The sequence below is a fragment of the Antedon bifida genome, chromosome 2 (genome assembly GCF_963402885.1).
Source record: "Antedon bifida chromosome 2, ecAntBifi1.1, whole genome shotgun sequence".
In the NCBI taxonomy this organism is placed as follows: Eukaryota; Metazoa; Echinodermata; class Crinoidea; order Comatulida; family Antedonidae; genus Antedon; species Antedon bifida.
Window position 1 is genome coordinate 17,948,368 of NC_136227.1, and position 216,760 is coordinate 18,165,127.

A 216,760-nucleotide genomic window follows, 5' to 3' on the forward strand; every position below is an offset into this window, starting at 1 on the left:
AAAATGTTGTCATAAATAAATTAATATCTATTACTTGTGGGGTGCCCCAGGGCACGAAGTTGGGCCCCCTTCTCTTTTTGGTATTAGTCAATGATGTTGCTGAGAGAACTGACAGGCAGTGGAAATATGTGGACGACCTCACTCTTAGTGAAGTAGTTAGAAGTAGTGATAGCCAATTGTTGCAGGACACTTTAAATCAACTTGATGATTGGTGTTTGATAAATAGAGTCCTCCCCAAGCCATCCAAGTGCAATGTGATGCGTATTTCCTTCCTAAAGTCCGAATGTCCTCCTCCCAGTTTCAATCCAAATGGCCATGATCTTAAATGTGTAAATCACATTAAACTGCTTGGTGCTACCTTGCAGGATAACCTTAAATGGGATATGCGAATTCATGATATCGTTGCTAAAGCATGTCGACGTTTGTACACTTTGATTATACTTAAGAAAGCCAAGGCGCCTTCTAAAGATCTACTACAAGTATATACTTGCTATATACGTCCTTTAGTTGAATATGCATGCCCTGTGTGGCACAGTTCAATTACGAAAGACCAAACTAAGTCAATAGAAAGAGTTAAAAAAGAGCTCTACGAATCATTTATGGCATGAACTATGTATCCTACGAGTCTGCTCTTAAATTGTCTGACCTTCCATCGCTAGTTAACAGAAGAGTCCAACTCTTACTGAAATTTGGTAAAGGAATAATAAAGTCTGATACATTTAGAATTCTTCCCCCTGTTCGTGACATTAGCAGAACCCTGAGGTCTGCGAGTAAGCCTCTACTCGAAATCCCGTTTGGTCGTACAGAAAGAATTAGATCTTCACCAGTCCCTTTTTTAGTCCGACTCATTAATGATGAATATTGAATAGGCTGGCACTATTTTAACTTACAGGTGGACCAATTTTAATGTGTTAATTTTTTTAAATTACCTTTTATACATACTGTATTTATATATTTTTATCAAATTTTGTAAAATACTACTTTTCAGCCTTTTGGCTGCCGTTGTATTTTGATGTCTTTTTATGAATAAATATACCTAAATATATACATTTAACTGATACATTTAATCAACTGCAGGTGGTGCCACCATTCACCTGATATTAAGCACCAAAATGGCAAAATGTATATAAGCTAAAAAGGAAGAAGAGCAACATTTTAGGTTCAAGTAGTAATTAGTGGTTCAGTCTATAATACTACACTATATTATTTAGTAGCAACTTCAATAGCAATGCCTCTATTAAAACAAAAACCATCTCCGACGACCCAAATAGTTCGATGTAGCCTGCCATACAATATTGCCTTAAATTTAGTAATCGCTTTTTTAAATTGCCAGTTTGACTGTCCGATGCACTCAGTCTGTAGGCTCAAACAGTCACAGGTAGTCTAATTAATAAGTAGTTTATTGCACTTGTTTATCAAAAAAGAGAAACAGAAATATTGCTTATTAAATTAAATAAATTCAAGAATCAATATGAATCAACGTTAAATGATTAAGGCACAATTTATAAATTATTCAAAACGACAGAAACACATCCAAACATGCATGATGCTTTATTGACCAAATGTTCACCGATTCTATTTGCGAATGCGAACAATAAAATGATCTTTAACAAAAAAAAAATAGTCAAGATACTGTATACTGGTCAGTTGTAAGCATAAAAAAAATGATTAGGTGTAATGTGTAATGTAATTAAGGTGTAATTTACGAGTGACCTGTCATGGCAATTCCATGTGAATAATTGTAGTCAGCAAAATGTGAAAATATTTTTTAAAATACACAAATCGGACTATCGCAAAGGTTCAAAATTTGATGTTAACAAAGATGGCAGCCATTTTTTTAAAATACTAGTAACCGCTTGTCATAGACAGCTGTATCTGGTGTCAAATTACTCAAAATATATATGTTTGTTAAGTATCAGCTGCTGCTTTTACAGGTTTTTTCGAGATCTTTTTGAACTTTCGTAAGTCCTTGATTGTGTGTCGATAATGTTGAAATTTTCTTTGCTGCATTGATCTAGGCAATTCCTATTGTTGATAATATTTGTATTTATGTGAATTTTTATCCCTACCCATATGTTCTTGAATCCTTGTCTTTAGATAGACGATCAAAAGGAATGAATAAATTAGATAATATTAGTGCTAGTGGCAAACCCATACTTACTTCGTAGATTTGTTGATAATATGCATTATCATTGTAAACAAAATGAGTGGTTGAATTAATTTGCTTAAATGCTTTGTTATTATAGTTATATGTTCCTATTCAAGAGATGATTGGTCTTGTTTTTGGTGATCCATCACTGTCAAAGTCCATGTGAGTTTTGGTAAACCATAATAATCTTCCGGGTGCGAACATTTTGGGTAGATATCTTTTTAGGTCGCTTCATCTAACTCGCCTGTTTTGTACTAGTTTCGTAAGAATTGTTGTAAAGATCCCTCCCTTTTGATTCTAGAGTCTAATACATGGAGTTTTGTAAATTTTGTTGGGTCGTCAATAATTCTGTACATTGCTCGATAATCATAATGTTAACTTTGGCGCCTTTATTCGTTCTAATTATAATAATATCTTTGTTTTTCTTTAAACCAATTGAGGTCTTAATCGTGTCCATGTCCTTTCTTGATGGTTTGTAGGTATTATTAAACATGTGTGTGCAATCTTCTGCCTTGATGTTATCAATAATTTCTTGTAGCATTTTATAACCGATCAATTTAAAGCAAGCAAATTACTGTTTTGTTTTAAGATAGTAGGCCTATTGTACATTGTATTGTATATTGTATGGACAAAAAAATGCATTTTGAAAAACAATTGGTTTTTTTCCTGCCAAATTGCAGGCCATATTGGATTCTGTCATGACGATGTCATTGTATTGACTTGATTCATCAACTACTATGAGATGTAAAAAGTAAACCTCTGCTAATTTTAATCATCATAACACAACTCCAAGTAACAAACCGTGAATTGGTTTTCCATATCTCCTATATATAGGAGTGAGTGAGTGGACATTTGTATATTGTAAACAATGTACTACTACAGTAATGGATTTAATATTTCATATGAAAGAAACAAAAAACATGCAGTGCAACCTACTACTACAAGAAATACTTTGCCTTATCAATGACCAAATAACCTACAATTCAAATACTAAATAGAAATGTTATAGTTGATATCATGTAAAAAGTCGAGAAAAATATGCATTATGCCTGCAGAAATACAGTGCAACCTACTACATCAGACCGAAAAATTTGTACAATTCAAATACTAAAATGGTGCTATCCTGTACATAAATACACAAGTCAGATTTAATAATTTAACAAATTTATAAAAAAAGAGACAGCAGGTACCAATCCTCTGGTCATGTTGATATCTTTACCCCAACCCCATCATTCATAGACACAGTATCATGAATGCTGATAATACTATCGATTGACAGTAAGTAAATTTATGTGAACCAAAAGATTATTTCTTAATAGGTGTTACTGCCGAAAATAAGAAAAAATATGAAGGTATTAACAAGTAGCCTCTATACTGTAATAAAATAATTACATTCTTTAGGAATGCATTTTGTGCAATTCTGTTTCAGGAACAAGCATTTTAATCTAAAATTAATAAGTACAAAATTTAGAATTCTGATCATGAATGCGATTACAAAAATTAATTTATGACTTACATTATTTTGTTGGTCCACTGCTGCTGCCATGTCTACCAATGTTTGGCAGACATCGACGTGACCACATTGTGCACCCACATGCAATGCTGTATCGCCATCCTATTTAACAAAAATATATACATGTTAGAAAAATGCACATATTTTTGTTATTTTATTTTCATTATTATTCATATATTCATTTTTATTTACCATATGTATGGATGCATGCAATAACAAAAAACAGACAAACATACAAAAAGTGGTGAATTTCCACCCCTGTCATAATATTATGTTTCTCAGTTCCTGTGGTTAAAGAATGTCTTAGACTAGGTCTGCTAAATTTATTAGCAAACAAAAATCTTATAATTTTGGTGGGAAACTTTGGAGGGAAAATGTTATCCTCCTCTGAAGCCCCTAATTTGCATGTTCAGTATAAGTAGTAAAATGTTATAGATATAGGGGAGAAGAGAAAATAAGATAGATAGATAATAGTAGATAGACGTATAGAGTATAGAGAAGAAAGGTCTAGACTGGTAGAAAGTTGTATTAATACTGAGTTACAAGAAATAAAAGTTTTAGTTGAATACAGTAAAAAAAAAAAAAGAAAAACAAATTCTACATGTTAATATGTTAAAGAGATGGTATGATAAAGTAGAAATAAGTAAAGATGGTTATTATGTAGTGACAAATGTCCAGTCGATAGAAGAAGTAGACTTAATAGTCCAGTCAATCTACAGTTTCAACTCCCAAAAGTAGACAAAATTGCAACAAAAGATTTTTTATATTCAACTTGAAGTTAATTTTACGATAAAAAACATACAAAAAGTCTACCAAAATCGGACAACTGGAAAGGTGATAAAAAGACAATAAATCATAGCACTATTTCATTAAAATATCTTCGTATTCGGCGTAGTAATATTGTCAGAAATTGTTGTCTCTGATTGGTCGAATAAGTTTTGTGCTGTGTTGTTGTTACGACGGAAAATCAGATATTCCACAACAAGTAATGACTTTAAATCTTGTAATCAGGTAATTTATTAATTTTTTTTTCATAATTCATAATTTTAAAAGCAACATTTACTCTTTCATTAACTATTTAAACGAATGCGGCAATGTAAATTAGTCTTAGTAGATACGTAAAGAGAGATATAGCATAGGGAGCGGGGATCTACTCGCGATGTTGTTGAAAAACGTTACGTCACGCTAATTTGCGTGTACTGATGATGTAGGCCTCCGCTCGTCGTCGTGTACCACCTACACACGTTACCCATCCATGTAGCTAGCTAAAAGAAGACCGCCGATATAGGGGATGATACTAAAAACGATCTTAAATTTACTGTCATTTCAGCCTACTCTGACTAGGCGTGAAAAGACAAAATTCGGATATTATTATATAGGCCTAGGGCCAACCGCTCTTCATTTTTTTAATGAATTAAGCACAAAAATAGGGCCTAGGTAAGCTTAGCTAGGCTAGCTTATACTGCCTAATAATAAAAGGTCAGGCAGCCGCTCCTACCCGACCGGGCCATGGTCTAGATCTAATAGATAGGGCATATGCCTAGGTAGTAGGCACAGCTATGCACTATTCTTAACCCCGGAATGTATATATAATTAATATAAGAGTTGCCAACTTTTTAGTAACTTAAATAGTATAGTAGTGAGGCTAGGCCTCTAGTAATACTAATACTAGGCCTATTTATTTTTTATCAAACCTACTAGGCCTAGGCCTAGTAGGGCCTGGCCTATGCGATATACATTTCCTCTGTGTAAACTACAGATTATATTCTATTAATGCATTTGTTGTGATATCTATTTCATTTACCTTAGATATCTTGTACTACTATTAAACAATGCAGTACTGTACTGCATCATTTGCAGAGAAACAATTGATGAGAAGAGTTATAAATCTGTATCAATCAGACAGAAAGGTATGTTTAGTTACATTTTTCTCTGGCATTATACATCATTAATGTTTTTTTTCTAATACATTTTCATCTTCAATGAACTAAAAAAACAAATGAAAGTTTGTTTTTCACTGTATAATTTTGTTACTACTATTTTAGGAGCAGATAGTGTGAATACAGCGAGCGTTCAAAGAGGATTGAAGCCCAATGCTGTTGCGGGGTCAGTGGTCCATACAAATTGCCAGAAGAATTACATAAACGTAAAGGTCATAAAATATGTACATGTGTACATTTTAAGATACATACATGCATGATCAAAACAGTTCCTTGACAATGGTTTCAGTGAACTATTGGCAAGTTATTAGTGTTTTATTAATGGTGATGTAGTGTTGACTGTTATACTTTATTGTAAAGTAAATAATTAATGTTTATGAATTGAATAGAGATATTAATATTTCAGAATGATTGACTTATATTTAACAGGGCAGAGAGTTAAATAGAAAATAGTCAATCTTTAAATGAATGAAATATTCTCTCCACTTCACGAAAAAATACATTCATTATTATTATAAACTTTTATTCAATATATGTGTAATTATTGTACTTATTACTTGAGTTTCCTGTCTCTTGTAATAAAAAATGTTTACATAAATGTACTTATACTTATTATTTGAGCTTCCCATCTCTTATGATAGTACAGTACAAATAATGTTGAAATACATACTTGTGTTTCAAGTACCGTAATTTAAAATGATATATAGTATAGTATATAATACTGGTGTATATTATTACTAATTACTTTTAAATTTCTCATATTTTGTGTCAGTAATGCTGTTATGAAAAAATTCAAGTAAACACGACATCTCATATTTTTAAGAGCTATGCATGTTATATTCAACATCTATTCATGAGATCTTGTTGACTAGTTTGTACCTGTACGTATTTGAGAATGATCAGATTTGGTTGAAAATATTAATGTTCAGACTAAATATGTGTACAAATTACAAAAAAAAAATTAAAATAACTGGCTGGGTCGAGTTTATTTACTGGACTAGTATTTTATATGGCTACTGGAAAAATAATGCCACTGACCAGCTGCAGCATGTTAATTTATAAGTAGTGTTCGGGTAAATGATTTTTGTGTACATCTTATGAAAACTACAGTACTGCCATTATTAAAATGCACATTGCACGACTGAAATATTTTATACATATACAGTAGTACATGTAAATGCATGTAAAAAGAAATGATGTGTGCAATATACTATAGTTACTGTATTTATGAAAATAAATATTGAGAAATTACTTTACAAAATGTAATTTGTGTTATTTGTCGTCCAATGTCGTATACAGTATTCGTAATAGGGCTAGATCTTAAATTATACAGTATTAAAATAAAATAATCATGGGTTAACAAAATTAATTTATATTACAATTTATTTAAGGGCTATCCAAGGAGATATACTGTAATAAAATTCCTTCACTTGCTAGTGTTGCCCGAAAGCTCTGCTAATTTTTTCTGGCTGTTTTACTTTATCGTTTTGATTTATTAGCTTTTCGCTTTTTTTTTATCTCATTGTCATTTTTTCAGTAATTTGCCTTTGGATAAATAATAATTATATATATAATATACTTATTTAAATTAAAATAAAAGTCGGTCTCAGATGTTGACCTGTGTACAGTAGGGCTCTCCCACAATTGCCTAACGGTGGTAGTAGGCCTAGCTAGTCTAAAAATGTAGTGCAAGTGAGTGGCCCATAACGTAAGTAGGCTATTATTTATTGATTCATCACATTCAATCCTATATGAAATGCATCTCTGGCTGGCACCAATTACCCATACGGAATAGGCCTAACCTAAAAAGTTGGCCTAGGCCTAGAAAAAAGGTTTAGTCAGAGTCTACCACAACATCAGGAGGGTGACAGTCCAGAATAGACAGGTCTAGGCTAGAGAGAGGCATACACCAGTTATTCGGCATTTTTGTTTGCATTACAATTTTTTTTATACTAAATCAACTCACTGACTTGAAATGACTGAAATACTAATGAAAACTACATTAGCAGCAGATGGCGTAATTATAAAGATGCCTAATAAACAAGTGAAAATAAACAAAAAAGCGACGACTACGCTCTAGTTAGTAGGCCCCGACCCAATAGCAGCCATGTCCCTTTACACACAACAAAAACGATGACCAAAACAGAGGTGGTGACCTAGATGACCTGACTATTAGCCAATCAGGGACAAGGAATTTTATGCTAATTAGGTAAACCGTTGAACACATCGCGCAAGAAAACAAAAAACAAAGTTCGACACTTTTCTACTTTAAATACACATTTTCTGTTGTCCGATTTTGGTAGACTTTTTACAAGACGTTTATAGTATTTTTATCTATCAAATAAGTGTATAAAATCATTTATTGCAATTTTGTCCACCAAAAATCGTAGATTGACTGGACTATAAATGAAACAATCCATGACAATGAGTTAGATAGTGAAATAGATATAGGATTGTCTTATCATCAATCGCAAACATGTAGAGATGTTAACGTTAGTAATAACTTAAATGATACACAAACTAAACACTTAACAGAATTGTTAAAGTAGAATGTATTCTCAGATGTACCAGGTAGAACTCACTTAGTGACACATGAAATTAAGACTAATGGTGAAATGCCTATAAGGCATAAGGCATAGGGCATATAGAACGCCCCAAGCATTAAAGGGTAAATTGAAAGAGGAATTAGATAGTATGTTGGCTATGGGTATAATAGAACCTACAGTTAGTGCCTATGCTGCACCTATTATTGCCCTGAAGAAAGGCCAGAATCAAATTAGAATGGTGACAGATTTTAGATCACTAAATAAGACTACACAATTTGACCCTTATGTTATGCCTCGCATAGACGAAATGTTGGATGAGGTATCATCCGCAATATACATAACTATACGTTAGATCTAACTAAAGGATTTTACCAGGTGCCTCTGGAGCCTAAGGGTCTGTTTCTGCTGCATAACGCAATTTAACCAGTTATTTTAAAATAGATTAAAAATAGATAACAATAACAAGACCGCGTTTCTGCTCAATTTGTGCTCCGAAATAACCGGTTAAATCTATGGGTGGTCGTCGAGCAAAACGTCATCATTACCCAAAATGCAATACACTCAGACGGAAGTAGTAAGTTGGCTGTTTGTTTACATCGACATCAGTACACACGTGTGTGATATCGCCGAACATCTCAAACATGTTAACATAATAAAATGTTGTCTCCAGGTCTACAAGTTTTGTTTTTTGTAAAGCCTACTTAACATCGCTAATAAAATTAATTCTCATGGCGCCTTCAATAACATGGGGAGGGTTGTGCAGCGCCCGATCGCCTAGGATAATTATTATCTAGCCTAATTCCTCAAAAAGGCGATGTCACACGGCCCTTCCCACGTGAACGACTGTTGTCTTTCACGAGCGCGGTCCTACTAAACACCAAACGGAAACAAAAACGAGACTCAGAATGTTGCAATACCTACCAAACGAGAGTAGATAATTGTTAATTAATTATGAAAACCCAACTTATATAGCAAAAATCGTCTGAATTTATGTTAAAAACGATGAGTTTAGCCACAAAAACTTAAATCAAACGAGAGTATCCAAGTCATAGAATATCGCACGCACATATTGCCTTTAATAGAATAATGAGTATTGAACATTATTTCGTATATTTATGTACTAGCATAAATAATAACACATTTCTATGCTTAATAAAATCATATTTAATATATTATCAAAGGCTCTGATAACCTTTGTTTTCGGTCGATGTGATGTTTTTCTAAAAAATGATATGTAAAACGATCAAAGTAAGATTGTTCATTGCGTGCCATAAATACGCTCGTTTGGTTTCAGTTTTTGTTGCTAAATTCATCGTTTTTAACATAAATTTGGACGATTTTTGCTATAAAGTTTGGGTTTTCATAATTAATTAACCATTATCTATTCTCGTTTGGTAGATATTTGCAACATTCTGAGTCCCTTTTGTTTCCGTTTTGGTGTTATAGGACCATAATAGGCATACCCTTCGCGAGCGTGTATTAACCCATCAAGTATTTAGCTTGGGTAGTTCGGAACTCCACCCCAAATTCCTCTTTTACTTTCGCAAAAATTCTCTAATATATATCTGTGAATCTTTTCTATTGCCTGCCATCCTTCCCCGTACTTTCTCTTTCCCCCACAACTGAATAACATATCTTGCGATTTCATTCATCCACATGCATGTTCACTTCTTCGTTCGACTGTCAACACCACGAGGAAAACACACATGGTTCGCGACGGTATCTGTCCCGGGGTCACAACTGTCAATCAAATAACCGTTATTTCGTGTTGCAGCTAAGAATTGCTCAGCGATAACCGGTTAAACGGCGTTCTAACACCGATTTAAATTGGTGTTTTTAACCGGTTATTTTGCGCTGCCTTTTAACCGGTTACAAAAAATGTGTCCTGTTTCTGCTGCCAAGAAAATGGAGTTAATTTATTCACACTGATTTTAATTTATTCACACCGATTTTAACCGGTTATTTTTATGCAGCAGAAACAGGCCCTAAGACCAAAGACAAATCAGCATTTATTACACAATTTGGACAGTATTGTTACAATGTACTTCCATTTGGTATGCAAAATAGCTCTAGTACTTTCCAAAGATTAATGGATAAGGTATTACAAGGTACTGAGGGATATGCTAAGGCATATAGATGACATATTTATTTATAGTCAAACTTGGAAAGATTATATTTTTCATTTGAATGATGTATTAGAAAGATTAAGTGGTGCTGGATTGACAGCAAAGCCTTTGAAATGTAAAATTGCCTATGCACAGGTAGAATTTCTGGGGCATAAGATTGGTAACGGAGAAATTAGACCCATGGTTGATAAGGTTGAGGCTGTGGAAAAGTTCCCCAGACCTTTGTCTAAAAAACAAGTCTGATCATTTCTCGGATTAACTGGCTATATTACAGAAAATTTGTACAAAACTATGCCGATATTGCTAAGCCATTGATTGATTTAACTTTAAAGAATAAAAGTAATCCGTTAAGTGGAATGAACAATGTGAAAATGCCTTTGTAACTTTAAAGAAACGACTTACTGATGATAATGTATTAAAAGCCCCAAATTTTGATAAGATGTTTATATTGCAAACCGATGCCTCAAATTATGGCATAGGGGCAGTGCTGAGCCAAATAGATGGCGAGGGTAATGATTATCCCATTGTGTATTTAAGTAGAAAGTTATCTGTACATGAACAGAGATATTCTGTGCCAGAAAAAGAGTGCCTCTCTATTGTTTGGGCTATTTCATTTCATTTCATTTCATTTATTTCACTATCATCATCGCAGCCTTAGCTGAATTACAAAGATATTTACATTTTCTCAATATTAAAATTTGTATAAAAGTATAAAACCAATGATAATTATATATAAAAAAGGAGGCAATTTACACAAGAAATACAATACAGGAACATTCAACAAGTTTAGCATTAAAATATTAAAATAGAAAAAAAAACACCAAAGAGGACCAAAAAGAATTGCATAGCTGTACTGGGTGATATATAATGATTATTCATTTAGAAGCGAGATAAGGTATGGTATTGCACTTTTTCTATATCTTTCAACTCTGCATTTGGGTTGTTGATACTTTACACGTCTTAGTTTCATGTTACTTACATTCTTCACTGGAAACCATTTTCCAAAATGAATACTTTTTGAACAATTCAGAGCAAACTTATAGCATAGATTACGCCTTCTATCAGATAAAGTATCTAAAGAAAGATCATTGAGTGCTTGGTCATAACATATGTAGTCATTACACAATATTATTCTGCAAGCCCTTTTTTGGACAGATTCTATCATATCACTTTGTTTCTTAGTGAGACTAGAATGCCATACTGGGACAGCATATTCAACACTTGGTCTTATGTAACTCTTAAATACATCTACAAGATCAAATTTCGGAAGATTGAACTTTCTTAATCTACACAATATATGCAGACGTCTGCTGGCTTTCGATACAATTTCTTTAACATTACGGTCCCATTTGAGGTTGGCTTGTATCCATAAACCTAGTAACTTAGTTTCATTAACGATTTCAATTGTAGCATTACCAATCAAAAGGGGTTCATGTTCATATTGATTTCTTTGAAAGTTAAAATACATAGTTTTACATTTAGTTGGGTTAAGTTTTAGTTTGTTTTCATTAGACCATACATTCAGTAAAGCAACATCATTCTGAATTGAGGAAATTTCATCCTTTTTTACTATCTGTCCTATGCACAAATCATCTACATATTTCCAAGTTTTACATGGCGAGTCTTGCATGGCATCATTAATTAGAGCAAGAAAGATCATAGGCCCAAGGAGTGTGCCTTGAGGGACGCCACATGTTAGATTAACACTCATTGATAATGTGGATTTATAGCGTACTTGTTGGGTTCTGTTTGACAAAAAGCTAATTAACCACGGTACAATTTCAGGTCTACAGCCAAGTGTTACTAATTTAGAAACTGCTATTGTGTGGTCAACACAATCGAATGCTTTACTAAAGTCAGTTAAAACTAACTGACCAACAGATTTGGGAATGTTACTACCTTCATAGAACACATTTAGTAGATCAACCAAATTATGGGTTGTAGAAAAGTGTTTACGGCAACCATATTGGTTGTTATCAAGATTTTTCTCGATATCTGTTAAGAGCCATTTTTTAATGAAGCCCTCAGCTACCTTAGCTAGGATACATGTAAGCGAGATTGGTCGAAATTTGTCAACCCTAGTACAACCATTTTCTTTGGGAACAGGAGTAACAATAGCATCCTTCCACATAGTTGGGACATGACCCTCACTGAGGGAGGCATTTAAGATATTAGTCATAGGGATGCTTAGTTCGCATGCAAAATCTCTTATTAATCTGTTAGGCACATTATCAGGGCCCGGGGACTTATTTACTTTAACTTTTCTTAATTGATTGTACATTTCCCATTCTTTTACATTAGGGGGTTTATTGGCAGGTAAATACGTAGGAAGCTTACATAAATCAATACTAGGTCTGCTTTGGGAAGTTATAGCAAAATGGTTGTTTACAAAATTACTTATACCATGATAGTCATCCTGCGGAATATCCTCTACACTAATAAGTGGTTGGGGTTTAGTTTTATTAGCTAACATCTGCACGCCTTGGTGCCATTTATGGGGATTAGTAGCTTTTAAGTTTAATAAACGTTCATTGTAAAAGTTCATTTTGTCTTTCTTGATCACTTTTTGTACCATATTCCTATAGAATTTCCATTGCAGCGATTTACCATGATTAGTAAAAGCGTGTTGACGTTTCATTATAAGATCCTTTGCTTGTTGCGAAATCCATGGCTTATCAGTTGGATGTATCTTAATGGATTTAACCGGGAAGAAAGTGTTGATAGCAGAAGTCAATGACAAATAAAATGATTGCGTTTTCTGTTCAGTATTACTCGCGTTAATAACCTCGTTCCAGTCATGGGTAGTTATCCAACGGCCAAATTCTTCAACACTTCTCGCTTTCATTGGTCTGATTACACGCTTTTCGATTTTGTTGCTATTCGTCCTTGTAGTTGCTGACAACAGAACACAATTATGATCGCTAGCACCCATCGGCGACACAATTCGGGGATTGCAATAATACTGCTTCAGATTGGTGGCTATAATATCTAGTATTGCATCCCCTCGCGTTGGTTCTTTCACAATTTGTTTTAGGTTATGTGCACGGCATAGTGGGGCTAGGTCAGTTCTGTTCAGGTCCCCCATAATAATGAAGCCAGCGTCTGGGTGTTTAAGTTTAAGACTGTCAAGAGATTTAATAATATGATCCAAAAGCAGTTGTTGGTCAGAAGAATTAGGTGGAATATATATTCCACAAACTATAATAGAGGATACAGCTCTGGGGAGCCTCTTCGGTCTTATAAAAACCCAAACACACTCTAGCTCTTCGGGTACTACTATTTCAGGTATTCTTCGCGACAGAAATTCAGAATTAACATATACGGCCACTCCACCACCCTTCTTATGCGTTCTATGATAGGTATAAATATTGAAGTTGTTAATCATCAGTGCATCATCTGTTATTTGCGGTGTTTGCCAAGTCTCTGTGACAACTGCTAAATCAATACAATTTTGAAGTAGAAGGGTTTCTAGTTCGTCCACACGGTAGATTAAAGAACGCGGGTTAGTCAGGAAAATCGATGGGAGTGATGGCTGTAACTTTGTATAGTTGACTTTACGAAGTGAATTAGGGAATAAACTACTTAGAAAACGCCCTCGCTTGTTGTCTATATAATCAGAAGCACGTGTAACAGTGATAATAGTGGGAATTTTTCTGCGTATATTTACACCACCTCTTCTACCTCTACTTTTACGATAGATGCCAAGATTATTCAGCTTAGTGAGGGTTCCCTTAGGTAGGTATCGCACCTTATTACGACGTTTAATGAAGGCTGATCCAATATAAAATAGCTCATGTCTGGAATAACGAGTCATTTTGGCTTGCTCAGTGGCTTGTGTATCATTCCAAGATAAGAATTAAATCCCTTTTCGTTAAAATTTGAGAACTTATCTCACCCCAACAACAGCAGTACAGATACAATGTTAAAAAGGGAAATTATCTCAATCCAACACCAACAGTACAGTTAAAATGTTAAAAAGTGGTTCCACATCAAAACATGAAAAGAAAAAGTACTTGCACAAAGTTTCAATAAGCTTAAAGTATTATCTGTATGGTTGTGAATTTCAAGTTCATACTGACCACCAGGCATTGAGATGAATGGACTCAATGAAGGGTGCCAATGTTAGACTTATGAGATGGGCTCTGTTTTTACAAGGATATAAATTTAAAGTTATTTACAAGAAAGGATCATCAAATGGAAATGCAGATGGATTAAGCCGTGCATAAGTGATATTATAGAGGTGTTATTTGTAGTAGTTATTAGTAGATAGTTTAAAGTAAAATTATTTTAATGTTAAATTTTTGGAAAGAAGGGAAATGTCATAATATTATGTTTCTCAGTTCCTGTGGTTAGATAAAGAATGTCTTAGACTAGGTCTGCTAAATTTATTAGCCAATCAAAAATCGTATAATTTTGGTGGGAAACTTTGGGGGGAAAATGTTATCCTCCTCTGAAGCCCCTAATTTGCATGTTCAGTATAAGTAGTAAAATGTAATAGATTATAGATATTAGGGGAGAAGAGAAAATAAGATCATAGTAGATAGACGTATAGAGTATAGAGAAGAAAGGTCTAGACTGGTAGAAAGTTGTATTAATACTGAGTTACAAGAAATAAAAGTTTTAGTTGAATACAGTATACTTTTTGTATGAGAAATCATTCAGTGTCAGTGTCAGTGTACGTCGCATGGATTTAAATACGCCAGAGAACGCATACGCTCGGAACCGACTCTATATATTCACTACAACCCCATTGACCACAATATTGGATCAAAGATGTTGGATAATGTTGAAACTACATATAACATTCCTAGTACAATTGGGTCATTTTGATACCCTGTATGTATAGATGCATACAATGGGAAAAACATATACATAAATGTAAACAAACTCTCTATTAGGCCTATAAGAAAGATGTTATGGTTATATGGTATTAAAGTCTCTTTGAACATGATACATATTTGAGGAATGTGAACAATTCAGATAAAATTAAAAAGGAGTACTAGAAGAGCAAATGTTGAAATTAGTTGTATCAAGTTAGAAAATGAAATTGAAAAAGTCGCCAAACAATTATATATAGGGTACAAACCATCAGATAGAAGGCCTGACATTTAGAAAAATCAGCATCTTTTCATTTGCAATGCAATTATTGTTTTAAGAAATCTTTAGTATTAATTCAAATATTTAAATGTTTATATAATGAAGAATCAAGTTCAATAACTTTGTCACCTAGACTAAAGCAGGTCACATATACTACCATACTTTTAATTTCCAGCCCTATGTGAGTATGATCATACTGATGCAGCCATACTACTGTACCCACTGCACCACAAAATATAAACAGTGTGTATATTTGAATGATTTCCAGCCCTATAAGTGATTATGACCTTACTGCTGTAGTATAGGAACCCCTACCACTGTACCTACTACACCACATAAAATATAAACAGTGATTATGATCATACTGCTGTAGTATAGGACTACCACTGTACCTACTACACCACATAAAATATAAATAGTGATTATGACCTACTGCTGTAGCTATAGGCCTACCCCTGTACGTACTACACCACACAAAATATAAACAGTGTGTATGATCATACTGCTGTTACGCATACTCTAATAATCTTAAGATAATGAAGCCTAGTGTATAGCTACAAATGAATATCAATATATTATCTACAATTGTAACTCAAAGTATTGATATGGATTGGCATGGTAAGGTCCTGGTCAAATTAATTTACACAATTATTATTTAAAGATTATTTTAAGGCACTGTAATCAATAACTATTTAAAAGAGTACCCATGGGACTACAGAGGTGATTACTGAGTAATAATTGCATGTAATAAGTTTGTTTGTCCCAACATTTAGTCTGTCCATTTGTCTGTAGTCTATCCAATTTTTTTGTAAATTAAATCAAGCAAATTGACCAATCACAATGTGATGGATTATCTGAACTGTTGCTTGTTATTGGTCAACTCACTTGCGTAGCGCCTACATTGTGTTGACAACCAAAGCTTTAGTAAACCAAGTTTTATTTCTGGTTGACTTACTACTGTATGTTTGATAGGCTTTATAACAGTTTCATGTATCATCATCTACTTCAAAGCAAAGAACTGATAACACAAGAATCTCCTGTTCTTCAATTTGCATTTAAAACACAGTATGGGTGGCTCACAATGGCGCCACCCATTAGCTTCTATCCCACAATGCCTTTCGAAATTGTTACGCGCTTCGGACGAACAGGAGATTCTTGTGTTATAAGTTCTTTGATCAAATGTACAATAGTATAGAAATATACCAATTTATTTGTATTTTAGTTATTCTGGTTTTTTTTAGGCTTCATCATTCAAATGTATTTATTCTGAATTAATTTGAATGTTAATGTAAGAGGCTGAATGTAATGACAAAGAGAGCATTATTGTTTTACAGTAGAATACTATAAGTATAAAATTGTTAGTCATAAATGAATATATATGATGGAAAGAAAGACATTTTAAAAATCCTAAATTTTTGGTAAAGGGTGGATGAGTAGAATGTATGACTGACCGATTCTAAGAGGTCTCTGTTGACTATTAATTTACAATAGAAATGAAAATACTGACAATGATTAGTACTACTATTTAGTATAGCTGTTGCTGTTAATTTACAATAAAACCTACTAGTGACTTTATGACAGGACGGTAGACGAAGGGGGACGGTAGATGAAAAGATACGGTAGTCTACACAAAATATTAATCTGCGCATGCTTATGCACAGTATACTGAGCATACTCTGTTCTGTTCATTATCGGGACTTTTATTTGGTCGATTTAACATTCAATCCAATGGACGGAGTAAAGTTCATTGCATCATTTTGAAACTTTGCAACAATAAAAAATGGCTGATCAGTACGCAAAGGGAATACACATTGTAGTTTTTCATTTTTAGTTAAACTTAATTAAAACATCATATTTTGTCATTGTATATTATAATATGTGGTGGCTGTGAATTCAATTCAATTTAATTTCAATTCAATAACATTTATTCAATAATGGTAAGACAAGAAAAACAAGCATCCTCGTAGCCTCTTTTTAAGGTTTTTATTAGGTGTTTTAATTCATCCTTTTGAACTTTGATAACTTAACTTTAAATTTTAGTTAGTGTCAATGACCAACTTAAGGAACAATCAATGTTTTAAATTTTTTTCATTTTTGAAACAAGTTTATTTTTAATCTTTGATATTTTGTGGATAACTAAAGTTTGAATTTAAAAGAATGATCAGTCAAATATTAAGCTTTACAAAATGATTAAAGTTGATCTTTTTATCTTGTGATTTTCAAATAGTATACTGTTGACATTATTGCTTATACTTGAATGAATGCTGTAAAGTAAGCATTGATAATCTGTCATTGTTCTAAAATATTAAAAACTGTAGCAACACCAACATTACAGTGGGTAGATTAATATTTAAACGAGTTTGTTTGTTATTGTCTTATAATGATGAAGAAGATGAATAAATAAAACAATGATAGAATATGAAATCACTTTTAACTTATACTACAGACTGTGCAAAGCACTGCTGCTCACTGCTGTTACCTATTTAATAAAGCATTCCATAATGATAACAATAATGCTTACATTTTATCATCATTCCTGATGATGATCAAATAAAGTTTGAAACGTTGAATCATTCTTATTTGGATTCAGTTTTATACTATGTTGTATTTATTATTATTTAAATAGATGATTAACAAGGCCGTATACATGGCTTTAGTCACGTGTGCAAATTTGAGTTAGTGTTTACCGACCTACCGACCGACATAGTGAGCTTAGAGTCTCAGTGATTAAGTTCACTTAGGTTGACCCTGGTCTTCCCAATTTCATTATTTTTTTTTTATATACTGAAATAGACCGAATAATGAAATGAAATCATCATCTAGTTTAATGCTGGTAATTGTTTTTCTTTTATTTAAATGCTATTTCAATTAAAGGTGTTTTGTAAAAAAGGTCTAAAAAAATTAAATAAAATAAAATTTTGTACAGATTTTTTGGTTTTTATTGAACAGTAAGCTGGTACTGAAAGTGCTAACAATATAAACAGAATTTTAAAAAATAAAATAAATGATGAGTGAGGGCACTGTGTAATATAAAATGTATAGGCCCTTGTAATGTATTATGGAAAAAATAATTACAAACTAAGTTGGTAGTGTGTTGAAAATAAAAGAGAGTATGGTCAAATGCATTACTAAAAATGATGAATAAAACATTATACTAAAATATTCAGTACAACTAGCCTCTTTGATCATTATAATAAACAGGGATCATGAAGGCATTTTTTAAGTGACTTGTCTAAAAAACAAATTTGTGAAAATTGCACTTTTAAAATACAAAAACACTATTTTTTTTCTACGGAAGTGATTACAGTAATTTTATTAAAACCCTACAAAATAACATATTCAAAATCTGATTTAATTAATCTTCATTTTTCATGATTTTGGGGACAATAGACTTTTTAATTAAATACTGTTTCAAAAATATAATGTTATTTAATAAAATGGTCAAGGCACTATTGTTTTCAATGTTTTATAAAGTGTTTCAAATGGAAATTATATTTATCAACTTTGCACTGATTACTAGTTGCATTATGGGAGTATTTTTCTATAAGTGTTAATAATAATAATAATAGATAGATTTAAATAGCGCAAATAAATGATGTCTCTATGCGCTCGACAATAAAGAGAAAGAGTGGAAACCAAAACGAAGAGAACAAAAAGACAAAGCTAAGCACCCAAACCGGAGTATGGGAATACACCATCACCGCTAACTAGGGATCAGTGTGTAAGAGATTCCCTGTGTAAGTACCCCAGTTAGCATCAGTTAAGTCTTTTCAGGAATCCGGTGCTAGTCAGAAAACAACAATAGGCAAGAAAGGTGAACAAGAGCAAAAATCTAAAAAAATGACTGGGGTAATAATGCAAAGAGAATAGAAGCATTGTGCAATAATTTCTTTAGTATTTTTGTATTTAATACTTTTAAAATTATATAATTAGAATAGAAAATTATTACAGTAGGCCTACTGTATAATTAGGTATGAAACTAAAAAATTACCGGCCTAATAATAGATGTTCATAACCACCAAGCTAATTGAATTCAGCTATCAAAACTAATTTCCATTATGTAATTGAATAATAATAATACTCTATACTATGTTAATAATAAATATTCAGTTTAATATCTTTTAATTTGTTTTAACTTTAAAAGCTAGCATACCAAGATAAAGAAGCCAGTACAAGATAGAAAAACCAACAAAGTGATTTATCACTGTGAATGTATCATCCATGTGATTTTTTTGTAAATTATCAACTTTCAAATAATCAATAATCAGTATTTTGTTTCACATGCTTAGAATTATTTACAGGGGCAGTAGCAGGACTATCTTTAAGGGGATTGTCCAAATGTCCAGGGCCTTAGCCAGGATCTGAAAAGGGAACGAGATTTAAACAAATTTGGTTAAATGACACCTCTAGATGGCGGGAAATGCTCTCGCACATAAAATTCATAATAAATGGCACCTCTAGTTCGCCGGAAAAGACACTCCAAAGCATGCTAGTAAACAGAAATATGATCATAGCCTATTTTTTCCACCAGTACAACACATGCAACTAACATTGAAACAATAGGATAACATTTTTTGCATTTTCAATGTGAACGTCAGGGGGAAGTTCCAATGAAGGTGCTTTAGGTAAGGTAATAAATTCTAATAATTATAATCAATTAAAGCAAATCAATTAATGCAAATCAATTAATATTATCAATCAATCAACAACAACAACAACAACAACAACAACAACAACAACAACAACAACAACAACAACAACAACAACAACAACAACAACAACATTTATTTAGAAAACAGTTCATGAAATAAAAACAGCATATATTAAAAACAATAATAATAATTGAAACAAGTTTAACAAAAAAATATGAAGCTGCTGCTATAAATATTGAGCAAAACGTTTAAATTGTATTATTTTGAAATAAATGCTAAATATGTCATAAAACCACAAAATTCATTTTTATTATAAACTGTACAACTGTCAAATTGAAAAAAAAAAGATAGGAATATAAGGAAGCAAAAAGTTTGGAAAGTCCGTAATTACTACGAAAATTTAATCTACTCCCAAAACAAATGTTTAAATCAGATTTGAACTTGCTACGGTCTTAATTGCCTTTAATATTAATATCGTTTCTTAGTCTATTTAAAAGTGTAGTATATGATTTATAGTGTGGAACATTGCTGACATGTCTAATGACTGTATTTTGAATGCTTCAAATTTAAATGATTATCTATTTGTGAAATACTCCAGGAATATTAAGTATTTTAAATTGTATTGAACAGTTTTTATTGCGGTACAGAAAAAGTTTAATTTTTCTTTTTCTGATGATTATGATTTCTTATTAAATGCCTCTTATGTATCGCTATTACATACTGTCTTATGTGAATAATAACCTTTAGAGTAGAGAACTCAAATTCTTATTTACAGCCAAATTGAAGTACTAGTAGTAGAAGAGTATGGACATCTCCGAGTGAAGACATACTTGAATAGCTCTGCATAATATTTATTTGATTCAGAAATCCTTACAAACAAATCACCATCTTTGTCATACACATAATGTATTTAAATAAAAATGTTATGAACATTCTAGAACACAATTATTGTTTTTTTTTTTTTCAGAGTTATTATTGAAAAAAGAACTATGTGATTCGCTTTTTATAAATCAATAAAACAACTATAATTACAGTACAGTAATCTAATTAATAATTATTTTATATCATCTTATCAATTATTGTTCTTTTTTCCCTACGATTTCTAAACCAACGAGAACTTAAAAAAATTAATGCAGAACTTTTTACACACATTTTTACAGACATCTCTGATCATTTACCTATTTAAAAAATAATTGATTATGATTAACTTTAAAATAGGTTGACGTTCCTGACCATTCATACTGAATTAGAGATATAGGTGCATTTTGCAACTGATTGGTCTAAACTATACAGTTAATTCTAATGTTGGATACATTTTTTTAATAAACTTTTTGCAGTTCAAGGAAAAAAAAACACTAAAACAACTATGGATGACACCCCTCTACCCACCCTACCTAAATAAATTTAGTAAACATAAGCATAAACTTTAACAAATTCATAAATGTTCCGATATCTCAAGATATAAAAAGTATAGCAACATTATTACTGCACTTCAAATGAAAAAAATGCTACAAGACTAAATTCAATCAGATTAAATGTAACATTTTAAAAAAAATGAGAAGTAAAAAATTCTGTAATTAATCCCGGTAAAGAAAGTAAAAATACATATGAATGATGAATATGTTTATGATACAAACCTAATTAGCCAGAATTCAGTGATTATTTTTCAAAAATGTTTAGAACTACCTGTAATTCTATATTCCTAAAAATACCAAAGACCTAATCTCTTAACTACCACCTGCCATATACAGTATTGTAGCCTCTCATTTATATCTGAAACAGAAGTGCTTAATATAATTAATAATTTGAATTCTAGTAAAGGTTGAGAGCATGATTCTTAAAAAGGTTGCACCATTAATTATAAGCCATCATTCATGATGGGTTCTGTACCTAATCATATTAAAAGTTAATCCTGTACTTAAAAACGGATACTTTTATACCAATCTTAATTTTACACATTTTTTTCAAAAAATAATAAAAAATGTATGCATACAATACCACTTGTCATGCTTTTCTTGAACTCACTAATTCCGTTAATACTGCATTTGAAAACAATTAATTTTATGAAGTACTTTTCTAGATTTATCAAAAAATGTTGATGTTGTTAACCTTGATATTTTCAAGTTGTTTCACAATGGTATTTTGGGGCCTTTCTTAGATTGGTTTAAAAGCTATTTTACAGATCAAAATCATTATTTCAAATTAATAATTGGTGAATCTTCCAGACCTTTTTTTTTTACAGATGATACAACTTTATTATATTTTAATAACAATATTGATGTCTTTGTTGAAATTTTTAAATTTAGAGTTAAATAAGCTAGTGAATGGTTTACTACAAACCAATTATTAATTAATACGGCTAAAACTAATTCTATTAGTTGTTATGTTTTTTAATAGAAATTAATTTAAAGAAAAAGTGAAGTATCATTCCTTGGTCTTTTAGATTATTGGCTGCCAACAATTTTTATCAAATAAAATATCTAAATACATTGGTATTCTAAAAGAAATTAAAATAAAATGTTTTACTTATACAGTACTGTAACATTGTTTGGGCTGGTGATTACGCCCCCTATAATCCGAGAGTGAAGGTTAAGCATCATTTGTTGGTTTATAATTGCTAAACCTTCACTCTCGGATTAGAGGGGGCGTAATCACCAGCATCTAAGTATTTAACAAAAATATATTTAAATTTTTTAATTGACAAACCAAGTGAGTTGTACACTACTTATTCAATCACTTTTATGTTGGTAAAATGAGGTTTGCTATGTTTTTGGAGGATTGCAGAGTTTGACAATTATTTTAAACAAAAAACTGATGTTTTACCCCAAATATAAGTGGAATAGTCTTGATCTAACCATTGTTTCTAATTGTAAAAACTTTTAAATGATATTTGAAAAATAATTATCTGTCCAAGTACTTTTCTGATGAAATAATACGCTATTGTCTATATTTCTGTTGATTTTATTTATTTATTTTTGGTTCTGGTTCCTGTATAGTTATTACCTTTATTCATGTATTTTATTTTATATAGTTTCTACTTTTTAAACAAATTGTGTAACCTAAACATATTTTCTGTTTTGTATTCATTTGACCAATACGGAAAAAATTGTATTGAACTCATCACAAGTCCTCAAATGAGTGCTTATGTTTTTCATATGTACATTTGGATAAAAGAAAAAGCCAGTATACAATCTAAATTAATAGTTGTGCATTGAATCAGGGCAATTATTAAATACATTCCTAAGTCAATGTTCATTTTATTTTGATTCCAAATCTGAAGGAATAATTAATTTATGTGTGAAATTATAGGACAATTCTCAATAAAAAAACTTTACTGCTAGAACATTAGATGAAGGAGAAACCTCAATCGTTGAATGTCAGTAACAGAATAAATACATTCTTATATAATTGACAGAAGGTGAAAAGGTGTAGTTTATAAAACTAATCAAAGCTTTAACATCTACAAGAAATAATTCAGAAACAGAAAGACTTGGTTCCATAGTTTTATACCACAATACTGTAAATGAAATTCTGTATTATCTAAAATAAAACAAGGTTTGGGTAAAAGGAAATTAACATTAAGTGCATATTTTATTAATTTTTTACAAAAATACTAGATAGTGTAAATTGATATTGGTTATTTAAAATATAAATAATTCAGTGTTTAAGAACTTTTGGTGGTTGGACATTATTGTTGGACACAGATACCTGGGTCTTTATACATGCTGATAGAGAGTAGAAGGCATGGGATCACATTAGCACTATTTAGTCAATGAAATCAACTAGCAGTCACATGCTAGAAAGATGTCCTATTCACGCTGCCGTGCTGTTTAAGGATATTTTACGAAGATGTGGGTACAATGAGTATCTATTTGGACTGCATAGCATTCGCTGGGTTGGTGTTACTGCAGCCGCTAACGCAGGGGTTGAAGGAGGTTGTTAAAAAGCAAGACCGATGAAAGGTAAGCCACATGTTAAAGGTTTCCCAGTCGTTGGGCTTATAGTAATGTTGTTATATGCATTCAGCCATATGTATACTGTGAATAAAGTGTCTGTAGACAAGCAATTTTACGTCTCTTGTCTGTTATTTAACATTCTTGATACGGTGCTCTACTACAGGGGAAGCGAAGTAGGACCATTCTCTCTTAAAGGGTGGAATCGGGAAGTTTACTGTACTACTAAACTATAGCACAAAAATAAAAATTTGAAGTTGCATAAAAACACCAGAAACATAAACATTATATTACATATATTTAGCCATCTGATAATATTTTTTACCACACTGTTTATTTTTCCTTTATTATAGCACAATAAAATCCAAAAATTATTAAACATAGGGGAAATTATGGATCGATAATTATTAGAATGTATGATCATTACATTATATACATACCGACATTTAAAACAAATTGAACTAAAAATTATCTATATAAATACTATAACTAATGATTTTATAACAAGCTAATAAATATTAATATATTATTTTGATGAACATTGAAGACAAACAGTGAAATGATATACATTGTGTATAGGATGTGAATAATATTCACTGAGGCTAAAACTTTCATAGTAGACCATGCTCACCAGGAGTATACCAATAAACAAATAAAGTGCTGTATGTTCCATAATCATTGCTTATCCTATTGAAATGTTTTATACTTCAGTAAATAAAATGAATGAAAAAGTAAATTTTCAAAAAGTAAACAACAATTTTCGCGCCAGTCCTTTAGACAGTTACATTCAAGAGAACGGAATCATTAGGAAACATTTACCATGCAGAAGCTTATAATAGATTACTAAGGCTGAAAAAATGGGTATTTAGAAACACAAACTGGGCATGAGCACACCCCAAAGCACGTCTGGTAAGAAAGTCTAAATGGGAATTTGTAAACTCAAACTGGGCATGTGCACAGAGAGTCTATGAGATATGTATGCCAGACATTAGTTTGTAAGACCAATGTTCAATAAACAATGACTTTGTTTTGGCTGTCAACATAGAGGCCAAGTATAATTACCGTCATATATATCATTGAATAATGGTCAAAACAATCCTTCCTCTATGGTAAATATTTTTGGCGAATGGGGTATATATAGATAATGAATTGTTTGATTAGTGAGTACCTTTTTCGGCTGCTGCTGTACAACAAAGGCTCATGGAAAATTAGACATTTTTTGTTCACTGGAATGTTTGGGATATGAGTGGGTCACTCAAACCTTAGGGAGTAATGCCACTCAGAATGCATAGTACTATAGTCTATAGTAATTCAAACTATATTTATGTTACACAAAATGTTTACTACTGATTTTTAAACAAAAATAATTGATAATAAATAACACGTGTGTAGGTTTTGCATCTGAGCATGATATTATTTATAATAATAAAAAGTCTAACTGTATGCTGTTTTGTCCCACTATTCGTAGAATCTATGGGACTCCTAAAACAGTATTGGGTGATAAGGCGCTGGAGTATGTTGATCATTTTACGTACTGTACTTAGGCCATATTTTAACTTTAACGAATCTAAGAGATGAGGCAGATACAAAACACCAATATAGATCTCTATGTATTAATTGATGCTCCAAATCAATTAAATGTTTTTTGTTCAGATCATATTGTATTAACATGTACTGTTCTCCTTTATGGTCTAATCATTTAAAAAAAGATATCAACCGACTTAAAGTTTGTTATAATGATGCTTTCCGGAGGTTGTTGGGACAACCCAGATTTGTTAGTGCGAGGAATTTGTTTGTGGAAAACAATATTCCATCATTTTATGAATATTTGAGGATTTCGACTTACCGATTTCTTACAAGAATAATGAAAAGCGAAACAGAATGTTAATTTGTATATATAAATATTTGTTGATGAATTCAAACATGTACTACAAATGGAGAGAGGCATTATATACCAATAGATAAAAGTTTTGGTCCTCTCTCCTTCATCTTTTTTTTTCTTTGTAATGTATTATACCATATGGACAATTGTCTGAAATAAAAGTTGAATTGAATTGAATTGATTTCTTAAACTATTAATAGAATATCAATTTAAAAAATATCATTTAATGAAGAAAGAACAATAATTAAAACTGTCTTTTTTTATGGTAAAAAATATTTCTTGTTTATTTTTATTCATTGTTGTCTGAATTCTGGGAATTGAGAAAGTTATTTGCAAACAGAAAACACCATAGAATCTCACCTTTTTAGTAAGTTTTGAAATTTTTTTTAAATAGTGAGATTGCTCTGTAGAAATAGATTCAACTGGCAGGACCAGTATGATGTAGTGAAACAGAAAGATGTGGGCCCAGTATGTGTACCAATTCAGAATCAAAGAACATGTAAGTCATCCATATTTTATTTTATTTTGGTTATCAACTTATAGGGTATTTAGATGTGCAAAGAAAAAAATCATGTAAAGTTTATTAATGCTTACTGTACATTACACAAACAATGGCACATATTATTGTTGAGTAGATAATATTTAAACATTACATTCAATCAACTGCTGGTGTGAACGATGAATTAAAGTATGACATCTCAACTTGAACAAATGAAATATTGAGAGGTTTTATGATAGTATGTCCACACTAATAGCGTGCACTATAACATTTTTGGAAAATATCAAACCATAGAGGGCACTATTAAAAAAGGAAAGATATCAACGTATATAACAGTATAAACATGGGTATTTCAAAGAACGAAAATGCAGTGCCAACTCAGTATTTCTTGCATTAAAGAAAGCATGAACTGGTAGTAGCAGGCTATTATAAACATCTGACAGACTGATATCGACAGACCCTGTATTATATATTAGTAAAAATTATACAAATATATACATCATGGGGATATTTTATTGTTGATATAAAAAATCGGAAGAAGTTGCATTTCAGCGGGAGAGTAAGAGATGACACGAAATATCTTCTGCAGTCATTGGAAGAGTTGGGAGGACTGAAGTATACCTATTAACAATAATGCAAGGATTATTTTGTTTTCTTGGCAATAATCACTACATTTAGACCTACTGTAACACAGCACTATTATTAGAGTGGAAAACAACAATATTAAAACAACAATGCTATAAAACCATATAATGATTAGCAAACATAGAACTGATTTGTTTTACAATTTTCTACGTCATACATTACAAAACAAAGAGCAAATTTTATTCACACACAAAAATAAGTAAATTTGCTCTGTAAATTGGACATTAAGTGTAAATTTAGCATTTTTGGCCACACATATATTTTTTATTAAAAAAATTGTAATAATGAGGTGGCACTCCTCTATCCACTAGGAGATTTGGGTGCAAGTTGGAATTGAATCGGAACACATGTGCAGTGGTAATTGTGTGGTTTATTGTTTATTATTATTTATTATGCAAAAGATAAGTTGATATCTTGTATAAGAGCTTTCAAATTTTAGGTATATCATCACCATATTTGGATATACCAGTCAGAATATTAATGCTTGAGTTAGTTATTAAAAGGAAGAGGTTAAAAGAGAAGCTTTTTTGCCTAGCTTCAACATGTTAGATTTGCTCACTGTGTATGTAGTTTATGTGAAGCCAACAATCTTATATTTTATCAATTAATAAACTTTAAACACTTTATAATTCTAATGGTATAGTTCTATTTAGCCCTTAAGAAATGTTGCGGAACACCAACAATATTAAAACATAGCAATGCTATAAAACGATAAAGTATACAACGATTAGTGAACAATAGAAAAAAAATGTGTTTTAAAATATTCCATGTGTTTGTTATACAAATGAATAGCAAACTTCTTTTCATTGTGCACAAAATTTATATAAACTTGAATGTTGCCCGCTATAAATTTTACATTTGTGGAATTTAATTAACCACAAACATTGTTGATCAATTAATTTACACAAACCAACAGTGGTGTTGGTAGTCTATGAGTGCCGCTTACCTGGATAAACCAACAATAGCCCCTTCTCCTCGAAGAGTGAGATATAACTCGAAAAGTAGAAGTTTTCATTGAATTCCCCTCTCCACAAATGGTATAGTCCATGAACTATGCCCTCAAGTGGGAGCCTGCCCACAAACCACCATCATCATTTCGCAAGACCTCTTGTCTGAGGGGACGGTGGGAGAGCGTTTATCCAGGTAAGCGGCACTCATAGACTACCAACACCACTGTTGGTTTGTGTAGTCTATTTCGTGCCTAGCTTACCTGGATAAACCAACAATAGCCAGTGTAGCACCGGACTAGATACTAGTCGGCGGTGGGAGACAAGTTTAAAAGAGCTTTGTGTATTCATTACTTTCAGCTCTGCTGTGGCTACTGGTGCAAGGTTTGTGGAGATATTCGATAGGTGGGAGAGTGAATACTGACTGTGTATGCCACCTTGCTGGTACCACCAGAATACAACACGTATGCAATCACACACACTGATGCATGTGAACCGGTGGTGGAGTGTCTGATAAAGCACATAACTCAATTTTCAGTTGTTGAATTTGCATCTGACTGGTGCGGGGCACCGAGGCAGTGATATTGAGACACTCCTTCTGGCAGTGCGGTGGATTGTAACTTAACTGCCCTCACTGGAGACAAGTATATATATGTATTATATCACCCAAAAGATAAGTAGATTTGGGAATGATAAACACAGTCAGTAATCTGCGAGCTGTCAAGCATCAATACTAGCCACACTCAAACCTAACCAGATTTGAGGAGTGTGCAACACGCCTCTGCATTCATATGTTGTTTCTCCAATAAGAATGCCAAAAAGGTGAGAATTGTAATGGGCCTTGTCGAAAGGCATCTGACTGATGTATCAGAACGGCTAGTATGATACTGACGTCCCAACAGGAACTAGGGCCTTAACATGAGGCCGATCTCTAAACATCTCGCAAAGCAACCTGAAACTGCAGGAGATGTAGATATGCTCAAGCCGTCTTTAAAGGTCGGAATTACAGCACCCAAGGCAGACCGGTAGCCGGACATGGTGCGGACCTGCAGATCTGACTCAAACAGATAATGCAGGAAGGCGCAGACTTTACCTAGTTCTCTTTCATTAGGTCAATCTATTGGCGCTTGCACCATTTAAAATAGTGTTTTAGTTGGCTATTATAGACGGCGAGTAGGGTTCCTGTCGGGAACTCGTCACAAGAAGGGCGGCCAGGCCATTTGGAATGTCCGAGACTCTGAGCTGATCCCCGACAGTGGCAATACAACCAGGTCGAGGGATCGGGGGTTCGGCAAAGTTCAGTCCTGCGTCAGCAGGTCTCCCTGAATCTGGAGACGTAGAGGCTGATCGTAAAGCAGGCTGATGAGCAGAAAAACCCACGTCTGTTGTGGGCAACGGCTCTATCAGAAGTACTCGGCATTAATGGCGTTGAATGTGCGTCAGGACCAACGGCAGTATCGAAATTTGTGGAAATGCATGAGCCCAAAACCGTCCCACGGTATGGACAGGCATCCACTGCCCACGCATGTTCATCTTGACTAAGTGCGGAAGATGCATGCTGCCTGACGTCGCAAACAGATCTATGTGGGGCCGCCCAAAGTGGTTGAAATTTGGGTGGCAATCGGCGGAAGGAGACGCCATTCCGTAAGATGTAGATGTGGGTTGGGACAGAGTGTCCGCTTCCACATTCAGTCGGCCTGCAACTTGGGCCACTGAGTTCTACGTTGTGGTCTGTGCACCACATTAGTAACGTCCATGTGTCGCAGCAATGTCCCCTTGCTGTTTATGTGAGCAACCACAGTTGTATTGATGGAATTGGCGAGAACATGGTGATTTGCCAGATGGGGTAGGAGAGCTTCCAATGTACGCTCAACTGCCCAGTTCAAAACGGTTGATGTGGGCATGTCTCCTTGCATGATCAAATGCCGGAGAAGCGACTTCCACTGACAGTGCATAGCCGCCCCAACCTACTTCGGACGCATCCGTTTCAAAACGGAAGTCCGGCTCTGACCTCTGAATGGGTCTGCCCACAAGCAACCAGCCTTCCGCAAGCTACCAGATGCGTGAGAATGAACGCATTCATTACAACCACTTTGTGAAGTGAGTCTGATTTTGGACGGTAAGCTGCCGGGAGGTGCAATCGTAATGGTCGCATCCTGAGTCGGTAGCACGGAACGAGGGCGACGAAGCTAGACAGCGACTCTATGTGCGTAGCCAGTCATACCCCGTCGGAGCATGAGCATGAGATGTAGCACTGCATATCTTGCCTTGGCCACTCGCTCATATGGATGGGCACGCATGGCCCGTTACCAAATTGATTTGAGCTCCGAGATAAAGAGGATTCTGTGTAGGCAGAAGACAAGATGTTGCTTCATTTACGCCTGCAGACCTTCCTCCCCAGGCCCGTCTCGTTCTCCCATACTTATTCTTGGAGAGCGAGACCATTGTAAAAAACGAGGTTTGCTGTGGGCCTATATATCAATATATGAGACTGGGGGAGGAGGTCTTATGCGAGAGGGTGCGTTGGGCTCATCCCTCGGCAAGCTCTCACTGCTACAGATGGCTTGCAGTAACACCGGAGAAAACTCATTCACCCCGGGACCGCAGAGGCCGCAGCGTTGCATTGTAGCTGCATATTGGAATCCTGCTTGTTCCGTTACGAGGCGGAAAAATGCTAGGCTGTTTAACAGCTGGTCCCTGGACTGGGCCACGATAACCAATCGTCTAAGTACATAAATGTTTGATGTTTGACTGCCGTGTTGGTGGAAGAACGTTTCCAGCGTTCGTACCAGGCGTGTCACACACGCAGGGCCGTTTAGAGGCCGAACAGCAGAGCGACGAATTGGTATAAGTGATCATGGTTTCGAAAGCTCATGATCCTGACCTGCAATAGGCATGTGAAAGCACTCTTTAGCGCCTTTCGGTCTATTGTGGCAGCCCAGTCGCCTCGTCTTAACCCCAACAGGATAGATGAAGGCTGTCTACATCCTACCTGCAGGGCTGAATGAACCGTTTGTTCAGACTTAAAGGGGTAGCCAATTGCCAGATTTCTTTTCTGGCAAGAGATGGTGGACTTGTGTCCCGGGATCGCATATTGAATATGAACTTGCACCACAGCTCCTTTTGGAGAAGTGCGTCGAGGCCGGCCATGAGCGCCTGTCTTTTAAGCGGCTCTGACGGAACCTCGTATGTCGGGCACCACCTCTCATAGGGGCACGAAATGATATGCGATACCCGAGCGCTAACAGTAGAGACCTACTTATCCTTTGTCATGGCCTACTGTACCATACCTGCGCAAAACCATCTCAGGCGACCCCTCCCACCTGCCCGCCCTCGCTCGGAGGGACGGGCGCCCCCAAACCGTCACCGGCACTTCACATTGTTGTGGCGTCGACCACCTCTGTGGTGAGCGCCTCTCTCGCCACTATTTCCATGACGGGGATTATGTAAAGCTTGTCTAGAAGTAGAAGCCTCGTTTCTTTGCATAGGCTGTGCCGGTGGCGGAGGGGGTAGCTGCATCTGCAAAGGAGCAGCGGGGGAGCCGGCGGTCGCGATACTGTCCTTGGCGGAAAGCTGCCGGGAGGTGCAATAGTAATGGTCACATCCTGAGCCGGCAGCACGGAACGAGGGCGACGAAGCTGGCCAGTGACTCTAATGTGCGTAGCCAGTCGTACCCCGTCGGAGCATGAGCATGAGATGTAGCACTGCATATCTTGCCTTGGCCACTCGCTCATATGGATGGGCACGCACGGCCCGTTACCTAATTAATTTGAGCTCCGAGATATTAAACGAGGATTCTGTGTAGGCAGAAGACATGATTTTGCCTCGTTTATAAGGAATCCTGCTTGTTCCGTTACGAGGCGGACAAATGCTAGGCTGTTTAACAACTAGTCCCTGGACTGGGCCACGATAACCAATCGTCTAAGTACATAAATATTTGAATGCTGTGTTGGTGGAAGAACGCTACCAGCGTTCGTACCAGGCGTGTCACACACGCAGGGCCGTTGAGAGGCCAAACAGCAGCGACGAATTGGTAGAAGTGGTCATGGTTTCGGAACACATGATCCTGATCTGCAATAGACATGTGACAGCACTCTTTAGCGTCTTTCGGTCTATTGTGGCAGCCCAGTCGCCTCGTCTTAGCCCCAACAGGATAGATGAGGCTGTCTCCATCCTACCTGCAGGGCCGAATGAACCGTTTGGTTTATGAATTCAATGCCAAAGAAAATAAAGGACAGTACCGCCGTCTGTTTCGCGAACGCCTGCAGACCTTCCTCCCCAGGCCCGTCTCGTTCTCCCATACTTATTCTTGGAGAGCGAGACCATCGTCCTATCACTGTCATCTCTTGCCAGATAGACGGACCATCGTAAAAACAAGGTTTGCTGTGGGCCTATATATCGATATATGAAACTGGGGGAGGAGGTCTCATGTGAGAGGGTGCGTTGGGCTCATCCCTCGGCAGAGCTCTCCGTGCTGCAACGATGGCTTGCAGTAACACCGGAGAAATCTCATTCAACCCCGGGACCGCAGAGGCCGCAGCGGGTGCAGGCATGATTGGAGGTGCATTGTAGCTGCACTGAAAACAACAGCTGATCCGAATATACGGACCGTGTCAAAATGAAGTGTCAACTATGACTCCGCTAGAAAACCAGACCAGTCAGGAAAGAAGCATAGACAAGATCTTTGATCCTGCAGTATGTAGGCCTAGGCCTCTTATATAGACTAAGTTCCAGCTAGGCCTTACAAAATTATGTCTAGCCACAATGTTATTGTTAGGCAACATGCATGGGCAACATCTGACCCTGCAAGATCTAGGCCTAGGCCCCCTATGAGAGCATTAACAAAATTTAAGAAACTCAGGAGGCCAGCCTACAATAAGCCTAAACCACTATGCTAGGCAGTAGACAAGCTGTCCTGCTAGATTTAGGCCTGGCCACTATGGTACTGCAAACATTTCAGCCAGTTGGCCTAAGTGAAAACATTCACAAAAATGCCTGCTAAAAGTCATTTTATTGACATTTCAAAGTTCAATGAATCTCTGTAACCAAGAAAAACTACTTAGCTTCATATAGCAGCAGTCTCAGTATCAAAACTCTATTGCAACAGCAAGAAAACTGTGCAAGCTCTTTGAAGACATGTTTACTCTTTCATGTCTCGAAAAGAAATGATGCTGGTGGTTTGTGGGCAGGCTCCCACTTGAGGGCATAGTTCATGGACTATACCATTTGTGGAGAGGGGAATTCAATGAAAACTTCTACTTTTCGAGTTATATCTCACTCTTCGAGGAGAAGGGGCTATTGTTGGTTTATCCAGGTAAGCTAGGCACGAAATAGACTGGAACATTGGGTACAATTGGATTGGTACACAGAAAGCGTTGACAATCATTTTCTGGTTTATATATTATTGTAACCACTAAACACTAATGCAAAAGGAAAGTTGATAACTTGTAAAACAGTTTAAAAGGTGTATCATCATCACTACCAGATTTTATATTGAGAGTTTAAATCATTGACTAATTTTATTACTATCTTTTAATAACTTATATTTATTGGCATTTTTAAAATTTGTATTAAGATCAGGTATTTAGTTAGACTCAGAGTGGTTTGAGTAAAAAAGATATCATCTAAGGAAATTATCAAATCTTTAAACCTGGTGTCAGTTAGTCTGAATCAACAATTTGGTAGATAGGAAAGTACATGTATATTAGTAAAATTAGTAAAAGGAGGTGAAAAGAGAAGCTTTTGCCTCATTTGAACAGCCATGTTAGGTTTTATCACCGTGTGAGTGGTACCACATGATGCCAAAAATATTATATTTTATTAAAATAATAAACTTTAAAATTGTATTGTAGAGTATCTGATCAATTATTATTATAATATTTCTTATGTATAAAAAAAAGCAGTCTCCATTTTATATTTCTTTAGTATTTTTGTATTTAATACTTTGAAAACTACATAATTAGGATAGGACAATTTTAATTCTGTGATATATTACAGTATTCATTTATTCATGGTCAAACACAGTAAAATATGTACATGGTTTGACATTATTTTTTTTTGTTCAAAGTTAAAAATTCACATAAAAATATAAAAAGGGGTTAAAATGGTTAAAATTTGGTAAAATACAGATAAAACACATAATTGAAAATACAGATTAAATAAAAAATTTGAATACAAAATACAAGCAAGATGGGTGTGTGTAAGGGTATAGCATAAAATGATCAATGTTTCATTGAATTGACTCATTGCAGTAGTGAGAAACAAGTTTCTCATCCTATTGGTTTTCCATCTTGGGTAAACACTAAACGCCCTGACTAAAGACAAGGTAATGATGAGGAAGGGTGATACTCATCCGACATAATTACTTTTTACTTATGGCACTGTTATATCTCAATATCTTTATTGTTGTTACTATCTTTAGTTCCTATTATTCTTTAAGCTGCTTTACTGATTTCATTAAAATACTTGATTGTGTAGTATTAAAAGAGGAAGAAAAATCTAGAAATAAAACCCTAGCATAAGTATTTAGCACAATCAAGATGAGCAAGCAAGTTATGTATTAATGTAGTAATAGATGTTCATAGACACCAAGCTGATTGAATTCAGCTATCAAAACTAATTTTTTGTAATTGAATAATAATTACTCATTTCAATAATAAATATTCAATTCATTTTATCTTAATTTGTTTTAACTTTAAAGCTAGAATACCACGATACAGATAGCAGCACAAGACAGAAAAACCAACAAAGTGATATATCACTGTGTGTGTATCATCCTTGTGATACCAACATAGTTTCTGTTTTTAAATTATCCACTATCAAAAAATCAATAATCAGTATTTTGTTTCACAAATGCTTAGAATTATTTACAGGGGCGGTAGCAGGACTATCTTAAGGGGATTGCCCAAATGTCCAGGGCCTTAGCCAAGATCTGAAAATGGAACGGGATTTAAAGCAAATTTTATTAAATGACACATCTAGATGGCACCACTAGTACGCTGAAAAAGACACTCCAAAGCATGCTATGAAACAGAAATATGATCATAGCCTATTTTTTCCACCGGTACAACACATGCAAATAACATTGAAACAATAGGATAACATTTTTTTCAGGGGGAAGTTCCAATGAAGGTACTTCCGTTACGGTAATAAATTCTAATCATTATAATCAATTAATGCAAATCAATTAATATTATCAATTAATTAATTAATAAATAGTTTTTTAAAAATAGGAAGCTGCTGCTATAAATATTGAGCAAAATATTAAATTTTATATAAAAACCACAATTTCCAAAATTCAATTGATGTAATGCAGCTGACACTATTACCCCTGTCTAACTACATAATTTGCTTTAATTCAAATTATATACTTGTCTGCAACATTTACATCTGATCCTGCCTCAATCAGGCACATACATGTGCTGCTATGTACAACAATTTGTATATTCTTTTTTTTTTTCATTTAATTTTCTTGTTCATTGGATCTATATGTTCATGAAAACATCTATTTGCATAAGATCTATATTGTATTTGTTTTGTCAAAAGTTAATATTAGACAAAACTTCAATTTTTATTAAAGTTTGATGACCTTCTGTAGTGTTGTCAATAATTGTTGGATTTGCAAAATTACACTTACTAAAATTTTGTGTTGCATATTTTCTGTAGGCGGTGTTATATAATCATAAATTATTAAGCTGTACAATTGTCATTGCTATCATGGATTTCTAAAATTAGACATACTAAGCTTTCCAAAATGTATGGTAGCATTTGCCACCAATTTAATACCAAACAATTTCCAATTGTCAAAAATGATATCTTTGCAATGCTACAACCGTATTTCATCTATGATATCCAAACAGAATTCCAGTCTTTTCATTGATTTTAAATTTAATACCTTTCAAATTGGTAGCACTATGCACAATTTAACGATTTAAAAGACAAAATCAATAACCAATTTTAAATAACTCAAAAATAGGTTTTTTATAAGACAAAAATAGGAAAATATTAACCAACAATGACTATTATGAGTAGCAAGCCAATCTATATTATACAACTTAAAATTTGTTACTCCGAATCTTCCTCAATCAGAAGACTGATACTAGCGCCTTTTGAGCTGGGGCACCGTTTGATTCCCCATTATCTATTAAGCTATGGTCGAAGAGCAAATTTGTACAAAAAATGTGTTTTTGACCAACTTCTTTGCAAGCTGCCGAATGCTGCATTTGATAATTTGTGGCCATTTTCTTGCATCACAATTCAGGTCATCGCTAGCAGCACATGCACCATTTAAAACTTTAAATCTCAAACGGGCGGTAAGTATGGTATTTTTGTTCATGTTTCTCTCATGCATGCTCTGACAAATAAAAGCTTGAGCACCATTTTACCATTTTTTCCAAACACCAAATGCATGTAATAACACTAGTAAGTAATTTTACCTATGATTTGCTTGTCATTGGTTAATTTAGGACATTTTCAAAACTTTGCTGTACAAAGCACAACAACCACCAAAAATATGAAATTGTTCATAATATTATCATATTAATAATATATGGACTCATGTTTTGATATATTTGCTCTAATTTTAGGTTATAAAACCCATTTTGTCAAAAAATTGTCATTAAATCTTAATATATTATTTATTCATTTTATAGAGTACTGTATGCATATGTTTTGCTCGTGTACACTCTAGTATAAATTAACTTAAAATAAGAGTTTTTTTATAATTTAATAATTTTGAAATTGGCCTGTTTTATGCTATTCTGTTTTGTTTTATATTTTTAAAAATAAAAAAAAAATAATTTAAAGTTGGCTTGAGATACTGTACTGTCAGCATATATATTCTTTAGCTAAACATACTAGGCCTACTGTAATTTGTAAAATAAGATTTTGGATCTGATGAAATGTAAAAATAAATCTAATGATTATCCTTCTGTAATGTATCATAAAATGGTTTCAATTCTACTGTTTATGACAAGGCTTCATCATTTAATGAACTTTTTCACTCTTTAACGTTCGTGATTCACAAGCAAGGGTCGCTTGAATGTCGCATCTGCCGGTATAAACTTAGATAGTCTTCAATTATAATATCTATCCATTAATTGTTTTAAATTTACTTGAAAGCATCAATGTTTAAAAAAGTTATAGGATACGATGAAATAAGTTTGTACTCTTAAAAACGCGCAACACAGGACCCTTAGATTGGTATCCGAGCGTCTTAATAACCAAGCTACAACTTCATTCTTAATTGTCTCAATGTTGAGAAATGCCAATTCATGTCTATTGCTCTTTAACCCTTTAGCACCTAAAGTGATGAAACCGCCCTGCGTATTACTACATAAACCTCCCCCAACTCCCTGGATTTTAAACACGATGTAGCTCTCGTTCTGCGAAGCCTAGCAACAAACGAAAAACAGTGACGTAAAGTTTGGAAAATCCCCTTTTAGATATGATAGTAGGAAGATGTTACACTTCGCTCAAAAATTAGAGAACCGCTCGAGATAGGGCGCCTCTCATGATGAGTAGGGATAGACGAATCTGAAACATGAGGAGCGCAATGGCAAAGCCCAACGAAAATGGTGTTTTCGGCAATAAATTGTTTAAATAAGCCACAAAAAACATCAAACTTCTTTTTTGTCTTTATTATACAAATAAAAAATAAATTAATAAAAAATTAATATGATGTTTTCATACTGTTTTTGGATCTTTTTAATTGTTAATACATTTATTTTGAGTGAGTTTTGGCATGACATGACTGTAAACACTGAGCTAGGATCAGGAGGAGGCTTACGAGGGCGCCTGTAGACGCATTCATGAATGGATGCTGGTCATCTCGTACCCAAACCCATAAAAACTCTTACCCATCTTGGTAAACCCAGTGAGCTGTAAGCCGAAGGCTAGAGGGCATACTCCAGACTGAAAAGTGATTCCAACAAGAGGGGGAACCAACAAGATGGCGGCCGTAAATGTGTTCAAAAACATTATTTAATATAAAAAATAATAATCTAATATAATACATAAGACCACATAAATTACAACACATATTCTTGCCAAAGCACAGTGAAGTTTTTATAAAATTAAATATATTGTTAATAGCAATGGAATGAATAATTTCTTGGTAATCTAGCATTTTTTGTATAACGAGGATCATATAGAATGCGTTTGCGTTTATATGCTTAACACGCTGCATTGCCTATCGTTCTCACGCAGATAGGCTCAACACAGGCGTGGCAGTGCGTACAGTGTAGGGCATATCTGATTGGTCGATTGCAGCCGCCCTCTTGTTGGTTCCCTCTCCATGGAGAATCACTTTTGAACTGCGATAACATTAAAAGATTGCCATCCAGCCTTCGGCTATTACAAATCAAGTCAAGTCTGAAGTCATAATGCAAATTTTACAGTATACAGTATTGTTGTTGGCAAACAATATATGATTTATGAATAAATGATATCAATTCTTCTGCAATTTCAATATTTTTTATAAAGCAATTTCTATAAAACTTCAGGGGTAGAATCTGTAAATTCATTTCTATAGAAATTCAATAAAACTAAAACCTTTTATATATAGATTCTATAGAACATTTTTTGTAAGGGTAGTATAATAAAAGGGGGTAAAGTAGGCCTCCTCACGGTTAATTTTTCCTTACCAATAATGAACTCATCAGCTTATAATTAATATTATCATCAATGTTAGGCATTACATAAATCATGGCATATAAAATTACAATGAATGCACGAAAGTTCGGAGTGTTACAAGTTATTATTAAATTATTAAAATTAACAATAATTGGGTTTTTTTTCAGTAAAAAAACATACTCATAGTCCTAAATTCCTATAATGTTAGTCCTACTGGTACCGTATTCATTGTATATGTTTCCCCTAATAGACAGATCGACTATTTGTATAATATTATTGATTACAATAAATATTGATTGATTGATTGATTGATTACACATGCCATACTACCTATTCTCTTTTATTACCCATTTAGAAATAAACCATACATAATCAATTATTATATAGGCATACACATTGTAGGCCTATTATTACCACTAATAGGCCCCTAATATATTTATTCACTCTGATGAAGAAGTGTTTCTAAAGCTAGGTATTAAATTCTCTATCTCTGTCCAATGATAAACAATTAAATGTAAATAATTGTTAAAAAGTTCAGTTGATTTGCAAATAAAAACATTAAAATAAAAGAAATAAAATATGGTAGATATTTCAGGTACCTAAACAATTCCAGGTAATTGAAACACAAATTTGTATTCCAAAACATAAAAATATGATTCATTTGCACTTTCTATAAAGATAACAGTACATTTTATATGTTAATTCGTATTAAATCTTAATTTTACAGTCATATTATTCTTCTGTTATATAGCATATTTCCTATACAATAACCTTCCGTACCCTTGAAATAGGCGCCCATAGTGTCTCGCGTTTATTTGCATTGATCGAATAGGAAGTGTAACATCTTCCTACTAGTACTACACTATCTTGGCTTTTGTGCCTTCTATTTGACTAAGTGACATAATTTCCGTTCAAAGTTTAGAGGTTGGATCTATTGTTTTCGTTTGGAAAAAAGCACAGGCCGGAACCGCATGAATGCGCAGCAACCTCTCGATTTCTTAGAGAAAGAAGACAGGTTTTTAGTCAAAATAACGATTTAGATTTATCTGCTAATAGTGATATCGATGTTTCACAAATAAGTAGTATAATAATAATAATAATTCATTCTTATATAGTGCATATAAGCAAGCTCTCAATGCGCTGAACATTATTACCCCAGTCATTTCCTGATCAAACACCTATGGAAACAATACTCCCATATATGCAGCTAGTAATCAGCGCAAAGTTGTGTCTTGATCTAACCCAATTATACACCTGGGTGGAGAGAGGCAAACGTAAGTAAAGTATCTTGCCTAAGGATACAAGCAATGCGGCGAAAGTTCGATTTGAACCTCGGTCTAACGATCAGTAGTCGAACGTCCAACACACAGCGCCACACGCCTTCACTACAGCTGCCTCACTATATTATGCTATTGAAATTAGTAAATTTTAGGTCAGGTATTTTTATTTATGTCATTTGTTAGAAAATATAATGGTAATCTGTTGATCAGTTGTATTTGTAGCCTAGTTATTAAGATTTAAAATTAAGAATTAAAATAAAAATGTTAGAGCCATTACTTCAATAAGTGAGGAAAAACCAAATCGAAATGTCTCAGAAGTAACAATTATGAATTTTTAAATGCAAGTATGAAATTAATAAATTTTAATAAAATACTTGATTATGAACAATTGGAGCTTACTGTGAAATAAAAACTACAGTATATTTATGTGAAAAAATGGTGCATGGTTTTATGAAATAAAAAGGATTTAAATGTCCCATCCGTAACAAAAATTTCTGTCTCGTTCCTATGACTATGTCATCAATACCTTTTTTGAAATATGATATTTTTACCAAAAGTTTCAAAATATTTGTTTATAATGTATTGCATACAGTTCTTAATAGTAGAAAACAAAATATTAAATTGAGGCATCATACTTTTAACTGATATGTGAAAAACATCCCAAAACTCCTATTAAAATGTCGCGGACTGGACAATTATGAATTTTGAAATGCATATATTAAATTTAATAAACAAAATTATGTGTTATAAAAAGCTTGACTATATACAATATATTTTTGAAATATGATATTTTCATCAAAATATAAAATTTTTTAAAAATGTGTTCATAATATAATGAGATATAGTCCTCAGGAGGAAAAAATAAAATATCAAGATTTTTGCATAATTACTTTTAAAATAAATGTAAAAAAAACAACCTAAAATGTCGCGGACGGGACATTTATGAATTTGAAATGCATGTATGAAATTTTTTTTTAAATCTTTTGTGGTTAACTACCACCTTTATTCATTCAATTTTACATAAACAACAATTACAGAATCTCATTCTATTTACATTATTTTCTGCATATTTTTTATGTTATCTATTACAAAATATATTGCATATTAAAAAAAAATTGTTTACTTATGAAACGTTTGTTAAATTATTTATCATAATTTGTGTGTCTTTTCAGTTTATATATATTTGTATATATATATATAATATCAATACATTCACATGTATATACATATAGAAATACATACTATATATCAAATATATATATACATACACACATATATACCCATACAATACATACACATATGCATAAAATTAACATTAAAACCAAGAACGATAAAAAAAATAAACACAAATATAATACATTAGACCTATATACACTGGCATAAAAAACCCTATAAAAACTGTCAAGTAATAAAATGGAAATGTATACACAAATTAAAAGTATAATATACGTATACATACAGACAATATACTTTTTTTCCATTAAAGCTTACTGAAAAAAGAAGAAAAAGTTTTTCTTTGATGTAGCCCATTTTTTCCTAGCATTGATAATGTTACATGCGTATTCATTCTTAATTAAATTAAAAAGTTCTATTCTGTATAGGTTCCATATTGTTTTTTGTACATTTTCATTTTTCAACATTATTTTATATGTTATACATGATTTATATATTGAAAAACAAAAAACAGAAATTAATTCATTGATGAGTTTGCTATTTGTATTTCCAGTAACTATATTAGTCCAACTTGAGAAATTGTGTTGTGTTTAGTTAACAGGAAAACACTTAAAAATTAGTCGGGTCAAAATATGAAAATATAGGGCCTAACCCCAAAAAAATTGCAAGAAAATGTTTTTTGATGTATTACAATAAAATATGGTCTCAAAAAACATATATCAAAAGTTTACTCAAATCAGACTACCGCAAAGGTTCAAAATTTGACGTTAAAAAAGATGGCCGCCATTTTTTAAAAATCTGTAACCGTTTGTAGTAGATTATTCAAAATATATATGTTTATATTTACACTTTTTGAACATTTTGTTCAAACATGACCGGAAATTCCAGTTTGTGACCTTTGACATATATGGCATGACGTTTATATATCTACGTAACTGCAAATCACAGAGTCTTGATATTGGTGTCAAAATGTTCAGAACATACATATTTATATTTACCCTTTTTAAACATTTTGTTGAAACATGACCGGAAATTCCATTTTGTGACCTTTGACCCATATATGGCATAAAAAAATGTTCATATCTATGTAACTAAAATCATAGAGTCTAAGTGCGTAAAAGCTGATTACAGGCTCTTTTGAACCTTTGCGGTAGTCCGATTTCAGTAAACTTTTGATATAATTATATTTTTTGAGACCATATTTTATTGTAATTCATCAAAAAACATTTTCTTACAATTTTTTTGGGGTAATGAAACAGTTTGACTCGACTAAATCATTGAATCAAACTTTCTCCAGGCTGGCTGAATTGTATTACATGTATAAAGCATATGTTTTTCGTTTTCTACTTCTATTTTACATTTTTGGCATTATAACTATCAGCTAATTTCCATAGTTTCAATTTTTTTCTACATGCTATAATTCTGTGTAACAATTTAAAGTTGAATTGGGCAACTTTTACAATATGTTTTGGTGTTTAAAACTTTATTACACCATATTGTGTGCCAATTTAAATCGACACCAAATTCTTGTTCCCATTTCACTTGTGATCTTGGGATAGAAACTTTACTATTAATAAGATATCTATAAAACGTAGATGATTTATTTTGTTTATAAAATGTAAGCATGTCTAAGGCTTTATCTATTTTATTTTCAACATTTGGTATTTTAACAATTGTTTTCCATTGATGCGGTATGGCATCGATAACAGCAAAGTATTCAATTAACCCGTTTTTTTTATTACATAATATTGGAATCAACCTTTGATATGTTATTAGTTCATTATCAACAATTATATCATTGATTGTTTTGATACCAGAATTTAACCAGGAGCAGAAGTACATTGATTTGCCATCCAATGTTACATACTTGTTTTCCCATAATTGTTGAGATTTAATTTCGTTTACAGTGTGTGGTTCTGTACTTAACATGTTATTTAGAATCACAACAGCTTTTAATAATAGTTGATAGAACACTGGCATATCTTTTAAAATTGTATGATTTTCAGTATTAATTTTACTAATCTTAAGTGTACATTCTATTGGGTACATACAGTATAATGTCTCGGGATAAATTTCCATTTCCCAGGATCTGGGCTTAGCAAACGTATGCATGTATGAAATTAATAAACAACAAAATTTTAATTAATCACTTGATTATGTATTATTGAGACATAAAGTAAATATATCTGTTGATAAAACAGTAATAAAATGCATAGTTTATGAATTAAATAAGATTTTCAAATTTCCCGTCCGTAATGTCAAATTTTAATATTTAATATTCAATAACTTAAAAAATAAATATCAGAACAATAAAAAAAATGTTATTTAATAAACTTCAACATGTCTACATTGAGAAATGGCCAAGAGTTACATCAAAATCAGTAAATGAAATTTTTCAACCTACGGACCAAATACTGTGGAATGCCCGTAATAGTAGTGAACGTTTGTGGTTGTTAAAACTATAGATGGAATATGCTGTTACTAGATCCATGTTATTGGTTAGGAGCGTGGAGGAGATAACTCCTTGTAAATTCCGGAGTGCATGTTATTAGTCATTTTATATGCATAGATAAAATATTGGTCAAAATCAATATAAGGCCAAAGAAAATAAATAAAGCAAAAATATTTTGGGGAAAAAAATAGCAGACAAAAGATTTGAAAAATCTAAAATAGCAAAGATAGAATATTCATGAGTGCAGTAGACATTCTTTTTTTCACTATTTAGTTTTAGTTATCTGTAATATGCCTTGAAATGTTTTGATAAGGTACAATATAAATGGTTTATGTATGTATATAATATGCACCAAAAAAAAAAATTAATAATTGACAATAAAGAAGCAAATGAAACAAAACGTTAGAAAGAAAGACGTTAGATCTATTTGACATTTGAAAATAATTTACATGAGACAACAATTTATCAGATTTACTTTAATGTGTGTGTGTGTTTATCTAATGAATTAATTGTCATCATGACATTGTTATTAAGAACAGTATGTAGAGGAATCATTATGAAACAAATAAATTCATTTTAATCAGAGATATTATGTACTGTGATCTGATCAATAGAACAGTTGTAGTAAGTGACACAAAGCTACTCCACAGTAGTTAAATACAATGATTGCCTCTATGATCTTATGCATAGCTGTGATTCTATGATCATATAGCATTAGCTGTGATTGAATATGCAAACAAAATGAAATTAAGACTCAACAATTTGTAACTATTGATGGTTCGGTCCTCCTAATCCTATTATTAAAAAAAGGCATACATATCATACATCACATACCTTCTACTAAATATAAGTAAAAACATTACTTTATTGGAGATAATATCGATGAAAATGTACAGAATAATGGAATGCTATGATACTAATGAAAGTTGTCTCAAAATAAAACTTTATAAATCGTACTGAACATTTATTTAAATTAAAAATGTCCTCATTGTTTGTATATAATCCTGTTTTACTGTTTCACTATTGTTGTAATATTCTGTAATTATCACACTTTTAAATATTTGTCACACAAATTATTAGTTACAAAGTGACAGGTTATTTCAAAGTGATACAAACTTTTTATAAAGTCCATTGTTTATTACAAAGTGTGACAGTATACATCTTCTTGATATAATACTTCATAATTGTTTTCATCATCATTGTGTTCATTATACTATACATGCTTTTCATCTATGTTGTCAGTGAATATGACTAAAAAATCACCATCTTCGGTAAGGCTTTAAAGAGATGATACTTTAGACATTAAATCTGTTTCTTGTGTTGGATATTTTATGTGGGCATTTTAATTCATAGGGCCTGTTTCTGCTGCAACTGCTCAAAATACGGTATAAAAATACGGTATTTTTTATACCGTATTTTTTAGTACCCCGTTTCTGCTAACAATACTTCTTGGGTGGTCGTGTTAAATTTCATCCTTTTTACCCAAATTGCCATTCAAATATTTGGTCGATAATTAAATATTGGAATAAAGGAAGTTTTACTCACTTTCAACAGGCTAGCCCTAGTGATAGAGATGTTGTGAGAGCACAGAAAACATCGTAATGGGGGGCAACTAAATTCGTTCCTCCCCGAGTTATTGTCTTTTGCAATGTTGTACTGCTTTCGCAGGCTCTTAGCTTTGAGTTTACGTACTTTGGAGACAAGTCTATTCCGTACTCCTGCTTTATTTTTTTAGAAATGTCTTTATAAATGTGGTTGTCCCTTTTATTACCTTTTAGTTGGCCAGACATTTAGCTTCCCCTCCCCCTCCTTCCCCACACCCTCCTTCCCCACACAGATTTATATAGTAAATACTGTGACGTCTTTCGTTCCACATTTTCGCCGAATATATCTATACAGCTAACAGCAACAGAAAATAAAAAGACGATGTTGACCTCATGTCGTAGGTCAAACAAAATACAGTATTTTTTATTGGCAGCAGAAAAGGGTACCAAAAAATACGGTATAAATTTGTAAATACCGTATTTTATCCACAAATTTTGTGGGGAAAATACGGTATACAAAATACGGTATTTTTTTTATGAGCGCAGTTTCTGCTGCCAACAAAATACGGTATAAATACGGTATTCAAAAAATACCGTATAAAATACGGTATTTTCTTGGCAGCAGAAACAGGGCCATAGAAACAATTCTGCTTTGCTATGTATCAAATTTGTTATCTATTGCTTGATAACAAATTGAATGCTTGAATTGTATGTAATTAGCATTGGTTATTGACAGAGTTGTACAATTGGAATCTTGTAGACAATCAATTGATTGTGCTAAGTGCTGCTTATTATCTAGCCTACTATGCATATGTAGATATACTATAGATATGTAATTATTTGTTTAATAATTCATAGGATTAAAAATAAATGAATTAATGAAAACTATATAAGAAATTGTTTTCCTTTCATTTATAGACCAAACAATTTAGTATAATTCAAATTAATATTGAAGAGCGAAGTTCACAGTCGTAAATTTAGATCTAGAGAGCAATGCATTATGTAGAAATTTAAATGTGGCTGACGCAAGAATTGTAGGCTACACTTGTGTGTACCTTTATCAATGTATTGTTAAACTAATTTAATTGCCTTGTCATTTGCAATTTCTTGATTATAACCACAATAATGTTAGTGTTAAGCTTCAATCGATTAAAGCAATTTTTTCTCATAAACTGTTTAACACAAAAAAAAATTACATCAGAAGAAAGCCAAAAATCTGGGAGGGCAGGGGACGCTAAACAAGCAAGCATTAGCAATTTACAATCAGTTTTAAATAATACAAAATTAGCTAGAATACTGTAGATTTTGAAAATCCAAATAATAGCTAGATACTGTACTATATTATTTTAATTAGCACATAAAAAAGTATGTTGTAGATTGTTGAAAGCCCTAAAATAGCTAAATTTAACCCAAATAGCAAAGATATATGAGTAGCAAATCAATAGAATTTAATAGGCTTGAATTGGTTCCTAAACCAAAAGATTTCAAGTTATAACAATGGTTCCAACTAAAATTTAACACAAGGCTATAGGAGCAACTCAAATAATTTTAACTATGTTATGCTGCCATTGGTTAAATTTTAACAACTTAGGATCTTCAAAATTATACAGAAATACCACCAAAAATATGAAATTTTGTATAATATATGTGTGTGTATATGTAATATATATTTTGTCATAATATTATTATGGTGTTATGGGCTTATGTATTTGCTTTAATTTAGGTAAGAAGAGCCTTTCTATCAAAAGTAATCCTCACAACCTTTCATTTCAGCATAGATTATTATCATAAATGATAGAAATATCCTCAAATTATAAAGAGCAAAGTAATCAAGGTGAAAGTTGATGATAGACATGATTCATATTCACAACTAATTTTTTTTTAATGTACATTTTTTTTTTTTAACTTATATCAACAAATGTTATTCGTGTTTTCTAACCTGCCTAATACTAAAATACAGTTAAATATTCAAAAGAAGTTTATGCTATGAAAAGTGTTATGAGTATTCTATTGAATGTTATCAATTTATAAAAACATACTGACTATAATACCATTTAACTTTACTTTATTTATTTATTTTATTTGTTCTTTCTTTAAACTGAAATACACTTTCAATACAGATGTACTGATTTCCAAAGTGGTTCAGTAAACATATTTACAACAAAAATAAAATATAAAAGAAAAACAAAAAGAAAGAAAACAGATATAAAACTATTTACAATTGTGAAGGCAAAAAGGTTAATACATATATGATTTCTATAGTGAAGATTTAAAAGTTGCCAAAGACATATTATGGAGTTCTGATTTTATGTTATTTGGTAGAGAATTCCATAATTTAGTTGATCTATAAACAAAAGTTCTTTTACCCTGAGAGTTATTCCATAACGGAATAGATAAATCATTATTACTTTGGGAGCGAGTGCATTTATTATGGTTATCTACAGTAAATTGAAATAATATTGTTAAGTATCTTGGAGCTATTTCTTTTAAACATTTAAATAGCATTATAAGAATATTTTCATTCCATTTTTCTGTAAGTCTACTCCATCCAAGAGTACTTAAGATATCATTAATAGGGGTATACATGTCTACTGATAACAATATTCTACCTAATCTGTTGATTAAAACCTGAAGAGAATCTGAAAAACTTATATTACAATTGGACCAAACACAGCAACAATAATCAAATAATGGAATAATTAAAGCATTTGCTAACATTTTTAAAGTATACATAGGAAGATACATCTTAATACGACGAATCACACCGATACGTTTAGCTATTTTACAAGACATTTTGTCTATATGTTCCTTCCAATTTAGTTGAGGATCAAAAATGACACCTAAATACTTAAAAGAATCAACTCTTTCAATAGTTTCGTTATTATGAAGTAAAGTTATATTCTTAAATGTTGCCGTTTTCTGATTTGTGCTGAAAACCATAAGCTTGGTCTTATTAAGATTTAGTGTGAGTTGATTATGGTCAAACCATTCTATAATTTTGTTTAGATTGATATTGAGTTGATTCTGAAGTATTAAAGGGTCAGATGAACTACATAAGAGTGTTGTATCATCTGCATACATCACACATTTACATGATAAAAATTCAGGAAGTGAATTTACGTATAAAATAAATAGTAAAGGTCCCAGTATTGATCCTTGTGGGACACCAATATTAACATTCATGGTGTCAGATTTTGTTGAATTTATACAAACAACTTGAGATCGTCCACTTAAATATGATTTAAACCAGTGAAGTGCAATATCATTTAAGCCATAATTCCTTAATTTGGTAAGTAATATTTCATGGTTAACTGTATCAAATGCTTTCTTCAAGTCAAGAAATAAAGCAGCAGATGAAATACCTTTATCAAAGTTATCTAAAATATAATCAGTAACATCTAAAAGAGTAGTTTCTGTAGAGTGACCTTTTCTAAAGCCCGATTGGGAGGGATTTATAAGGTTGTTAGTTCTTAAATACAAGTATAATTGATCATGCACAGCACGTTCTAAGAGTTTTGAAAGTATGGGTAAAACAGAAATTGGGCGGTAATTATAAGGGTCTGACATATCCCCATCTTTATATACAGGTGTTACCTTAGCTAGTTTCCATTCATCTGGAAATCTAGAACTGAACATAGAAAGATTACAAATATATGAGAGTGAGTCACAAATTATCGGACCAGCTAGTTTAAGAAGTTTGCAATCAAAGTTATCAACACCCATAGCTTTATTAGTTGACAATTTACATAACTGGTTAAAAATGTAATCAGGGGTAAGAAGATCAAATTCAAATTTGTTACCCGCAAAACAATTTTCTGAAGTGTTACTAGTATAATTATTGGAGTTAGTATTATTGGAGTTAGTAAATTGATTTGCTAAAGAACTTCCAATTGAAGTAAAATGAGCATTGAAAACATTGGCTGTGTCCTTATCATTGGATGTATAGTTTTTATTATTATCTTTATATACATTATTTATACTGGGTTTAGTTTTAGGTATTAATTTATTTATTGTATTCCATAATTTCTTAGGATTTTTAGCATTTTCGTTAATAGTATTTGTACAATATTTTCTTTTTAAATTCCTATTTAAATTATTAACTTGATTTCTCAGTTGTTTAGCTTTGTCCCAATCTTCAGGTTCATTAGTTTTGTGAGCTTTCTTATAATAGTAGTCTCTGTCTTTTGTTAATCTTATATAATCAGTGGTTATCCATTCAGGAAGTGATCCTTTCACTCTCTTTGTCTTTAAAGGGGCATGCCGATTACATAACTCACCAAATAAGTGTTTCCATAGCAACCAGACAGTGTTAACATTAGAGTAAAGCTTGATTTGATCCCAGTCAATACATTTTAAATCTTCTATAAATTTGTTTTGGTCAAATTTTTTAAAAGAACGAGAGGTTATAAACTTTGGAGGAATATGTGTTTTTTTAGTTTTTCGAATTAGATATATTAAGGAGTGATCACTTATTCCATGGCTTGATACTCCTGCTGTTGAAATATTACAATTAGTGACAAAAATCAAATCTATAATTGTTTTACTAGTGTTAGTTATTCTTGTAAATTCATTAATTAGTTGGTTAAGATTACTATTTTTAGCTATTTTATTAATTTTTCTTGCGTTAGTATTATTATTTATATCTAAGTTAAAGTCTCCCAAGATCACAACATCATTATATAATGATGTACTTTGTTGGAACATGTTGTCAAGTTCATTTAAATATTCAACTTTAGCATTAGGTGGTCTATAAATATTACCTATAAGTAAAGGTTTAGAATATGGTAAATTTATTTCAATCCAAAGAGCTTCAACATTTTCAGATCTCAGCTCTTGGATTTCTTTAAAGGCAATACCACTTCTAATATAACATAGAACTCCACCGCCAGCTTGAGTATTTGGTCTATCAAGCCTACAAATCTTGTATCCGTCTACTAAAATCTCATTGTTATCAATATTGGTGCTTAGCCACGTTTCGGTTATACAAAATATATCATAGTTATATTCATGGAGAAGTGTTTTGACATTGTCTAATTTGTTTCTAAGTGATTGTATATTTAAGTGGGCAATTTTAAAGCCCTTTTTACTACTTATTTCATAATTAAAATTGTTAAAGTAATTACAAAAAGGTAGTTCCATTAAAGCGTTTTGTATAAAACAATTGTCGCACCACCAATTATTAAGTCTGATTGAAGGATTAGGAAAACAGGAAAAGTCATAAGATAATGAACAAATTTGGCAAGTAGTACACATTAAATTAAGAGTTTGCTTACATTTAGAAGAGCTATTGTTATAATTATATATACTAGTAACAATATTTTTATCAGGTTTAACATTTGCATAATCCTTAGTTAATGGAACAGAAGTATTAAAATTGGTTATATTAGTATTTGCACTTTGTACAGCTGTTCCGGCTTCAACTTCTTCGCCTACTTTTCATTGATCTTTGACATGTTTTGCTTTACAGTATTTCATTTTGTGTCCAAGTTGTTCACAGATATAACAAAACACTGGTTGACCATGACGGCAATTACTGCTAATATGTCCGGTTTCGCTGCAAAAATGACATCTAGGGGATTTCATTCTTTGCTGTTTCTTGCTGTTCTTCTGAAGGATTTGGATACTGTTGTTTATACTCTTGATGAGAGTTGATGTGCCACGTTGGTTCAAGTGTAGGCCATGAGATGTGAAGTTAGACCTAGAACTTTCTTTCAAACCAATGGTATATGAATGATCGATGAAGTATTTTCCGTACATTTGCTTTAATGAATCATTGAGCTTTTCCACTTGCATGTTGTAGTGGGCATTGTCAAAACGAGGGCATACTGCCGATACATACACATTTCCACCGGAAACTTTTGTCCACAACTCTGTTACAAGGTCTTTGATGATTGAGGTGTATGCTATCAGCATTTTTTATTTTACAGTACAGTAGTTAAATTATAATAATCAATAGCAAAAATATTTAAAAACTGTGCTGTAAAATTCATTTCACACTTTATTTCTAAAAGCAGCATTCGGCAATGAATTATGGAAAATAAATGTGTATATTATTTAATACACATATTAATGTTATGGTATAACAGTGTGTAAACAAAGTATACAAAAAATTTGATTGCAAATTTAAACAGAATAGTATGAGAATTTGTAAAAAAGAAGAAAAAAAGTTATTATGCTTGTGTTTATAACTTATTCATCATTTCTATATTGAACTATATATGCACACCAGTATTGTGTTATTCTATTCATTTTAAGAATGTACAAGATATATTTAAAATATGTTTGTTACGAGAATTGGTATTATTATAATATAACTACAATAGTATAATAACATGGATACTACAGTAGTGTATTTTCAACTAAATTAATCTTTCCATAGAGATATTATATAATATCTATGATTTTCCTAAAGTCTTATAGTACTGGTAGTCGTCTAAATTCTAAAAACAATAGTTTCAATTTATTGATTGGTTTCACTGAAGGTTAAATTAATGTTATAAACTGTGTGTATGACTTACATTACTCTGCATATTGACATCAGCTCCACCCTCTAAGACCAGTTGGCACATGGTTGTATTACCTGCATAAGCAGCACACATTAATGCTGAAGTGCCATACTATTAAAAATATTAAATAATAAACAAAGTTACAAAACATGTACATCATATTCCTTAATATCTAACACACAAAAAATGACTAATATTAATAATCTTATAAATATCCTTAATTTAATAAAAGTTAATATTTTTTCAATGTTGAAAATAATTTTTCTAATAACAACAATCAATTTTAAATGATTATTTCTATAAAGCATTGTAAAATATATTGTTTTGTGTAAACTATTCTTATGATCAAGGTATACTTGAATTCTAAACTATAAAACAGATTATACTATACTATATCATCTACAGTATAATCAATTTTATTTTGAAATAGTTGGATTGAATGCAAACTATTGTGTAAAGAAAGGCTATCTACATGTTTTAAACAATTTTATTTATAAGGTTTTTTTTACAGTGCAATTATAATATAAAACTGGACAATTTATTTTAAATTTCAAATTGTGTTGTAGCTGTTAATAACAGGTTTTCACTATTCAATTGTCACCACTCCAACTTGTAATAGCCGTACTTGTTGATAATCATTTAGGCCTACTGTTTATTAGTGTGTGTTTTGTGTGTAGGCATTTCTATTTTATACACAATTGTTGACAGTGTAAATCATAACCTCACATTTTATTCACAATTATTTAGTATATATTTTCTATCATATTATTTTGTCGTGTATAAAATATATCTAATAAAAATTTTAAATCAATAAAATTAATCAATTAAAACACCCGATTCTGTAGCTGTTAGTACACTCAGTGTGGAAGACTGTCGACAGTCTGCCAGAGACCTGTCTGACTGTATTAAGTACTTTTAATACACGATATCGCTGTCATTAGGTTCCTATCTAGAGACAATTTGTAACGTTATAATAATGTATTCAATATAAAATCCACTCGGCAACCAGAATAGTAGCAGGTTTATCGTATTGCCATGCAAGAATGGATAGGCGTTTTCCTCTGCTTTTTGGCCTTCTAGTCAGTTATTGTTATTGATTATACGAATTACGTAATTAGTTTAGTAGCTCATCTACCTTTTTAGCAGGGCATACTCAATCGTAGAGGCTAGGCCTACTACACTCAAGTTAAGTATGAGTTGGCATGGTACGAGTCGACCAGGGTACAACCACTAGCCTTACTAGAAGAACATAGGCTATAGGTCTGCGGGAATGGGAAATCTGGCCTAGAAGGCATAGGCCTACAGGAATCCAGTCAAGTCGCCCCATCGCAAAGTCGCCCCATCGCAAAGTCGCCCCATACAAAGTCGCCCAATACAAAGTCGCCCCATCGCATTGGGTACGCCCAAAAAAAAGCCATCATATGAGCATTAAAAGGTCTCGTAGAGCCAGAGCGGTGTTAACCTAACCTGTAAGTAGTATTCTAGCCCATCCATGATGGGTACGCCCGGGTTGGAATTGGTACATGTTGACCCGTATCCGTATTCTTCTAGCTAGGGTGCTGGTAAACCCGTACCCATGCCATCCAACTTAGCTAACTCGTACCCAAATAATTGGTCAACTCGTACCCTGGGCTAACCCATACCTAAACCAACCCCCAGGTAAAAATTCCAGTTGAGACCAGTTGGAAATTTCAATTGGTCCAACTGGTTTTCAACTGGTCCAACTGGTTTTCAACTGGTTCAACTGGTTTTCCAACTGGTCAACTGGTTTTTTTCAACTGGTCAACTGGTTTTTCAACTGGTCAACTGGTTTTTCCAACTGGTCAACTGGTGTTCCCAACTGGTCAACTGGTGTTTCCAACTGGCCAACTGGTTTTCCAACTGGTCAACTGGTTTTCCAACTGGTCAACTGGTTTTCCAACTGGTCAACTAGTTTTTTCAAATGGGCAACTTTTTCAACTATTTTTTTTCAAGGAACCAAAGGAAGAAGAAGGGAGAAGGAGGATGGCCGGGTGTGGGAGAATGGGAGAGAGGACCCAGGGGAGAGGTGGTTCTGGGGTGAGGTGACTGAAAAAGAAGCATGGTCCGTCATTACAATTAAAAATATAATAAATAAAATTTTTTTTATTTGTTATTTATAATCCTATATTATTGCAACAAACAATCAAAATTAAATCAAATAAAATACTGCATAGAATATTTTTTAAATAATGGACCATAGACGTAACGAGCATGCGCCGTAGGCCGGCAGACCGTAAACAACCAATCAGAAACCTGCAAGCCAACGGCCAAAATAACAGCTTCCTTTGTTGTGTGACAGCAGTAGTCTCGGCGGCAAAATTGGCGATCACACAGCACAGGAGTTGATAATGAAATCAAGCCTAGGCCTAGAAAGGGTTTTGGTTTTAGTAACACCGTATTATTGGCTAATCGCATCAACTTAAGGATGAGGCACAATCTTGCTGTTTTATAGAAGGTAGGCCTGATATATATTATCTCTTATTACTATTATGATCAATGATCAAAAAAGATCGACAACAAAATGGAGGCCTCGCTAACTGACTAGCCTAGGCTAGCCTAGGCCTAGCTTAGCTGTTGAAGCCTCAACAGCATTATTGCCTTACACCTTGCTAGGTGCTTGATTACATGGCTGTGTACGACCACAAACTATAGTAGGCTAGAAACAAAGCCTATACTATTAGGCGGCCTGTAGCTAGCCTAGGCCTAGGCCTTATTTAATAATAATAAATTATCACACAAAAAAAGCATTATTTCTAGGCTTTGCTATTTCATGATGATGAATACTGTTGTTGATTTAGTTAGGCCTCTAAGTCTAAGTAGAAGTACTAGTAGTAGGTCTATGCTTAAAACTAGCTAGGCCTAGTATTAACTGTTCTGCAGGTTGTATTGCCACTACTCTAGGCTAGCGTTGAATACCTCCTTAAATAGTCTAGCTTAATACAGAGTAGGCCTACTACTAATCTATGAAGCAAACTAATCCATGCTGTTTATAGTCTGTCTTGTTATACTTAAACTAAATTCTATACTTTTTAATTTTCCTTTAATTTTTGTCATACACAGGTGTTTTCCAGTTTACTTAAATACAGTATAACAAGGCTAGCCTAGGTTTAATAAACCAACCAAAAAAGTACAATTTGAAGGGTAAATATATTTATGTATATTAATTATACAGAAAGAGTATATATAATATTTTTGAGATTTGAATTTGATTTATTCCTTGCACTACCAGTAGATTGTTTATACGTAGAAGTAACAATTTGTTTTGGTTTTTCTCTTTTCAGGACTAATTTTTTCAACATGACTAAATAAAGAAGGTGGTGGCCATAACTTCATAGATAAATTACTGAATAAATGCTAGATCTCCATTTCCATGGACCTGTAAAAAAAACAAGGAGGGATATGCTAACATTTGTGTAGATGTAGGGGTTATGCAGGTTGTTAAAGACTTTCGTGAGGTAATTAACTACAGTACTGCATAATTGAAAGTAACTACTGTACTGTAATTGTAATTATTAAAGTTAATAAAATAAACAGTTAAACAATAAGTTCTGTAGTTTGTGTGATTTGTTTTTGTACTGAAATTTACCAGTTGGGAAAATTCTCAACTGGGAAAAATTTACAACTGGGATTGATCAGACCAGTTGGAGAATTCACAACTGGGATTATCAGACCAGTTGAAAATTCACAACTGGGATTATCAGACCAGTTGAAAATTCACAACTGGGATTATCAGACCAGTTGGAAATTTCACAACTGGTTTTCAACTGGAAATTGTCTCAATTCACAACAGGAAAAATTCCCAACTGGGAAAATTCCCAACTGGTCTTCAACTGGAATTTTTACCTGGGCCCGTATGTAATATAAATATAAAATATAATAGTTAATTATATCTCAACCGTAATAGTAATATTAGTAAATAACGATTATTTTATTTACCATTACTATTACTGTTACGGTTGAGATATAATTAACTATTATATTTTATTTGGAATACCAACCGAATGAATCTTTTTAATGAATATAAATATACTTTTAATAGCATTAAACATAGGTACGGGCCAGCCCATGATGAGTACGAGCCAGCCCATGAGGGTATGAGTGAGCCAAAATGTTGGGTACGAGTTGGCATGGGTACGGGTTGACCTGTATCCTTCTAGCTAATCTTACTAGGCCTAGTAGAGTAGGTCTACGCTACCAAGTCCGGCTACAATAATGGTATTCTGTGGAGATAGCTTTATTGATAGCTTGGTTCAAATCTGGGTTGGGACGGCTTTTTGTCATTCTAAAACAGATTTCCTTATCATAATAAAATAATATATGAATTTAACTGTAATATTGTATACATAATATTAGTAATTGCCATTGCATTTATTATTATTATTATATATTATACGGTTACCCCTTAATTATACTATAGTATAAAACTATAATTTCCTTGTTATATTTTACAATATTTTCTTCACAATTCAACAATTTTGTCTTTCACAGCACAAATTATCATACTGAATCATCACACACCAAGTCTCGTAAATCTCTACTGTATTTCTCCAAACTACTCCAACTACTACATGGTATTTTCTTGAGGCTAAACTACAGTACACGGTATACTGGTACTACCATCATTCCTGGCCCGTCAACCTGGACCACATTACAGTATGGTCCAACACATAAGTACAGTCATACTACTGATTTAAAATAGTGAATTACACCCTGTGGTCAAGACTTTATTTGCTCTTATGCTTATTTCCTCCAAATACAGAGTATGTAGGGCTTTCAATTTGCTTTTATACATGTTAATTTAAAAATCGTTTATGCCTATTGTTGTATCAAATTTAGACTTTAAATACTGGGATGATCACCCTAAATTTTCTTTTTCAATTAACAATTTTATATTTCACAGCTTTTTATTCATAACTGTTAAATTGCATCCCAATACATGGTACCTATTGGTATTATATCTAAAAATACAAAGGTGGCCAACACAGATAGTTTGATATATACAGTACTCTCTTATAAATAGATGTATCTCTCCAAACTACTCCAACTACCTAATTAGCATACTACTGTACACTTTGTAGACAAGAAATAAATTGTATCCACCTAGAGGACTTATGGTAGTACAGTCGATCGTCCTGTCACTGGCCCGGTCAACATAATCTACGCCTAGATTATTACAGTAATTAAAGTAATTATTACAGAGATTTTTTTTTTTTGCAGAAATGTTATGTGTAGAGAAAGCAGTACTCGTATTAAAAACTAAGCAGGTTGTACTCTTGAACGCAAACTGGCAGGATATTTTAAATATTTTTTATTGTTGAAATGATGGAATCCTAACTTCATTTTCCACGAATTGGAGACAAAGACATATTACGATCCTTTTATTTAAATTTATTTGGATAGACCTCCATGTAAATTCATTAAAGGCTATATGATTGTTTTATATTTTAATATGTGATAGTAGAAAATCATTGTGCATAATGAGGACTAAGAATCTAATATTTACTTGCATTCTCATCTTTTTAAAATTGTATTTATAATGCTGGTAATGAGTTTACTATTGAAAAAGTCATGTTTCCACTTATCTCAAATTGTGGCACACCTCTAACCTTGTTAGAACTGACTGTGTTCTACATTATTCTGCTATATAATAGTGCTTCCACCATACTTCAACCTGGTAATTGAATAAATTTCACCGGGGTAAAATTTAAACTAATTATCATCCTTTAACATAAAGTATCCTCCTGAAACATGTATTTGTACTGTACTTCATCTAATATCCATTACTTAATACTAATTTGGGTGATTTATGTCTAACTTCAGGAATGATCTGAGGCTAGAAAAACGAATTTCTGTACATATAATTTATATAAAAAATAAACCAATGTTTTCCTAATAACTTAACCCCTAGGTTGATAACTAACAAAGAAATTATTGAAATTGTGTTCTTACAATATAGGTGTACTGTATCTACATAGTTGAAAAGAAGAATGTTTTATAGTTATTATAGGTTATTTCCAAATATTAAAGGTCTGATATCTAACAGAAACTAAATGTTACCAAACTATGTTTTTGAAAATCTTTATGATATAATAATTATAATAATATGAACATAATATTAAATTATATTGACTATTTTTGATAATCATCATGTCCTTATAAATTCATTTATATTTATTTTGTGGTAATATAGTTCATATATTATGTATTAAATAAATTGGTAAGGCCCTATACTGTTTATATTTAAGGAAAGTTTATATACACTATTATTTTATGCCTACCAATATTAGTATTAATTGTTTATGTAACTATTTTGTCTAATTCCATTGGATTTTTGTATCGGCCAATGGCATTAATGTTTTTCTCAAAGCAAATTAGCCTAATAATGCCATATTTAGACACATAATTCATTGATTTCTGATATTCTGTACTTGTGTATGCATTACTAAAATAGTAGTTATTTTATTACTTTTATAATGTATGTATAAACATTTATTCATTTTTTTTTTTACATTTTTTAATTTAAAAATTATTAAAATACCTATCTACCTTTCTGTTATTGTTACTATTATAATATTTTTTGAGGCAGATTGATTTCAATAAAAAAAATTTAAAACAATTAATTTGACTTATACTGTACTATGTTAGTTCAGAAGATGAAGTGTGTGTGGGCAGAATCTGGTGTGTTGGAGGTTGGTGATGTGAGGTGTATTTTTGTCACTTTAAGTCCTAAATTAGATGTTTTCTGAAGAAAAGAAGTAAGAGGATAGGCTTTCAAACAACTTCAAGAAGATTCACACATAAATAATTACTTCCAAATAAAATAGTATGTAACAGTGTATATTACAGTACATTGAATAAACTCGAGCGGAAAAATAACACACATAAAAAAACATTCATTTTCTTGTCGAAAAGCGCCCTCTCTAGTTTTCTATTAATTTATTAATAATTATTATTAATTAATGAGTAATATAAACATATTTTTAACATTTAATGCTTGAAGCTGATTTTACTCCTAACAAAGTTTCATACCTCCAAATTTCATCAACGTATTCAAAGCACTTCAATAAATATCACATTGAACATTAAAAATTAGGGTTATGATAGAATTTTGCTTAAAAACATATACAAAAAACATCGATAAAAAATATTTTTCGTATTCAAAAACATTTGATACTTGGTAGAAATGTTCAATATAGGTTGCTCCATCCATATTGCAAAAAATAAATAAATATCGAGCCATATCACTGATTTTTTAAATTTACGTTTTTACAAAATGTACACTTATGAAAGATCATACAACTCCAACGCATTTTTTAAACCTAATAACGATTTTGAAAAAACAACGAAAAAAAAACGTTCATGAATGAAATTTTGTTTCTGTGAATAGAGCAACCTATATTGAACATATTAAAAAAGTTTCAAATGTTTTTAAATTCGAAAAGTATTTTTTATCGATGTTTTTTGTATATGTTTTTAAGCAAAATTCTATCATAACCCTAATTTTTAATGTTCAATGTGATATTTATTGAAGTGCTTTGAATACGTTGATGAAATTTGGAGGTATGAAACTTTGTTAGGAGTAGAATCAGCTTCAAGCATTAAATGTTAAAAATATGTTTATATTACTCATTAATTAATAATAATTATTAATAAATTAATAGAAAACTAGAGAGGGCGCTTTTCGACAAGAAAATGAATGTTTTTTTATGTGTGTTATTTTTCCGCTCGAGTTTATTCAACGTACTGTAATATACACTGTTACATACTATTTTATTTGGAAGTAATTATTTATGTGTGAATCTTCTTGAAGTTGTTTGAAAGCCTATCCTCTTACTTCTTTTCTTCAGAAAACATCTAATTTAGGACTTAAAGTGACAAAAATACACCTCACATCACCAACCTCCAACACACCAGATTCTGCCCACACACACTTCATCTTCTGAACTAACATAGTACAGTATAAGTCAAATTAATTGTTTTAAATTTTTTTTATTGAAATCAATCTGCCTCAAAAAATATTATAATAGTAACAATAACAGAAAGGTAGATAGGTATTTTAATAATTTTTAAATTAAAAAATGTAAAAAAAAAAATGAATAAATGTTTATACATACATTATAAAAGTAATAAAATAACTACTATTTTAGTAATGCATACACAAGTACAGAATATCAGAAATCAATGAATTATGTGTCTAAATATGGCATTATTAGGCTAATTTGCTTTGAGAAAAACATTAATGCCATTGGCCGATACAAAAATCCAATGGAATTAGACAAAATAGTTACATAAACAATTAATACTAATATTGGTAGGCATAAAATAATAGTGTATATAAACTTTCCTTAAATATAAACAGTATAGGGCCTTACCAATTTATTTAATACATAATATATGAACTATATTACCACAAAATAAATATAAATGAATTTATAAGGACATGATGATTATCAAAAATAGTCAATATAATTTAATATTATGTTCATATTATTATAATTATTATATCATAAAGATTTTCAAAAACATAGTTTGGTAACATTTAGTTTCTGTTAGATATCAGACCTTTAATATTTGGAAATAACCTATAATAACTATAAAACATTCTTCTTTTCAACTATGTAGATACAGTACACCTATATTGTAAGAACACAATTTCAATAATTTCTTTGTTAGTTATCAACCTAGGGGTTAAGTTATTAGGAAAACATTGGTTTATTTTTTATATAAATTATATGTACAGAAATTCGTTTTTCTAGCCTCAGATCATTCCTGAAGTTAGACATAAATCACCCAAATTAGTATTAAGTAATGGATATTAGATGAAGTACAGTACAAATACATGTTTCAGGAGGATACTTTATGTTAAAGGATGATAATTAGTTTAAATTTTACCCCGGTGAAATTTATTCAATTACCAGGTTGAAGTATGGTGGAAGCACTATTATATAGCAGAATAATGTAGAACACAGTCAGTTCTAACAAGGTTAGAGGTGTGCCACAATTTGAGATAAGTGAAAACATGACTTTTTCAATAGTAAACTCATTACCAGCATTATAAATACAATTTTAAAAAGATGAGAATGCAAGTAAATATTAGATTCTTAGTCCTCATTATGCACAATGATTTTCTATCACATATTAAAATATAAAACAATCATATAGCCTTTAATGAATTTACATGGAGGTCTATCCAAATAAATTTAAATAAAAGGATCGTAATACAGTATGTCTTTGTCTCCAATTCGTGGAAAATGAAGTTAGGATTCCATCATTTCAACAATAAAAAATATTTAAAATATCCTGCCAGTTTGCGTTCAAGAGTACAACCTGCTTAGTTTTTAATACGAGTACTGCTTTCTCTACACATAACTTTTCTGCAAAAAAAAAAATCTCTGTAAATATGTATTTTAATTACTGTAAAAATCTAGGCGTAGATTATGTTGACCGGGCCAGTGAGAGGATGATCGACTGTACAGTACTACCATAAGTCCTCTAGGTGGATACAACTTATTTCTTGTCTACAAAGTGTACAGTAGTATGCTAATAGTACTATTATTAGATTAGGTAGTTGGAGTAGTTTGGATATCTATTTATAAGAGAGTACTTTATATTTATAGATATAATACCAATAGGTACCATGTATTGGGATGCAATTCAACAGTTATGAATAAAAAAAACTCTGTATGCTTTTTTCTAGCTGTGAAATATAAAATTGTTAATTGAAAAAGAAAATTTAGGGTGATCATCCCAGTATTTACAGTCTAAATTTGAACGTTATGCAACAATAGGCATAAACAATTTTTAAATTAACAGGTATAAAAGCAAATTGGAAGCCCTACGTACTCTGTACGTTGGAGGAGATAAGCATAAGAGCAAATAAAGCCTAACCGTATAATATATAATAATAATATATGCAATGGCAATTACTATGTATACAATATTACAGTTAAATTCATATATTATTTTATTATGATAAGGAAATCGTGAAAGTACGTTGTTTGTTTTACTTTTGTATTTTTGGCGGCGATTGCCTTCCATAAATCTGTTTTAGAATGAGGAAAAGCCGTCCCAATCCAGATTTGAAAGCTATAAACAGAATAGACTATTATTGTAGCCGGACTTTAGCGTAGACCTACTCGAGGCCTAGTACGATTAGCTAGAAGGGTACAGGTCAACCCGTACCCAAATTTTGGTTTACTCGTACCCAACACTTTGGCTCACTCGTACCCATCATGGGCTGGCTCGTACTAATCATGGGCTGGCCCGTACCTATGTTTAATGGCGAATGCTATTAAAAGTATATTTATATTACATACGAATTGGTTTGGGTACGGGTTAGCCCAAGTGGGTACGAGTTGACCAATGATTTGGGTACGAGTTAGCCAAGTTGGGTTGGCATGGGTACGGGTTGACCAGCACCCTAGCTAGAATACAGATACGGGTCAACCCGTACAAATGCCAACCCGTACCCATCATGGATGGGCTAGAATACTACTTACAGGTTAGGTTAGCCTAGCTGGGCTAACCCACCTCACCTCTCACATTTCCTGAAAAATAGGCCGAAAACGCGACCGAAATTACTGGAGCCTAGGCCTACCTACTTAATTTAAAATTAACTCTAGGCCTAGGCTAGCTAGGCCTAAATAATAGTGATCCATAGTAGGCTAACACCTCTGGCTCTACGAGGCCTTTTTATGCTCATAGGATATGATAGGATAGCTTTTTTTGGGCATACCCAATGTAGGCCTATGCCTATCTAGGCCAGATTTCCCATTCTCGCAGGACTAGCCTATGCTCTAGTAGGCGTACCCTGTCGATTCACCCCCTGGTCGACTCGTACATGCCAACTCGTACTTAACTCCCTAAACTCGTACCACCCAAATAATTGGTTGATTTGACCAGGGATTACATCTCCCTGATTTGACGCTAGTAGGCCTAGCCTAGCTACGATATTCATTATGCCCTGCTAAAAAGGTAGATGAGCTACTAAACTAATTACGTAATTCGTATAATCAATAACAATAATTGACTAGCCTAGGCCTAGAAGACCTAAAAAAAAGCGGCGGAAAACACCTATCCATGCATGGCAATACGATAAACCTGCTACTAATACTATTCTGGTTGCCGAGTGGATTTTATATTGAATACATTATTATAACGTTACAAATTGTCTATAGATATGAACCTAATGACAGCGATATCGTGTATTAAAAGTACTTAATACAGTCAGACAGGTCTCTGGCAGACTGTCGACAGTCTTCCACACTGAGTGTACTAACAGCTACAGAATCGGGTGATTAAAACTTAATGTCTTTTATAAAAAACATTGTATAATACTAATTTTTAGCATTGCTTTGATATACATTTAGGATCTATGAAATAATAACAGACAGTATGTTATCATAATCATTGAAAGAATAACAATTGTTATTGCTATTATACTATGTTATACCGACTGTAGTCAGTACTAAAGAATAATACTAATATACATACTAATTATGTGCGAGTTAAATGAACAAAAATTGTTTAAGCTTTTATTGTGATTATTTGCCATCATTTATAATAAGTTTAATTTGTTGATTCAGTTAACTATTTATTAGTGTATATAGTGATAGTATGTCTTAATTATATTATCACAATTATTATGAATTGTAATGTATACCATCTACCAGTCATAACCCTAATCTATTTCATTCAAAAAAATTAAATAAGATTATTATAGTTATACACAATTTTTTTTCTTGTGAACTAGGTTTGTTTATTATCACTCTCACAGTGCTAAAATATTTATAAAATTATCTCATAAGATTGATTATTTAGTACATCCATCGTGAAATAAATTAATCCACAAAATCCCTCTTGATTCTCTAAAAGAATTAGGATAAACATAGTTCTTGGTATCGATTTCTATAGTTTATTTACAATGTGCCTACTGTGTAGAGTTCACCAATAACTTTAAATATTTCAGAATCTGAAGGAGTTTCTCATACATTTCAAAACTAAATTTCAAAAACACAACATAGACACAAACATGCAGTACAATAATAAATATAGAACAAAGTGATAGTAGACTAAAACAACATTATATTAAATATCATTTTTATACAATTTTTAAAATGTTTAGAGGATTAATGTTTAATATATTAAGATTTGAGTGTCATAAGGACTAAATATCAAACAATTTATTTGTAATTTAAATATTCTTATGTTTCCTCATCATTATTGTTTCAAATTAATTAATCAAATTTCAGCCTATCACCGGGCGGTTTAAAAATCATGTTCTATGCCTGTTGTGGTTTATCTTTCTCTCATGTTGCTCAATCTTAAGCTATGTCTACACTATCACTACATAAGTTTGACAAAAAAAGTGTGCTCTATGCCCAAATATCATCATCACACACCATATATGTGTGCACATCACATTTATTTCTCACATAAAGTTTGATAGTGGTAGACAGAGCTTTATAATGATCTACAGTAGTTCAAAATTTTGAATGTTATGTAATATTATATAATGGGTGTGGCTTAAGTAATGGCATCATTATATTGTTCAAATTATATTTTATATAGTTCCGTGGTTTTGTACATGTCAGCTTTAATTTAATACCAAACATGCCATATTATTTGATTTCTTAAACTTTCCCACGAAGTTATGTAATATATAATAACGTCATTATATTGTGAAATTATATTTTTCTCATGCTAGAGGTATTTTACATGTCATAAGCTATGATTTGATAACAAACTTGACATATTTATGTAATTTATATTTTTTAGATATTTTTACATAATACATTATGACGTCATTAAATTGTTCAAATTTGTGGGCACCCTTCTAGAATTGAGGTCTAAAATAGGTCCTAAAGAAGGTTTCTGCCAAGTTTGGTGCTTTTGTCACGAAGTGCACAAAAAAAGTGCTAAGCGCCTAAATTGTCATCGCCTTTTTAGAAAACGCATGGACAATGGAAATTAACAATGTACTGTTCACTAATTTAATTAAAATCGCCGCCTAAAAATCCTACCTAGGCTAGGCCTAGTAGGAGACGACACATGTTAGTGGTTAGCCTAATTTAGCCGGACGAGACGACATCGTGCACCGAATAGACATCGGAGTGGAGTCTAGTTTCGGCGGCCTAGGCTTACGCTAAATTATTTACTCCTACCTTGGCTTAGCAAATTATAAATAAGCCGACGTAAACATAAACAAATATATGCAAAATCAATATATTCCATGTTAAGATTTAACTTAGGCTAGTCCTAGGCCCAATTATTACGACATGTCACTGTGTAAAGAAAATGGCCCTAGTATTCTGTAGCTACGTATAGGTACTGTTAATTTGGAGAGAGAGTATCGCGTTTGATGTCATGAGACACAAAATCTTCGTCGCGTTTTCCAGGCCTGCCATAATATGAAAAAAAAAAATTCTAGGTCTGTGCGCGATCGACGTTCCGATAACTATATTTAGAATGTTAACGATCTTTTATTGTCGGCATCGTTTCTGGTTCGACTGGACGTTTTATTTTTAGAAGTTTGCCTAAGCCTATTTACTACTACTAGTTCATTGTGGTTCACCGTGTGGTGCCATAATGCCTCTACCGTGGGAAATTTCAATTTATTTATATATTCGCCATCAGTCGAGTAGATAAAAAAAACATTTAAACGATTAATAATATTTATTAATAAATGCTTCCGAGTAATTTACAACTTGGTCCTCTGTCAGTCAAAATTGACTCATTAATTTTGCACACCTTGTTACCTCACAAAAAACATCGTAGGGTTGTCTACGAAATGCATTTTTCCGACCTTATTATGAAATGCGTGGGTTTGACGCTGACCACCACTCATGACATGCTTGAGCTGATAGGGTTTGATTCAGCCTCAAGAAGCAGTGGGTAGTGCACCAACATGTTGATAACTACTACAAGTAGTTTGTGTCAATATCTATATTAATTTGCATGATTGGTTCATGACGTATATTTTAAATAGGGAAAATGTTACATGTCAATCATTAACATTGATGACTGTCATTTGCCTCAGATGGACATTGATGTTCTTATTCAATGGAGTAACATGGAAAATTAATTTTCAAATTATTTCTATATCACATTCTAAACATCTCATCACATATTTTTATCAGTTGAATGGTTGTATCTTTGAGAGAACACTAACTGATCTTGGTGTCAAAATAGCATCATCAGCTTTTAATATGTTGGGATGATCATATCAACAAAATTGTTAATAAATCCCAGAGGCGGATCCAGCCTTGAAAAATAGGGAGGGGAAAAGGGGTTTGTGACAAAGTTTGAACAATCGGCCTCAGGAACTGGTGGGGGAGGGGGTAGCAAAAGGCCTCTAGTGTTCTACCATGTTTTAGGCTGTTTTATTTAAAAGTGGTTAGGTTTTGTCAATTTGTTAATGTTATGGTACATTTTATAAGTGGACAATTGAATTGTTTGTTATGGGCCCACCGTTTCAAACTGCTGTGTGAAATTCGTTCTTTCATATAACAAAAATACAAAAGCCGATGAGCTAAATTACTTGCCTTAAAAAAGTAATCTATTTTTAAAAGATAGAGAGAAAAATAGGTAATATTTGTTAATATAAGCATGAATGATAATGTAGGACTTCAATTTAGTATAGAGCTGAATAATAGTGTGTGTCGTACTATTTCACATAAACCATCATACCTATTTACTGTGACGTCTTTCGCTCCACATTTTCGCCGAATATATCTATACAGCTAACAGCAACAGAAAATAAAAAGACGATGTTGACCTCATGTCGTAGGTCAAACAAAATACGGTATTTTTTATTGGCAGCAGAAAAGGGTACAAAAAAATACGGTATAAATTTGTAAATACCGTATTTTATCCACAAATTTTGTGGGGAAAATACGGTATACAAAATACGGTATTTTTTTTATGAGCGCAGTTTCTGCTGCCAACAAAATATGGTATAAATACGGTATTCAAAAAATACCGTATAAAATACGGTATTTTCTTGGCAGCAGAAACAGGGCCATAGAAACAATTCTGCTTTGCTATGTATCAAATTTGTTATCTATTGCTTGATAACAAATTGAATGCTTGAATTGTATGTAATTAGCATTGGTTATTGACAGAGTTGTACAATTGGAATCTTGTAGACAATCAATTGATTGTGCTAAGTGCTGCTTATTATCTAGCCTACTATGCATATGTAGATATACTATAGATATGTAATTATTTGTTTAATAATTCATGGGATTAAAAATAAATGAATTAATGAAAACTATATAAGAAATTGTTTTCCTTTCATTTATAGACCAAACAATTTAGTATAATTCAAATTAATATTGAAGAGCGAGGTTCACAGTCGTAAATTTAGATCTAGAGAGCAATGCATTATGTAGAAATTTAAATGTGGCTGACGCAAGAATTGTAGGCTACACTTGTGTGTACCTTTATCAGTGTATTGTTGAACTAATTTAATTGCCTTGTCATTTGCAATTTCTTGATTATAACCACAATAATGTTAGTGTTAAGCTTCAATCGATTAAAGCAATTTTTTCTCATAAACTGTTTAACACCAAAAAAAATTACATCAGAAGAAAGCCAAAAATCTGGGAGGGCAGGGGACGCTAAACAAGCAAGCATTAGCAATTTACAATCAGTTTTAAATAATACAAAATTAGCTAGAATACTGTAGATTTTGAAAATCCAAATAATAGCTAGATACTGTACTATATTATTTTAATTAGCACATAAAAAAGTATGTTGTAGATTGTTGAAAGCCCTAAAATAGCTAAATTTAACCCAAATAGCAAAGATATATGAGTAGCAAATCAATAGAATTTAATAGGCTTGAATTGGTTCCTAAACCAAAAGATTTCAAGTTATAACAATGGTTCCAACTAACATTTAACACAAGGCTGTAGGAGCAACTCAAATAATTTTAACTATGATATGCTGCCATTGGTTAAATTTTAACAGCTTAGGATCTTCAAAATTATACAGAACAATATACCACCAAAAATATGAAATTTTGTATAATATATGTGTACGTGTATATGTAATATATATTTTGTCATAATATTATTATGGTGTTATGGGCTTATGTATTTGCTTTAATTTAGGTAAGAAGAGCCCTTCTATCAAAAGTAATCCTCACAACCTTTCATTTCAGCATAGATTATTATCATAAATGATAGAAATATCCTCAAATTATAAAGAGCAAAGTAATCAAGGTGAAGGTTGATGATAGACATGATTCATATTCACAACTTATTTTTTTTTAAATGTACATTTTTTTAAAACTTATATCAACAAATGTTATTCCTGTTTTCTAACCTGCCTAATACTAAAATACAGTTAAATATTCAAAAGAAGTTTATGCTATGAAAAATGTTATTAGTATTCTATTGAATGTTATCAATTTATAAAAACATACTGACTATAATACCATTTAACTTTACAAACTTTGATGATTGAGGTGTATGCTATACCAGCATTTTTTATTTTACAGAGTAGTTAAATTATAATAATCAATAGCAAAAATATTTAAAAACGGTGGTGTAAAATTCATTTCACACTTTATTTCTAATGCAGCATTTTGCAATGAATTATGGAAAATAAATGTGTATATTATTGAAAACACATATTAATGTTATGGTATAACAGTGTGTAAACAAGTAACTTGAAGTATACATGTTCTTAATACAAAAATTTGATTACAAATTGTAAAAAAAGAAGAAAATATGCATGTGTTTATAAAACTGTATAATATTCATCATTTCTATATTGACCTCACACACCAGTATTGTGTTATTCTATTCATTTTAAGAATGTACTACAGATATATTTAAAAGATGTTTGTTACAAGAATTGGTATTATTATAATATAACTAAAATAGTATAACATTAACATTGATACTACAGTAGTGTATTGTCAACTAAATTGATCTTCCCATAGAGATATTATATATGATTTTCCTAAAGTCTTATAGTGGTGGTAGCATCTAAATCTAAAACAATAGTTTCAATTCATTAATTTATTTCACTGAAGGTTCAATAATTTTATTTGAAAACTGTGTGTATTACTTACCTCATTTTGTTGGTTAATATCAGCTCCACCATCAATGAGCTGTTTGCAGATGGCTGCATTACCTGCATTACCAGCAAACATCAATGTTGTAGTGCCATACTATTAAAAATATAAATAATAAACAAAGTTACAAAACATATTCCTTAATATCTAAACCAAAAAAAAACCAAAATGACTAATATTATTAGTAATAATCTTATAAATATTATTATTATTATTATTATTATTTATTGCCAAAAACCAGTTACAAACATACACATACACAGAAACTAAGGGAGTAGGCAGGAACCTAAAAGTGAACCTAATCACTATAACAAGAGTTCAGGTTCCGTACTCCCAAAGTAACAACAAAGATATAAAATATCCTTAATTGATAACAGTTTATTATTTTGTTTTCAACGTTGAAAGATATTTTTCCAGTAACTAACAATCAACTTAAAATTATTATTTCTATAAAGCATTGTAAAATGTATTGTTTGTGTAAACTATTTTTATGATCATGATCAAGGTATACTTCAGAACTATAAAACAGATTATAACTATATCATCTATAATCAATTTTATTTTGTATTGAAATAGTTGGGCAGAATGTAAAAGCTACTGTAAAAACAAAAGGTATATCCTACATATTTTAAACAATTTTAAAGGATTATTTTACAGTGCAATTATAAATCTGGACAATTTATTTTAAATTTCAAATTGTGTTGTAGCTGTTAATAAGACAGTTTTTCACTATTCAATTGCACCACTCCAACTTGTAATAGCAGTACTTGTTGATAATCATTTAGGCCTACTGTTTATTAGTGTGTGTTTTGTGGGTAAGCATTTCTATTTTATACACAGTATGTTATCATAATCATTGAAAGAATAACAAGTATCATTGCTATTATACTATGTTATACCGACTGTAGTCAAGTACTAAAGAAATATAGATAAATTAGGCCTGAACATAACATACTAATTATGTGCCAGTTAAATGAGCAAACATTTTTTAAGCTTTTAATGTGATTATTTGCCATCATTTATAATAAGTTTAATTTGTTGATTCAGTTTACTATTTATTAGTGTATAGTGATAGTGTGTCTTAATTATATATCACAATTATTATGAATTGTAATGTATACCATCTACCGGCCATAACCCAAATCTAATCTTAATGATTTCATTCACAACGTTTTCTTCTTGTGAAATTGGTTTGTTTATTATAACAGTGCTAACATATTTATAAAATTAACCCATAAGGTTGATTATTTAGTACATCCATCTTGAAATAAATGAATCCACAAAATCCCTCTTGATTCTCTAAAAGAAAGAGGATAAACATAGTTCTTGGTATCAATTTCTATAGTTTATTTACAATGTGCCTACTGTGTAGAGTTCACCAATAACTTTAAATATTTCAGAATCTGAAAGGGTTTCTCATATATTTCAAAACTAAATTTCAAAAACACAACAGAGACACAAACATGCAGTACAATAATAAATATAGAACAAAGTGATAGTAGACTAAAACAACATTATTAAACATCATTTTTATAGAATTTTTTAAATGTTTAGAAGATTAATGTTTAATGTTTTAAGATTTGAGTGTCATATGGACTAAATATCAATCAATTTATTTGTAATTTAAATATTCTTATGTTTCCTCATCTTTATTGTTTCAAATTAATTAATCAAATTTCAGTATATCACCGGGCGGTTTAAAATTCATGTTTTGTGCATGTTGTGTTTATATAGTAAAAACAGTTCTTTCTGTCATGTTGCTCAATCTTAAGCTATGTCTACACTATCACTACACTAGTTTGACAAAAAAAGTGTGCTATGCCCAAATATGGTTGGTAGTGATGTGCCCAAATATCATCATCACCATATATGTGCACATCACATTTATTTCTCACATAAAGTTTGATAGTGTAGACAGAGCTTTATAATGATCTACAGTAGTTCAAAATTTTGAAAGTTATGTAATATATTTATATAATGGGTGTGGCTTAAGTAATGGCATCATTATATTGTTCAAATTATATTTTATATAGTTCCGTGGTTCTGTACATGTCATAAGCTATAATTTGATACCAAACTTGCCATATTTATTTATTTCTTTAATTTTTTCACGAAGTTATGTAATATATAATGGGTGTGGCTTTTATGACGTCATTATATTGTGAAATTATATTTTTTTCCTGTTAGAGGTATTGTACATGTCATAAGCTATGATTTGATACCAAACTTGACATATTTATGTAATTTATATTTTTTAAATATTTTTACATAGCTCTACATAATATATTAAAAATGGGCGTGGTCAAAATGACGTCATTAAATTGTTCAAATTTTTGGGCACCCCTTCTAGAATTGTTAGTTAGGTCCTAAAGAAGGTTTCTGCCAAGTTTGGTGCTTTTGGCACAAAGTGCACAAAGAAAGTGCTAAGCGACCTGACTAATTGTCATCACCTTTTTAGAAAACGCATGGACAATGCAAATTAACAATGTACTGTTCACTAATTTAATTAAAATCGGCGCCGCCTAAAAATCCTACCTAGGCCTAGTAGGAGACGACACATTTTAGTGGTTAGCCTAATTTAGCCGGACAAGACAACATCGTGCGCCGAAATCGACATCGGAGTGGAGTCTAGTTTCTGTAGCTAACCCCGACCACAATTAATTTTGAGTGATGCTATGCTACGTATGGGTACTGTTAATTTGGAGAGGGAGTATCGCGTTTCATGTCATGAGACACAAAATCTAGGTAAACGATCTTCGTCGCGTTTTCCAGGCCTGCCATAATATGAAAAAAAAAAAAAAATTCTAGGTCTGTGCGCGATCAACGTTGATACTGATACTATATTTAGAATGTTAATGATCGTTTGTTGTCGGCATCATTTCTGGTTCGACTGGACGTTTTATTTTTAGAAGTTGGCCTAAGCCTATTTACTACTATTAGTTCATTGTGGTTCGTGTGGTGCCATCATACCTCTACTGTGGGAAATTTCAATTTATTTATTTCTTCGCCGTCAGTCGAGTAGATAAAAAACACCACGAAGAAAACGATTACGATTAATAATATTTATTAACAAATGCTTCCGAGTAATTTACAACTTGGTCCTCCGTCAGTCAAAATTAATTTTGCACACCTTGTTACCTCACAAAAAACATTGTAGGGTTGTCTACGAAATGCATTTTTTCTGACCTTATTATGAAATGCGTGGGTTTGGCAGAGTAGCCGGACAACTCTCACCTACTACAAGTAGTTTGTGTCTAAATTAATTTGCATGATTGGTAAGAATCAGTGGGTAGTGCACCAACATGTTGATAACTACCACAAGTAGTTTGTGTTAATATCTATATTAATTTGCATGATTGGTTCATGACGTATATTTTAAACTAGCAATTATACCCGCCCCAGGCCGGTTTCAAAATTAGTTTAAAGCCTCCTCAGTACATAACACCCAATGCCAGTATCTCCCTATTCACCAACCTCCATGCCTTTTCAATAAAACCACACACTCTTTTTAAAAAACAAATTTTTCCGAGTGCAGGACAAATTCAATTCAACTTTAGCTTCAAAATGAGAGGGCTATACATAGCTATGCTAGACCTATAGTTTAAGTACGTTGTCAACTGTGTAAATGAATAGGTGTCATATTGGCTGATAATTAAAATATCTAATTTTGATACTGCGGTCCCCCAGCCTTCTTTCTCCTCTTACCATCCCAGCCACAATCAACAAACCTTCACTCCTCCCCTGGACAGTTCAAATGTAGTAAATTTTTCTAGTACAATTCCAATCATATAGGCTACTTCATTACACCAATATTACCTCCTCCTCCAAACACATCCGAAATACCGGGTGATGTGTTTTAGACAGTTCCAGTACAAATTATGTTAGCCATCACTCCCAACCCATAATCCCTCAGTGGCAGTTTTCAAATGTAGTTTAAAACATTCCCAGTACAGTTTCGGTCATGGTGATAGGCTACATCCCCACCCCAAACTCCCAGCCCCTTCCCAGGGATAATTAAAATAGGCCTACACAATTCTGGTCAATTTGATAGCCTACTACTCCTAGAAAATCCCCTGAACCCCAACTCCTACACCCTATCTCCCAACCCCCCACAATTTGTATAACGAACAAACATCGAAAGTGGGGAAAAGTGGGCCATTTTGACAACATTAACTTGGATCCTAGATGGCGGATGATGTTCAAATATAGTTTAGAACATTCCCAGTACAATTGCGGTCATTTTGATACCCCATATGTAAGGTTACGTGCAGTAACAACAATTTGTATAACGAACAAACAGACAGACAGACAGACAAACGTACAAACTCTCTCACTTATAATATAGATAGGGAAAATGTTACAAGTCAATCATTAACATTGTTGACTGTCATTTGCCTCAGATGGACATTGATGTTCTTATTCAATGGAGTAACATGGGAAATTAATTTTCAAATTATTTCTATATCACATTCTAAACATCTCATCACATATTTTTATCAGAAGAATGGTTGTATCTTTGAGAGAACACAAACTGATCAAAATTGTTAATAAATCCCAGAGGCGGATGCAGCCTTGAAAAATAGAGAGGGGGAAAAGGGTTTGTGACAAAGTTTGAACAATCGGCCTCAGGAACTGGTGGGGGGAGGGGGTGTTCTACCATGTTTTAGGCTGTTTTATTTAAAAGTGGTTAGGTTTTGTCAGTTATGTTATGGTACATTTTATAAGTGGAGGCTAGTCAATCTAGCAAAAAAAACAGCCCAAAGTGAAACAAATTGCAAACAGAGATTTTTCGTTTTTAAATGGTCAAATATGATGAGGAGATCAAAATTTGAGCATCACACCTCTGTCACTCATCCCGATGATATGCAAATTAGCTTAAATATGCAAATTAGGGTGAAATTACAGGGTTACCATATCTCAAAAACTACTAGTCCGAGAGAGTTGATTTTTTCACTGATCTATTCAAAATGTATATATTTATATTTACTCTAATGAAACATTTTACGAAAAATTGACCGGAAGTACAACATTTGACCTTCGACCCCATTTCTCAATGTTTGCATATACAATGTGACTAAAATGTCTGTAGAGACTTTATTTTGCCCTCAAATGACCCAGACATAAGTTCCTAATAGCCAGCATAGGATCACTTTGTAATTCCCAAAATCACACCTTTGTCACACACCTCGAAAGTATGCAAATTAGTAGTACAATTTAAATAAAATATGCAAATAAGGGGAAAAAATTACAGTTGTCCTATATCTCAAAAACCACTAATGCTAGAGAGCTGATTTTTTCACAGCCGTATTCAGAATGTACATATTTCTATTTGCTCCAATGAAACATTTTACAAAAAATTGACCGGAAGTATGACATTTGACCCTCGACCCCATTTCTCAATATTGCATATATAATGAAACTAAAATGTCTGTAGAGACTTTGTTTTGCCCTCAAATGACTCCGATACAGGTTTCTAATAGCCAACATAGGACTGTTTAGTAGATCTCAAAATCACACCTGTATCACTCACCTCCAAAGTATGCAAATTATTAGTACAAGTTACATGAAATATGCAAATTAGAGGGTGAAATTACAGGTTCCTATATATCGAAAACCACTAAGGCTAGAGAGTTGATTTTTTCAATAACTTGTTCAGAATGTACATATTTATATTTACTCTAATGAAACATTTTACGAAAAAATTACCGGAAATACAACAATTGACCCTCGACCCCATTTTTTTTTAATGATTTGTATCCAAACCCAAGGTATTTCATATGTTGTCGCACCCGCTTCTTTTTCATGACTGATGAGGTAATTAGGATTCGTTTCTTGTTCAGATCAGCTAGATTTCTCTTTTTATTTAGCTTTGACATGGTTAATTTGATTGCTACAAAGTATCTCTACAATAGGTTTCACAACATAAGGCGCTATATAAATCCAGGATATTATTATTATTATTATTTCTCAATAATTGCATATAATGCAACTAAAATGTATGTACAGACTTTGTTTTGGCCTCAAATGACTCGGATACAGGTTTTATATAGCCAGTATAAGTCAAGCACCTCGAAAGTATGCAAATTAGTAGTACAAGCTATATGAAATATGCAAATTACAATGAATTGCCTTATGTATTTATGAAAATATTGAGAAATAAGGTCGAGGGTCAAATGTCATAATTCAATCAAGAAAATTTTTGCGTAAAATGTTTCATTACAGCGAATATAAATATGTACATTCTGAATCAACTCTGAATTCAAATCAACTCTCTAGCATTAATGGTTTCGAGATATGGGAAGACTGTAATTTCACCCCTAATTTGCATATTTCATGTAACTTGTACTAATAATTTGCATACTTTCAAGGTGTGTGACAAAGATGTGATTTTGGGAATTACAAAGAGGTCCTATGCTGACGATAGGAAAACTGTATCCGAGTCATTTGAGTCCAAAAAAATTATCTACAGACATTTTAGTCGCATTATGTATGCAAACATTGATAAATAGGGTAAATTGTTGTATTTCCGGTCATTTTTTCGTAAAATGTTTCATTAGAGCAAATATAAATATGTACATTCTGAACAAGTTTTTGAAAAAATCAACTCTCTACCTTAGCGGTTTTCGATACATATAGGAACCTATAATTTCACCCCCTAATTTGCATATTTCATGTAACTTGTACTAATAATTTGCATACTTTGAAGGTGAGTGATACAGGTGTGATTTTGAGATTTACTAAACATTCCTATGTTGGGTATTAGAAACCTGTATCCGAGTCATTTAAGGACAAAACAAAGTCTCTACAGACATTTTAGTTTTCATTATATATGCAATATTGAGAAATGGGGTCGAGGGTCAAATGTCATACTTCCGGGCATTTTTTTGTAAAATGTCTCATTACAGCAAATATAAATATATACATTTTAAATATTTTAGTGAAAAAATCAACACTCTAGCATTAGCGGTTTTCGAGATATGGCAACGCTGTATTTTCAATCCCTAATTTGCATATTTATTATTACTTGTGCGTGACGAAGTTGTGCTTTTGGGAATTATAATACAGTTCTATGGGGGATATTGAAAACCAATATCCAAGTCATTGAGTCCAAAATAAAGTCTCTACAGACATTTTAATCACATATTTATGTAAATATTGAGAAATGGGGTCAAGGGTCAAAATTTGGTACTTCCGGACATTTTTATGTAAAATGTCTCATTAGAGCAAATATAAATATATATATTCTGAACCAGACTGTGCAAAAATGAACTCTCTACGATTAGTAGTTTTTAAGATATGGTAACCCTGTAATTTCACCCTAATTTGCATATTTAAGCTAATTTGCATACCTTCGGGATGAGTGTCAGAGGTGTGATGCTCAAAAAATAATCACCTTATCATATGTAACCATTTAAAAAAAAAAAATCTCTGTTTGCAATTTGTTTCACTCAAAATGCTAGATTGACTAGCAATTGTTTGTTATGGGCCCACCGTTTCAAACTGCTGTGTGAAATCCATTCTTTCATATAACAAAAATACAAAAGCCGATGAGTTATATTATGTGCTTTAAAAAAGTAATCTATTTTCAAAAGAGAGAGAGAAAAATAGGCATTATTTATTATTATAAGCATGTAGGACTTTTTTATATATTATATTTAAAATCAATTTAGTATAGAGCTGAATAATAGTGTGTGTCGTACTATTTCACATAAACCACCATACCTATTTTCATGTTACAATCAGTGGCTGATTTTAGGGAGAAAAGCGTGCAAAGCACAGCATGTGTAATTATGGCCATCTACGATATTCATCTTGATAATTTTGTATAATTTAACTTTTCTACTGAAGGCTACAGGGTTACCAGAACTGAATTTGTTTGTTCTTATGTCTCTTTATAAGTTTCATTCAACATTTATTTAGAAATATTTATATTCATCAAGAAAAAAAAGAAGCACACATTTACAATAACTTAAATGGTAACATTAAATAAGAAGTCTGTGAAGTGTAAAGCTAAATCCCCTAAATTAATCATATTTTTCAAAGGATTATTCCATTTGGAATCTACTAACGTTTTGTATCAGATCAGATTAAACTATATGTAAACTTTAGAGAGAAAAATTGTTAAATAACTTTGACCCTGACATTACATGCACATGGGTATTACCTTTTCCCATTGTAGGTATTATATTATTTATTATTATTTATTCAAGCAAAAGATACATTTTACAAAATATAATACAAATCAACAAATTAAACAAACACGACGCAAGAAGAAAATATAAAATCACAGTCACTAGCTGCCAGGAAAGCACAAAAGCAGCCTAAGGCATTGTCACCAATTAGATGTGTACCTCCATTATGCTTGTTGTGGCCAGGTCTTAAATGTTGCGCTTTATATATGAAACTGAAAATAGTATAATTTCAGCTATTTTTATATCTTAAATGTTTGTGTTTTTATGTTTTGTTATTTGTACAAGGGGTCCAATGTGGATAGAAGTGCTTGCCACCTGTTCATAACTTTTTTTCACTGTCTTGTATTTTTCTTTCAGTGATAAAGTTTAATAAATGAAAAGTATATATTTCTACTACTCTAGTATGATGTTAATAAAAGTTTGTTTAGTTATCAGATTATTATTATAATATTAACAGATGAATAATTATATCATCGTTCAGATTCTGAAATTAATTACAATTACAAGGGATTGGGTTACCAAGCCATTATTCAAATCCGGTATTAGCCAATCAAATTGTCTAAGCAAATTGTACTGAAAGAAAGAGTACTCAATTATATTGCCAAACCATCTAACAGACAGCTAAGATAAGATATAAACACACAATATACTTTTTAAAACTAAAAACTGGAAAAGAAAGAAGTGAAACAATTATGTTGAAAAAAAAAATGCTTTTAACAACCAGTGTGAATGTTTACTGCAAATATGCAACCAGAGAACAATTATAAAAGATCTTAAAAACAAATTAGTATTGATGTACTTTAATTAGTGTCAAGTAAGGAAAACAAATTGATGTATACCTGGTTCTGGATGTTGACAGCATTGTTGCTGGCCATGAAATGACAAATTTCTTCAGCAGTTTTTTCTTCTGCAATCTATGAAATAAAAACATATAGATCAATATGCATTCAGTTACATTTTTCATTAAAATACATATACTATAGTAAACATAGACAACAACATACATTCCATGTTGTATTAAATTACAGCCATTATATTATAATATTATCATTATAATAATATTAGATTGCCCAAATAAATTTGTTTTTTTCTGCTTGTCTTAAATTTTGTATTTACATTAATTTTGTAGACATATTTTTATAGAAAAATTTTGATAACATTTTTATTTTTTTTAAAATATTTATTTTTATATGAGGGGTAGCTGGCTTATTTGATTTACAGCGATGTATTTTACTTAAGCTGCCCCTGCCCAGCATTTTTCATCTTTAATATGTTGTATTGTATGTTTTGTATTGATATCATGCTGGTCAAATAAATAAAACAAAACAATCACATCAAATGAGCCAACAGTTTTTATAAGCACTACAGTGTTTATATTGATCCATTATGACGGCACTGTAAGTTGTTGTGACCCTATTTTATACCGCCATGTTTTGGTTTTTAATTCATTTAGTTACTTGTTTTATATAATCTCTTCAGTTTCCAGCGCATTAGCTCATAGAACAATTTATGAAGTTGCTAATGAGCTAGTATTGCTAGTTAATTGTTGCTGGTTAAATTGTATTATACTAAAGCAGTGTAAACTTGCCTACCTGAATGCCATTGAATGCACAAAGACGAAGAAGGTTTTGTTTGAAGATATCCATTGCAATTCTGCTAAATTGAAAAAAGGGCAGAAACAATGTATAATGTTTAAAATGGATTAAAATAAAAACAAGTTGTCAATTCAAAATTTGTAGGGTTTATATGAAAGCAACACACACATTAACAAATAGATGATTACGAGTTACTTGAATATTAATGGTAGATACTTAGTGATAACAGCTCATGACAACAGCAAAGGTGATGAAGCAACATATCATTAGAATCATCTACAAACTGTTGTGGCTTTAAACCACCCTTTTCCTAAATAAAAGCATCCCTCCCTCTAATTTTTAAAGTGACAAATATAAATACACTACAAGAATTGAACATGATGTTGAAATAGAGTAAATAATTATACAATCCAATATCTCTTCTATCAACAATTTCCTCAACCAATGCCTCCTCTATCAAATAACATTATAATATTTCTAGTCATACTATGGAGTAATGCTGAAAAAAAAAATCTAAAATATATAATGCTTCTCTATCAATAGTTGAATGCAAATTGTTGTACAAAAGACCAACACTTTTATCTGATAACCAGGGCAATTCAATATATTCTGTAAAATTTACACCATATTGTTGTCTTTGTTTTATCATATAGTTGATTAGAACTACAAACCAACGTGAATTACCATTTTAGGTAAAGCAATAAAGGTGTATCAAGGTACCTTAAGTAAAAACAATGATTGGCTAAGGTCTTGTGAAAATACAATGTATTTTTACTTGGAATTATTAAAAATACTTGAACACTGAAAAAGATGAGGTTCATACAAACTGTTAATAAAATAAAGATGTTTGATTAAAATCATGTCATTATCATACAGTACATGGCTTGGAAGGTATACAATCTACAACTTAAGTCAAGAAATTGCATCATCAGTTTAACATTAGTTGAGTTTATCAGATTTGTTTTTACATTTTCAATAGATTGGTTTGAGATGATATTTTACCATTTTGTAGTTTAATACAGAGAGGCACTGTGAGGATCAAGGGTTAGTTAGTTGAATAACGCTCTTGAAAGAGGTTGGACTATAAAACCAAATATAATGCAATTATAAAATAAAAAAAAGATGATAACAGTAATTTTCTTACTCTATGTAATTAGGTATTGAATAAATCCATTATCAAACAAGTCATTAGTAGTTAATAATCAGAGACAAGACAAAATCTAACCAACTGAATGTTCACAGGCAAAATCAAAGCTAATAATCATTTGAATTATTAATACAAACAAACTATAACGAAGTTGTGTTGTATGTACCTATTCAAATAAATGATATACAGTATGTCAAAATGGTTATTATACCTGTAAACAATTAAGTTAAACTAAAACGTATACATTAGATAACTGGCTGCTGAATCAGACAATAAGCATTTCAAAAAACAACTTTGGCTTTTACTATTAATAAATAAATTAATGCATTCCAGGGGGCGGATCCAGGATTTTGTGAAAGAGGGGAAGGGGGCGCAACTGTAAAGATTCACATCAACTCAGCCCAACCTTGGTTGAGGATGGGTTGAGGTACTAGCCTACTAAAATGGTAACATTTTCCCCATAGGCCTATTAAAAGCAATTAAAAGTAAAAGCGTCACAACAGGGCGCTTCAGGGTGCTTGTCCAAGGCCATCGACAGGACCTATGGCAAAGCGAACTTTGTTAAATGACGCCCCAGATGGCTGGAAATGGTACTCTCGCACATAAAATTCATGATAAATGGCACCTCTAATTTTCAGGAAAAGACACTCTCATATGTACAGTAGCATGCTACCAATGAGCAAAACAATCATACTTTTCCCTCCAATAAACACACATGACTAATTGCAGGACGATATAACATTTTGTTGCCGATTTCATTCACTCAGTATTTAGTTTTTATTGCGTTGCGTTCAAGTTCATTGCGAACGTACATCTAGGGGAAGCCCCGAAAAAAGCGCAAAATTTAATGCTTATTATAGCTCAATATTTATTTACATAAATTTGTTGAAGAAATTAAATATATAAATATAAATAGGTATTGACAGTTGGGTGGGTGGCCTAGAAAAAAAAATCGGTTGCTATAATGTATACTACAGTTACAGTTAGTGTACTATACTATTAAATATCCTTTATGATGACGATCTGTAGTTAACCACAGCGTTCCATTTTTGACTTATCTACACTTTTATTTATGCTTACTGACTGTCAGCTAAACAATAGGTAGGCCTAGGGGTGGTTGTATGGCGGTGTCCTTTGTATGAATCGTTACTGCATTCTTACTTTGCTTGATAATAATAATAAATACACTAAGTCAGAAAACGACCTAACAAAAAATGATTCTGACACTTAGGAGTTTTAGAAGGTATACAATCTACGACTTAATTGAAGAAATTACAACATCAGTTCTAATATTGGTTAAAGACACTAGATCTGCAATTGTTGCCGTTTTGTAAAAATAATATATAACTTTAAAAACATTAAATGTGCATTTTATGGTTAATTATGATAAAAGAGAAAATTAATGCACTCCCTAAGTAGCTCGCTTTGAAAGTTCTAGATGTTTCTAGATCTAGCTTAGTTGGGCTTAGTTTTGTAGGCAAGACCAGGTATTTTAGCTGAAAAGTTACGGTTCTTTTATTTGTTTACCTTTTTATGTGACCGATCATCACCTCACAATATGAAATATCAATCTGCACGCGATGCATGTTGGGATTTAAAACAGGCCGCTAAAATTATTAGAATCAATTTTTTTTGTATAGTAATAGTATTTATTTTTACAAAAAACCTAGGTCTATATATAGTGTCTTTAAGTTTATCAGATTTGTTTTTTCATTTTCAATAGACTGGTTTAAGATATTATTTTGTAGTTTAATACAGAGAGGCACTGTGGGGATCAAGGGCTAGTTTTGGCAATGATTTACTGGAAAATGTAAATCAGCCCACATACATGGTTCAGGCTAATGCTGGAAAATTTTAGGAATTATGGAATCTCTATGTGTCTGGAAATTGCACTATTATTCCAAACATTTTACTAGTACTGTTTTTATTCAGCTCTAGACCACCACGCCAATATCATGTAACAAGTACAGCTGAACTCTGGGATTCCCTTTAAACTGCTTACTTACTTTATAAGTCAAGAAATTGCATTGCAAAATGAATTAAATCTCGGCATTTTTTAAATAGAATCGGTTGCCGTTCAAAAAAGCGTTTAATATGACAATTTTACATTTAACTCATACATTTTCGTTCAATTATTTAGAATTTCCTTTCAAAATATAATTTCTTCGTAAATCTGTATGCATGGTGACTAGATAAAAAACAATAAAGCCTAGAGATTGCACAGATTTTAGGCTCTGACATTCCTAATTAGGGGTGAAAGCAATTGCCCCTCCTATACTCTTAAGGCCCATTTACACTAGGGCGATAACGATAAATAGATAAAACAGTTTTCGTTCTAGAACTATAGAATAATCATTTATGCTGTATCTGATAAAAAAAAGTATTTTTAAAAATCTAATCAAATGACATCATGATCAATAAAAACAATAAAATCATTGTATTGTCCCGATATTAATGGTTTAACTATTAAATCATGACGTCATTTGATTGGACGTGTGGAAATATTATTTTCATTAGAGGCAGCATAGATGATAATCCAGTTCTAGGATGAAAACTTTTTAAAATTCTTTTCTTTTTGAAAATGAAAAATGCATATTTATCTTTTTATTGTCAATCGTTATTGCCCTTGTGTAAATGGGCCTTTAACCCCTTCCCACAATTGTCATTTTTACATTTACAAAAATTGTTTGCTGCACTCAGATCCAAACAGTATTTCGGTGTTTATTTTCATTCATTTTATTTATCAGATTTGTAAATAAATTAATCTGAAAATAGTTAGGGTAGTATTTCTTGCTTTAATATGAACTACAATGCAAACTTACAAATTACAGACTCAACTTGAAATCTTGATAACTATACTGACTTTACCAATCAACTCAAAATTCAACCAATTTGTAGCACCAACTGCCTACCACTCCATACAGTCTATTTTCATATTTAGTGTTAATTCACATAATATGCTTATTGACTTTAGCTATGATGTCACAACAACTTTGCACGGTCTATGCACTTCTTTCTGTTGATGTACAATTCACAATACTCTGTGGAATTTCCTTTAGAATTCCGTTATTAAATTTCTATAAAACCCCTAAGAAGTACTAGAGGGAAACAGTTTTTATTAGTAAATAATTGCTATTTTAGGCAAAAAAAATAAATAGTATTTTAATTTAATTATACTACACATTTTAGGAAAATTCTCGGTATGGTAACTACAGGACTGAAAGTTAAGACAGAAAAAATAATAAAACATTTAACACATTAGATCTAGTATACCAATTGATTTCTGTAGGTCTGTTGGTATACTAGATCTAACCTGTTACCTGTTTAAAAAACTGACAAACCAACAGGAATAAATTATATATAAATTAAATTAAATTATTATAGTATAGGCCTAACTTTACATTGACTAAGAAGTATACAATTTTATCAGGCTATCAAACATGATATGTTAAAGGAAATAGAGTTAAACTATATTAAAGTGTTCTCCTAAATCTACATACTGTTGATCATTTTCTCTTTTAGGCTTTATGTTGTTTTTTTCTATGCTGGTATTAACAACAGTTGTTTCTATTAGCTAGCACTGTCTGAATTTAATAAAACTGTCAATCATGAGCAAAACTAACACAAAATGTAAGTTTAACGTTAAATCTTTAAACATAGACATATCCTGTTGTAACAACCCATTTAATTTTCTTCTCTTGTATCCAAACATTTCAATTCTCAACCAGCTTATTTCAGCTTCCTTCTTCCTTAAAACTCTTACTCTTAATAATCAAAATTATAAAATAATAAAATAAAATTTATAAAATGTATCTATAAAACCAGCAATATACTGTATTTCTTACTGTACTTACATAACATCTACATTGCAAACTTACATATTATTGGCTAAACTGGAATAATCTGGTAATTCACAATAACTGGACTGACTTTCTAGTTGTCTGAAATCAATCAATTCATAGCACCAACTGTCTACTCTTTAGAGTATATTTCTATTATATAGTATTCACAATGAATAGTACCTAACTTTGATATTACAAAAACGTGTCCACGGTCTATGCACTTATTAAATATAGAAGCACAATACACAAGTATTCTATTGAATTTCACTTTAGAATTCTATACAATTCATTTACAAAACTCCTACACATGATTTCCTTTGGATTGTTCTTTGGTTCTTGTTGTATAGTGGGTTATACAATGGTTTAGCTTTTACAGCAATCTAATCAACCTGGACTGTAAGACTTTTCATGGTGTAGTGGTATTTTCAATGGAGTCATTCGTTTATTCGTTTATGAATACTGGTGCACATTTACCCCACTCAGGGAATACAATCATGGAGGAAGTCTGTTTAAAGCCCCATTCCTTATGTTTTTTAGATCTAATTTAATAAGGTCACAAATTACATTCATCTTATCCTATTGCGATAACTTGTTTTGTCTTTAAACGGTTAAAATTGAGAAAAATAGCCGATTCAAATAAATTTAGTACTGCATTGTTTTCCTCTTTTTATCGTATTACAATAGAACGTACATTTAAGACAAGGAATGACCTGGTTTCATGTTTTTAAACTTGTTAATATCAAAACACTTAGGGAATGGGACTTTGAGGATGGGATACCTTCCATCAGTGGTTTACATCAAAACAATTGCGGCACACACTGTATAGTAATAGACTAATGTATCACTTTTGCTACTGAGATATTTAATGGATTTATTCCTTAAGTTGTAGGTATTCAATCTTAAAATTCAAAATTAAAAGTCTTCTTGCATACCTCGCCAGTCGGAAAACTGCTGTGATATACTGCTGTTACAGTAAGAAAGACAGGTAGTAGTACCTAAATCTCAGCTAGCTAGCTAGCTAGGCCCTAGTGAGGGCGGATCGGGGGCTTAACTTTAGCCTACATACTTACTTACTACACAGCCTACTATAAGGCTAAACTCATTCTTGTCTTGCTAGCTTAATAATTATTAATAGGCTTAGGCCCCTGTATTAGAATGGCCTATTGTTATCCTGTGAACAACAGTCACTGATGCTTTACTTTACCACCATCAAATATGTAATAAATTATTACCGGTAACTAAAGTTCAAAATATGTCAACAGTCATGGCTCCTGAAAACTTTTTTGTGCCCACACGTACACGCGTCCTACGACCTCTGCCGACGACTACCAGTACTTAAAGAGATGACCTGGAATCTTAAAAATACGTACCTGGGAAATTACTGAAATGACGTAATGTTAAAGGGGGATTCTGGGTTTGAAATTGCTTTTAAATATCGTTTATTTATTAAATAAAAAATATTATAACAATATAGACATGTCAGAATGAAGAAGTAATAACGAGAAATTAAAAAAATTAAATTTCATATACATTTTAGGGTAAATTCATGGAAAGTCTGTTTTTCAGCAGCTTAGGGAAGCTCATTAATATTCATGAGATATTCACAAAATCACGTCATCAGTGGATTCCAAACTCGCGACGTCAAGCTTGTACGTTGTGTTTGTCAACTTGCATCCCTCTCCCCTGTCAAACGACGACCACCCGATCATTGTGAAATACATTTTTTTGTAGATTTTCTAAGCTAGGCCTAAAGTGTAATAATAACAGTAGTAGCATATATTTATTTGACATTTAATGAAATACAAAATTTAGTACAGATTACGGAGTCATAAATTATACTATTTTTATACCTCGAATAGTAATAATAATAATAACTTTATTGAACAGACGCTTTTAAAACAGCGGCACACGTTTTATGACGGTGCGTTCATAAGTTTAAAGAAAAAAAGAAAAGGAAATGAATTATACAATAGTGAAAAAGTACAACACTTAACTTTTGATGGAGTATAGGCCTACTGTATATAAGTATATTTCATTATTATTATTATTTATGTTCTTGTTAATACTGTATTATTATGAACGTTAATTGTAATTTATTTACAGTGGTACTATTTTTATTATTATTTATGTTTTCCTAATTATTTTTATACTTTAGTCTTATTTTTAGTATTTTATTAACATTTTTATCTTAGAAAAATCATGATTTATGTTTTGAGAGTTAAAATGAATATAAATTTTTAAGAAGAAACCTCCATGTAACAGTTAAGTGTTGTTTACAGTGATAAAATAATTAATAATATGAAAGGCCTAAAATAAACCAAACTTAGCATTTGTAAAAATTAACAAATTAAAGTATGAAGTTAAACATAAGAAAATAAACATTTAAAATCAACGAATACAGTAAACACAAATAGTAATTTTAAAAAGATTTACAGAGATGTACACCAGTCTTTCTCTATACATTAAATACAATAATAGCGAAAATTAATAAACAAAATTATAAAGCAACAATGCAAATTAGCTATTTTTTAACTCGGATCTTTTTTTCCAGGCAACTTTAAGAAAATTCTTACAGTATTTGTCAAATGCTGTCAAGACAGCTTTACTAGGATCCAAGTTAATATCCCCCCCTAAAACTATAGTAGTTTTTCCATTAACATCAGCATTTATAAAATGTTCCCATGTTGCAGACTCATCCAAATTTTCAAGGTCATTATTTAGCTTCACTAATTGGATCTCCCTTATAGCATTAAAAGCTTGGCAATTAAATAAAAAGTGTTGTACATTTTCTATTTCACCACTCTGACATAAAGTGCAGTGGCCAGATATTTCTTTAGACCATTTACAGGTTCGTCCATCTAGAGGTAAAGTGTTGGATCTTAATTTAAATTTTAAGCTTGCACCTTTCTTTTAGTTTGGAGTAATCTTCAAGGGATGACTTTTGGTTTATATTATTTAACCAATCCAAAGTGTATGCATCTGCAACATGATCATCTATGGTTTTAACAGAGAATGAATTAAAAGTATAATTTTCAGTATCAAAAACTTGTTCAAACATATTTAAGTCTTGGCATTTATCTAAAGTTTCTTTACATAAAGCTAAAAAATTGTATTTTAAAGAATCAAAATCACTGTTAAGTTGAAACATGCAATGGAGTGAAATATTAGGCCATCTATTTACATTCATATTTATAACACGTTTGAGGTATTTGATTTTAGTAATTTCATGTGTTTTTGATAATGGACTCCATCCTAGATCACCATATAGTGCCTGTTGCGGTGTGCATCTCGGAGCTTTTAGCAGGAATCTGGCCATTTGTAGCTGTAATTTTTCTAAGTTGTAAATATCGCTTTTTGAATTACAGTGCCATACACCACATGCATAGTTAATCGAGGGAAGTGCAATTGTTTTCCATAGGATATTCCCGAAATAGACCCTATTGAAATCATCAAGATTTCCTATTATACCTTTAATATATGCGATTAAACGATTTCCTTTTTGGATAACATGTTGGTAGTGACCATGCTCTTTTTGATTTGCACAAATTATTACACCTAGATATTTATAATTGTTTACCTCAGTTATAAATTCATCTCCAATTTTCCATTTTTTATCACGATTGACACGTTTAATAGTACAGATCGTATATCGGCTTCACGTACTAGGCTAGGCCTAGCCTAAATCATTTTATTCATGGGTGAGAGCCATTTCTGACTAGGGATTCCATGCCACGATGGCTACGTTAAAACATTGGGGCCATCATGGGCCTAGCTAGCCTACTACTAAACGATTGGCCCATAAATAACAAAACTCAGTGGATTCCAAACCCATCCTATCAACCAAACTCCTAAACAATCTAAACCTAAAGCGTTCTACAAAATCGGCTGTAAATATTGAGGCAAAACAAGGTCCGATCGCCGTCCGATGAAAAATTCATTTTTATTTATCCACTATAAACTTTACAAAAGTGTTGTTTTAAACCACACTCCAAATAAAACATAGAAAAGAATGATAGGACATTTGCAGAAAGAAGCAAACTTTGCTCTGCTACCGGTATAACACGGTTCAAATTTCGGAACGTCTATAAATTACTACGGAAATTCGGCCTAATATTTACGAACGTACGGAAATGAAGATAAATATGGTACTACACGCATCGGAAATACAGAATACGCACAATTATGATTTGGCCTAAAAATTGGCCTTAGATTATGGAAAACCCCCGGCAAAACGCAATAATTATGGACAAATCGATTATTAGCCTTGGCAATATGCCTAATATTTAAAAGGAATGAATATAGGCTATATTTCGTTTGTCGATGAATTTTTGAATGATTGATCCATTAGAGGTAATCTGTGATGGCTCTAGTAACACTGCTATGCGTGGGTAATTTGTGAATAACGTAGTATGCTACATACACGAGCCTAGATAGGGAAGATCTGTACTGTCGTTCATTGCGAGAGGAGGGGGAAGTCCGGTAATGTGTCATGAAAAATGTAACAAGCCAGAGATGAAATAAAATCACTAACATTTAGCTGATTGTCGTTGTTTTAGTCGTCGTCAGAAGTTTATCGACCGACATCTATTTCTCATGTGTTGAGCGTTTCTTTAATTGAATAATTTTGGATTTTCAGTAAATTGCCAATGGTTTATTCAAAGTCAAACTGTAACTAATCCCTCACTATTCAATCAAAATGTTATTGTTATACTACTATATTGTTGAAAAATGGATTGCGTGACATGAAAATGGATTGATAGTAAAACGTAACAAAGATACGTTCTTGTCTGGTTATTAGGTATTCATGCTCCGATGAAGCAGAGGATTATTTTTGTAGCGTTCCATTTAAAATGAAAAGAAATATTTTGGTTGTGAAGGTCGTTTTAACAATAAAAATATCAAAACATTCAACAATAATAAAATGCCCTGCAACCCTGTAACTACTTTATGACTAAGCCTATCAAGTTCCGGGTCCGGATGGATATTGTATACGATGAAATGGAACTCAATTTTAATTTAGTGGCAGAAACAACATTTAGTATGAAATTAAGGCTGTTGCCCGGGCCACAAGGGAAACACCCCTGGGTCCGCCCCTGGCTATAATAAGCATTGAATTTGCCTTCTCGGCGCAAATTGTGCTTTTTTGGGGGGGCTTGTGACTTGAACGCAAAACAAAATACCGAGTGAATGATCAAGCAATCGGCGGTGGTTCCGCACACAGAGCACGCGCATCTAACATACGGCGGCAACAAATGTTATCGTGAGGAGGAGGAAAAAAGTACGATCGTTTTGTTCAATCGTAGCATGCTGCATGAGAGTGTTTTTCCGGCCAATTAGAGGTGCCATTTATCATGAATGTTATGTACGAGAGTACCATTTCCGGCCATCAAGGGGTGTCACTAAATTCGCCTCAGACCCCACCCGCGGCGCAGTGACCCAAATACTTATTGTCCGAACCCCCCCTTGACAGATCCTGGCTACGGCCCTGTTTACTCTCCAAAAAAGCGGATACTGCATCAAGCAAGTAGACCAGGTAGTAGGAAGGAGACCTAGCCGATCCGGCCCAGTTAAAAATTGAGCTAGCTAGTGTAGTAGACCCTATGCGAATTGATACCACCAGGCCTTTTACTATTAGGCTACACTTTTTAAAATTAGCAGGATATATATTTAAAGTTTTGTTTACTATTTATTTTCATCCTCATTCTCCAACCTAAATAAAACTACATCGGTTCTAAGTCGTACATTTTCCATCGTTTTACTAATATTCCAAATATTTCGGGTCAATCTTGTTTAAAGCCACTCGTGCTTTTTTCCGCACTTCCGTATTAAGATTTTGATAATCGTAGATTTGGCGGCATGCTCATTATTTAGTAATTTAACCATGGTTAAGGAGAATTGATTTATCTTTTATGTAGAAAATTAGGTGTTCTAATAAGAGTATTGAATCGTAATATCCTATTGGGGGAATGGTACACCGGTAGCACCTCTTTAAAAACAGCTGTTTTGCTGTACTTAAAGTAAGATCATTTCGCCTTTGTTGTAGAAAGCATAGGCAGCTTGAGCATGTTACTTCATCAGTTTTCATAACAGTATACCTAGAATTAGTATGACATATTTTTTGTACACCTTCGTTACTCATTTGATATTATGATCAGTAAGGGCACCATTCCATAACAGGTGCTCCACACTCCAAAACTGCTCTAACATAAGCTGTGTAAACAAGATCATTCCTATCAACATTAGCACGTCTGAGGATACAAGTGCGAATAAACTTTAAGAGCTCTTGAAACAATCTCCTCAGTATTCGTATCACACTTTCATTCTGAATAACAATATCGAGTAATTATGTTCAACACCTTTAATACTGTATTATTTAGTTCAAATTTAATAACATCAGGGTATGTTCAGACTCACGGCGTTAAGGTGGCGTTATGTAAGCGGCGTACATATTGTTGTGTCTGAACTAGGCCGCGTTAGGGAGCTGTTACGCCGCGCCAGTGGCGTTAATAACCCTAGCAGGAGAGGGCAGATTTAATAACGCTAATCCAGTGATGCGTCAGTGATTTTAACCTTAACCAATGAAAACACATGGCCACGATTAGCAGGCCAACAGCATACCATTCAAAAGTAGTATATCACTCGCCCAAATAGAACCAAAATGCACCAATTACTTTATACCAGATAAAAAAAAAACTCTCAAACTTAGCTAAATTTATTCATGAAATTTTGTATTTGTTCTAGTTATTTGTTACTTTTCGCTATATCAATTATGTATAAGACCAAATATTAAGTCTGGAAGTGTTTAGTTATTTGTTTTTGTACAATATTGAAAGAATGTTCTTTCATACCCTGAAAAATGGTCGATAAAGGTGTAAGTCATTGTCCTTGTACAGCAAGATAGCTAAACGTCAAACTATCAGGTTTTCAATTGTAAAGAACTGTACAGTTGACGTCAGCGATATGATATTTTCATAAATGAAATACATTAATCAGATAATTGTTCGTGTATTAATTATTTTTGCATCATAATAGAACAATAGTTCCATTGAAATAAATCAATTGACACGTACGGCGTAAGAATGGTGTGGCTTACGCAAGCGGTAAGGTAATCCATGGATTAAAATGCTCATGTGTTCACACGTACGGCGTTCGTTATATTTATTTATTCAGGTAAATAAAAAATATTACAAAAAGCAGAACAAGTCTAAAATTATTGTTCATAATTATTTTTTATTATAAAAAGCTAAACATTACAGAAAAACAGATTCATGACGAAAAAAATACATAAAATAACAATATGCATAACAAATAAATATACTGCTTATTAATCATTAACATTTATCCAAAAAACCGTATTGCAATGTCATAAAAAATAGATAATTTCTTCATTCATTTTATCAGTACGAAGTATCATTAATTAGGTTCACTAGTATTTTAAATATATTTATCAAAGTTTTAATTTATTTTTAGCATTATATACAGTAGTATTAATTAAAATGTATTTATTTATTTACTTAGAAGAATCCTATATAGCATGCAGAATGTCCATCAAGAAAAAACACATAAAAGAGGTCGCTCCATTAAAAAGAAAATATTTATACTGTAAACATCAAAAAGTTATTTAAAACATAAAAAACAGTGCATCTTATTGAGAGTTAGGCAGCTCAACAATATAAGGTACAGCAGACCGTTTATATCTGTCGGCTAGAAAATAGTGTAAACACTAATCAAGTCCAGCCCCTTTTACATAAATTATACTTAACTAAATTTTACAACTATGGGCAATAATTTCTTTAACACAGGCCTAAAAATAAAAACTTAATAAGTTAAAACAATCCCATTTATATATTTTAAAATTTAAATATTACTACACTTTTTCATAAATAAGATATATAAAATAAATAATTATACAACTAAAGTAAGAATTGCTTTAATTTCCGTTTAAATATAATTTTAGAGTCATGTTTAATATTTTCTGGTATCTCGTTCCATGAATTAGCACCAGAATATCGGACAGAAAATTGACCAACATTACTTTTGTATTTTGGAATGGCAAGATTTCCCCTTGCTTGAAATCTCGTTGAGTGACGATGCTGGGCATGTGAAAAATATTCTGGAATTCCCACGGGAAACCTGCCATTAATACTGTCATGAACAAATAAAACTAACTGAAATGTATGTTGCTTATAAATATTTAGTATCCCCAGTTGTGTAAATAATGATGACGTATGTGCTAATCTATCAGAGTGTGTTATAGTGCGTACAATTCGTTTTTGGTTGAGGTGTATAGGTTTTAAGTTTGTTGTATATGTGTTCCCCCATGCCTCTAGAGCATATGATATATGGGGTAGGATAAAACAATTGTATAAGAGTAATAAAATTGACTGAGGTACAAAATTTCTCAGTTTATAGAGCACACCTGCCTTGGAACTAACAATTTTGTTGACCTTATTAATTTGATTTTTCCATGTGAGTTTATTGTCAAGTGTGACCCCCATATACACGGTTGATTCTACTTCGTCAATTTCTGTTCCTTTAACATGTATTGCTCCGTTAGTTTTAATAACCGTGTGTTTACCACGGAAAATTATATACTCTGTCTTTTTTGTATTAATGGTTAATTTATTTAAATCACACCAGTCCACAATATTTTTAAATTTGCTATCTATATACTGCATGTCAATATCATCGTGTGGATTAAAAGTATGGAACAAACTGGTATCGTCTGCAAATAAACGAATATCAAAGTAGTCAGTCACATGTGCAATATCATTGACATATATAAGGAACAATGTAGGCCCCAATACTGACCCTTGGGGTACACCGCAACGTATGGAAAGTTCATTTGAATCAATACCATTTATACTCACATATTGTTTTCTGTTATATAGGTAATTTTTTAAAAAAGCCAATGGTAACCCCCGAATCCCGTATGAATATAATTTATTTATTAGAATGCTATGGTTCACCGTGTCGAAGGCTTTTTTCAGATCCAAGAATAGTCAGCACTTGATTTCTAAATCAATTCTTTCCTGAAAAACACTCTGCTCTTGGCCATTTTTTACTTTTATTTCACCCTAAACAATTCATGTGCTTTTAGATCGAAGAGCAGAGAACAGCTAAATAGCTTGTTTTTATATCAGCAATAAAATTTACAGTAAACAAGGCCAACAGCCATAAGTCGCGTGCTAAAACGCATAGTGATACCGGACCGACAGACCGACCGACATAGTGAACTATAGAGTCGCGTCCACGCGACTAAAAACAAGAATTAAGTGGTGAATATCTTGAAATAAGATCAAAACCATGCAAGCGTCATATTTATAAGTTAAGATGGGGAATGTAGCTGTCGTTAATAACGTCACGGACGTGGCGTTGTGAGTTGCATCAATAACGCCAAGGCTTAGTCATACGTGTGAACAGGCTCTTAGAATACCCCATACATAACTAATTTATAGGTCCATGCTTAAACACCCTGTTTTTTGTTTGCACTAGTCATTTCCTGTTATCTCCTTTAAAAGCATTTTTCTGAAAACACTGATTGTAACAACCTAAACTTTAGAGTGATATCTTTGGAAGTAAACTTGGTATCAAGATATATATTTCAGTATTTTAAATCTTGGATTAATATCTAGTTTCAGTATTTATGTCTGATTTCTATTGAGTGTGCTACAAATTACGCATTAATATATAGATAAAATAATATAAATCGCATTTGGGCAGGAAAGGTCGGAGCACAGGGTTAGAGATACATAACGTGTTTTTAAATTAATAGTGTTTATTGTCGTTATTTGTGGATACTACAGTATGTTTTAATAATTGAGTCAACATTGTATTTGCCGTTATATGTCAGATACTAGTTGACGCAATTCAGGCACTACTGTATTTACGCATGGGAAATTCTCTGAGATCCATTAAATTAGTTTAACAAACATAGTCATATGTCTCTCATGACATTAGTTTTAAACTAAACTAGGCCTATTAATATTTATATATTAGCAATACTAATTTTACAGACCAGTTTGTGATTGGTGTGCCATTTACATTTCCTCTGAGAGTTGGATTGTAGGCAGAGTATTATCAAATCAAATTTTATTGCAACCAATAGGCCTACATTATACAAAATGGATAAAATACAAGAGAAAAAAGGTTTAAAATTAGAGGACATGAAAGTACAAAATAAAAACAAAAATTGATTGAAAATGATGTTTAGTTTATTTTTTGTTTTAAAAATGTATATCTTTTTCTTTTGTTTTCTTACTACTATCATTATTGTAGCTCTACTTTACTTTAAATACACTCATCCGTGCTTGTTTCATTTTTCTTTTAAAAGAAACAATTAAGCTGCGCCTGTTTTTTCTGCAAATTATTTATCAAAAAGATAAAAAATAAATCGGTAAATATGATTGAACTTTGGAACTTCCTTATGTAAAGCTATAAAACAAAATTCGTATTTGAAGGATGGATTTGTTAATTTTTTTGCTTGATTATTTTACCACACTTCCGCCTTCTTTGTACCAGATTTATTTATTTCTTATTGTACTTTTTAAAACTTTCAACCACCGCTATTTAAACTTATTTTAATTTTAATTTTAACCGGTGGCCATGACTTAAACTTATATTGGCCTCCATCCACACACCACCTTATCCTAATTTTGTTATTTCAGTTATCGAATACTATATTATATTATCATGTGATTGTATTTATTTGTGTGTGGAAAATCAATAAAACAAACAAAAACAAAACGTGTTGTATAATTATTTGCAGGTGTATTGCAAGAATCAATTACAACCTAGTGTTAATATACAAGATGAACTTATTTAAAACAAACTCATTCGTGACACAATGAAATGTCTTGATTTTACGCGAAGAAATGTCTATTAGGGTCTGATAGGTTTTCTTGGAAATCATAAGAGAGTTAGATTTCCATTTTAATTTTTTATATTATATTATAGTACCCAAATATTTATATTGGATGATTCTTCTTTCAACATCAGTTTCCATAATCGTTACATTATGTTACAATATTACGGGAGTCTTATCGTCTCTTTTGTTTTGGTTATATTAAGAGAATGAAGTTCATGTCTTCACACCAAATAATAAATTGATGGACATGAAAGAACAAAAACAAAACTAACAATTTGGTTTTTATAACTTAAAGATAGAACAAGGCCAACAGCCATAAGTCGCGTGAAAACGCATAGTGATACCGGACCGACAGACAGACCGACCGACCGACATAGTGAACTATAGAAAACAATGACTATTTCATTTTAGTTGTAGCAGGGAGGAGAAATTTCACATCCCTGGTTGCAGTCATCATCCAAGCAACTGGATTTATCTTATGATGTTAGTACCCTATGCTCCGTGAGCATTTTCTCTTTTTTAAGTGTTGCAATCAATGATTGCAATTTACCCATTCTTTCAATTCTGAAGATCAAATCCCATTTATCTGCTGAGTCAACATTGTACCAGTCATCTATTTTTTCCATTGTTTCATCGCTTATTTCAAACCCAAAGTTAATCAAATTTTGGCGATTCTTTGAGAATTTACAAACCACGAATTTCTCAAATCCTTCAAAAGATGGTACCCTGTCCTGGATCTGTGGTTCTAAACCCACTAAAGCACACAAATAGACAGCCTCAATTAGAACAGTCACATCTGATTTACTGAGAATTCCTGGCCCAACGAGTAGATTGAACAGATTACAGGCATCTTTTGCTCTCTGTATTTTAGCCAAAGGTATTCTGTTTTGAAACTCATATAGTAGTAATTTCAGTAGATTAATATTTCCATATGTGTCCCAGAATAAATCAACATCAACAATTAGCTTTTCCAAATGTTCTGTTGAATGTTCTTTAAGAAAAAAGTAATTAAAATTAATAAAGATTTTGACAAAATCAGTTTTTAATTAGTATGTAGATGTATAGTTAGGTTATATGCATGATTATGCGTATAACCTAATTATACATCTACATACTAATTAACAACTATTACAATAATACAGTACGATACCACACGACCACGACAACAATAATATTAATAATATTAATAATAATATTAATATTAATAATAATATTAATAATATTAATAATATTAATAATATTAATAATATTAATAATATTAATAATATTAATAATAATAATGTACAGTATATAAGATGAGGTAGGCCTATGTAGGTTACTCTACTCTACTTTATTTAACAAAATATTATTGGTGTATAGAAGCGGTACTTTTTCATTTAATCAATAATAGTTATTACTTAAAGGATGTACTTAAGGAGACACTTTTCGCGAAAACACATGAGGGGCAATATATATATTTTAAAACTACAGCCAACATCTATTCAGGAAACACCCATATTATTATAGAAAACTTTGTGGGGTCCCGAAAGCGTTCTAGTAATAGCTCTTTACTATGTAGAAGTCGTCGGTAGTTTATTTGACTGACGTCCCAAGTTTTAAATAATTTTAAATTAAAAATAAAACAGATACTGTAACAATTATTATGGTTGTATCTTCATAGTATTGACGAGATCAGAAATAACTGGTTTAATTTAAATTATATTTAATATAATAGTAGAGCTCAGTAAACTTACCTGTTGGTAGTGTTGCGGTTGATGTTATTGGCGTTAAAAGTTCCTCTGTAAAAGTAAAGAAGCGTACGTTAGTTTGTTTGAAGTTTTATCCATAGTATATATTATATTTAAGGAATTTTCTGTTAATACTTTTGCATTTTTACTTGATTTACATTAAGCTTGTCTATATATTACGCGTGTACACGAATCTGTTGCATTTTGACATGGAAATACAAAAAGTAGGAAAATATACACACCTATGAATATTTCTAACTTTATTACTACCTGTCTGTGGGTAATTTTCTAAAAGTATTTAAACATATTTTATTAATTTATAAAAACCTCCCGAAAGAGAAGCAGTATGGCTACATACTACATCAACATCGTTACAAAATTAGCTAGCATTAAAAAGAAAGTATTATTATCACCTTCTAGTTTCATACAAACAAGTTTGTATTGGTTTCGATCAACCCGTACATTCCATTCAACAATACATTCAGACCAATGTTCTTTAGGAAATAACACTTTAACCAAACATTTCAGAAGCCTTCCACTCTTATACAAGCTCCATATGAGGAATAGAGCCCTCAAATGTAATGTAGACAGATGTAATGTTAAAGACGTCTGTTCGAGTGCTTTAATTGTAAAACCAATTTCCCTGATTAATTCTACTAGTTCTTTAAATGTATCATTTTGTTGTGGCAGATTATTTGCATGCACGACATCTTTTCCACAAAAAATGTTTTGAAAGATATTTGCAACATACTGTGGATATGGTGGACCTTTAATGCTCTCAAGATACACTGTCAACAAATCTAAATGAATAAGATATAATAAAATATTATTAACCGATTATGGTGTTATTTCACTAGAAAAGAAACGCTATTTTTTTATAATTATGTTATTTATAGGAATAGATAACTCACTGGTGTCTAAGAAGAATTGTTGTTATGGTTTATTGGATTATAACTAACCTATACTACCTTGTATTGTTACATTATTTAAAGAATATTTACTTGTAGCACATAGTGATTCCGACAATGTTTTTCCAGGCACTGAAGTGGCAGATATTGGTTGTGTCCATGTCGCTTCTGTAGTACATTCTCTTGTAGGCCTACGTGTAGGCCAATCACTATTTGCCTTATTTACTACAGAATAAATTAAGTTTTGTAAAACCAACATTGTAGTTTAAATCCAATTAAAAAAATGATCCCACAAAGAAAAAAATAAAATGAATTTTGAATGAGATTCCTACGTTGTTACGAGAATTTAATAAGCGAATATGTGAATACGACCATCGCACGCCAAAAAATGTAAAGACAGAAAGTACCTCTTCGCCCACAAAAGGAAATTAAACTTTGCAGTTTGTAATATATTTTAAACATCCGTGTTTAGGCAGGTATATTTTGGGTTGAATCAGTGTCGTTATTTCACGAATTACGTATGCACGATATAATGTTTATGGTTGTTATGGCATTGGCTTAATATTATTGTACTGTTTTCTGCGCTCATTCACGGTTATTACAAACCATATACTGTATCAGTACTACTTTTATTAAAGTGTATGGTCATTACAAACCTACAGTATTTCTTATTTATGTATACAAATTTTTGTACAATTTTTCTAAAGACAAAATTGGGTATCCTGCAGAAATAAGGATAATCAATTTAAAAATGGAGCTTATAATGATGTAGCTTACTTTCTATTTTGTCAGCTAAGTCGTTTCTCTTGACTTTTCTTAGAGCTTCAGTAAGTTGTACATTCCAGGACTTCCCCGCACATGATATTTTCTTGCGCCAAGTGTCCAACATACTGAACATTGCTCCTTGTATGTTATCACGATTGTCATGTTTAAAACGATAAAGATTTTCACTTGTAAAGCCAAGATATACTGCGAGGGTTTCCCACTCATAGCCAATGTGTTGCACTAGATCCATCATTAATTCATAAGTTATGGTGTCTAAGAAAATAAACAAGATAGTTATTCACTTATTTCAGATATTATTACTGTCCCCCAAAAAATCTTTGTTGAAATATTTCAAATATTAGTTATTTACTTTGACCAAAATTTAGAATTGTTTACGTAAAAAACTGTAATCAAAAAATAATTGAAATATCCTTCATTAGCATTTTCAAATGAAATTAAAATGCAATAATAAATCACCTACCGGCATATGACTCTCAACGCATCCGTTTGTTATTTGAACGGAGTGGCATTGAATATTTTTTTGTTTAATTTAATTTTATACAATTATAATAACTTTGTCCAATACAATAAACAGAAGAGTAAATTCTACATTTATCTTTTTAAAAACTATAAATAAAATTCATTCTGATACACACAAGTTTTAGATACATTACAAAATAAATAAAGGCTAACATTCATAAATCATGACTGAATTACCAGAAATAAACCAACCTGCCACTAATGGTGTATCGTATGTAGCCCCAAGATCAGCAGTTGGTGTATCTGCAAAAGAACATATATTGTACTCTATATAAATATCAACAGGATTTGTATCACAATGTACTATTTTAGACGTAAGTGCAATAGATCAATCAGATGTAAAGTTATTAATTTTACTTATGAGCAAAGCTAACAATCAAAAATGACAATTTACATTTTTCATTTGTTTTTCATGTTAAACCTGATTCTGGAGGGACGCATAAATCGATTCACCTTCAAAAATTGGGTTCTACAGTATCTCAAAAAGGGTTTAGCTTGACTTAAATAAGAGAAGTCATACATAAATTGCTTTTGGAAAGATATCTAGTTTTTATGGCAAACTATAAGCTTGTGTTTTTCTGAAAGCTGTCAAAAACCTTATAGATACAATTAAAGGAAACTAAATAGTTATAGCATTTTTAATAGTGTATCACAAACATAACATTAATTATATAATACAATATTTGCACCAGGAATTTTCTGTCATTTCTATATCACCATATGGCTGAGCTTACTGTACCTGCAAATAGCCGTTTGTAGCGTTTAACATTCATGTGTTTTCTTTTGCAAGGCAAAATCTCATTCTTAAAATCACCCAGATTTTGCATATGTTTTTTTTCGAATGCCTCACTACAAACACAGGGAATGCATCGATGGAATGCAATGCCCCGTCTACCACCATCCTTAGAATGTCTAAATGACTTCTCAAGCGTTGACAAAACCTGTAAGAAAAATTAAATGTTTCATTAATGTTTTTACAAAAGCTTCTCTACTATTGGCTATTTTATTTTGCAGTTACTACTAATTGTATGAATAAAGGCCAACTCAGACAGCGTCGTACGACGAGGCCCGACGGAACGTCTTGTCTCGTCGGTGCTGTCTGAGTTGAATCCCGACAAGACCAGTCGTCTTGCGATAGTTTTTTAGGTTGTTGCGAGAACTTTAAACATGTTTAATTTTCTTCCGTCCCCCGACGAGTCGTCTTGTCTGAGTTGGTCATAATACTGAATCAGTTAAAAGAAGGTGATTAAAAAAATAAAACACTCTTTTACCCTAAAATTACTGCTATGTATTTTGAAATTTCCTGTTAAATAATTGTAAGTTATTTTAATACCATTCTTGCCTCTATCATTTCATTTAATAAAATGTTGTATAAAACATGATAATGGTCTCAACATACCCGTTTACATGCTTCTGGAGAAGGTTCACATTCTGTGGTAGTTGTTTCATCAAGAGCTTTTCTACCTTGAATTGTTGCCTAAAGATACATTAGAACGTAATAATATAATACTGTATATAAGTAGCCAACTTCAGATAGTGTCTTGAGTATTCTGACCTAGCCATTAAATTATATTGTCTTTGTCTTTTATATATATTTTGTAAATTTAAACGCAATTAAGCATGTTTGCTGCCATGTTTTGTTTTATGAATAAATACCAATGAATAAATCGTGAGCCTACTTTTTGGAATATGAAACAAGGAAGACTGACGGGTTGACTAGTGGATTTGTGAGTTCAGGACAAAGTGTCTTGAGATTGATTAGATATATCCCCATTTTTAATTTCAACATAAAAACCCCAACATTAAAACTATATAAGTCATGGATGTGAAGTAGCTTGTGTTCATATACAAGGCCATATACATGGCTGCAGTCGCGTGCGCAAATTTGAGCTAGTGTTTACCGACCGACCAACATAGTGAGCTGCAAAAAGGGGATGTATGATCGAGTTTTCTGAAATTAGAAATTTACTTGATTGACCTATTTAAAAATTTTATAATAATGAATTTCAGCAATAATACCCGCAGATGCCATAATAAAAATGAAAAAAAAAAACAAGAGAATTATAAGCAAACGTAAAACAGAGAGATGGAATACAATCTCTTAGTTTTAAAAACACCGATATTTCTAGCGACAGTTTTACATAATATGGTGGTCTCTATGTGCATGTTCCATGCAATATGGCCGAATACAATTTTAAAGCCTATAATTGAATATTACTATGCTATGTTACCTTTAACAAGAACTTTCGCTCATTCTGTTTTGTTAAAACTCTGACAAGGGTCAAAATCACATTATGACAATGGTCGACGTACAGTTCTGCATAATTGTGTAATAATATTGGGTCATCTCCTGTTTTCGTTTGATACTCATTAAGGCAATCAATAACTAAATATGGAAACAATACGTCAGGGAGATATCCACAAAGGTCGTAATAGATACTGATAGAATGGTAGTCATCATCATGTACAGATTTCACTTCACTGGATGACGACGTCCCAAAAGCAAGTCGCATTGGCACCAAAAACGATCGTTTGACAACTGATTTCTGAAATAATGTTCACAAATACAATAAAATTCAAACGTTTATACACGTTTGATTTCTGAAAAACAATTACCACTATCCTAAAAGGTAGTAATGAATAATATAGTCCTTTTCTCTTCCCAAATAACCAAGCTGGCAGTGGTTATGAGCCTAAAAAATAAATCAATATAGGACTTACTGTGGATGTACTTTCTTGCTTAGTGGAGGTCATCCTTTCACATATGAAACCCAATCGAATCATCAAATCTACAAAGTATTGGAATTTCTCGCTATCAATACGCTCCTTCTTCCATAATTTCTTCAATAACATTTCATCAAGTATGCCCTTGTCAAGGTTTCTGAAAGCTTCGCGAAACATGGCTGTCTAAAATCACACATACAGTAAAAACAAATTTGTGAGTTATTATTTATAACATGGACAGATAGATTTAAATATACCGAAAAGAGACCGGAACATTGTTGAAAGTAAGGTATGTATTAAAGGGTTAATGATACTATGCATGTATTCACAAGGCTAGTTACTGCAATAATTCGGCCATCTTCACAGATGGTACACACATATTAACATATTTATTGTCATAAATACCAGATTGAAAATTGAATTTTTGTCCTTTAGGTTATGATTCTCTTATTATTTTAAGAGTTTTAAAAAGGACACTACTGTATACAGTAGATAGAAATATACAAATGTCATGGAGTTGAACAAGGTAGTCGCTCTGGCGTACACATGGAACACCAGACCTGCAAAAATTGAGGAAATAATTGAGGAAATAGAAATATTAAGGAACTTACTGGAAACTTCGGTGGAACAACAGTTATAAATGCTGTAACGAGTGTAACCAAACTCATTGGATCTAACACCACTTGTCTTCTTAGTAATTTATTATCAGGCAAGTAGATGATGTCACCGAGATCGTACAAAAAGTTAAGCAGTATTGATTGCTGGTTTTCATCAATTTTGTTCTTTCTAGCCAACACTTCAACCTGAAAATTAACAACAATACAGGTGATTAAAAGTTATAAAATTTATATTTTAGCAATAAAAAGCAATAGTATTTTTAATTTATTACTACAAATAATTGTTGGTAATGAACAAATAATGGTCAAGTATTTCATAAATAAAATGAACTATAACATTATAAGTTCTTATTTTATTTCAAGATACATCAAGCAACAAAATAACGACTGATATGATTGAAGCAAAAGTGAACCAAATAAATGTAATAAAAGTCTGTGAAACTTATCATCTCGGTTTACATAAATGACAATAATTAAATATAACAATTATATATACTATAAATTATTTACAGTAATGAGAGTTTAAAAGTGGAATTTAAGATTGTTTAGGAATATGGAAAATGAGTACCGTTAGTTTGTACGTGTGGAGTACCATATTCGGATCCAAGAAAAAAGCTAAAAGTAATTGTTTTAATAATATTTAAAGCACTATGCATATTATTATGCCGTTATTATTTTTATATTTAAATTACAGTTTTTAGTTGCATTGAAATTTTAAAGGGGCAAATCATTTATGTATATTCATCAAAGCTATTGTGGTTTTAAAAATTGTATCCTGTAATAGGTCTACTATTTTTTTTTTTCCTTAAAAAGATAAAATGATTATGCTAACTTTTACCTCGTCTAAAGAACATATCAATTTGTCCTCCCTCATATTGTATAATTCACATCTAAAACGCATCCACTTTAATGGAATAGACTTTTTTAAATGGTTCATAAGATCTTGAATTACTTCTTTCAGATCACTAAAGCTTTCATCTGTAGTTTCTCTACTATTTTCAACTGCATAGTATCCATAGACATGTTTTTCATATGGTTTCCCTATCAGGACATCTTCAATCTTCTTTAACACCTTGTCGGCCTGGTAAAAAAATTTCGTAAAGTTGTTTTATACCTTTTTTGCAAGAAATTAAATATATAAATACCTATCATTTTAAATAAGGAGTAAATCAACATAAAGTATATTTTTAATAAATATATAGTAATAGTAATATATAGTGATCGATGATGTCAAGATTAACACATCTATACCAATACATTAAAAAAAACATGCTGTACTGTTATGTCAAGTGAAAATAAATTTAAACCTATAGAGAATGAATGTATGTGCTTAAACGTCACTAAACTAGGATAGGAAAATGAAAAGGATGCCATGGGTCACAGTATGACCTACCCCTAACCTTTAAATAAGATATTAAATTGTAATTTATTTCATCAAAGCAGATTAGCATTAAAGTAGGCCAAAACAAAAAACAGCAATGCTTACATGTTGTACAAAACACCAATAATAACGTTTTTAAAAATAGTTCTAACCTCGTCATTTTGTTCTTTTTCTGTATTCCCAAGCTTCCCCTTATGGGTACCCACAATAAGGATAGCCGGAAAATTAACTTCTTTCTCTATGCTCTCGGTCAAAATACGACTATGGGAATAAACCGAGAGTATCGAAGATAATATGAACTGAAGATTTGTCCAATGGTGATCACGCTCTTCCTATAAAATGATTACAAATTATATTATGGATTTTGAATATTACTATTCTACTACCAAACCAAACCAAAATATCAAAAGATATTACATTATCCCAATTAAACTTTTTATATAAATTACAAATTAAACCAATGCAAGTTTTTTTTATATAAAATTATGCAAAATGGTTAAATCATAGTATTACTGGTATTAAGGATCTGCTCTAGCTATGAAAAACAAGTATAATTATCTTATTATTTAATATATTTTGATACTATAAATAAATTGCAATGAAAACGTTTTTTTTTTGTTTCATCACCCAAATTCAAAACCTGAAATGCTTACCCAATTAGAATCTATGAATTTAGCAAGGTCTTCAAGGTTTTTACTCAAATCAAAAACAACAACATAAACTGCCTCTGATGTTATGAAGATCTGCAAAAAAAACAAAAAAAAAAACAGAAAAAACACAATAATTTGTAAATAGTTGTTTTATTGACTGTGATAACTCCAGTGCTTTAATATTAAAAATATATCGCTAACATTAACAACATAACAGAAACAAATCTAGCAGATTAAAAAATATATAGCAAATATAAGAATAATGAATTACTGTAAGAATTTTATTTATTCATTTAATTTTATATCATCTATGGACCAACAAAAACCCCAGAAGAACATCTCCTAAACTAAGAACTAAAAATGTACCGGTAATCGACCTTTCATGAAATACAATGGATAGCTTGAATAAAAGAAACATCTTGAAATAATTTTGTTGTTGCACTGGATATAAAAGAAATTTGATTTCCTATTTTTAGCAGGCCCGCAACTATGATTTTTATGGAATTTATAAAAAGTGGGAAATTCGCCAACCAATTCATTTTATTGAAAGTTAAAAATATAAAGAGGTGGCAAATGAGAGGGTCACCACAACTCCATCCCCACAATGGATGGGGCTGATATACATTTTGAGAATATGAAAATGTAGATGAACCTGTTGTATATTTAGATCGTTCAAGATATAATGTAAGTAAAAACCGTGGGGCTGATGCAAGATTTGGTAGTCGTGAGGTTGAACATTATATTCAGCAAAATAAAATAGGTTACAAAAAAGGTTAAACAAAAATTGTCAAGATTTCTTTCAACAAAAATTAGCGGTTGAAGAACAAATCTTCAGAAAGTTAGTCGTTTACAGGGCTACTTATATTCTGTGAATCACGCAATTACGATGGCTGCTTTTTTTATGATTTTGCTGTTTATTAATTTACAGCGTTTGCACGTTCAAATATACCACTGGTTATCGTTGGTGATTTTAACATTCATGTCGATGTTGCCAATAGCCATGTTATAGATCATACAGGTCACTCAAGAGCCAGGGTTTAAAAATTTTTTGTCAAAGCAAATTCACTAATATTATTTCAACTTACACGATGTATTCCTTGGTAGATTACTTGTCCTCCGTGATCCCAAATGTTAAATGTATTTTCCACAGGAGACTGTTCTACTTCTTCTTTTGCAAAAATTTTCTGAACAATATCTTTATCCCACTCTTGTTCAAGTGATGATGTTTTAGTACCTTTTCATTCATATAAAAAAGAAAAATAAATCCATAAAAACTGTAATAAAGAACACTGAATACTTTATTATTATCATCTAAAAAAAACTGTTATCATTATTACTATTATTATCTAAGCTTTATCATTATCTTCACACAAACACGTTTGAAAGTCATACAGTTAAATAATACCTGTATATCAATTATGCATTTAAAACTAAAAACATTTATTTTAATTTGAAGTAAATTACACACCTTCAGCAATTGACATCTTGCTGACCTGACACAAAGAAATAAAAATAACAAACATTATAAAAGATAGAAGTAAATTGAATTAGGATATCGAGTTAAACTAATTATATAGATACCAAAATACATAAATTAGCATCACATCTAATTTATGAAATAGAATTTATAACTCGAGTCATTTCTTTATTGTTATTATTGCTCTGATTATATTTGATTATTTGAGTTTTTAAACAATAAATTATAAAATATTATAGCACTTACATCTTCAGTTCTTGTAGGAGTTCCGGGTTTTCCATGTTGTTCAGTTTTTACTTTAAAAAAAAATAAGAAAAGGTACTAAAGGGTAGCTTTGTTTATTTTGGAAAAGAAAATAACAGAATTCCAAATAAAAAAAAATAAAAAAAAATATGTGTCACTCGTTTAAAAAACATAGACTCGTTTGTTTAAATAATTGTACTTTGGATAGATCTAATGACCCCCATAAATAAATCCCATTTAATGTGGAAAAATATATAAATGCACCGTGTGCCAAAAAACACAATTATTTATTGGAGTGAAATAATTCCCAATATGAAAGGTAATGAGAGAAAGTCACAAAATATTTGTAATAACAATTTTAATTATTCAATAACTTAACATTATCTACAGGACAAATAGTCTACTTCTATAGAAACGATTAATATTTTTTATAAAAAAATTAAATTACCGGTACGATTTTTTGTGGCTGCTTTTACCTAAAAAATAAAAGTTTGCCAAGCTGTAATAATTATCTTCATATCAAATCAAGTATTTACATAATTTCTGTGATTATCAAATGTTGTTGCCCTTGTTTTTTTTTATCATCTTTTTATTATTTTAAAATGTTAACATCGAAATCAATCATCTTATGTATATACAATGTAAACTATATTAATTTATGGTACCTGCTTTTAACAATGTATCATATATAAATTAGAGAAAAAACCAATATGTTTAAAAATAATATTAAAATGTACACACATGTATAAATATTTATTGTTATACTTATAACAGAGCATAATAAAAGTGGGACGAACACACACAAGACAAAAAAAATATTTAATTGTGTTTGATTGTCAATACTATCTGCCTTCACCTGATAATGTTTTAGATTTATTTCATGGCATTTACAAAACATAAAATATAATTATGTTTTAATTATAGTGTATGAAACTAACATTTGTTCCATAAATGTAATTGTATATATTATAAAACAAATCTAAAATGTTATAGTTAATACGTACGTTTTCCATTGAGACGTAATGCTTACTTTCTGCTGCTGCACCATCTTCTTCAACTACACTTTCTTCATCAACTTCTATTATTTTGCTGATATTTTTTTCAGCAAGTTTTCGATACAATGAGTTTGGATTACCTGCAAAATAATTTTAATTTTCTCCTTATTATATTTTAAGAAAAAGTATCCTATACTAAACTATGAACCATTTTACCAAATTCTCAAACCCATAACATTATTCTAAAAAGCTACTGGTGTATGGCAACTTAGCCTGCCCTTGGTAGACTACAACATATTTCAAATTTCATGGAATTAGTTACCAAAAGTAATTTACCCAATCCATTTTCCTCCAAAGCCAATGTAATCACATTTACTTACTCATCTCTTTTGACATTTCTTTATGAAAATTTATATATTTATTCACAAACTGTATTTTCTGTGAAAGAATTATTATTATTATTATATGTATTACACTCTCTCATACACTAAGGTTGACTTTGATTTTGTCATTATGAATGATGGTAACCTAGATAAATTAGGTTTTTAAATTAGATTTTGATTTTTATTGAATTAGTGCAAATATAAAGAAATACTTTGTGAGTAATTAAAGATGAAAATATAACTTTCTGGTCATGTTTTTGCTAAGATATCAATATGACCATTTTCTTGACCAGCGGTCAAAACAGTTTTTCTTTACTGTTGGCAAATATTTTTATTCGAGCCAATGGTATAGGTCGTCTAAGTATTTTGACACCAAGATTATTCAAATACACCTATACGTAAGGTCGTATTTTTTACCATGTTGCTCTTTTGACTGCTGTTAGACCAAGCATGCCAGCAGCAAAAGAAAATGCGGGTGAAGGTAAACTCCCAAACTAATTCTTAGTTTACTGCTTAATTCATTCATTCATTTTACCACAATCTTCAGTAAGATCCTCTGCCCATTTTTGTTCTTCCGCCTTGGTTCGTACAGTTTTTATCACAGCTATACCATCAGTAATTTCATGGTTATTGTTAAATCTGGAATATAAGTTGTAGAAGAAGGGAAGAGTGTAATATCAATTTTACTTACACAATGTATTAAAACTGTGCGTTTAACTTTTACTTACTTCTTTCCAATACAAGCATTGATTAGGCAAGTTTTACCCACACCTTCCTGACCAATCACCTTAAGCATTCCAAGATTCACTTCAATGGTACCCTCTTTCAATGCTTCAATGTAAGCTTTTTCAACACGTTTGCCACGAGCAGTAATTGCATATGGAATGTCTAAGTCTAACATGAACAGAGTTTAGTTATAAAGTACTATTCAGTAAATGAATATTGAAAGTGTTGTTGTATAGAATTATGTTCAGAATAGGAAAAAAAAAAATCAATAGTAAAAACAGATACGACAGCAATGTATGGAGTTTTGTGTGGAAGAGGTGACAGACAAAGACATTCTCATATTGACATTATTCAAACACGTTTAAGTTTTCACGTGGATGACACATTTACACGACTAATTGTATTTTTTCTTATATATAGTAGCCGTAACAATCTTAGTCCTTTTCCATAACGCCACTTTTTCAGTCTGTTTATTTTTCTCAATATTTACAGTTTTTACAATGCATATATATTATCTGCTGAATATCAATTAAAGATGATTAAAAAAGACAAAAACAAAATCAATTTTAAAATTAAAAAAAAACTAAAAACAATAACAATTTGTCTTCGTTAAACTTTGATAAAATACTTTTCATACCTGATGATGTAATATCTGTGTCTGGTAGGGATGCACCTAAAACAATAGTAGAATAAGATGTGTAAATACATGCAGTAGTCATAAAGCTTCTTAGTAGTGTATTATGATTATTATGACATCCGATATCATAATATCGGGACTAAAAAGGGACTCAAAGTTCACAGTTTATTAAATAAAGAAATGAAGATACAGAAAACCGTAAGAACATACTGCGTTCATAGAAAAGACAATGAATGTAATGATTTCTACTACTAGTAGTAAACATCAGTAATTTTTATTAATCTTAAGTTAAACATACTAAAAATAAAACATGCAATATCTTTGCATCACACAAGCAACATTAAAAAATATAAGCAATGCATTGCTGTTTTAGTATTGATTTCTCGCCCTAGATCTTGGCCTCTAACAAACAATGGCATATATATTTTTATAATTTAACTTACAAAAAAGCTGATTGAAGCGGTTGAAAGTTTGCTAATGGTTTCAAAACGTCGATCTTTTTTGTTATTAAATTTTATTTTAAAGGTAGGTTAGTGTTTAAAAAAAATGATAGACATACACAACTAACAACTGCACAAGATCATTGATTTTGGTTATGAAGTTAAAATTAAGTCTATTTGAGAGAAATTCTGGAAATTGTTTAACATATTCAATATACTTCATTAGAAACTTACTTTTCAATATTTGAAGTAATTTTTCTTTCTGAGCTGACCGAATGTCATTTTTATACTTTTTGCACATGTTTTCATTATACAAATCAACTACAGATTGACCAGACTGTAAATTAAGGGTAAAATAATGTTATGTAAAAGAATAAATATTGTGATTACAAAATGCATTAAAAAAAAAACAGCCAGTCATTAAAATGTATATCATATAGTTCCCAATTTAAATTTACACTTTGTTGCATCTGACGTCATTTTTATGATATGCACGTTAGCAGCATGGTGACTGGCCAAATTTGAGAACTTGTTCAGTGGCAATTTGCCCTTTGCTCTCTCTGACATGAGTAGTGGACGTATGGCGTTACAGTTTACCAAAATCATGGCGGAGATTTACTCACGATGATTCTGAGAATGTTGTAAGGTGTAAAGTTAGTGCATTGCAGTTAAATTTTATTTAATAATTGTAAATTATCGATTTTTATTTTTACATACGTTTTATATACGTAGAATATAGATGCGCGCTCTTTTAAATATTATGAACCATGACGCAAAAATGAAAATCCGACCTTTTTAATTCATTTTGATATTATGACGTCTCAGCATCCAATAGGAAAAATGTTTACATGAATTCATATCTACAATTTAACAGCTTCCAGAAAACATTTTAATCATGTGTATTACTTTTCATTCTGAGAAGCTATAACAGATTAACATTTAAAGTAAAGATGAAAACAAGTGACTCACGTAATTGAAATTTGTTGACATGATGATGTCATCAAATTAAAAATGTTTTTAACTTTTTATGAATGAGAATTGAATGAGCAAGCAAATATTAACAAATTGAGGTAGATTAAGCGAGATGCGCTCTATTAAATAGACTGAGCTATGAAGAAAGAGACAAAATGCATATATTTTTTTATTCGAGTGGCCATACGTGGTCACAACATCCAATTCAAAATAGGTATGACAATATTTTTGTACAATACACCTTTAACTTAAAAATATTCTCTATTAATTGTATTTTTTCTTTTTAAAATAAAACAAAATATAACATTTATCTTAATATTTTTAATGTCAACCTACCTTGTTGTTTTGGACATGGACAGATTTATCAGCACATTCCTTCATCAAAAACACCATGGTATTTCTGTGTGCATTGTAAGTAAGATCACTCCTGGCACATGAATGAAGAGCTGTGTTTCCCGTCTAATAAGTTAATAAATATTAATGTGCATAAACCATACTGCATGTTTTAAATAAAAAAATAAATAAAAATGCAATTATACCATTAATAAGAACGAAACAAAGAATTTAAATTAGCAATATAGCGTTAATGATTTTATGATTGATAAAGTAGGTGTTATAAAACAAATAAGTAGACTGCTCTACCTTTATCTCGGCTCTGCCTCGTTAAAAAATGGACACTCAATCTTTCAACTAATGAAATATTCTCACCATGCAACTAATATAACAATGATGGCAATAGGGCTAATAGGATCAGGTTATCGTCCAATAAAATGCATATTATGCATTTTAGAACCAAATAATGAAGTGTTAGATTTATTTTGAAAATGTTTATCTAAAGATATCTAGGTTTGCCGAAACCAATGTAAAGCATTTTACAACTATATCTCTTGACATACATTGGCAAATTACTGTTTTAATCTACTATATTCTTGAACAAACATTTGTACAGAAATATCACCAATGTGTACTTACGTTTGTTTGATGATTCACATTAGCTCCTGCTTTCACTAGAGCCTTGCAGATATCAAAATTACCATAAAGTGCAGCCCCAGTCAGAGGTGAATGTCCCTTCTGAAAATATATGTCATAATACATTATACTACTATATTATACTACTACCAACAATGAACACGTTTGTACTACTGGATAAACTCCATTTCGTTGCAATTTCTATTAATTTAAATTATCGACCTAATTACTGCTACCCAATACTATAGCCTAAAAAAATATTTCATTGCATGAAACGTTATCCTTTTAACATAACATTCAGTTTTCAATACTTGCCAACTACGATATTCATTCATTCATTTATTTTTATAATAGTATGTAGGCCACTGGCCCAAGTACAATAATAGATAATAATACACATTTTTAAATTTACATAGTACTAACAGCAAAATAATTAATTCTCAAAAGGCACATCTTACCAGGGTATTAATTACTTTTTTCGTTTTGTTTTTCATTAGTAAAATACACTTTTTATTTGTTGGTTGATTAAAATAACAAGGTTTTAAAAAATACTGTCTTATTTCTTAAAGTGATTTTCAACCTCAATGCATTTGCACAGATTTGAAAAAGTGAATTCTTAACTTTGTAGAATTTTGATAAGAATCTTGCTTTACTAGTGTTTAAGATATACAACCATAACGAATAGTAATTAATATGCAAGTTACATTTATCGAAAAACGTCCATTTCTGAAAGAACTGAAAGATTTGTGGCATTATTTCCGATTCCAAGGGCATATCTACAAAGTGTATACCTTTTCAACAATAATACCAATTAAATTATATGAAATCCGCATATTTCTGAGACATAGTAGTATTTTTATTACTTTCAAATCAAATATATGGTTCCATTCATTAGTTTTGTTTGATGCTAAATTTCATTGCAAATATAATAGATAACTAGAATTTAATTCGTCACTTTGACGAATTATAGGTGATCATTTTTATCATTTTACCGAAATAATTTTTTTGCACGTACGTTAACATACGATCAGAAAATGTTGATGTATGCCATCCTATTATACGCTTTAGTGCTGAGTTGTGCCTATTATATGCCATATACAATATGTACAGTATATAATGTATCTATATACAGTGTAGCATTGGTGAAATTACGGGACACACATCATGTTCTAATTGTTTGGTATGATGGAATTATCAAAATAAACTCGAAGATGACAATTTCGAAAGATAATGAATTGAGCAAATAAATATAAGAATTGGAAGAGAATTTGGCACGTAGAAGCGCTGTGCGCGCTCTTTGAATTTTGTATAACTTTGACGAAAAAGATGAAAAAACTACTTTTTAACTTCAACTGGCCATATGTTAACGTCACAACATCCGATAGGCTTAATTTTTATATGAATTCATATCTACATTTCATCAGCTTTCATAATAAATTATAATAATCAAGGTAACCTTCAATTCTGAAGAGCTGTAAGATATTTAAATTTACGGCGAAGTTGAAATTACACGACCTACATTATTCAAGGTTTTACGCGTGATGACGTCATCAAAATGAAAATAGTGACATGTCATGAGAAAGCCAATTAATTGAGCAATCACATACTACAATTTGAGCGAAAATCGGGCACAAAATAACAGAGATGCGTTCTATTGAATGTGATAATTATATGACGAAAGAGAAAAAAACTTAATTTTAAATTCAAGTGGCCATTTGATGACGTCAAAACATTTTGTACGTCAAATGTGTACATGAATTCATATCTACAACTCAATGGCTTCCAGAATAAGTTAAAAAAGTCGGGGGTCATCTTGCATTCTGAAGAATTATTTTCATTTTAAAAAAGACCTATTTTTCACCATTTTCAGAACTTTTGTAAAATTAATGTGCGCATTTTGTCATTTTTAACGTGCTCGTATAGCGTTATTTTAAGTCGGAACTGACTCAAATTTGGTGAATGTACTAAGGATGGTGATTAGAATGAGATTTGTAAAAAAAAATCATATTTTTTACGCTTTTTAAGTATCGCGCGCGCAAAATTTTTTTTTGCGCAGTAATTTTTGGAAACACGCAAATGGCCTAATTCATGCTCTAAATTGATCAAAACCTAATTTTGCGCGTTTTAAATTTTTAGCGCGCGATTTCACATGCATGACCTTGAAACGCGCAACTTTTTATTTGCTAATATTTTTACCCTTGATCTGAAGTTTACGTGTAGTGAATTTCATTAATATGTGATAATGAATTTTGGAGATATGATTGATAATGTGATTTCGCAAAATGGCGTATAAATGTCGTCACGGATGAGTGATCACGCTGGAAAGCTTATTAGGATTAAGTTATATTATTTGAAAGATATTCTGAAATTTTTGTAATCATTGACATTAAACTTTTTTAGATAATTGTTACACAAAATAGTGTACAGAAACAATAAAAAGAAAAACTAGACATGAAACTCGTCACTTTGACGAGTTAGTTATCCGCACCACGACAAACGCCACGTGCACGTCATACGTTGGAATATTGCACACAGATAAAGATTATGGCATTATGACAAGAACTGAAGAATATGATATGCTGTTAGTGCTGAATTTTGTGTCATATAGTATATACATGCAAACAGTATAAGCTGTATACATATTACATACAGTGTAGAATAGGTGAAATTACGGGACCCGCCATTTATTCCAATTTTTAACATGGCGACGGTATCAAAATGAAACACTTAGATAGCAATTTCAGAAGGAAATTATCTCAGGAACAACATATTAACGTGTAGAAGAAATTTGAATACGTAAAATATAGATGCGCACCCTTTTAAATGTGATGAACTATTACGCAAAATATGAAAATACGACTTTTTTTATTCAACTGGCCATATGATGACGTCACAACATCCGATTGGCAAAATGTTTACATGAATTCGTATCTACAATCCAATAGCTTCCAGAAAACGTTTTAATCGTGATTATCACATTTTATTCTTACGAGCTATTACAGATTAAAATTTACTGTAAAGATGAAATTAATGACCCACGTAATTAAAATTTTTAGGCATGATGACGTCATAAAAATTAAAATATTTTTATCTCATGCTAAAGAAAGTTGATTGACCTACACAATATATAAATGTAGGAGAAAAAGGAATACAGATAAGCGCGATGCGCTCCATTGAATGTGATGAGCAATAACGAAAGAGACAAAAATCCTATATTTTACATTCGTGTGGCCATACGATGACGTCACAATGTTTTTTTAGCCTTATTGATGCATGATCCGATATCTACAACTCATCAACTTCTAGATTTTGTAATAAAAATAAACGGTTAACGGTTTACTTTAGAAACTATGACTGTTTAAAAAAAGACATAATTTTGACGATTTTTTAAGCTTTTTCATAAAAAACGCGCACGAATTGTCTAATTCAACGTGTTCGTATGGCGTTATTTAAACTGGAAAAGGTCTAAATTGTTTTCAAAATCACTGGGAAAGGCTTGAAAAATATAATTCAAGAGAAAAAAATATGTTTTTAACGCTATGTGCGCACCGCGCGCATAAAAAATTGCGCGCACGTGGGAATTTTTGACATGCTCAAAATGACAAGAAACGCGTAAAAAGTTGATTAGAAATTAATTTTGCGCATTTTGAAATTTTAAATGCGCGTGCGCGCGTAACTTCTTGTCAAACATGCCATTTTTAATCCGTAGAAAGTTTGCCCCTGATATGACTTAAATTTTGTCAAAGTGTCAATACTAAATGACTTTTGGTTTTTAATCTATGATCAATCATTGAAATTCATAAAATTGCGCATAAGTCACGTTGCGCAACTATGACGTCATTCAAAAATAGGAGGTGCACAACTTCACGTAAATGCCCATATGTTGTCAAAGTTATGAAATGTTATGTTTACACATTTTAGAGGAACACGACTCACAAAAAGGAAGGAAGGAAAGAAGAATAATACAGAAAAAAAATATTGATCTCATACAATTACAAGGAGTTATCCGCTTGGTATACCAAGCGGATAACTAAAAATAAAAAAAATAATAATAAAGATTTTATACAATAACAATAGGTGATCATTTTATTCTAAATGATCACCTAAATATAATAATGCATTTTTTTTTGCTAGACAACAGTTAGTATCTATTGCATTATTCCACTTTCCACTTGCGCTAAATACAACCACAAGTTACTTAAACGAATCAACAATTTCAATGGAGTTTCCTTTATGAAACCATTTTTCAATACTTTTATTTGTGTTTTTTCTACATTTAGGGGACCGTTATACCCAGTCATCACAATATTTGCCCAAGATGTTAATCAGTCTCTGTAAACCTTTAACAGTGTCTCATATTAGTACAAGATCGTCTGCATATAATAAGTGATTAATTTCACAGTCTCTAATCTGTATTTTTATTAGATTGTTTTGTGGAATTTAAATAAACACCTAAGTCTTGTAGAAAGATATTAAATAAAAGAGATGATAATGGTGACCATTACCAATTTCATTATTTAAGAAATTCGATAATTTATTTTCAATTTTAACAAGACATTAGCTTTGAATAGAGTAAAAAATCAAACGTATCCCTCGAATAAACACCTCCCTCAAATGAACTCCGCCTCCCCACCTCCGCCCTACAAGGGCCCTACCAATATAATTACATTGGTGGCCAAACGTTGAGGAAGATTCCCACTGACAAATATTAAATTGAAGAAAAGCTCAACTTAATAGACATTTAATATTTCGCTCATGATACAATCAATATCCGGGCTCTACCCTTTTTTTGTGCTTTAAATGCACTTATGACTTCATCTAATTTAATTTCTGTGTTCAATATTTGATTGACATAGGGCAAGTTGTCCACTACGTTTACACTTTTTGGAAGTGTTTGCGACCGATTGCTACCTTTGATACAATATAAATTACTAAAAAATATAGATGTTGATGCCATTCCATCAATGAGATTTCTTTCTTCTCAGAGGTTTAGCCAGATATTATAACTTAATCTTCTTTTTAAAAGCTAATTAGGCCTATCACGAAATAAAAGTCACTTGAAATTCTCATGCTTTAAAAAATGCTGCAAACATAGGCCTAGTATCCAATTTACTAAGATCAGAAAGACGCTATTAGGTGACATTTCGGAGTCAAAAAAGATTAAGAAGTGGATTATGTTTGTTTACAACATCCAAGCTAAGTAAGCATCATGGTGACTATTTGGTGTAGGGCTAATTCGTAAACACACACCTGTAAACTATGAAATCAGGATGATTGAGAGCAATGGAGTATGAGAAAAGGAGTGTTTGGAGTTGCTGATTGGATGGGAAGTTGGCATGGGAAATTAAGGAGTTAAGTGGAATGTTGAAGGTTAGACAGGCAGTGGTGAAATAAAAAGCACAGAAAATGTTGTTTTTAAACCTAGTCATGTCCAATTAAATACTAATCTAAATTAGTGAAGTGCTTGATACAGCATTAGAACACAAACAAACAAATTTAAATCTTAAAATGATTTATTTAACAAATGTATTGAATTTATTACAACTTTAACATATCAGACAAAACGATTGATACTCTTCAATGCTCTAAATAAATTAATGTCAAGTTAGATTGTCAAATTTAACATTAATTAAACAGACAAGGTTAAATATTTCATTATTGATGTACGTTATTACTGTACATTACCTGTATACATTAGCAATATTAATTTTAAAATCACATCAAAGTATATCTTACAACAAACCTAATTATAAGTTTTGTGTAACTTACATTGTTTAGAAGATTCACATCAGCTCCTGCTTTGATTAGAATGTCGCATACAGGTCTATGGCTATGGGCTGCAGCATAATGCAAAGGTGAACCTCCATTCTGAAAATATTATTCAGGTTATAATTTGTCATATCAATGTAGAAACCAGTGGTGGTACTTTTTCGTTATCTTTCGTTATTCGATTCTCCTTTTTATATACAATGAACATAGTATAATACAGTGGTTAGTGATCTGGAGTTTGTGTGTTATTTCCAACCCGAACATTATTGTTAAGTCTTGATGTTGTCAAGGTCTATTTAGTACAGATAGGAAAAGCACAAAATACCATTCAGGAATCTTACGTAGGCCTACAACGAGTACAGAGTAACGAAAAATTAAAATTCATCTATACTTTATTTACCAAACGACGTCTGTTTTTTGGTGAACTTTTACATTTATTTATAAACTAAAATTCTAACCACACAAAAATACATCAGAATGGCTGTGTCCTTACGCACTCAAGTGTATTTTATACAAATAATTTATGTTTACTAGAGGGTGAGCTCGCTTCGCTCGCTCCCCCTCTAGGAAGTGTAGACGATGGTTCTCGGAATGATAATGTTCTTCTTTTACGTTTTCTGTCGGTTACCATTATTGAAAATGCTTGACATTCGTAAAACTAAACTATTCTGTTTCACAGTGTCTTAGATAATTAATAACATTTTAAAGTATAGTCTTTATTATTTGGTAGGGCCCTTATAGGGCGGAGGTGGGGAGGCGGAGTTCATTTGACTCGAGGGAGGGGCTTATTCGAGGGATATATGTTAAATTTTTTAGTTTTAATAATATGGTAACATTTATAATCAAATGAAATCCTCTATCTAATAGATATGAAAAGTGGTAAAAAAGAATAACAAATGCTTAGTAAATTGTAGATAACAGTTCGATGAATTCTACTACAAATAGTATAATTGTGTTATTATAATTGTGGATGGAATGGACGTTTATTAGATAGTTGGGTTGGCGGGGTTGGGGGGGGGGGGGGTGTTGTGATTATTATTTAAAGTGATGTTTTATTGTAGAGGCGTTTATTTAAATAAATATCATCCTAATAAGTATTAATACATTATTTAATTTAAACATCTTTTGAAACTAACTGCCGTGACAGAAAAGAAGACATTACGGCTTGCAACATGGGCAGACATCTCGGTCCTAACAGGACACAGATAGCCTACAGTTATTCCTGCCAGCTTACTTAATAAAACTCAGCTATCGGGATTTCACTCGATTAATGTCTTATCATCAAATCTCCCTATGTAATTTTATAATACTATTCCCCACAATATATTCCGATTCTTTATGGCGTATATTTAATTTGATCTTTATTAATTTGCAGTATAATTTTTATTTTTTAACTACTGTACCTTTCACACGCGCGGTCCGTTCCTAAAATAAACAAAAAACTAAAATGGCTATGACTAATGGCCAACTTAAGCTCCAGTCCTACTATAGTATCTGTTTTTTTCTTCCGTCTTCCAAAGGGACACTGTATTGATTGATGGAAAGTGCCTGTTTCCAGTCACCTTTAGGGTCAAATCTATTATTTTAACTGCTCCCTTGTGTATAAAAGAGAGAAAATAGTTGAAACCAAGTTGCTGCAAGGTGAACTTATCATAAACCCGGAAATAACTTGACCGCCAAGAATTGAAATTGAGTAGAAAATCTACTGTTGAAATCATAAATGTTGTTAAAAAACTCTTTATAATATCTTGCTAAGATAGAAATATGGAAAAATAGCGTCGAACTGCACATTAATGTTATCAAATCTACGTTTCGCGGTACATCTGAGATAGATAAGGTAGGTATCCAAGGCGGAGATTTGTACCGAAGTTTTTGCATTGTGCTCGCCTATGTCAGAATTAACCATTATTTATATATAGATAAGTACGATGGAACAAATAATTTCATCATGGGAAAGTATAACAAATATTTATTTCTCACCGAATTTAATGTCCTAACACGAACATATAGCATTCATTATTTGTTTTATAAACCCCAACTATCATTAATTCTGACTTCTACAGTATCAATCTATACTGCCCTACTTTGAGAAAAGGGCTAATACATTTTTTTCGAAATTAAGATTTTTGTCTTATTATTACTTAAATTGACCAGTTGTCCCAAAATATGTCTATAAACATGAAATTTATAATAATAATAATTATTATTGGGGCTTATCTACAAACACCTATAGAAATAATTTGACAAAAGGCCTCAATTACAACAGATAACAGTATGATGAATATATAATGAGGCAGATTAATGCTCTTAGAAGAAAAGCCTTTTTTATATATGTAAATTGTTTACAAATTACCTGATCCAAATTACATTTATAATTTATTTTAACTAAAGTTACTAAATGTTTTGGTAAATTTTGATCAAAAATCAAACAAAATAACTGCAAAAAGTGCCCTGTTTTCAAAGTGTTTCCCGCCATTTTTAAGTATGTCAGATATTTTTTAATAATGTACTTTTGAAATATAATCATTTGAAAATAAATTACTACATGAACTTTTGTAATGAAAAACAAAAGCATGTTTTGGTCAATTACTCAAAAGCAGCTTTTTGTAGATAAGCCCTTTTCTCAAAGTACGGCAGTACAGCTCAATCTATAAATAGCACTTTTGAGTTACTCAAATTTGGATTAAATTTATCCAAATAATAATTATAATGTATGACTTACTTTATCTTGTAATGTAACATTTGCTCCAGCGTCGATCAAACTCTGACATATACTGACATTACCAAATCCCGCACCTAAAATCAATGCTGTGTCGCCATCCTATTCAAATATTGAAATAAAAATGTTACAAATATTTCAAATTGTTCAATGTATTAAGTTCAGTAGGGTACTATGATTCCTTAAAAAAGTCATTCGGATCAGTTTGTGTTACTCTAAACAAAACTCGAGGCTTAGAGGAACGAGATCGTAACGGAGATTGATAGACAAATAGTAAACTAATATCAAACCATGGTATGCTGGTTTAATCAGTGTTCTTGATCAATCGACAAGAACATTAACATTCTAGGAGAAGAGAAGATACCAGGCAATATGTATTTTGTCTGTAGTTATTTTCTTTTTCATGTTTAGTATTCCAGTGGACGTTTCAATTTTTGTCACGAAACTACACTCCAGTAATATATACGTTTGAAACGCCATGTGTGCCAACATATTTATTTTATACAGTTTAGAACCAAATGATTTGTATTCTTCTCGTACTGTATATGTCATTTTATATACAGATAAGAGCCTTTGTTTTCATATTTTGAAAGGTAGAGTCCAAATCGACCCCAATCGGCTCCTGATGAAAGATGTGTACCTCATTCTGACTGTCTTGCATGTTCAACTGAATCAAGTGTTGGCAGATGTCAAAGGCATCAAATTGAGCAATATTAGGAATCTATAAAATATGAACAGAAAAATAGATATAAATGCCCTCTAAATGTGTTCCTTGTCACAGCCTAGGGTTTATAATGTACTTATTATTATTTATTATCATACTAACAATTAAAAACACCTACTTGAATACCATTGTAAGCACATATTTTAGAAAAATATTCCTTGAGACCCATTTTATTTCCTTGTGCTATTCAAAGAAAGAAGAACGGGTTTAGGTCTATAAAGTAAACTTGTATTCAAGTAGATTATAATACAAATAGGCCTACAATACAATGAATATAAAGCAGCTTAATTCTTTTAAATCTCAAAATCAGTTATCATAAACAATTAAAAAAGAAGTGGTTAAATGTCGATACAGCAAATATAGTTTGTTAGAAAAACATTTTTAAATGTTCCTTAACAGGAACCATATTAATGTAAATCAACGTAGAATTAGTTTTGTTTTTACTAGAAATGTAAAGACAAATGACTGAATGTTGTAAAATTACTAATTTAGTTTCAGTATAATTGTGTAGCATTCTTGCATAATGAACCATTATTTATCTGACTTAACAAACATATTTCATATACCCAAATTGCTCTAAGAAGCATTGGCAGGCCCCAGTCGGAAGGGACTCAATTTTGTTGTGAAGCGTTGCCAGGCCCCAGTCAGAAGGGACTCAATTTTGTTGTGTAAGCGTTGGCAGGCCCCAGTCGGAAGGTACTCAATCTTGTTGTGTTATTCAAAACCTTGAATGAAAGCCATGATACTTTATAAGTATCTGCCCCGCGACATTATTTGTAAATTACAATCTTACCCATAGCAGAACATGAGTAATCATGGAAAACTTTTCCAAAGTGAAGCTTGTTGTTTAGCTTGGTATATGTGATACGGATGGAATAATACGAAAGTGAAAGAATAACATGTTGAAAAGAATCCTAGAATAATGAGTCATGCCAATTCATTATTCAGTTACCTATTATTAATTTACGGTAATAATACTTTTCAATTCAATTCAATTCAACTTTATTTCAGACAAACTGTCCATATGAAACATATAAATACAATAAAAAATAATACAAAGCATTATGTGACAACCGTCATGGAGAGAGGACTAATACTTATTTGTTGACATATAGTGCCTCTTAAAATATGTGGATTATGTTTTGAGGTTTATTGGATGTAGACTGTAGACATTATTATATTATTGATTACTATAGTTTACAAAACAACACATTATTATGGCTATACTGATACTAGTTAATACACGTAAAAGTATACATGAGATTATATATACAAAAGTTCTGTCCATTTTCTATGCAACTTTGAATCTTTTAGAATACGAGAAAAAACACATGTAATTAAAGTATTACAGCTTTTTTCAATTTTTGTTTTGAAACAAAAAATTGATTTCCGAATGTACTCATAGAAGGAGGGAACATGGTTATCAACAAACATAGCACTAGCACTACAGCTCCTTGAGCGTCTTAAAATCTTTCTAAGTGCGTTATTATAACAAACCTGTAATGACTTTATAGTTTTTACATTAAAATCGCACCATAAGGCCGCACAATACATACTAATACAGTATGACTTAAACAAAGTAATCTTAACATCTGTTGAGCATTTACTAAATTTCCTACAAAGAGAGTTACCTCTAATACATAATGATCGATATTGCCTTTTAATATCCAGTTCGTCCCTAGTATCATTGCTGATAACACAACCAAGGTAGGTAGTGGATTGAACGTAATTTAGTTCTTTACCACATAGAACAGTAACATTAATTGCCATTCAGTTTTCTTTTCCTAGGGCAAAAACACATGCAAATTGATTTTTTTGAATTATATAATACATCAAAGTCATTAGCAAAATCCTCACATATGTTAACCATCTTTTGGAGGGCATCTAAAGAAGGCGCAAGTAACACCATGTCATCTGCATAACTTAAGTTGTTGAACTTTGTATTATTTACTTAGTGAACAAACAAACTACTAAATACTGTATGGTACCAACAAAAGTATTTGTTTGCTATTAAGAAGTACAGTACACTAAACTCTTAAAGCAGCTATCCAAGGGTTATGAAATTCAATTTTCAAATTACTATCAATGTACGTTGTGAGTGGAAGACAAAATAAGATAAGATTACTTCATACGGCTGTAACACTGTAGACTTACCAATATGATAATTAGGTTCAGTTAAAGTTGTCAAATCATTAGACATTCTTAGATTCATAATGACCCATTTGGAACAATTCTGTCTGTCTACACTATCAGACTAGTTATTGGCAAAAAAGTGTGATGTGCTCAAATATTTTAGTGATATAACATCGTGTCCACATCACATTTATATATGACATACGTTGATAGTGTAGACAGAGCTAGTAGTATAGTTAGTATAGCATTTGATATTTTACTTACCTAACACTGATGAAGTCAACTAATTTTTCTGCAAATTTCAAAAAAATAAATTGATACAGTAAACTAGTCATATTGGGTTGTTTTGTGTGTGTTTATTTGTGTACAATCTTTAAATTACTGGACTGAATTATTATTGAATAATTTCAGTTTGATAACACACAATGGCTCAGTGGGTACGGTATCTATAGTTTGTAGTTCTCTTCTACAACTTGAATTAATTATTGTAAAAGCTGATAACTGAGTGTACAATGGCTCTTTGTTTGATCAAACCTGGACAGGGGTAGCTTAATAAGCAAAATACATCACTGTAGATCACACGAGCCAGCTACTCATATAAAATGACTTTCAAAATTAACTAATTCATTTCAACAAATTCCATTAAAACATAGTAACTTATTTCATACGGAAACTTGTAAAATGATAAATTTTCAAAACTTTTCATAAATTAATCAGGTCTAATGCTGTTACAGACTAGATTTTCAGCTTTTCAGCAACTATTTTGGCGAAACTATATGTAAAGCCATTCATACTGTGAGCCAAATCAACTCACAAATAAAGCACCTTATAAAAAATAAAAGTGTTACACTTTATTTGATATACACCAACGCTGATTGATTGTTCACGCTAACAAATAATAAGCATGCGCAATCCATTATATTGTGATGAGAGTGGAGCTAGCAAAACATCCACCCGCCATTAAAAACACGATTGGCTAAACTGAAATTCTCATAAATTGTAATAAACTGGACTTACAGTTCGATTTCTCTTACAAGAGTGCAAGTCTGTCGTTGCTGCCCTACATGCCAGAAGGCATAATGGTCGTTAAGTTTTTTTCGATCTAACGCTGGTCAAAATTTAACAAATTCGTACAACTGCTTTAACGCTATACTCACAGCAAATGCTCATAGTTGATAGTAGGCTTTCTCTGCTCACAACGTTTTCATGGTCTATGAATTTCTTTCATAGACACACAATGCATATTAATTCTATAGAATTTCATTATAGAATCATTGTTCGACATGTACTAATTTTCCTTTCGATTTCTATTATTAAACTCTTATAACAATCCCAAGATTGTAATTGAATACTAGAAGACAGGATGTTTTATGTAATAGTAAAATGTAAAGAGTAAAATTATATAAGATTATTTCGTTCACGTCTTGCATCGTTGGTTTTCTTCAACAGTTTTGTTTTATAAACAGTAAATAAACAAGATAGTATATAGGGTGAATTTTTAACATTATTTTATTTAATTTTATATTAATCTTTTAAAACTCAAACCAGCAAAACAATTCGCCAATAACAGGATTAACATACAAATACAGTAACGGATGATACATACGGTATACATCATATTTTGAGGCGAGACTAATATGGATGATGGAAAAATAGCAAATTATTATTTTTTGCTCAAATTTTAAATAGTTGTGGTGCAATTATGCCTTGGCTGCGTGAAAACATGGGCATATGTCACAAATGCGTAGGATGAGTTTGAATGGGAAGTCACTGAAATTGTGGAAATTGCCAAATTTGTGTCAGGGGGTACATCAGAATTTAAAATAACTCTTTAAAATAAAGTTAAAAAAATCCTTAGGCTGAAGTAAAACAATTGAGAATACGTAGGCCTACTTTCACTTCACCCGGAAATTGCATTGCATCTTTGCATTAAAAATCTCAGTATAGTTACAAATTATGAACTAATGTTTTTCATCTATAAACATCAGTTTTGCGGTCTGCGGCTGTAAGGGCCTATGTTCTTCAATTTCTTCTTCAATTTTAAGGAGCAAACTTCATAGTTGAAGGCTACTGCTCCACTAAGGGTCCCATTGTGACATCGGCAGCCAACTACGGCGCCAATTCGTCTGTCCACGACAGTGTGTGTGTATGAATGAACTAGTACACCGGGGTAACCCCCTACAAGCGGGTGATGGTTTTCCATGGGAAGGTGCACATCTTATGAAGATATGGTATACAAGTTAGTTAGAACATTGCTGAGATGGCTATGGGGTTTTGTGTCAGGGTGTAAGAGAATAATATGAGATTATGAATTTTATAAATGAAAAACCTTAGGTAGGAAACAATTTCAGAATATGAACATGTAGAATATGAAAAAAATGATTGTGTAAAAAACATAATAGAAATAATTATTTCACTTATAAAAAAGATAAAATAAAAGGTTAAATTAAACCAGATACAGTAATTTGCTTTAAATTCAGTCGATTCACGGTACTGTATCTATTTCCGAAGTATATTTGGTAATATAACATCACATGTGTTTCACATCTAGTACTAACTTACAATGCTGAAATAATAGTAGGCCTATGCGGAGATATAGTCCAGAAAATCTATGAATAAAAGGGTGTAACCCAAAAACAAATTGCAATAGTTTTCAAACCTGTTTTATCTGATTCAGTAGGACACTTTCTTTTCAAAATCTACCAAAATATGGTTAGTGGAACATATAATTTAGGTGTCATTAGAGGTCAAATATGTCAAATTTGGTATTAATCACTTTTTAGACTGGTATAACATATTTTATCAAATGAAGTATCATATAATAGCTATTTCAATTATCTATCTAATGATAGCAAACTTACTATTTTTACATACACACATGATATAGTTTTTGGGTGAAAATTGTAATTTTTTTCACATTTTTATCCAAAATTAAAATTTTCCAACAATTATATTTTAGTAAAAATATAACTTAATGACATATTTTTTAAACAAAGTTTTAAAAATATTTTGCTTATAATACAGTGACGTAAAATTTACAATATAAAAACTAAAACGTAATTTGGTACAGAATTACAGGCATTTAAATAGAAACACTCAAAATTTGAGGTAAAATAAGAACAATTTGGTATTAATCACATTTTAGAAATAACTTATGACTGATGTAACATATTTTATCAAACAAAGTATTATATAATATTTTTTTTAATTATGTATCTAATGATACCAAACATGATATGTTTACATGCAAAAATGCAAAGTTTTTGGGTGAAAATGGTAATTTTTAAATTTTTTTTATAAAAAATTACAATTTTTCAAGAATTATATTTTTAGTAAAAATGAAATTTAATTACAAATTTTTTATAACACAGTTTTACCAATATTTTGCCTATAATATAGTCATTTTAACTTTACAGTATCAAAAGTGAAACGCAATTTGGTACGGAATTACATAAATTTAAATAGAAACACTCAAAATTTGAAGTAAAATGTTACACTGGTCCAACCCAGGACAAAACTCATGGCTATTTTAATAATATTATAAATTAAAAGTTACATGCTTGCTGAAGATGACATATCCACTTTAAAAAGTTGGAAAAGAACTTTTAAAAATGTTCTTTCCAAACTTTTTAAAGTGGATATGTCATCCTCAGCAAGCATGTATCTTTTAATTTAGAATGCAAGTTCGAATCCAAGATGTCCTTCAAAATCCAAGATGGCCACTAACATTTTAAATGGCTGCTAAATTGACTTTTATTTGACTTTAATTTTGTCTATTAAATAGCCTTTCTAAACTGTTTAGATGGTTATGTCATCCTCAGGCATGTATCTTAAAATTAGCATGAGACTCAAAATTAAAAATGGCTGCCAAATTAAAAAATGGATAGTATGGGGTAAGAAGCGACTAACATTCTTAATAAAGGTATCTGTTTCTTAGGTTTATCGAAAACCGAGACCACCCTATAGAACATAAATATTGAGAAATGTTGGTGAGGTCTCTACTCTATAGAACAAACATATTGAGAATGTATAGTGGGGTCAGTCTAGTCTTTTTAAGAAACCTTGATAACATAACCACCCTATTATATAACTAAATATTGATAAGTTTTAATGAGGCCACTCGTTTTAAAAAAAATCTCGAAAACATGAGGCTCCACCTAGTTAACACAATGTTGAGAATTGTTAGTCGGAGGTCCCCATTTTAATTTAAGATTTATTTAAAACAAGGCCAACAGCCATTAAGTCGCGTGCTACAATGCATAGTGATACCGGACCGACAGACAGACCAACAGACCAACAGACAGACCGACCGACCGACATAGTGAACTATACTGACCGAAATTACTGAACATGTTTAAACGTGCTCGTATAACGTAATTTCGAGTTGAAAAGTAAGTCAAGAAAACAGAAATCGGGCAAAAAGAGTGCGCAATAACATTTAACGCGCAGTGCGCGCGCAAAAATCTGCGCACTCATGGCAATTTTGTAAACGCTTAAAATTGCCTGAAACGTACTCTTATTTCATCGAAAATAAATTTTAAGCGCGCGTACGCATGCGTTACATGCGCTACGCACGTAATTGTATTGCCATATGATGATTTATGCCCTGAAATTTATGAGTACCAAATTTTATTTAATTGTGATTCATGGTTGTTAAGATATGATTACAAACGTGATTTCGTTAAATCGTGCGTAGACCGCGTAATTTTTTATTGCGCACCGTGAAAACATAACCACATCGATTCCTGGCCATAAGGAATATTCTGTGAAAAATTGACTTAGCTAGATTAAACTGATATCAAGATAAGGTCAGAAAGCGATAAAACGCATAGTGATACCGGACCGACAGACAGACAGACCGACAGACAGACCGACCAACTGACCGACATAGTGAACTATAGAGTCGCGTCCACGCGACTAAAAATAAATAAAATATTGTAATATATTGTTGTTATGTTGAGGTACTTTGTAAGGAAGACTCTTTACTCGCTTTGCTGTCGTAACATATATTATTTATTCAGAATATACTTGATACAATAACTGAATAACTAACTGACTAAGGAACAGAGGATTAGTGATGCTGGCTGTAAGGTGTTCTTCTGAAGAAGTGGCTGTGAAGTGTGTCTGGGCTCTTCTGAAACTTGGGAGTATATCGGCTTCGGTTCATTTACATATGTCACTACGTAATCTGTGAGGGTAACGATTGGTTCTAAGTTGATCCAGGGGTGTTTAAGTGGGAGTGATTAACGGTATAATAAGGTATTTCAATGATGGATGACACTGTCAAATCTGTACTTAAATAGTGTCAATCTCTCCTGGTTTAACGATGGGATAGGTCAAATGTTAAACTAAGTGTTTTCTTTAGGGATTCTTTTATAAACTAATGGTCATTTAAAACATCTGGACAAACTCTCCTCTGGACTTTCTGGGTCAAGTTTGTGAACTTATTGAATTCTGATACAAAGGTTGATTTCTTAATTATAAAAGTATATCGTTACATTACATCCCTCTGTTTCCCTTTTTTTTTTTTTAATCTATTTGAAATATAAAAATGGTTATAATAGTGGCATGCAAAATTAAAGTTATATAAAAGAAAAAAAACATGATTATACATATAAGCAAAAATTGAGTTAGTCAAAACCATTGACTCTGAAGTGTAACCTTATCACTTTCACTCTCTCTCTCTCTCTTAAAAAAAATGAAATTAAAACTGAATTTGGTATAAAATTTCCGGAATTTATATAAAAATTTGGAAAAAAAAATGTATAAAGAACAAAAGTTTTCTTCAAGATCGACATAATTGTGGGTCCGTTGCATTGGAGGCATGCTACACTCGGATTACCGAAATAAAGACATCACAACGGTTGGGTTTCCCTAAAGAACATCGGTCAAGAAGGCAACTCTTGTTAATTATGCACTCTAATCTATAATAACGGTATTCGCGTAAATCAAACAAAATCGGTCAAAATAAAAATACAAAACTTAAAAATAGTATCTTACATTGAACATACAACAAATCGTGCGACGACTTATCGCATTCTAATGGCCTTCAAACATAAATCAATCAAATTAAAACATAAAACTCAAGAAAACTGTGGCTGATTAGCCTAAAATCAATAATTGACTCAAAATATCAAACTTAATCACTTAAAACTTTAAAAGAAACAAATGTGTGTCCCGTTGACACAAACTTATCCACAATATATCGTTATTATCACAACTTTATCGATTTAAGCATTTATATTCACAGGTAATTACGATTTCAATCGGTCGACAAATTCGACTTTTGTACTCAATGTCAAAAAATACAATTAAAAGTACTAAGAAAATCTCCTGTTGTTATATCAATTAATTAATGCTTGAGATTAACGACTCAAAGGTTAAACAAAATATTTGTTACAAAATGATTGTCGTTCTTTTCAATATCTCAATATATCGATCATCAAAATTCAAAATTAATCATTATCAAACTCGTTACAAAATCAATACTTAATCATAAATTCAATTCTCTTTTAACTGAAATCACATCGTTACTAAACAAATCAAATCAAATACGTAGACTATGCTATCATTAATTTAGCAAATGTCGTAATTAAAAAAATTCTCGCAAAAAATTAAATCAGTAACTTGTTGCATTATACAAACGTTTTATGAATTGTTTTGGCGATCCACTTATCGGTATCTGTTTATCATTAATAATCTCTTTAATCAATTTATCTGTATCGTTATATCTGTCGATATTCCACCAAAATTTTCGAACATTGGATTCGTGTTTTGTTTTATCGGTGTTACATTTGGCTGAAGTCGGTTTAGAATAAGAAACTAAAACTTGGAAATGTCCTGCTTTAAATCTACCTCGGTTTAATGTCATATTTGAATCATTAGGTGCTGTCATAATTAAATTAGTTTGTTCCTTAATTTGTTCTTCTTTCATTTGGAATGGGGCTGCTAATCCCATGTTATTCTCTACACAGTCAATGTAAGGTTGCAAGTTAAGGGGTTCTACTTTAGTTGGGTGTGTAAAGGTATCTGATTGCAATTGGGTGGGTGTCCTATCATGTTCGTCGACAAATTCAACATTGGTTTCGTCATTTACTACATTAATGGTATTCTGAATTTTCTCGTTATTATCAGTGGGTTCATTCAACAATTGCTTAAGTTTTTGGAGATGTGTAAAATTTTTGCGTTCTTTAGGCGTTCTCATAAAACAAGGTTTCAGTCTGTTATAATTGAATACGTCGCGAAGTATTTCTCCTTTAATCGTTGCTAGGATGTAGTGTGTTCTGTCTAGTACTTCATGAATTACTAATGGTCCGACCCATTCTGCGGCGATTTTCTTTGAATTTGCCGTTAGTGAGGATGATGTTGGCTTGTATAGATATACGAGTTGTCCTACTGAGTAAATTGGACTTTTCTCTAAGCGTTGGGAAATTTTCGAGTTTTGGACGTTTTGTTGTGTTCGCTGTAATTGTAGCATTGTCTGTGAAATGTTTTGAAATTTCTTCTTGAGGTGTTCAAAGTATTCTTCATAGGAATGAGACAATCCTGAAACGGGGTTAAATGCTAATGAGGTCAAACTTGGAGGTTGGCGGCCAAAAACTAATTCGTAAGGGGAGTGGTTTCCTAGATGTGGGGATGAGAAAGAATTATAAGCATAACATGTTGTTGATACAAATCTAACCCAATCTGTTCCGAATTGGTTAAGGTTGACCTTTAACAGGTCCGATACGGTGCGGATATGACGTTCAACTTGTAAACTACCGTGATTATGGACGCTGATGATTTTCCTATCAATGTTAAGGGTGTTACATAAGAGTGTTAATAATTTTCCTGTAAGGGAGGTGGCTGCATCTGAAATAAGACGAGATGGGGGTCCAAAAATACTGATTACCTTTTGAATTAGTGCTTCACAAATTGTTTCGGCATCAATGGATTTCAAAGGTACACAAATCAAAAATCTAGTAATTTCATCACATACTACCATAATATGTTTAAAACCTGAAGGTGATGTTGGCATACTCTTAAAATCTAGACTGAGTGTATGAAAAGGACGGTAAGTTGCTGGTACTCGATCGTGTAAAGGACGTAATTTATCGGTTTTGGGACGAAATTGTTGACATCTGAGACACGCTTGAGTATAATTGTTGACTTTCTCGAACATAAGGGGCATGTAAAATAATTTCCTAATAGTGAGATAAGTACGCATCGTACCTTGGTGGCTACTTAACAAATTGTCGTGATACTGAGAAATGATAGTCTCGGCTAAGTTTTCAGGAACAGCTAATTGCAATACAAATTCTCCACCTTTATCTTGGAAAAATAAACGGAATAGTAAACCGTTGCACAATATGTACTGCTCTGACTTATTCTGAACTGCACGAGCTGCTTTCTTATCAGCTGGAAGGATATCATGAGCTAAATAATCGTAAACTGGCTTAAAAAATGGTGAAGTTTCTTGTTCAACACGTAATTGTTTAACATCTACTGGGAGGTTATAATCTCTAATTATCTTTCTTTGAATAACATCCATTAATCTATCCAAGTCTTGTTGTTTTGGGATGTGTGCTGATTTAAATTCAGTTATGTTGGGTACTAGTGGTTTGGGCGATGTATACAATTCAACTGGTACATTTCGATGTGTAGTATCTTTGCTTTGCTTATTATTTTTGTCTACTAGTCTTTCCTCTGGAGGTTGTCGAATGTTTACATTGCGTATTGGGGGTGGCGTTACGATAGGTGGTGATCGATTTGTGTTTGTTTGTTGTCTCGTGATTATCTGTGGTGTAGCGGTAGGTTGAGGTGTAGGTCGCGTGTTTGTTGTCACTGGATTTTGATTAATGACAGGCGTTTGTACTGGTTTGGATTTATGTAGGTCAGGTATATTTATTCCCATTTTCTTAGCATAAGACCTTGTTACTGGTCTGCTACTAGTAGATGTGTTTGTAATCGGGTTAAGAGATTCAGTCTCTGTAATATTAAATGCAATGGGTACAACTTGATCAATTTCGGAATCGTCGTCACGAGGGGCTCGGGAGAGAAAATCTGCTAAAACTAATTCAGTTCCTTTCTTATAACCAATTTGGAAAATGTATCCGGATAATCGTAATATTAGTTTCTGTAAACGGGGTGTACATGGCTGATCTTTTGAATTCCAAATTTGTACAATTGCTGAGTGGTCTACGAATGCATCAAATTCGCAACCCTTTAGTAAGTGTCGAAATGCTGAAACATTAATGTAAAGTCCGAATAATTCTAATTCTGTGACGCTATATCGTTGACAGGCTTGTGGTAAGATTTTGGAATAATAACCTATTATGTGTTCTTTGCCGTTTACTGTTTGTGTTAAATATGAACCTGTTGCGGTTCTTGAAGTGTCGCTATATAGCGTAAATCTACCTTCTTTTCTAGGCATTTGAAGAGTAGGTGGTTTAACCATTAATTGTTTAATTTCGTCAAATGCTTTCTGGTGTTCAGTAGACCAAACAAATTTTCGGCGTTTACTTGCGAGTGTATGTAACGGACGTAAAATTGATTGTATTTGAGGGAAAAAATGGGATACATAATTGACTGCACCAATAAATCGTTTAGTTTCTTTATGGGTTCGTGGGACTGGCAAATTTCGGATAGCTGCACACCTGTCGCCTAATGGTGTGATACACGCGTGTCCTGAAGAATTAATCAGGATGGTGTGTCCCATATATTGCACTTTATTCTTAAATAACTTACATTTCTTTGGACAAATTCTAAAACCATTTGATTGTAGGGCTTGTAAAACGGAAACAAGGTGCTGTTTATGAGCAAATTTGTCTTGGCTAAATAAAATAATATCATCATGATGGGCGATACAGAATTCTCTAGAATTTGGGATTTCATTTAAAATTTCGTCAATCTTTGCTTGAAATATACCTGGCGAAACGTTTAATCCTTGTGCTAATCTCTTATAGTAATAATGCTTTCCACCATGATATGAAGCTATACCTGTATATTGTTGGGCATGTTCGGCTAATGGTACACAGTGAAACGCTGATTTCAAGTCAATTACGCTAAGAATCTGTGCATTAGCGTTACCTATTGTTTTCAAAGTTTCGGCTAATAAGGGGAATGGGTGATTAATACGTTTTATCCTGGAATTTAGATAGCGGAAGTCTGTGACAACTCTTTTATCTTTCGAATTTTTCTTTGAAACAAGAAGGACAGGGGAAGTATACGATTGGTGTCCTACTGCTAAGATTCCTAGTTTGACTAATTTGTTCAATTCGGCCTCAATAACATGTTTGTCTTTGTCTGTCGCGAAGTATGGTCGAATAAAAAATGGTTCATCATTAGAGAGGTGTATGTCGGCTTTGAAGTTTGGGCAGCTAGATAGTTCACCATATAGTGAAAATGCGTTTCTGTTTTGTTGTAATGTTTTATATAGATCTTCTTTTTCTCTATGTGTTAAAACGCTGTCTGTTAAATCAACTTGTTTTCTAATTATTTCTTCCTCGGTTAAAGATAACAATGGGTCTGTACGTTCTAAATGTGGGTACTTGTTTGTGTTGTCATTGGTTAACCTTATTCTATCAATTGGTAGGTCGTTAGTAACTGTTACAAGGTTGGTTAAATGAAGGCTCGCGATAGGTTGATGTGTATTAAGGGATACGTTTCTGTTTGTGTTGTTAGTGATATCAATGTTGGTTTCTCCTCTATGTAATTTTACTAACATATCTGATGGACAAAGTTTTGAAATATGGGTAGTTGCATGTAGAACAACATCAGAATTGCGTACAAAGGCGGGAACTCTTCCTTTTAATTTAACTGTTTTAGTATCACCGGGTTTAAGAAAAATCTTGTGTACTGGACGAAAGCTAAAAATCTTTGGTCTAATGCGAAATGTATTTTCTTTAAAATTTAAAGTACCGTCGAGTTCAGACAATGTTTCGGTTCCAAGTATCAGGTCAATACCTGTCAAATTTTTAACGATTAATGCTGAAATTTTAAATGTGTGTCCTTGGATAAATAATTCAAATTGCACTAAGTGGTTGGCATATAAGAAGTCACCGTTACCTAATCGAAATTTAGTTGTGTTTACTTTAACTGGCTTTAGACGCGATAAATAACGTGAGGAATTAACGTAAGATTGTGAGATTATAGTTCTAGTTGAACCACTGTCAAATAAGGTTAAAACATTTCTACCATCTGGTAAATTTCCTTTAACGTAATTTCTGTCGTTAAGTAACAAGTCAATCTTATCTGAATTCCCTAAGTATTTTGCCTTAAAATTGTCGTTTTTAGTTTGGGGGGCCAGATTGTAGGCGGCATCTAGTCCCCTTTTTAAAAATCCTGCTGGTGGCTAGGGTAATAATTGTTTGACTGTTGGTATGGGTATGGCGGGGGATAATTTCCGTAAGAATGGTGTTGTTGTCGGCAGTGCCTTGCTATGTGGCCTGATTTTCCGCAGTAATAACAGGTTGGGGGAGGTTGTCTATTAGTATATCTTGGGGTCTGGAATCGGGGTTTATAGGGACTTGGGCTTCGGTTTCGTCTTGGGACATAATTTCGGGTGGGGGAACGTGAGCGTCGAGTATCATCATTAAGTGATCGTTTTGTTGTGGCCATATCTAACTTAAGAGAATTAATCTCATGTTGGAGCGATTCGAGACTATTATCTGTTTCCTGTTTGATGTTGAATGAAACTTCCCGTGTGGGATCATCGACGGAAAGGTCAAAGTAGTTTTGTGCGCTATTTACGATATTATCAATAGTGGCATCGATTGGGGTGGACATGGCAACTGCTGCTCTGCATTTTGGTGGAAGGGTCGAAATAAATTTATTTTTGATCTGCTGGTCAGCGTAACCAATTCTGTCTGCGGCTTGTTTGATTTTGGTTAAGTGTTTTTCGGCGTTGTCGCCGGTATTATAAGTAATAGTATCGTATTCTCTTATGTGAGCATAGATTGATTTGTTCTTACTGAACCTGTTAATGAATTGGGTTTTTAAGGATTCTAGGGAATCAAACTGCTTTCCTTCTATCCACAGTCTAGCTTGGCCTTGAAGGCTACGTTTGAATATACTTATGACATTAAGTAGTTGGGCATTGTTTGCAGGGTTTTCTAAAGTGTAGGCCTCAAGGTAATCGGTGAATGATAAGTAGTGTGCACTACATTGATCGTGATCGGTGATGGAACCATCGTATCTTTTGGGCAGAAAATCCGTTTGTCTTAAATGGGGCACGGGATGAGGATGGGCGGGCTCATTTACAATTACTTCGTTATCAACGTCAACCATACTTTATAATTTTATTAATCAAAATTTCAAAAACAATTTAGTGTATATATATGTAAACTCGCACTCCTCAATCAAGGTTACAAATCAAAAAATCAAAATGGCTTTGACTTACCCCAATGCTTCGGATCCAATTAAAACGAATGCAAAAAAGTGTTCAACAATGTTCAAATGTTCAAACAACGAACTCAAAAAAAATGCGAAAGGTGTTCATCAATGTTCAAATGCTCGAAGTTCAAAATTAAAAAAAAGTAAATGTTAAAAAAACGTTCTAAAAAAAAAAACTTGAAAGTGTCCAAACGAAACGTTCTTGTCCGCTTGCTTCTGTTTTCCGTCTTGAGTCTTCTTGTGTCTTCCTTGATTATCTTCTTTATCTTCATCAAACGGTTATACGAAATTAAAAAATTCTGCTTCTCTTGATCCAGTTAAAATGCTGTCTTGAAAAAAAAATTCTGCTTCTCTTGATCCAGTTAAAATGCTGTCTTGAAAAAAAATTCTGCTTCTCTTGATCCGGTTAACTGCTTAATTGAAAAAAAACTCTGCTTGTCTGATTATAAAAATATAAATTTTAACTTGTCTTCGTGTAATTTTCGGTTTTCTCCTATCAAACAATTATCTGACTGGTGGCTGGTTTTCTTCGTCTTCGTCTCTCTCTATCTGTTTCAAGAAATTATCTCTTGCTTTTATTTTCTGCTTCTTGTCTTTATGTTAATTTTCTTGTAAATTTTGGTTTCCTCGCTCTGTCCCTTGTAAAATTTGGGTCTTCCACCATGTAATATATTGTTGTTATGTTGAGGTACTTTGTAAGGAAGACTCTTTACTCGCTTTGCTGTCGTAACATATATTATTTATTCAGAATATACTTGATACAATAACTGAATAACTAACTGACTAAGGAACAGAGGATTAGTGATGCTGGCTGTAAGGTGTTCTTCTGAAGAAGTGGCTGTGAAGTGTGTCTGGGCTCTTCTGAAACTTGGGAGTATATCGGCTTCGGTTCATTTACATATGTCACTACGTAATCTGTGAGGGTAACGATTGGTTCTAAGTTGATCCAGGGGTGTTTAAGTGGGAGTGATTAACGGTATAATAAGGTATTTCAATGATGGATGACACTGTCAAATCTGTACTTAAATAGTGTCAATCTCTCCTGGTTTAACGATGGGATAGGTCAAATGTTAAACTAAGTGTTTTCTTTAGGGATTCTTTTATAAACTAATGGTCATTTAAAACATCTGGACAAACTCTCCTCTGGACTTTCTGGGTCAAGTTTGTGAACTTATTGAATTCTGATACAAAGGTTGATTTCTTAATTATAAAAGTATATCGTTACATTACAATATATTTAAAATAAATTACATAATATTGACAGTTTAGTGGGGTCTATGTTTTTAAGTAATATTGAAAACAGAAGGCTCCACCTAAAACACAATTATTGAGATTTTTAGTAGGAATCTCTGTTTTCATAATTTCACAGAAACAGAGAAAAACTAACCTCTTGAAAATAATGTTGTGAACTTTTTGTGGGGGAGGGGTCTCTATTTTCAAAAACCCGAAAACAGAGACACGGTACAGAATACAATATTGAGAAGATTTTTGAGTAGAGATCTCTGTTCACAGTAAAAGTTTTCAATAATTGTGTTAGGTTGGTTTCCCTGTTTTGTTAAGGTCTCTCAAAACCCCTACTGTGTTTTACGACAAAACAACAAAAATCGTAAAACTTAATATTGTAAACTTTTAGTGGCAGTCTCTGTTTTCGAAAACCGCACAACAGAGACCAAGTATGAATACAGTATTGAAAATATTTTTAGTGTGGATCTTCGATTTCAAAAAGTCCTGACAACAGCGACCCCCCGCTTAGACTGCACAACAATGAGATAGGTCATTAGGTCTGTTGTATTTTATATTGCTTGGTCGGTTGTTGTTGTTGTTGTTGTTAGTTCCAAGTTGATCACGAATGTAAATAGTATGTGTGTATTGTTATGCTTGTGTTATCCTGCCAAGAAAACAATAATCATTATACTATGTATGAATGACTTAATAAACCGTGCCTACACTATGACACTTTATGTGAGAAAAAAAAAATGTCCATATATGGACATGATGATGTCATACCACTACCCTAATTTAGCATATCACTACCATATTTGGGCACATCACATATTTTTTGTCACATAAAGTTTGACAGAGCTTAACCCAATATTGAGAATTTCTAGTATTGCCGCTGTATTTTTAAAGATTTCTCGAAAATAGAGACCACAATATTGAGAAGTTTTAATAGGGATCTGTGCTTTCGAGATTTCTTGAAAACTGATCTTACTAATATACCCATATGTTGATATAAAGTTTGCGGTACACCACGTGTATTAGTTCTGAAAAGAACTGTTGAGTTTCTCTAAACAAACAATATAATATACCCATACTAAATATTTCAATGTTTTATTCTATAAGGTGGTCTCGGTTTTCAAGATTTCTTAAAATCAGAAACCTTTGTAGTGTGTAGATGATGCTGTTCTTACACATGTCCATTTGATTCAGAGTCATGTTGATAATTTGAAATGTTATGTTAGAGCAACTTTTGTAGATTTTTCCTCTGCATTTAATACATTGCAACCTAGGAAATTTTAATTAGGAAACTTAGTGATATGAACGTAAATCCTTATCTTATAACATGGATTAGTAGCTTTTTAAGTAATAGAGAAACAACGTATGTCAGTATCGGGGACTCTTTCGGATAAACAGATAATGTCGGATCCCCACAAGGTTATGTTCTCTCGCTGCTATTGTATGTTTTGTATACGAATGATTGTAAATTATTGTTGAAGTACGCCGACGATACCGTCTTATTAGATTTAATTGATAAGAATGACGAGACATTGTATAGAAACTCAGTGAATTCATTTATTACATGGTGTGTAGATAATCGTTTAGTTATTAACGAATGTAAAACTAAAGAAATGATTTTTGACTTCCGAAATAGTTCTAATCAACCGGATTATGCTCAGGTTAAAATCAATGAAGTTGATATTGATATTGTATCCAAATATAAATATCTTGGAATGGTAATTGACAACAAGCTTAATTGGGGTGAACATTGTAAAACGATCATGTCTAAGGGTAATTCTAGATTGTACTTTTTAAGAAAATTAAACTCGTTTAATGTTGACAACACAATTTTAGGTCTATTTTATAAGTCGGTCATGGAAAGTGTCTTAGTTTATGGTTGTCTGATATGGTTCAGTAGTTTTAGAAAATCAGACCTAAAGAATGTTCAATAGTAAATAAGGCGTGCAGAATAACTAAACAGTTTAGATTTGATGATGTTTGTAACGTCAAAATTTATGATAAGGTCATTGCCATAATGAAAGATGAGAGTCATCCGCTCTATAGTGATTTTCAATGGCTGAGATCTGGAAGGCGTTTGAGGGCTACACGTTGTAGAACAAAACGCTTCCTTAATTCTTTTGTTCCTTACTCAATTAGACATTTTAATAAACGTTGTTAAGTCGTTGAATTTTGTTGCTATGTAATTATATTGTATTAACCTTTTAACTTTGAGCAACTGTATGTCACATGAATTTCTGTATGGACAAATAAAATGAACTATGAACTTTGCTAAAGAACATAATATCGAAATCTCTGGGACAGACCCTGGAACATAAGATTGAGAAGTCTTAGTGAGGTTTTCATGAAATCTCAAGAACAGAGACCACCCTATAGAACACAATATTGAGAAGTTTTAGTGGGGTCTGTGTTTCGAGATGTTATGGTCTCTCTTTTTGAAATTTATTTTTTAAAACAGAGACCTTCCTATAGAACACAATATTGAAAAGTTTAGTGGCGATCTCTATTTTCGAGAAATATCGATAATCACAGAATCAGAAAAAAAAAGTTTTGAAACTATTGCAATTTGTTTTGGGTCAATCCACAGATTGCCTGGACTTTAAATTAGACCTAGAGCATATTCAGGTAGAGGATAATTATATCTTTCTTTACGTAATAAATATTTTAAATTGTTGAGCCAATGTCTACAAACCCTACGAAACAGTATCTTGAAGGAACAAAATATTTGAAGGGGACGTTACTATTCCGAGTGAACAACATGTTTTGACGAAAGACATCACATTTTGACTAATGATTTTAAAGGAACAGAACATATATACATTTTAACGTCTCATCTTTTGCTATCGTTTTCCCTGCAAAATAAGATTATAAGAATAGACTACATATGATACGAGTACAGACTTCATAATTTCGGGGTCAGAATTGTATTTATTGAGTTTATACAATTTATTATAAATGACTGATGTATTGTTCATTTAAACAGTGTTGTTGGCCAGTGTTTATTTTGTTTTGCGTAGATAGAGTACTCAGTCTGTAATTCAAGTTCACTGTATGTCAATAATTACTTACTTACAATATACCAATATCAATACTGTATTTGAAAATTAATCATGCCCAAAAAAAAAGTGCCTGATGCAAACAATGTGGATTAACTCTTTGTAATTTGTATGGTCACATAAACATTTTTCAATTAATGATTATAAAAAATGGTGTTATTAGAGCACAAACTGTCAAAATTTAGTGAAGGTCTATACATTAGATAACATAGAACCTTTGTATCAAAGTTAAAAGTGATATACACTGCCATTCCCTGAGCATCTGCTTCTGATGGACATGGGTACATAATAAGTTTAAATTATTATTCATACATATTAAACGCTTTGACTATTTATTACAGACATTTCAAGTATTTGAATACTGTCTTACGATTTCGACTTTTTGTTGTTATATAAATCTCTATTTTATATACACTTGCATATTATGTTAATGTGTACTGTAGGGTATATGAATGAATAAACTGTAGATTTGCCTTCCAAAATCCAGTAGCAAACTACACTATTAATCAAACTTTCTGTTGTGAAGACATAAGAACATGGCGTCCTCCATCAATGGCAATAGATTCTCCTGTGATGTATGAGGATTCATTCGATGCAAGGAATGTAACTAACTTGGCTACTTCATCCACTGTTCCTGGGCGTCCCATTGCATGAGTCTCTTTACAATGTTCAAGGAACTAAAAATAGAATTCACATCAAACTATTACTGTAGATGATGAAGAGCTTCCTCGAACATGGTTTTTATTGTTTGATTGGTGTCTGGTAATACTGCTATGTTGGGGGTTGGAACGTCATGCCGACTAGTTCATTCTCATGTTTTCTAGATTGGTGCTTTTAACTCCATAACTGACTAGTTCATTCTCATGTTTTCTAGATTGGGGGTTTCAACTCCATAACTGACTAGTTCATTCTCATGCTTTCTAGATTGGGGGTTTCAACTCCATAACTGACCGATACATTCTTGTGTTTTCTAGATTGGGGGTTTCAACCCCATAACTGACTGATACGTTCTCATGTTTTCTAGATTGGGGTTAACTCCATAACTGACTGATACATTCTCATGTGTTCTAGGTTGGAGGTTATCAGGGCTCATAGAATCTTAACATTTCTGAAGTTTTCTTCTGTTCACTCTCTTGAATTTCACAATTGAAAACCACGATCCCAGGAAACAACTTTACATTATTTTCACTCTTAGTCTAGTCGTACATGAGGTGTAATATCTTAAGGCCAATTTACACAGACGAGCGGTAACGGTAAGCAGTAAAGTTGAGCGGAAAACGCAAAAATAGAATCTATGTTATTTCTTATGACCATTTACACAGAACGCGGAGCGGACGAGCGGAAATCCACTCTGGATCGAAACAGATTCGATTTTGTGAAAATACCGCGCGGTAGTTATAGATTCTGGCCAACCAACGACATGATTGAAATGACGTCATCTATCAACAACTTTTTTTTGCGTCCGTCGAGTCAAAGACGACAATAAATACGAGTGCCGTAGTAGGCCTAGCCTAGTTTTGCAACTTCTTTTTATTCAGAAATACAAACACCTACGACGTGAATAATTGTTCGTATAAGGATAGTGAAAAGAAAATATACATTTTAGTACGTTATTAGGCAACAAATCCCTCTAAAACTTAGGTCTGTGTGTGCTAGGCCTACTGACAGTCATTCACATCCAGGCCAGCAGTGACTGTAACATGCATTAGCCTCGAGGCCTACACGCACCTACTTTCCACCACTCAGTTCGCGAACTCCGCTCGCTGTGTAAATGGGAAAAGCCACACGGTTTTTCGCTTACAATTACCGCTTACCGTTACCGCTCATCTGTGTAAATTGGCCTTTAGGCGTGAAGTACATTACACATTGAACAGTATTTAAATCTTGGAGGCCAAAATATTATGTCATTAATTAAAGCATGTGAATGTATTTACCTTAGCATACATCTCATCAGACATTCCACCTCTTTTGTGTACTTCTGTTATAATAACACCAGGGCTGAAAAAAGTTTCAAAGAAGGTAAAATGTTTGATGCTTGCTATCCAATCTATTGCTCCTGAGTTCACATTCACTTGCTATTTAGTGCAATTAGGTCTAATTACCTTACTAAGGCACAAACAAAAAATGTTTTGGGGACAAATTTTATGTAGGAAAATAATAAATTAGGTGGACGGATACACTCTCTGAGTGCCCTTTTAATTTGTAATATCTAATAATTGTAAATACTTACTTTACAGCATTTACTCGGACTCCTTTAATTGCAAGTTCTAAAAAAAAAGAAATAAATATTGATATGATATGTTGTTGAACTAGTTTAAGGGTATGTGACTAAAGATCTGTTTATGATCTATTAGTACATTTGGCCCACAAAATAAGTTTTCAAGCTCTGCTTGACTAATGAAAAAGGAAGTAACAATGACAACCTGAAAAAGAAGCCCACAGGCTTATTATTTTTTTAGCACTCTTAGGTGGGCTTCTTTTCAAGATGGGCTTTTTTTCTAGATTACTTTTGCAAACTAATAAAGGTGGCTTCTTTTCAAAATGATTGTTTAGACATTATCTGTACCTGCCAATTTTACATATTTGTTATCAAAAGACCATTATTATTATTTTATACTGTAAAATGAATGTACAGGTATGATATAAACTTAATTATATACATTATATCTGCATCCCAAATTATTTGCCATTAAATCACCTTGTTCCTTTGATATTCAAACAGTTTATTTTCAAAAAATGACAACTTGATTTCAAGATTAATTTTGCAGACAAAGGAGGTGGGGCTTCTTTTGTTAACTTGATCAGCAGTTGCCATCCAATAGTTACACTAATGTTGCAACTTACCTTGAGCAGCACATGCAGTCATGTGATCTATAGTACTCTTGGACATACAATAAGAAAGAAGACCAGGAAACTGAAATAGAAGATAAAAATACACATTTATCACCTCAACCTTTAGTAAAAATTAATGATGAAATGAATAATTAAAATTAGATAAAAAAAACATTAGATGTCCTGAATGTACTTACAGCCCTTTTACCAGTTACACTTGAAATATTTACAACACTTCCTAAATAAAGAAAAGATTACAATTACCTTTGAATTTAATATTGATACTAAGGCCGTGTTTCACCCGTCATAAAAAAATTATCAGTTAATTTTTTAACAAATCAAGTAATTAATTAAAAATAAAGTGCACAGTCAGTCATTACCTACCAAACAACCATGTGCGCAAATCAGAACACAACAATTTGTCCTTCAGCTCAAAGGTTAAACATTTTATTCGATAATAATATTGATTAATTTTTCTTGTGTAGAACCGGTTAAACCCTGTTTCCACAGGCAGTTTATGGGTTAATTATCGGTTAATTTTTATCGGTTTATTTTTTGGCTGCGGAAACATGGACTAAGTACATATTGTAAAGAACTATTGGTTGGAATAAGGGAAACATTTGTAGCTCCCTGATACAATAATACTTGTTGGTTCAGTATCTGCTGCTTACTTGGGCTCTAATCTAACTAACCCTACACATCAGCGCAAGCTCACTGGAATATTGAATTTGTTTAGTTAGTTGTAGCTGACCGATATTCTAATTATGTATAAGATATTGTTAGCCATACATATTGTCATTGTCCAACCTAAAAATCGCTTGCAATTTTGTTTAGCTTTAATGAGGTGCAGAACATTTATATACCTTTAGCTTTAATGAGATGTGGGCTTGCCAGTTGTAGTAGTTGAAAAGGTGCTCGTACATTAATACTAAATACAGCATCAAAATTTTGTAGTGTTATCGTCTCTATTGAATCAGGATTAACAATTCCAGCATTGTTTATCAAAACATCAAGGGAGTTAAAATGTTTGATAGTTTTTTCCAATACTGTTTTCATTTCAGCTTCAATTGTTAAATCTGCTGTTATACACAGAACCTGAAATAAAATTGTTTATTTTCTTATTGCATTTTATCAGCAACTGAATCAATACATGCTTCATCATAGAGTGTATGTTATCAAATGACACCAGTGAATGTGTTAAACATATTAACTGTTTAAGATTTTCTTTTTTTAAAACCATTGAGATAAAATTTGAGAGTCAACTCCAACACAAGCACTCCACCATGGAGAGGTACCATTGAATATGGATGCATCACATTGGCCCACTACTCTCAGTTATGCACCTCTATGTCATTATGAGAATATTCTTATATGATCTGATAAACATCGAATAAATATAAAAGTAATAATAATTTAATAATTACTAAAAACTGCATCAGAACAGTTTAATTAATGCAGTACAGTTTTTATAATAATTTTTAATGGTGATAGAATGAATTAATTTCTTGGTAAATTATTTATGTGAAAATGTTACGAAGAAATTAATTCAATTTATCGCCATTAACAATATTGTAAAATTATTAAATTATTATTATTACTATTTAATATTTATATGTTTTGAGGAGTTCCTCCCCTGTTCACATCACTTAGCTGTCAGCTCGTTGACTCTCTAGTATTTTATAACGGGTAGTATCTATGGTTAAAATTAACCTTGTCTTGAGGAAGTCCATTTGCCTGGCACACTTGAGCAGTCTTTTGTAATGCATTACTGTTTCTCCCTGTGATGGCTAGGTAACAACCATAAGATGCAAAATGCTTTGCAACTTCTGCTCCTATTCCAGAACTTGCCCCTGCAAAATAAAGTAGTAGTTTTATTCATTCATTCATCAGTGGAAAATTACTTCTATTTATTGTCATTTGCATATAAAATATAAATAGAAATTATGTTTTCTCTGAGATATACAAAAACAGAAATAAAAAACTATCAAAAACAATTACAAAGTGTCACATCACTCTCGTACGGTATACTGACTGGTGCCAGATGAAATCGGTTGCGCTTGAAATCGGTCGCGTTTGAAATCGGTCGTGATAAAATCAACATCCGGTATTCTGTATGGAGCGTCGCTAGATACGCTTTTTATCATATTAGTTACGTTTGATATTGGTTGCGTTTTATTTTGGTCGCGCTAATTTATATATGGTGGCGCATTAGATACATTTTTAATGAAAACGCTCATGTTTTTTTAGTTAATTTTGAATATTGGAATTTCTAATAATACTATTTGACATTTTGTTAAACCTCATCATTAATAATTTTTTGTAAGTACAGTAAATATAAATATTTATCTCATTACTGTATTTATAAATAATTTTCATTTTATCTTACAGGTTTTAATGAATTGTAATGTGTTCTTTTAGAAAATCGTTTTAAAAATGTTTTTTTTGTTTTATTGAATATTGTGCAAGTTTTTGAAAAGATTGGCATGTCACTGGTTAAAGTTTTGAAAATAATAAATAATAATTTAGGCCTAATAGTTAAACAAGTAGACGTGCCTATTGCATATTTTTTAATCACAGTTAATTACGAAACTCGTTCTATACCTGCAAGTGGATACAGCTCAATGAGGTTTATGCAATAAAGGAAGATGCATGATGATGATTTTTGCATTCGATATCCGCCACTCTGACGTGAGCATGGTTTTAGGATAATAATAAAATATATAGATATAGATATAGATATAGAATCAATCTACCGGCCCTACAGTAGGACTATGATGTACAATGATAGATGTGAGAATAATAATGTAGGCCTATGGATAATGAAGGTCGACACAATGCTCAAAGAGGTAATCTGCACTGATATTTAAACATTAACATTTAGATTTACGAAAGGCGTATGGATGTGAGACACTGAGTTGTACTTGTTTGTTTCTTTGTTTTATTGGTTTTCCACACAGAAATAAATACAATCACATGATAAATAATATAGTATTTGATAACTGAAATAACAAAATTAGGATAAGATGGTGTGTGGATGGAGGCCAAAATAAGACAAACTTTAAGTCATGGCCACCGGTTAAAATTAAAATAAGGTTAAGTGGTGGTGGTTGAAAAATATAGCAGATTACATACGTCACAGGCAGTCTGATTTAACAAAGAGTTTAAAGAATTAAAGACACACTGCATCATAGAAACAAAAAACAATTTTTATGCTTAGTTCTGTTTCTTTGTTGTATGATGGCAGTGTGTCTTACTTACATAATTATTTACATTAAATGATTATTATAAATGAAGAAATAAAAGATATTAAAATTAAAATCTATAGTAATAAGTATCGCCGACGTATACATGAAAAAAATGGATACGCTGGCTTTACGGGCTATACATTGTAAACATTATTGTTTTAAAATAAATTGTTCCCTTTTACGTAATTGTTTGCATAATAAAAGACACAGACTTATTTCTCTATATAATATATTAATTACAGTACATATAAATAGAGGTAAATTATTATATGCCTAATACAGTGTTCTCCCCAGGATTCACATCAAGCGTCACGCTTTTCCCAATGTATTGAATTGCGTGTGTTCGATCGGATCGGCGGTGGTTGGGAGAGGATAAGCTAGGAGTGCGTGTAATTTTTTTTCAACGAAGGCGGCTAGCTCGATTATTGAGGCGGGGGTGGTGCGACTTTAATACTTTCAGTGACCTTCGATCGAGGAACGGTTTTAGCTTAATTATTAAAAGTGTACACCCCTGTATTTTAATGTACGTAACTATCTATACCACGATTTACCACGCACACGGCGGCCGGGACGATATTGTTTTGGTTTACAAAATGATGTTTCGTCTACTGTGTATTATCATGGTATTATGCGTTTAGGGAAATCCCTTGCAACGAAGACAGGCGATAGTTTTGCGTCTCGTCTGAGTCGTGTAAACAAATCTTCTTGACATTATTTTCTATCTACTTCAGTGGTTTTTTATTGTGGTAAAACTCGAGAAGGGCACTCACGGCCAACGCAAAAAAGGGCAGGCCAGTAGTGGCCGTGGGTGCTGTTCATTTTCGAGGGCATTGAGGCCAACTGTGAGGGCACCGACGGCACTGGCCGCGGTAAAATTCGAGGCCTGTACGTTACCGACGAAAGAGTAAATCCCTCCGATCCATAGAGAGTCGATTCAGTGTGATATTGAAAATAGCATTGATATTTATTTTTTAATACACATAACATTTTTACAAGAAAAACAATACAATCAATCACTGTTTTATTTACAATATACAAGTTACCGCATTTTAGACGATTCAGACAACAGCCAATACTAGAGATCGAAAGAGAGACATGTCAGTAACAAAACACGTGTTTACATCTCTCGACGTCGGCCGGTGAAAGCGCGTCTCAGTTGTTATAACACGCAGTCTTTTGTTTCTTGGCTTGTGGTCATGTCACGTGTCTTGTACAGGTATGCATTAAGCTCTTTATGCATGCCGCGCCTCAGCTCTAGAAAGTACCTGCCTGTTATTAATCTATTTTTAGATTGGTTGTGGTTGATATTTTTAAGCGTCACGGATAAGGTTTTAAGCGTCACGGCCGACCGTAAAGCGTCACGGTAGAGAACCAGACCCACGCTTCAAAGGCCTGGGGAGAACACTGCCTAATATAATATTATGCCTAATATAATATTTAAACGTGTTTAGAAATGGCCATTTTGAAAACTGATATCATCAAAAGTATAGCTCTAGCGGCGCGCCACACAAAATACCGGAAGTTCATTTTAACGCAACCAATTTCAGACGCGACCGATTTCATCGTAAACCGACAAGCATTCAGTGCCGAAACCTGTACAAGAGATGATGGACGGGTAACGTCTACAGCTACGTAAAACCTGGTACATAAAAAGTTGTTTTTTTTCATAATTTATTTAATCATAGTACTATATGTTTTTAAAATATTATTTAAGCTTTATTATAAATATTTCCCACTAAAATTGCTCGGACTGTACTCCTCCTAAGTTAATTATGACCATGTTGGCCCTACACTAATGCAATTTGTTTGTTTGTTGGATACTGAATTTGTTCACACATATATTACTTATATATATTTATATTAAGGCTGTGATAACCTTTGTTTTTGGTCAACAATTTTTTGTTAAAAATATTATAAGTAAGAAAACTACAAATGATAATCTAAACGATCTGCTGTTGTTCAATGTGTTACAGTACGTGATGCTACGCCTGAGGGCGCACTACCATATTTAATGTACACATGGCTCGCTCTCTCTCCATCATCGTAGATGCTAGCGAAAGTATTATTAAATGTGCTTTAATAACACTTGAATAATCACACGTACAAGAGTCTATTCTCGTTTCTTTTATATGGGTATGACACACAAAACATGGTGGCAGCGGCGTGAAACAAAATTAGACAACTAAAGAAAAAGAAAATATTGTGTAAGTACTTACTGTACGTCAGCATACGTTAGATAGAATAGACAATGGAAGGAAAAGAGCATCAGCGCCGCCAGGCAAAACTGCTAACAAACATCCATCCTCCAGCCCAACTTAAACTAAAAGAGGACAGTGTAGAGGAATGGAAAATGTTTAAGCAGATAAAAACTATGCAGTGATAACAGAACTGTCAAAACATAATAAAAATATCGTAAAGCAGTCTTTTTAAATGCTATTGGCACAATGGTGTAAAGATCTATAACAGTCTCACATTTAAAGCGGCTGAAGACGAAAATGACGTAGAAGTCATTACAAAGAAACTAAATGAATAGATAATAGGCGAAAAAAATGAAACCTATGAAAGGTACATTTTCAATAAAAGAGACCAAAAGACAGGAGAGTCTATGGAAGCATATGATGCAGCACTACGTTCCTTAGCCAAAACATGCAATTTTGTAACAATCAAAGAATCTCTCCTTAGAGATAGAATTGTTATAGGTTACAAGATAGTGAAACAAGAAAAACTTTACTAAAAAAGAAATTGCAAGATGCAATAATAATCTGTAAAACTGCAGAAGCAACATCAAGTCAATTAAAAGAAAGCCAGAAACAAGAAAATAAGTAAAGAGAAGAAAAAGAAACATACCAAAAAACCAACAGCCAAACATGAGGATGAGAAGACAATTGATTGGAAATACTGTGGATACAATCACACCCGAAAGAAGGAAAAGTGTCCAGCATGGGGGAAAACATGCAGTAAATGCCAGAAAAGTAATCATTTTGCTAAGAAATGCAAAGCCAAAACAAAGAAGTATGCACCCAAAAGAGTACATGGCATAGAAAATGATACTGATACGGACACCGATACCGACAATGAATATACAACAGATGAAGAAGAATGGATAAAAAGCATAAAAACCAACAAAGATTTGAAATGCAAAAAGAAGATAATATGGAGAAAATATCATTTTCCAAGTTGACACCGGAGCATCAGTAAACACATTACCAGAAAAAATTTGCTACGAACATCACAAGAAAAACAAAGATGTTGACAATGTGGAACGACACAAAAGTAGAATCGATTGGGATGTGCAGATGCACGATATGCAACCTTGCCAATAGGAAGAAGTACTCAGTCGAATTTGTAGTCACAGACAATAACTTCACCCCACTATTAGGATACAGAGCAGCGCATCAAATGAAACTAAAAGGTCAACACCGATATGATGGATAGAATAGCAGTAGCAAGACAATACTCAAGACCACAAAGTGTTCAATGGTGGACTAGGAAAGTTACCAGGACTTGTTACCTTGCACACAAACAAACCATACAACCCACTATAATGGCAACACGCAGAATACCAATTGCAGTTAGGCCAAAACTCGAAGCAGAACTGGAGAAGCTAGTTAAAATGGATGTCATTACGCCAGTAAAGGAACCGACACCGTGGGTGAGTGCTTTAGTGGTAACACTAAAAAAGAACTCTGATGACCTAAGGGTATGTATTGACCCTAAGGAGTTGAATAAAGCCTTGATCAGAGAACGATATACGTTACCAATACACATTGGGACAATCAAGAGTGTTTACCAAGGCAGACTTGTTGTCAGGATACTGGTATGTGCACCTAGATACAAATCAAGTCTATTGACAACATTCCAAACCACATATGGAAGATACAGATGGAAGCATCTACCATTTGGATTAAATGTATCATCAGAAATCTTCCAACGGAAACTACTTGAAGCACTGGATGGTCTAGAAGGTGTTGTGTGCATAGCAGATGATGCTATCATACATGGAAAAACTACATTGGAACATGATGAAAATCTGAACAAATTCCTAGAAAGATGCGAACAAAAGGGAATAAAACTCAATAGATTAGAAAGAAACTGGAAACACGGCTAGAAGAGGTCACATTCATGGGCCACAGAATAACGAAACACGGTCTTCAAGCAGACCCTGAGAAAATCAAAGCCATAACAGACATGCAGGAACCAAAAGCTGTAAGTGAATTACGCCGATACATGGGCATGGTAAACTATCTATCAAAATTCTTGCCCAAACTACATGACGTAATGAAGCCCCTACAGGACTTAACGAAAAAGAATGTAATGTGGCTATGGACAGAATGCCAGCAACAAGCATTCTGCAAAATAAGAAACATGATACAAGAATCAAATCTACTGGCATTCTATGATCCTACAAAAGACTTAAAATTGGAAAACGACGCAAGTGAATATGGCATAGGATCAGCATTGCTACAAGAAGGGAGACCTGTGGCTTTTGCAAGCAGAACTCTCACTAAAACTGAACGCCGGTATGCCCAAATTGAAAAGGAAATGCTGGCAGTGTGCTACGGTCTCACCAAATTTCATCACTACACATACGGCCGACACACACATGTAATCACGGACCACAAACCACTAGTGTCAATTGTCTTAAAACCCTTGTCCAAGGCACCAAAAAGACTACAGTCACTTTTGCTCCGCACACAAGATTACAACTTTAACCTTACATACCGACCTGGAACACAAATGACATTGTCAGATAAACTTTCCAGGGCCCCAAGGCAAGTCCACCAACACTCAGATATTGACACTATCAGCAATGTAACACTCATCTCAATAAATAAAGACTTTACGAAATCAAAGAAATAACACAAAAAATGACAAACAAACACTTAACAATACATTGCACTGACACCATACTTCAGCTACCTAGATGAACTAACAGTGCAAGATGGTGTAATCCTACGTGGAGATCGAATTGTAATACCAGCAAAAATGAGACCTGAAATCAAAAAAAAGATCCATGCAGGTCACATGGGAATTAACTCATGTCTCCGTAGAGCAAGGCAACTGGTCTTCTGGCCGAAAATGTCAGCAGAAATTAGACAGTATGTAGAAAGCTGCGACACATGTGCAACATTCAGCGACAAACAATCACACGAACCATTATGCCAACACCCAGTACCAGATAGACCATGGGAGAAAGTTGGAACAGACCTGATAAGAACTACCTTATAACAGTAGACTATTTCAGTAACTTCTTTGAGATAGATTACTTACACTTACAGGAAACAACATCTGAAACGGTCATAACAAAGATGAAACATCACTTCGCAAGACACGGAATACCAGACACCGTAATCAGTGATGGAGGCCCACAATACACGGAAAAATTCAAACGCTTTAGTGACAAATGGGGATTTCAACACACAAGATCCAGCCCAGGAAATAGCAGATCTAATGGAGCTGCTGAAGCAGCAGTAAAAACAGCAAAGCGACTACTACGGAAGTCAATAGCAGCAGGAGAAGATCCCTATCTAGGTCTTCTTAACATTAGAAACACCCCAACAGAAGGAATAGGTGCTAGTCAAGCACAGCGACTAATGGGACGACAAACGAGAACATCAATACCAACAACGCAGAATGTACTCAAACCAGGCATAAGCAACAACACCATCATAAAAAGGAAACTGGAAGATAAACAACTAAAGATTGCAATTAAACACACCAACAAACTAAACTTGAAACCTCTAGAACCAGGTGACACTGTAAGAATGCAACCTATCAACTCTGGAAAAAAAAGAATGGAAACAAGCGACAGTAGCTAAACGAATGAGCTCACGCTCATATGAAGTTGTTGCTGAAAATGGAAAAAGCTACCAGAGAGGACGGAGATTCCTAAGAAAATCGTGAAATGAAAGCGCATCACAAGAAAATACACAAACAACAAATGAAACAAGGGAAAATCACAAAAAAAACAATGACACCAACTCCAACAATAACCAAAACAGCAAAAGATCCAGAACCTCAACAACTACCTAACCAACAACCAATCACGCAACCAACAATAAAAGGCGAACATTATGGGCAGAATCAGCAAGAAAGCAATAAAACTGGACCTATAATTCTCTCGAATTTCCGAAAAGAACTATAATACTTGAACACTTACAGAACTTTACAGTAAATAATCACAGACAGAAAATCAGACAAAGTTTGTACATACTGTATTGGATATAGATACAACTGTAAATAATAACTAAACCACTTCATAAGTTAAGGCAACTCACCAAACTATATGCTATCTAAGCGAAACAACTCACATAAATCAAAGTGTTGTGTTTGACATTAGTTTTTTTTTCTTACGTTACCTAAATTTAAAAAGCTTAAAAAAAAAAAAAGAAAAAAGAAAAAAAAAAGAAAATGAAATAAACATTAACTTTATTAAAGAAAGATATTACGTGATGCTACGCCTGAGGGCACACTACCATGTTTAATGTACACATGGCTCGCTCTCTCTCCATCATCTATTCTATTCTCATTTCATTTATATGGGTATGACACACGAAACACAATACTCATTGTTCTTCTAATTAAAGGCACTATGGGCGTGTCATAGATACTCTGTTTGTGTTGCTAATTCATCGTTTTCAACATAAATTCGGACGAATTTGGCTTTAAAAGTTGGGTTTTCAAAATTAATGAACAATTATCTACTCTCGTTTTGTAGGTATTTGCAACATTCCGAGTCTCGTTTGTTTCCGTTTGGTGTTTAGGCTAGTAGGACCGGGCCCTAGGCCTAGTCTACACACGACTCGGACAAGCGAATCCGGGACGATTCGGCCCACTCTTGGGCCGAAACGTCCCACTTCGACTTTCTGGGCCGAAACGTCTCACTTTTGACCAAATTTATATCAATTTTTTGTGGTATTTACTAAGTTTTTAACTATCTATCCGTATTTTATTGACAATGTTGATATATATAAATAAATTTTATATTCAATTTATTACTTAGTCCCGGGGCGAATCGTCTCAGGGCCGAATCGTCCCGCTACTACCCGACAAGCTTACTAGCCTACTAGTACTACTGTACTAGGCCTAGGCCTAGCCTAGTGTACTTGCACCACCACCAGTCTAGCGTTAGCAATAGCCATGGTTACTCCATGGCAATATCATAGCTAGACTTAGTAGTATGCCAAGGCCTCGAATAAGCAACTGTAGCTACTCAACTTAAATTAAAATATTACCAGTAACTAACGCAACTTTTCCATGTAACGAAGTCATCCTTCCAAAAACTGGGTGCGTCGTTTGTGTTACGTTACTCAGGAGGTATAATATTCAGAGCGTCATTCTGACGACTGGAGCATTCTCTACTTCTCTACGGAGCGCCATTTATGCCTTTATTAACGTCAATAATAGAAATAGTACTACGGTAACTGCTCAAGTGGACCCAATTTAGCACCAGGGTAGCACAGTGATATAAAATAGAAATAAAAGTCACTACTTTTAATATCGTTTCGTATATACCCATATCACAAACTGACAAACAGAAACATCTTGGCATTCACATTGATTCAAATTTATCTTTTTCTTTTCATGTAAATAAACTCCGTTCCAAACTGGGCTTTTCCATCTCCATCTTATCGCGTGCTCGGTCATTTAATTAATAAACTCACATCCATACTCCTCTATAACACTATAATCCTCCCACACATTGACTATTGATGTAGTGTTTGAGGAATCAGATCGAATATTGACCGAATACAGACCATTCAAAATAGAGCACTTCGCATTATCCTTAAACCTCATCCTCTCACACCACGAACTAACGTAACATTTACAACACCTTATCTTCATACAGTCCAAGATCGCATGCATTTACAACCGGGCTGCCTTGCCTACAGGTCTGTAAATGGTCTTGCTCCGGAATACCTTGCCCTGCGTCTTGCCAGAATTCCAAATCATCGATGTACCCGAAGTGTAAGTGAGTGGAAATTTGTCGTCCCTTTCCCTAAAACTGAAACTTTTAAGAACAGCTTCATCATCTATAGAGCACAACATACCTGAATTTGCTACCCACCAAACTAAGAAATGCGGTAACAATAAACAATTTTAAGTCTGCTCTAAAAAAATATTTAATCCCAAAAGAAAAGACTCAACGTTTTGTATAGTATTGTAGGCTATATTTTTGTATTTAAGTACATATATTATATATTTAAATTTTTTGAACATAGTTCATCCGTTTTTTCATATATGTTTTTGACTGTCTGCATATGCTGTTTAGGGTCACTCTCACAAAATAAGGTTTAATAAAAAAATAAAATAGAAATAAAGTCACTCAATTTTAATATCTTTTCGTATGTTAATACAATGTGCTCAAGTGGACCCAATTTGGCCCCAGTGGAGCACAGTGATATAAAATAGAAATAAAGTCACTAAATTTTAATATCTTTTCGTATAAAACACTGTGCTCAAGTGGACACAATTTGGTACCAGGGGAGCAGTGATATAAAATAGAAATAAAGTCACTCAAGTTTCAATCTTTTCGTATGTTAATACACTGTGCTCAAGTGGACCCAATTTGGCGCCAGTAGATTTTTTTTAATGGAAAATAATGAATATTGTTTTTCTTTTATTTTGAAAGAGAGATATTTTGAGGATTGTAAATGTCAAGTGGAACTTTTTTTAAATCAGAAACAAAGTTGCATGGCATTATTTTCCATTAAATAGACTGCCATAAAACCTCGAAAAGAAGCCCATGCGCTCCTTCATTTTTAGTACTCTTGGGTGGGCTTCTTTTCCACACGGAGTTCTTTTCGAGATTACTTTTGCAAACTAAACTGGGGGAACTGCTAACTTCCCGCCCGGAAAATATTTTATTTACATGATTTGAAAAATCTTCTAATGTAAATAATTAACAGCATCAAAATTTAACAGTGTGTCGTGTTGACCGCGAATGACTAACATACCATCTTTACCATAATACACCTGCACAGACTCATTTGCATAACAACGCACGCACATACCAAACTGTTTAAAATAGAGCTACAAGGTACCCGAAAATGACATCTATTATGTTTTCAAACAACATGCATAAGCATCTTCAGTACCCCGCCATGCTTGGGGCTGAGCAAAGACAATTTTGAAAAAAAGAGCTGTATACAGTAGGTTCCCGCCCGAAAAAATGGCGTTACATTATTTGAATAAAACAAACTATATAAGACCAAGACAATATATGAGCTTGTCCCCGGAAAGTGCACCTATTCATTGAAATATAGAATTAAATATTAAGTCTCCAGTACTAGCCCATCCATGGTTGAGGCAAAGCAATGAAAATAGAGCCCAGAAATGCACTTACTTATACGTATTACTATACATAGTCACCTATGATAATTATGATAATGTTAAAATTTCAACTATACAGATGCGACTTCAACATTTTAGGTGGGGTTTTCTACTTTAAAAACTCGACTTCGTATATGCCTATGGCCTAGCCCGGCGGCGGAATTAGTCTAAGCTTCGAAATTGGTCTGGAAATCGGCATCTTTGCAAATGTTCTATATTTGATCTTATTTCACTCTCCATTAACCCTATGCAAAAACCATCGGAGACTATTTGTTTAAAACATGTTTATTCTGGGACGGTGCGGCCATACACACCAACTACTATAAAGAATCGGACATTTCGCTACCAATGTTGCAACATTGATTAACAAAATCAAAATTTAACAGTGGGGCGCGTTAACCGGGAACGACTAACAAGTGTGAGACATGCAATGCACGCGGCCGTGACGGTAATTCAACAAAACAAAATTATGAAATACAAACAGAGCTAGCACACAAAAGCCTACTTACTAATTTTAATATTTCTATAATTTAGAAAACAATTAGATTTATCATATCACCTTTGATAATTATAATGTTAAATTTCAACTATCCAGATGCGAGTTTTAGGTTGGGTTTTAAAAAAACTCGACTTCATATATACTTCAATTTCGAAGATCTGCTTAAAAAATATTTATTTATTTATTTATTCTGCCATAAACTTTTATTCACAACATATTAGTAGGCCTACAATACAATTATCTTGCATGAAACGGATATTTAAAAATACACTATAATGTGTAACGGTAGAATTACAATTCTAATGTAAAAGATTAACAAAATAAAAATTGACCAGTGTTGTGTGTTGATCGCAAATGACTAACAATACCGTCTTTTCTACAGCACATGTGCACACTCATTTGCATAACAAACGCACGGCATACCAAACTACGATGAGATCTCTTTTTTTACCATTAAAATAAATTGAGGGCGCTAAACATAAAATTTAAACCATCAAAGCAGTTTGCAAGAGCCAAAAACAAAGATGGTAAATGTGCTCTCTCTGCCTCAGCACTAAGGCCCTGCCACAGCCTTTTTGGGTCGTTTCCACCACATCACCAGATGCATTGATGTTGTCGCCTCATGATGTGTGGTGGAAAGGGGGACGTATGATCTGTGAACCCCAAACACAGTGGCTCGCATAGCCTTAACTCTATTCCACCGACCAGCGTGGGAATCGAACCCACGACATACGTGTTGTTAACACGACGCTCAGACGACTGAGCTAACTGATCATTTTGGTTTTAGCAAGGTTAATAGGATATATATGACGTAATGATCAATTACGTAATACACGTATAAATAGACTATTATCAGCTTTTCGGTCATGTACTTGGTGGCGTAACGGGTAATGCTCAGTTTTGAGTGCTATCGGCTGGGGTTCAAACCTCGACGGATATTTTTTTTTTTTTTTAATGTTGTTTTTTTTTAATAGAGATATGTGACACTGTATTGTCGAACATGTATGGTACCATACCGGTAGGTATTCAAATATGCTTAATACGAAAAGATATTAAAATTCAGTGATTTATTTCTATTTTATATCACTGTGCTCCACTGACGCCAAATTGGGTCCACTTGAGCACAGTGTATTAAAATACGAAAAGATATTAACATTCAGTGACTTATTTCTATGTTATATCAATGTGCTTCCCTGGTACCAAATTGGGTCCACTTGAGCACAGTGTATTAAAATACGAAAAGATATTAACATTCAGTGACTTATTTCTATTTTATATCACTGTGCTCCTCACTGGCGCCAAATTGGGTCCACTTGTGCACAGTGTGTATTAACATACGGAAAGAAAATAAAATTCAGTGACTTATTTCTATTTTATATCACTAAACTAAAGGAGGGGAGTTTCTAGATTCCCGCCCGGAAAATTGTATCTTTACATGATTAGAATTTCTAATAAAGATTAACAAAATCAAAATTTATCTTTTAAATTTAATTTTGTGGCGTGTTCACCGCGTAGGACCAACAATACCATCTTCTCCATTACACCTGCACAAACTCATTTGCATAACAACGCAGGGCTTACCAAACTGTTTAAAATAGCTACAAGGTCCCCAGAAATGACACCTATAATATTTTGAAACATGATATATAAGAGTCTTCACTACCCCACCATGATTGGGGCTGAGCAAAGACAATTTTGAAAAAAAATATTTATTGAAATATGAAATTAAATATTAAGTCTCCAGTTAAGCTCAACATGGTTGGGGCAGAGCTAAGAATGAAAGCTTAGTCCCCGGAAATTATGAAACGAAATATAAAAGTCTTCAGAACCAGCCATACAATGGTGATTGTTTCCCAAGTGTGAGACATGCAATGCACGCGGCCGTGACGGTAATTCAACAAAACAAAATTATGAAATACAAACAGAGCTAACAAACAAAAGCCTACATTTTAATATTTCTATAATTTAGAAAACAATTAGAATTATCATATCACCTTTGATAATTATAATGTTAAATTTCAACTATCCAGATGCGAATTTTAGGTTGGGTTTTAAAAAACTCGACTTCATAATTATGCTTAGATTTCGAAGATCTGCTTAAAACATATTTATTTATATATTCTACCATAAACTTTTATTCACAACATATTAGTAGGCCTACAATACAATATCTTGCATGAAACGGATATTTAAAAGCACACTATAATGTGTAACGGTAGAATTACAATTCTAATGTAAAAGATTAACAAAATAAAAATTGAACAGTGTTGTGTGTTGATCGCGAATGACTAACAATACCGTCTTTCCTACAGCACATGTGCACACTCATTTGCATAACAAACGCACGGCATACCAAACTACGATGAGATAAAATTAATTCTCTTCTAAACACGTAACGAAGAGAATTAATTCTAATTGATATCACTGTGCTCCACTGGCTCCAAGTTGGGTCCACTTGAGCACAGTGTATTAACATACGAAAAGATATTAAAATTCCGTGAATTATTTCTATTTTATATCACTGTGCTCCACTGACGCCAAATTGGGTCCACTTGAGCACAGTGTATTAAAATACGAAAGATATTAACATTCAGTGACTTATTTCTATTTTATATCACTGTGCTCCACTGACGCCAAATTGGGTCCACTTGAGCACAGTGTATTAAAATACGAAAAGATATTAACATTCAGTGACTTATTTCTATTTTATATCAATGTGCTTCCCTGGTACCAAATTGGGTCCACTTGAGCACAGTGTATTAAAATACGAAAAGATATTAAAATTCCGTGACTTATTTCTATTAGTATCACTGTGCTCCCCTGGCTCTAAATTGGGTCCACTTGAGCACAGTGTATTAACATACGAAAAGATATTAAAATTAGTGACTTATTTCTATTTTATATCATCACTGTATGTGCTCCACTGGTGCTAAATTTGGTAGTACTATTTCTATTTCGGAAGTAAATAAAGGCATATATGGCGCTCCGTAGAAGTAGAGAATGCTCGATCGCCGAAATGACGCTCTGAATATACCTCTCAGCTCAGCCAAAAAGATAGTGTAGCCTAGCTAGTCAGTATAGAACGCCGTTACTGCCTTCTTCGGCTCTTTTACCATTCGGCCCTTTCACCATTTGGCTCTTCACCATTTCATACGGCTCTTTCACCATTACGTTCGGCACTTTTACCATTACGTTCGTCACTTTTACCATTTCATATAGCTCTTTCATCATTTCATACGGCTCTTTCATCATTTCATACGGCTTTGTCATCATTTCATACGGCTCTTTCATCATTTCATACGGCTTTGTCATCATTTCATACTGCTCTTTCATCGTTTGGTGCTTTTCTATTTGGCCCTTTTACCATTACGTTCGGTGCTTTCATCATTCAGTGCGTTTACATTTCGGCCCTTTTCACGTCCTCAACAAATATGACCCTTGACATCGGGTCAAATGAGAAAATGTGACTGCTGCATGGAGCCTAGCCCAACTTTCTCAAACTTGCCCAAGTACACGCGCGGCACATCAAGTCCTAAGGCAGGAGGTTGTTTCCACACCACTACCACCAATAGGTGAACAATTGTTCAACCAATCAAAACTTTTTCGATTCGTGTGAATATATTCTATATTTTATACACTGTCTCTATCTCTATAGGCCTAACCTGTTAGCCTAGTTTAGGCCTAACCAACCTGCCTCGGACTCAATGTGCCGCGCGTGTACTTGGGCAAGATAGATCTGCACGAGATATTTGTAATCTCACGGTGGACGCTAGTATTATTGGACAAATTTACAACGTGGAATACAGAAGTCGTTGTCAGGGCTAAAGCCATAAGTTGTTTTGGTCAAAGAAGTCGATATAAACAATCGGAAAGTGCCCATATTCGATAGAAACTTTTATTTTACTTTGTTTACATAATTTCTTCCCTTTTTTATAAACCAAACCTAAAATTGCAGCACAGACAAACGTTGACCTAGACCCTGACCTTAATTTGACGTACCTGGAAAAATTAAATGACGCAAACAAAAACTTCAATCTAGGCCTACGCCTAATTATTTAGAAACAACAATAATTCTTATTAAGATAATAATCAAAAAGTTAATAGGCGCTTTTTTTCACGAAACGGAAAGAGCTTTCGATCGATGCTGTGCAGGGAAGCGTGAGCAACAGAAATAACATAGCGCGGCGAGCATATTATTTTCGGAGGACAAGTTAATTAAAAATGTGTAATTCTTTCATCACTGTATGATCTGATTTATCGAAGAAAAAAATGATTTCCTAATAAAAATAAAACAATATCCTATTGAGTGTGCCAAATCAAGGATTTTCAACTTTAAAAGCGAAAAAACTATCCTAAGTTAATGTTATAATAATATCCTCGTCTGGAGTTCCAGGAGGCTCCCATGTAGCGTAATAGGCGAGGGGGAAGTGGGCAGAGTATCCCCTGACGGATTCTACCGTGCTGGCAACATGGTGGGGATGACGTCCGACTCGCATAATATTTCATCTAATTCTAATCTAAGTAAAGTGCAATTTCGGGACATACCAGCTCTATTTTTCAAAATGGGGTTAAGGTTCTGTATATTATTATAATTTCTTTTTTAAGCAGACAGGGTGTGTACACGGGTTATAATTACACCGCGATCATAGTTATCCAAAAATATCATATTTGCTCCCCCTGCCCCAATGAGGCCTTTGTTATGCGGCTGGCGCCACCCAGGTTCGCCTCCCCCCTCCCTTGTTTTTTGTCAATTATAAACTTTCCACGATAAATGATGAAATAAAACGTCGGTGAACTACAAGAAAAAGTGTAACAATCGACGGCAATCGACGCGATCGTTGACAATCGCAGAATTCATTTCAACTCTAGCGATATCGCAACGTTAAAACGAAAGAACTGACAAATTATCTTGGGGATATAATACATGACGTTACATAATTGATGAACAAATCGGTTGACTACATTAATATTTGTTGCATTACAAGCCTAGCCAAAGACTATGATGTTCCGAAAAGAGGCGTGGTATATCGGTAGGACTAGCATAGTCCAACATTATATTAGGCTTAGGCCTAGAAGAACGAAGAATCATCAGTATAGAGATAGTAGAGTAGGCCAGGCTGTGTCTCTTGCACTTTTGTGAGCCAACTAGGCAGGGGATTGTTCCTTGATAAAAACAAGGCCAACAGCCATAAGTCGCGTGTTAAAACGCATAGTAATACCGGACCGACAGACAGACAGACCGACCGACCGACCGACATAGTGAACTATACAAGCAATATAACAACATGCTATCACAATAGTGACTATAGGCTGACCTCAAGATGTAAATCCCTTTTAGATAGGGGGTTATACCCGGTACCTGTCAAAATGATTTTTATCAGCTTTTGTTCTTGCATGGTATCGAAATAAATCAAATCAAATCAAAAGAAACTATTATTACAAGAAATTAATAGTTATAAAATATAGCTTACAATCTTGCTCAGTATATAGGCCTATATCTATCTATTTTCCGCTTGATTCTTAGCTTATTATTATACATTTTCATTTATTTTAAAGACATTTGATGTGTAAACTACATCATCAAGATAATATGTTCTATTTTACCTTTAAATGGCTGCTGTCCGATCCCCAGAAGATAATAATCTTGATGAGAGAGTAACGATAGGCCTACTTATGTTTCTAATAACAAGATATCTCTCAATGGGTCTTCTATCATCAGTAGATGGCAGTTCTATCAACAGCTTGTCACGGATGTTTACATTTTCTTAAGAGTTTGGTGTACTATCATTGGTGTATAGTAATCAAAATACCACAGCTTTTCTCACACTACCTTCCTCAAGCAATTGCCGCGATTTTCTGACTCAATTATCATTGTATTTTTTGTTGGAGAGGCGCGAGCGGCTTGTGTGGCACGAGATGGTTGATTTTGTTTGATAAAGATTGGACGCAACGCAATGAAGTTTAGAACAACCAAGCAATTCAACAGTAATTGCTTGGTTCATAGAGACGCAACGTAAGCGCAAGTGATTTGGCCAATCACAAGCGAAGGATTATTTGAACAAAAGAAACACCAGACAAAAAAACAAATGCAAATAATCTTTTCCTTTATGCCCTATATTGACCCCGTTAATGATTGACGAGAACACGGAGAAAACCAATTTGTCAGAATTTTAATGAGAAAGTGAAAAAGTTAATAAAACCTTTTCAAAGAAATAACGTAGGCCTAGTAGAGTTTCGCGTGGATATGTTGATGGTCCATTATTGATAAAAACGCGTTTATAAGTTAGTTATGTTAGTGGGGAAGTTGCAGACATGTCATTGGGTCAATCAACATCTTGTATATCACAGACACATTTATTAAAACCCCAAAAATGATCCCAACAGAAATAGGCTAATACGCTTTTTTGGCTATCCTGGAAAATATTTTATAAATGTATTCATCTGCAGTTTTTTTAGTAATTAATGTTATTAGGCCTACTTTGAATGTATTTTTATAATGATTTTTCTAACAAAATAAAATCAAAACAACTCACAAATACAATATAGGCCTAGATAATATTCCCACGGATGAATGCGGTACGGTACTGTAATATTGAATGCCGTGAGTATCAAAAAGTGACATAAAAGCATAAACATTTATATTATTTTATAGCCACGTAACACAATAAACTAAGTGTATTGCCATGAGTTTTGCCATAAACTTAACTGTGATTATTTTAGTATAAGTCAGACTAGCTTGCCCAATTCCAGTTACCCATTGAAAACGGTATCTTTGATATTGTAAATCTAAACATTTTGATTTTAAACTGGTGGTCTTCAGTATTTTTGTATAAGTGTTTTGAAAAAAAAAAGGAGTTGGACAGAAATGTTAATTAACAAAACGTATCAAAATGTTAAAGCGCCATCTATAGTTTATAAAACTTTTGTAATTACGCGCGCTGGACGGTCTCTCGATTCTATTTCTAACAAGGAACCAATTCAGTGATTGTGATACATTCTGAAATCTACTAACTTTAAAATACATGTTGATCATCAATCCAATTAAGAATAATTCTACTAAAAATTAATATTGTGATAATAACATGGTAATTGTGAAGATGTTTTAAATATAACAATTCAGCCTATTGCCGCTTTCGACGTATTAATTCTTTTAAAACTAGATACGCCGGCCTTATATTACTGACAACTATTCTATATTTGGCCAAACAGTAATAAAGGTAGAACGAAAAATGATTATGGAAGTTCACAAAAATACTCGTGGGTATAGTGTGAAATAGAGCGGAGAAAGTCTATGCTAATCGACACTAAATGTAGAAAAATCGGCAACTTAGTTTCCCGTATGAATTCAGTTATTTGCGGCTAATGTCACCAAAATTAAACACGACAATTTTAGTCAACGACGACACAAAATTGACACATGGAATAGAGTTTCAAAGTCAGCGTAACGTCACAATGGTTTTTTTAGATTACACTGTTTAAATCAAAAACCGAACGAGATCATGATGACAGAAATGTAACAGACTGATATGGGTTTAATATTATAGCGAACTACTTCGTAGCATTTAGGGGGTTAACGGTAAAGATCTACTGCAGCAAACTCTAGGCCTATATCTATTCCCCATCTTGTGGGTAATTCTGCAGCAACAACTTCAAACTCTAGGCCTATATCTATTCCCCATCTTGTGGGTAATTCTGCAGCAACAACTTCAAACTCTAGGCCTATATCTATTCCCCATCTTGTGGGTAATTCCGCAGCAACAACTTCAAACTCTAGGCCTATATCTATTCCCCATCTTGTGGGTAATTCTGCAGCAACAACTTCAAACTCTAGGCCTATATCTATTCCCCATCTTGTGGGTAATTCTGCAGCAACAACTTCAAACTCTAGGCCTATGTCTATATTCCCCATCTTGTGGGTAATTCTGAATAAATCGATTGGTTGATTAGTAAGATTGTGTTCTTATTCTGTTTTCCCCAGCATTTCTGATAGAAATTTGCATTCTTGTAATGTTCGTTAATAATAACCATGACATAAACCTAAAATATCTATACAAAATAGTAGTGTTTCTTTGTAGCAATCCATACAATAAAACTGCAACCAAAGTAGGAGTTGTTATCCTAGTTATTTTCGTCTATTTCTTAATCCATAGATAGTTTAAGAGGTTATTAAAACATCTAACATTCAGAATTGAATACAATGTTTGTAAAGTTGACGTTACGTAGGTAATAGAATGGGACTTTTCAATAGTGAGTTTTACACAGTAAGAGAAAAGTCCTAACCCAAACAATCTCTATATACTGTCCTCATATAAATGTTACGAATTAAACCTAATTTATTCTAACTGTTAAAGTTTTTATTCGTTCGCTTAGATCACATGTTTATTAAAACTGATTTGAGTATCTCAACTATGTTTATCAACAAAACCAAGCTAATCAAGTGTTCAACTAAATCATTCCGTAATGCTCATCTTACTTAGGCACGTTTTTGCTTCGATATTTCCTAGATTTAATTAGTTAAGTACTGTGGCAGCGCACAAGTTATTTTGACTGAGCTGTATAGGCCGCCAAATTAGGCCTAACATTTCAAAAAATATAAATATATAGCTCTTTTTCGCTACTTTTTACGAATGGATGGCAAAGCCCACGTCATGAGTTGTCAAAATCCAGTAGGTCTACCAATTGACTTTTGTCATACAGGATAGAATGATAACAACTTAATTTCATTCATTTTCAATTATAAAAGTCAGAGTATAATGATAGGCTATTCCAATACCGAGCAAAATAACAAATGTGTATTTGTACGACTTATAGTCGTAGTTCAATTGCATCCCATATGAAATACCCGAAATAAAGAGCTATATTCGATCCGAGACATAATCATTAACATGGAGAAAGAGAAATACTTACACCAAGAATAATCAAACCCTAACACAAATCGTAACCCTAACAGTAATTCTAACTCTACACTAATCCTTACCCTCACTAGTCCTAACCCTAACACTACTCTTAACCCTAACATTAATCCTATAACCCTTATTAATCCAAGCCCTTACTAATCCAAACCCTAAAATTAATCCTAACCCTTACACTATTCATAACCCTAACACTAATCCTAAACCCTTACACTAATCATAACCCTAACACTAATCCAAACTCTAACACTAATCCTTACACTAATCTTAACCCTTACACTAATCCTAAACCCTAACACTAATCATAACCCTAACACTAATCATAAATAACCTTACACTAATATTAACGACTTAGGGTATGTTCAGATCCATGGAGTTATGCTTTCGTATCGCAAGCAATGTCATAATTATTATAATTAGAGTCGTAACAGCAAAGTGTTCAGATTTGCCTAGCTAACGCTTTCGTTTCAAACTGAATTGTCACCGATTTGGGTGAATATCTGGTATGCAGGAGTAAATTTGATTGGTTACAGGTCAAAATTGTTGATGCATGACTTTCGTATCATAAGCGGCGTCCACTAATCTTGTACCTTGAGCTGTCGTAACGAACGAAAGAGTAGTGTCGTACGAGGTGGCTTCCACTAATCTTTTCCTGGTTCAGACCTATGGAGTTTTACGCCGCGTACAATACGAAAGCATAACTCCGTAGGTCTGAACAGGCCCTTAAAGAGCTGATGCTCCTGTCTTCATTCTGACTGTCAAAACATATCTGGAGAAATCTGAATTGGCGTAGTCAGTGGGGCTCCCTCTGTATCCAGCATCAGTAGACATTTGAAATAATTAGCGATCATGCATTCATAAAGTACATTAGTAAACCTCAACCCAATGAGGTGACGAGAGCATTTTTAATTTTCCTGAACGAACAATAAGTGGTGAAAAATTTACGATCTGGTAGACCAAATCAGGTGGTAAAAGTCGCTAATACTCTTGAGATAAAAAATAATTTACGATCGTGCCTTGTTATGAAGCATCCGTCTCAACAAGCCCTTCTCTTTATTTCTTAAATCTTCCATGCCGTAAAGTTGATCAGACTTTTTTGGTGTTTTTGTTGCAAATTTCCAAATAGTTTTATAATTTTTAATATCCATTATTCTATAGCTAAAAACAGCTATTTTATTTATAGAATGATAGAAATTTAAAGACTTTACATAATTATGATTTTTTTAAAAATAAGTAGCAGAGCTCATAAACTTTTTAAAAACGTAATTACCTTTACCGAATTATCTTGCCTGATAGTGTATCTTTTAGTAACATATTATTTCATTAAAGAACATTTTTCATATACTTTTCCACAGTGTTTGAATCCAAAGAAATGCTTTCAATTTAAAATTAAAAAGATACGGACTAACAAAATCCCCAGCGATGTAGGCCTACTGCCACCAAGACAACTTCGTCGATTTTGGGCGCATATGAAAAAGATAATCATCTCGTTGACGTTACTTCACGAAAGACGGGCGCCAAACAGCAAACATTTTTTCGGCAAAGTCGTAAATTTGTGATTATCTTTGTTGCACCGATAACAGACATTCTTTATATAAATCCAAAAAACTGAAAAATGACAATATTGTGGGTATCTGTGGATGTAAATGGAGATACAAAAAATAAGAAAAACCTAAATGAAAATGATAAAATAAAAACAGCCATAAAAAGTAAGGAAAGTGACACACTTTTGGAAAAAACAATTTATTCATCATGAAATATTTTAGATGTTTTATTATTTACATTACGCTAAATGTTAATGTTGTGGTATGTGGGTTGTTGTAACGAGCTGCTCTTTTCAGTGCGTATACAATTCGAGCATTGCACAGATATAATGATTAGGACGTTGTTGATAGAAATAATTTAAGATTTCAACAAGATAATAACTCTCATAGACTATAGACAGAAACAACAAATCCGTTTAAAAACTAAAGCACAATAAAAAGCAGGTCGTTTTTCTCTTCGCTTCATAGAGGACAACAGAAATACGATTTTTTTTATTGAACATAAATCATGTAAGTACAGTCGTATTGGGCAGACACAAGCACCTCTGTATCAATTACATTCTCATTTTAGAGTGAGGCTCATGTATCCAGAGCTCCGGCAATTATATCGAGAAAAATTGAACTATTTTACGTAGGTCGCGTTTTATTTTACAACGTAATCTTAAAATGCACTTTTTAAAAAATGAATAAAATGATGAAATAATTGAGTTCATTACGATAATCTGATTCAGCATTGAAATTTGAGTTTCTTGTCCGGATTTTGTTGTATCATCTTGATTTAAACGCGTCCATTATTTTTCTAAACCGTGTCTATTCGGTTTCTATATTGACTAATGTCTCAAATTTACAATATAATTTAAACTACAGTATACATTTCCAAAGACATATTTTGCAATCATATTTTAGAAATTCTATAGTTTCCTTTAACTTAGCCTAAACCCTATATAATATAGGCCTACAACTTCTGATTTTTACTTAGATGATTCGTGTACGGCAGTAAGAAAAACAAAAAGTGAGTATGGTCGTGTGTAACACTGTCAGGACTATCACACCAAGGTCTTTGTGTTTAAGGATATACTAAATGGTTTGACTATATTAAACATGTTGATAACGACGAATCAAATTAGTTAATTAACATTAGATGTTGGCCTACTAATGTATAGGCCTACATTATTTTTGTTTGTGTATTTATTGCGGTACAATACAATAAAATTACAAAAAGTAGGAGTGGCTAAAAATATTAATCACAAGAAAGTACTGTACACATAAAACTACTCTATTAATGATGCAATAGAAAGAATAAAAGTATAGAAAAATACATCGCTTTCTTTGATTATATCTTTTATATATTAGGCCTAAACAGACTTAATTATCTTATTACTGAAAATACTTAATGTCGATCTTGATACTGTACGTAAGAGAAACAGTACTACAAATAATAATAAAGGTAAAACGAATTTGGATTCATGTATTGCTGATTATGCAAAATGATATGATTATTAAATTGGCCTACCGTACATGATAACCAGAAGAATGATACACATGATAACGATGATCATGACCTGATGTACAAAATGTTGAAGTCTATTAAACTATTATTTCTATACAATATTATCTAAAGATATATTGTCTCCTAAAAACATGAAAATAAAATCATACTTTAAAAATATGACTATATTTTTTGCTTAACATTACGGTGGCATACTCCACAGCAAATTAAAAAAAACATTTTTTCACAGAGACAATATATGTTTAGGTTAAAATAATTTCAATCCAGACTGTCGGCGTATTTACCTGCGAGTGAACCTCGACATGTTAGGAAAGAAGGATATTAAGTGTTTAATCTCTCAATATCGTCGCAAAAACTAGTTCGGTAAATTTCCTGCATAGAAGCTATTGCTGATTGGGATTTTGATTTGTGAGATGTCTCTACAATCCATCTGTTCACATTGCATAAATGTTGATACATCCCAAATATGGTTTAATGATGTATATACTGAACATATCTATAAGGTAACTCTATGAAGCAACATACTAACTACTTACTAACATAATTTATTATTTTTAAAATATGAGAAATTGTCCGATAATTATCTTTCAGTAAAAATTTCTGTTACAGTGCCAATGAGTTATAAAATATATTGAATTTAATTAATAACACAGCAATAATGACATGATTTTTCCATTAATATTGTTTGAATGTATGATATAATAAGAATTATGAAGGATTTGTGATGTAGTCTAGGACCTGGGTCAGATTTGTATGCATTTAATTTAGGAGAGAATATCTCAACTGTTATAGGATAATTTGACCCCCACGAACAACATGGAATGTGTGCCAAATTCGCTATCCGGGGCGAACATGCCCAAAATCGGGGTCAAAGGTTAAAAATGTGTGGTTATTATATCTTGACAACCACTTGTCATACAGATTTACTTTTGGTGTCAAATTGTTCAGAATATACATATTTATATTCGATCTAACACAACTTTAAGCGAAAAAATGACCGGAAATGCTTTTACTGACCTTTGACCCAAAAATGACCAAAAAACACATTTTCGGGTTAAATTATTCTTTAAAATGCCAATGGACAAACTGTATGGTATCAAATGAAAGCATACACAATATGCTACCCATTGCTACCCAACTTGTATTGAAAATGTTTAATTATGAAGCTAATTTTATGGAAAATGTGCATATTTTGATTATTTTTATACAAAAAATGAATATTTGGTAGCGTAATTGTTATGTTTATTTATATTATATTAAATAATTTAAGTGTTTGGAAAAACTATTTGGTATCAAATGAAAGTCCATAAAATATTCTATCCATTGCTATCCAACTTGTATTAAAAATCTTTAATTATGATGCTAATTTTGTTAAAAATGTACATATTTTATATTTTTTTTTTTAAATGAGAATACTAGATAGTGTAAATTTATTTTGGTTTATTTATGATATTAAATAATTCAAATGTTTGGAAGACATATTTGGTATCAAAGGAAAGCACATAAAATATGCTATCCATAGCTACCCAACTTGTATTGAAAATCTTTAATTATGTGATGCTATTTTTGGAAAATGTGCATATTTTAATAACTTTAGACAAAAATGAGTATAAATTAGTGTAAATTTATTTTGGTTTAAATAATTCTAGCGTTATATTTGGTATAAAAAATAAAACCCCATACAATATACTATCCATTGGTACACAACTTGTATTGAAAATCTTTAATTACGACTTTTTTGAAAATATTCTTTTTTTTTGACAAAAATGAGTATACAGTAATAAGTAGTGTAAATTTATTTTGGTTTATTTATAATATTATATAACTCTATATTTTCCAAAAAAAATGATTCATTTTCAATACATATTGGATAATCTGTATGTACTAGGTAGCATGTATACCAAATATTTATTTAAAACACTAGAATTATATGTATAACTAGAGGGTACTCCGAGAGTACAAACCTCCGCCTACTATAAAATTCCCCTACATAAAATGTCCCCGGAAAATATATATATATTTTTTAAATATTTTTTTGTATTAGTTCTAAATGTAAATAGGCTAACTGCACACTACAAAGTTGTGGATGAGATTGCTGGTTCAAGTCCCGCTGAGGTTTTTTTTTTTTAATTATTTTTTTATTTCTTTTTTTTTTGTGGACCTTGATCTTTGACCCTGACCCTTCAAAATTTAACCACAATTATATGATGAGTCATTGATCATTGTGGCTAAGTTTGGTGAGAATCGGATAAAAACTGTGGTCTCTAGGCAGTAAAATAGTTTTTTGTTAGTTGTGACCTATGACCTTTTCCCCTCAAATTCGAACTCGTCCGAGCTTTTGAGGCATAGATCATTGTGTCCAAATTTGGTGAGAATCGGATAAATACTGTGGCCTCCAGGCTGTTCACAGACACACACACAAACACACAGCACACAAACATACAGGGGTGAAAATATAACCTCCTTGGCGGAGGTAATAAACCAAAATATATTTACACTAACTGTATAACACATTTTCTAAAAAACCTTTATAATTTTAACTTATACAGTACTCATTTTTGTCAAAAATTAATAAAATATGCACATTTTTTTTTAAAACTATCATAATTAGATTTTCAATACAAGTTGGGTAGCAATGGATAGACTATTTTATGGGCTTTTATTTAATACCAAAATAGATCTCCTAAACACTTTAATAATTTAATCATTATAAATAAACCAAAATAAATTTACACTATTTAATATACTAATTTTTGTCAAAAATTTATAAAATATGCAAATTTTTCAAAAAAATCTACATCATTATTCATAATTACAGATTTTCAATGCAATTTCAAAATGGCACCCAAATCTCCGTAACCTGTTGGTCTATCAAAATGATATGGTATCAAAATGCTTGGTAAACTTACCAAGATCTTCCAAACACTTGAATTATTTAATATAAATAAACCAAAATAAATTTACACTTTTTAATATACTCATTTTTGCACAAAAAAAATAAAATATGCACATTTTAATCAAAATTAGCATTATAATTACAGATTTTTAATACAAGTTTGATAGCAATGGATAGAATATTTTATGAGCTTTCATTTGATACCAAATAGTTTTTTCAAACACTTACATTATTTAATATTATATAAATAAATATAAAAATTACGCTACCAAATATTCATTTTTTGTATAAAAGTAATCAAAATATGCACATTTTCCATACAATTAGCTTCATAATTAAAATTTTCAATACAAGTTGGGTAGCAATGGGTAGCATATTGTGTATGCTTTCATTTGATACCATACAGTGTATTCATTGGCATTTTAAAGAATAATTTAACCCGAAAATGTGTTTTTTGTCATTTTTGGGTCAAAGGTCAGTAAAGCATTTCCGGTAATTTTTTCGCTAAAAAAAGTTGTGTTAGACCAAATATAAATATGTATATTCTGCACGATTTGACACCAAAAGAACATTTGAATTATTTAATATCATAAATAAACCAAAATAAATTTACACTATTTAATATACTCATTAAAAAAAAAAAAAATAATAAAATATGTACATTTTTAACAAAATTAGCATCATAATTACAGATTTTTAATACATGTTGGGTAGCAATGGATAGAATATTTTATGGACTTTCATTTGATACCAAATAGTTTTTCCAAACACTTAAATTATTTAATATTATATAAATAAACTTAACAATTACGCTACCAAATATTCATATTTTGTATAAAAGTAATCAAAATATGCACATTTTCCATACAATTAGCTTCATAATTAAAAATTTTCAATACAAGTTGGGTAGCAATGGGTAGCATATTGTGTATGCTTTCATTTGATACCATACAGTTTGTCCATTGGCATTTAAAAAAATAATTTAACCCGAAAATGTGTTTTTTGGTCATTTTTGGGTCAAAGGTCAGTAAAAGCATTTCCGGTCATTTTTTCGCTAAAAGTTGTGTTAAATTGAATATAAATATGTATATTCTGAACAATTTGACACCAAAAGCAAATCTGTACGACAAGTGGTTGTTGAGATATAAGAACCACACATTTTTAACCTTTGACCCCGATTTTGGGCATGTTCGCCCCGGATAGCGAATTTGGCACACATTCCATGTTGTTCGTGGGGGTCAAATTATCCTATAACAGTTGAGATATTCTCTCCTAAATTAAATGCATACAAATCTGACCCAGGTCCTAGACTAATGTGGTAATTAGTGATGTATGTTTGTGTATTCACGACAAGATAATTATTAAAACTTGTTATTCACAAGATAATTAATAAAACAGGTTAAACTGTTAAATTGTCAACTACAATATGATGGAAATCTTCCTTATTTAAGGATCCAATATTTGAAGCCTGGATCCTGGATTATGATTTTGATTGTATAACATAAGAAATAAGGAATAAAACCAGTGCAAGAGATTGAGGAGGTAGGCCCACATATCCCTACAATATTAAACAAAACACTTACACATTTTTTTTCTTTTAAAATTGTAGATATTTTATTTGCCAAGAGTGACTTTAAATCATCACAAATGTTTCCTTAATAAATAATAACACCTATTATACATACTTTGTTCAAATTGTTAATAATTGTTCAGATTATTAACAAACTGTTCAGCCTAAAGTTAATTTAAATGTAATGTTTTTATTTTAATCCATTATATACATTGAGTAATTGTCATATTAAACAAAACCTCTTATTTTGTTCTTTTTACTGATAAACCGTTCATAATATTAATATGCACCATCAGTAAGACAACATTCTCGTATGCTAAGTGGGTCTACTTGTAGGCACAAGGGCCATGAAAGCGCTGTGACTTGTAGGCACAAGGGCCATGAAAGCGCTGGGACTTGTAGGCACAAGGGTCATAAAAGCGCTGTGACTTGTAGGCACAAGGGTCATAAAAGCGCTGGGACTTGTAGGCACAAGGGCCATGAATGCGCTGGGACAAAGATAATTTTGAGGTGGTAAGGTAATTTAAGGAAGACAGAAGCGGCAATTTAAAGGAAATGGAAGGAAGCTCAAAATTGGATATCGAGGGGAGAGAGAGGACGTTTTGGTTTGAAGAAGACGACTGGTTGCTTAACTTCAGGAAGTCCCAAGTTAGGCTTGAGAAAGACAATAAAGTAATTCGAGGGTGTTTCTAAGATCTGCTAAAAGTAATTTGAGTTTGGAACTAATTACACTATTTTTCAAATCAAAATCAGTCATTCCACCAATATCAGTGGTCTTTATCGTAGGCCTACTACCAACGAAATTCATACGAAACATTTACAACATATTAATTCACCTTACTTGGCACAATCTGACAATTATGAATAACATGACACCCTATCCGTAGATCAGTGATTACCGAATAGTAATACAGTACCACATTATTCATACGTAATTAGGTTGGTGAAACGCTAGACAGACAATAATGAGAACGTTTGGTGACCGAGAAACAGTTAATGATGACCAACATAATCCTCATACTATGTATGCCGGTGATGGCGTTAAAATAAAACCCAGCCTAATTGCCACTTAATAGCACAGTTTTCGTTCGCTTATTCATGCACTCATTGCCCTTGATCTGTGGGCAATTTAAAATCCTTAATACAGTGCAAAAATTGAAATTCCCAAAGGACTTATTCAAACACTGCGACGTATCCTCTGGCTTAACACATTTATGCCTACATAATAACCCTAATTTGTTAAACTAGTACTCGGTCAAACTCATGGAAATCCATAATTTTGTCATAATTAACTTTAATATAGACATTGTCTCATTAAATTTTCACCTCTGGTAATTGCAAAGTTCATTTTTAAATCTAAGCTTTCCAATTTTAGATATGAAGGATGATCAACATTCCTAATATAACTACTTTTATAGTATAGATATATGTACAAAGTTAAGTATATAAAGAAAAGCAAGGTAAATTAAAATCAAGAATGTAATTGTGTACGACATGAAACCAGACAGTACCAAATAAATATTGAGTGTATCCAAATGTGACGAAGAGCTTACAAACCAATTGGCGTTTCGATAGCTTCCACTACAATGCCAAACTCGGATATTAATTTGGGGTAGTCGCAGAAGTGGTTAAACTATTTTGTTTAGGTATGGGTAAGCAAACAGTTGAAAACGGATTATATTTTCATATTTGTTTGGAATTTTTGAAAAACTATTATGAAAATACATTAATTCTTAAAGCAATATTGGCCTTGGTTTTCAATTATTGTCTAGCATGCTTCAAAATCATCCTGACACAAAACAAAAATACTATATGTTATTTAATCCAATTTTGACAATCTTGTCTTGATGTACAGTTTTCAATTATCTCAATAAAATTTAGATAAGGTGATACCTAATAAAAAATATATATATAACTTATAGTTATATAATTGTCCAACCATGAGAGACAATTAGCCTATCCAATCATTTTATTCGTTGATAGATTATTAACCAATCTGGAAGTCATGTTGAAAGACTATATAGACCAATCACATGGAATTTCTGTTACGATTAATATAATATATAAAAATCAACAGATTGTGTTTATTTGCTCCAATAAATGCTGGCATATTATATTTGATTATTGGTCTAATAAGATACAAAATACAGTTGGTTTGTCTTAATTTGTTCCCACAATACCATATCATCACAAACCAAACAAAACATTGGAGTATATTGAATAAAGAAACATTCAAAAACCCATTAATTTAACAAAGAACGAATTATTGTTTGAACAATTAATTTCATACATTCTGCTTTATTTACAATTTCGTTTCAAATTTGTACGTTTCTGGAAAATTTTATTTTAACAGTGTTAAAATAACTATCAACACGCCATTCTGAGAAAAAGACATTTAAAACGTGATTGGTCGACGATTTTACATACTTTGGATTAAAATATCCTATATATTTGGACATTTTCAATAAGGGAAATTCGTTTACAGGTAACAAACATGCAATACTCCGGAATTATTTTCGGTTTTCCAGCCTCAATTTGTCAATGACATTACATATGTTGACGCGCGCGCACAAACACATTCTGTACGCGTGCGTAAACATCATGGGAGCGTACTATAATTGATACTTTTTATAATAATATAACATTATTTAATCTACACTAATACTATTATATTGAAATAAATATTTGAAAGAGATAACTTTGTATAAAGATTGTTTTGCAGAATCTTTCTTTAGCAAATTTAGTCAAATTTATACATATCTTTACATTTTAAACGTATATACATGTGTATACCGTGCTTAACATTACTTTTTTCACTTAAAAACAAAGATCATAACAGTATATTTAGGTTATTCTCAACACGTTTTGACAGGCTTAGATGTCTGAATACACACCGTTAATTTGGCAAGAGGAAGTGGTATTGGCAATGTCAGCCTACATAATGTACCGTATGTCTTAACAAAAGCAAGTTGTGTATACTTGAACTGCAATTTTTCAATTGGTGAAAATAAAAGAGTGTTTTCAACAAACAATTACCAAAATGGAAAAAATATTAGCCTACAATGAACTGATTCTTGATTAGCTGTACGATATAATAATAATAAATAATAATAATAATAATAATAATAATAATAATAATAATAATAATAATAATAATAATAATAATAATAATAATAATAATAATAATAATAATAATAATAATAATAACTAAGTGTAAAACAAAGTTTTCAATTTATTAATACTAAAATATAATTGTTTTAAGCCCTTGTTCGTGATAAAACCAAATCGCAACAATTCGGGTCTCACGAAATTAAAGCGCTCCCCATTAATGTGAAGTAAAGTAAATTTCGGCACTCTTATAATATATAATATTACTCTATAATAATATAAAATGTAACCCTATTTAAACTAAGTATGCTAAAAATGACATAATGGCAACAACGTTACACCATTGGTTGTGGAAAATTTCGCCTTGGATCGAGACCAGTCATCATGGTTGTTGGATCATACAATTGAGTGTTTCCACGACCCATATAACCGATTCCATTCGTACAATATCGACTATCCCTCATGTACGGAGAAACATCTCTAGAATATGGTGTTGGACGAGTGTTTGATCGGAAATAACAACTTGGACTATAGTTATATTGATTTTCATGTGTGTAACTAGAGAAAGGAGCTTCTGCGCATGACCCATTTGAAATAGGTGCAGTGAGTTCTGAGAAACTTGGATTGGAATTCAGTAAACTGTTTTGAACTAACGTGTCCGATGTCGCTGATTGTGTATTCGTTGACGGTACAATGTTTCTATTCTTCTCATCTGTTATATAAATAAATAAAACAAAGTACAATATATAAGTTATGTTAATAAATGTAACCTTTTACTAGGGAGAACACCATGAGCACATAATTATCAATTCGATGATATAGGAAATCGTTGGTTTCTATTAATTACAGTTTAAAGCATTTAAGTTATAAATCAGTAATTTGCTTTAGTGCAAACACCCGAAATAAGTCTTTAGACCTCACCTCTGAACATGTAACAGTAACAAGGGACACTGAAAGTAACTAGTAAAATAATATTAATGCAATTAATTTCACGAATAAAATCCGAAACTACTTACGTTGTTCCTGCCTGACGCTCTTGTTTCCTGCCCTAGCTCTTGCTACTCCGTATATTTGTAACGAACTTGGCCGATGATGGTTCCTACTTCGAGGTCCGTTATTATGTGGTATAATTTCAATAATACTTGAAGAAAAACTGAAATAAAATTTTAAATTGTTCAAAAAAAAAACCCTCAATGGTGTTTTAATCTTTGACAATTATATTCTTCTTTTTTTTATTTATTGTGTATATTAAAGAAGAAGAGAAAGTATACATTCATTTGGAAATGCTAAGGGTGATTTTTATACAAAAAATAATATTTCAAATTGATTATCATACCAATCGTCTGGATCGCATTCTCTGAAGCCCTTAGCAAATGGGTTACTTGCAATCTTTAGCTGCGTAATCTAAAAAAATAAAATAAAAAATAATATTTAAAAGTTGTTTTTAATTACGGTTCGGATATACCTATGTTAGTAAAGCGTTTATTCTCAAGACTGAAATATAAATAAATATATGTTGCATATGCTGAAAACAAGAATCTAACATTTCAATTCTTGGTAAAAAAGTATTTTAAGATTTTTAGTAATAAAAAAGTATTAAAATATTTACAAGAAAAAAAAAAGTTTAAAAAAAAGTAACAGAATTATTATTCTTTTTGTATCTTATTCCGAGGTGATAATCAGTTCAATAAGGCATTCCCCAAAATGTTTAGAAAGATGAACTAGATAAGATAAGATAATAAGATTTATAAAGCGCAAATATCCACAAAGTGCTTAAGATGTATTATAGTGTACGTAAAGGGATATCAAGAATTGTATAACCATTTCAATACGTTTTTGGACATTTCAGTCCATGTCCTTATTTTTTTATTCACAAAATATTTTAAAATGGCGAAGTAAAAAGGCATTCTTTATTATTTTCAAAATGTTTGTGAATGCAATTCATATAACCTGCTGATAATTTCATTAATTTTATTTAAAACACGGGATACATAGTACAAAGAATATTAATAACACACGTTTTGAATGTTACCCAAGAAGTCTAGACAATACAGATTTAATTTGTTTTATTTGTGTTCAAATGAAAACTAAATATACTGTCGTTCTATAAATAAATCGACATTGAATGCAATGTGAATGTAATGTAAGGTAAATATATAATTAATCAAATCGCAGTTATATTAGTGTCAAAAAGCCAAAATGTATTTCTAAACAAAATAAGCAACATTACATACTTGATATGAGGCAAGTCATGTGACATATAACACTAAAAAATCGGTAAAGATCAGATGATGGAGTATGAAAATATTTAAATAACTACACCGCGACTTAAGCCGCTATTAATTTTCTATAAAACTATCTAAAATAGTATACAATACAATCCCTTATAAGAAGGGACACCTTTTGGGCGCAACTAAGTATCCCCCTTAAAACCCCCTGTCACCTGAATAGTTGGTCATAGTTTTAAAATATTTCACCTCATTAGTATCTCATTAATAAATAGGGGTGAGGAATCCCATGGTTTTACAAAGGTTTTTCTAATCTAGTCTTTAGAGTTCACAATTGCTGTAATACAGTTGATGAAATTTCTTAAAACATTTGTGAGATAGATACGGTAACGCGAGAAAAATGTCTTTAAAACAGTTTCGGATCTAAATGAGTGAATTCGATTAGCTACAAAAGATGGAGATTCTTTTAAAGATTACACGAACATGTTAATTATCCACGTTTATTTTTATTTTTCTAAAAACTATAGGCCTACAACTGGCGAACAAATTGTCTATCTGCAGCACGATATAATTTCTTGGATAAATTGAGAAAAATAAGCAATATAACATAAGTTAATTAGAAAAACATAAATAATCTAATACACGTTATTTGTGACAAATAGTTCTTCATTTTTCTTTCACGTACGTACATAAAATATATCATTAAAATTTAATAGAGTTCGCTTATCTTTCGCTGTATTAACCATTAAGCATGTTGTAATTACTGATATCTCACTGCGTGTTTCTATTTTTTCCTTCATCTCTTGTGGAACTAACGCTGTTGTTAATTATAGTCAGTGACGCTTCAATTCTCTCAGATAAATCACGTCAACTGTACGTCCATATCTACATGTATTTTTAATTGGGTTTCACTTGTGAATATTCTCACATATAATAGGCCTAGGCCCGTATTTTATGATTGATTATAAGCGCCAGGTTGATTATCAGAGGCGATAAATATGATACACAAGCCCTACTTTATATATTATTTCTAACTTGCATTAGCGTGTGTTTTTTAAATGTTGTAACGTGAATTTTATTTCATAATCATTCTATTTCTATATAACTTTGTTTTAAATGTTAAACAATACGTCACAAATAATGATTATATTATACAGTAAATTAAGTGTAGCGCTCTACAGTCTATACCCTTCACGACACAATTTGATTTTACGTAATTATTTAATATAATTTATGGTACCATTAATTATTATATTATTCTATTTGGTAAAGAAATAAAATAAATTAGAAGTAATGTTTTTTCTTTGTGTACGGATTATCACTTACAATAGAATAATCAATCAAATAAATAAAATAAATTTGGTGAAAAAGTGTTTCAAGATGAAGAAGATTATCATCATAAAGAGACTTAACATCGAGGCGCGTACAAAACATGCTGTGATTTAAATAATGCATTTAGTCACCAGATTTGATTTGTATATTTCTACTCTTGTTGAGAAGCGCTTATTTGAGCATCAACACTAATACTCAACGTACTCAAAGTCCTCAAAGATTTACTTGTTAATTTACGGGTCGAAAACTTCTTTCAAAAGTGCTAACAACATCACGTTTAGTTTACACTCTCTTACTAATGCGTCACCATTATTAGCATTTTTAACATCTCCGAAGAAATATATCGTTGCTTGATCAAATTTAAATTAATAAGTCAAATATTTATATACAATCAATCAATAGAATTTCAAACTAATTTGGAACCGTATAGTAATTAGCTCCAGTCTCACGTGATTGTTATTTTTTAGATGCCTTTATGACCACTCATATTGCAAGGACATGTTAAATTAAGTCATTTTGTATTGTAAAATGGGATTAGTTTTGAACATGGTATATATCATGTATCTAGTCGTAATGTCCTTGAAGCAATGTAACGGAATTTACATGATTATTACGATTAAATGAGATTTTAATCCAGACATTCTGGAGAATCCACACTATTGGTGGATTGTCAGTAACTCCTCAAGAGACACAAAACCCACGCTTACAAAATCCGTACCAGTATTAAATCAAAAGTTTTATGGGAAAGCAGGATCGTATAGGAATACGGTTACGAGAATGTATACTACTTTAAAGTTTAACAAACAATTGTTTGAGCTTTCTTTAGATGAATTTTTGTCGGGAACCTATAATTATAATTTCCATTGATGATAGTATTTTTGCCATCTATGTGTGCGTCTTGGCAAAAACCAAACTACGGTCGTGTCAAGTCAAACTCTTTTTTTTTTTACGTTTAGCAGAAATGAAATTAATTAAAGAAAGAAACAAATTAGAAAGGACAAATGCTAATTGTATCGCGATTTGTCTGATGAAACTAATTTGATGTAAGGCTTAAGTCTCAACTATATCGAAACTATTTCAGCCTCAATTTGTCTTAGTCTTTTAATTTAACAAGGTCAAATTTCATGTTTAAAAAGCCTATAAAGATTAACAGTTCAAAGGATTGTCCACAAAGCAGCCAATACCATGTGTTATTTTGTTTATGCATAACAAATGTTGTCTTTATTCCAACATAATTAAAAGTTACATAATTCATTGTGCTAGTGTGCAGTTAAATAAGATATATTATAACAATAATTTAGTTTGATCTCATATTAGATTCAAACCCATTCACATTGGTGGAATGAAGGTATGTGTATAACAGTCGGTGTATGTTAATATCATTGAATCATTGCATCAAAATATGACTCTCAAACTACTCTCAGACTTAGAACTAGTTCAAAAGGTCTTCACAATCCTAACCCAATGACCCACATTTATTATTTTTATTCGCTTCTTGTTTTCTCTCAAATTAATATACTTCAAGTTTGTATTCGATACAATGTTTTTTCTTTCTTTATTAATAATAAGTGGCTATAATTATTTAGTCTCTACAGGTACCGTATATGTTGAATCTCTTTCTGTAGCTTCTATTTCAAGAGGTGCTATATAAAAACTTATAATCAAGGTCCAAATAAGAATAAAATATCAATTTATATAGGCCATATTATTTATTCATTACTTATGTTTACATCTATTCATCCAAACTTGAATATTTGATTGTTTCCCAATAGTAAAAGAAATAGGTCAATATAATAATAGTTCGTGTTTTTCATCAACAACATTATGTGTGTAGTAGAATCTGTATATATTTGGGTGATGAAAAGAAACCGCCAAGTACCCAGTAGAAAGATCTTAATCGCATCTTCCTTACACTGCAGAAAGACAAATCGATCGGTCATCGAGTTCTAAATTCGTTGATTATTATTCTCCAATTTTCCAGAAATTCCGGTCCAGTCTGGCGTGAAATAAGCAGTTCTTATCCCCCTTAGTCACCGACTGGGATTTAGGCACACAAATACGCATGTTTCATTTGGCCTAGAATAGCCAGTATTTATATACGGATGATGGTGACCCAATTACACGTGCTACGGTACGTGTTAGGAAATTAAGTCTATTGTCGATATAGTTTTAAACCAAGAAGGGGACAATTTAAGAATCATTAATTAGGAATCATTTGACACCTTTATTGTCGGGTGAATTCTACTGTCTTTTTTCTTGACAATCACGTTTTAGGGATGACAGATTTTATGACAAATTACGTTATGAATCACCAGAGATCATGATAAACATGTATTCTATCAATTTCATAAGTAGTTTTGTTAGAAAACAAGACCCCTAGGCCGACTGATTCAATATACTGTCCCGGGGCTTCAATGTACAGTATTTGTTCTTTTTAAATGAACACAATTTATGTAACAATATACCTTATAATAGTGATGACTTAATTATACAAGTTATACAACCGTGCATGCATTTCACCCATTTTAACTCGAGATTTACGATGTCAAGACATTCATTGTTTTAAAAATGTTATATTGATAATTTTAATTTTGTAATATCTTCACTAATTTTACTGATATGACCGACCTTTATGTAGGCCTAGACATGGATGTACCGTTAACTGCATATATAAGTCCGAATGCATATTAACTAAGAGTTTTTAAGTTATTACAACTTACTCGATGATTTTGATAAGCTGTCACTGCCGTAAACTGTGTTTCCGAAAATACAAATGTTTTAAAATCTCTCTCAGGCTCCGCATCAAAGTCCTTCTTACCACTGACGTGAACTACGTGAAATCGAGGCTGGTAACGGTGCATTGAATTTAAAATAATCTAAAATTTAAAAAAACACAAAAGTAAGTAAACAAATATCTTCATAACTTTGGGATTCGTGGAGAGGGCGGTATTATTGTTATGGCAGTTGGTACAATAAATGTGTAATGGTCATGAAAATAATGAATTTGTACAACAAAGGGGCATTAAGTTACGGGGGTGAAGCTGTGATGTCAGCTTTGGTTGCATAACATTCCCAATATTCTGTTTATTGCTTGAAAACTTTAAGTTTTCAATTAATATCTCAGAAAGGTTTTGAAGTTCTTTATTTAATTGGTTTATCTTTTCTATTACATTTAAATGTTAAATCTTGATTGGAAAGGCAGGTAGAAAAATCAAAAAGTTTAATAACAAGGCCATATACATGGCTGCAGTCGCGTGCTCAAATTTGAGTTAGTGTTTACCGACCCACCAACAGACCAACATAGTGAGCTGTAGAGTCGACTAAAAATAGAAAATGCAACAATACTATAGTCTGGTATTGTTTGAATTAGGCCTACAGAGTGAAAATGAAATTTGGTGAGACGGGAGCTAACACTCTAAACAATGTTTTGTTTGTTCTCAACCCCTCCTCCCCCAACCCCCCTTCTATGGTTGATTTCCATTCAAAATTCCGTTTGAACAAATAATGATTACATTTACTAGGACTATTATTTTGAATTTGACTAGAATAAAAAAAGCTATACAATATAACGTAGGAAAATGTAGGGCGCGATAGAAGCAGGGTTATGAATTCAGTGATAATGGGAATAGAGTACAGTGCACTAAGGAATCGTACTCTAAATCGTTGCTAATAAATCACTGTAAAAAACAAAGGCTTTCCGCACTCATTCGGCACTTTGTCATTATAAAACAAAGTTATGAATTGACTTTAATGCAATGTGTCCTAATTGATGTGGTTGGGTGGAGTTTTAGAGCTTTGGAGAATTCAGTTTATCGTGATCTCTAGGCCTAGGGGGGTTAATATATATTAATGGACTGGGCTCAATCGACGGGACGTTACTTGTCATAACTCACAAGCGATGATATAATGTGCTCTACATATACACCCATAAGGCACGATAATTCGACATTGAACTTCAAACCGTGTGAACCGAATTGAATAAACCTCCGTTCACATTTACGTGCCTTATCGATACTTGTTGACTTCAAGTACAATCTAAGAACCGAGTCCAAAGCGGGTCAACCACTAAAATATAATTTGCTAATCAAGTAACAAATCACAACCACATTAGATACTTCCAGAATTTGCAAAACAGCTTTTATGTAATGTTAGTAATGCTATCCCACCCAGCGTCGATATTGGTCGCATGTCACATATCATATCAAACACAGTAATTTAGACAAGCGAACCATCTGTTTGTTTATCATCTGTCGTCAGTTTTTTAAAATTGTATTGGGGTGCTGACGAAACCCAGTTTAAAAAAAAATCGTGTTTGTTTCAATGATTTTTCTTTGTTATTTTGGAAAGAAGCGTCAAAAGATATTATTAGGATTTTTGTTAACCGAACTTACTGAAATTTGCATTGCTAAGATTCAGTTTGCTTCATTGACATTCTGAAGCTCATGTCAAGATGTTTTTTATGAAAAAAGTGGTTGACTGTAGCCAGTGTGTCACAACAAAACCGCACAATATGCATTTTTTAAACACAAGCACTTTTGTTTGGCCTAGAATAATAACACCCCAAACAACATATTTTCACAAACAATATAAAATATAATAGTTAATTATATCTCAACCGTAATAGTAATAGTAAATAACGATTATTTTATTTACCTGACGTTTCGCCAACTATCAGTTGGCTTTCTCAATTAGTGTATGATTATTTCCGTTCACGCTTTTAACGTCCACTTTCAGACGTTCAAATTACGCGAAGCAACTGACTCGTCTCGGTGACCTAGTTTGTATTTTACTGATTTTAACACCATTTAAAAAAAAATTGGAACAGAATTTGCAACTGACGTTTGATTTTTAATATTAATTTGTTACTTTTTGTTTTGGTTAATCGAATCTTTAATTTGGTGATTTCAGTCTTAGCGTTTGGGTACTGCACATTGATGTGTAGAGTAACGGTAGTCTGTCGGTCCGTGTAGAACATTCGTTAGTCATTAAATGGTATTGGTGGTGGTAATTTCATTTCGAGCATTAAATTAAAATTCCATGGAAAACATATTGATATGACGCGAAGTTGGGACCTCTGGCTTACAGGGATGAACATTACATAACACTTACATGTCCATTATCATCCATCAAATTGTTTGTAAGTTTAAGTTTGTCAAAAGATACGATTTGTTTCATCCACATGGCTCCTCTGGCTGGCGAGTCGGGGTGAACGTGTATACGACCTGGCATCTCAGGGTCTGCTTTCCCGGCTACTAACCAACTTGAACTGTGGAATGCATATCTGTAGCGCTTATCATCCACCTATTATTATGAAAAAGAGGAACTGTCATTATTCAATCTGGAGAAGGAAGTATTTTAATAGTATATTAATAGTTATTATTAATATTATCTGTTAATTATTTAAATAATAAGAATTTAAGTAAAGAGTCATAAGTTACAGCCCTGGCACAGGTACCGCACGTCAGGATTGAACCCTAGATTGGAAGGCAAACACGTTGACCAAGAAAAGCTCCACTGTTAATTGGATTGGAACAGAAAACATAATCATCCCAAACGAGACTGTAGGAACATACGTTGTTGATTGTGGCGTTAACGGTTTTCAAAGTAATCGAGTAATTTTTTAGTGTTCCTAGTAAAGGATGTAAACAGAAGTCAAAGTTTGTATATTGTAATGTCTGCAGAAATAACAAGATCGAAGCAGTTTGACCGATTGTATGCGTACGTGACAGTTTTACCAGTTAGGCCTACAGGAACATTTTCAAGCAATGATTTTAATAACATTGAGAACAATCGCAGTTTATCATAATTACTTTTGAATATTAGTCAAATCATGTGGTATATTGGATAAAATAGTTATCTGTTATTATCATTTTTCTGTTGTTTTCTCTAAATAATCAGAAATCAGTCTGAATACTGTAACCAGGAAAGAGTGGAATTACGTAACTCTTACCTGACATTACTATTTTTGGAAGTGAAATCGTTTTTGTTTTTGTTTACATTTTCATTATACTATTATATTTTTTATGCATGTATGTAATTTTATGTATTATTGATAGAAATTAAATGTTGAATGTATGCATGTAAAGTGGTAAAAAAAAAACATTTTTAAAAAATAATTAAAATCGATCAATATAAAAGTACTGTACTCTTGCTATACATTTATCGCACAGTTTCTCATTATATAAAGATGTTTTGACCCAAAAAAATAAAAATTGTGCTTTCATGAAAAAAAGAAAAAAAAATTATTTCCGCAGAAGAAAGTTTGACTATTTTTCTCTTTAAACTACAATTCTTTCAGGTAAATATTTTTTTATTCGATTTTTTGTGTGGCATTAAAAAAAAAATCAGGGGACAATATATCTTACTAAACAATTAACAAATTTCGTTTTAAATTGACCACATAGGCCTACAAATAAATGCTTATTTTTATAAGAAATTTGACAAAGAATTTTTTTTTTCAATAAAATAATTTGCTCTCAGCCTAATGATCAGCTGATAAATTGTGATTAGGGTAAATATACCAGTAGCCGTTAGACATTAGAGGCTATATATAGTTTTTATTTTACACTTATACTTGGTCTATGTTCAATGGACATCATATAGTTCTATGTCGCTTATGTTTGTGTTATTAGCTTTGTCGTGCAGAGGACCCATGAGAATCAGTGCATACTACTTTTTAAACGAACCTAATATAATGTTATGATTTGATTTATTGGCCAAGATATCGCTGCTGAAAGACAAGTAAAAAATAATCATCACCCAGAACAACACAGTGTGGATAGCCTGCCATAATCACTAATGAAGACAAACGCCAGCCACGGATGCTAGTGGGTTATGTTAAATAAACATTGCTAAATCGCGACTAATGTGTCAGAAACATCCACTTGATAATCGTTATATTGAGACTAAAATGGGAGCTAATAAGCGCTGACTAATAGGTCAGTACCCGCGTATTGATTACCATAGCAACAATTTATGAATTTTGGACCAATATGCTGTCATTGGTTAATGCTTTATAGGTCGGTGTCCACGCATCGATTTCCATGGCAACAACGAGTGCACTGATTACGGGAAGAAATATAAATATATACAGTGATTGAGTACTGTATGACAACGATACAACTTTGAAAACAAATTTTGATAAGCGTAACGTTACTGTAAAAAACGAATACACACAATGTTTTTTTAGTGTAATCATTTTTACTTGAAAATAAAACATATTTATGTTTGTAATAATTTTCGATGTAATTTAAATTATTATATTCTCTTACTGGTACAAAATCCATGAGAAGAATGTATTCAGCCATCGGATCCATCCCAGTCATTTTTACTTGAAAAGTTGGAAACATTCGTCTGAAAAGAAAAATAAATAAATTGCGATATTATTTTAGTGCAATTCTTTATTCAAACTTGAAAAGCAACTATAAAGTGCTAATATACAATATCGCACATGTCGGCACTTCAATAATATTATCACCTTCGTACTTCAAAGACTTCCTCTACGTGAGAAACTAATCTGCAACATTCACCAGATGTGTCTATCGCATCATAACTAGTAAATCAGTGGTCAAGTCTAATCAGGGAATGAAATGAGTTCACTTATACTAATTTTGCCTCAGAATACCCGGTCGAAAAAGCCTATTATCCTATTTTTAAAGGGTCATTGTGTTATATGGTCTACATAACTGGGGGGTAAAGTTCAACGGAAGTAGTTAGTCGGTCAACTCATTCTTTCTTTGTGTACGTTGTCATTCACGTATGTAATCTTTAATTCAATTACGATCAAAATCAACAGTTAGTTTTATTTTAATTTGCATTCGTTAGGTGTGATGTTGCACGGGCTCATGTACATCATCACTGCTAATAATTATAGGCCTAATTTAATTGCTTTGCAGCTTGAACTGGCGGACATTGCGCTGGGTAATTATCGTTGTAAACTAATAAATATAAAAAGATGTATTTTAAAATCCACATTATCGGAGGTTTTTCTATCTCAACATTTCCTGTCTTACCTTATGGTAAAATAAGAGCAGAACCAGTTTTTAACGTAATACATTATTATTAGCAGCATACAATTAAGTTTTTTTTTTCATTATGATGATTTTATTATTATTATCACTAATTTGAATAGTAAAATCAATGGTTACCGTCTTTCTGAAAGTTTCCGTCATACATACATGCTTTCCACGATTTGTTTACATTTGTTTACATTTTGTTTGGCAGATGGTTTTTAATGGTCTACATATTTTAAATATACATTATAACTTAAATAATAGGCCTACTAATTATTTTTTTAATTTCAGTTATTAATATTTGCTGTAATAAAATGTTAAATGTTTAATTATAAAATTACCGGTAATGCAAGGTGTGACGCAATAACAGAATTTGATATTTTATGCGGGAAATATATCACGTTCACTGCAGACGATATATATTGACGCGTTAACTGTCTCTGTCATCGTATCGATGAAGGCGCTAGATAAGTGGGTTGCAGTACAGTATCTTTGGCCAAGGAACCCAATGTCATCTCTCCCCTGTGCATCTATACAAAGTCGGTTGCCTCCAATTTTTGTCGTTTAGTGACACATTTTTGAGGATGATTGTGATTGGATATGCTGTTCACACCAACAATCTAGTCCTATGACTTACCCCTTCGTAAGCAGGTTAAGAGGTCCACTACTTTGAATGCCCCCATTTTGGTGGTGTCACGTTCCACTAATGGGTGTCGATAGTTTCAAGACATATCATATACGTGTGACCCTTTTTAAAGATATGTTATTTCGTTTGGAAATGAACTGGTTTCCTTGTTCCTTCAACAAATTACTAAAATATTTTTGAAATGAATGACGGACTCAGAACAGATAATTAAAGCGTAAAATTAACCCTACAATAATCAAATATACTAAATTAAACCACTTAAGGTCACTCGTAATATTTAGAAACTAACTAACTAACATTTAATTTAGATTGAATACAATTACTCATCACTTTAGAGCTCTATTTTTTATTATACTATATTTATGAAAAATGTTGCTGTTTGTACCTTTTTATATGTGTATTTTTATATTAAACATTACATTACTGTATATGTTTATATACATATTCTTTAATTTTTAAATGTCTTTTATAATAGGCCTACTGAAATTTCAAATTACTAAACTGTTGTCAATAAAGTTATGAACATTTTAGTTAGATGGACCGCTATATACTACTTAGAGATTAGGCTGGTTTTTTTTTCAGGGGATCTGTAGCTGGGTGGCTATCTTTAGGCATAAACTTGTGATGTCTGTCGTATTACGTCTCTGTTTGCAGTGTTTAAAGCACAGGTTGGTGAAGAAGAAAAATTGAATATAAACATGTGTCTATTTTGTTTTTAATACTTTAAACATACTACCCACGTCTTTATCTTTGCTAAAGTTTGGAATTTACTAGGGTACATGGAAAATGTCTTTCGTGAGTTCATTCAGTGCTAACAAGAGTTGATTCATCAGTACCAGAAAAGGCGCCTTTAGATTGCTGAATATCATGGTGGGATTTGTTATTCGTAATTAGGATCAACTGTGTTCAAAGGATGAGTCAGATCCATGAAGCTTTTATACTACCAGATACAAACGACTTTCCCAGAGTCGATTCGTCCCAACTGAGGCCCGTCATGGCGCCACCTACACTAACATTTTAAAGGTTAAGCAAGTTCAATAAAAGTGAGATTGAAAAGTGCTAATTAATGCTTCAGTGTCACTGAAACGTGTTTCTAATGTAAGGATAGATTCTAACAATCCGTGTTTTAATTAATTACAGCGTATAATTATATTAGCAGCTGAGTTGATGTGATTATCCATTTTTGCTTTACGCTGATCACTTTGACAATAAGCAATGGTACCGTATATGACCATTTGATTTCAATAAAGAATGCACAAATAACCTCGTCCTAAACTTTGAACTAAAAAGTGTTTTATTTTTATTTTGTGAGTTCACTTTGTCCTATCAATAAATTTATATAATACAATCTACTAATAAAACATTTGAAAAGGACAAAAAAACAACTCAATTTGCTTCCAGTAAGGCATTAGGCCTATTGCCCAAAATGTTTCATAATTGTGACATCAATTGTATACTTTCTATTTTTTAGGTGTCTCATATCTCTCATCTTTATGTTTTTTCCCTTTAGTTTTAGATTTGTTGCTTTATTTACAAATATACAGTATTGAATAGGGTATTTAGACCTACAGTTACATGCACATTATAAAATAAGTAAAATCCATGCCAATGAGGACATGCAGCAGCAATAATAAAAATACTTTCACAGAACAATCTTCTTATTATATAGAAACAATTGTGTTATTTCGAATTTTTTTAAAGATCAGCTCAAAATTAGTTTGATGTTCTTCTGTTGTGTATTTATGGGATAATTTTTAATTATCTAAAAAAAGTATTCTTCCGGGTAAATTCCTCGTCAGCGTTCTATATGACAACATTTACCTCTTATACCTATGTACACTACTTAAACAGTCATCATGTTACATCTACTAGATTTATAGACTTATACTTAGATTGTTCATGATTTACAGCAAGAAAATAAAATCAAATTGACGTGTCATACCTTTGACATAGTTAAGTACCACTTCCATTTAAGTAATGCGATTTAAGCAATTACCTAAGTTTGAAGTTCACAAAAAACTCCAACGTGTTAATAAATTTCAGCTATGAAAACGTCTAGTTGATATGAATCTCGTTATTAGAGACACGTTTAATTGTCATACTGCAGAGAGCGCACAAAACAAAAATGTTAATAAAAATGTTGTAACGTTAATCACTTTAAAAGCCAAAACCATTGTGTCATGCATGTCTTCAAATATTGGTGACATTGGTTCAACTCTTTATGTGGTCGTTCTGGGCTTCTTAGTACAAACATGCATAATAATTCCTACTCGGGGCCATTGTATCATATTGATGTCATGGGTTCAATTCCGTATGTGGCCTAGACTTAGTACCGTAGTGTGTATAATGCTTACTCGGAGCCATTCTATCATACTGATGTCATGGGTTCAATTCCGTATGTGGTCTAGGTTTAGTAGTGTGTATAATAACCTACTCGGAGCCATTCTATCATAAAATGATAATGACATCGGCTCAATTCTGTATGTGGTCTAGGCCTAGTACCTAGTATTACAAGTCTCACACCATGGTGAGACGGTAAAGAAGATCATCCATTTGACGATTTAAAACGTTGAAGAATCATCACGAAGATATCACCTTATGGTTTTTATATAGATTTAGGCCTATGACGCAATTCTGATTTGTTTTCCCAATCAAGGTATGTTGGACCAAAAACCTACCTATGCTACAACAAAGAATATTTCGTAGGCCTAGACAGAATGAGATCGACTAAACTGTATTAAATAAATAAATAAATGTAAATATATAAAGCAGGACAAGGTTTTCAACCGATATTCAAGTCATCTGATATTTAATAATGTAAAATGTTCACCACCATAATTACAGGTCTACTTTTGGGACTTTCAAGGTGTATGTATGAGTGGATAACACAAGGTTTAATCTGACTTAGTAAAAGGGTTTCTTTCTACCCAATATAGGTCTATATAAATAACACATATCAGATGAGTTGAATAGCCTATATCGTAGAAAAAGTTAACTGAAGGGGAGGAGTCTTGATTTTTCAGATAAAAGCTGTAAAAACTGTGTGTTTAGCTAGAGTTTAGTGCTTTATAGATTGTTTCCATCAGTAAAAAAGGTAGTTCTAAAGGTTTCTTAAATTGTGTTTTTAAAAGTCTGCTGGCTCCCTAAATACACAGAAGATATGGAAGCTCAGAATAACAACAAACAGCGATAAAAACCAACACTAACAGGTTGAATCAAACATAAACATAATATATTCACATTATTTGAAACAAATACATAAACCAAAATTACAATATTTTACCCTTAAACATTAAATGTACCTGTATAAACATGGTACTGAGGCTCAGAGTCGCCTACTGAGCAGACGGTGCCAGGACGAGTGATTATTATATCAATTTCACATTATTTTAACAGTACTATTCTTTTTGGGATTATCGGAAATTATACTTATAAACAATTTTAAATCCAGAGCTACCCTTTAAGATAATAAGAATGTGCATATAGACAAAGTTGATATCAAGTGTAAAAACCATAGGAAGTCTTTCAACAAAATAGCATAAACTGGGTTGCGACTCCTTTACACATCCGTTAGTTTATAGGCAAATCATTTTCCATCGCTTACAGAAACACTGTCTAAAATGTGTTTATTTTATTTGGATGTCTATTAATGATGTAATACATTAACGACTGGTACTCTCAATATTTTGTGCAATAATTTATAACATACTATCTACATATAAAATGTTATTGAATCTAACAAGAAGGGACTGGTGTTGATCAGTAATGTAAAAGAAAAGCATAGTCGTTTGAGGTTAAAGAACCCGATCCCACGGGAGTTAGGTGTCGAGTTGTCGACAAAATTAATAAGGCAAGTGTATTTTCTCTATCCGTTACTTATTTGCGATATGTCGCATTGAATTGACGATATATCGCATCGAATTGGCCAGAAAACTTGACAAATACTTTGCTATGACATGTCACATGACTGGTCTTTATATTATTGGTAGGACTAATGTTATTTCAAATTGTATATGCATAATGTTTGTATTAGTGTATTCAGTTAATGTGAGTGATGCTAATATCAATGTCATTTTCAAAATGTTTGACTTGGAGATCAAAATTCATGGACGGTAAAATTTCAATGTTACAATACAGTAGGCATATAGTTCGAAACATATGCCCTTTCATGTACTTTACTTTACCATTATTTCCAATCCATACAACTTAAACCACTGTCTACCTTGTATTACTTTAACAGGCCGGTGGTTCGACTTAGTCGTAACAAAACTAGGGTTTATGTCGTTGTGTCGTGTTGCCTTTGTGTTGCCTTTGTGTATTGAGCGCTCTCTAGTTGATATTAAATAACGCTCACGTATGATTCGAGTAAAATATAATGAATCAGGAATTAAAATAAATAAATTAATTAATCCGTTTTTTTAAATTTTTAAGAAATCAGGTCAATATAATATGTCAAAAGTCCGAAAACAATTACGGCGGACATATGCAAAATAGTAGGCCCCTATGCCTTAATAAACAGAATAAATAAATACAAAATAATATATTCAGTGTGCTTATAATGTTGTTACGAAACGAACAAATAAAGCCTGGGTTGTTTTCATTTTGCATTAAAATTGTTTACGTATTTCAGGAAGCATTAATGCCAATACACATAATAACGCAATGTTTTGGTTGCATAGCAATAATCAACTACGTGATATAGAGGGCGGGTGAAGAAACTTGCTTACAAAGGTCGCATTTGGCGAGTGCAACTGCTGCCAGACAAGAAAGACGGGAATTTTGTCTGTAATTTAAAGATATATTATAATATAAACTATCTAAAAATAGAGTAAATCATATTATAGTTGCTAGTTTTATTTATTTTATTTTGAAACTTTTTTTAGAAAAAAACAGTGTATATAAAAAAACATAAATAAGGGAATAATGTCAGTATCCTAATTTAAAAATGTTAAATAATCACAAGCGATAGTTTTCATAATCTATCACTTGTGATTGGTCAAATTATTTGCGTTGGGTGGAATCAAAGTTAAGGAATGGACGGTTTCGTACTTGCTTAACACTAATGTAAAAATGTATTCAATTTTATTTATCGCCAAAAGTTCATAGCGTTTGATTAAACATAAAACTGTATTATATTGGTTCTTGCTATCCACAGAAGGAGCATAAAATATTGACGTTTTATTACGAGCTATGTTCGTAAAAATTATGTTCGCTTAAATCTTGAACGATATCAAGGTCGCTCCGTTATCCATCAAAACGTAATTTGTTTTATGTCCATGTTGCGTGAGAGAAATAGGAAATAAATTGGAAATACATTTGAATGTTTAGTAGTCCATTTTTAAACCATCGAATGGGTTTAATTTCTTCGCATTTTCTGAATCGATTCAATAAATTGGAGTTATATTTACATCATCTCTTTTCACTAAAATGTCAAGCTCTCCTGATCGATGGTTTTCAGAGGTTTCTAACCGGATGTATCAATAGTTGTCAATACTTATAATTACGGTGAATGCTATCATTAAAATGAATAAATAAAGTGAAACTATACGTTTGACAGTACAACACTGTGCTGGATACATCTTTGGCACAGTCCTCTTCTTTTACTTTTGTCATCCTAACATATATAATCGAATTTTGATCTATTTTGCAAAGAATCTATTTAATTCTGAATGTTAAATGTTTATAATAGTATATTTAGTATTATGTCGTTAATTATCATCATCATCTCTTGCGTAGTGTATGTACCGTCTGTAACCCCTGTTTGTCTCTGTCTATGAACATTGATCCAAATTTTTTTTATACAACTTTTTTCCTGGTGGAACCTGTCGTAAAGCTCTTTGAGCTTATTTGTGTTTTCTCCAGATACAATGCATTTATATTAACTTGATTCATATTTTGTCAACATATTTTGAAATTTGCTTTATATAAATAAAATGAATGAATGAATGAATGAATCATTATTTACATATTATTTACTAATGCGATATTTGCTGGATCCACGCACACACATCTATGATAAAGTATAGCGATTTTAAGGTGAACAAACAATGGATCCGTATAAGAAAAAGTTGTCTCTAATAATGCAAATGACTGTAACAGGCATTAACAGTATTGTACTGTACTGTACTAATAAATCCTTCAACTATTTCAATCACACTTGCGCATATGGTTTGCGAAGGTAACACACAGGAATAGGGTAATTGTTACAAATAAGGAAATATTTAATACAGGTATAGCAATCAACGGTTTCTAAAAGCAGCAGAACTAATTAATTGTTTCTTTAAAGACATTTAAAACATTAATAAGGTTCGTCCTATTCATTATTACGACCTGTTCGAATCGCGTGCAAAGTACTTTACGTTGATGGGTGTTTAATGTTGGAGACCTCGAGTTTTTCCTCCGGGCATAATTCATTAATCGTTGTTACAGCAGTTGCGTAATAAAACAATATTTTCACCTTAAAACTCTACGACAAGATGTGTATATTTAAGTACCAACCTTGGCCAACTTTACTACGCAATTTCCATTACAACTTAAAAAAAAAAATATTTGTGAGAATTGAGATCCACCCTTTGTTGCCTATAATTTGTCATGGTTCAGTAATTTGCCTCTTGATTGTGTGAACCTCAATTTAAAGTATCTCTATTTGTTATTTTTTTTTTTTCTTTTTTTTTTTGTAATTGGTTAGTTTTTCAACCGCTTTTTAGCCATAACATACAAAAAACACACGTTATACAATCAGGGATTTCAAATTAATTAATAAAATAAATACAAAATTGGTACAAGATATCTTTCAACGGTGGTTTATGTTAGTACCATCCATGGTATCATTGGTAGACCCGCCTTAATTTGATTGACAGGTGTTACTGGATTGCGTGCGAAGTACAGTGCACTGAATGTTTTGAAACTTGAGGGCTAGCTTTAGGCATAACGAACTAATCGTTGTTACATACGTTACATCATGAACAACCAATAAACATTATTGATGACCACTTGATCAACTTTGACAATCAATTTAAAGTTTAACTTTAAGTCGATTTCATTGTTTCAACAAAGCTACCGATACATGCACCATTTGGGTAGGAAAAAAACAACAACACTATCTCTATATTGAAACAGAATCCTAGCCTATACGTTTTAGTTACTAAAAATAGCCTAATACAGTATTAGTATTAATTATTTAATGATCAAATTAATGTTACTTTTTCCATGAAGAATTATTTTGCTGTAAGTTAATCGGCCTAGGCCTAACTCTATTGGATTTAAGGTACGGTATTTTTACTGAGAAATGGTGTGTATATATACACTCAAAATGAAAACTATACGCTTGGAAGTAGCCAACAATAACAAAAACTGACATAAAAGGATAATACAAAAAATAATCACCCATGATGTAGTCATGCCCCTTATGTTTGCTTTGCGCCTTTTACTCAGCAACTTTTCAATTGTAGCGCTAGTGCTATGTTAGTGTGAATTACATTTAAATTGAAATGAATAAAGAAGAATGCTTAAGCGAAAAATGCCACAAAAGCATACCGGTATCGATAGTAATCACAGAGGATCGCAGTGAACCTCATTATACAGATGGCTATAGCCTACTATATGGCCTATTTCTTGCATAACATTTTTTGTAAACAATTTTAGAATTACCTTAATCAGAACATCTTTAAAATTATTTTTGTGTAGGCCTATTTAAAAAATAGTATTTACATTTACAGAATACAATACAACAAAATACCCAGATTTAGTTTTACTTTATCCTCTCCAAGTTAAAATCAGTTTTAATTCACTCTATTCTGAAGATAAAACAGTTATTTTCAAACACGTTAATATTTATAACTTAATTTTACAAAGACGTTTCGTGAGAAAATACAAATTTAAAGCGTTGCAAATAATGTTTAATGTGTCAAAATGGTAAATTGGCTCATTGAATACAAGAATTAAAGAACGTGTCAGTACACACACTAACTAATACCTTCTTAAGTATATTAATTCTTTGTGAAGTCACAAAACCAGTCATCTAAAAAGAGTAAGATGAAAGTATTAAAAATTGATTTGAACAGAAAATAAAAGTCAGCCAAGCTGAATAAAAACTAATGAAAGACATATATCATAACGTTCGGTGGATAAGTCGGATATTGTGCTTAAGAGCCCTGTGTGAACTGGGCCTAGTCAGGCGCGACTTTTCGTGCCAGTTGATTGGTTTACAAATCCCAGGCTGCACTGAGCGCTCAACTAGTCTCAGTTAAATCGGAGGCCTGAATGTCCCACGCCACCCGAACGCACTCAGTCGCTATACAGGCCTGGTGTCATCAACCGTTTTATGGAATCTTTATGTTATTATGTTCGTTTTTTTTAACAATTAAAAAATCTTCGATAATCATAATTGTATGTGAACATAACTGTTACAAAACTAGTACACATAAGACAAACTGCGAATCAGGATTCAGTTTCAGAAGTGGTCTGTTTTTTACATCAATGTTTTTGTTGTCCATTTTTACTGAACGTTGCCGCAATTGAGAATGCACTTTCGCTTATTAGTACACTGAACCTAGATTACTTATTTACTAAACTTTAAAATGTTACGCTTTAATTATGTTTTATAATTTAGAAATTAAAATTTGATTAAAGTATGAATTTGGCTAATAATAAGTTGATTATTTATTTGGATATATCTTTAACCAACGCTTAAATTAATTATTATCAAAAATGTCATAAATTGGTAATTTCTACAAATCAAAGTTTAACGTAACTATGATGGATATGTTTTAAGCATTATGTCTTATTCTCGTTGCTTTTCCAACTAAGTCATCAGTTTTATCAATACATTATATTGGAAAAAAGAAGAAATTAATAGACAATTATTTATTTAAAAAAAAGTTTACATATTATTCAACAAGAACATTTCTCAGATTTAGTAATATTTTGCGATTATAAGTTAAGCTGAACGACATAGACGTACGTAGCACCGGATGAACTTGACTTGAGTGAATAAAGCTGTACGACTAATTACCGGCCAATCAGCTTTGATATGTAAAACAAGGAACAGACTGCAAAACTAGGTGTAATTGACCTAACGAGCACCCACATCAATGTCACCGGGCTATATGTCCAACCTACCTACTTGCCCCGAATATTAGGACGTCCGAAGCATACTAACGTTATAATTAATTAATGTACAGCATTTAATAATAATAATAATAATCATTATTTCACTTCTATACAATACCACCACGTCGAACATTTCTATTTCATTTATATTTCTCCAAATGTGGTGGGTGGGTCTAATTATAGGTCTATATTCCAAGTGTACAGTATTGACGAAAAATAATTGTCGTAATATTGTTAGAGTAATTATGATAAGGGTTTCTGATTCTCATTATGCTTTCTTAGAAGATATAATTAGACAAACTATCACGTGATCACTATAAATTAGGCATGGTTTCCGGTTTACACGAACAAGTTCAGTTTCTAGCGTTTGTCATTTTTTTTATATGAAATCTTTCAAAATTAGTGTTACAATTATCTCTATTAACTTTGATTTCCGTTCAGTAATTGTCGCACTAACTGTCAAGAAAAAAATTATCTGTAGAAAATTATTACACGGAGCTGTAATATAATAATTTGATACTCGATCCTTTTTATGATCTTATCATATAGAGACTAACTGTACGGTACACGTTAAATTAAAATTACTTAGGCCAAAACAGTAAACATGCGTGTCAAAAACATGATGTAAGTAAAATAAACGATCCACATCTTTTAATGTGATTTATTTCCAGTTGAATTAAGTTATTGTACAAGCATTTGCTGTAGGCCTATAGATTTATGTTGGTCAAAACTATATGCTTCTTTATCCTACTCTCATTATAGAGCAAAAGGCATAGTTATTATTATACGCGTAGACTTCGATTTAATAAATTATAAATAAAAAAAATTGTAATTATCCGTTTTTAATTTAAGACATAACAGCTGTTTTGTTGGTTGCTTGAATGATAATATCAATGATATTGAGTAATTATGGAGTTTCTTAAATCAATATCATTTCTAAGTTTCGCTTGATTTGTCACCGGTGGATTTGTGAGAGCCCTATAATAAAAACAATGATAGGCTTGCTTTGTGTTCAATCTGCATGCTAACACATTGTATATAGTCGTGTGCAATAAAACTCTTTCATAAATGTTAAGATTGAGGAAATCAAGAGGATTTAAAAAAAAGTACATTAATTTAATAATAAAATTTGATGAAAATTTTAAAATTAACAATCAACGAACAAAGAGAGTTAATGATTTCTGATGTCTATAATTAACTGAAACATGTCTGTAAACAAATTTTAAAAAGTTTGCTTTTATTCGATGCCCTGCGTTTTTTATTTTAAGTCGTCAATTTGGCAACTTAATATATTTATGAAATAAAATAGTTTACAAATAATGACCCATGCAAATGGAAGAAAACATCAACTAGACTAGTACGCATGATAGAAATATACAAAATTAAAAAATTATCCTTTAGACAAGGATTACCAATAGTAAATTAATCGCAGTACTAATCAGATCAGATAGTTAAATCATTTTTTATTTTACTTACTGTATTATGGACGCACCTTCATTCAATAAGTGCGATACTGTTTAAAAAGTATTACTTTTGTTAATGTTATTTTTTATATCTTGTACATAATTTAGTTTAGGTTTCCTTGTACTGTAAATAGGCCTATTGTTAAATCATTTTTTTCTCTAACATTTATTTTACTTACTCTGGACGCACCTTCATTCAAGAAGTGTGCCACTGTTTCAAAAGTGTAGCTTCCAAATAAATTATTATTATGATAGGGATATTTTTTGTGAAACAGTTCAGCGGAGTAACCTCCTACTCGTCTCATCGTCTCTTTAAAGTAAACACGGGCAAAAACTGGACCTACGGTTTATAGTCCTCGAACCCAAGCTGGTAATGTTGGCTTTTTAGGTAAACGATGCCCCTGCCTTAAACTCTTGGCCATTTGACTCGACACTCTAATGGCCGAGTGATGGCCGAAATGATACAGTATTGGTAAATAATATGACGAATACTGCAAGGAAGTTGTGCCTTACATTAATATGTATGTAATCATTACTGTATATTTCTAATAATGAACGTGATTATAATACAGTAATGTGATTTTTCGCCTCACTGATTTTTATTTCTCATCAAAGGTTTGACAAAAGATTGTATGATCTTTGACTCTTATGTTTGGCGTTCACTCATATTTTGATGGCGTCACACCAGTTAATATGTGACAGTGAATAACGTTATAGTCACTGTTTTAACGACAGAAAATGTACGATTGTTCTTTTTAAAAAGCAATTAAATACAATTTTTGTAAATTTGGATTTAAAAAGTTATAGGCCTACTATAAAATATACACAAGCTCAATCTCTTTATCTTGGGAAAGATCAATAAATGGTTAAAACATTATAATAGTCCTATTTTCAAATTAAACTAACCGTCCTGAAGCTAACAACTACACTAAGTATAAGACAGAGTTACGGTAAATATTAATTGTTCATTGGATCCTTCTTTTCCCCCATATATCGTAATGTAATCGAATTATCAAATGTACACACAATTATTAAAAGCCTTCTAATGTTGAATTTATTGAGGTTTTATACAAATTTTAATATTGAGAAAATGTAAATATCTTTGTAATTCAGCTAAGGCTGCGATGATGATAGTGAAATAAATGAAATGAAAAAAAAAAAAAAAATACCATTTTAACTTCCATTTCTAGTGTAATACTTCTAACTCTTAGTTGATTGTTATTGGAATTTGAATTGAAATTTCGACCAAATATCTAAATGAATCAGTTAATGAATGTCATTTTACGATTTATCATTATATAGGCCCCAATGTTATTTTCAGTTTAACAATAGACCTACTTGATCCACTACTTGTGCAAACTGTAGGCCTAAACATGCTTTTACTTGTTTTAATATTAAAATATATTCAGAGAAAATTCTCACGTTCTAATATTTCTATTATCTACCTAGATTTAGGATAGGAAGTCCTTAATAATACCGTGCGTTTGATCAATCGTACTATAATAGATTGGATTTAGTGTGATATTTGCTTATCATCCTGTGTTAGAGGCTTCAATTTAAACGCATTACTAATAAATATGGTCGCCGCACTTTTCTACAAACTGCCTATAAATATCCGTGTTGAAAAATAATATATTTGTTGACTTTGACACAAGATCGGTACAGTCTATACTCACACTTCTTTAACATTTAATTATTTCTTATTAAAGTAACAGTAGCCTATTTAGCGAATTTTTATTTCAAGCATTGGCAAAGAATGATTGTATAAAAGTGTATCAACAAAATATCCAAGTGAACATTATAAAATAGGTCTAATAATATGTAAATCGTTGCTTTAGACAAATCTTATATCCAACTTGTAACATTCAAATAAATCAATAAGCCTAATTTTAATAATAAACATTATTAGAAAAGCGTCATTATAGCTGTCAACTGTTATTGCTTTGTATTATTAGGTTGAACATTGTGTGTTTACCACTCTATTTGTTTCTGTATTTGTTAAATTTGATCAGAATATCAAATAAGCAAATTAATTATGACTGTAATTAACTATACATATATTCTATTCTTTAGCGGGAAAAAGACATAGCCTATAGGTCCTAATACGCTATAATTTGTATGCAAATTAGTTAATTGTATGAACGAAGCTCTAAAGTTATGAACGTAAAAACTTGTCTTTTACTTACCGGTAGTACACAATCCCACACGATGGTTTAATGTTTGCCTTTGTTGAAATTTTTAAAAACATTGATTTTAAAACCAGGCCACTGGTAGCCTTATTTTAGATTCAATTTGGTGGTGTATTTGAAATAGTAAATCAAATGTACCACTTTGCCGTAATTATCACGTTGTGGTCTTCAAACAGCATGAAAGGTCGTAAAAAATAGTGTACTTTAATTGTTCAATTTGGAGTTTATTCGATGTTTTTGACCGCTAAACTCATTTAAATTTGTTAAATTGTAGTTTGTGGTGACCATTGTCATCATTACAACTGTCACTTATATCCGATATTAAACAGTTATTTGAACACTATTATTGCCACCGAGCACCCGAATGGTCACAATGGTTTTGGTAAGTATACAGACTACATTCTCTTTCTTCCATGTTTCTATACACGTTTTATTTATTCATTTAAAAAAACAACCTTAGTAGATCAATAAAATCATTATAGAAAAATGGGTTGAAATTAGTTTCCACATTATGGAAAAATCACGAGGAACATGTTATATTCAATGTAGATAAAATAAGCATAACATAGTGTGTCACGTCAACTGTACATTCATGCTTACGTTTAACAAGTTCGTACAGGCTATAACAATCCACCGATATCACGGTACAAGCAAACAATACATCCTAAAGGTTCTTCAAAAAGTTAATGGAATAGGCCTTATTTTGCATTTGTGTTATAGGCCAATTAGACCTATAAAATGTTAATAAAAATAACCACATGTGATTTTGGTATTATTTCATATTTCAGTAGACTGATAAATTCCATTATCCATTATTGTACAATATTTTTGTCATATTATCTAGTTTTAATGCACGTACGGGATACGTTACTCGGTAATAAATGCGTACCCTGATACTAGAGAACACTAAAATCGATGCAGAAAGTGGACTACAATTTATGTCACAGCCTTATAAACTCGAGCATAAGGAGGTCAACGATTTCAGATGATACGATGAATGCTACAACTCTGTCACCCATGAACGAATATTGAAATAAGAGTCTAGCAGGGAGACAAACTATTATGAAGAAAACAAAGCTAGAATTGGATATATAGTACTGTACTGTAGTCCTAATATGTATATATAAACATCACAGACACAGAATAAATTCTAAACCACCCGGTGATATACTGAAATTTAATTAATTAATTTGAAACAATAAGATGAGGAAATATGTGAGAATGAGAAAAAGTCGCCCCAACCGAACCCTGAACCTTCTGCTTGATATGAAAAAATTACAATGCTGTGGGTATCAGTGGCTGAATCTCAATGGAGAACAAAAAAAGCGAAAATTTAAATCAAAACGATAAAGTAAAACTGCCAGAAAAGTTAGCAGAGCTTTCGGGCAACACTAGCCCTTCACCAGTACCGTAACCGTATATATCGGGCGGTTTAGAATTAATGTTCTATGCCTAATGTACATGGTAATGTAGACATTTGTATTAATATTATTCAAACTTACCTTCCCGCTTTTGTGACTATCATCTCGGTTCCAAGAGAATGGAATTCGTCCCACAAAGCCTTCATTTCAAGTTTTGCTTCTACATTGCAGACTTTAACACTCATGGGCTTTTCGTCAAGTTTCCGCTTCCTTGGACTTGGCGAAGCCATATTTTCACCATCACCCTCACAATCATCGCTTCGGGTTTTGATAGAATTAGGCGAATCGACTCGATCGTTTTCGTCGTCGTGAACTAACCGTGGGCTAGAATCAGTAGTGATGCACCCGTCATCCATATTACGCGTCTTTTGTGTATCTAGAAAACAAGTGAGTTTTATAATAAGAGAAGAAATCACACACCCTCTTACAAAATTAAAGCATGATTTATTAATCAGTGATTTATAGTATTTATGATTAAACTGGCAATAGGGCTAAAAAGATTTAAACTCAATATAGCAAACTTGAATTCAATGAACCCTTTTCTATTGTAGAAAATAATATTGTTTAGGTAATGGGCAGAATAAAATCCTTCTCTAATTCTGTGGGGTTGAGTAACTTCAAACATCATTCAATAGCTCATTATAAGACAATTGAAAATCATAAATCTACTCATTTCTGAATACCTTTAGATTAAAACAACAGTGCAATTATTTTCAATTCATTTTCAAGCAAACATCGGTAGGGGCGATGATATAATGCTAAAAAGGATAATAAATTATTCGGAAACATGGGAATTAATTCTCAAGTACTTTTTGGTTAAAAAATGAGAATATAATAAATTGTTAGGGGCGAAATAAAAAAGAATTTCTGAAATAATAAATGAAAAAAAAAGTTGGCAAAATATATCCTACCTATAAACCAACAGTTGGACTAGAACTAAACCAACAGTTGGACTCGAACTAAACCAACAGTTGGACTCGAACTAAACCAACAGTTGGGCTCGAACTAAAGCAACATTTAGACTCGAACTAAACCAACATTTAGACTCGAACTAAAGTAACATTTAGACTCAAACTAAACCAGCATTTAGATTCGAACTAAACCAATAGTTGGATTCGAACTAAACCACAATTTCAAATGATTGATTGATAGAAATCAGATTATTTACCACATGACATATTCAAGATGAGACAAAGTATAATCAATATGAGATATTTATTATAATTATACCTATGCCGTTAATTTTAATGTAACCTTTTTAACATTATGTATAAGGTTATTATACACGAACGTAGTCTACTGAATAGTTTAAATTAGATATCAAGCAGCTTGTTTTTTCATTTGTTTTAGGCCTAATAGTGAATTTTTGTTTTAAAACTTTTCAACCCATCATAAACCTCTAAACAAGTAGGTACAGGATTATACAAATTAACATTTTTTTAATTTTAATTTTATATTCGTTAGTTAGTTAGTAATTCTAACCACCTGGATGAACGATTATAGCTTTTCTATAATACTTTGTTAATATAGTTGAAACGGTACATTATCAGACCTATTACTTATTGAAATTGAATTCTAATTAATACCTTTCACAACAATTGGATTACTTGAGTCATTTGGTAAAGTAATCCACGGTGGCTTTGTAAAGGAGTAACGACTTATAGAAAAGATTAACGAAATCACACAGCATTTAATCCCACAATCCATAGCGCATCACGCGTCATTGAACAAATCCAACCGGTATCTCACGTGAACTTGAAGTTGCTCGGGAACCAGAGTAATAGAAAGTCATGGTATTGTTACATTTGAGTGTTAGAGAACTAGAGTAATACAAACTCATTACATTATTACATGAATGCGAACCTGAGTAATAGCCAATTATGGAATCTTTAAATGTAGAAACCAGAGGAATATAAAGTCATGGAATCGTTACATATAACGGGAACCAGGGTAATAGAAAGCCAGATTAAATTAGGCCTGAGTGTTTTCAATATTCTTCTGCAAACAGATAAATATCAATTTTTCGCATATGTACCGGTTCAAAACAGTTTTTTATATTTGTTATTTTAGTAGATTTTGTGACATAACGTATTTGTAATTATTTTAAAACATAAATGTCTTGTTTTTAAAATCAATTTTAAAACAACTGAATTTTAGAATCTTTTAATGTAAAGTCAATGTTTCATTTAAGTTTTATACCATTTTGAAAGAATGAATGGAAGAAACAGCATTTTATACTTGGTAAGAAGTGAGCCTGTCACCTACCAGTAGTGGGTTGCGATGTTTGAGCTTATGCCATCAATTATCGTGCCAATTTAAGTATTGTATCCTAACCTACTGACAGCTGAACCAAAACATTACGATGACGTAGTGAAACCAATACCAATGGCTTGTTAATAACTACACCATGTTCCCATGCATAATTAAAATTAAAATTCCTTTGTACTACTGTAGTATTCCTTAATGTCACTCAAAAAGACGAACACATTGTAGTGACGTACTTGTTTCTTATTGAATAAAATGCGATTCTAAACAGGAAACATGTCCATATAATTATTTACAAATAATGTAATACTTATGCTAATTGACTATTAGAGCTTTCCACCACAGCACATTATTACAAGTTATTACATTTCTTGAGCAGGGAATAAATTTCGAAGCAAAGTACAGTGTATGTAATGGTAAAACTAATCACAAGAATCAGAAATAAAGGGCAACACAATATACAGTATCTAATAAAATCTATCAACTTTAACAGATAAGTTTACGTAATCAAAAATCAAAAACTTAAAACCTAAATAATCGGTTTGTTTAGATTATAGCAGGCATAATGCACTATTAACAGTTCATTAACTTTTATCCAAAATCTTTACCTTAATTACGTTAAGCATACTTTTATTCAGATTATTGCAGGCCTAACTGTTATCACGCGTACACCAGGTTTACACGTACACACTTCTATAATAATTATATATGCTATCATTTTGCAGAAAATATTATTGATTGATTGATATTATTTAAAATCTAGCAAATTGAATATTCCTCTCCGTTGCAGAATAACCAATTTCTCTTTGTAAATATTACAGATAATATTACAGAGTCTCTATCCAATCGAATACAACCATAACAGCCCCAGTGGTCTAATGGTTAAGACATATGCATATCAAACAGAAGGTTCTCAGTACGAATCTCGGTGAAGCTGATTTTTTTCTCATTCTTAAATCTTTCTTCATCTTTATCGTTTCAAATTAAGTAATTAATTCAGTATATCACTAGGCTGTCTAGAATTGCTTCATAATGTCTGTAAATAAATGCATCTAGTATCGAATGTTTTGGTTTTACTTATCTAGTATAATTTACTTTAAAATATCCTATTGTAGAATGATTTAATCTATATTGTTTGTTTGTGTTTGTTTTTTTAAGATTGATTCATTGATTCATTTGTATTTCTATGAAGAAGAATAAAGTTACTTGTATTTTTTATTTGAACTAAATTCTGAGGGCATATGGTTTCACAATTGTTTGGCAAGTTTTGTAAGTTATGGCAATTCATAGACCGATTACACCATGAGAATGCATTGCGAACAAACTAAACGTTAGAATATGTAGGCCTAGCATTTTAATTATATACGTACAGCCGAACAAATGACGAAAATGATGGTCGAAGCACTAGCTAGGCTAAATGTTTGTTCAAAATGTTACATGTGTATAGAATTATTACAAACACCGGCAACTTACTTATGTAGTCACACATTATTTTAAACTTTAAAAAAACATTTTTTTTTTTATATTTATATATATATAATTTATCGAAAGCAGCACTAGTATATTATCTAATATTACACGTACCATTAGTTTGAAGAAAATATAATTTACAACCATTCTAAACCCTAACCAAAACATAAAATTAGTATTGTTATTCATTTTTAAACAAATTATGAAGACATCACGTTTTAAATTAAAATCTGTATGTACCATTTAATAGCTATTATAGTGTTAATATTATCCAAACCTTCTAAATTAAAGCGTGTCATTAATTTTGAGGAAACTCCCTGGAATGGGCCTACAGGGAATATCACTACTAAACAAATCTAATATGATTTACACTTTGGGAAATGCAATGCGATATGTAGAGTGGTGACTAAAGTCCATAATACTTAAATAATAAGTTAACAACATATACTGACCATATGACGTGCTAATTATATATATTGATATTTGTATGTTTCACTAAGACTTCGGCAGCTGGGTATTGGATACAAGCCGGATTTTCCAGTCCGACGGTTAGTTCCTGCCTTGCTCACTATAAAATCCTCTGTTATTTAACTCCATCAACGCACAAGTAGAAGGCTAGGATCCTACTGATTGCAAATTATTGAGCCTATGATAGGTACATTCCGAGAGGGAAAAAAAGAAGCATCACGCACTCAAGTTCCAGAGTTAATAATAGGTTATCTTGGGCCAACAAGAGGACTCGTCGGCCTAGTGAAATCGTTGGTTAGCTAATTTCAAGCCTAGGATATATACATTTTTACTTATAATGCGAGACTGCAAATTGATCTAGACACACGTCAAAGCATCGAGCGACACCTTAACATTGTCAAAATAAACACTAATGTGTAAAAACAACCACCACCAATAATAGATGGGCCTAGAAAAGAGCAAATGATTACTTAAGCTGAGTAACGAACAATACTGACAGACAGATCATTATAAAGTTTGATGTGAAACAATTCAGCACTCCTTAAAATAACCTAGAAAATGGACTGCACTCGATGAGTGTATGAAGTTAGTGACATTTTGGTAAATTGTTAAAATACTAGCATATCAAAGACAATCCTAATTAACCCACTGTCCCATCTGTTGTCAATGAACTGCATGATACACGGGTAATTACTGAACGACACTTTCGTATGGCAATGACATTAACGTAGCGTAATCATAATAATATAAAAATGGTCGAAACATATTGTAAACAAAGCGTGTATTAAAACAATATCAGCAATGATATAACATTTACATGATTTAATATTTGCTTTGTCATTTTGAGTGATCACTTGTATGTTAGTCGTATGTATTTTATTAATTAGTTATAAAGTACCTATACCGGCATATTCAAAGAATTAAAATAAAAACACAATTAAATGGTCTCGTTCAATGCATTTATGACTACATGTCTAATTGAGCACTCTTGACTGACTAAGTCTAACTTGATCAAGTCGGTACACATTACTCTCTCTGAACTTATTTAGGCCTACAAGATCAATCTAGCTATAACTCGTTCAATTCGCGCGTGAGCCTGTCGAATACTCAAACACATCTCTTAAATTTGCAACTAATTACAGCATAAATTATAACTATTATTCTAATCTTTTAGACCTTGATAGTCGCTGTTTTACACTTCTTTTATTGCACTTACAATAATTGAGATGTAGGCCTAATATATAAAGTAATAATGTTATGATGTTTTAAACACTTTTCTCTTGTTCCCATTCTCCAGGCGTCCGAATCATAATAAACATGCCTATTTATTGGTAGAGTACTTTTGATATTAGAACTGACGCTTTTAGTACATAAAATACCTACCTTGTGGAAGTGTCTAAATATGAATCGCATCGAAGGCTAAAATAACAGACCTTATCAATAGATATAACATTATAATCAGAATTATTTAATTATTAAAAATAAATGATAATACAGGTCTGTTTATTATAAATATCTAAAAATGTTCCGAAATTCAAAATGTCGGCCGTCTTTTGAATATAATGTTAATTATGTTCCAATGCACAGTTTAACATTTTTTGACAAGCTAAGTTTGTCGTGTCTAAATAGTTTGTTCTCCACAATAATGTAACCTAATTTAGCCTAATTTGTTCTAATTTTTTTATATTTTATTTTTATGAAAATGTATTACTATAGTAAAAAAATAAATTGAAAATTCATTGTATTTTTAAATTTAGTGATAATTATGTCCTTTCGTGTTGTTTACATTGATAAGCTGTGTTAGTCCCAAAAGGCAATTCAAATAGTCTGGAAAGAATTTATGTAATGTATAATATTGATGTCATCATTAAGAAGGATGTCGTGGGCTGGACATTATTTCAACAACTTTTCCTAGTGTCTTAAACAATCTAGTTACTAATCATTTAAATGTTGGTCTTCACTGATAACAGTTCTGGACACAACTAAGCATTCTAAGCTCAAACTTTAAAAACATTAAATTGCATATACTTATAGCAAAACATGTACATAATAGGGACTGATCTTAAATTGTCATTTTATATTATAGAATAATGCACAATAACACTATTGTCTGCACATAATGTTGAACGGTAGAAATGCATGTAAACGAACTCTAGTAAACAACAACATAAACTATGAGATAACAAATAAGACTGTCCACGGAAACATGCGTACAATTAATAAAGAATACAAGTATAGTAAATTATAGCAATATGTTTTAAACTATATAAACTTAGTACATAGAACAAACCTGCAGAGTCCATGTCCTGAAAATCGGAAGTATATCGTAAGGTCCAATCCGGAGTGTTATCACCTCGACTGTTGTCTGATTCTGAATCTTTTCGGTCAGTTTTGTTGTTGGAGCCCATGATTAGTGTTTCGTCAGATTCTCTCTGATCCTCATCAGGATTTATTAATGATGCAATGCTAAAGGCGTTTGCCCGCGGAGATAAAGGGTTTTGATCCGTTTGGTTTACAACATCCATGCCTCTCCGAGGCAGCCTAAGTATAAGTACAGACCGAATAAACGGTGTTTGACAGCAGAAAATGATCTTTCACTTCTTTTAACGTGCAGAGTATTCTTTCATATAACGGTACACTTTAACACAAACACGATAACTTGCTAATTGTTTAAGCTTCTACGAAAAGTAACTTCTCAGTTAATTTCATTTCAGTATAGCTGGAATGTAATTTGCTATTGTTTTATAACTAACGCTGTGAGGTATCTGGAACTGTTCTTAATGAAACATCATCAAGTTCCAATATACATAAGTGCCAACTGGTATTCTGTATTGAAGTTTGGTCTAATAAAAACATACCACCATTCCCCGGACACACAGGCCTGGCAGTATAGGAAGGGGGCTGGACATTATTAGTTAATTAATTCTACATATACACCGAGCAATCATTGGCCGTTGGGTTGATACGTCACTGATGACGGTGACCTGCCCAGTGCAATTATAGTGTCACTTACTCGATTGCAATTCAAAAGTTTTTTTTTAATTCAACTCAACGAATATTGGCTGTCGATAAAGAGTGGTGAACAAGCTAACATATTATAATGTATCATCTTCCGTCGAAAGCCGCCGAGTGGGCTGGCTTAAACTTCACGGTACATCACGTTAGTGGATTTCCGCTTTAAGTACCAATATTAACTTAACAGCAACCAAACCACACGGAACCAAATAAATCTGATTACCGCCCTCACCCGGGTATTATACCTACATTTTGTACGCACTTACCCCTCATTGGAATTTAAACTCAAGAGACAACGTAGCACGACGTAGTATCCATAAACTTAAACGAATATATTTTCATATTGAAAATTTAAAACATTAATTGCACGTATGTTATGCCGCTTTAAAATGAATTTATTTTTATTTCTTGAATAAAAATTAGTATTTCCGGTCACTAATTTCGACGGATCCTTTACTTGTGCTATAATCCGTATAAAAGTTTAAAGATGAGATGAGATAAATATGCTAGAAATTTTTATTATTATTTTTACGAATTATTAAAAAAAACGTGGGAATGTGGCAGTAGACAATCTGTCGTTTGACGATTGCGCCGCATCTAGCTAAATTCCATTTTCGATGGATATAGAGATTGAGTTGTATTAAACATACCAATCGATGTACAATCTTAATACGTATGGTGCTAGTTATTATTATTGTTGATAATAAACAAAGAAAGTAAAGGAAGTAAGGGAAAAAATGAATCTTGGATTTTTGGAGTTTGTTTTACATGATATATAAAATATATTGGTCACTCGTAACTGATCTTATTTAACTTTATATTTTGGTTTGCTTAATGTAATCATTATTTCGTAGAACTATCAATTTAGCCCTACATTAGACCTACTGTTACTGATTTCCTTTTTTAAAATTATTATTATTATTTGTGTATATCAATTGATTGCACTGTATATGGTTCGGTAAACTTAGTTATAAAACATGTATGTTTTTGGTTGCCTATTGGCTTGGTTGGATCGTTAAAAAAGCACCGACCGAATTAATTACATTCTCATTATGATCCCATTATAAGTTCGTATTTGCCATTCGTTTGTGACTGTGACATCACATATCATCTACACCATATAAAATGACCAAACTACCTTGGAAATGACAACATCTTCGCACGCAATCCCGCAATTCACAAATTCACCAAACAAAAATCTCTTAATTAAAACCTTTACGATTTTTTATTACGTCATTTCTAACTTATCAATGAGGTTAACTGCGTTCAAAATCAATACATGATCTGCTTAACTAATTTGAGAATTGTATTTTTCCATATATTCCGAAAAATAACAATATAGAATATTCGTTGTTATTCCAATTGTTTGTAATACTTTTTATCTATTATTATAAAAATATTATTAAAAGTCCATCATCATCCCTAAAGTATGAATGGACGATTCCGTATGTAAATATTGCATGTGAAGCACACACACACCCTAGACGTAATGTTTGCTTGCATTTTATCTTTAATGTTAAAAGATTTAAAAACTTTCAACACAACCCAAGTGTTTAACCTTTAATCCGATGATATAAGCAAAAGCTTGGTTAACATAACTAATTAACCACTAATAAAAATCCTTTCAAAACACTTGAATTTAGTTCACAAGATCACTTTGATTAAAACTTGATCAACGAGTGAGGGTCTAAATAACCATTGTCTTTGCTTTACCCAATAAAATGGTAAGATTATTATTTTAATTATTTATACACAATATGTTACATGATTCTGAATTTGTTAGTAATATACTTATTAATTTATTTCTATTATGTTCTTCCTCACTGGTTTGTATAGTTAATTTGTTATTTATTAATTCAATATTATTTTAGATTAGTCAACAGTTTACCAATGAAATCAAATGCATATTTTATAAAAGATATGGTAATACTGTATATGCACATAGCGCATACCTACAGTAAATCGTCTTTGCGCTTAAAAATTCCACAACTAAACCGTGAATTGAAAGATAGAATAAAAAAAATGAATGAAAAATTAGAAAGAAAAGAAAGGATAGCTGTGTGTTATAAATATGTACAATTTCATCTTTTAAAAAACTATTGAACTGCATTTAATAATTTGAAAATCAAAATCAAGAGCCTATGACATACCGTATGATTAGATAGGCCTACTCTTACTGTTATTAATGTTAATCATTATTTCCCTCGCCTCCTCTTTATGAATCAAGTAACCAATACGACATAAAAGGGAAATTATTGGAAGGGGATAATGTAATCGAAAATTTGACATAACCATATCATTATACCCTTGTATTTTTGTCGATTTCTTCATCCGTCGGTCAGGTGTGACTAGATAGATAAAACTACATGAACATTTCGTCACAGTCGTGTTCGACCCTGAAGGGGTTCCTTCCTTATTCATCACACGTCCCGCCACTATTTTTAGTCAATCAAGGGCTATCAATTATAAAAGTAATTAACTCGAAACTATTCAGCTATAATTATTCCAGTAATATGATTAAATTCGTTGTTTAAAAAAAGAACGCCTAGTTGAGATTTTAGGTAGAACGTAACTATAGGCCTATAACCTATAAAGATTATAATTTCAAGATTTAGTAGGCCTACCTAATCTAACTTTTCCATCTTGTCACCATTATGCTAGGTATCGTTGTGTTAATTTGTCAAAGTATATTAGATATAGATCGGTGTATTAATTGAATAATATCGTATCGTGTAGGCCCCTACTTGTTATTGCACGCACCACACAATGCCGTCCGTAAGCCGCCCACAAAAACGAAAACGACGGTGCAGCAAGTGTTGCTAGTCTGAATTTTACTATTGATTAAACAAATACACATTATCAAGTTCTATCAATGTGAATTTGATCATAATACTATATTAGCATTTAATGATAATTTATTTATAACATTATTAAAGTGTCAGTAAAATATATGGTACCGAAGAAGAGCAAACTTAGACTAGACTCGGAAATAAATATTAGTAGGCCTACCTTCGACCAAGTGATCACCACTTATCATATAATACAGCAACTAAGTTTATATAATCATTTATTTTTCGTATGCCAATGTAGATTTTTTTTTACTTGAAAACGTTTTTTTTTCGGTATTTATGCCGCCATTTCCTATTTACGATATTGTCACTTTGAAAAATAAATAATACAGTAACATTTCATAATAGCCTTAAAATCTGAACGTTTGATCAGCAGAAGAGAAGATAATATACATTTGTACCTGGACATATTTAATTGATTATAATTACCAAAGAAATTGTTATAACCCAACGGCATTTTTAATATAAAAGAACTTGTTAAATTGTTTAGGCCTAAGTTAAATAGATTCATTTTGTACAGGTTGTGAAGTATTCCAGTCAGTTTATAAACAAGCTGATACAGTAGTATAGTTTGGTATGGAAAAATAGCCACCTGATATAAAGTTAATTTTGTTTTATTTAAAATATTATTAGGCCTAAATGAGGTGTTTTGTGAATTAAAATGTAGTACTTTGTAATGTTAAACACAATGCACCGGTATGCCAGTAAACTACAAATATTTTTAATTTTAAACTAAATTTAAATTAAAACTAATTTTGTTTCTATAAATGTTAACTTTTTTTCAAACGATAACTGATAACAATTTAGATCGAACAACTAAAGTTACAATTATTGATATGATTTGACGGAAATGGTTTGTATTTTGTTTGTATTTTGTTACGGTATATTCAATCTCGAACACCTGAGCTGGAAATCCGTACACTTCATTTCTGTTTAAAATAGCAACGCTAAGTTGTAAAGTTTAATGTAAACAATATTTAAAAACTGAATTCGAATTTCATTGAAACTTTAAATAAAATGGATTAAAAATAATGAATATAATTACTTACTTTTATCGTCTTTCATTGTAATCAAAACAAAGTAAAACCAAAGTTAATGAAGATTTTTACTAAAGTGTTTTAGCCACGAAGTGTGTTGTGTGTTTGACCCGATCACCAAAACATTAAAAACTTTACGGACGATACCTGTGTAATATGCGATCGCGGAGCATTGTGGGATTGTCCGGTGGCCATGGCCATTTTGAAACGTCTCAACCAACATGACACCCGTTATGAAATTAATTGTCGAGTGTATACTTCATTCCTTTGATATACATATAATAAGGTAGGATGATTATATTATGGTATTTACTTGAAAACAAATATTTTTAAGCTTTAAACGGTAATAACGCGCAAAGATATTATATTACACCGGTAGCCATGTCGAAGCCCCAGACAACTATCAGCTAAACAAACGAATAAATAGTTTTAAATCGAAATTCTGTAAATTACTCTCATAATATATTTCATATATGTTTATACCATTCTTATTGTATTTCTAGAATTATGTGTTTAATAATAAACTATAAATTATAGAATAATCATTTATAATAATTTATATATTATATTTTAGGGTTTTTTTTACAAAAAAAAATAAAAACACAGCGAAACTTATTAAACAATCAAAATTGTTCAAAATTGAGAAAAAAAATGTTTATAATCCTAACTTTTTGTATGGGTGTAGGCCTAGTTGTTGGTAAGCATAGCATATAAATAAAAACAAGTTGAGTCACATCTGTAATTCGGGTTTAACAGGCTTACGTGTAGCAAACAAAAGAAATGTGCAATAATTATCTAGATAAAGATGCTTTAAGCAATATTTATAGAACAATGAGTGGTTTGTACGCCAGAAATAGGCAATTTCGTCGTAGTTATAAATTTGAGGTTTAGTTTTAACTTGAGGTAACACCGTATTCGGGGTGGTCATAACGGTAATACAAAGTTATTACCGAAAGCGGTATATCACCAATTGACTTAACAGTGCTAGCGCCGCAGGGATTTCTGCGTTTCGTCAGCCAGATCTTTGCACTTTTGTGCCGTTTTCTTGGCTGAAAAAATACCACGGGTACAATGATAGATAAATAACAACAACGGATGAACTACTTTTACATTACTAACCAACCTAAAACATAAATCAGTTACCGGAAGAGAGTAGCAAAGTTTAGATCTAATTATTGGCTATACTTTTTTAACAGGACCGGTAAATACTTGTCCCAAACTTAATTGGCTGTAGGCCTATAATAATTTTTCCAAATACTACAACGGTTTTCTATAATGTGTTTTGTTCGCACACGTAGGCCTAAGTACTTTTTAGATATTACGGACTACTCCTAATAATTCCAATCAACTTTGGTCTTCTTTCTTTACCTTAATTAGACCTAAAAAAAAATACATTTTTTATTTGCGGAATTATTTTACATACACTCCGACGATAACAGATCTATACTGTTACTATTATAAGGAACGGTATTTTTAACACACTGCTTTGTTGCGGCTTTCTTCTTTGTTTTTGTATTATTGACTTAATTATAGACCTATGTATTGTTTCATAACTTCCAAAAATGATTCCACTTTATATTTTTCTTATTCTGTCGCCTTTTCCTAATTGAATGTGATCCACCCTGTTATTTCTATTTTTATCCATTTTACTCGGATTAGACCTAAAGGTATTACTCAGATTATTTATCATGGTAGGAAATACACACGAAATAATTGATTATTATAAGTTTCAATTGTTTGTTATGAGAATTAAAATTTAAAATATAGGTAGGCCTAATCCATTATATATATATAATATATATATTGGCACTTGCCAACTCATATGCTATGACTTTATCCAAATTCCTTCACTTGCACTGATGAAGGGCTAGTGTTGCCCGAAAGCTCTGCTAACTTTTCTGGCTGTTTACTTTATCGTTTTGATTGAGCTTTTCGCTTTTTTTTTGTATCTCCATTGAGATCCAGCCACTGATACCCACATCATTGTCATTTTTTTCAGTAATTTGCCTTTGGATTTATATATATATATAAATGTCAAGGAAGCTAACAGTAAAAAACAACATTCTTTTAAAATGTGCCTACAAATTAATTGTACACTGAATGGATTTTGTTGTAAAGTTTACTTACAGTAGATCTACTAAGCAATTCAATAACTTTTAACTTAATATAATTAATAATTAACTAGTTTACTAAATTTAGGTTTAAACATAATAAATTGTAATTGTTATCAATTTGACCTCACCAACGATGGCACTCATTTTGTGGTTCGTCAGAGCTCACATATTTATTGAATGCTCAGAAGATACCAACAATAATAAGCTGCATTTCTCGCCTCTTTTATTTAATTTATTTAGATTTGTCTGATTTGTTGACAAGTTATTCTTATTTTCTGTAGTTTTTTTTTTAGTAAAATTCATATTGCAGCGTACGGTATGGGTTACAGTTTATATGCCTCCTGACACTACAATGGTCGGCTGGGCAAACGCAGTACTGTATTATTAGTATCAACATTAACATTTGTTGATGTATGTTCCATTATGAAGTATGAAAATGTATGCCTGCTCAATAGGAGGCGACAACACCTCCCATTATAATTAATTATTTCGGAATACTCTATCTTGTTTTATATCGTTAATATTTTAGTTGTAAACAGAGCATAGCGCATTACAATGTCATCATTGGGAAAAAATAGAACCTGATGTTTGTTTCGGCTTTGATTATTAATGCGAATATTACTTAATGTTTAGTCGATGAGGTTTAGATGAGTGTCTAGTATTTTGTCGTTTTTAACAACTAGAGCAACGAACGCTTTTCCACCAAAATCTCTTTGAAGGTTGCAAAGCTCATTTTAATAGACTTGTTCCTGACTGTGTAAAAAAATATCATTCAAATGATATGATGCGTTTTATAATCATGGACTCTGTTTGTAAAAAGTACTTTGGCCTGTAACTATGTTTTACATATATTTTTTATTTTATTCAAGTACAAACTTTAAAATTTTAATAAGACTTCTTATATGCGTAATAACACTTTTTAAAAACCCTTTTTATATAAGAACACGTTGTACAAATTTTTATAAGAACAACTTTAATAAGAACACACTTTATATAAGAATACCTTAATGAGAACACACTTTATAAGAACAACTTTGATTTTAAAAAAAGAACATATATAATATCGAACACACTTTAGGCTTAAGAAAAACAATTATAAAAACACACTTTATAAGAAAACAATTGATAAGAACAAACTTGTGGGCATTTTAAGAATCATATCGTATAACTGTTATTTGTAAATGTTCAATAAATGAATAGCAGGCCCTATTTATATATTATTTAGATATAACATTTTCATTCATTCTATGTTTTTTCAAGCCATAGATTTTGTTTGCGCCCAAGTTATCTCATTTGAACTTAGAGGCGTGTATGAAGTATGCACTTTGATCCACTAGCATAGCAATTTACACACATTAGTATTGTCATCAGTGAGTGCTGAAAGGAGCCTTAACACATAATCATTAATACAACATTCACAATAACACTTCGCAACATTACAAAGTACTTAACACTACATTCTTAAGCATCATTTAGTTGGTAATAACCTGAAAAGTAAGTGGAGCATGCACCGATTAACAGTGATATTTGTTGTTCAAAATATGCAAAAGAAATGATTGGAATATGATATGGATGCGTTTTATAATTATTATGTACCGTAAATGACGTCAGCGTATGTTAAAAACGATAAAGAAGCACTCCAAGACCAGTTTTGTAACCTGAGGATTGCAATTTATTGCTGGTCTAGGTGAAAAGTAATTGTAGGTCAATTATATTATATACCTACACTGTTTAGCACTTGCATGGTAGTCGTATACACGCAGTTTGTAGGCATACATAATATACTTAATATTCACATAATTCTCGGTACTGTATCCCTAGATTTATTAAGTATCATATACGTATGACTATTGGTAATACAGCATGTTTCACACGTACCGGTATCGCTTAGTATCATAGACAATAACATAACCCTTAACCTAACCTTACATGATACAGGCATCACATGCGATACAAATGAGATGATGTATTACCGACTATTCCTATAGGCAAATATCACACTATGTGAAGATACAGCACTGAGAATTGGGTATAATATGAAAAGTGTCATGTATAGTGTCTAGGTATAGATTATGAGTACAAAATGAAATTTTTACATTATTTACTATGTGAACAAAGATAATTAAAACTCTAGATATACAAACATGTGAGCACGTAAGACCAAGAAAGGAAACTGTGTGTAAACATAGTTTGTAGATTGTATACAAAAAAAAACAGCAGTGCTAATTTCACTCGTTTGAACGGAGATCAACATTGGCCGTGATGTAGGCCTATATCGCCACAAGGCTTGACATTGAACTATTTTATATTAAATTTTACGCATCAAAAGACAGCTTTTTATCTCGTTTCAGGAAATTAATAAGTATCCTATCACGTGTATATTTACAAGTATACTTGGAAAGAAAGATAATTAAAATAGACAGTATAAATAGGTGCGTACATTAACGAGTTGGGTGCAATCATGAGAGTCCTTGATCAGTCACCGGCGATTTCAAAAAATAAATATATGATCATTGATATATAATTTTGAAACATACTTGTACTGGGACTCCTTAAAGTCTTATTCTTCTAAACCATTCTTTCCCAGGATATTATATAATTATTTTTTTTCTTTCTGGTAGAAATGTAAGTGTTGAGATGCACTTATTTTACTTCATGTAACAAGTGCATAAATATAAAGATGTATTGTCCCTCTGAAAAAAACAATTCTTACAATTTTTGTTGTTGAATATGTCATTTTAATTTCAAATAATAGTTTTCCACTTTAACGGAAAATTTGATTTAAAAAAAATAAAAACTGCAATTTAAAGCAAAAATTTAGTCAAATTGGCTGCCAGCCAATGAATTTTTGATTGAATTTAGCCATTTATTTTGTCATTTTGTAAGTAAGCATTTTTCCCCTTTTTTTTCTACAGAAGTGATATAACTTTATTTAAACTAAAATAACCTATTCAAAGTCTGATTTCATTAATCTTAATGTTTTTGGGGCACAATACATCTTAACGGTACGCGGTCCTATGAGTTTGCTGTACTGCGCTCATAAACTAGATACTAATGGCAATACGTTTCGTTAAAACATTTTTTAGTTTTTTCCTTGCTATCAGAGTTTTTATTTGTGTTACTTTTTAAATATCGTTTAAAAAAACTTATAGAATGTTGTTTCTCTTTCTTTAAAATGTGTAATAATATGTGTGATAGGCCCTAAATACATTCAAATCAAACAATAATCGTTTTGATTACAA

The 216,760-nt window shown here is 32.2% G+C and overlaps 3 protein-coding genes and 1 long non-coding RNA gene across 6 annotated transcripts; 1 reads left to right on the forward strand and 3 right to left on the reverse strand.

The window, feature by feature from the left end:
• The first annotated feature begins 53,808 nt into the window (after window positions 1–53,808).
• On the forward strand, window positions 53,809–55,232 carry LOC144835196 (uncharacterized). Its single transcript, XR_013611059.1, has 3 exons — window positions 53,809–54,012; window positions 54,618–54,698; window positions 54,839–55,232. It is a non-coding gene; the product is annotated as an uncharacterized LOC144835196 (long non-coding RNA).
• A 39,392-nt stretch (window positions 55,233–94,624) lies between these two features.
• On the reverse strand, window positions 94,625–123,060 carry LOC144835057 (uncharacterized). Its single transcript, XM_078690074.1, has 30 exons — window positions 122,803–123,060; window positions 119,771–119,835; window positions 119,569–119,649; window positions 118,932–119,030; window positions 116,210–116,308; window positions 110,444–110,542; window positions 109,808–109,930; window positions 108,734–108,836; window positions 108,060–108,095; window positions 107,425–107,590; window positions 107,232–107,335; window positions 106,323–106,453; window positions 105,767–105,794; window positions 105,322–105,371; window positions 105,067–105,091; window positions 104,684–104,832; window positions 103,602–103,691; window positions 103,101–103,280; window positions 102,406–102,648; window positions 101,562–101,753; window positions 100,948–101,133; window positions 100,458–100,772; window positions 99,626–99,703; window positions 98,966–99,167; window positions 98,419–98,469; window positions 97,699–97,959; window positions 97,015–97,146; window positions 96,427–96,813; window positions 96,020–96,064; window positions 94,625–95,277 (listed from the first exon to the last, which is right to left on the reverse strand). The coding sequence occupies exons 2-30, from the start codon at window positions 119,819–119,821 to the stop codon at window positions 94,763–94,765; spliced, it is 4,221 nt and encodes a 1,406-aa protein (XP_078546200.1). The 5' UTR covers window positions 119,822–119,835; window positions 122,803–123,060; the 3' UTR covers window positions 94,625–94,762.
• A 15,130-nt stretch (window positions 123,061–138,190) lies between these two features.
• Window positions 138,191–151,866, reverse strand: LOC144858002 (3-oxoacyl-[acyl-carrier-protein] reductase FabG-like). 2 transcript variants are annotated; one of them, XM_078714636.1, is made up of 8 exons: window positions 146,743–146,770; window positions 142,992–143,131; window positions 142,145–142,376; window positions 141,479–141,519; window positions 141,294–141,363; window positions 140,680–140,716; window positions 140,384–140,447; window positions 138,191–139,126 (listed from the first exon to the last, which is right to left on the reverse strand). In XM_078714636.1, the coding sequence occupies exons 1-8, from the start codon at window positions 146,753–146,755 to the stop codon at window positions 138,956–138,958; spliced, it is 768 nt and encodes a 255-aa protein (XP_078570762.1). In that variant the 5' UTR covers window positions 146,756–146,770; the 3' UTR covers window positions 138,191–138,955. The 2 variants fall into 2 exon arrangements, with proteins under 2 accessions (XP_078570762.1, XP_078570760.1); XM_078714634.1 differs by lacking the exon at window positions 146,743–146,770 and adding an exon at window positions 151,762–151,866 and having other exon boundaries at window positions 138,194–139,126.
• A 22,109-nt stretch (window positions 151,867–173,975) lies between these two features.
• LOC144858044 (T-box transcription factor TBX20-like) lies at window positions 173,976–211,522 on the reverse strand. Of its 2 annotated transcripts, none has more exons than XM_078714639.1 (8): window positions 211,417–211,522; window positions 200,382–200,676; window positions 184,730–184,811; window positions 182,568–182,759; window positions 180,179–180,334; window positions 175,235–175,302; window positions 174,915–175,051; window positions 173,976–174,610 (listed from the first exon to the last, which is right to left on the reverse strand). In XM_078714639.1, exons 1-8 carry the CDS (start codon window positions 211,430–211,432, stop codon window positions 174,234–174,236), a joined length of 1,323 nt encoding a protein of 440 aa, XP_078570765.1. In that variant the 5' UTR covers window positions 211,433–211,522; the 3' UTR covers window positions 173,976–174,233. The 2 variants fall into 2 exon arrangements, with proteins under 2 accessions (XP_078570765.1, XP_078570764.1); XM_078714638.1 differs by lacking the exon at window positions 211,417–211,522 and adding an exon at window positions 206,794–207,346.
• Window positions 211,523–216,760: the final 5,238 nt, after the last annotated feature.

Coding starts and splice junctions, on each gene's coding strand:
- LOC144835057 (XM_078690074.1), bottom strand. CDS start 119,821: ATGGGTCTCAAGGAATATTTTTCTAAAATATGTGCTTACAATGGTATT. Junction 109,931..110,443: donor ATGTGAATCATCAAACAAAC/GTAAGTACACAT, acceptor TTAACTTATTAG/ACGGGAAACACAGCTCTTCA. Junction 102,649..103,100: donor AAAAAGAACAAAATGACGAG/GTTAGAACTATT, acceptor TTTTTTTACCAG/GCCGACAAGGTGTTAAAGAA.
- LOC144858002 (XM_078714634.1), bottom strand. CDS start 151,798: ATGACTTCGTTACATGGAAAAGTTGCGTTAGTTACTG. Junction 143,132..151,761: donor AAAAGTTGCGTTAGTTACTG/GTAATATTTTAA, acceptor TTTATTTTGCAG/GGGCAAGTTCTGGAATAGGA. Junction 140,717..141,293: donor GACTGCATGTGCTGCTCAAG/GTAAGTTGCAAC, acceptor CTTTTTTTTTAG/AACTTGCAATTAAAGGAGTC.
- LOC144858044 (XM_078714638.1), bottom strand. CDS start 207,028: ATGGATGTTGTAAACCAAACGGATCAAAACCCTTTATCTCCGCGGGCA. Junction 200,677..206,793: donor TCAGGACATGGACTCTGCAG/GTTTGTTCTATG, acceptor CTTGTTTTCTAG/ATACACAAAAGACGCGTAAT. Junction 174,611..174,914: donor GAGCGTCAGGCAGGAACAAC/GTAAGTAGTTTC, acceptor TTTATATAACAG/ATGAGAAGAATAGAAACATT.